The sequence below is a fragment of the Felis catus genome, chromosome C2, assembly GCF_018350175.1.
Source record: "Felis catus isolate Fca126 chromosome C2, F.catus_Fca126_mat1.0, whole genome shotgun sequence".
In the NCBI taxonomy this organism is placed as follows: Eukaryota; Metazoa; Chordata; class Mammalia; order Carnivora; family Felidae; genus Felis; species Felis catus.
Window position 1 is genome coordinate 68,619,111 of NC_058376.1, and position 258,121 is coordinate 68,877,231.

The window sequence follows — 258,121 nt, forward strand, 5'->3', positions numbered from 1 at the left end:
GTGTGCTTTGGTAAGGATTTCTTTGTGTTTATCATTTTTGGGGTTGTTTTTCTTTCTTGGAACTATGGGTTTATATTTTTTATCAGTCTTAGAAAACTTTTATTATTTCTTCATATTTTAAAAAATCTCCTCTCCTGTCTTTCTGCATCTCCAGTTACACATATGTTAGATAACTAACATATGTATTGTTTTACAGGTTATTAAGGCTCTGTCCATTTTATTTTCAAGTTTACTTGTCCTTGCACTTTGTTATAGTTCATTCTTCTGAACAGTTTCTTTCTTCACAGATCTTTTCTTCTGCAGTGTCTAAGCTGCTTTTAAGCCCATCCAATGAATTTTCATTTTGGATATTATATTTTACTACTCTAGAGGTTCTGATTCATTGTTTTGATTACATTTATGTCTTTCTTCAAATTCTTGATCACACTTATAACACCTGCTTTATTTATTTTTTTTATATATGAAATGTATTGACAAATTGGTTTCCATACAACACCCAGTGCTCATCCCAAAAGGTGCCCTCCTCAATACCCATCACCCACCCTCTCCTCCCTCCCACCCCCCATCAACCCTCAGTTTGTTCTCAGTTTTTAACAGTCTCTTATGCTTTGGCTCTCTCCCACTCTAACCTGTTTTTTTTTTTCCTTCCCCTCCCCCATGGGTTCCTGTTAAGTTTCTCAGGATCCACATAAGAGTGAAACCATATGGTATCTGTCTTTCTCTGTATGGCTTATTTCACTTAGCATCACACTCTCCAGTTCCATCCACGTTGCTACAAAAGGCCATATTTCATTTTTTCTCATTGCCACGTAATATTCCATTGTGTATATAAACCACGATTTCTTTATCCATTCATCAGTTGATGGACATTTAGGCTCTTTCCATAATTTGGCTATTGTTGAGAGTGCTGCTATGAACATTGGGGTACAAGTGGCCCTATGCATCAGTACTCCTGTATCTCTTGGATAAATTCCTAGCAGTGCTATTGCTGGGTCATAGGGTAGGTCTATTTTTAATTTTCTGAGGAACCTCCACACTGCTTTCCAGAGCGGCTGCACCAATCTGCATTCCCACCAACAGTGCAAGAGGGTTCCCGTTTCTCCACATCCTCTCCAGCATCTAGAGTCTCCTGATTTGTTCATTTTGGCCACTCTGACTGGCGTGAGGTGATACCTGAGTGTGGTTTTGATTTGTATTTCCCTGATAAGGAGCGACGCTGAACATCTTTTCATGTGCCTGTTGGCCATCCGGATGTCTTCTTTAGAGAAGTGTCTATTCATGTTTTCTGCCCATTTCTTCACTGGGTTATTTGTTTTTCGGGTGTGGAGTTTGGTGAGCTCTTTATAGATTTTGGATACTAGTCCTTTGTCCGATATGTCATTTGCGAATATCTTTTCCCATTCCGTTGGTTGCCTTTTAGTTTTGTTGGTTGTTTCCTTTGCTGTGCAGAAGCTTTTTATCTTCATAAGGTCCCAGTAATTCACTTTTGCTTTTAATTCCCTTGCCTTTGGGGATGTGTCGAGTAAGAGATTGCTACGGCTGAGATAACACCTGCTTTAAAGTTCCTCTCTGCTAATTTCATCATCTTCACCATTTCTGGGTCTGTTTCTATTGACTGATTTTTCTCCTGTTCACATTTTCCTACTTCTTCACATATACAGTAATTTTTTATTGAATAATGGACATTATAGGTATTACTGGTTTGGTGCCTGGATTTTGTCTTTATTTAAAGATTAAGTTTCATTCAAGCAAGTAGTTAATTACTTGCAGATAAGCTTTTTCAGCTTTGTTTTGAATGGATAGAATAGCCTTTAATGTTGGGCTAGTTTATTTTTAGCCTTCTCTCTAAAATGTGGCCTTTCTGAGGTATCCCTATCAAATGCGCCAGGTGTTTAATAAGGTTTCTTCATTCCAATTGGTCAGAACTTGAATGTTTCTAAACTTTACTTAAGTTCTAGTAGTTGTTCAGCTTATAGTTCCCCCAGTAATTGTTATTTAACTAGCCTCATGAAGTCTATCCTTAAACCTACACTAAAGATTCATGCAGACCCTTATGCATATTTCTGGAGCTCTTTCTCTGATATTCTGCCCTGCAGATTTAAGTTGCCTGAATCTCTCCTAATTCTGATTTCTCTCTCCTCATTTTGCAAGAGAACTGTATTCCGTTTGGCTTTCTTCTATCCCGTGCTTAGGTAAATACCTCCAGAAAGAAATCTAGGGAAACCTTTGGCCTCATCTTATTTGTTTTCCTTCTTTCCAGTATCACAGTCTTACTGTACCTATTGTCCAGTGTCTGAAAACACTTGTTTCATAGATTTGGTCCACTTTTGTATTGTTTGTGATAGGAAGGTTATCTGGTACCAGTAACTTATTGATGGCTACATCACTCATATCAGTTTTATTTATTTTTTTAAGATTCCACTTTTTTAAGTTATCTCTACACCCAACATGGCACCCAAAGCTCACAACCCTGAGATCAAGTGTTGCATGCTCTTCTGACTGAGCCTGCCAGATGCCCCACCCATAACATTTTAAAAATGTAAAATTTTTATTGAATAAAAAATATATATACTAAGGGGTGCCTGGGTGTCTCAGTCAGTTAAGCATCTGACTCTTGATTTCAGCTCAGGTCATGATCTCATGGTTCTTGAGTTTGAGCCCCACATTGGGCTCAGTGCTGATAGCATGGAGCCTGCTTGGGGGATTCTCTCTCTCCCCCTGTTTTTGCGCCTCCCCTGCTTACACACACACACACACACACACACACTCTCTCTCTCTCAAAAAAAAATACACACACACACACACACACACATATATATATATATAATACATACTGAAAAATTGCATAAATCTTAAGTGTATAGCTTGATGAATTTTCATTAATTGGACTTACTGGTGTAATTAACACCCAGATCAAGAACAACAGTATTAGAACTCCAGGAGCCCCCTTAGTGGCCCTTTTTAAATTTAATACCACTTAAAGATAACCAATATCCCAACTTCTATTACCATATATTATTTTTGTCTGTTTCTGAATATTATACAAGTAGAATAATATAAAAAACAATTTTTGTATCGGGCTTCTTTTGTTCAACTTTATGACTGTGAAATTCATCCATGTTTTGTGTGTAGTTGTAGAATGTTCATTCTCTTTCCTGTGTGCTATTCCACTATATGAATATTCTAAAATTTGCTCATCCTGTTAACATTCTTATATATGTCTTTTGGTTAACATATGAATACATTTCTATTGCATATATACCTATAAGTGGAATTACTGGGTTAACCCATTCCAACAACCACCAAACTTATATAATTAGTCTAGCCATTTCTTCTGACCTCCAGACTTAAACATCCGAATCTGTTTGACACCTCATTTATAAGCATCTCAAACTTGTATCCAAAACCATTTGCTCCTCTATGTTCCCTGAATCAGTAAAAGCCTTCTTAATCCATCTAGTTACTTAGGGAGTCATTCTTAATGCTCCCCTTTTTTTTACTCTTCCCAGAAAATCAATCCATTATCAAGTCCTTAGATTCCACCTCTCATTTATACATGTCCTGAAATTATCTAACTCTCACTGTCTCCACTGCCATTACCCTAGGTTAAGCCACCATCATCTCTAGCCTTGACTAATGTAACTGCCCCTAAACTGGCCTTTCAGCAACACCTCCTGCCCTCCTCCAAACTATTCCCCACAAATAGCCTGAGTGAGCTTTTAAATATGTAAATCAGATTCTACTTAACATTTTATATTAGCTGCCCATTAACCTTAGGATACATTCCAAAATACAGTCTAAAATCTATTATGTGGCCAATAAGAGCTTGCATGGTCTGGCCTCTGTCTCATCTCAGCCCAAGCTTGCTCCCTTCGTTTCAACCACATTGACTTCCTTTCAGTTCTTAGAACGCACCAATTTCTTTCATGCCCCAACCACCTAACACTTAATGTTCTTTTGGCCTGAAACATCCTTTAAGGTTGTTTCATATACCTGGAACTTAAAAGACACTTCTTTAAAAATATCTTCCCTGATAGTCCAAAATTAATTAATCATCACACCCACTAGTTTTTCTTCATAGTACTGATCACAATTTATAATTATGTAATGATTTATGCTTTAACATCTCTTGCTCCTGTTACACTTTAGATTCCATTCAGTGTTATGTTCTTTCCTGTAACCCAATGCCCAACACCGGGCTTGGCACGTGGTACACAGTCATCAAGTGTTTATTTAATAATGCATGTCCAGGCAAAGGGTGAAAGGGCCCGTAGGGTCTGCATCTGGCATTTCTTTGCCAAGGTTAGGTGCCTGCTTGTGTGGTGATAGATGGGACAAGTCCTTTTCTTGCTCACTCAGAGGGGGCTTTTCCCCCCGCTCCTTGGATAATGTTTGCTGTGTGGCCGCGTGAGAGACGAACTGACTCCAGATACCGGCGACCAGCAGGAGAGATTAGCTTCATTTGTGAAGGACAACATTAGCTGTCACCAGAGGACTTTGCAACGTCTTGGCGCAGGTGCGTGAAACGCTGCCAATCTTTCCTGGAACGGGGCGGGACAACCTCGGGCCTGGGGAGGGGGCGGGCCAATGTGTCTTCCCACAGACCCTGATTGGCCTGGGCGGGCCGAAGGGAGGGGGCGGGGCTTGATCCCGCCAGGCGCCAGCCACGTTGGACGTGGGGCTGCCCCGAGGAAAGGCCACTCCCTGGCCCCATAATGCACTGCGGGCGCGTCACTTGGAGCGGCGGGTCTCGGCTCGACAGGTACGACCTGGCCCCTCCCAGTTCTCGTTCCTCAACCCTCTTAGGGTCGCTCAAGATTGGGTCCCTTCGCTCTCCCTCCCTCCCGCCACGGCTGTGACCCTCGCCCTCGCGACTACAGACCTCCCGAGCAGGAACCCAGCGCGTGCCCTGGGGGGCGGGAGCCGGGTGGTTGGAGCCGCGGAGCATTGGAGGGGTGGGATTGCGGGGACTTCTTCCCCTTCAGCTTAACGGGGGCTGTGGGGTCGCGCGAGTGGCATTTGCCCCTTGGCTGACCTGTCTTGGGTATGGGACTGCTCAGGCAGGGGACCCGGGGGGAGGGACAGTCGCTGTGGGCTGCCAGCAGTGGGGGGCATTCCCTGGCGTCCAGTTGCTAGAAACACGGCCATCTACCTAGGCTACTTAGGTGGACCAGAGAGCTTGATGTGGCATTTCCTATTTTTTAAAAGCAGGGTGGGATTTGAACTAGTGGCTTACTTTGCGTTCAGTGGGGTTTTAATGAGCATTGAGCCCAGAGATTTGACCTCGTTGGCCAAAGAAGCCTCTTAAGGCCCGTTAGTGGCACTTTGGGTGCAATGTGGCTTATAGCAGACCTGAGCAATTGGCTCCACAGATGGAAGAGGGCTCCAGAATAGGAGGCCGAGCCCCAGCTGGCTTGAATCTCTCTGCCAGCGAAAACAACTTTGGACTTTTCTCCTCAGTTTCCTGGATCAACCTCTTGGGGGCAGTTGGAGAGCTTGAGAACCAGTCCCTCCTATGCCTGTACAGCCAAGGCAAAGTCCAGGGCTAAAGTGTCAGCCACCAGACGCGAGATGTTGTAATCCCATCTAACAGGTGGAACAATCACTTTTCTAAATTTGAATTTGCTCACGTGCTGAGATTATAAGGAATTAGTACTTGAAACAGTACCAACACTTTCCATTATTGAAGGTTGTATTTCAGTATTTGATATGTGTGATCATGCCCTAAATTAATGGGATATCTGGACATTTCTTATGTTGAGAACCATGATAACCAATTTAGTACCTTTGTGTGTGTGTGTGTGTGTGTGTGTGTGTGTATGAATTGATTTTTTAAAAATCTATGTTTTATATCGATGTTTAAAAGAAGCCTAGGTCTTTTCAAAGGGGTGCCTGTGACTTTCCAAATACCTGAGTAAGAAATTTGAAAACGTTGTGAGGCAGTATCTCATAGAGTGGTTAGAGTTAGGCCTGGATCTAAATCTGTCACTTGCGAATTTAAGAATTGAATAAATTTCTTAACTTTTCTGAGCTTGAATATCCTCAAAGGAAAAATGGAACTGATAGTACCTATCTCATAGGTTATTGGAAGGCTTAAATCAGGTAGTATATAAAGTGCCTGATAATTAGAGGGCAGTCAGTAAATTAATAATAATAAGCAATGTTGCACTTTCAGTCTTCAAGGTGATGTTTCAGGTTCTTTATGTAGCTCTGTAAGGTAGATACTATTAGTGTCTTTAAAATAATCCTAGGAGGGGCGCCTGGGTGGCGCAGTCGGTTAAGCGTCCGACTTCAGCCAGGTCACGATCTCGCGGTCCGTGAGTTCGAGCCCCGCGTCGGGCTCTGGGCTGATGGCTCGGAGCCTGGAGCCTGTTTCCGATTCTGTGTCTCCCTCTCTCTCTGCCCCTCGCCCGTTCATGCTCTGTCTCTCTCTGTCCCAAAAATAAATAAACATTGAAAAAAAAATTTAAAATAATCCTAGGAGATACGTGCTATTAGTGACCACAATGTATAGGTGAGCAAATTGAATACAGAAAGGCAAAGCTTGCCTAAGTTTACAGTTAGCACATGGTGGAGCCAGTTTTTGAACCCAGGCATTTGTTCCAGACTCCATCCTGTTAACTGTTACACTGCCTCTTACAGAAAATGTAAGGTGGTCTTTTATTATTTCAAAGAGTAGCTAGAAAGCTTCTGTATCACTGACTTCTTGCTCCTTGCTGGTTTAAGGAGACTGATGTAGCACAGTGATACAGAGATACAAGATACTTAAGTTTAAGCACCAGGTCTGCTGTATATTCGTAGTGACATTGAGAAAGGGACCTTCAGTTTCCTCATCTGTAAATGGAGATTATACCTACCTCACTGTTGGGGACTCACAATTTGTGCATGTATTGAGGGCCCTGTTCCTAGATATGGGTATCTACTCTGGAGCCTGAGGTCTTATACATACTTTGTAGTACAAGCACCTATAATAGTATTGAAGGCTTCTGGGAAGGTGGGGGCATAGGCAAAGCCATAAAATAAATTCTGATTGTCCTTGGCACTCTTTCCCCTTTTCCTCTTTTAAGCTCTGTCTTTCAAGTGTCTTTCTGTTAACCTATGGCTGTTGAGTCCTTCCCTTTTCACTCAATCTTGCTCCCACCCTGTGGGCCATAATTAGTATAGCTTTCTGCCCCCAAAACCCCTGCCCCCATTTCCACAGATCTCAGCCAGCATTTTCAATGAAATATGTACCAAGGGAGTGTTTCCCATGCAAGATAATTTGAGTATAAGCAGATGAACATTAAATAATTTTCCAAAAAATTAAACACACACATTTGGATGAAACAAAAAAAATTCTCTAAATTAGAAAAATGTAACACCTCAAAACGGATTTCACAGATATTATTGCTGAGGATAGGGCAAAAAATGAGTCAGTTGAAAGGCTGCTTTAGGTAAATAATAGTACAAGTGCGATGTAGATATAAGAATTCTGAAAAGGATAGTTGGATAATTAAGTTTGGGAAATAATGAACTTAAAATATGAGTGGTTAACGCAATATGAAATGTTTTTACCTATTATGAAAGCATCTTGTTGAAAGTAGATATAAAATATACTTCTGTATTGGATTTTGTTAATTACTTTTTGAGAAATTGCCTTCCTGGTGGCCCACAGTCATTACCCCACAAGGTTCTGAAGAAGAGATCAGCCTCTAGGTAAATGTTTTCCCAGACCTACCTAGATTCTAATTTGGGCTTTTTCCTTTAGCAGTTGCTCTTGAGGAAAGGATATGCAGGTCAGTACCCAAATCCCTATGAGTTTTCTGCTATCTAAAGACAGATTTTTTTCAGGGTTAAAGGTGAGGGAAAATGGATCATGCTAAAAATATACCTATGGCCCTGATAAAACTACTATTGCCCTGAATCTCCCCATGCAAATGTTAACCTCTTGATTTCCTTGGTTCCTCCCAACGCTTCCTTGGTTTCCCGACCACCACTGTGCCTAGACTCTAAAGGTACTCTAACCTTAGCTTGGTCTTCATGTGGGTGGATACCTTTTTCTACTATCATAATCCAGATGAGATTGGAGTGTTTTTTTTTTTTTTAAGGAACTGCATTAAGAATCCAAGATAGAAAGAGAAGGGAGGTATTAGTTGATAGAGGAGAGATTGCTTATCCTAAAGTGATTGAAGTCCATCTACAAATTAGTTAAGCCTGACATTATTCATTGGACAGTCATACTAGTTTCTTTTGTTAGTTCACTGGTTTGGATGTTAGGTCAAATGACTCTGGGAGGAAGAGATTTAACTTTTTCTCTTCAGAAGAATCTTATCTACTAATAGAAGCAATTTTCTGACAACCTTTTAAGAATTTTGACAGAGACTATCAGTGCTGTGTTGTGCTTTTGGTTACAAGCCCAAATGTATTAGGAGTATCTGAAATGCAGGTTTGTCTAACAGTGGTTTTCTAATTAGCTAAGTGGTGGTCAACACAGGTTGTGTTGTGTTTGCTCTTTTCATCTATTGATGATTCTTGGGGGTAGGAATAGCCTTTGGCATAGTCCCTGGCATTTGGTATGTACTCAATAAATGTTTGTTAAGTGAATGGAATTTGCAGGTTGGTATTTGTTCCTCAGTATATATTTTCGGAAATACGAATCATATCTTTCTGTTTTTAATTCATAAAAGAGTAACTGACAATTACATGAAAATTGCCACTCTGTAATAAAGATTATTCTTAATATTTCTGTTGAGATCCTAGACAGATCAGGCATAAAATAATACAGTCTACTTTTAAATACTAAGAATATGGGTGTTTGGAAAACTAGAAGTCACAACCCTGCTCTCATGTTGATTCCCCGAGTACCTATTGTGTTGCAGTAAACTTTGGGAAGAAAACATTTTATGTTTAAATAATACATGCCTAAAGGTATGAAGTAAGACATTTTCCTACTTTCTTATTCTTAGGCTAAATATCATAATTATGGTTTAATAATTAAGCAAAACATAGTAACAGTTTTTAATAGGGGTTTTTAGTTTAGATATCATCCTTAGAGGGAACCCAGCTTTCTCTTGCTACTGCTTTTAGAAAAGGAAAGAAACTGATTGAATAGAAAAAAATAATTTGAATATGTCATGTTGGAACTTTTGTTGGAAGATCCCATTATGGTAAAGGCTAATTTAATTTCTGTTGGTTATTTTTTTTCATTTTAAACGAATGGAGGAGAAAAATATTAAAGAGTAAGGACATGTTAATACCTATCTATTCCTCTCATTTCCCCATGAAAAGATGATGCATTAACTTTGTTATTTGGGTTAATGTTTCTAGTCAATTACCATCATGAATGGATAGTCACATTTTGACTTTACATAGCAACAAAAGCTAGGAGCTGTAGTCCTAATTTCCGGATTCGGTACCACTTGGTTTTCTGCGGCATTTTAAAATATTCTAACTAACTCAGTTTTTCATTTTTGGAATGAGATAGTCTTGACCTATCTGAACAGGGCAGGTAAGGGTTAATTTAGTCCCTGAGATACAATATTTTGAAAAAAGCTATGAAATTGTTAGCAAATTTTTCAGTGTTCACCGTTGCCCCTACTGCTAGCAAAGCAGTATTTAGTAGCATAATGCTCTGAAGGCCTGTCAGGAAAGAGTTATCACTTAATTTCAGACTGTGAACATGTTTTAATTTAGTGTTTTTGAAAGTATGATCTGTAGAAACTAAACGTAGCATTTCCCCGGGAATTTGTTAAAAATGGAAGATTCTCAAGCTCCACCCCACAGTCAATGGAGGAGGTTCAGAAATCTGCCTTTCTGACCAAACTTCCAATAGTTTTTATACAAGCTAAAATTTGAGCAGTATTATATATCTTAAATCTAAGTTTCCATTTACCTGATTTCTTTCAGACCTGGCCTGTGAAGTCCTTTTATCTATTTTTATGAAGCATGATCAGAATATAATAAAAGAGACCATTATGATTTTCTGGTATAAAGAGATTGAGAGCAGTATTAAAACCACTATTCCTTTAGCTTTAAGATTTACTATGAATAATTTTTTTCTTATTATAAAGGTAATATATGGCCATTGTGGGATATTATGAAAATTTAGGAAATTATAAAATAACAATCACACATAATCCTGTTTTCTGGAGATAAGCATTATTATAATTTTGGCATGTTTCCTTCTAATATCTATTTCTCCATTTATCTCTCCCTTCTTTTTGTCTTTTGGAAAACAACATTTGCAGTTTTTATCCTGCTTTTTTCCTAATATAAGGATTTTACCACATTATTAAACTGTTTTCACAAACATAACTATTGTGCTTTATATTCCATCATAGGGATGTACTGTAATTAACCATTTCTTTTATTGTTGGATGTTTAGATTGTTTTTGGCAATTTCTATGAAAGAATGTCTTTCTGTTTAATATGTTGTCTGAATCTGATTACTTCCGTTAGGATAGGGTTATATATTGTGGTCAAAGGGCATAAATATTTTTAAACTCTGTTGAATACCACCAAATTAGTTTGAGTAAATATTTCAATACTTACCTCTGTAGATACTTATGAGAATACCAGAAAGAAGCAAGTATTATTTTTTAAAAGCTAATTTATTAAGGAAAGTGTAGTATGTCATTGTTTTAATTAGTATATCTTTGATTATTAGTGAGGCGAATAGTTTTTTTATCTAACCCAAATTGTTCATTTTGTTTCAGGTCTTCTCTGCTGGTTGAAATGTCTATGATTTTATCCGCATCAGTCATTCGTGTCAGGGATGGGCTGCCACTTTCTGCTTCTACTGATTATGAACAAGGCACAGGCGTGCAGGAGTGCAGGAAGTATTTTAAAATGCTCTCGAAGAAACTGGCTCAGCTTCCTGATAGATGTACACTGAAAACTGGACATTATAACATCAAGTAAGACTTCAGTTTGCTCTCTTTACCGAGTGGTTGCCATCCGAATGAAATTTAAGTGGTTGCAGTAAAAATCAGTGAGTGATTAGGAAGGTGTGTTCAAGTCAAGAATCACGTGGTTCTGAACTTATACAAAGCAGTAGTCATGTCATTGCCCCTTTTGCAGTTTCTCTGTGTTTAAATCTGGCTTTAGAAATGTTTATAGTTTTGTAGATCGAAGGTATTTTATAAGTTGGTCACTAGGTTATTTATTGGTGTTCTTATATGCCAGGCAAACTGTAATGGGAAATAGAAAAAATTGTACATGATACTTTACCTCAAAGAACTTAAGAAGTTTACATTCTAGTGAGAGAGGATAGCACTCATCTATTTATTGTATATAAAGATGGTAACACTGGGTGTTGGGGTAGAGTGACTTTATGGTAGTCTAGGGCTTCTCTGAAAAGGCAATATTTGAGCAGAGACCTAAAAGATGAGAAAAAAGATGGTCATGTGAAGGATGCTGTGGTTAAAGAACAAGGCAGAGTAACAGCTAGTGCATAAGACCTTTGATATTGATGAAGGGATGGAAAGAAAACCAGAGATGCTGAAGCAGTGTGGACAATTAATACAGTGGTGGCATAAGCTGAGGTCAGAAAGGTAGGAATGGGACAGGTTACATAGAGCATTCTAGGCTGTGATAAAGAGTTTGGATTGAGTCTAATGTAATAGGAAGCCACTGGAGAGTTTTAAGCTGGAGAGTTATATAATGTGGTTTTGGCTTTGAGTAGATCATCCTGGCTGCTGTATGGAGAATGTGCTCTAAAGGAGAAAGAGTAGAGGCAGAGAGATCACTTAGGAAACTCTTAAAGAAGTTCATTTAGAGGTGATGGCTTATAACTTGAATGACAGTGATAATGATGAGAAATGGTTGGATTGGGGCTGCATTTTGGGAGTAGCACCAACAAATCTTCCTAATGGATTGTAGTGGGATGTGAGGAAAAGAGAATAATCAAGAGTTGCCTCTAGATTTTTGACCTAGAGAATGTCCATAATTTCTTGGCTAATGGGGCTGAAATGAGTAAGATTGGAGAGTGTATGTTTTTTGGTAAAAATCAAGAGTTCTGTTTGGACATGTTAAGTCTGAGATGCCCAGTAGATATTCAGGAGGCACTGTCAGGTAGGCAGCTGGATGTGTAAGTCTGACGTTTAGTGAAGAAGGACAAGTATGGAGATTTAGATTTGGGGGTCAGCTTATGTATAATTAAATCCATGGTAATAGATAAGAACCCCTTGGGGAGCATGCACATGAAACAGAGGACAATTAACTCTTCAGAAGTTTGACACTGATTTTGCATACAGAAAGAAATCAGATAAGGACAGGGTCCACAAGGGATATAATTAGGAGAGGGCTTCATTTTTGAGATGAGACACCAGCCGTGTCCTGAAGAATTCATAAGATTTGGTTAAGGCAGAGAAGAGGGTGTTTCAGGTGTAGAGAGGAAAGGCAGAGTGAGTAAAGAATGACTTAGCACTGGGAGTACATTCACCCATTTGACCTGGTGTAGTGAATGGTGATTTAGGGATAGTTATGGGAAATGTCAGATAATTAGTGTGAGGCCAGATCCTGGATTTCCCTGAAAGTTCAGACTGAGGGATGTCACTTTGATGTAATACGTTAAAAGAAGCTGTTATTGCAGGTTTGAGGGAAGTGACTTGGTAAAAAACAATGCTGAGGCAGTGAAATGGAAAGTCTGAGAAAGAGATTAACTTATAATTGGGGCCTGAACTAATAAGATGTAAGTGCAAATGGAAAAGAAAAATGCCAACCACAGAGACACTTCAAAAGAAGAAATGGTCATGCCTGATAAGATGGAATACCAGAGATGAAGAGATGGAATACCAAAGATGACTTAAACCTTGGAATTGGACACAAAGAGGTCTTTGGAAAGGGTTAGGCTAGGCACTATCTTGGGTATTTTACATGAGGTTGTGACTAGGCAGTCCAGTTGAGATGGGTAGAGATTTTGGAATCATTCACATAGAAGTTGAAACTGTGAGGGTAGAAATGCCCACTGAGTTTCTGAGATGCCCAGAATAGACCCTTACAGAATGTCCATAATTACTTAGATCACCTGGATAATGGTAAGATCATTAAATAGGGTTTTCAAAGGGTTTAACTGGAAAATGTGGTGGTGGTGATGGTTAAAATATATTTAAAATGATGTCTAACCTACTTTTGTTTTATGGAGAGAAACTGGAAACATTTTAATATTCTGTTTAATAGGCTCTTTTAGTACCCTTGGTCATTATTCTGAGTTTCAGTTGATATTATATAGTATAGTAGACACATGTCAGAATTATAGAAGATTGTTTGAATGCATATGAATTCTGGCAGATATCCTGGACTTGAAAGAACAGCTTTTTTTTGCAAATGGGTTTTCTTTCTGTATTCTCTTCAAAGTATAGTATCATGTAGTAAAATTTTAACACTCCTCCAATTCTGTTTTGAGTTCTAGATTTTGTATTGTTTCTTTGTACCTCATCTTATTCCACAAAGGATGTGAGGCAGTTTACAAAAAAATATAATAATTCAAGAGCACAGGAAAGAGAATCACATAAAGGTAGAGATAAAGATAGGAGAATAATAAACTGAAGTAACATTTCCTTCTGGAGATGCAAACTGCATAGTCCATTCATTTGTTGAAAAGGACTGCAAATATTGCCCTGAGCTTCCTCATGGCCAAAACAAAGGAGGAGGATGAATCATTTGCAGGCTACAGTGTCCAGGGAATAAGAACATTGCTCTTCATGTTACTGAGACCTGATGTATGTAAAGAGGGACAGCATTTGGATAGCATTCTTCCAGCAGCCATAACAATGAGCTTATGATTTTTCTTATAATATTCCTCAGTGTAAGCAAATGACATAATGCAAAAAGCAATTTTATGAGAGAGAGTTTATGAGTGAGATGAATCAGCAGTGGTCTAATCTGGCCTGACCTGACAATTTTGAAATGTCTAAAGGAATAAATAGATTACATGGCCTTCAGAACCACACCTAGAAAAGCCTATATGCACATTATTTTTGTAACCAAGTTTTTTAAAAGGATTGAATAGTAGATAAGTTTAATTCTAGCTCTTGACAAGAACCTGGGTTTTATGTATTTTCTATCATTGATTAGAGGACTTGTTCATTGTTTTCTAGTTTATTGAGGTTTTCATGCTATATGACAGTACATTTAGACTGAATTATAAAATCCCTATAAAATTGGGGGTTTATACATTACCTGAGTATTTAAAATTCTCTTGTGACACCTCTTTTTCTAACTACCCATGAGCTTGCCAGATAAAATTTAGAGATTTGCAGTTATAGCATCATAGCATAGCCTGAAACTGACACTAGGCTGCCTGTCTGCCTTCTCGAAGCCCGGCCTCTGGCCTCCTTTTTCTTGAATCCCCTTCCTTGCTGCTATTATTTTTTTTTTTCTTGCTGCTATTATTTTATTTCTCTCATGATCAGTCCCTTCATACATTGCCTATAGAACTTACTTGACTTCTTTCTCATTTATATTTTTCATATTTTAAATTTATTTTTAAATTTCTATATCCTTTCTCTGTAGTTAGATAGCTCACTGAGATAATTGATCTGCTCTGGCTTATAAATGATTCCTCATCTCTTAGCATTGTGGTTTTCAAATTGGTGTAGAAATTGAGGTGCTCTTTGCAGAATACCACTGAGAACCAAAACATAGTAGCTAATAAGTATGTAATTATATGCTAAATCAGATGGTACCTTGCACTGGATTCTAGTGCAGTAGGTAGAGAAAAACCATAGAGTTTGAGAAAAAAATTGGGAGAGTAACATTTTAAAATTAAATTCCTCCCCTCCCCCGCCCCCACCCTGTATTAGGAAAATGATGAACTTTACCACATTGTAGTGGCTGAATACTTGAGTTCAGCTGATGTAGCCCATTCTGTGGAGCTTATGTTGGCACAGTGCCTTGCACATAAGATACTAGCTGCTAAATGAGGGATGGTTGTTTTGGGAGTATGGCAGTGTTCAAAGTGCCATAGAGTTAAGTCTTCATTTTGTCAAAATACTTCAGTTTGCCTTGTTGGTTAGTGGGTGGTTGAGGGGGTGCATAATCTAGTTTTGTGATTTCTTCTCATGGTCCAGTTGAATCTTTGAACAACACAGGTTTGAACTGCACAGGTCCATTTATAAGCTAATTCTTTTGAATAAGTATAGTATAGTACTGTAAATGTATTTTCTCTTATGATTAAAAATTTTTTTAATGTTTAGTTTTGAGAGAGAGAGCACACATGAGCTAGGGAGGAGCAGAGAGAGAGGGAGACACAGAATCTGAAGCAGACTCCAGGCTCTGAGCTGTTATCACAGAGCCCAATGTGGGGCTCTAACCCATGAGCCATGAGATCACTACCTGAACCAAAGTTGGACGCTTAACCGACTGAGCCATTTAGGTGCCCCTCTCTTATGATTTTTTAAATAACATTTTCTTTTCCCTCACTTATTGTATGAATACAGTCTATAATACATATAACATACAAAATATGTGTTAATTGTGTTACTGGCAAGGCTTTCAGTCAGTAGTAAGCTATTAGTAGTCAGAGTTTTGGGGAGTCAAAATTCATGCTGTTTTTTGACTGTGCAGGAAGTTGGCGTCCCTAACCCCAGCATTGTTCAAGGGTCTGATGGTACAATTCTATGTAAAACTTTAAGGAATTTATCTATTCCATAAGTTGAAGGAAACTTTCCTTAAATTGTCATAAATGTTTAATATATAAACCTATGTCAGAACTTAGGAAACAATAATAACTAAAGCAATAATTATGAACCATATGAAATTAAGTCGTGTCATGTGGGATCTTAAAATTTTGAGATTGGTTTTGGGGGTTTGAAAATCATAGTTGTACATTTTGAGGTCTCATTAAACATTGAGATACTCCTCTTATGAAAATGTAAACCGCTTTGGGAGTTCAGTCATACTCTACTGTGAATTTTAGTGCAAGAAATAAAATTTCTTAGCTCTTTCACTGTGAATTCTTTTTAAGTCTGATAATGTCTGTGAGCTTTATAGGTTCTCTCTTTACCTGAGTCTTTACTTTCTCTGTATTTGTCCACAAACTACTATCTCTAGCCAGGAATGCTATTTTAGGCTTACCTGCCTTTTGTTTTTAGTTTCTTGCAGTGCTTTTCTTTCACTCTTTGGTGCTATTTTCTGATTATAAGAATAACAACTTCAACAATGACCCAGTTATTAAGCACCTGCAGTTTCCAGGCACTTTTCTTAGGTTATCATTCAATTTTGCAACAGCTCTTTTGCATTGTCCCAGGGCAGACACACAACTCACACTAGCTTAAGTAAAAAAAAAAAAGCGTTCTATGAAGGCTAGGTTGGCTCCTGAGTTAAATGGAGCCAGGGACTCATGTTGTTATCAGGAATATTTCTCTCATTTCTTCCCTCTCTCTCCTTTTGCAGATAGGTATTCTCCATGTATAGGAAAACACTTTACTGCCAGCTGTAGGCATACTTCATTTCAGGTGAGCCAGCCCTCTCCCTCCATGTTTCAGGGAAAGGACTTTATTAGTCTGGCTGTGTTGTGGCCCATTTCTGGAATAGCATTGTGGTCAGAGGGCTGAGGTACTTTTGGTTGGATCCTGGATACATGTCCACCCTTTGGATGAACAGCTTTACCAAAGTCATATAGAATAGGTAGTAGAGCTGGAGAGAATTCCCCAAAGGGAAGGAGAGAAGGGTTGTTGGACAGATAGCCATTGTAGTACTACCACTGCTTTTTTACAGATGAGGAAACTGAGACTTAGGGACTTAAGAAACTTAATCACAGTCAGAAAGCCAGTAAATGGTATATATGAACCATAGTCTTTTAGCTTCAGCATTCACATTATACTCTGGTAAAAGAATTGCCTCCCTTTACCTTTAAACTCTCTCTTTATAAGGTGCATGTGTAACTCTCCTAATTCTTTTTACTTTTTATGGAGAGAAAAATTAACTAGGGAAGAGAATTAAGTGAAACTTATCCTCCCCCCTCCTGTTTTTGGTTGAGAAATAATGAGGAATAGAGTATGTGTGAAGTCTAAAATTGATGAGCCATGGGGTGCCTGGGTGGCTCCATCAGTTAAGCGTTTGGCTCTTGATTTTGGCTCAGGTCATGATCTCGTAGTTCATAAGATCGAGCCCACATTGAGCTCTGTGCTGATGGTGTGGAGCCTGCTTGGGATTCTCTCTCTTCTCTCTCTCTCTCTCTGCCCCATCCCTGTTAGTGCGCGCGTGCGCGCGCGCGCTCTCTCTCTCTCAAAATATATACATATATTATATATATATAGACATATATATATAATATATGTCTATATATATATATAACAGCTTTTCAACCACATACATGTTAAGTAGGCTTTTATGAACTGGTTTTGGAACCTCATTTCTCTTACAATACAGTTTTTGTGGAAAAATGAGTTCTAGTTGCCATAAAGTTTTGGGATACCACTGAGAGGTAAATGAGGGATTACCTTTGATTGATTATCTTAAAAAGTCAAGATTTCATTCTTTGTGGTGTGAAGGTGTTAGAGTTAGTGGGAGATCGTGAATCAAGGGATAGATTAACTCTGCAGAAAAGAAAATGAGGGACTTCATAGGCAGATTTTTCTTGCTGTTTATTTCATCCAAGGTTTGGATGGTGTAATCCTTTGCCCACTTAAAATTCTCTGATTCTCGTTTTGCTTACTGTTATAAGTTGCTATCACCTGGCATGCTGCATATGAATAAATATTTTCTTACATAATGGGTTTAAAATTAGTGACTAAATGGGTCTTTTTTTTTTAATGCTTTTTTTAATGTTTATTTATTTTTGAGACCGAGAGAGACAGAGCATGAACGGGGAGGGTCAGAGAGAGAGGGAGACACAGAATCCGAAGCAGGCTCCAGGCTCTGATCTGTCAGCACAAAGCCCGACACGGGGCTCGAACTCACAGACCGTGAGATCATGACCTGAGCCGAAGTCGGACGCTCAACCGACTGAGCCACCCAGGCGCCCCTAAATAGGTCTTTAAAAAAATTTTTTTTTAATGTTTATTTATTTTTGAGAGACAGAGACAGAGGTGTAGAAAGAGAGAGGGAGATGCAGAATCCGAAGCAGGCTCCAAGCTCTGAGGTGTCAGCACAGACCCCAGTGTGGGGCTTGAACCCATGAGCCGAGATCATGACCTGAGCCGAAGTTGGATGCTCAATTGACTGAGCCACCCAGGTGCCCCTAAATGGGTCTTTTATTCATTGGATAATGTATTCATAATTTATCTCTTCACCAGTGGAGGATAATTGAAAGTTGGCCACATAAGAGAGGCCTAAGTGAGAAAAGAAGTTCCTGGTAGAATGCTGCACATGGGAGACACTCAGTGTTACTGAGTTTTCTTTCTGGTTCTTTCTACTCGCCCAGTGATGGCACAGTCTTGCTTTCACTTTATTTCCTATTAGGCATATTTGGTGATAATAAAATCTGTAAGTTATACTCACTTTCATAGTGTCCAACTTATTCTTATTTAAAAGTTTAAGTGCTTTATTTTAGGGAATGGAATTCAGCATGAAAGGTTCTGTTTCAAAGATAATAATTTTCTTGGGATGCCTGGCTGGATCAGTTGGTGGAGCATGCGAGTCAAGATCCTGGAGCTATGAATTTCACCCCCATGTTGGGTGTAGAAATTATTTTATTTATTTATTTTTGAGATTACTTTAAAAACATATATATATATACGTATAAAGTTTAAAAAATAATAATCTTCTTACACTTAGCAATTTTAACAGATTAGAGATGGCATGTCCTTCTGGAGAACTTTTCTTCACCCATGAAGGCTATTCACAGGGCAAATGAGGCTACAAAGGATTGACAGATTTTCTATGTGTAATGGTACAATGGTACGTACCATTGTAGGGAATACAAATGTTAATTATTACTGGCTCAATTTATTAATAGTTTGCTATATACATTGTCATTTAGCATGCTACAAAATGCAGTTTTATTTTCTTGTTTTGTATGTTGTTGTTTTAAGTGCATTTACAGCACCTTATTGCAAGTGCCTGGCAGGCGGAGATTTGGTCTTTGAAATCAGAGTCTGTAGAGTAGAATGCTAGACATATGCATGAGAGGTGCTTTGTATTTGCTGTGGGGAAGACCATTGCTTTCACTCATTGTTTACTTTGGTACATCAGGCCACAGTTGTCCTAATAATGTCAGTGTTTCATTGGTGATGTGTAAAATTTTTTTGACAGTTCATAAATAAAATCAGATACTAGAAAATGCTTAATGTTTAAAACTGCTTGTTTTATTGGATTTTAGAAATCACTTGAGGTATGGCCTGCTTGGATACATGACAGAATTAGCTTTTTAATGAAGTGATTGAAAGGGGTAAATACGCCTTATCTGCAGTTTCAACTTTTCTGTCAGCCTTACCTGTTTAAGACACACTTGATCCTAGAAGGCCCTAAAGAAGTTCCTACTGTTGGGGGGAGGAACCAAAGATGTAATGAGCATGGATAAATTCCTTGGCCAGAAGAAAGACAGTAGCTCTAAAGACCAAACCCCATTGGTACCAAAGCCCAGAAATAGAAGGGAAGTAAAAAAGAAATTAGAGCAAAGTAGGAAGAAAACAATGGCAATTTAAAAATTGTGCTCAGGGTGTTGACAGGAAAAATTTTGGGGTGTGTGTGTGTGTGTGTGTGTGTGTGTGTATTAGTAATGTTCATGATAAAAAGGAGAGTAGACCTATCTAACAGATATGTATAGCCATCTGTAGATGAGTAATTCTGCATGGTATCTGAGAACATCTCTGTCTTTAGGGGAATGTTGAAAATTCACTGACCTGAACCCTAGAGCCTTCTTGGATCACTGGAAGAGGAGGTGAAGTTGTACTCTGTTCTGTAAAATTTACTCAAATATTTATTGAGCTTCTGCTTTATGTAGATACTTTGTGTAGACACGACTGGGCTGTACAATTATATGTGCACAATATGTTGAACAAATTAGTGTGTAAATGAGTGAATGAGTGATGTCATCTTTGCACTCGTATATTCACTAATTTATTGAGCACTTATTGTATCCTAGACACCAAATATTCTAGTTGCCAAGAATACAGTGGTGAACCCTACAGAAATTATCTCTGCTCTTACGGAGCATAGATATTAGTGAAAGAGACATTACAACAAATAAACATATGAATATCTAATTACAAACTGGGCTAGTTACATGAAGAAAAATAACAGCTGCTATGATACAACCATAGGGGTGGGATCCATTTAGATTGTGTGCTCTGAGAGGGTCTTTAAGTCCAAGAATGATGAATAGGATCAACCATGTCAGAATTGGAGCCATGATAGAGACGGGGTTGGGTTGGGAGCATTGCAAGTAGGGAAGACAGAATTCATGAAGTTTCTCAGGTTGGAAGTTGGAGGACCCGGAGTAGGTTGGTATCCTTTGGATCTGAAATGACACTAGTGTGGCTGGAATGCAGAGAGGGAGGAGTGGAGTTGCACAGGACGTAGAGAAGTTGGCAGGGCTTCCTGAATATCCTTGTAATACAAGTTCCCAAATCCTTAAGATTCATTACTTTTAATTAGGGGGGAAAATAGAGATTGATTTGTAGCTTGAAAACATGAAAAAAAAAGTTGGTGAGTTGGCACATAATTGGCTCATCTGTAACAGAGGGAAGTTAGTGTTGCATTGGGAAAGAATGTAGGCTTTGGAGTTAGAACTAAGTTCGTCCCTGCTGTGCTTCTTAATGGTTGTTGTGGCCCTGGGTAAGCTACTAAACATCTCTGAGCCTCTGTTTCATCATCTGTAAAATGGAGATAGTGATGTCCCTTTACTGTGAGAATGAAATTAAATCAAATACATATATAAAGCACTTAGCAAAGGGCCTGGTTCAGACTAAATGGTCAGTAAACTATATCTGCTGCTGTTTCTACTAATCTTCTTTCTCCTCAAGGCAGAAAGGCAACAGCCAGATTGTTTGTAAAATGTGAGCCAAATGAACCTAATGGACATACTAAAGCTTGCACAAACTGACATGCCTGTAGTCATTTTAGACTATATCATATGAGGAGTTATCCGTGAAAGGGTAGGAGTCTTTGAATTTGTCCCCATGATAGTTGAAAAAGCCAGAAAAAATCTTTTGATAACAGAAGATTTGTATGTACTGTTGGAAAACTGGCTTTGCATTTCAAAGAAAAACAATAACGTAAGAGTAAATTCACTATGAAAAGCCATAATATTATAGAGCACTTTGTAGCCTTTTCAGAGAATATCCTATAATTATAGTAAAATAAAGGCTTGGGAAGAAGGGGTCTCTGAAAATGCTGACATAAAATCTTAAAAACAGAGGCTTTCTTTTATTTTACAAGTAATTCTCTAGTTAGCGCAAGCAAGAGAAACCGTTTGGGATTAACTGTCATGTATATGTCTGTGGTTCACTTTATTATTAATATAGAAATACAGTAAAATTTTACCATAACACAAAAAAATGAAGTCCTATTTTTGGAGGCTAATGAAACAATTCCTAGTTAGCTACTTGGGTGTTCTGAGTATGGGGAAGCCAATCATCATTGTGTTTTTATCCCAATTCAGGTTACTGGGGCATTTATTTGAATGCTAGTGACATGTCAAAGAATTTTTGTAATGATAGTGAAGATTTTTTGGGAAGAGAAAATTGCTTGGGAAAAACATACTTTGTCCTTTGATTTCGTTATTTCATAGAAAAATGCAATGTGTATGGCTAAACTTTTTTGACTGATCGATAAGAAGAGATAATTTTAGTTTTTGAATATTATCTATATAAAAATAAGAAACTAAAAACTTCTTTGAAGCAATGTGCATTCCAATATTTTCTGTTATGTGCTATTTCAATTTTAAAGAAAATATGTAGTTTACTACACTAACTTTATGACCTTTTAACAGTAACAGTTGCAGTTTGGAAAACAGTGCATCAAATGATGGTGTTAAGTGAACCTCAGAAGGGAATTCCAGGTTATTCCAGTAGTAGAAGATGAGCACAATTTTTCCAGTGGTATATCCCATGCCATTAATCATAGATGATTAATAGGTGCCAACTCCACATCATTTGGCTGCATGGGATGGTCTTTTAAGAGAGGGTGGAGGGGAGGGAGGGAGGAAACTGTATATGCATGAACTCTCACTGAAGGATACGTAAGAATTTAATAATAATATGAGTTGGGGCACCTGGCTGGTGTGGTTGGTGGAACATGTGGCTTTTGATCTTTGGAGCATAAGTTCAAGCCCCATGTTGTTTGGGTGTGGAGATTACTTAAAAAAAAAAAAAATCTTAAAAAAATAGCATGAATTGCTTGAGGGATAGAGAACTGGTTATCTTTGGGTGGAGGTAGTGATAAAACACTTTAAATACCGTATTTCATTTTCAGTTTTTAAAAATTTGAGTTACTTGAACATATTCTATAAATATAAATTTAAAATAAATTCTGCTTCTACATTATTAGAGAAAAAAGAGGGTAGGAGGACTCCCATATGGATCAGGGTTTGGCAGTAAAGATTACCGTGATAGATTAACAGTGTTTTTCGCAGGAGTGGGAGGGAGGTACAGCCTTTATGCTCTGTTTGCTGTCCCTGATCTAGATGAGTTACACTGAACAGTACTATTAAAGAATGTTAAATTGACTCACTAAGAAGGGTTAATTTGTATCCCATTCTCTGCTTATTGTAGGGGGTCGTACACTTTAGACATTTTTGTTTTCAGTAGAACATGGCTAATTTGAACATTTCAGTGCTTAAAGTAGACATTTTAAAAAAATTTAACTTAGAAATAATTTCAAACTTACAGAAAAGTTGTATAAATAAGAATAATACAAATAATACCTATTTCCAGATTTACCTTTTGTTAACATTTTAGTCCATTTACTTTATTGTTTTTATCTGCCTACCTATTTATCTGACTTATCTTTGTCTAAGTCATTTGAGATAAACTTAAAATACCATGTCCCTTTATTCCTAACTTCTAAGTGTATTTTCTAAGATTAGGGATACACTTCTATTTAACTACGGTACAGTTATCAGCTCTAGTATCAGAGATACCACACTTTACTGCCTGCCTTCCATTTTTATCAGTTGGCCCGGCATGTCCTTTATAGCGTTCCTTCCCCCAACCCCCTTTCCCCACTCCTGCCCTGGCACAGGATCCAGATTAGGGTTAGGTATTGCATTTAGTTGTGTCTCTTTAGCTTTTGATCAGAAACATTTGCATAGTCTTTATGTCTTTTTTATAACATTGAAATTTTTAAAGACTATAGCCCCCCCCCCCTTTAAATAGAATCTTGATATTCTTTCATGATTAGATTCAGATTATGCGTTCTTGGCTAGAATACGACATACTACATACATACATTACATATACACATTTAATACTACGTAGCTGATATCTCTTTCTGAGGATATCACACCTAAAGGCACAGGAGGTCCATCTGCCCATCATTAGTAATGTTGGAATACTCAGTCAAGATATTGTCTAGTGTCTGCTGTATAATAAATATTTTCCCCTTGCAACAAATAAGCAATCAATGGGAAGACATTTTAAAACCATGCAAAATTTCCTACTCCTCACCAAAATTTCCCCCTAGATTCAGCATTCATTGATTATCCTTCCTTGCCCTACTGTGTTTGTGCAAAATGCTGATTTTTCCAGTTCTAGCACTACCTCCACATTTACTGGTTGGTGCTCAGCATTCTGCTGTAAGCAAGAGTTCTCCTTTCTACCCTATTTATTTTATTTGTTGTTGTTACAAACTCATAAATTACTCTTATTTACCCCATGGTTCATAATTCATTATGATGTGAAGTAGAACATTTGATTGTGGAGTCACTGGATGACTTCGGAAGCTCAGTGACCACCCTGAAATTGTGTGCCAAGTTTTGTGTTGTTTGCACATCTGAGGAGAGTGTCCATAACTTTAATCAGAATCTCTAGAGTTCTTGATTCGAACAGTATTAGGTTCCACTAGGTTGAATAGTTAAACCTTAAGCTGTCTGTAACCCTTGCATATTTGTATATTCTTTCCCCGGCTTTCTACCCCCAATGTTAAATGACTGAAGTGTTAGAATTATAGTGTGTGTCCATCTTTAGGTACATTACATTTTTTTGGTTTACTGTTTTTAACTGCAACTGGAAGTAGAATTATATTTTGGTTTCTTTAATTTTTTTTGCTAGAATATATAATAAATGTTAATATCTTCATTGCCACTGTAGCAGCAGTTTACGGTGTATAGAACCAGTCTTTTGAAGCAACGAATTACTTTGATTTAATTTGAAATTTTAAAACCAATGTTTTTTACACTGTAGTTTTATTAGCTCTCTGGGAGTGAGCTACATGATGTTGTGCACTGAAAATTACCCAAATGTTCTGGCCTTCTCTTTCCTGGATGAGCTTCAGAAGGAGTTCATTACTACTTATAACATGATGAAGACAAATACTGCTGTCAGACCATACTGTTTCATTGAATTTGGTAAGGGCCTGATTTTTTTCCTTTTCATTGTCCTGTCTCCATCCAGTCATAAGCTATTTTTCATATAATACTGGGGGCCAGGGGAAAAACTCGGAAAATTCTGCTACCTTGCTTTTGATAGAATAATTTGACAGAGGGTCTATAAATTATGGCAACTTCTTCATGTAGGTGCCTATTAGAAAAAATTGTGTCTGAGCTGTGGAGAGGATTGTGATTATTGACACATAGAATTAATCCCAGAGGACAATTTTTCAATGAGAAATTTATAAGCCAGAGATTCAGAGTTCTGTGTTTATGTGATAATCTTTTATAGTCTGCTTAATGTAGAATGGAGGTTGGCAAACATTTGCTGGAAAGTACCAGATAGTACATATTTTAAGCTTTAAAGACCATATGGTCTCTGTCACAACTACTCAGCCCTGCCATTGTAGCTTGAAAGCAGCCATAGGCAATACATAAATGAATGAGTATATATTCCAATAAAACTTTATTTACATAAACAGCGGGCTTGATTTGGCCCATGGGCATTAGTTTACTTGACTCCTGGTATAGGAGGAAAAGAAGTAAAACCAACTTGTAAATATGAAAGTAAAATTGGAAGATATTTCGAAAATGTCTTTTATTAAATTTATTTCTTCAAAACATACATTCTAATGGTGTAAGCAGTAAATAAGAAAACAGGTTTGTAAGAACATGCAATTTACAGCGTATGTTCTTATGTAATTACAATTGGTAAATACTGATAAACTTTATATTTTATGAGATATGAAACCCTATAGAAATTAAGACTGATCTAAAATTAAAGAAAGCTGTTTTTGTTTTTTTTGTAAAAATTTAAAATAATTCCGTGAAGTGGATATAATAGTAGAAATGGTCTCACAGTCATTATTTTAAATTATTATTTTATTTATAATTATTAATTTCTAGAGTGGAAAATGGATGACCCCATGATATATTAACCATTAAACACAAATAATATTAGAATATTCCATGACAAACTGAATAGTTTTGGATAACAAATTAAACTGTTTATCTGCAGAATTTACTCCATTAACATCACACTCTCACACACTTTATTTAATAAACAAATGACTGCAAGGAAATTTATTTTTTATTTTACATAGATAACTTCATTCAGAGGACCAAGCAGCGATATAATAATCCCAGGTCTCTTTCAACAAAGATAAATCTGTCTGACATGCAGATGGAAATCAAGCTGAGGCCCCCTTATCAAATATCCATGTGTGAACTGGGGTCAGCCAATGGAGTCACATCTGCATTTTCTGTTGACTATAAAGGTGCTGGTAAGATTTCTTCTGGTGAGTTATGGATCTCAATTATTTCATTAAAAAAACAAACTTTAATAAGAACTGAATAACTCTTGAAAATGAATTACTTTTTTCCTAATATTTTAAAGCAAGTACCTGAGAGAATATAGACATTTAAAGTAATTCTTTTTCCCAGTGTTTTATACAGTAATCCACCAGATATGTGACTAATCAGGAAAATACTTTTAAATAGCAATCTCAGATGAACTCTAAAGTTTTTCTAGAGATGAATAATCGTAATATGTTAATGTACATGTAAAGTGCTTTGCATTATGTCAAACTGAGTACATTCAAGGCCAGATTTCTTGACTACCACAGAAAATGGGATCATCTACTTAAACCTCCTCTTCCAAATAAGAAATACCATCCTTAACAGTTGTGACAGATTGAAAACTTCTGCTTAAAAATGGAAACCTCATTGTTGTATAAGGCAGCTTGTGCCATTGTTGAATTTCTTGTTTAAAAAGTTCTTCATTATATTTTGAGCTAAAGTCTGTTCCCTGTAATATTGACCTGTTTGTCTAAGTTCTGTGACTTTTCCTTGCTTTTTGGCTATACCAGAAAAGCACTTCAGAACTTTGAAATTAGCAACTCTGTCTCCTTTCTATCCTATTAGTAAGATCAACTCATATATAATCAGTTTCTTTAGCCTTTTGGCCTGTGACATTTTAAAACCTCCCCAACCTGGAAGTTTCCTCTGCATGTGCTTTAGTTTGTTAGTATTCTTCAAATGTGGCATTCAGGAATGAACACAACATTTCTTGGGCTAATTAATACAAATTATGGGAGAAAGAGGGATGCACATTTCCCTAAAATAATCCACTCAGGAAACAGACCAGAAAACAGACCAGTACTAATAACAAGCCCCAGGAGAGAGGAGGTGGATCAGTATTCAGAGTTGTTACAATTCAGGGTTTTCTAAAATGCCCAATTTCCAACAAAAAATTGTAATACATGCAGAGGAAGAGGAAAGTATAATCCATATACTAGGGGAAAAAAGCAGGCAATAGAAACTGCCTGTGAGACTAATCAGATGTCAGATTTAACAAAGACTTCGAAGTAGGCATTTTAACTATGTTCAAAGAACTAAAGGAAATTATTACTAAAGAAGTAAGGAAGGTATAACAATGATGTTATATCAAATAGACAATATCAATAAAGAGATAGAAATTTAAAGAAATTTTTTTAATGTTTATTTATTTTTGAGAGAGACAGAGTTTAAGCAGGAGAGGGACAGAGAGAGAGAGGGAGACACAGAATCGGAAATAGGCTCCAGGCTCTGAGCTGTCAGCACAGAGCCTGATGCAGGACTGGAACTCACAGACTGTGAGATCATGACCTGAGCCGAAGCTGGACGCCCAACTGACTGAACCACCCAGGTGGCCCAAGAGATAGAAATTTTAAAGAAAAAGAACCAGGAGGAATTTCTGGAATTGAACAATACACCTGAAATAAAAAATTTACTAATGGGGCTCAAGAGTAGATTTGAACTGGCAGAAGAAAGAATTAGCAGACTTGAAGATAGATCAATAGAGATTATTTAATCTAAAGAAAAGAGAAAAAAGAATGAAGAAAAATGAACCTCAGGAAAATATGGGGCACTTAAGCACACCAACATATGCATGATGGGAGAACCAGAAGGAGAGGAGAGAAATAAAGAAGCAGAAACAGTATTTGAAGAAATAATAGCTAAAAAGTTTCCAAATTTACCCAAAAACGTGCTCCTCCAGGAAGTTCAATGAGTTCCAGATAACCATGCAAGAAATCCACAAATAGATGAATCATATTAAAAATGCTGAAAGACCAGAGCACCTGGGTGGCTCAGTTCATTAAGCGTCTGACTCGATTTCAGCTTGGGTCATGATCTCATGGTTGTAAGATTGAAACCCACCTCCACACTCAGCACACAGCCTGCTTAAGATTCTCTCTCTCCCTTCCTCTGCTCCTCTTCTCTTTTTCTCTGCTTATCCTCTCTCTCTCTCAAAAACAAAATGCTGGAAGACCAAGACAATGAGAAAATCTTGAAAGCAGCAAGAGAAAAACAATTTGTCGCTTATAAGGAACCCCAATGAGATTAACAGCTGACTTCTCAACAGAAACAGTGGAGATCAGAAAGTCACAGGACAGCATGTTCAAAATGCTCAAAGGAACAAAAAAACTATCAGTCAAGAATCCTATGTACAACAAAGCTATCTTTTTGTTGTTGCTGTTTATTGTTTTTGAGAGAGAGTGCACGTGTGCGAGTAAGGGATAGGCAGAGAGAGAGGGAGAGTGAGAATCCCAAGCAAGTTCCATGCTTTTAGCACAGAACATGACACAGGGCTCAATCTTACGAACTGTGAAATCATGACCTGAGCTGAGATCGAGAGTTGGACATTCAACCGACTGAGCCACCCAGGCACCCCAGCCAGCAAAGCTGTCTTTCAAAAGTAAGGTGAAATAAAGACATTTGCAGATAAGCAGAAGCTGAGAGAATTTTTGCTGGCATACTCAAAAGAAATACTAAAGGAAGTTCTTCAGCCTGAAAGCAGGTGATCTAGACAATAATTTGAATCCACACCAAAAAAAAAATCAAAGAGCAATAGTGAAGGTAATTATAAAAGACAGTTATTTTTCTTTTCTCTTTTGTTCACTGGTGTAAAAGGCAATTGTTTAAAACTGTATATAATGTATTATTGAGCCTGTAACATATAGAAATGAAATATATATTTTGCATAACAGCACAGAGGAGGTGGATGGGAGCAAAGGTGCATTAGGCTAAGGAAATGACTCCAGATGGTAATTTGAATACACAGGAACAAATGAAGAAAGCCATAAGTGATAATAATTCATATTAATAAAACTTACAAAAATATAATTGCTGTCCTTAGCTTCTTTGAAAGACATAAAATTATGTAATGTTATGACTGTAACAGTGTATTTTGGTGTTTGTAATGTTTATAATATATATATCACAATACCACAGAAAGGGAAGAAAGAGGATAGAGCTATATAGGAGTAATGTTTCAATAGCTCATTGGAATTAAGTTAGTATAAATATTAAGCTGTTTCTGATAAGATGTATATGATAAGTACTAGAGTAGCCACTAAGCAAATCACTCAAAAAATAGTGAAAATCATTAAATATTAAAGTAATGCAGTATTCACTTAATGCAAGGTTAGCAGTAAAGGAGAAATAGAACAAAGGACTTGTGACATATAGAAGTAAGTAAAATGGCATATGTAAATCCTCTATGTCAATAATAACTAATGTGATTGAATTTAAAAGTGTCACTGAATGAAACATTCCAATCAAAAGTTAGATATTATAAAAGTAGATTAGAAAAATAAAAAGATTGAAAGTAAAAGGAATAAAAAAGATACATAATGCAAATAGCAACCAATTGATGGAATGGCTTTTTGATAGTAGACAAAATAGACTTTAAGGCAAAAATTGCTACTGGAGATACAGAAGGACATTTTATGATGATAAATGATTAAGTATAACAATTATAAATATATGTGCATTTAACAACAGAGCTCCCAAATACGTGGTGCAAAACCTGCCAGAAATGAAGGGAGAAACAGACAGTTAAACATAGTTGAAGGCTTAATATCCAACTTCCAATAATGGATGGAACTAGGCAGAAGATAAGGAAATAGAAGATTTGAACAACGCCATAAACCAACTGGGTCTAACAACTATAGAATACTCCATTCAACATTAGAAAATACATTTTTTTATATGGTTATTTTTGAGAGAGAGCATGTGTGTTGGGGGGAGAGAGCAAATCCCAAGCAGGCTCTGCACTGTCAGCACAGAGCCCAATGTGGGGCTCAATCTCACAAACCTGAGATCATAACCTGAGCCGAAATCAAGAATTGGATGCTTAACTAACTGAGTCACCCAGGCACCCCTAAAAAATACATTCTTAGTTGCACATGGAACATTCTCCTCTGAGATAGACTTTATGCTGAGCCAATTGAAAAAAAAAAACCTTCATAAATTTAACAGGTCAAAGATAATACAGAGCAAGTTCTATAACTACAGTGGAATGAAATTAGAAATTAATAGCAAAAAAGAATTTTGGAAACTCATAAGTATATGGAAATTAATATATTCCTAAATAATGAATGGATTAAAGAAGAAATCGAAAGGGGTATTTATACTTGGAGATGAATGAAGGTGAAGACACAATATAATAAATTCTGAGATGTTGCTATAAGTTGTACTTAGAGGAAATTTTATAACTATCAATACCTGTATTTTTTAAAAAGGAAGATCTCAAGTGAATACTTTAACCATCTGCCTAAAGATACTGGAAAAAAGAAAAGCAAATTAAACCTAGAATAAGGAGGAGGAGGAAGGAAATAATAAAGATTGGAGCAAAAATGAAAATGAAAAAGAAAATAGGATAGGAAAAATCAATAAAACTAAAAACTGGTACTTTGAAATGATTAACAAAACAAACTTTTAGCTAGATTGACCAAAAAAAAAAAAAAAAAAAAAAAAGGAAAAAAGAAATTACTGGAACCAGAAATGAAAAAGGACATTTCTTTTGATCTTATAAAGGATTTTAAAGGAACACTGTGAACAGCTGTATGCCAATGAATTAGACAACTTTGATGAAATGGACATATTTCTAGAGATACACTACTGAAACTGACTCAAGAAGAAATAAATAATCTGAATGGACTTAACAAGAATAGGGATTAAATTAGTAATAAATTACTGACAAAACCCTAGGCTGAAATGGCTTCACTGGAGCTTTTTACCAAACAGTTTAAGAATTAACCAATTCTTTACAAATTCTTCCAAAAAAATAGAAGAGTGGGAACACTTTTCAACCCATCTGTGAGGCCAATATTATCCTAATCCCAAACCAGATAAAGATATCACAAGAAAAGAAAACTACAGGCTAATATCTCTTATGAATATGGGCAGCAGTCCTCAACAAATGCTAGCAAACCAAATCCATCAACATACAAAAATGACTATGTACCATGACCAAGTGGGATTAATCTAGCAATGAAAGGTTGGTTTGACATAAAAAATCAGTTAATGTAATACACAACAGTAATAAAATAAAAACCAAAAGCACATGATCATCTCAGTAGATCAAGAAGAAGCATTTGACAAAATCCAACAGACTTTCATTATTAAAAATACTCAACAAACTAGGAATAGAAAGAAACTTCTTCAACCAGATAAAAGGCATCTACAAAAAACCCACAGCTAGACTCATACTTAATGGTGAAAAACTGATGCTTTCTTCTAAGATCAGGAACAAGATAAGGATGTCTGCTCTTACTACTTCTATTCAACATGGTACTGGAGATTCTAGACAGGGCAGTTAAGGAAGGAAAAGGAAGAAAAAAGCATCTGATTGCAAAGGAAGGACTAAAATAACTCTTCATATATGACATGATCTTGAGTATAAAGAGTCCTAAAGAAGCCACTGAAACTATTAAAACCAGCGGTTTTAGGACGGTTGCAGGACACAAGATCAGTATATAAAAATTGACTGTATTCTGTATGCTACTAATGAACAATCTGAAAATGAAATTAAGAAAATCTGAGCAATTACTGGATGAGACAAGACAGATTATACTTTCTATTGTTTGCAATTTAAAAGAAAGAAAATCCCTTACAATAAAACTACAAAACATAGAAATTAAAGAAAATCTAAGTTCATGGAAAGAGGTCCCATGTTCATAGAGTAGAAGACAGTATTGTTAAAAATGGCTGTACGTCTCCAGTTGATTTATAGATTCAGTGAAATCTCTATGAAATAGCTATCTTTTTGGCAGAAATTGACAAGCGGATCCTAAAATTCACTTGGAAATACAAGGGACCAAAAATAGTCAAAATAATCTTGAAAAAGAACAAAATTGGAAGATTCACACTTCCAAACATACTACCAAGCTAGGTAATCAAAACTATGTAGTTCTGGTTTAAGGACAACAAAATAGAATTGAGAGTACAGAAATAAACCCTTAGTTTATGGTCAATTAATTTTTAACAAGGATGCCAGGACAATGGTGAAAGAATAAACTTTACAATTGATGCTGGGACAAGTGGATGTCCACATATAAAGGAATGAAGTTGGACCCCTGCCTCACAAAATATATAAAAACTAAAAAATGGAACAAAGACCTCAATTTAACAGTAAAAACTATAAACCTCTTAGAAGAAAACATAGATGTAAATTTTTGTGACTTGGTATTAGGCAATGGTTTTTTTTTTTTTATATTTGACACCAAAAGTGCAATGAAAAAAGAAAAAGTAATTAAGGTGGACTTCATCAAAGTTAAAAATTGTATTCTTCAAAAAGACACTGTCAATAAATTGAAAAGACATTTCACAGACAAATCATATATCTTCTAAAGGATTTGTGTCCAGAATATGTAAATCACACAACAATAAAAAGATAACAGTCCAATTTTAAAATGAGAAAAGGATTTGAATAGATATTTCTACAAAGAAAATGTGCAACTGGCTAATTAATACATGAAAAGATGGTCAACATTATTAGTCATAGTGAAATACAAAGCAAAATGATAGGAGGTACCTCCTCACGCCCACTAGATGGCTATAATTAAAAAAAAAAAAACTAACAAGTGTTACCAAGGATGTGGAGAAATTGGAACCATCCTATATTGCTGGTAGGATTGTGAAATGATGAGCTGCTTTGGAAAATAGGTTGGAAGTTCCTCAAAAAGGTAAACATAGAGTTACCACATGACCTCGCAGTTCTACTCTGAGGTACATACCCCAGAGAGTTGAAAATGTAAGTCTAAATAAAAACGTGTACATGCATATTTATAGCACTATTATTCATAGCAACCAAAAAGTTGAAATATCCAAACATCCATCAGCTGATGAATGAATAAAGAAAATATGACATAAGCATGCAACAGAATATTATGGAGGAAAAAAGGAATGCAGTATTGATGCATGGGACAACATGGGTGAACCTTAAAAACATTATGTTAAGTGAAAGAAGCCAGGTACGAAAGGCCACATATTTATAGTTTTATTTATACAAAATGTCCAGAATAGGCAAATCTATAGAGACAGAAAGTAGCTTAGTGGTTGACAGGAGTTGGGAGGGGTACAGGGAAATAGGCAGTGACTACTAATGGTTATGAGATTTCTTTTTGGAGTGATGAAAATTATGGAATTAGATAATGATTGCACGATTCTGTAAATGTACTAAAAACTTGTGAATTATATATACCACTAAAGGGCAAATTTTATTGTATTCAGATATTTCAATTTTTAAAATCAATAGTTAATGAGAGTTACTACTTTGAAGACTTCTACTTACAGTAGTGATGCAGTAGGTAATTCAGACCAATAGTTTCACAAAATACATGTAGGAAAGCTGAGTGGAATGTATATATTCTATATAATATGTAGGTCTAATATGATACAGAATTTAAAATATAATCTTCCTGAAGTCTTTGGAGATCCAACAACATTACTAAGAATTACTGGTGGAAGTCTAAAGAGATGAACTTAATGTTTGGAGCTACTTTTACCAATTCTAGAGGGAACAGCTGATAGCCACCCAAGACTAGGGAGACAGGGGTTAGAAAGCAGGGCCCACCAAGCTGATGAACCTTATGAGCAACCTCCAGCTTTTGGTGTGGACCTTGGATGTCCGTGCTCTAGGAATATGAGTAGACAGAAAGATGAAGTAGACAGGCTTTTTATCAGGACTGCAGCTTAGTCTTGAATCATACTGGTCTTTAAAATGGGATTTAGCAGATTCCATAGTGATGTGCTCCAAAGATCCTGGCAGAAGCAAACAAGTGCCTTTCCTAGAATAGTCACATAAACTTCAGATTGTATCTACAACAGTATTTTGAAAATAGAGTGTTTGGTAAACAGTGAAGTAACCAGGCATAAATAACCAGGCACTTGGAGAGATTAGGCTACATGAACACGAACAATTACACACACACACACACACACACACACACACACACACACACACACAGTCTCATAGGAGTCATGGAAGTCAGAGGACAACTTAATGATATCTTCCAAAGGATAAAAGAAAATAACTGCAAATGTGGAATTCTGTGCTTGACAAAAATATACTGAAAGAATGAAGGGGCAAGAGTGGATATCCTTTCAGTGTTCCTGATCTTACCAATTTATATAACTGCTTTTTTATCAGGTTGAGAAAATTCTCTTATATTCCCAGTTTGATAAGTGGTTTATATCAGGAAGTTGTATTTTGTCAAATGCTTTGTCTACATTTATTGAAATGGTTATATGATTTTTCTTCTTAAAGTCTTTATGTGGTAAATTACATTGATTGCTTTTCAAATGTTAGACCAACCTTGCATTTTTGTGATAAAACCCCACTTGGTCATGATATATTACCATTTTTATATACTTGTCAGATTCAATCTGCTAAAATATTTTAAGTTTATTTATTTTGAGAGAGAGCATGAGCAAGTAGGGGAGGGGCAAAGAGAGAGGAAGAGAGAGAATCCCAAGGAGGCTCTGCACAGAGACATGGGGCTTGAATCCACAAACTGTGAGATCAGGACCTGAGCTGAAACCAAGAGTCGGGGGCTTAACTGACTGAGCCACCCAGGTGCTCCCCAGTTTTGTAAAATCTTAAGATATTTTGGTGCCTCAATTTGCTAAAATATTTTACATTTATTTTCCTGAGGGAATTGGTTTGTGGTTTTCCTTTTTTGTAATTGTCTAGTTTTACTGTCAGGATAAAATTGGCCTCAGAGTAAATTGAGAGGCATTCCCTCTCTAATTTTTTTGGGAAAGGTTTCTGTAGAAATTTTATTTCTTTTTTGTTCAGTATGTGGAAAGAAGCCTTTTGAGCCTCTGGTTTTCTTTGAGGAAAGGCTTTTAGCTACAAACGAATTTTTTTTTTTTTTTTGATGGATGTAGGGTTATTCAAGTTACCTATTTCTCCTTAAGTGAGTTTTAGTAGTTTGTTTCTTTGAAGAAATCTGTCCATCTCAGATGCCAACTTTTTTGGCATAAAGTTAATATTCTCTTATCCCTGTAATGTCTGTAGAATTGTAGTTTACAACCATTACCGTTTATGATGTTGGAAATTTTTGTCTTCTGCATTTTTCTTCTGATCATTCTTATTAGAGTTTAGCATTTTTGATATTCTCAAAACACCACCTTTTGGTTTCATTGACTTTTTATTGTTTTTGTTTTTTATAATTGGTTTTAATCTGATTTTTATTACTTCCTATCTTCTTAGGGTTTAATATGCTCTTCTTTTTCTAGGTTCTTAAGGTAGAAGCTGAGTTTATTTTTTTAAAAAGTTGAGGTTATTTTTTATTTCAGATCTTATTTCTTTTCTAATAGGCATTTAGTAGTATATATTTCCCTCTAAATATTGTTTTAGCTGCAGTCATAAATTTTAATATATTATATTTTCACCTTCATTCTGTTCAAAATGATTTTGGATTTCCCTTTTGATTGCTTTTATGATCCATGGGTTATTTAGAAAAGTGTTATATAATTTTAAGTATTTAGAGCTTTTCCAGACATCTTTCATTTTTTAATTTCTAACTTCATTGTGGTCAGATAACAAACTTTGTATGATTTTAATCCCTTTAATTTATTGAGACTTGTTTTGCTCTCTCAGAATGTGTTCTATTTTGGCCATTTTTCTGTGTTATGTGTTGAAAAGAATGTGTATAATTGTAGGGTGGAGTGTTCTATAAGTGTCATAAAGATCAAGTTGGTTGATACTGTTCAAATCTTTTGTATGCTTTCTGATTTTCTGTCTACTTCTCTCAATTACTGAAAAAGTTGTGTTGAAATGTCTGACTAGATTTGTGCATTTATATCTTTCTCCTTTTAGTTCTGTCAGTTTTTATTTTATATATTTTATAGCTTGTTAAATATTTAGGATTGTTCTTTTGGTGCATAGACTTCTTTGTCAGTTTGAAATGACCTTTATTCCTAGTAATAATCTTAATTCTGCAATCTATTTTATTAATACAGCCATTCTAACTTCTTTTTTAAGTGTTGGAATGATTTATCTTTTTCTGTCATTTTTCTTTTAACCACTGTGTCTTTGTATTTACAGTGATTTCTTGTAGGTATTATTTAGTTGGGTCTGTCGGGAAAAAATCCAGGTTGATCATATCTGCTTTTTATTTAGGTGTTTAGACCACTTAAATTTAATGTGATGGTGATGATGATGATGATGATGATGATTTTAATAATGTGATTATTGATGTGGTTGTGTTTAAACCTACCATCTTGGCTATTTTCTTTTTATCCAGACTGGTTTTGGTCATCTTTCTCTTTTTCTGCCTATTTTTTGATCCATTTTCTGTTCTGTATTGACTTATACCTCTTTGTTTCATTTGTTTTTACAGTTGCTTTAGGGTTTATAGAATATATCTGATATTTCATGGTAGGGCCACTAGAATTAAGCCAGGAACTACTTCTCAAATTGAAAACAGTTTTTTTGTTTTTTGTTTTTCTTGGGGTTTTTGTTTGTTGGTTTGTTTGTTTTTTGCTTACAGGCCATGTCATTGCTTCAAAACCCAGGAACCTTTTTTATGATTCTTTCTTTCCAAATTTGCTACAGAATTAAAACATTGTCTCTTCTTTGTATATTTTAGACACCATTAGATATCATGAGGCCTAAGGACTGAGTGACAAAGTGTCCTGTAATGCAGTCTCAATCTTTCTGTTGCTTTGGCTCTCCTCAACCATTTTCATTCAGTGAACATGTTGGAGCAGTGTACCCAAGTCTAGTAATGTTGCTTTTGAAAACTAGAAAGGCATACTCAGCAGTGTATCTTTTCTTAGTGGTGTGGGTTGCATGGTGCAACTTAATCTTTACTTTCACTATACCTAGACTTTTAACCACCAGGAACTTGACTGAAAGCTGTAGGCTTCTATAATTTTATTATTTTCCACACTTTGGCATACATGTATCATCCCAGGGTATCTAACCTAAGGCATAAACTATCTTTTCTTCAGATCCTATCAGCATGGGGTCATCAACAAAGTGAGCCAATATAATGTTATATGAGGTGTTAAATGTTGGGTCCTTGTTCAGGGTGCCTGGGTGGCTCAGTCAGTTGAGCATCTGACTTCGGCTCAGTTCATGATCTCGTGGTTTGTGAGTTTGAGCCCCACGTCAGGCTCCATGCTGACAGCTCGGAGCCTGGAGCCTGCTTCGGATTCTGTGTCTCCCTCTCTCTCTGCTCCTCCCCTGCTCACACTCTGTCTCTCTCTCAAAAATAAATACTAAAAAAAAAAAAAAAAGATGTTGGGTCCTTGTAGGCCAAGAGTCAACAGATTTTTTTCTGTAAATGACCAGATAGCAAATATTTTAGGTTTTACAGGCTAAATGGTCTCTGTTGCAACTACTCCACTCTACTAGTATAGTACAAAAACAACCGTAGTCATTATGTAAAAGAATAGGTGAAGCTGTGTTGCAGTAAGGCTTTGTTTGCACAAATAGGTGGTGGGTTAGATTTGGCCTGTGGGTCATAGTTTGCCAACTCCTGCTATAGACTAATCTCTGACTCAGAGTTGATATAACCTAGTGGCAATATAGTGAATATACTGCTATCTCTATCAAGTAAAAGCAAAAATGATTCTGATTTTCTTTTAATTAGGATAGAGAGAAAAGTGTTAGCAAATTAGTACCTACATGTTATGAAATTAATTGATCCATATGGAGACTGTGTCTGGAAAAGCATGCAGTTGGAACCCACAGTAATATGTTGTCATCCTCTAAGACACTTCCATTTTGGAGCCTTCAACTGCAGTAAATAGGTGTGTAGTAGGAATCACCATCTATGCATATATTAAGAAGCCTTGGATGATGACACGGATTTCTACAGTTACTTTAGGGAATAATATTTTGATCAGGTTTGGGTAGGGGAAGCTCCAAGACTTATGTTGGCCTTTCCTTCTCTAAAGGTTTAATTCCATAGGTCTGGCAGTCAATGTTACTGCCAGAATATCTGTACATTAATGTACACACTCAGGATCTAGAAGATCAATTTTTTTTCAATATATGAAGTTTATTGTCAAATTGGTTTCCATACAACACCCAGTCCTCATCCCAAAAGGTGCCCTCCTCAATACCCATCACCCACCCTCCCCTCCCTCCCACCCCCCATCAACCCTCAGTTTGTTCTCCGTTTTTAAGAGTCTCTTATGCTTTGGCTCTCTTCCACTCTAACTTCTTTTTTTTTTTTTTCTTCCTTCCCCTTCCCCATGGTCTTCTGTTAAGTTTCTCAGGATCCACATAAGCGTGAAATCATATGGTATCTGTCTTTCTTTTATGGCTTATTTCACTTAGCATCACACTCTCCAGTTCCATCCATGTTGCTACAAAAGGCCATATTTCATTCTTTCTCATTGCCACGTAGTACTCCATTGTGTATATAAACCACAATTTCTTTATCCATTCATCAGTTGATGGACATTTAAGCTCTTTCCATAATTTGCCTATTGTTGAGAGTGCTGCTATAAACATTGGGGTACAAGTGCCGCTATGCATCAGCACTCCTGTATCCCTTGGGTAAATTCCTAACAGTGCTATTGCTGGGTCATAGGGTAGGTCTATTTTTAATTTTCTGAGGAACCTCCACACTGTTTTCCAGAGGGGCTGCACCAATTTGCATTCCCACCAACAGTGCAAGAGGGTTCCCGTTGCTCCACATCCTCTCCAGCATCTATAGTCTCCTGATTTGTTCATTTTGGCCACTCTGACTGGCGTGAGGTGATATCTGAGTGTGGTTTTGATTTGTATTTCCCTGATAAGGAGCGATGTTGAGCATCTTTTCATGTGCCTGTTGGCCATCCGGATGTCTTCTTTAGAGAAGTGTCTATTCATGTTTTCTGCCCATTTCTTCACTGGGTTCTTTGTTTTTCAGGTGTGGAGTTTGGTGAGCTCTTTATAGATTTTGGATACTAGTCCTTTGTCCGATATGTCATTTGCAAATATCTTTTCCCATTCCGTTGGTTGCCTTTTAGTTTTGTTGGTTGTTTCCTTTGCTGTGCAGAAGCTTTCTATCTTCATAAGGTCCCAGTAGTTCAATTTTGCTTTTAATTCCCTTGCCTTTGGGGATGTGTCCAGTAAGAAATTGCTACGGCTGAGGTCAGAGAGGTCTTTTCCTGCTTTCTCCTCTAGGGTTTTGATGGTTTCCTGTCTCACATTCAGGTCCTTTATCCATTTTGAGTTTATTTTTGTGAATGGTGTGAGAAAGTGGTCTAGTTTCATTCTTCTGCATGTTGCTGTCCAGTTCTCCCAGCACCATTTGTTAAAGAGACTGTCTTTTTTCCATTGGATGTTCTTTCCTGCTTTGTCAAAGATTAGTTGGCCATACGTTTGTGGGTCTAGTTCTGGGGTTTCTATTCTATTCCAGTGGTCTATGTGTCTGTTTTTGTGCCAATACCATGCTGTCTTGATGATTACAGCTTTGTAGTAGAGGCTACAGTCTGGGATTGTGATGCCTCCTGCTTTGGTCTTCTTCTTCAAAATTATTTTGGCTATTCGAGGCCTTTTGTGGTTCCATATGAATTTTAGGATTGCTTGTTCTAGTTTTGAGAAGAATGCTGGTGCAATTTTGATTGGGATTGCATTGAATGTGTAGATAGCTTTGGGTAGTATTGACATTTTGACAATATTTATTCTTCCAATCCATGAGCACGGAATGTTTTTCCATTTCTTTATATTAGAAGAGCAACTTTTAATTTAGGATAGGGGTCCATCCAAGTTGACCTACCAAAAGACAGATTATGAAAAAGTCCATGTATTGCTTGACTTCTGTAAGTCCCCACTTTAACCTGAAGACTGTAATGGTATCCTGGATCACCAGACAGCAGACACTTGAAAAACGGGGGAATCTGGGATTTGATATTGTTCTAAGAAAGAGAAGTTTTTTTATTAAAGTAATACACAATTAGAACTTATTTTAATATTAACATAAAGTTTTCTTTTAATCCAGACCAAGCCTGCGTAATATTTTCTGTAGTCTCTGAGTTTAAGTATGTTTTCCTATTTTAGCTTTTTTGTTTTCCTAAATAAAATTATTTACTTTATTTTGGAGTCTGGTTAATAGTTATTTGACAGACATTACTTTTCAGGTCTTTTTCTCTGTTACATTTTGATTTCTTCACTTTTTTCTCTTTCTGACCTTTTGACTCCTCTTCCAACAGTCTAGCATGAATTTTTTTCTATATTATTATTTTCTGAAGTCTGCATATACTCGATCACAGGGTCAATATGTTAAGTTAAATACCATGTCATACTTTTACCTTTTTTGTTTTCTTTTTGAAACATTTTATTATGGAAAAAATTTAACATATAGAAGTAAACAGAATGGTATAATGAACTCTTAGGTACTCATCACCCAGCTATAACTGTATCAGCATTTTGCCATTCTTTTTTTTTTTTTTTCAACGTTTATTTATTTTTGGGACAGAGAGAGACAGAGCATGAACGGGGGATGGGCAGAGAGAGAGGGAGACACAGAATCGGAAACAGGCTCCAGGCTCTGAGCCATCAGCCCAGAGCCTGACGCGGGGCTCGAACTCACGGACCGCGAGATCATGACCTGGCTGAAGTCGGACGCTTAACCGACTGCGCCACCCAGGCACCCCATGCCATTCTTGTTTCATCTGTATCTCCATCCACTCTGCACTCATCTACTTGATAATATATTTCTGTGGTTCTTTAAGGGAAATTAGCACATACTAAAATGCACAAATCTTTGTCATGTGGTTTAGATACACAGATATATTTGTGTAAACCACACTGTGTTTTAGAGATTTTATTATTCAGGTATGAAAGGTCAACAGATCAGAAGACATCTGCCACTGAAAAGGTAGTTTGTTATACTCCAGTCCCAAGAGAAGGGTGCATATTACACCAGGGACCACGTGGGGAAGTGTTAGTGTTGGTCAGGAGGTAAAGGAGTGGGAGGAAAATGTGAGCAAGAGCCTCTTTTGTGTTTTTCCCAGGAAGGACCTGGAGGGGCAAGTTTAGGATTGGGTAGCTTCAATACTTCTAGCAGGCTCTGGGACATAGGGCTGTTCTTAGTTGTCTGATACTAAGGGGATGATTTGGCAGGGGGATAGTGGACCTGAGTGTGAGAGCCCCATAGAGGAAATAAAGTGTGGGCTGTGCATTAGGGAGTTTGCTTTTGAAAAGCACTCTTGCAGGTAAGTTGTTTGCTATCTCTAGGGATTAGGCCATCCTTTAGGGTCAGCAAGGCCCCAAGATATCAAAGCATCAGAAATACAGAATATGATAAAAAAACCTAATACATATCCCATCACAATATAGAACATTTCCATCTCCCCATGAAGGTCCTTCCTGTCTCTTCCAAATCTCTGCCCCCGCCCCCCGCCCCCCCTCCAGACAACCATTGTTTGGATTTTTTTACACTCAAGTTATTTTTAGTTTTGTTTGCTCTAGAACTTTATATAAACAAGATTATATAGTATGACTCCTGTGTTCAGCTTCTTTTAGTACAGTGTCATACAGTATGTCTCTGTAGTTTGATCCTTTTTATTGCTGAGTAGTAGTCATTGTATGAACGTGCCACAATCTGTTTATTCATTCTCCTGCTGATGGACATTCACTTGTTTCCAGTTTGGGATTATAAAGCTATTACATCATCTTTTGTTGACAGGTTTTCATTTGTTTTGAATAAATATTAGCAGTGGAGCTTGCATGCATACACCAATAAGTAAAATAGGAGAGAAAATGTGATACATGTTCCAAGGGAGATCAACAGAGGGAAATAGGAAGTACCACTTTTAGGCCCTGGGGCCTTGAAGGACATGCAGGCTTTTGACAGACGATGATAAGAAAGGGCCTCACTGATGAAAAGTGTGTTTTTAATACCATAAAATTAGTCTCATTCAGTCATAATTTAGCAATAAGTTATGCTCATTTAGATGGAACCGACCTGAAATTTCTCTTGAATGTTCCCAAACCTGTTTCTCCAGATATTTGGGGCATCATTGAATGACTATACCTCGTGAACTTTGTCCTTGCTCAAAGAATAGGCACTGTGGTATTATGAGGTTTGAAGGTTAGAATGGTACCATCTTCTTGAATCTTCATAATGACTGTTCTGGTATTCTCTTTCATCATTTTTCCTTTCTCTTGACTCTTCTGTGTCCTTTTCACTGAATTTTTTCATTCCACCTATAAATGTATTAAAATCTCCCTTTTCCACCCCATTACGGAGGAAAAATAGTTATTTCTCAGTCCTAGTATATCTGTCAAGCTGTCATCCTGTTAAACTGCAGTAGCATTCACTTAATGCTTCCATCTCTTACCATCAACAGTTATTTAACCTCTTGCAGTCCGAATTTTGTCTTCAACCGCTCCTCTGAAACTTTTATAAAGGGTCAACAACCTTAGTCAATAAATCTAATAATCTTTTTATCTTTTTGAGTTCAGACTGTCTTTGGTCTGTCCATAGGCGTTGTTACCATATCTTTCTTCCAGATGTTCTCCCCTTCCTAGGCTTCATTAAGCTCTTTCCTCCTCTTGTTCTTCTACATCTGTCTTGCCCGACTCCTCTTCCTCTTGGTAAAGGTAGTGTTTACCAAGGATTTGCCCTTGGCCTACTTTCTTTAGTAATCTCACCCCAACCCTTCCTTTCAGAGGCAGACCTCATCTGTTTCTCCAGCTCCACTACTGTTCCATTCTTCCCTTGCTTGTGAAACATGCCTCATTATCACTACAAGTTTGAGATCTTTAAAATGTCTCCATTCTTTTTTTTTTAAAGCTTTTTCTTTTTTTTTTTTTTTTTAATGTTTATATATTTTTGAGAGAGAGAGACAGAGCATGAGCAGGGGAGGGGCAGAGAGACAGAAGGAGACGCAGAATCCGAAGCAGGCTCCAGGCTCTGAGCTGTCAGCACAGAGCCTGACATGGGGCTCAAACTCACGGACCATGAGATCATGACCTGAGCCGAGGATGAACGCATAACCGACTGAGACACCTAGGCACCCCACAGTGTCTCCATTCTTGATCAAACCTGAGTTTCTTCTGGTGGGTTTGTTGGTAGCACCCTCATCTTTCCAATCATCCACACTTAAAACCTTGACATTTTCTTTAATTTTTTCCCTTTTGTCCCCCATATCTAATTAGTTGCTATATCTACTAATTTTAACCCCTGTAATATATAATATTACTTACCTCTTTCTTCTTCATTCCTGCTGTCATTATCTTAATTTAGGCCCTTATTTCAGTCAGTCTTTTACAATGACTCTCTAATGAACTTCCTAAGGTAGATTTGTAGAAAGAGCATGAGCTTTGCAGTCTTACAGATAGACCCAAGTGCTAATTGTGAAGATGACACTTACTAGCTGTCTGACTTATAGCAAATTATTTAACTTCCATTTACCGATGAGAAAATTCAGACACCAAGTTAGTCATTCCTGCCTTATGAAACACTGCATTTTGAAGGATAAGTGGGATGATGTGTACCTAGTGAGAAAGCACTGAAAAAATAGTCTTCCTGCTTTTAATCTCTACAATCCATTAATAGATTAATATTCTTTAAGCATAGCTTTAATCATATCAGTCTTTTACTCTTCAGTGTCTCCCCATTGTCTAACTTGCTCATAATTTTTAGCCTCGTATTTCCAAATGTCTGTAAATTTGCTTCAATCTCCCTTTCTGACCTTATTTCTTCCTACTCTTCATAAACATCGTTTTAAGCCAAACAAAACCACTAGGAATGCCCAATGGCAAAGTGGTTAAGAGAATGCGTTGTATAGTCAGGCTACCTGGATTTACATCCCAATTCATTTACTTACTTTGGGCAAATTACTGAATCTCCCTGAAGCTTAGTTTCCTGTCTGAAAAGAACAGGGATAATTATAGTGTCTACTTCAGTGGGTTCTTAGAAGGATGAAATGAGATATGCATATAAGCACTTGTGCCTGGCATATTGAAGGCAGCCACTGTTAGTAGGATTGGCAGAGGTAGTAGTTATTTATGCTCTTATTATTTGTGTCTCATTTCCACTTCTATGCTAAACATTCTTTTGTCTGCATGAAATACCGTTATTCCCATTTGTATCTGTCTAAATTTTAATCATCTTTAAAGATCTTCCCTGGTTTTCTTACCACCCCTATATCACCACCTTCCTCCTAGTTATCTTTCCTTTTCAGAATTCCTTAACTCTGTTACTTTAGAATGCTTTACTTTCATAGGCTTATCTTTTTCCCTTCAAAAGACTTGAAGTATCTTGAGGGCAGATTGTGTAAATCATTTTTTGTATTTCCTTTTTTTTTTTTTAAGTTTATTTATTTTGAGAGAGAGAAAGAGAGAACAGGGGAGGGGCAGAGAGAGAATCCCAAGCAGAGAATCCCAATCCCACACTGTCAGTGCAGAGCTGGACATGGGGCTTGATCTCACAAACCATGAGATAATGACCTGAGGCAAATGAAGAGTTGGATGCTTAACTGACTGAGCCACCCGGGGCCCCCATTTTTTGTATTTTCTAAAGCACAGCATCTTACACAGAATCGTGCCAAAGAATAATTGCTGAATAAATATATTAATTCTCTATAAGCAGTAACGTTTTGGTTCCAGGAGATTTACTCTTCTTTAGGAACTTTTGTAAACTCTTCATTAATCATTGCTTCATGAAAAATTTAATTTTGTCTTGAAAATGCCATATTGGGCTCCAGGAGACTAATTAAAGAAAAGACATTGTAGCAGAAGACAATAATAGCAAAAACAGAACAAAAACTGACCAGGTGACACTGCTTTGGATTCAGCAACATGTTTTTTTTTTTCTACATTGCCTCTCATTGTTCCAAATCCACTCTGTACCTAGTAGTGCCTATCATAGTGCCAAATTGAAGTGTGAAGTAAGCATTTATGCATAATAACATCTAAAATTTATTTTACTGAAATAGAAAATAGCATATATCACATAATAAATACATTAAAATGTGATTAAGTATCTTATTCAGTTTGTTAACATGAGAAATTGTCCTTAAGGATTGTCACCCTCATGTGGTATGTTGTTGAAATTTTTTCTTGGTAACCATGCCCACAGGTCCTGGTGGGGAAGGGGTGGGAGTGGGTGAATCTCTACTAGAGAATTTCTTTCCCACAGTGATTTGGCATAGCTCCAGTCTATCCTTCAGCATAATACATGTCTTGTCCTTTTTAAAAGAGGCTTGTCATTTGTTTTCATGCTTTTAAAAATATTTCTGGTCATTTTTAAATAATTTTAATAGTAAATAATAAATTGTATGCTATAATTATAAAGAGAGGTTCCAAGGCCAAGAGACAAATAGTAGAAACTTAATATTTATCTAGTCATATTATTTATTTCTTAAATAGATACTGATCAGCATATTAAAATGTTAATATTTTTCCATTCAAGAATGGCCCTTCTGTACCTAACCATAAATAGCTGAGATTTTTAAATTATAGTACAGCATATTACTTGTTTTCTTTTTTGTAAGGTAAGCTTGTATATTTTATTTATTTTATTTTTTTTAAATATGAAATTTATTGTCAAATTGGTTTCCATTCAATACCCAGTGCTCATCCCAACAGGTGCCCTCCTCAATACCCATCACCCACCCACCCCTCCCTCCCACCCCCCATCAACCCTCAGTTTATTCTCCGTTTTTAAGAGTCTCTTATGTTTTGCTTCCTCCCTCTCTAACCTTTTTTTTTTTTCCTTCCCCTCCCCCATGGTCTTCTGTTAAGTTTCTCAGGATCCACATAAGAGTGAAAACATATGGTATCTGTCTTTCTCCGTATGACTTATTGCCCTTAGCATAACACTCTCCAGTTCCATCCACGTTCCTACAAAAGGCCATATTTCATTCTTTCTCATTGCCACGTAGTATTCCATTGTGTATATAAATCACAATTTCTTTATCCATTCATCAGTTGATGGCCATTTAGGCTCTTTCCGTAATATGGCCATTGCTGAAAGTGCTGGTATAAACATTGGGGTACAAGTGCCTCTGTGCATCAGCACTCCTGTATCCCTTGGGTAAATTCCTAGCAGTGCTATTGCTGGGTCATAGGGTAGGTCTATTTTTAATTTTCTGAGGAACCTCCACACTGTTTTCCAGAGGGGCTGCACCAATTTGCATTCCCACCAACAGTGCAAGAGGGTTCCCATTTCTCCACATCCTCTCCAGCATCTATAGTCTCCTGATTTGTTCATTTTAGCCACTCTGACTGGCATGAGGTGATATCTGAGTGTGGTTTTGATTTGTATTTCCCTAATGAGGAGCAATGTTGAGCATCTTTTCATGTGCCTGTTGGCCATCTGGATGTCTTCTTTAGAGAAGTTTTCTGCCCATTTCTTCACTGGGTTCTTTGTTTTTCAGGTGTGGAGTTTGGTGAGCTCTTTATAGATTTTGGATACTAGCCCTTTGTCCGATATGTCATTTGCAAATATCTTTTCCCATTCCGTTGGTTGCCTTTTAGTTTTGTTGGTTGTTTCCTTTGCTGTGCAGAAGCTTTTTATCTTCATGAGGTCCCAATAGGTCATTTTTGCTTTAATTCCCTTGCCTTTGGGGATGTGTCCAGTAAGAAATTGCTACGGCTGAGGTCAGAGAGGTCTTTTCCTGCTTTCTCCTCTAGGGTTTTGATGGTTTCCTGTCTCACATTCAGGTCCTTTATCCATTTTGAGTTTATTTTTGTGAATGGTGTGAGAAAGTGGTCTAGTTTCATTCTTCTGCATGTTGCTGTCCAGTTCTCCCAGCACCATTTGTTAAAGAGACTGTCTTTTTTCCATTGGATGTTCTTTCCTGCTTTGTCAAAGATTAGTTGGCCATACGTTTGTGGGTCTAGTTCTGGGGTTTCTATTCTATTCCAGTGGTCTATGTGTCTGTTTTTGTGCCAATACCATGCTGTCTTGATGATTACAGCTTTGTAGTAGAGGCTACAGTCTGGGATTGTGATGCCTCCTGCTTTGGTCTTCTTCAAAATTATTTTGGCTATTCGAGGCCTTTTGTGGTTCCATATGAATTTTAGGATTGCTTGTTCTAGTTTTGAGAAGAATGCTGGTGCAATTTTGATTGGGATTGCATTGAATGTGTAGATAGCTTTGGGTAGTATTGACATTTTGACAATATTTATTCTTCCAATCCATGAGCATGGAATGTTTTTCCATTTCTTCATATCTTCTTCAGTTTCCTTCATAAGCTTTCTATAGTTTTCAGCATACAGATCTTTTACATCTTTGGTTAGGTTTATTCCTAGGTATTTTATGCTTGGTGCAATTGTGAATGGGATCAGTTTCTTATTTGTCCTTCTGTTGTTTCATTATTAGTGTATAAGAATGCAGTTGATTTCTGTACATTGATTTTGTATCCTGCAACTTTGCTGAATTCATGTATCAGTTCTAAGAGACTTTTGGTGGAGTCTGTCGGGTTTTCCATGTATAATATCATGTCATCTGCAAAAAGTTAAAGCTTGACTTCATCATTGCCAATTTTGATGCCTTTGATTTCCTTTTGTTGTCTAATTGCTGATGCTAGCACTTCAACACTACGTTAAACAACAGTGGTGAAAGAGGACATCCCTGTCATGTTCCTGATCTCAGGGAGAAAGCTCTCAGTTTTTCCCCATTGAAGATGATATTAGCTGTGAAATTTTCATAAATGGCTTTTTTGATGTTTAAGTATGTTCCTTCTATCCCGACTTTCTTGAGGGTTTTTATTAAGAAAGGATGCTGAATTTTGTCAAATGCTTTTTCTGCATCAATTGACAGGATCATATGGTTCTTATCTTTTCTTTTATTAATGTGATGTATTACATTGATTGATTTGTGAATGCTGAATCAGCCCTGCAGCCCAGGAATGAATCCCACTTGATCATGGTGAATAATTCTTTTTATATGCTGTTGAATTTGATTTGCTAGTATCTTATTGAGAATTTTTGCATCCATATTCATCAGGGATATTGGCCTGTGATTCTCTTTTTTTGCTGGGTCTCTGTCTGGTTTAGGAATGAAAGTAATGCTGGCTTCATAGAATGAGTCTGGAAGTTGTTGTTCCCTTTTTGTTTTTTGGAATAGCTTGAGAAGGATAGGTATTATCTCTGCTTTAAATGTCTGGTAGAATTCCCCTGGGAAGCCATCTGGTCCTGGACTCTTATTTGTTGGGAGATTTTTGATAACTGATTCAATTTCTTTGCTGGTTATGGGTCTGTTCAAGCTTTCTATTTCTTCGTGTTTGAGTTTTGGAAGTGTGTAGGTGCTTAGGAATTTGTCCATTTCTTCCAGGTTGTCCAGTTTGTTGGCATACAATTTTTCATAGTATTCCTTGATAATTGCTTGTATTTCTGAGGAATTGTTTGTAATAATTCCATTTTCATTCATGATTTTATCCATTTGGGTCATCTCCCTTTTCTTTTTGAGAAGCGTGGCTAGAGGTTTATCAATTTTGTTTATTTTTTCAAAAAACCAACTCTTGGTTTCATTGATCTGCTCTACAGTGTTTTTTTTTTTATTCTATATTGTTTATTCCTGCTCTGATCTTTATTATTTCTCTTCTTCTGCTGGGTTTGGGGTGTCTTTGCTGTCCTGCTTCTGTTTCCTTTAAGTGTCCTGTTAGATTTTGTATTTGGGATTTTTCTTGTTTCCTGAGATAGGGCTGGATTGCAATGTCTTTTCCTCTCAGGACTGCCTTCGCTGCATCCCAAAGCATTTGGATTGTTTTATTTTCATTTTCATTTGTTTCCATATATTTTTAAATTTCTTCTCTAATTGCTTGGTTGACCCATTCATTCTTTAGTAGGGTGTTCATAGCATTGTGGTCTGAAAGTATGCATGGTATGATCTCAATTCTTGTATACTTATGAAGGGGTGTTTTGTGACCCAGTATGTGATCTATGTTGGAGAATGTTCCATGTGCACTCGAGAAGAAAGTATATTCTGTTGCTTTGGGATGCAGAGTTCTAAATTTTTCTGTCAAGTCTATCTGATCCAATGTATCATTCAGGGCCCTTGTTTCTTTATTGATCCTGTGTCTAGATGATCTACCCATTGTTGTAACTGGAGTATTAAAGTCCTCTGCAATTACCACATTCTTATCAATAAGGTTGCTTATGTTTGTGATTAATTGTTTTATATATTTGGGGGCTCCCGTATTCAGCGCATAGACATTTATAATTGTTAGCTCTTCCTAATGGATAGACCCTATAATTATTATATGATGCCCTTCTTCATCTCTTGTTACAGCCTTTAATTTGAAGTCTAGTTTATCTGATATAAGTATGGCTACTCCAGCTTTCTTTTGACTTCCAGTAGCATGATAGATAGATCTCCATCCCCTCACTTTCAATCTGAAGGTGTCCTCAGGTCTAAAATGAGTCTCTTGTAGACAGCAAGTAGATGGGTCTTGTTTTTTTATCCATTCTGTTACCCTATGTCTTTTGATTGGAGCATTTAGTCAGTTTACATTCAGTGTTATTATAGAAAGATATGGGTTTAGAGTCATTGTGATGTCTGTAGATTTCATGCTTGTAGTGATGTCTCTGGTACTTTGTGGTCCTTGCAACATTTAACTCACAGAATCCCCCTTAGGATCTCTTTGTAGGGCTGGTTTAGTGGTGATGAATTCCTTCAGTTTTTGTTTGTTTGGGAAGACCTTTATCTCTCCTTCTATTCTGAATGACAGACTTGCTGGATAAAGGATTCTCAGCTGCGTATTTTTTCTGTTCATCACATTGAAGATTTCCTGCCATTCCTTTCTGGCCTGCCAAGTTTCAGTAGATAGGTCTGTCACTGGTCTTATTGGTCTCCCTTTATATGTTAGAGTGTGTTTATCCCTAGCTGCTTTCAGAATTTCTCTTTATCCTTATATTTTGCCAGTTTCACTATGATATGTCGTGCAGAAGATGGTTATGTCTGAAGGGAGTTCTCTGTGCCTCTTGGATTTCAACGCCTTTTTCCTTCCCCAGATCAGGGAAGTTCTCAGCTCTGGTTTGTTCAAGTACACCTTCAGCCCCATTCTCTCTCGCTTCCTCTTCTGGAATTCCTATTATACGGATATTGTTGCGTTTGATTGCATCACTTAGTTCTCTAATTCTCCCCTCATACTCCTGGATTTTTTTTATCTCTCTTCTTCTCAGCTTCCTCTTTTTCCATAATTTTATCTTCTAATTCATCTATTCTCTCCTCTGCCTCTTCAATCTGAGCGATGGTCACCTCCATTTTATTTTGCACCTCATTTATAGCATTTTTTAGCTCCTCGTGACTATTTCTTAGTTCCTTGATCTCTGTTGCAATAGATTCTCTGCTGTCCTCTATACTTTTTTCAAGCCCAGTGATTAGTTTTATGATGATTATTCTAAATTCTTGTTCCATTAGAATGCTTAAATCATTTTTGTTCAATTCGTTAGCTGTTGCTACTTCCTGGAGTTTCTTTTGAGGAGAGTTCTTCTATTTTGTCATTTTGGATAGTCCCTGGAGTGGCGCAGAACTGCAGGGCACTTCCCCTGTGTTGTCTGGAGTAACTTGTGTTGGTGGCGGGGGCCAGAGTCAGACCTGATGTCTGTCTCCAGCCCACTGCTGGGGCCACAGTCAGACTGGTTTGTACCTTATCTTCCCCTCTCCCAGGGGCAGGACTCACTGTGGAGTGGTATGGCCCCTGTCTGGGCTACTTGCACACTGCCAGGCTTGTGGTGCTGCTTTGATGGGATCTGGTGTATTAGCCGGGGTGGATCCGCAAGGTGCACAGGGGTGGAAGGGGCAGGCATAGCTTGCTTTGCTATCGGTGGTCCCCTGAGGGAGTAGTCCTGCAGCACTGGGAGGGAGGCCAACCCGTCGGAGGGATGGATCCACAGAAGCACAGTGTTGGGTGTTTGCGCAGTGCAGGCAAGTTCAGTGAACTGGTTCCCTTTGGGGTTTCGGCTCGGCTGGGGGATGGGAAAGGGAGATGGCGCTGGCCAGCGCCTTTGTTCCCCACCGAGCTGAGCTCTGTCTTCCAGGGCTCAACACCTGTCCCTCCCCCTGTCCTCTCGCCCTCACGCTCTCTGAGCAGAGCTATTGACTTATAACATTCCAGATGTTAAGTCCCACTGGCTGTCAGGACTCACGCAGGCTGACCCCTCCGCTTTTGCAAGCCAGACTCAGGGGCTTTGCCTTGCTAGGCGGGCTGGCTGCCCCTCCACTGCACCAGCTCCCTCCTGCTAGTCCGTGTAGCACGCACTGCCTCTCTGCCCTTCCTACCCTCTTCCGTGGGCCTCTCGTCTATGCTTGGTTCTGGAGAGTCTGTTCTGCTAGTCTTCTGGCCATTTTCTGGGTTATTTAGGCAGGTGTGGGTGGAATCTAAGTGACCGGCAGGATGAGGTGAGCCCAGCGTCCTCCTGCACCGCCATCTTCCCTGGATTTCTAAGCTTGTATATTTTAGAAGTGTGATTTATGTAATCTGTTCAGTTGTCAGGTTTTATTTTTAAGGCTCATATTAAGGATTTCTTATTAGAGGCCAGTTTTTCCTTACTACTGAGAAGGGGTGGGGAGGGATGAACAGAGAGTACAAAACATGACTAATTGGTAGACCGGTTGCATAGATTTAAAAAAAAAATTTTTTTTAATGTTTATTTTTGAGAGAGAGAGTGAGTGAGCAAGGAAGGGGCAGACAGAGGGGCAGAGAGAGATGGAGACATAAAATCCAAAGCAGGCTCCAGGCTCTGAGCTGTCAGCACAGAGCCCGATGTGGAGTTCAAACCCATAGACCACTAGATCATGACCTGAGCTGAAATCGGACGTTTAACTGACTGAGTCACCCAGGCACCCCAAGTTGCATAGATTTTTAAATTGTGACTTTTTTTTCTCTACTGATATACAACTTAGTCTTAATACTTTACAAAGACATTGAATTTTTTGTTTTCATATTAAAATCTCAAGGAAACTGATTAAGAGACCAAGCAATCAGCTTGGGCACAGAAGAAACTTAAGAAAATGTTATCCCATATTAGCATTTTCTGCTGAACTTGAGGAATAAATACTTTTTGTGATATTTGGGGTTTTATGTTTCAATGACCTGTTTAGGGAAACTTTTCTGCTATAAGGGCTGAATATAAGTTGCAAAGATTTAAGCCTTTCCTGATATTAATGTTCCACCTCATTAACTTCATTGTTAGCGCTTTTACACTTCATTGATTTAAATAAAATGATCTAACTGTAGTTCTGCTGTCCTTTCTCTGTCTCTCTCTCCTTTTTGAGGTCTAGATGATTGTGTATTTAGTTTTGTATTTTCATTTAGACTCTGTTGTTAATTTTGTTAAGCCCAAGATGAGGATAAAGGGAAATTATGGTATAACTAAATGTCTTACCCTGCTGAAGCCCTGACAGATAAGGGAATGCATTTGTTGAGATAAACTGGTCACTTTCTTTTTTAGCTAGTGCTTTAACATTTGTCATGGTCTTCAGGTGCTCCTCAGAGATCATGAACTTCTATTCTATTGTGAAGTTCAGATTGGTGATTATATAGGAGCTTTCACATATATCCCATGGTATTTTTAGACCTGGAACCCAAATAATGGAGAGCTTGGCTTTAAAAAAGCAAGCTATGTTTGTCCTTAAAAATGTTATCTAAGCATTTTCAGTAAAATAGGAATTATGCAATGATTTCTCAAGGAAATTCACCTTTGCAAATATTTGCAATTACTTCCAAGTGGGAGACCTATTTAGGCAGTAAGGGTTTTTTTTTGCATGATTTACTGCCAGATGTGAGCCCTCCTTAGCACCATACCAAGTGCGAGTTAGATGTCTTTGTTAACATTTAGAGAAAAAGAACTTAATGAACTTGAGTTCGGGGCAACAAAGCTGTCATGTTGCCAAGATATTTTGCATTAAAAAAATAATTACTAACATATTAATAAATAACTTTATGAAGATTAATCTGTATTTGACCCTTAAGTTTAAATATTTAGCAAAGAATTTCATTTTACAGAAGTTTAGGTGCTGACATGAGATAGTGGTGTTCATTTCTAACCATTTCTTTTATTTTCCAGCTCACCAGCGACTAGAACCAGCAACTTTGTCAGCAATTGTGGCATTTATCCTCAGTCTTTTATGTGGAGCTCTGAATTTAATTCGAGGTTTTCATGCCATAGAAAGTCTTTTGCAGGTACTGTGCTGATTTTGTAATTTCAGGTGACTGTGCCTGTTGCTTCTACTTGTTACTCAGTTGATTTGAATTGATTTGGGTATTAGTACAATTTACGTTGCATGCTCAAATTCTGTATTCTTTATGCCAGCCCTGGTCTCCCCTTCCTCTAAGAACAATGATTTCTAGTTGGCCTCTTTGACTCAATTAGCATGTATTTATTTATAATTTACTCTGCAGGAGGCACTGTAGGTGGATACTCTGTGGACACCAAGGTATGTGTGACATGAACACTGCAGTCTCAGAGCCTAGAGTTGAATTGGGAGGGGGCAAAGCCATCCATCAATAATTACCAAGTACATAGAGTTTGGAAGAGGAGCAGTCACTGCGAGTCAGGATAGGAGAAGACTGTGGAGGAGGGGTGAGCTGGACCTAGAAGGATCTGAGTGGAAAGAGAGGAATGGAAAAAAAAAAAGAGGGCATTTATGGGCAGGTTTTTGTCCCACTTTTATGTATTTCTACCTTGTTATCTCCTTTTTTTTTTTTTCCTTTTTAATTGGAGGCTACCAGAAACCACTATTTTTTTTTTTCAAATATTGCCAACGATTCTGTTTTCCAGTGGTGTTTTCTCAGAGACTCTGGCTATCAGAATATACTAACTTTTTCTCTTTTATAAAGTTTTTGAAACTTTCTTTCTTAAAGTTTAGCACATTTCAGACTGGACAGCTTTCCTTACCTTTGTTTCTGCTCACTTTCTCTGAAGATTTTTTCTTGACACTTGCACATATAAATAAATTCTCTGTTTTTGGTCAGCATTAAGCTCAGAATACCATTTGTAAAAAAAACCACTTAACATGCCTTATATTCTTTTTCAAAATGGCTTGTTTTGTTTGGGGAACACTCAGAGAGTACCATTCTGAGTACCCTCTGAATGTCGTCAACTCTTTGAAGCCAGTAGCAGAGCACATCACAAGTTTCAGGCAGCTGAGCTGTCCCTTGGGTGGGGAGGAGGAGTGTCTCATGACTTTTTAATTCTTCTTTCAAATATCCTGAGCCCTCACGTAAAGCCCCTCTTCCCTTTCAGGCACAATGTCCCTTGGTGTTCCTGCCCCTGTTCCCTAGCCAGGTCAGCTTTATTCCAGCAGGAGTTCAATTTTGAGCCAGTTAGACAGCCTGCCAAAAAGAAACAAAGGCAATTTGGAGACCACTGACTGAAAAAGTTAATAAGTAAGATATTCTCTCCCCTCCCCACCTTTTTTTTTTAAACTTGTTGTAGTGGAAAGAACAGTAGTGTGGGTGTGTGAAGAGTTAGTTTTTATTTGTGGAGCAAAGAGAGTGTTGGTTCCAGTTCAGCTCCTGATTAGCTCTATGACCTTGAATAGTTCACTTTGGTTTCTGGTCTTCAGTTTCATTACTTATAAATGAAGGAGAAGGTTGGATTTGATGAGTATTTCTCAAAGTATGGGGCACATTTATCACTGGTTTCATAGAAGATGACTTTAGGTGGTAGAGGGATGAATGTTTTTAATTTTAAGAGTTATGTATTTAATGTATATTAATGTATAATAACTGTATTTGGTAAGAGACAGTATCTGTTAATGATAGAGATATAAAATTTTTTTATGTTTGTTTATTTTGGGGGGAGGAGGGGCAGAGATAGGGAGACAGAGGATCAGAAGCAGTCTGCCCCATTAGTGCAAAGCCCAACGTGGGGTTCAAACCCTCAAATTGTAAGATCATGACCTGAGCTGAAGTCGGATGCTCAACTGACTGAGCCACCTAGGCACCCCTAAGATTTTCTTTTTAAAATAAATTAATTTTAATAAAATGTCAACTTTATGCATTTTATTAAGTAAATAGTGGTATAATTAGTATTTACAGTTGGCAAAAATTGTGAAGATGGTTTTCTGTGGTTAAAAAAAATTCTCAGGTTGTTTGAAAGTAGCGAATTAGTAAGGGGAGGGGGCAGATCTGGGTAGAGAAGTGTTTGTGCTATAGAGCCATACCATCCCTGACTCAGAAGACAGTGTACAAGTGTGAAACCTGGACCTTAGACCCTCCTTACTTTTAAAAGTCAGGCAAGGTTGTTGTATCTCACAAAACCTATTAAAGAAAGTAATTTCTGGGGTGCCTGGGTGGCTCAGTCACGCATTCGACTCTTGATTTAGGCCCGGGTCATGATGTCACAGTCATGGGATCGAGCCCTGTGTCAGACTCTGTGCTGAATGAACGTGGAGCCTGCTTGGGATTCTGTCTCTCCCTCTCTCTGCCTCTCTCACTCTCTCAAAATAAGTAAACATTTTAAAAAATAGCTTCTTTCAGGCACTTCGGTATCTTATCCCTCAATTTCCTGATTCTTTCCTCCCTCTTCTGATTACTAACTTCAAAGCTAAGGAAAGTAGTATAAACTACAGCTTTTGATGCTTTTGAGCTGCTACAGCTGACTCATGCCTGCCTTGATGCCTAAGTATTCCATGTTTTCCCTCCGACCAGTAATGTCTTTGCCTCATTGCAGTTGTTTAGGGGTCAGAAGAACAATAATCTGATTAAATGGATTATTACGTGTAACTGGCTGATAGCTCTGAGATTACTCAGCCTGTTTACACTTTAAAAAGACATTACAGACCAACGTAACTCATGAACACAGAAAACTCCTCAACAAGATATTAACAAATTGAATCCGATGATATATAAAAATAATCATACCACAGCTGAGTGGATTTATTCCAGGTATGCAAGGCTGGTGCAACATTCGAGTTAATATAATCTGTCACATCAACAGGCTAAAGAAGAAAAATCATAGGATTGTGTCTTGGATACAGAAAAAGCATGTGACAAAATCCAATACCTATTCATGAACTCACCACAAACTAGGTATGAAGGGGAACTTCCTCAACTTGATAAAGAACATCTACAGAAACTCTACAGCTAACACCATACTTGATGAGAAACTAGATGCTTTGTCCCTAAGATCAGGAACAAGACAAGGATGTCCTCTCTAACCATTCCTATTCAACATCATACTGGGAAACCTAGTTAATGCAGTAAGACAAGAAAACAGAAGGCATACAGATTGGGAAAGAAGGAATACAACTGTCTTTATTCACAGATGTTCTGATTATCTATGTAGACAATCCCGAAGAACTGACAAATTCCTAAATGATATAGCACAGTTATTGGTTCCAAAGTTAATATATAAAAGTCAATTACTTTCCTACATACCAGCAAGGAACAGTTGAAATTTGAAATTTAAAAAACAGTACCATTTATATTGGCACCCCCCAAAATGAGGCGCTTAAGAATAAATCTGACAAAACATATATAAGATCTGTGTGAGAAAAACTATAAAACTGTGATAAAAGAGATCAAAGAAGATCTGAATAAATCTTCTGAATTATCTGAATAAATGGAGTGACATTCCATTTATAGTGACATTCCATGTTCATGAGTGGGAAGATTCGTTGTTAAGATGTCAGTTCTTCCTAACTTGATCTATAGATTCAGCACAATCCCAATCAAAATCCCAGCTAGTTATTTTGTAGATACTGACAAAGTGATCCTAGTAAGGACAGGTAAAAGCCAACACAATACTGAGGAAAAGGAAATCAAAAGACTGACACTACCCAACTTCAAGATTTACTGTTAACTATAATAATTAAGACAGTGTGGTGTTGGCAAAACAATAGACAAATGGATCAATAGAACAAAATAGCTCAGAAACATACCCATATAAGTATAGTCAACTGATCTTTGACAAAGGAACAAAAGCAATTCAGTGGAGAAAGAATAATATTTCAACAAATGGTGCTGAAACAGACATCCACATGCAAAAAAAAAAAAAAAAAAATCTGGAGACAGATTTTACACCTTGAATTAAACAACTTAACTCAAAACGGATCACAGACCTAAATGTAAGGTACAAAACTTTTAAAAGATGTCAGGAGAAAACCTGGATGACCTTGGGTTTGGTAATGACTTTTTATATACAACATCAAAAGCATGACCCATGAAAGTTTAAAAAGTTTTGTCCCGTGAAGGACATTAAGAGAATGAGAAGATAAGCCACAGACTAGGAGAAAATGTTTGCAGGACACATCTGACAAATGGCTTGTATCCAAAACATACAAAGAACTCTTAAAACTTAAAGTAAACAATGCAATTAAAAATTGGGCAAAAGAACTGAACAGGCACCCCACCAAAGTAGATATCCAGGTGGAAAAAAAGCATATGAAAAGATGTCCAACATCGTATGTCACTAAGGAATTGCAAATTAAAACAACAATAAGAAACTACTAAACTATTAGAATGGCAAAACAAAACAAAACACTGGCAGTACCGAATGTTAGTGAGGATATATAACAATATGAAGTCTTCATTCGTTGCTGGTGGTAGTGCAAAATGGCAGTCATTTTGGAAGACAGTTTGGCTGTTTCTCACAAAGCTAAGCATAGCCTTACTATATGATCCAGCAGTCATACTCCTATGTATATTTACCCAAATGAATAGAAAACTTATATCTACCAAAAACCTGCACATGAATGTTTATATCCTAATTTCAAAAAACCAGAAGCAATTAAGATGTCCTCCAAAAGGTGAAAGAATAAACAATCTGTACAATGGAGTGTTATTCAATGAGAAAAAGAAATAAGTTCTTAAGCCACAAAAAGACCTGGCTAAACCTGGGGTGCCTGGGTGGCTCAGTTGGTTAAGCATCCAACTTCGGCTCACAGTTCGTGAGCCCCACATTGGGCTCTGTGCTGACAGCTCGGAGCCTGGAGCCTGCTTCAGATTCTGTGTCTCCATTTCAATCTGCCTCTCTCCTGTTCATTCTCTGTCTCTGTCTCTCTCAAAATAAAGACATTTAAAAAAATAAAAAAAAAAAACAAACATGGCTAAACCTTAAATGCCTGATGCTTAATGAAAGAGGCCAGTCTGAGGAAACTACATAGTTACATGATTCCAACTATATGACATTCTGGGAAAGGCAAAACTATAGAGACAGTAAGTGAAAGGATTAGTGGTTGCCAGGGGTTTAGAGGGAGGTAGGAAGGGATGAACAGTTGGGACATGGGATTTTTAGGGCAGTGAAACTATTCTGTATGTTAATGTAAAGGTGATTTATTTCATTATACATTTGTCAAAACCCAAAGAATGTAGAACACAAAGAGTGAACCCTAATGTAAACTGTGGGCTTTGGTTAATGATAATGTGTCGCTGTTGGCTCATCAGTTATAACAAATATACCACATTAATGTAAGATGTCAATGAGAAAATGGTGAACAGGGGAAAGAGCCGGGTATATGGGAACTGTTTGTAGTACACTTTCTGCTTAATTTTCTGTAAACCTATTCTAAAGATAAAAATCTATTAATTTAAACACACACGCATACACACCAACATTAAAACAAAACCAGAAAGGGAGGAGCATTCTCTGGGCTTTAATTTTCATTATGTGCAGCTCCACTTAGTTAAAAGTATAGCTTGTTGCACCCAGCCAACTCTTAGGGAATGGTGGATCGGCTTTCTCTTCTCATGAAGGAGCTGAGCCTTGTCCTTCACACAGGCAAGGAGGGGATGTCAGGGTCCCAGCCAGAGTGGAATGTGTCCAGGAATGTGATTCATGTTTTAAGGTCAAATGTACAACTTTGTGCCCTCAGAATAGTGGCCATTTTGAGAGACCTAGAGACCCTCTGATCCTGTGCCCACCAGTCCCTCTCAGCTCAGCCCCAAGTACTCCCACCAAAGATGGCCTGGAAAAATAACAATATCTTTTAATCTGCATTTCTTTGCATAAAGAAACTCTGGAATGATAAACTTAAAAATTCAGTAGGAACTGGATAGATGGGAAGCAGGGTAGGAATGAGACTCTTCATAATATATACCTTTGGTTATATTATTTTTACTTTTTGAACCATACTTGTTCAGATTTTAAGTAATCAAAATGAATATTTATTAGCACCTGTTATTTACACTTGAAAAAAAGGCAACAACTTTTTTTTTAATGTTACTTATTTTTAGAGAGAGAGAGATGGTGCACACATGTGCGTGGGGAAGAGGAGAGGGAGAGAGAATCCCTAGCTGGCTCCACACTGTCAGCACAGAGCCAGATACAGGGCTTGATCTCACGAACTGTGAAATCGTGACCTGAGCCAAAACTGAGTCAGATGCTTAACCGACTGAGCTACCTAGGTGCCCCCCAAAAAAGACAACTTCTGTTAACCCAACTTAATAGGAGGATTTTCAAGTAACATTTCAGTAGAGTAAAGGCAACTATTTTTATGGGGGTTAAAAGGAGCCTGAGCATTTTCCCTGGGTTTTTATAGTTTCTTACTGCCTCTACGAATCCACAGTTTGCCTAGAAGCTTCAAGTTGTTTGTCTTAAACAGTTCCTTAAGACTGTGATGCTGGAGTGTGAGGAAGCATGGGATAAATTACAAGTAGGGACAAAGAGAGCTTTTTTACCAGATCATTTTATAATTTGGGGACTCAGTAGATGCTTGTATCTTTGAGATGTGTCTTTCTAATGATTGATACGGAATTCTTTCCTTTTCTATTGTTGTCCTAGACTAAATTTATTCCAAACAATGTTTCCTTCTTACCTGATATAAGGAACTTTAAATTGGTCCATATGGGATTTTTAGCTGCCTAGAAAGTGTGGACACCTGGTTATTTTGTTCTTTTAGGAATGTTTTAAATCTTTGTTCTGCCATAGACACCTGATGTACTCCACATACACTTATCAATAATTGAGGTTTCTAAAACAGGGATGCTCAGAGAAAAGAACAAGGAAACAGAATGCAGAGTTGTGAGGTAGTTCATGGTAGTTTGTCACTCATAAGTAGTTTAAAAGGATTTTCTAGCAAATTCTGATCTCACATAAATCAGACACTGCTTTTGGAAATTCATTGGACCAAAAGTAGAGATTGCTTGTGTTCCAATTATTGGGGATCTTAATATAGAGGAACATGTTCTGGTAAGTGGTGCTTGGCATTATTTTCCCATGTCTTGTTATAAGAATAATGAAGGAGCACAATGGAACGTTGGATGTATCTGCCTTCTGAGGATTCTGTATCCTGAAAGGTGGAATGGACAACAGGCAAACAGAAGGAGAGAATGAAATGTCAGAATGCAGAGGGCACTGATAACTTCAGTTTTAAGCAGGGTAGGATTAGGGGTACAAACTAGATTAATTTCCACAAGTACATCCTTTATAGCCCAGATCAACTGGAAAGAAAATATATACAAAATTGGGAACGTAAGGTCTTTTGCTTTTAATTTTCCCTCCTTGGGGTCTATTTTTGTGACTTGGATAAAAGGTCCTTTTTATTCTCACAAAAGCCATTGGACTTAAGCCTTCTGTCAACCTTCTCTGTGGTTCGTCTTTGTATTTTGTGTTAGAAATAGTCTCTGGAGTCAATGTAGATAATTTTTGGTCAGTAAAAGTAGATCTTTTTGAGATGGTTGCTGTGTAGCCTTGAATGTAAATTCTAGGACTTGGGACTTAAACTTCCCTGTTTTGAAGTTACCTGTAGTAGAGTTACTCAGATCATGGTGGTCACAGAGGAGGCAGAAAGGCAGTACACAGATTAAGTGGTCTCAACATTTCTTTAATACTTAATCTAAGAGCCAAGGATTTATCTAGGGATATTTATAGATTTAGCTGAAAATATGTATTTCCTGAGTGTGAGTACATTGATATTAAAGTTTACCTTTTTAAGACCACGAATTTTAACTACTCTTTTTGAATGCTAAAAATGATTGCCACATTTATCTTCTAGTATGTAAGTTGTTGCCTAAGGCACATTTAAATTTGAGAACCTACATGAATCAACATTCCTGTGTATTTTTAACATCGTTTGAAGATTTGGCACAAGTTTGTTTCTTCTTAATGAATAACTGCTTCTTAGGGTAATAACAAGGGATTTATTAAAATATATAGCACTGAAGCATTTCTTTAGAATGTAAGTTCAAACTGGGGAGGTGTAGGATGAGTAGAGTTTTATATTAAGTTGGAAAATTTGATTTGGTGTTCATAGTAATGTGTAAATTAGATTATTTTCACTCATTTCCTAACTTTGTTCTGAGTTTAGAGATGTTAATGGGTTTATTGTGAATTGGCACCTCGCGAATGTATAATCTTTTATCACATCAGGTTTATGTTGTCTGTGTTCCTTTAAGGAGCCACCTTGAGACAGTGATATTAATTAGGCTGGTGTCAGTCTAGAAGTAATTTTCGTGTGGTGCATTAGAGAAAAATTGAGTATTCTGATACAGCAGTAAAAATGCTGGCCTGGAATTCAGGATACCGGGGTCCCATGTGCCAGTAACTAACTTAGTGACCTTGGATGAGTTATTTACCTTCTTGGATCTCATTTTCCTATTTTGTAAGATGCAGGTATTAAATTACATAGGCTCAAGGACCACTTCAGTACTAACGTTCTAAGACTCTCTGGTTCTGAAATTGTTAGTAATGGCTACTACGAAGCAGAAGTAATCAATTTTCTTTTATTCCTTAAGTTCTTTATTTCCCATAGATTTGTTAATACCTAATTAAAATAATACCTAATTAAATGCCTAATTAAATACCTAATTAAAAAAAAAGGTTTTGATTTATTTAGTAGCATACTATCTATGCTAAGATGCAGTGCTTGCTTGTTTTCAAAGAAATAAAAGTATATTTCCTGATTCTATATTCATTATTAAAGAGTTGAGGGCAGGGGGGCGCCTGGGTGGCGCAGTCGGTTAAGCGTCCGACTTCAGCCAGGTCACGATTTCGTGGTCCGTGAGTTCGAGCCCCGCGTCGGGCTCTAGGCTGATGGCTCAGAGCCTGGAGCCTGTTTCCGATTCTGTGTCTCCCTCTCTCTCTGCCCCTCTCCCGTTCATGCTCTGTCTCTCTCTGTCCCAAAAATAAATAAACGTTGAAAAAAAAAAAATAAAGAGTTGAGGGAAAAATGTATAAAGAAAATAAAAATCATCTCCAAATTTTCTCTGTATTTTTATATATATGCATATACATACATATGTACCTGTATGTATGTCATATCCATTGTATGTTTGTGCCCTTTTTTCCACTTAAGATTAAAAAGTGAATATTTCCCAATTATTGCAAACATTTTAATAGTATCATCTGAAAACATTGTATGATTATTATATATTGCCTCTGTTCCTCTCTTCATCCTTTCATTTTTTTAAATTTTTATTTAAATTTTAGTTAAAATATACAGTACAATATTGGTTTCAGAAGTAGAATTCAGTAATTCACACTTATATACAACACCCAGTGCTGATCACAACAAGTGCCCTCTTTAATACCCATCACTCATTTAGCCCATCCCCCAATAGTTAAGAGTCTCAGGGTTCCTGGGTGGCTCAGTCAGTTAAGTGTCCGACTTTGGCTCAGGTCATGATCTCACGGTTTGTGGGTTCAAGCCCTGCGTGGGGCTCTGTGCTGACAGCTCGGAGCCTGGAGCCTGCTTTGGATTCTTTGTCTTCCTCTGTCTCTGCCCCTCCCCCACTTGTGTGCACATATACATTCTCTCTTAAAAATAAGCATTAAAATTTTTTTTCTTTAAATTCTCCTGTAGTTTGTTTCCCTCTCCTCTTCTCCCCCATCTTCCCATATGTTCATCTGTTATGTTTTTCATCCTCACATTTAAAAAAATATTCTTTCCATTTGTTAGTTTTGAAATTGTTTTAAATGTTTATTTTTGAGAGAGAGAGAAAGAGAGAGCACGCATGAGCAAGTGGGGGAGGGGCAGAGAGAGAGGGAGACACAGAATCTAGAGCAGGCTCCAGGCTCCAAGCTGTCAGCACAGAGCCCCAAGTGGGGCTTGAACCCACAAATTGTGAAATCATGACCTGAGACAAAGTTGGACGCTTAACTGATTGAGCCATCCAAGTGACCCTCTATTTGTTAGTTTTCAAAGCAATATATTGGTATCCTAGCCTTCTCCTAAAGGTGAAAGTGACGTTTTTAAAATTTTTAATTCAACCTTTTGGCCAGAACCTCCATCTTTCAGTAATTCGCCAAAATGACCAACACAAGGGGAAAGAGGAGAGGTACTCGCTATATGTTCTGTAGGCCTTTTAGAAAACATGGAGTTGTTCCTTTGGAAGCATACATGTGAATCTACAAGAAAGGTGATATTGTGGATATCAAGGGAATGGGCACTGTTCAAAAAGGAATGTCCCACAAATGTTACCGTGGCAAAACTGGAAGAGTCTACAGTGTTACCCACCATGCTGTTGGCATTGATGTAAACAAACAAGTTAAGGGCAAGATTCTTGCTAAGAGAATTCTTGTAAGTATTAAGCATGTTAAGCACTCAAAGACCTGAGACAGCTTCCTGAAGCGTGTGAAGGAAAATAATCAGAAAAAGAAGAAAGTTAAGGAGAAAGGTACTTGGGTTCAACTGAAGCGCCAGCCTGCCCCACCCAGAGATGCACATTTTGTGAGAACCAGTGGAAAGGAGCCTGAGCTGTTGGAGCTCATTCCCTATGAATTCATAGCATGATAAATGTAAAAAAAAAAAAACAAGAACAAAAACCTCAAGACTGTGTAAAAAAATAAAATAAAATAAAATAAAACTTTTATTCGAACTTTACCTCTGCCCCTTCCTTCCCTGTCCCACCCTGCCTTCATCGCTCTATTGTCTCTTCCCTCACACACACTTCTGTGCCCCCTCTTGAACCTCTCTCCCACCTTCCCCAACTGCTAGCTGTTATTCCCTCACCTGCATTCCATTTGCTTTTTCTCTGCTGGCTCTTTCTCTTAGCTCATAAATATGCTGTAACTTGCTGATCTTTAAAAACCTCTTGATGTATGTTCCCTTCTAATTTTTTGAAAGAATAGACTGGTTGTTCCCACTTCGTTACCTCTATTCTCTTAATCTATTGTGATCTCTTTTCTGCCCTCAGTTCTTTCAAATACTGACCGTTAAGCTCACCAGTATCCTTCTGATTGCAAGATATTGCAGCCACTCTTGAGGCCTTGTCTTATGGGGCCTGTCTCCTCACACATGCTGTTCAGGTTTTCATTTTAAAAGTAACTGTTTAGGGGCGCCTGGGTGGCTCAGTCATTTTAGTGTCCAACTTCAGCTCAGGTCATGATCTCGTGATCCATGGGTTCGAGCCCCACATCGGGCTCTGTGCTGACAGCTCAGAGCCTGGAGCCTGTTTCAGATTCTGTGTCTCCCTCTTTCTCTGCCCCTCCCCCACTTGTACTCTGTCTCTCCTCAAAAATAAAAAGAAACATTAAAAAAAATTTTTTTAAACTAACTTTATTTTCAGAAATATTTTTAAAAATTTAGAAGCAAATAAGTCACTATTAATAGTTGTATTTTACATTATTCTTGACATTCTCTTATCCCTTTATTTCCAAGAAACAATTTTCTCCTGTTGTATTTTTTTGTCTTCCTGTCCCTCAGGTTATTTGGTAAACTTCTTCCTTCACCTGTCCTTTAAATAGTGGTGTTCTCCAATTCTGCCCTTGGCTTTATAGTCGTCTTAACTTTACACCTTCTCTTTGGATATTTTCATGATGACCTTTTTGAAAGAAGATACACATATGCACATGTACATACATACCCTCGTAGAGTAAAATGTACACATGCCTATAGTTTCAAACTCTATAATTTCAGAGCCTGTAATTGGCACAATAAGTAATTCTTTACTCATTTGTCTTCCCTAGAATTAACCACTGGGTTATCCTTCTAAAGAGATTATTTGCATCTGCTAGTACATATGTATTTGTAATTTTACTTAAATAATTATTCTTTTCAAAGTATTTTAATACAAATGGCAGTCTACTCTTTTTTTTTTTTTAAGTTTATTTATTTTGAGAGAGTGTAAGTAGGGGAGGGGCAGAGAGAAAGAGAGTCCCAGGCACACTCTGTGCTGTCAGCACAGAGTCCAAAGTAGGGCTCAAACTCAAGAACTGTGAGATCATGACCTGAGGCAAAATCAAGAGTCAGATGCTTAACTGACTGAGCCACCCAGGCGCCCCCAGTAGTATATTCTTCATACTTAATTGCACTTTTTCCACCTAATGATATGTAGGGGATCATTTAATGTCAGTATTTGGAGATCTGTTACATTCATTTTAGTGGTTACATAGCATTAAAAAAAAAATTTCTATCCTCCTTCCCCCCTACTGCACATTTTATTTTAGAAGAATTCAAATTTACAGAAATATTTAAAAAACAGTACAATGAGCACCCACCTGTATACCTACCTACCCTTTTTTCTGTTTCTTTCCTGAATCATTTGAAAGTAAAATTGTAGGTATTGTGATAGTTTATTTCAAAATTATTCAGTATGTACGCCTTATGGGCTAGGAATTCTATAGATTCACAATACCTTTATTACATCAAAGATTTTTAAGGTCAATGCAGTATTATCTATTATTAAGTTCATATTCAAATTTCTACAACTGATTCCAAATATCCTTTATAGTGTTTTTTTCTCTCTCCAGCTAGGAGCCAATCAAGAATTAAGATTTATGCTTGATTGTCATAGGCCTTTCATTTAACAACTATCTAAATAGATGACTAACCTAAGATCTCTAGATCCAACCCTTTACTGAAGCTGACTTAAATATCTATGACATATATTTATTTGGTTGTCACATTGACACCTCCAAAATAGCATGTCCAAAACAAATTCCGTGTAAGGGGCACCTGGGTGGCTCAGTCGGTCGAGCGTTTGTCTTCGGCTCACATCACGATCTCACAGTTCCTGGGTTTGAGCCCCGTGTCAGGCTCTGTGATGACAGCCTAGAGCCTGGAGCCTGCCTCAGATTCTGTGTCTCCCTGTCTCTGCCTCTCACATGCTAATGCTCATGTCTATCTCTATCTCTCTCTCTCTCAAAAATAAAAATAAAAATTTATTTAAAAATTAAAAGCAAACTCAGTGTTTTCTGCTCTCAAACCTACTTTTCCTCCTATAGTCCCACCTTATTGAATGGTATCATTCAAATGTTGCCTTAACGAGAAGACATGAAGTCATCCTAGGCTCTTCCTTCCTTGAGACTGTATGTGCTACTCTCTTTGCCTGGAATTCTTTCCCTATTTTGTCTACCTTTCCACTAGTTCATTCTTAATCAAGACCCAGATTAAGCGTTGCTTCCTTGAGCAAACCTTTTCTGACCCTTTTTTACTCCAGGCAGAATTAGATCTATCTCCAGTAGGCTCCCTTTGTATCCTGTACACGCATTTATCCCATCAGTTCTTACTTTGAGTGTGAATTGTTGGTTGATGTACCTGCCTTCTTGATTAGAAAATAGGCTCCTTGAGTTCATATGGATTTAATTTTGTCTTCTATCCTGGGTGTAGTAATACAGTGCCTGGCTCATAAGTGTTTAATGAATATTTATTGAATGGAAGAATAGGTTTATAGATAGTCTTCTCTTTAGCAAGTAAAAATAAAGATTTTTTAAAGCTTAGCTTTACCTGGAATGCATTTGTTGAATTCCTACTACGTACAGTTTCATGCAAGTAGTAAGACTGATTTTCTGCCTTGAAGAGAGGTTAAGGTGACAGGATTGGAGGGTGGGCAAAATGGGTAAAGGGGGGGTCAAGAAGTACAACCTTCCAGTTATAAAATAAATCATGGGGATATAATGTTAACATGGTGATTACAGTCAGCAATTTTGGGTTGTATATTGAAAATAGCTAAGAGTAAATCTTAAAAAGTTCTCATCACAAGAGAAAAAATTTTGTAACTTTGTATGGTAACATATAAATAAATAGATGATAACTAGATTTATTGTGATCATTTTGCAGTGTATACAACTATAGAATTATTACATTGTGCACCTGAAACTAATATAATGTTATATATGTCAATAATATATCAATTAAAAAGAAAAGAAAGGTTTGTGTCTACTTGAGAAGGTAAGACCAGTATACTACAGGGTTAAACAATACTAGAAAGGGGCACCTAGGTGGCTCAGTCAGTTAATCAACCAAGTCTTGATTTTGGCTCAGGTCACAATCTTAGGGTTTGTGAGATCGAGCCTGGCTTTGGGCTCTGCACTGACAGCATGGAGCCTGCTTGGGATTTTGTCTCCCTCTCTCTCTGCCCCTCCCTCATGCACTTGTTGCTCTCTCTCTCAAAATATTTTTTAAAAAAAATACTAGAAGGTAACCTAATTACCTGATAAATGATGCAGACAGGAACCTCAGGGAGAGAGAAGTTGGTGAATGTTTTTTGAGGACCTACTGTGTGCCAGTTACAGTTCTGTGTCTTTGTAAATGTTATTTAATGTCTACAGCTTTTATTTAAAAAAGAAAATTGAAGTTTGTTAAATAGTCCAAGGCCATACAGATAGTAAGTAAAGATTTGAACCTAGGTCTGACTGACTCCAAAAATATGCTCTTAAGTGTTCCAAAGGCAATTAAGAGAGCTATAAAGTGATGCTGTAAATTGAGGGAAAAATAATATCCAACTGTAGGATCATTAAATTAATGGTATATCCCCACAGTGAAAGGTTATATAATTGCTACAAATCATGTGGTTGAGGAATATTTAGTATTTTGAGAAAGTGTTTGTGTTATAATGTGTAGTACTAAAAAGCAATATATAAAAGCATGATTCAGTTTTTTTTAACGTACATATATTTTTGTGCAGAAAAGATTGGAAGGAAGTACATGGAATGGTTAGTGGTAATCCTCCCAGAGTTCTGGTATTACAGGATGTATGAATTTCTTCTTTGTAACAGTCCATTTTCTAAATTCTGTACAGTGAACATATGCTTTTATAATCAGAAAAAAAAGATCATTTAAAAAGGAAAGCATTAAGAAAAAAGAAGTTAAAGTCTTAGAATTATTAAATTTAGAAATGTTTAGTGTTGACCTTCCATGCCTCTGAAGGCCTGGAAGAACTGGCCTAAGCATCCCAGACAGATTAATGTTCCTATTTTAAGATCATCTCACCAGGATAAGCCACTGTCCCTCTGCCTTCCTGTCAGTTCTGTTGCCCAGTAGCAAGTGGAAAAGGAGTTTGCTTTGTATATTATTTCATGAAGACAAGGTCATGAGAGAAATTCCCATGTCTTGTGAAAATTTCCATTGTATAAAGATCCTTTTTTAAAATAAGGGCAAAATTCAATGCTCCTGCCTGGGCTTTATGCTTTACTTCATAAAAACACTGAAAGAAATTAAATATACTTAAGAGAAATTAGAAGAGAATAGAAAAACTTGGGTTTCCTATTAGTTTTCCGTCAGTTTTCTTTGAAAAGAATCATTCTATGCATGATGTATCTCTGTTCGTCCTCTGGGTGGCTATTTTTCTAGCGGAGCGTGTCTGACTGTCCTCATTGGGATTTAGCACACTCTAGTGGACAGTAACTTTTCAGTTTCGTTGGGCGTTTTTTCAAAATCATGTCAGATTATTTTATTGGATGATTCAGTGATATGCTTACTAGATAGTTAAGTTTGTCAATATTTATTTGAGTCAAGTAGTGATCCGAGTGAGCAGGACTGACTTTATAGGCCACTGGGGTGTTGTACATTTTTATATGTTTTTTTCAGTAGAGAGAAGAGAGGCTTTTTACCTTATGTGGAAACTTTCCCATTGGCTTTTATCTTTTCTCGGGTTGATTGAGAAAAGAGGCAGAGCTGAAATAAAAGCATTTGTTTAGGATCTCAGAAGTGCAACTTGGGGAGCACAGATTTGGGTAGCAACTCATATTGTGTTCCTTTAGGGAACAAAAATCCAGGGTTTAAACAAGACAAAAAGGAATGGGTTTCTTTTGTTGTTGTTTACAAATTATTTTGTCTGGTGTTGGCAGCAGAAAACTAATCTTGTCTGAATATAATTGATTGCTAGGTCTCTCTCTAAGCAAAGTCTCTCACTATAGCAAATTGCAGGTGTTTGGGCAGAGGCCTAAGAATATTTGTAGTTTGGCTCAGCTCAAAGTTCGTGGTTTTATCTGGTCATCTCCTTAATGGGCTCCGGCTCCAGTTAAAAAAATCCCTTGGCATGAATGATTCCATTTCATTTCACCTTTCCCATGGGTAAGATGAAATTGATGGACCAAGACATAGAGGAACACTGGTAGTCTTTCTGTATCTCACATTCCTTGGGACTTTTAGGACTCTTGAAAATTTTTATATAACTCTTTGGGAAAAATTCGACCATTTGTGCACAAACATGGTTGTAGCCTATCCTGATAGATTACTCTTGGAAATGGACTTCCACCAAAAAAAGTAATTTTTAATTTTGTTTTTGCAGAGTGATGGTGAAGATTTTAATTACATTGTTGCATTTTTTCTTGGAACAGCAGCCTGCCTTTACCAGGTAGGGTCTCTTCAATGTTTAAGAAACACTTTCCTGTTATTGTTTGTTTCAGTATCAATTATAATAATTGCTTGTGCACTTTAAATAAATAAAAATAATGTCTGAATTCTTTGCCTCTCTTTTAGTTTGAACCTGTTAGCTTTGTGACCTACATCTCCATTTTGAATGTAGTTAGATCCCAGTGAACTTAATGTTAACTCCCTCCTGTGCCTGGTTTCCGTGGTACCATGTCATCTGCCTGTGGTGATAAAGGCTACTTCTAGATTTTTTGGGGGTGATTTATTACTCAGCTTCAGGGCTCTGCTTATATTTCAGCATGAGAATTTTGTACTTTTGGGAAATTCTTTGAACAGGGAACAACAAAAGCAGGATTTTAGGATATTTAATTCAGTAGTGAGGAATAGGGTGGATTGCCAGAGCAGAGAAATTGGAAGAAAGGAAATTAGTTGGAAGTTGATTCCATTAGTTCAGGCAGAAGGCAATGAGAGTGTAAATTCTGGTAATGCTGGTAGGAATGGGGGATGGGGAAGGACACTGAGGAGGAAGACTCCTAGGACTTGAAGACAGGATAGATATGAGACTTAAGGAGCACGGAGTTTTTGCAGCAGGTAACACGGAGATGGGTACTCGCATTTCTAAGAGAGGAAGCACAGATTCGTGGGGAAAGGAGGGGTAGCCATGCCAGTTACCCAAACTTGGGAGTGTCTTTGCTGAAACACGGTAGAGCAAGCAAGACCTTTTGACCTAACTTTTATAAGTGACACATTTCTCTGGCTTACATAGAAAAAATGTTAGAAAGCTTCGCTTTGGGACTGAAAATATAAGGCTACCTAAAACTCAGTAGAAGTCTCTAGTGAAATACTTTGAATATATGCATTTGACTTTATGTAAAGATGGATTAAAAATTTTAGTTTCAGGGGCACCTGAGTGGCTCAGTGAGTTGAGCATCTGACTTTGGCTCAGGTCATGATCTCTCAGTTCGTGAGTTCGAGCCCTGCATTGGGCTTGCTGATGTCAGCACAGAGCGTGTTTCAGATCCTCTGTCCCCCTTTCTCTCGCTCAACAAAAAAGTAAACGTTTATTAAAAATATTTTTTTAGGGGCGCCTGGGTGGCGCAGTCGGTTAAGCGTCCGACTTCAGCCAGGTCACGATTTCGCGGTCCGTGAGTTCGAGCCCCGCGTCGGGCTCTGTGCTGACAGCTCAGAGCCTGGAGCCTGTTTCCGATTCTGTGTCTCCCTCTCTCTCTGCCCCTCCCCCGTTCATGCTCTGTCTCTCTCTGTCCCAAAAATAAATAAACGTTGAAAAAAAAAAATTAAAATATATTTTTTTAGTTTCAGGTGGTCCTCTTTTTTAAACTCCTCAAATTTTTCTGAATTACTTGTATTTAGAAATTTTCGATCTAGTTTGACAGATTTAATTATAATGAACGACATTTCATGCAGGAAATGTGAAAACTTGCATTTGTTAATGTCACAAGTGCTTTAATTTTATGAAATATTCTTGGGGAGATTTTTTAAAACTTTAATCTCTGCTATCACACAGACGATATTATCTCATTTTTGAAGATGAGAAATTTGAGGCAGTTTGAGTCCTACCTGGAAATCACATGGCCAGTGAGTGCTGGAGTCAGGACTTAAGTCTAGGTCTTCTGATTTTAAATATTGTATTCATTCCACTGTCTTAGGCTGTCTATAAGCAAAATTCTATATTTGTATAATTTTTTATGCTATAAAATTACAATTTTATAATCTTTATATGCATTATTTCATATTCTAAAATAATGTGAGGTAAATGTTAACTTTAAAATAATTTCATGAGTAATTCTTGTAAAATGTACTTTTGGCTGTTTTGCCTTAATGAAATAATTTTAAATACTAATAATAACAAAGTGTATTGAGCTCTTATGTGTGCCAATAAGCCCTTTACATTCCTTGTACCATTAAGTCCTCACAGAACGTCCCACACTGAAGTTACCATTGCCATTTTTCAGTGAGGCCCAGATGTTCCTATAGCTGGTTAGTGACTCGAACTCCAGTCTTGGGCCTCCCAAGCAGTGGTGTTGCTCGTAGAGGCGCACCTCTGCCACATTCCTCAAAATAGCTGAAAAGAGTTCTAAGGGGAGCACTGTTGCTCAGCTGTTCTTTTACTGGAGAGAAATTAAACAAATTCATGCTTTAAAAAAGAAAAGCAGAAAGCCAATTTTCTTCTCACTGACAGACAGGAAGCTGCATGCTTTCCACATATGCTGAGCAGAGTGATAATAATGCTGGTTTTTTCCAGAGTGAAACATGTGATTACCTGTTACCATATAACATGCTCCATCTGCTGGTGTCAGGATTTTTTTAATCGCCGTTAGATCAGACCTGAATGGCTACCAGGCTCTGGGGACTTCTGGATGCACAGAGCTCAACAAGATAGGAGTCATCTTGCTATGGAACATTTGAAATAGTCTATCAAAGGACCTAGAAACTAGAGACTGTTCTTTTTTCCCCCTCAGTGCTTTACCTTGAAAACTTTCAGACTTCCAGAAAAGTTGAAAGACTGGTACACTTAGAGCCACCACTTTATAACATTTTGCAGCACTTCTGTCTCACTCTCTTTTTGTATGTGTATGCGCATAGTGTGTATGTTAGTTGTTTATACAGTAAGTTGCAGACAAATACGTTGAGTATAAAGTTGGTTTCCTTATTCAACTTTTTATTTTGAGATCATTATAATTGTTGTAAGAGAGATATATAATCTTTACCTGGCTTCCCCTAGTAGTACCAGCATATACAACTATAATACATTATCACAACCAGGATGTGCGTGTCAGCACAGTGAAGATGTAGAATATTCTTATCACCACAGAGACCCCTTAGGTTGCCCTTTTATAGCCACATCCACTTCCCTCCGGCCTCTTAATCTCTGGCAACCACTAATGTGTTCTCCATTTCTATAATTTTCTCATTTTAAGCAGTGTTCTATAAAGGGAACCATATAGGTTGTAACCTTTTGTGATTGTTATTTTTTTTGCTCCTCATAATTCTTTGGAGATTTTTCCAGGTTGTTGCATATGTCAATGTTTTGTTCCTTTTTGTTGCTGAATGGTATGGTGTGGTGGCACCACAGTTTATTTTAATCATTCATCCATTGAAGGACATCTGGACTGTTTCCAATTTGGGGCTATTATAAATCTGCTATGAGCATTCATTTATAGGTTTCTGTGTGAAGATGAAGATTCATTTCTCTGAGATAAATGCAGCGGAGTGCAGTTGCTAGGTCTTATAGTAGTTGCATGCTTAGTTTTATTGAGACAGACAAACTGTTTTCCAGAGTGGCATACCCTCCAGCAGTGTGTGAATGCTCCCATTTCTCTGCATCCTTTCCAGCATTTGTTGTTATCACTGCTCTTCTGGTCGGTGTGTAGTGATCCCTCGTATTGATTTTAACTTGCATTTACCCTGGTGGCTAATGATGTTGAACATGGTTTCTTGCACTTATTTGTTATCTGTGTGTCCTCTTGGGTAAAATGTCTTTTCATGTCTTTTGCCTCTTTTCTAATTGGGTTGTTTGTTTTTTACTGTCCAGTTTGAGAGTTCTTTGTATATTCTAGACATTAGTCCCATGTCAGAAATGTTATTTGCAAGTATCTTATCCCAGTCTGTACCTTGTCTTTTCATCCTCTTAGCCAGGTCTTTTGCAGAGCAAAAGTTTTTAATTTTGCTAAAGTTCATTTTATCAGTTTTTTCCTTTATGGAAAATGCTTGAGGTTTCAGATCTAAGAACTTTTTTTTTTTCTTTTCACTGAAGTAGAAGTTGACGGGTAGTGTTACATTAGTTTCAGGTGTACACCATAGAGGTTGAACAAGTTTACATGCTATGCCGTGTAGCTACCGTCTGTCACCACTCACTATTATAATTCCATCGATTCAAGAACTCTTTGCCTACCCCTAGACTCTGAAGATTTTCTCCTTTCTTTTCTTGTGAAAGTTTCATAGTGTTATATTTTACATTTAAGTTCATGATCCATTATTAATTAAATTTGGTATAAGATTGTATAAAATATGAGACTTAGATGATTAGATTGCAAGGTTTTTTTGTGTGTTTTTAGTTATGGGGATTTTTTTGCTTGTGGATGAATGGCCAGTTGCTCCATTTGTTGAAAAAGCTATCTTTTTCCTCCACTGAATTGCTTTTGCATCTTTGTGAAACATCATCAGTCAGGCATATTTGTGTGAACCTGCTTCTGTGCTTAGTATTCTGTTTCATTGATCTTTGTGTCAGTCTCTGTGCCAGTACCACATAGTTTTGATTACTTGGCTATATAATCTGTATTAAGTTCCATTTTCTTAGTACTTACAGGGTTATTCAAATTATTTTTAGATGAATTATGATAGTTTGTATTTTATGAGGAAGTGGTCTATTTCATCTTCTCAAATTTATGTGTGTAGAGTTGGTCATAGTATTTCCGTACTATCCTTTTGGTGTCTGTAGGATCTGTAGTGATATTCTCTGTTTCATTCCTCATGTTGGTAATTTGGATCTTTTTCTCTAGCAGTCTTGTTAATTTCATTGATCTTTTCAAAGAACCTGCTCTTTGTTGTTTTTTTCCAATATTCGATTTTATTGATTTCTTCTCTTTTATTATTTCCTCCTTCAAGCTTGCTTTGGTTTACTTGGCTCTTTGTCTAGGTTCTTGAGATGGGAGCTTAAATAATTGATTTGTGAATTTTCTCTTTTGCAATATATACATTTAGTGTTACAACTTTCCCTCTTTGAGCACTTTATTATCTGTGTTTCATAAATTTTGATATGTTGCCTTTTTTTCCATTTTTTTGTTTTTTTTTAATTTTTATTTTTATTTTTTTCAAGTTTTTATTAAATTCCAGTTAACAGAGTGTAATATTAGTTTCAGGTGTAGAATCTAGTGATTTAATCACTTACAGCACTCAGTGCTCATCACAAGTACCCTCTTTAATACCCATCACCTGTTTAACACATCCTCCCACCCACTTCCCCTCCAGAACCTGCAGTTTGTCCTGTATAGTAAGAGTCTTTCTCCTGGTTAGCTTTTCTCTTTTCCCTCCCTGTGTTCATCTGTTTCTTTTTTTTTTAATTCCATATATGAGTGAACTCAAATGGCATTTGTTTCTTTCTGACTTATTTCATTCTTTTTTATGGCTGAGTAATATTCCATTGTATGTATACACCACATTTTCTTTATCCATTCATCAGTCAATGGATATTTGGGTTCTTCCATAATTTGGCTGGTACACTGCATTTTTATTTTCATTTAATTCAATGTATTTTAAATATTTTTTTCCTTGTGGCTTCCTCTTTGACCTATGGATTATTTAGAATTTTGTCTTGCTTTTGTTTTGCTTCCAAGAGTTTGAAGATTTTTCAGTTTTTTTCTATTTATTTCTAGTTTGATTCCACTGTGGTTGGAAAACACTCTGTGTGACTTCTGTTCTTTTAAATTTGTTGAAATTTGTTCTATAGCTCAGAATATGGTCTGTCTTGGTATATGTCCCATGGGCACTTAAACAGAATGTGTTTTCTACTATAACTAAGTAAATGCTGTATAGTTCTCAGGTAGATCATGATGGTCGATGGTATTCAGCTTTCCTGTATCCTTGTTGATTTTCTATCTAGTTCTGTCAGTTGAGAGAGAAGTATTGAAGTTTTAAGTTATAATTGTGGATTGGTGTATTTCTCATTTCAGTTCTATCAGTTTTTGCTTTGCCTATTTTGTAGCTCTGTTGTTTGGTTCATACACATTTAGTATTGTTGCCTTCTTGGTGGATTGATCCATTTATCATTATATATTATATCATTATATAATATAAAAAAATATATAATATATGATGATATATCCCGCTCTAGCCCTTTTTTGAAATAATTTTATATTTATCTGATAGTAGTACAGCCATTCATGCTTTCTTTTGATTAATGTTTGCATATAATATATCCTTCTCCATCTTTTTACTTTCATCTTGCCTACATTATTTGAAGTGAGTGTCTGGTAGACAGATTAAAAACTGTTTCTAAATCTGCTCTGCAAATCTCTGTTTTTTTAATTGTATTTAAGCCATTACATTTAATATAATTATTGATATATTAGGGCTTAAGTTTGCCATCTTATTTTTTGTTTTCTGTTTTTCATTTTTCTGTTTTCTTTTTCCTGCCTTCCTGTGGGTTATGTGAATGTTTTTGTAGAACTCCATTTTTATTTATCTGTAGTGGTTTTGAGTTTATCTCTTTGCATAGCTTGTAAATGGTTGCTCTAGGTATTACATTACACATACTTAGCAGTTTTTTGGTGTTGTCATTTTACTAGTTCAAGTGAAACATAGAAATTGTATCTCCTTTTATGTCTCTTTGTCCCCTATTTATAATTTGTCTTGAATATTTCCTCTACATACATTTAGAACCACATCAGACCGTGTTATTAATTTTTACTTCGGCCATCAAACCTAATTTAGAAATCTCAGGAGGAGAGGGAGAACCTATTACATTTATCTATATTTTTGCTGACGGTGCTTTTTGCTTTCCCAGTGTTCCAGGGTTTTTTCTTTTAGTGTTTCCTTTCTGCTTCGAGAACTTCCTTAAGTCATTCTTTTCGGGTGCCTCTTTAAGTGCCAAATTCTCTTAGTCTTTCACCTGGGAATGTCTATATTTCTCTTCCCACAATATACTTATTAATTACAAAGGGGAAGATACTAACTTCACAGTGGAGAAACCTGTTAGACCCCATCTTACCAAGAGGTCAAAATTAACATCACCAATTATAAGATACATTGCACATCACCTCTGTGGTATTCTTGCCCAAACTACGTATCCTCAGTTCAGTCTTGAGACAGTATCAGGCAAAATAAAATTAAGGGACATTCTACAAAATAACTTTCTACAAAATAATTGATACTCTTTAGATTGTCAAGGTTATGAAAAACAAAGACTTGAAGAGCTATAACAGATTTGAAGAGATAGGACAGCTGAATGCAGTAGGGAATACTGGATTGAATTGGACCAGAAAAAGGGCCCTAGTGGGACAACTGGCAAAATTCCAATAAAGCCTATAGATTAGTCTACGGTATTTTATCAGTGTTAATTTTCTGGTTTGATCACTGTACTGTGGTTATGCAAGAGGATACCATTAAAGGGAATAGGCTGAATGAAGGCTATACAAGGACTTACTGTTTTTACAACTCTTCTCTAAGACTAAAATTATTTCAAAAGGAAAAATTATTTTTCCAACATTTTTTACACAATGCAAATCACTGAAATAAAATAATGCTTCCAGTTCATTTTGCTTGGATATCCATCTTCTTTTTAAGTAACGCAAAGTCCTGATTTGTGTAAGAACAGATTTAACAGAACATTTCCATATTCTTTGTGCATTGTTGCAAACACCTTAAAGCCCTTCCTATACTGAAGCCTGGATACAATTTCACACAAAGACCTGTGCTTCTTTGTTAAGACTTTGTAATCACATATGATTCTATATTTAACAGATTGTGAATTTTAGATCTTGTCTAGAAAACAGTTTATTCAGTCAGATTTTTATTGAGCAATTACTATGTGCCAGGCACTGTTCTGGGCACTGGAGATAAATGAGTGAACAAGACAATCAAAAATCTCTCCTCTCATGAATATAGATAACAAACAAAACAAGCATATTTTTAAAGTGTGTTTATAGTTACATTGTGGATAAAAATAAAGCAGGAAAAGGTGAATACCCGGATTTGGGGGTTGGGAGAGTAATTTCTTTACTATATTTTCGAAAATAGCAATCATCATATGCTCTGTCCCCTTTTCAGTCTTTTATTTTAAGGCATAACTATTTGATATTTTATATCCTCTATCTAATCTCTTATATATATATAATCTTTCTTTCTACACTAGAATGTAAGCTCCATGTGAGCAAGGGCTTCATTTGGTTACTTGAAACTAGAGAACAATGCCTAACTTGTAGCAGGACCTCAGTAAGCATCTGTTGAATGAATTCTAGCTCAAACGTTCACTCAGATCCTCTACCTTGCTTAGTTCCTTTCACTTAATGGGGGATCAGTAAGTATTTGTTGATTTCATTAATATGCAGATTCAGGTTATATAAGAGTCCATTTTGCTATAGTTTGGTTGAGTTTTTTGTACTTTTCTGGGATGACTATGAGAGATGGAATCCCCTTAGACCTTGAGAATGCTTCAGAGTTGCCTGTCCCCTTGAGGAATGTGTTCAGGCTGTTTGCAAGGGAGTTATCCACTTGTAACTCCATTTTACATGTGATATAAAATGTTGTATCTTTTGACAAATGAAAAACATAAAAGGAAAAATCTGTTTTCTTTTCAAGCTGTACAGCTTTCACAGTGAATGTCTTAAAGATGTTACATTATCTTATCTGTAGATGAAAAATCCCCTCATATTTTACTCTCTGGCCTGTTAATATTTTATAGTAGAAGCATCTGTTTCTTTTCTTGTAACCCTAATCATCTTTCATTTTATATTTTGAACAGTGTTATTTACTTGTCTACTACACCGGCTGGCGGAATGTCAAATCTTTTTTGACTTTTGGTTTAATCTGTCTGTGCAACATGTATCTCTATGAACTGCGCAACCTCTGGCAGCTTTTCTTTCACGTGACCGTGGGAGCGTTTGTTACACTACAGATCTGGCTAAGGCAAGCCCAGGGCAAGGCTCCTGATTATGATGTCTGACACCATCCTTCAGACATACTGCTTTGGCTTCTGGGGAAAAAGGAGGGAGTATATTTAACTGCCACTGTGATGAAGAAACTGTTCACCACAATCAAGAAGCTCTGCTTTCTTTTTCTCCAGCTATCCTTTTTGTTTCAAGTCAGCATGGCATGCCTGGGAGCATATAGTACCTGTTAGGCAAACTTCATATTAGCCGTGAGATTATTATTCAGAGGAAGAGACTTCTCTCTCCAGGGCCATGACAGTGGAAGAACAGTCAGATGCCATTGGAAGACTTGGCCAGCAGTCCTGAATCCTTCTGAAGAGTTCAATCAAAAATGTACGTGGTACATGCTCTGAGGACCGAGTGGGAACTCTATGACCTGGGTTCGCCTTTATGAGGCATGAGTATAGCCCAAATAAAAAGATGCCACAAAGTTTATATTTAAAACAACTTGCTAAATATCAGATTATTTGCACATTTATTTAAGGTACCATGAGTTTATGAAGTCTAGGATGGTGTGGAATTGGTTCTTTTCGTCTTATATTTTTGCTTGAATCTAAACTCTGGAAATCACTTGATGTATGACAAAGCTGTTATAAGCGCATCTTTCGAACATCACAAGTACTGAAAACACAGTAACCTATGTTTCCTTTCTAGACTATGTTTGTAGTTTCTTTTGAAATCACTTTTTAAAAATGTGGTTTGTTAAATTATAACCATTGTTTCCCAAACTTCAATCATTTAAGTATTATATATAAGTATTATTTCTTAATATTATCTTTAAATTTTAAAATATTGTAAAAACAAACTAATCTCTACTCCAAGAGGAAAACCGGCATCAATTTACCATGAATAAAGGGTAACAACAAAATAAAATTAAAACAAGAAATGTTATTAAATTCTAACTAGATACTAATGTCTGCTAAGGTGTTGAATCCAAGAAGCCTGCTGTGTGTTGCAGTGAGAGAGATGTTACCCAGCACCAAAATGGGGCTCTCTCTGTGGGATTATGAGAAGAATGAAAGAGAATGGTAAAGGGAATGACATTCTCACTGTGATTCTGCATTATTTAGCTCTGTGTTGTATACCACCTAAAATCCTCCTGTGTGCTACCAACGGTGTGGGTCCGGAACACTGAACTTGTACTAAGAGAATCAGAAGGTAACTTCTCCCAGCAACTCTTATTATTTTATGGCTTTGAGGAGTTCTGCACCTAATTTCTTAGAGAACTCGTTTGTTTTTTCATAACATTATAAAGATTGTTCAAGAGGTTATGAATTAATAATATAGGAAGCACAGTTTGATTCCATTAGCAAAAATCTACATCTCTACTGGTTTTGCAAGTTACCTTCATTAATGATTTTCTTTTGTTTTTAGAGAAAAGATTCCAAATAAGGAATACATAAGGAATACGAATTTAAAATTTGATATCCAGAAAACAGTGGACCCATTACATATAACTCATGTTACTGGGCATATTTATTAAGCAGAAGAAATAGTCCGGAGGGGTAAAGTCGTTGAACTACCATGTTTGTTTGAACCTGTATATGTAGGCATGCCTGCAACTAACTGTAAAATCTTGCTAGCTAGAACTTTTTGCTGCACTCCCTTTTTAGGAGAATGAGGCAAAAGGAAGACAATAAGCTTGTAATGTCAGGGATTTATTTAAAACCGGAAACTCCAGTTCACTTCAGTTTTCTGCCTCTAACAAAACTGCAGAGAAATTATATATATTCTGAGAGCTGCCCCAAGATATACCACATGATCCTGACTCATCAAAATAAAACTGTTTGGCATTTTGTACTTTTGAGCCAGGAGAGTGAAGTGGTTCAGTGTGGAAAGATTTTTCTGAACTAACTGTTAAAACAAGAGGAGTTCTCTTGTAAATAGCCAATTAACCAAGAAGTTGGAGCATTCTGGTTAATTGTGATTTTGCTATATATTGATACTTAATAGCTCTCTTACCAGTTTGGTTCACTTTGGTTTTCCTTTATCATTGAATTATTGAATTACGGTGTTTGGTGTTTTGGATCAGTCAGCAAAGACACTTAAAACTCACCAGCTGTTTAATTTGGTTTTTTGCTTTTGTTTTGTTTTTTTCTATTTTTGGATAATGGGATGTTTACATATTAATGTAAAAACTGAAAACAGGTATAAATAATGTTTTATGTATAGAAATGCTTTTTTTTTTTCATTATTTGGTATCTGCGTCGCTGAGTGTTTATATAACTTCTCTGCCCTTTCGTGTTGTTGCCAAAGAAACTGTGAACTTGGAATGAAAAATTTTTACCGTGAGTATAACGTTTTTAAGCTCATTAGGCTTCTAATGTGTATGATAGTAATACCACACTGTTACTTCTAAGAGCAGTTCTGCATTTACCTAATCATAATGAGTTTTGTCATGGAGGCTAAGAATTAGTTGTCCTCTTGTTATGAAGGAGGAAACTGAGGTAATCAGATGTTAATGACTTATGTAGGGTTACAGAGCTAAGCACATACAACTCCTAATCCCTTAGCCTTGGGGCCCTGCCTCCCCAGAGTGGGGACTGATGAAGATAACTAGGGTTGCACTCAGGAAATAGATCTGTTCTTGGTAAAATCAGGGAATTGGGAACTTAATAAGCTCAGGCCTGCTAGTGTCAAATATAGGTGTGTATTAAGGTGACTCTGAAATACTGCTCTTTTATTAAGGTGTTCTAAAAGTAATTACAATATTTGCTTATGATATTTGCTTGGTCTGTATTTGAAATGTATTTATACCTAGCCCATTTCCCAAAAACAGTTGAAGCACCCTATACCAAAATAAGACAAATACAACAGCAGTAACTATGAACAGAAAGGAAGAAACACAAGATCAGTGAAAATGAAAGGTGAACATGTTGCTGTTACCAAGTGTGAAATTTGACTTTTGAACTTCCTGGAAATCATGGCTAGGAGGGAAACAAGTTTCCCGTCGCTAGCTCTGTCTGTAAGAGTATACCAGTTCCTCAGGGAAGACATCTTCCTGAGGGATTTTGGTAAAGAGGTTCACTCTTGGGAGTCCTGTGAAATGCTAAAATGAACAAAATCCTCAATGGTTTTAGCCGCTTGCATATTAATGATTGTGCCTTGATCCTTGACTTGTACCAGCTTTCAGAGGCGTTCATTTAAGGAGTTTCGGTGTGGTTAATAGAGGATTTTGTTGGCATGAGGAAGAATTCTTCTCCTAAGGTAAAAATAGGTACGTGTTAAAGCTTGAAAATCCATTTGAGACAAATGCCTAGAGACATAGACCTTTACCTAATTCTGTCATTTTATAATTCATATAAAGTTAATGGCTGTCCCTGGATTAGCACATTTATTTTGTATTAAATGTGGTCTTTTTCACAGTGGAATCTAGTCTGGAGAAATGACTGGTTACATTTCTGTTAGGCAGTGTCCGGATTTGTCAAGGCTCCACAGACCAGGTTTGTCATATGAGCTTTAACCTCCATGTCACATAAGTGCTTCCTGTTGAGTTTAGCCACCCACCAAAATGGGAGTTGCTTGGCTTTATTCCCAAAGTCTTACTACGTAACCTATGGAGCCCCACTCTGAGCTGTTGGATTTCCAAGAGACACAGCAAAATGTGTGTGCGTGTGTGTGCACACTTGTGATGTTATTTTAACAGACTTTTAGTTTATTTTAAAAGAGCTGTCATGAAGTATATAGTAAAACAACAAATAAATTGCACTTGACCTTGAATAAAGCAGGGGTTAGGGGCACCAACCCCTCCCCAGTGCAGTCAAAAATCCATGTGTAACTACTTTTCTAATAGCCTACAGCTGATCAGAAGCCTTACTGATAACATAAGCAGTCAATTAACACATATTTTATATGTTCTGTGTATTATATACTGTATTTTTATAGTAAAAATCTTAAGATCATAAAGAAGAGAAAATACATTTATAGTACTGTAATTCTAAAAAAGTCCACATGTCAGAGTGCCTGGGTGGCTCAGTTGGTTGAGGTTCCAACTCTTGATCTCAACTCAGCTTGATCTCAGGGCTGTGAGTTCAAGCCCTGCATTGGGCTCGGTGTTGGGCATGCAGCCTACTTAAAGTCCACATGTAAATGGCCCCACACAGCTGAAACTTGTATTGTTCAAGTATCAAGTGTATTTCAAAGGCAGCCACCATTCAGATCAAATTGAACACTTAGCCTTTACCACAAATTACAGGTAATTCTTCAGGGCTGCCATCTTTGTCTGTGGTCAAGCCTTCTTTGTATTTTCCTACTTTATCATCTCTAAGGAAATGCTGTAGTAAAATCAACCTGATTTTTTTATTTTGATTGGCTTTAGTAATATGCTACTTAAAAGTTAAACACCTTCAACTCCAAGGGTTATGAACCAGCTTGTGTGTAAAGGCTGTGTTGGCTGAGAATTTACCTCTTCTAGTCTTATCAGTTAGGGTTAGAAATGTCTGATCATCTTCATCAATGTTCTGAGACTGCTGTTGAATGCTGGCTTATTTTAGCATATTTCAGCTCATATTTCTGAGCGGGGAACTTTTCAAAGAGAAGCAGTGTCTGTGGCTGCCACTCTTGTAACATCTTCTTTGAGTGGCCAAGTTTTCTGGGTTACTCAATTTCACAAGATGAAGTCACAGTGTTGAACATACTGTTGAATGCACTCAGTGGTTGGAAGCCACGTGGCTTGTATCCTCCTTGCTTGTGAACAGGGAGTGTAGTTGACATGTGTGTACATGTTTTCTTTTGCATTGGCAGTGCCCATATATAATAAGTAGTCTTAGCACAATTGGAGGCTGTAGGAAACTCCAGGAGAGAACAGGCTTAATTCTCAAAGAGTTCCTGAAATCCGTACCGTAGCCTTATGAATTGTTCCTGCTATTTCCTTGGTAACAAACGGTATTTTCAGCCCCACCTCACCCACAGTTCATATTTGCCCCTTTTCCCTGCATCCCACAGCACAGCAGTGCAAGTGTCACTGAACGGAAGCATATTCAGGCTCCATCTGAGAGTAGGAAACAGGACTCCAAACTTTTGTTTCCCATTTGGTCCTGGCGGCCCTCTGCAGCTCTGCCTTCATTGTTTGCCTCCTTAGTGCCAGTGCTTTTCTGTGAGGCTTCGGCTCTCCATGACCTTGCCAACAATATTTGGCCTTCTACTTGGAATTCTTCCAGTGCCTGGGACTAATGATAAGAATTCTTAGCACCTTTTGTGGGCCAGGGCTAGGTCCTCCTTCATGGTTAATCCTTAGGGCAGCCTGGGGGATGGGAGGCACTATCTCATATTCGCTTGAGGAAACAGACTTACATTCAAACCTGAGATTCAGGCTTAAGTGATTCAAAAGTTGGTGTTCATTTTTCTGTGCCGCAGAATCTCAGAAAGAATACTCCTTGTATGTTACTGACAACCACTGGGCCTTTACTGTTCTAGCAGCAGTGAGAACAGACAAAGCTGACATGGAGGGAAACGGTACTGTGTACAGTAAGGATGTCATCCTTACAGAAAGCCTTTCTGTAAGCTTTCTTTTTATAGACGGAGTACCCGAGGCCTAAAGAGGTTAAGTCACTTGACCTCAGTCAATCTTGCCACCAATCTTGGTGGCACCAAGATTTCAGTCCAGATCAGTCTTACTCAGAACTCATGCATGCTCTTAGCACCATGTGATATTAAGCTAGACAACATGGAAATATGTTGAAATACATAAGGAATATATGTTGGAATGTATATCCAAGTAATCTACATTTTAAAAGTTTTATATAAGTCATCTCTATACCCAACATGGGGCTCGAACTCATGGCCTTGAGATCAAGAGTCACATGCTCTATGGACTGAGCCAGCCAGGCACCCCTCTGCATTACCTTTTTAATAAAAGGGATTGGTCAGTGCTAACTTCTGCAATGTGGCTATCCAAGACTGAGCAAAATGGCTTCCTGAAATTCCTGTATGTAGAACAGTGACATGGGGACATGTGGATGCAAGGGGTATGGTGAAACTTAAATGAGCCTTAGGTTTTAGGGCAAGAGCTATACAGTCTGATCTTTGTATTAAGTCTAATGATTCTTAACATAGAATGTCAAAGCTTCACTGGTGATTCATTTGTTACAAACATTTACTTTTTCTAATTGAAGGACAGAATTGGTTCTCTGATATAAAGTAATTTTATGGAAATTCTGCTTTAAGTGATTCTTGTATCTGAAAACACTGAACAAAAAAAATAGAACATAACTATTTACAATATTGAATAGTGATTATGAACTTGGACTCAGATTCTCTGGCTCTCTTCTACTGGCATTGTGACCTCAGCAAGTCACATAACCTCTCTGCCTCCATTTCCTCGTCTGTAAAATGGGGGTAATAGTACCTTGGGCAAAGTGTTGCTGTATTAAATGAGTCCATATATAGAGAGTACTTAGAACAGCACCTGGCACATTGAGTGCTAGGACAGCACGGTATGTCTTGTTGTGGTCCGTCTTGTTGGTGTTGCTATTACTTTCAAGGTAATAAGTCTTTTATGTTGCAAATGCCTCTAAATATAAGTCATTGTACAAAGTTTTTCAGAGATCGGCAGCTAAGAGAGGATCCTGTTGAAATGTCTAGCAGGCATGTTGCCTGCCCTGGCAAGCTCTTGTGTGCAGATCTCTGGGCAGGGCAGTAGGGATGCATTCAAGGACAGGAGAAGGGAATGGAGACCCATGCTTGCCAAGTGCTGCTGTACATCAGGTGCTTTCGGTATAGAAGGTTATGTGAACCTAACAATATCCATCTGAGGTAAGTGACTAGGATCAGTTGTTTGTTGTCACACAGTCTGGAAATGGTAGACTGTGCTTTCCAGGACCCCACAGTCTCCCAGGTACTGGAGTGCTGTCAAAAGGGGAAGGTGCCTCTGGGAACGTCATGTTGTCCAATGTGGCCCTAGCACTGTGGCCCCATCATTGTTTGCTTTGAATGCTCTGATCTAGTGGGTACTCTTGAATGGTGGCCACCCTTGTGCCCACCACTTTGTAGGGGCCTCCATGAGTGTGCATGTGCGTGAGGTCTGTGCATTGATGGGAAGCAAGGGGTGGCAGGATGCAGCCAGCAGCCTCTAAACCATAATAAAGAAATAGCATATAGGTGCTGGGGATGTGATGCTCAGGGCACTCTTAAAAAGTGCAAATGCAGCATGGCTCTTAAAGGATTAGTCTGATACAAAATGCCGTCCTCTGCTCCCCACCCCCCAAAAAAATCCCACATGAACCAGGAAGTGCCACTCTAGCTAACTGACAAAGTCAACGCACAGAAGCAAATTTTGCAAAATTGGAAAATAAAGATGCTGACAAACCAGAGATTCCAGGCAGGTCTAAATTAGAAATTGGCTGAGGGGGAGAAAAAGTGATGAGGCCCCTAATGGATTCCAATGAGAATTCTTTAATTCACAGTCCTAATAGACCAGCAGTAGGCAAGGGACCTTGGGGATGAATATGCGCTCACCAAGTGAGGGGGTGGCTCAGTTCTGTTCACTAGAAACAGATGCGTGGGTGAGGTTTAAAGCTAGCAAGCTAGTTGGGACAGGTTGCCTACTTTACCCTCAGCCCTAGACAATCCTCTTCCTTCTTGTGTTTCACCTTCATCCCATCTTCTGGACCTTCTGCTGGGTCTGTGAACCAAGACTGATCACCTGGCCCTCAGCACTGTATGGATCAGGGCCCTTGGTAGGAAAGGACTCTGGCCACACTGCCGATGCGTATGGCTGCTGCTACTTCTGGTGTGGTGTCTGAAGGAGGACAGAGCAGAGGCTGTTGCAACTTTGGTTTGAAGGTGGTCTTCCCAAAGATCCCCCTTGATGGGATGCTTTCATCTATTTGTCTGCCTTTGGCTTTAAAATCTTAAAATCCTAACTTGATTGTGTTTATGTTTGTGTCATATTTGTGGTCTGGCACATGAATATTGGACAGGGCCTCACAAATATTTAGAATCTGAGAATTCTAGAGGAGAAAGGAACCTTGGAGGTCAGCCATTCCAGTGGCCTGACTTGGCTTTGTTCTGGTGTCTGTCTTGAGAAGCAATGACCCTGCAGGTGGGAAGGAAAGATAGGCAAGAAGAGGACAGCAAATACTATATTTTTTGTTCCAAGACAGGAAAAAAAAAAAACCACTAAAGGGCTTTTGTGAAAATCTGAGTGGCCAAGAAAAGCTATAGTACTTACAGTAAGCAGACCTCATTTCACCTGCTGTCAACCTTGAGAAGTGGCAAGCCCTGTATCCCTGCAAGATCATCAGGACCCAGCCAGATCAGTGCACTGGACAGAAGTGCCTGTGGGCACAGAAGTGCCACAGCTTTTATCCTTGAGGATCAGAGCAGCCTCAGGACATGCACCAGGTCTTTCTCCCACTGCCTCCTGGGCCAGGGAGGAAGCACAAGTGAGAAAATGTATAGGAAAGCTCTTTATACACTTTGGATTAAGTTCATCCAAAGGCAGGGTGTGGAGGGCATGGTATTCTCTGGTCTGCCGTGCCCTCTCTGTACCTCCTCCATAGAAAACACAAGCCCTCCAGCTCTCCTCCTGACCCCTGTGCTAGGTGATACTTGCCATGGCCAGCATGGCCCAGACTTACAGTCCCTTCCTTCTAGAGACAACCTGTACATCATTTGTTCTCTTCAGTGAGGAGTTATTTTGATTTAGACGAATTCAAAAGCGGGGAGTTTTCATAGTATGTGTTCCTGCCACTGCTGCTCTCTTGTTCAGGTGGTAGTGAGAATCTGCTCAGCGCTACTTCTGAGCATTGTGCATCCCAGCGCCCAAGAATGCTTTCCTGTCCTGAAATGTTACGGATTCAGCATCTTTCCCAAGCTCTGGAGGCTCGCTTTATGCTAATTAGCAACTCATGGCCAGCTTGCAACATTATGGAAAATAGGCACATTTTATCATGTAAAAACTATAGCTCTGGGCATCATTTAACTGTATGACACTCAGGTGATAATCTGCTTTTGGAAAAGTTCTGTAAATGTATTTGTGTTTTTGAAAGTCTTAAAGTAACAGGACTATCTGGTGAATATGTAGCTTCAGCTCCCTCAGTGCACCAAGCTTCACTGTGCCTTCCCATAAACATTGCTAATCCTCCTCCCCTACCCCCCCCCCCCCCACACACACACATCAGATCATCAGCATGTTGGCTTAAGTCTGGTCTTGGTTTTAATGGTCTTTGCTGTCAGTGGATTTTTAAGTTTATTTATTTATTTTGACAGAGAACAAGTGGGGGGGGGAGGGGGAAGGGGCAGAGAGAGAGAGGACGACAGAGGATCTGAAGCGGACTCTGCTGAGTGCAGACAGCCTGATGCAGGGCTGGAATTCCGGAACTGTGAGATCATGACCTGGGCTGAAGTTGGATGTTTAACCGACTGAGCCTGCCAGGCCCCCATAATATACTGCCTTCTGTGGGCACACTGTCAATGGATGTTAAAGCGGTGTTCAAAACTCACCACACATGTGTCTTTGCTAATAAGTTTTGCTAATTAACATTCTAGGTTTGGATATGCTTTTGCACAAAAGTATAAATCTATAAGGGAGAAACAAATACGTTCTCTGGAATTAGTTCAATGGAGATGGAAATGTGAAGGGCTTATGAAGGTTATGAGTTGCATTCCTTTGCTGTCCTGTGTGTTGGGTGTGCATGCATGCGCATCCGATGCCATGGACCTGCCTGAGGATTTGCCCTCCACTTAGTCCAGTCAGCCTAAAGCTTGGCCTTTTCATTTGGTTTCCTTTTCTAATTGATGTACCCTAGCCTGAAAAGTTCTCAGAGTTAAACATGAGCTCTATACCATTGCATCCTTTACCATGGATTGCTAATGCTATTCAATTCTTTGGAGCAGGGGACCTGCCTATGACCAGGACTGCCATGGCTATGTCTCCATGTGGCCATTGTTGAAATAAACCCAGTGAAGTCTTTTTTACTGGCTCCTTCATTTTCACTTGACCAGATCCCTCTGGTTTTATTTCCTGAGCCCAAATACAGCCCTGCATTTGATGGGTGCGGACGACAGGAACTGCCTTTCTGCCACCTTTCCTTTCCTCTCGAGGTAAGAGGAGTCCTGGGGCATGCATGAAGCTACCTGTATGAGCTTAGCAGACAGGCCTGCTCTGAATCTCTTCTCTCTTAATTACCAGTTGTGGGAGTTTAGGCAAGTAACTCAACCTCTCTGTATCTCTTCATCAGTGAAATGTGGTGGCCAGGAGGATTAAATGAGATGAAGTTTGTGTGATGCTTATCCCTGTGTCTGGCACATAGTGTCCAGTAAATGGTAGCCACGGTTATTAGCTGCCCAAGTCCAATCAGTACACTTTCAGCCTGCATCTCCCTGTCCTCCCTGCTACTTGGGTCCTTTCGATGATCTGTGTTCTTGTATTTTCAACTTTCTTTCCCTTAGCATAGAAATGAGTTGGGCTCACTTGTTTTAAAACCTCTTCCCCTCAACCCTGCATCTTTTCTGGTCCCATCCTAAATCCCTTGTCCCTTCACTCCTGGTGTGTCTCACCTCCTCATTCCTCAGCCCGCTGCACTCTGGAACCTGCTCCTCAGCCCAGTGAACTAACTCTCGCCAAGGTCACCAATGCTGTCTCACCTGACTGCCACAATGCCTGCAGGCCTTTGCCGACATTCTCCCCGTAGCAGCGTGCTGTTCCCCACTCAAGGTAGGTCTCTGCCCTCTGGGGCTCCCTGCCCAGTGCCCCAGCAAGGGCCGAGGGCACTGTTCTTCGGACTGGAACCAGGCCCTTGGCCCAAGCCACAAATCAGACCAGGACACATTACCAGTGAAAGTGTTTAATAGTTAAATTATTTAAATAGACTTTTCAATTTCCATGGGAAATCATAATCCTATCTGTTTTTGCAAGAGCAGGAATAAAAAGAGTGCACACCCTTGGAGGGAATGAAGAGCTAGCACTGCACGGTGTCGCCAGTCACTGCTGGGATAGGAGGGATGGGCCCCCGAGAGGCCAAGGAGACCGTAACCAATGGGGGGAACCACCGGAGGAACTCAGCACGCACACGTTACTCAGGTTGGAAGCAAAATTAAAACCTAGCACCACTGGTGGGTGCTATGGAGGGGCCGGGGACTTGAGAATGCCACCATGGAGAAAGCCAGTCCCCCCAACAGATGCAAGAGGGGCAATGCAGAACTCAAAGGACAGAGCAGCAGAAGCATAGACAGACTTGAGCTGGCAGTTTTAGGTCCGTAAACTTTGCTTCTCAGAGCTGTGTTCAAATTGGGGTGAGAGATGGTGTGTGGAAAGGGGAGCTCGCTTCGGCAGCACATACACTGAAGAAAAAAGGGGAGGCCGGTGCTAGTGTCCAGTGAGAGGTGGTGCAGATGGGGATCAAAATAACATTTGCAGTTGGCATATAGCTGCCGCCCTACCTCCTTCAAGCTCGTGTTAGAGGTGAGAATAATTCTGCCCTGAGAAGCAACAAAAAGATGTGGGCACAGGACCCAAGGATTCTGTTTGAATATATCCCTATGATAATATATCATTTTTCAGTTTTAAGCCCGTTTCCATTTTATACCTTCAGAGGATATAACAAATACAATTTTTTCCAATATATTTCACTTCCACCTCCCAAAAAACCAAAAACCAGACAAAACAAAATTTCTGCTAGCTTTGCCCTTTGGACGCTGAAGCTAGCTAGGCTCTATCCTTTTCTCTGGTCTGCAGATGAAGAGCAAAGCCACCACCCTCCCTGAACCTGAGGGCTGCACATTACCCCCAAGTCTGAGGCACTATCTCTGGGCGAGCCACCTGCATGGTAGCCAACTGAGAAAGGTAGGCAGGTAAGGCTTCTCACCACCACCGCTCCCCCCCCCCCCCCCAAGCCAGCTGAGCACCTGCGGCCATCCCTGAGCACTCACAGCTGCCTCTCTGCAGGCAGCAAATGGTTGGCATCTCAGGGAGAAGAGGGGACAGGGGCCGTGCTGTCTGTTGCAGGCTGAGGCTGCTTCCCTTGGTTACACCTGAGCCTGAGATGGGAAGGCAGTTTTTGTTTTATTATCCATTTGCATTTTACTTAGGGGAAGTGATGTGTTAGAGAGATGGGATAATGTACGCATACACCTTCCCATTTAATCTGACTGTAGGGCACCCCAAAAGGACACGCTCACTGCTCTGGTTGGACCTGGGAAAACCCAAAACTGCCTAATCTGAAGTGAGGTGAGGGCAAGAGGCATCCTGCATGTGACCAGTTCCACGGCATAAACACACACACATCTACACCAGTGCATACGCTGACACACATACAGTACAAACGCTGTGCACAGCTGTTTTCTAATATAGTTTACAAAATATAGAATTTGGTATATTTGTTAGATCTCCAAGGTTTTCAATAATACAAAATAAAAAATACAAAAAAGACAAGTTGGGATCCTTGCCCTCCCCCCAACCACCAGTGGCATCTTTGCTTGTGGGTCTCTTATACGCATACAACTAGCATAGTCTAAAGAAGGGCACAGAAAGTTGTTTTATTTAATAAATATTTTCTTTTTCTCAGAACCACCCCTCCTTGCCTCGCGTCTTCTCGCCTCCCCCTCACAATTTGTTCTGTTCCCCTCCAAGAGGCGTTGTCCACCTGTGTAGGTGAGGAGGAGGGCTGCGGAGAAGGCCGCAGTCCCTCCCGAGCCAGCACTCCTGCCAGCAAGCCCCTCCATGGGGCAGGGGCCGTGGCCTCTGTCAGGGATTTAAAGGCTCACACAGGGAAGTGGACCCCTGGGGCCGCTGGGTTACCCTGGGCCAGAGTTGGGCCGCCGACCGACCCGCCCACCCGAGGCTGAGGCCTCCCCCTCAGCTCTGTCGTTGCACACTCGGCTGCCACACACCGTAAGCACTCAGCAGCTCCTTTCCACCTGCGCAGCAGCATCCGTTAGAAAACTCGGGATTCGGATCGCGCCTAGCGGAGTCTTCTACGGAGGAAACATCTTTGGTCAGCTTGGTGCTCGCAGGACGCTGGCACCCTGGGGCCTGGGACGGAGGCTGCGGCCTGCCCACAAAGGCAGAAGCTGCTTCTGGAGTCAAAGTGGAGAATCTCACCGGCGCAGCCACGTGGGCTAGAGCGCAGGCTTCCACCTGCCCCCCCTCCGGCATACAAAGAAGCCATTTCCGTTTCTCTGGAGGCCAGGCTGCCTGGCATCACTGGCTGGCAGCTGCTAACTGAGCGGGGGCCCACCGTTGAGGAAGTAGGTCATCATCTCTCCTTTGCCCTTGACCTTGACCACGCCCCTGCACTCCAGCTGGTATGTGTTGGCAGCCAGCACCTGGTACATGTCTGTGGTGACCTGAGGAGGCAAGGGGAGTGGATAGGCCATTGTTGAGCCAAGCCATGAGCCTGTTGTCAGGCAGCTCTGTCCGACTGTCCCCAACACACAAGGGTGGGTGGCACCCTGACAGCTGCTTGCCCCTAGACTTGCCTGTTTGAAACAAGAAGGATGACAGCACCTACTTTGTGCCAGGCAGGGTGGCCTGTGGTCCCTGAACTGCCTGTCATTGTCCACAATGAGAGAGGTGCAGAAGCTGAGCAGAACTGCTTAGGGCATCCACAGCATTCTGACGCTGCCCCACTGATACCAAGCATGGGCCCAGCGTGTCCACCCAACTCTCGCTCCAGGACAGATCAGCGATGTTCCTGGAAATTGGTTTTTCACACCACAGATGGAGAGCCACTGTTTATCTCACTGAATCTATGAGGTAAATACTGTTATCTCAGCCTCAGGAAACCTAAATCACTTGTCTGAGGCTACATGGCTAACAAATGGCAGAGTGTGGATTCAGTTCTATATCCTAGTGCCCGTCTCTGCTTTAGCTTTTGGAACAAAGAGGGGAACTCACCAGTGGCTTCAGTAATCACTGCACTATTGTAGGGCTGATGTGAGCAGCAATACAGATGAATGCTTCATGAAGTGACCCAAAAGCCGTCTGAGTACAGCCCACACGCCCCGCCAGCCACCCCACAAAACCTCTGCTGAGGATCCTGGCCCTGCCTGGCTGTCAGGCCAGGGAAGAAGGGGCCAGAAATCTCTAGATGGGCTGCTGGAAGGTGACCCTACTGCGTTATCATGTGTATTCCACGAATGGGAAAGCCCTATGCAAAGGTGAGGTGCCGGGCCATTGTGTGGCTGCTGACAGAGTCCCTCACACCTGTCTGTGGGTGGGGTCGGACACTCTGCAAACACACATTCCTTTCTCCCCAGCTGCCATCTTGTTGTCCCTTCTCCCTTTGGCACAGGGATAGAAGTGAGAGAAAGCCATTTGGCCAGGTTCCTCCAACAGCACCTATCAGGCCAGGGCCGTGCTTGGGCTGACCCTTTGTTCAGAGGTCCCACAGAAGAGAGGATTTAAGGGACATTTAAGCAGTGTCAGTGTGAGCAAAGGGCCATGAAGAGAGCAGAGTTCAAACTTGGGAAAACAGATCAGGGAGGCTAAGTGACCTGCCCACTTATGGCAGGACTTATGGGGGCCCTGGGGGTTCAGAGGTACAGGAACACAGCCCAATCCAGGACCTCACTGTTGTCAGACGGGAGCAGAAGGAATTAAGGGCAGTCTAAGAAAAACAAAAGCAGTTGAAGAGAGGTAGGCCTGGGAATTGCAAGAGCCAGCTTGCACAGGATGAAGAGAGGAGAAAAAGTCTCTGGGTCTCTGGCCAGGCCCCTTGGCAACTAGGGTGGTGGGAGCACCATCCCAGGGATCACTGGCCTTCCCTGGTTCTATTGCACCAGGCCCTGAGTGCTGTGGGCTCCAACTGGCAAGACCTTGCTCCCTGCAACCATCTTGGTGTCCCCTTGTATGCCTGGGTCGTGGCATTAGCACTCCTGGTTTAGCAGCAGTGGCTCCCGCCTTTACTCCCCCAATTCCTTCTGTGGCCAGTAGAGGGCTTTGCACAGGAGTGAAGATCTGTCCAAGGTCCTGAGGGCCTGAAACACAATGATCTCCAAGCTCTCGAGACAGTGCCAGCTACCTTCAAAATTGGCTGCAGAAATTCTGACTGGGGACTGTGGGCAGCTTGTACTAGGGACCTGGAGTATCAGGCAGAGGCCCCCATGGGGATGAGCCGGGTGGTGGATGCTCCGGCACTCACCTGGATGCGGTCAGGCACACCGGTGCTGTCCATGCGGCTGGCCACGTTCACCGTATTGCCCCAGATGTCGTACTGAGGCTTGCGAGCCCCGATCACCCCAGCCACCACGGGGCCAATATTGAGCCCTGCAGGGGACAGAAGTCAGCAATGTCATCAGGGCTCAGACCAGTGCTCACCACACTATCATTCCTCCCTTGACACTCAGCAAGTTCCTCTGGACTCAGTCTGAAGACCGCCAGTGTCCTCCAGGCCCGAGACCATGCTTTACCCTGCAGTTCCCACGAAATGCCTGCCAACCCAGACCATGGGGTCTGTTCCCACAGCACTGTTCCTGTGTCCTCGCCCCCAATCAGGTCTCAGCTCCTGCAAGTCCATCACCAGGACCACCCTCTTCAAGGATCCAGTGACTCACTGCAGCATCCCACTGCCTGTCCTTAATCATCCCTGTTGGTGGCATTTCAGTTTTCAGTTCATTCTAACCACACGTACCAGAACTCATCCTTTTCTTCCTCATCACTCCTGTTTCTTTCAGGGGCACAACCATTTTCATTCTTAGTACCTTGCTCCTAACGCACAGTGTCTTCTCTGTCCAGGTGATCCTCCCCTGGGCGTCTGAGCTCAGGCAGGGAGGCCACCGTGACCCAGCTCCAGGAAGCAAGGCTGCCATCTCCCTCCTGGCACTTCTGCTCTCATCTGTCCACCTTCCCGGTCCTAGGCACGCCAACCCCGATCACCCTGCCCCTCAGCCTTTGCCATGCTGGCTCCCCACCTCAAATGTCCTCCCTCCTCTTCAAGCAAGAACCTTAGCTTAACTGACACTGTCTAGACATTTTCTGCCGTGTTTCCAAGCCCCTGGGCGCTCCCCCTCCTCTCTCACATGGGGCCACATTAAACCTCACTGTTGTGTGTGAAGTAGGACTGCAAACATAGCAGAAGCTCCCAAATAGAAACACCGTCAGTCCTTAAGACCCTTCCCTCCACGACCCTCCTCTCCAGTCCTGTCAAGGCCCTGCAGCTTTTTACCCGACCTGCTCTTCCCAGGCTGGACTGGCCAGAAGGCAAGCTCACCGATCTTCATCTGGAAGTTGTTGAAGGAGTGCTCATTGATGTACTTCATTTGGTCCATGAGCTTCATGGCAAAGTCAGCCAGGGCTTTGATGTGGGTCTTGCCCACCTTGTCATATGTAGAGTCATTGAGGCCTGAGGCAGCCATGTAGGTGCTGCCAATGGTCTTGATCTTTTCCAGCTGCCTGAACCGATCCTCGCTGATGATCTAGATGGAAGGAGGCCAAACCTGGGTTACCACCAAGGCTGGAGCACTGAAGTCTATGGGGGAAGGGCAACAGCATGGCCCCTCATGTCCTCCCAGTTCACACAGGAGGCCCAACTCCACACCAGCTCAGTGTGAGGCCAACAGAGCAGGCCTCCTCCCATACTTACCCATGTGTGGTCACCGTGAGTCACTGTCTGCCCTGCACCAAGAGCCCCAGGCCAGCCCACTAGTCACCTCAGCATCTCTTGCCCCCAACAGGGGCTGGTGGCCATCTCCTCCCTTCCCAGGGACACCACCTCATCTTTGTCCAACGAGACACCCACCTTCTATCTCCGTTGTCTGTCAAAAGCCTGCCCAGACCCAACTTCAGTCAATTCCAGCTACGCTCTGCCCCAGGAGCCTCATGGGCTGTTTCCAGCACAGCCCGTTCCCAGTTCCATCCTCCTCTTCCTCCTCCCAAGGCTCTGTATTCCCGCTGGGGTTGACCTTCTCACCCTCACCACTCAGGGGGCTCCCAGGGTCGAAATGCCCTATTGGGCACAGAACCCCCAGCACCTGGCACACACTAGGTGCTTGGCGAGGGTGTAGTAAATAAGACACGTTTGTGTTTCCACCTCTGCTCTTCCGGGCTTTGCGTCTTTGTCCTGCCTTCTCCCTTAACTTAGGAGTCCCTCCTTCCTTGGACTCCCTCAAAGGCTGGGCCCCAGCCCGGTGGGAAAGGAACGGTGGCTGATGGAGAGTGGCTGGCAAGGTAGCTGGGCAAGGCCTCAGTGGGACAACAGACCTGCAGAGACTTCAAATTCCAAACGCCTGGGCCGGGACCCCCATTCTTCCACCTACTAGCACTGACCTTAGGCAAGCAGTGTCTCTAGGCCTGTTTTCTCCTTTGTAACACAATAGAGGAAGAAATGTAGGCAAGGTGCCTGTCTCCCCCACCCCTCTCCTGTTTGCCCACCCGTCGCACCTCGTCAAAGTCGGCGATGATCTCATTGAGCAGTCGCAGGCACTCAACACCCTCATTGTTGGCCTCCAGCTCCACGTAGAACTCAGAGAAGTTGGCGATGGAGGCGAACATGACGGCCACGCACTCACACGACTGGTAGTAGAGCTCATCATTGCGTCGCTCGCGGGCCAGGAAGTGGGCGGCCACATCCTTGGGCAGGATGTTGTGCAGCAGCCGCCGGTTGTAGGCCTGCAGCTCCTCCATCTCCTCCTTTTCCTCCGTGGCCTAGGAGGAAAAGGAGGTGCCCGGTCAGGAGAGGCATGCGGCCTGCCCGCGTACACCCGAGACCTCCACTGTGCCCAGCCTCTGTCCCCCTGCTGTCCCCACCTCTGGCTTTCCATGAGGAAGCACCAGAAAAGTGAGACACTTGTACACATCCAACTGGGCTCTACCTGCCTGCCCCTCGGAATGTGTTGGCCCCGAAGGAGGGAACCCCGGACTGGAAACGGGTCCTGGAAGACAGGTTGAGATCATCCTGTCCGACCAAAGCTAGACCAAGGCAGGGGGTTACAGGGATGGCCAAAACCACAGCCCCAGTGGCCCTCCAGCTACCAAGTGCTCCACAACTGTCCATTTTCTTCTTCATATCAGGAAGTACAATCAGAAAAGCAGTTTGATAAGGATCACTTAACAGACCAACCCCACTGGGACGATGGCTTAAAGCCCCACCAATCTCCCTGGTTCCCACCAGAGCAGACTCACCCCAGGGCCAGAAGGTACAGATGCCCCAAAGTGCCACCAGGGGTGGGATGGGCACATCACCATTGACTTTGGTTCCCCCCAGTTTGAGTCCTGGGTCTGGGAAATTGGGGTTTGTGGTCACTCACCCTCTAGCTTAAGAGCCCTCAAATCAAGAGGCCAACAGTGGCCCACAGCCTGAAGAGCAGAGATAGTTATGCACCAAAGTGTGCAAGGAGCCATCTGACCAGAGTTCATGTGACACAGGAGGTACACAGTGCAGTCTGCTAGCTTCCTCCCCCTTGATGGCAAACAAAATGGCCCCTTTAACTGGGAGTGATCATGTTGGTAAAACAGGCAGGTAAAGGGTCATTAGCAGGGCCATTGAAAAGATCTAGCCAGCTTGCTGGGGGCTTTCCTAACTAAACGTGGAGGCCTTTCTATTTGGCTGCAGCTACAACCTCCAAAAGCACCAGGACCACTTCCCTGGCTCTCCCTGTGGATGGTGGCTGCTCATGGGGAAACTGCTGGCACACCCACCCAAAGCCACAGGACCTGGGTCCAGCAGGTAGGGTAGAAAGCTCAGGGACCCCAGGGCTCAGAGGCCTAGCCTTGCACCTGAGGTGAGAGGACCCACAGCCCATCAGTCCTAGAGCCACTGGAAACACAGCCTTGACAATAGGGGTTATGCCTAAGGAAGTTCCTAGATCCTGAGATGCCACGTGGGTCCAGTGGGACCTTTGCTTCTGAGATGTCTTGATCAGGCCCCTCCTCCCAAGCCACCCTCTGCCTAGCTCTGGTACAGGTGAGCCAGCGGGAGTAGGCCAGAGTGGGAATCTCTGTACTTGTCGAAGGTTACTCCCTGGAAGAGCCCCAGCCGGGCCATCTGCCTCGGAAAATGCACAGGCTGCCCACGGTGCTACTACTGCTGAGACCACATGCCTGGGGGCCGAGGAGCACTCTAGCTCCTTTGATCAGCCCAGCAGTGGCAGAAACATAACACATGTCCTTCCCAGAGTGCATCTGCCCAGTGCCAGGCAGCTGGTGGTGGAGGCTGGGGTTGAGATAGTCAGAGACTGGTTACTGCAGGGAGCACAGGCCAAGGCCCCAGGGTTCTGACCAGGAACTCCCACCACATCTGGACAACTCTGCCCTGAGACGTGACGTTGGGCAGCTCCCAACACAGCCAACCGCTTCTAGGATTGGGCTCTGGCCAGGTGGAGGGCTCAGGGGTCCACAGCCCCCTTGCTGATCCTAAGGTCAATGCTGTGGGAGAGGGATAAGACCTGAGACCCAGTGGTCTGGCCAGGGGCAGGCTTGCGGATAAGGGTGTGTTCCTGGTACAGACGCTTCAGGGAAGTGAAGGACCTCGGGCTTCCCCAGCTCACTGCCAGCACCACACCCACCCACCATGACATTAGATCCAACAGCAAAATTAGCTGCTGAGTTAGACTGGAGGGGTGGGGAGCACCCGACTATCACTCACACAACCCAAGGACCTATGTTCAGGTTTTTGCTTGTTGGTATGTATTTGATGTTGTTCCACCTCCCAAAAGTCCTGGAGGAGGACGGGAGATGAAGGGACGTGTAAGCATCATGAGCCTGTTGCAGGGGTTCAGTGGAGAGAGGCTGACACGCCTGCCAGGTAGAGACATGTTCACCCCCAACCCCACACACCTGTGTACAGGCCTTCTTAATTGTTTTCAAAATGGGAGGGGAGCTACGGTTGCCTGAACACTGGGGTGGGGTTGTGAGGGAAGCTCAGACTGCTCTGTTCAGCCCTGGCAGGCAGCCTCACTTTGACCCTGCGTACTCAGGAGCTAGACAAAGAAGCGGGGTGGGGTGACAGGGCAGCAGGTCACAAAGGCAGGCTGAGTGGCAGGCTCACCTGTCCCTTGCTTCCAGCCCTTTCTCGAGATCTTTGCCACACAAATGAGTGGCAGGACAGCCACTGTCTTGGGGGTGGGGGACTTCCTGGGGGCTCACATGGGAGGTGGGGTGCGAGTGAGCAGAGAAGTGGAGGGAAATCAGCCCCAGGTCCCACAGAGCCTGGTCAGCCCCTAGGAGAGAGCTGGGGCCTCTGGGGAGCTTCCCCAGAGGCATGAGGGGCATGAGAGCTGGGAGGAGGCAGGGAGGCAGCAATCTGAGCCAGGAAGGTATGGCCTCACACTGGATAGCCCCCGGGTCCCTCCCAACCCAGGGATGATAAGGGGGCATTCCACATGCAAAACAGTTTTCCCCCAACCTCAGGGCATCCGTTCAGTGGGGAATCTCAGCCAACCTCCTGCAAAACACAGCAGGGGCCACTGGATGCTCCCATCTTTAAGAATGAAGTAACTGGAATAACAGGTCTGACGCTGCCCACAAGGAAGACTTTCTCACCGTGGGCGCCCTCTCCTGGACCTTCTGAGTCGGTCCAGCAGGTAACAAGCAGCGGCTGGGTCCATCACTAGCACCTGGAGCATCACCCTGTGTGTGGCCCAGTGGCATCCCCTCCTCTGGGTTTTGACACCATCAGGGCACAGGGCACAAAGCCTGGAGGCTGGAGCACTTCCCTGGGCACTAGCACCCCACTGCCTCTTCCCCTACCTGGACCACCTCTCCCCAGGGCCAGGGCACAGCCACCTGTCCAGGCTTCCAGTTGATGGTCTTTGATGCCCCTTCCATCCTTTCTCCCCTGGAAGAGTCTTCAAGCTAGTTCTGGTCACATCAGGCTCTGCTCAGGAGCCTGTGGGACCAGCTCCTGCACTGCAGCCTCTGTGACATGGGGACTACGCGTCCCACAGTCCTCACCTCCTGCCCGCTCCCCTCTCTCCTGACTCCTCGCTGCCCACACTACAGACTAGAGACCATGCCTCCCCTCTGTCCCTGCCTCTGGATGCACACAGCAATGCCTGGCCAATATTTGTGACTTAAGAGCATATGTCTTGGGCCCGTCAAAGTCCCAGCGCTGTCAAGGGTGGGATGGTTTGGAATAAGCTCCAGGGTTTTGGCTCTTGGCTCCAGAAAGCAGGGAGCAGACTTGCTGGGACATGGGGCACAGATTAGTGTGACTGAGCAGGACACCTTTTCAGTGCAGGACGAAGGCTCAGCTAGCCCAGGTGATGAACTCGTTCACTCACAAAGTGCTGCGAGGACTGGGTGTGTCCCCCATCCCAGTTCCAGTCCCGGGGCCACCCACCTGCAGTTTCCAGAGGAAGTCCAGGCGGGCGGTGGACTCTACTTGCTGGGCGTGCAGGTACAGGGCCAGCACGAAGACTGAGATGATGATGGGCGTCACCACCTTCAGCGCCACCTTGGTCGCATGCTCAGGGCTGCAGGCAGGAGGCAGATGCCTGGCACCTCATGGCAGGCTCAGAGGCCCCCTCAGGCCTTTGTCTTCCTCCTCCTACTCCCCCTTCTCCTTAACCTCCCGCTCAAATTTTGCCTGAGGTAATGCCTCCTCCAGGAAGCCGCCTCAGCTGGCAGCCCTGTCTCAGCCCCTGCTCATACCAGCAGCTCAGCAGCCATTACTCCTCTCCTGATGCCCGCCTCGCCCCCATCACTGGGGAACTTCCCTCTGGTCACATCAGGGGATAAATGAGGCCCTTGTAAAAGGCAGCATGTACATTCCAGGCGTCTCCCAGTGGACAAGATAGCGGCCGTGGGCATAGTAACAAGGGAGCCAGGCAGGCCATACTGGCCGTCTCTGGGCTTTGGGCAAGTGTCTCTTAACCTCTCTGAACCGTAGTTTCCTAATCTGTAAAATGGGATAACAATACCCACATTTTAAGAATTAAAGATACCAGGGGCACCTGGGTGGCTCAGCGAATTAAGTGTTCAACTCTTGACTTCAACTCAGGTCATGATCTCACAGTTGTGGGATCTCACAGTTGTGCTGAGCATGGAGCCTGCCTGGGATTTTCTCTCTGTCCCTGCCCTGCTTGCGCTCTCTCTCCAAAACAAATAAATAAACATTAAAAAAGAAAAATACTGTACACAAAATTCCTTGTACAGCACCTGACAAACAGTAGGAACTCCACACCTGGTAGCTAATAATGACTAATTGCATTCCTGTTAACATTAATACATACCCTTCATAAAAGCTGCTCTCCCAAACCCTGCTTGCTCCCTGTCCCAGCAGAGAGCCTGAGCCTTGAACACTGCACAGACTCCCTGACCAGCAGTAGCCCTCGTTCAGGGCCTACCCCACAAAGCCCACAGGCCTTGCTGGCCCCTCTCTTCTGGCAGGGAGCCAGGGGGCACCAGCTCCTATTCTCCCGGGTCTGGGGTCTGACAACATGCTCCTGGGGAAGAGTGGGAAGCCAGATGCCTTAAGGTGAGGTCTCTGGAAATGACCTGTGCGTCCTAGGTCATCTTGGGCTGGTGGGAATCACACAAGAAAAGAAGGGCATCTACCCAATGAGGCATCCTTCGTCCCTGGGGAGTAAAGGGCTTCCCTTGCCCCCTCCAGCCTTCTCCTTCACTGCCCACCTTACCTCAGAGGCCCCCTCCCCAATGGGCACCACTGCCTTCTCTGCTGGGCCCTGGGCTGCTGGCCTCTGGCAGCTCTAGGCCAAGGGCAGGGAGAGGCTGTGTCAGAGGACTTGGAGAGTATCCACTCACCACTGGGAGGTCCCGTTGTTGCTGAAGTCTCTGTGAACAGGAAACGGGGAGGGCGGTTCGGGGCTGCTCTTCGACTTGGCAGTCTCCACTCCCGCTCTGCCCCCCTCCCCCGTTCTGTCTCCCACCTTGCTCTGCCCCTCCCACCTCCGTGCTCCCCCACCACTCCCAGCCCTGCTGCCCCGTGCCTGATACCACTGCCCCCACTACGGTTGCTCCCTCATCCCCCGCCCCCAACACCCCTCTGGATCCAAGGAGACTTTCAGGATGGGAGGCTTACAGAAAGCCCAGCCCCAACTAGCATCTGGTCTCCATGACCACAAATCACCCAGCCCATACCTGGGACCCTGGGGCCCCCCAGCACCTCCGCCTGGACAGAAGCCAGCCCAGCCACCACCCCAGCCCTTTGCTGCATCCAGAGGAGAAGAAACACTATACCTATGCTGTGTCCAGTGTAGTTACCACAGCCACATGTGGCTAGAGCCTTCAAGTGTGGCTAGTACAAGCTAAAATGTCCTGCAAGTGTAACATAGATACTAGGTTTTGAAGAATTAGTGTGGGAAAAAATGTAATAGGTTTCATGAATCATTTTATATTGACTACATATTAAAATAATATCTTGAATATATTGGTTAAATAAAAATATGAAATTTGTATGCTTTGCCTTTTTAATATAGCTACTAGGAAAATTTTAAATTACATTGCATTATTTATCTACTGGACAGTGCTGCCCTGGAGTCAAGCCAGGGACTCCCAAACCAGAAATGACCTCTGTTCTCTGCTGCTGCTTCAGCAAAGGAGAGGGGAGGAGGGGGGAGGGGATGGGGGAAGGAACATGGTAGACCCTCAAGAAATATTTTTGGAAGAATGGGTAGATGGATGAACGGATCCCATCCTATAACTTGGAGAAAACACAGTTTGCTGCATTTTCTCAGGGGACACAGACCTGTCACATTTTTTGCACTTCCCAATGTATATGTGTGTGTGTGGGGGGGGGAGGGATAGAGTGTTGGGAAGAAAAGAGCATTGATATCAGGCATTTTACCTACATTTTACTACTATAGGTATGATTCCCAATTTACTGGGGGCTAGGTAGCCTGAGACACAACTCCCATGCCTGCTACCTAGATGTGGGACCTAACGACTCACCATCATAACTAGGAGACTTTGAGCAGTGCACAGACTACCCAACCATCCTGGCAGCCCTGCCGACCTTGCTAAGTTGCTCTGAGGCTGAAAAGGGATAATGTATGTCCAGTGTCTAGCTCGAGGCAGGACATAGAGCCCATGAACAACAAAGGCTCTTCTTTTGCTCTCACAGACCTTGCCGTCCAGCTCTGTTGAATCTTTACCCCTCTGGGCCTGAGGTGCCACAGGCAGATGGAGTTAAGTGAAAATAGCTCATCAGAGACTGTCCTGAACAAATGAGGAACAATTCACTGAGGCCTGAGGGCAGGACTGAATAACAAACTGGAGGGGACAGCAGGACCTACTCACCCTGAGGCCACTCCCCCACCCACTGGGAAAGAGAGGAGGAAGACTAGACACTGGTGCTTTGCCCAGGTAGTAGGCTGGGGGGCAACACAACACTCCCCTTGCAAGCCCCCTGCAGCCCAGGTTCCCAGCCGCCTGCTCTTCCAACCTCCCTGCACTGCCCCAGACCCAGTGTGGGGAGCCACCTACATGGCGTTGGCGGTGACCAGCAGGTCGGCGTTGTCAAAGAGCGTGACGCGGGGCACCTCAACAATGAGCACGTATGTGAGCTCAATGGCCAGCATGAGCACCAGCTTCCCAATGCAGCTGATCTGCAGGAACACGGAGCAGGCCAGCAGGCTGAGCAGCACGCTGTAGGTGAAGTACTGCGGAGAGAGGGCAGCGGGCTTCAGCGCCCCGGCCCCACCCTTCCCGGCCCCACGCCCCGCCCCCCTGAGCCAACCACGTTTCGGCCAATGGGAACTTGTGACGAAACCAGGAGGGCCCTGGTTAGGAACCAGAAGATGGGGCTCTAGGCTGAGTGTGGCCAATGCTGGCAGCAGCGCCCAGTGGTTAGAGCAGAGCTCCAGGCTCAGGCAGACTTGAGTCGTAACTCTGATTCATTGTGGACTGTTGGTGTGACTTGCGCCATTTATTCAACTTTTCTAAGCCTCATTTTCCTGCAAAAGCTCCAATGTCACGGGCTCACCGCTGCCATTCCATGAGAGGAAGTGCCTGGTGCCCTCAGTAAGTGCAGAGAGCACAGGCCCCAGCCCCTGACCTGCAACGTGAAATCCCACGGTTTGCAAACCGAAACTATTTTCATGACTAATGTGGTGGCAACATCTGAACTGGCCTTATTTGATGACAAAGCCTGCCCCACGTGATGTGATGCTAATTATCATCTTTAGCCTGCTTCTGGGGACGATTCATACATTTTGCTGCAGAAATATTACTGTATTTTATTATCAGGTGCTGCCCAGGCTACACTGGGGGTGTGAGATACTCTTTCAAACTCTGAAAAATTCCAAAGTTCTGAATCTGTCTGGCCCAGAAGGCTGCAGACCAGGGATTGTGTCCCTACACGATTTACCCTGGGGAAGTCCCTTCTGGTCTTGGAGCCTCGGTTTCTTTCTCAGACAATAGAGGAGCTGAACCAGAGACCTCGGAGGTTCCTTTCTGCTCTGTCGTCCCCTGATGCTAATCCTAGACATGCCACCGTCGTTATTTTGTTCTTTCTTTTAAATTTAGCATCGTGACTTCTGAGTCAGGCACTCAGACTCACTATGCACATCCTCTGCTTTGGGCTGGAGGCCAAATGGCAGTGGGGGACGCTCCCAGGTTGGACCTTGAGCCTCTTCAGGCCTTCAGGAACCCAGAGAGGGGATACAGAGGGCCCCCTGGGAGGGGCCAGCCTCAAGCCACTACCTGGAACAGGGGCAGAGGAAGGAGTGGGGGGGGGGGTGTCCACCCAGATAAAAACAGCCCCAAGGATAATAATCCTGTCCTTGGGGGCGGGGGGGGGGTGCGGGGAGGGAGCCCCCAGGGCCAGCCTGGATGCCCATTCAGACCCTGAGCCAGACAGCCAGGAGGCCAAGGCTTACAGGTGATGTCCCCAAGGGCCTTGGGATCTGTGAGGAGTTGCTGAATCAGAAGACATGTGAGCCTGAGAGCTCTGTAGTCATCAAGGCCTGGGGTCAGTGGGACTGGAACTGGTCAGACTGGTGAGGGCTGAAGGCTGGGACCAACCATCTCCCTCAAGTGAGGAGCCGGAATAAGCCCTGCAGCCACCATCCCCACTCTCTTCGCCCACTCCTCAGCATCTGCCATGAAGCAGCAGCCACCAAGGGGCAACTGTAAGATCAAACAAGCCCCTGCTTCTCAGCAAACAGCCCTCAAGCAGCAGCTCCTGTGAGCTCCGCCAGCTGCACGAGGGAGCAGAGGCAGAAGGGAGACTCGGCTGCCCCCCACCCCCCACCACCCCGGCAGGTTGGGAGGGCTCACCCGGACCCAGCGGCAGGTGGAAGAGAGGCGCTTGTCTAGGTGAATGCTGGCGGGAGTCCTGCCCTTCATGGAGGTTCCCTTGTCCCATCTGTACAGGGGAGATGGATCGGGCTCCTTCCCAGGGCTGGGGGAGGGAGGCCAGCTCTGTGACTGCCCCGGCGGCCCTCACTGCAGTTCTGGACCTTTCTGTGAGTCACGGGGCCCTTTTGGAACTGGATGAAAGCTTGGACTTTCCCCAGAAAAGGGTAACAACTACCATCACCTCACAGGTTCCGTGAGAACCCCGAAGGCAGCTGGGGTATGGGACTACCCAGTGCATGCAGTAGACGCCCTGGGCTGGAAGCCTGGCCTCAGGCTCGGAGAGCTTCCTGAGGAAAAGGTAAATGAAGCACCGCACATACCATAGGCACTTAATGCAGGCTGCTCTCTAAGGGTTCTCGGTGTTTAAACCCAATAACCTATGGGTATGATTTCTTTGGGGGTGATGAAAATGTTCTACCTAGATTACGACGATGGCTGCACACATCTGTGAATATCCTAAAAGCCACTGAATTGTATGTACACTTTGAATGGATGACCTTGATGGCAGTACCGGGTTGGGACTGGGTTCCTTTGCTTTCCTCCCTGCTCTCTGGCCCATAGCAGAGGAGCTCAGGCAGGTTCTCCTGAGGCAGGCCTGCTCCAAAGTGGAGGGTCCACAAACAGCTCTGCCCTCAGGTTAAGGCTAAGAATTCTGGAGCCAGAGGACCTGGGTGAAAGCTCTGGCTTTACCACTTCCTAGCTGTGTGACCTTGGGCAAGCGACTTACCCTCTCTGTGCCTCACTTTCATCTGTGTAAAAAAGATGTTAACAGTGTCTATGTCAAAGGGCTGCTGTGAGGACGAAATGAATAAATCTATGTCAAATACTCAGCACAGTGCCTGGCCCACGGCAAGCATGCTGTTTTACTGTTGCATGGAGAAGGCTGGCCTCGTTCACTGATGTACAGCACACGGACTGAGAGACTGGGACAAGGTCTCTGGGATGGCTGTGAGCTTGAGAGCCCTTGACTCCCCCAGAGCAGCCAAAGGCAGAGAGGGAGTGGGGCAGAGGGGTCTGTCTGCACCCAGAGCCCCCTGCCCGTTACCTCGGGGAAGTTGCAGTTGGGCCGGGGGCTGCTGCAGAAGCCCCGCTCGTCACCCAGGCTGTAGTTGACTGCCGACTCCACCACATGGCACGCGTTGACCTGGCTGGTGCTGATGTTGTGCTCGTCCGCCAGGCAGCCGAACAGGTCCTTGGAGTTACACATGAACTAGGGGCAGCGGGGGAGAGGGTCAGCTGTGGGGGCCAGGCGAGGGCAGCCCATCTCCACAGGGCAGCGGGTGTCTGTCCACCCTGGTCTCAGGTGCAGCCTGACACTGACAGCGGGGACAGGAGAGGAGCCTGGAAGAAGTCAAGGAGCCGGCAAGGTTGGCCCGGCTGCCCAGGCTAGGGCTCATAAACGTCCCCTGGGGACTTCCTGAGTCTTTCTGGTCCCTCCAGCCTTGAGAGCAAGGAACTAAAAGCCTGTGTGAGAGGCTTTAGGAGTCAAATCTGAATCCAGACCTGAGGGGAAGACCGAATAAGAAATTCTGGGGGAGAGGGAGCTCCAGGGAGTCGTGGGGGGTAGAGCCACCTACCATGTTGACAAAAGCCGACAGGAACACCAGGGTGATGGTGAACACTCCGACCAGGGTGCTGTTAGTCTTGGACCGCACGATCTTCCTGGAAAGGGTCTGCAGTGGGGCCGGGAAGAGCTGAACCAAGGGAAGAGGAGGGAGAGAGAGACAGAACAGAGTTCAGTGAGGACTCTCCAGACTGCCATAGAGGAGCTGGGGGAGCCCTCCCTCCCCTCCACCTTTGTCTCGTGCCAGCATAACCCCAGGTCCTTTCTGAATGCCCTCCTAGTGTGCAAGTGTGCGATGGCTCACACCACTGACCCACTGCTCCCGGCCGACAACAGCACAGAATCTGCGGCTGGCCAGGAGTGAGTCTACCTGGGAAGCTTACAGGGGAGAGAGGCGTGGTGGAAGGAAAGGTGCTATCCTGCCCCCGGCAGAACAGAGGAAAAGGCACATGAATCCGCCATGTGAGTTCTGGGCCGGTCAGGGTTACAATCAGGCAGTTAAGGAAGCCTGGAAGGACCCAGAACTTTCCCAAGGAGGGTCAGAAGGCTTCTTGGCAGTAAGAAGCTGTGGGTCTGAGGACTTGGAGAAAACTTAGGGTCTGAAGGGAGGAAATGGGCTTGTGAGAAGGGGACAGAGTAGCATGTGAGTAGGAGGGTGGGGCCCTAGACAAGTGAATTAAGTGAACCTTTTGTTCAGGACTCCCATTGATCTCCTGTTTCCCTTCACCTACCCTCCCTACATTTCCTTCAATTAGACAAACAGCATGTCCAACCAAAGACCCACCCACCTCAGTTTTGGTAGCTAAATGACCCAGTCCACTGTATCTACAGTTGGCTTTGTCCACCATGGCGGGTGCCAGGGGTAAAGGCAGAGTGGGTAGTTAATTGGTTAATGGGTATAGAGGTTCAGTTTGGGAAGATGAAAAAGTTCTGGAGACGGACAGTGATGATGGTTTCACGAGAGAGTGAATGCATTTAATGCTGCTGAACAGTACATTTAAAAAGGTTACAACAGAGAATTTTGCATTGTGTACCATTTAAGAAAGAAAGCAAAAAGACAACCCAGAGACTAGGAGAAATTGTTGCAAACCATATCTCTAATAAGGGTCTTGCAACCAGAATACAGTAGTCTCCTCTTATGCGTGAGGATATATTCCAAGACTCCCCCAAGAGACCTAAAATTGTAGACAGTACAGAAATGCATATATACTATGCTTTGTCCTATATACGTACACTTAGCATAAAGTTTAATTTATAAATTAGGCATGGTTAGACATTAATAACAATAATACAAACGTAGAACAATTACAAAAATATACTACAATAAAAGTTATGTGAATGTGGTCTCTCCTCTCTCTGAAAATATCTTATTGGATTCGCCCTTCTGCTGATGATGTGAGATGATAAAATGCCTACGTGATGTGAGGAAGTGAGATGAATGATGTAGGCACCGTGAAGTATGACCTTCTGACGATACGTCAGAAGGAGGGTCATCTGTTTCCAGACCACAGGAACTGAAACCATAATAAATGAAATCATGGATAAGAGGGGGACTACAGTATACAAGGAGCTCTTCCAACTCAACAATAAGACAACCCAATTTAAAAATGGGATAATGATTTGAATAGGTATCTCTCCAAAGAATCTATACAAATGGCCAATAAGCACATGACATGAAAAGATGTTTGTTGTGAGTCATCAGGGAAATGCATATCAAAAACATGAGATACCAGCTCACACCCACCAGGATGGTTATAATCCAAAAGTCAGGTGATAGTAAGTGTTGGTAAGGACATAGGGATATCAGAATCCTCATCCATTGCTGGTGGGAATGTAAAATAGTGCAGGTGCTTTGGAAAACAGGTTGGCAGTTTCTCAAAATGATCAACAGTTACCATATGACCCAACAACTGTACTTGTAGGTATATACCCAAGAGAACTGACAACGTAAGTCCATGTAAAACCTCGTATACAAATGTTCATAGCAGTACTATTCATTATAGCTTGAAAGTGGAAACTACTCGATAAACTAAATGTGATATTTCCACAGAATGGAATGTCATTTGGCCATGAAAAGGAACAAAATGTTTTTTACATGATATGACACGGGTGAACCTTGAGAGTATATGCTAAGTGAAAGAAGACAATCTCAAAAGGCCACACGTTGTAGGAGTTCAGGCAAATTCATACGGACAGAAAGAGTTTGAAGCTGCCAGGGGCTGTGGCGAGCAGGGAATGAACAGCGACTGCTAACAGGTATGGGGTTTCTTTTCAGGATGATGACAGTGTTCTGGAATTATAGTGGTTAACAGTTGCCCAACTTTATGAATATACTAAAAACTACTGAATTACACTTTCATCTACCTTCATAAAGGTGCATCTTATAGATGTGAATTGTATCTCAATAAGGAACTTATTAAACAGCTCTTACCAGCTGCCTGACCCTGGGAAAATCATCAAGGGCTCTGAGCTGCAGCTTTCCTATTTATATGTAGGGGAGATCTATCTCCCAAGGTGGCCATGAAGACTCAGTGAAATGCTGCATACTAAAGTGCTCTGTGAGCTGCTAAATTCAATAGAAAATTTAGTTAATATTTGCATTTTTAAAGAGCTCTATTGCCAGTAAGAGTGAAAATCCCTGTTTCCTATTGAAGGACTTTTTTTTCATAGATGGGGAAAGTGTTCTGGCACTAGCATGAGGATCCCACTCTGAAAAGGTATGACAGATGGTTTCTAATTTTTGTCTGCTTGAAATGTTGCCATTCCATCCTATCCCCCGACCCATGTTATTTAAATAATTTCAGTTCTAATCACCCTATCCATCAATTGAAGGGTTTCTTTTATTATTTTGCACTCACCGATGAGATGTAGGCAAAAGTTATTAGTTATTAGAAATTGGCTGGGGAACAGGATATGCACACGGGCTTGCTTCCCGGGGAAGGTGGGACCAGGAGCCCCACAGGGGCCACCCAGAGGCCGGGAGAAGAACTGCAGGCTATTTTTAAAATTCAGGCTGGAAAAGTACTTCACATCTAACAAATGATTGACTTTTAATGCACTGGCTTGCTACAAGCCGATTTCCTTTATCATCCTTTAAAAAGACCTGCTCTTCACTTTAAAACTTCAAATCTCCAGAAGATTTGACATCCTGCTCTGGAATCAGTTGATATAGAGTATCTCATCTCCTGTAGTCAAAAAGTTCATCTGTATGTTGACCCTAACTCCCATCATATTAATCCCAGTGTGGACGGTGAACGTCTTCACCTGGACAGAGTTTTCTCGCAGAGATGCATCACAGCTGCCACCAGATCTTGGAGACTATTTTTTTTTTTCCAGCAGGATAATTGTGCCTGTGCAAACAATTGTTCAATGCCTGCTCACTCACAATTAGAGCTCAAAAAACAAAAACAAAAACAAAAACAAAAAGATTAAAAAAAAAATTCCAAGCCAGTACATTCCCAGTCCGATGAACTCAAATCAATTCAACATGAAATACAGGAGTGGGGACATAATTAATAAACCATGACTGGGGTGAAGGACAGTTTTGATCTCGGCCTGTCTGAAAACCTCCAGGCAAATTGATGACCAGCCTGGGGTCCTGGTTCTGTGATGTGGGGTCAGGGTATTGCAGAGATGAAAAAAGGTGATGAAATCTAATGGGGAAAAAAATGAAGAAAACAGCCTTTTTGACAAGAAACTGATTTTAAAAAGCAGTAGCTCCTACTTTACGACATTTTTTTTTTTAAGATATAAAAACTGCAGAGGCCAAACAAGGCAGGCTCCACACCACTGCACTCCTTGGGGTCAAATTGACATATTAACAAAAGCAGTGTCTTTGGGAGGAAGGACTGTGGCTCTGGAATCTAGAACCACTGGGGTTTAAATCCCAGCTATGGCACCTCCTAGCCCCAGGGCTTCAGGAAAGCTGCCTAACCTCTCTGAGCCTCACTGACCCCATCTGCAGTATGGATATGATAAACGCCCTCTTCAAAGCTTAGAAAACACAGCTCCAAGTGCAGAGCTGGGATGTGGACCCTCAACTGCCTGGCTCAACAGCCATGGGATGAACTGAAGATATGCCTCCTGGAGTGAAACGCTCTCTATCCCCAAAGAAACGTGTGTCTGGCAAAATGTATCCTCTAATAGACAAAACGTGCCCCTGAGCATGCTAGGAGAAGGTGAGTGTGGGGCTCTAAAGTCCCCACAGGACAGAAGATACCTAAGAGGTAAGGGGTACTGTAGTGTAGTAAGACCCTATTTCAGAAACTGGGGACAGTAGCCAGGCTGGGGTAGAAAGAAGTGCCAGCAAGGGCAGGGGGGTGCGGTGGTGGACTTCAGGCTGTAGGGAGGGAGAAGAGGTTTCTGGTGACTGCACAGAGCACACAGAGCCTAGAAGCAGCCCTGGCCACAGTTCCCAGGAGCTCAGGCAGTCAGGTCCCGGGAGTCTGTGGGAGACAAGCTAAGAGGAGCCAGCAGCCTGGAGGATGGAGATTTAAATACACACATGTATACACCTGTGCACGCAAGCATGCACACACACGCCAAGAGCTATGTGACCAAGTACTCCTTCTGTGCCTATCTACTCCCAAGCTCCAAAATGCAGGAAAGGAGTCTGGCCTTCCAAGTAAGAACGTGCTAATGAGCCACAGTAAAGACAGGGGGCCCAGACCAGAAGGTGGGGAAAGGAGGCAGCCAACCTCTTCTACCCATCTAAGTGGAGGTAGCAGAAATGCTAGCATTGTCAGAAACAAGCATAGGAGGATGGGGCAGAAGTCACAGGGAGGCTGATGGAACAGTCAGAGGTGCCCAAAAAGAGGAGAGGCTATACTCAGGAGACATGACTGAGCTCACCATCCCTGAAGGTAATCAAGCAGAGGCCAGCCCATCCTTATTATCATAAAGGGATTCCAGTCTCAGGTGGGTGTCTGGGCTGCTTCACTGCTCCAGCCATTTCCAATTTGAGATTCTGAGTCTGGACCCTTGTGTGATGGCAAGGAGGGATGCAGCGTGGCTTTTTCTTTTCTTTTTAAATTAATAAAAAAATTTTTTTTAACGTTTATTTATTTTTGAGACAGAGAGAGAGACAGAGCATGAACAGGGGAGGGGCAGAGAGAGAGGGAGACACAGAATCTGAAACAGGCTCCAGGCTCTGAACGGTCAGCACAGAGCCCGACGCGGGGCTCGAACTCACGGACCGTGAGATCATGACCTGAGCCGAAGTCGGACGCTTAACCGACCAAGCCACCCAGGCGCCCCTCTTTTTTAATTTTTTTAACGTTTATTTATTTTTGAGAGACAGAGAGAGACAGAGCATGAGCGAGGGAAAGGCAGAGAGAGTGGGAGACACAGAATCTGAAGCAGCTAAAGGCTCTGAGCCGTCAGCACAGAGCCCGACACGGGGCTCAAACCCACAAACCGTGAGATCATGACCTGAGCTGAAGACAGACGCTTCACCAACTGAGCCACCCAGGCGCCCTTCAGCATGGCTTTTTCTAAGACAAGCAGCTGTGGGGCCCAGGGCAGCACAGATGCCAAGGGAAGGGAGGAGCGACGTGTGCAGATGCTCAGACTGGCCTTCTGAGACGGCATCGCCAGAAGAAAAGAAGTGCTCCAGGGATGATCCTTAGGGCAAAGCAGCCCGGAGACCGCGGGGCCCTGAAGGGAAGCTGATGCTCTGAGCAGCGAGGCCAGGAGACCAAGACACCAGGTTAGCCCCAAGTCCCCAGAGATGTCTGTGAACCAGATCACGCTGTGTCAGGAAAGGACCAAACAGGCCCACCATGAAAAGGCCATCGGAGCACTCGGTGGGAAGTTCCAGAAAAACTTTCCCACAAAAAGAACCCAGGAAGCCATTCCCTGACAGACAGCTGACACAACTAACTTGGCTAATCCGACTAATTCAGTCGATACTTTCTTCACATTTCTCTCTACAAAAAGGTGAAAACATCGACATTTGAGCAAGTAAGGCCACACTGTATTGGGGAAATGGGAAAACAAATGGAAAAGAGAAAGAAACCATGTCTGACAGAGCTGCCTGGCTTTGGATCCGCTGGGCTCATGCTGCGGGTAATTTAGAACTGTCATATCTCATCAGAAAGTCACTGCCCATGACTCCTGAAAAACTGTGCAAGTAAGATGAGAAATGTCTGGGTTCTGCTAAAGGGCAAGTGTTTTCAAAGTGAAAACAGAACGACACGGAAAATTCCAGTTCAGTCAGCTATAGGGCAATACCTTGAAAAGGTGATAAAATCAACTTTTAGTCCGTGCACCTGCAGGCAGTGTGCAGTGGGGTCCGGGACAGGCCGCGCCCGGCATTAGGGAAAGCGAGGCCAGTCCACCCTGCTGCACAGATGCCAGAGAAGTACCCCTGTCACATCTCAGTGTGCAAACAGTTCATCCACATGGAAGAGGAAAGAATAATGAAATGGAAGAGGAGTTCAAGCTACAGACAACTTCTCCAGTGAGGGTCTACTTCCCAGAAAGTGGAGAAATGCTGAGAAGATGGCACATCAGAGGTGGTGGGGGGGGGGGGGATGGTGCAGGGAAATGCAGTGAGGACCTCAAGGTGGGTACTACAGTCTACTTGACTCCTGGCCCAAAGGCCCAAATCAGCAGGTGTCAGATTTGTTACGCCAGGGAGCACTTTTCTTCTAAATAGTTTATAGAAGCTCTATATCTATAAGCTGGAAGCAGCAGCCTCTCCTGGTTGAGGGGGGTGTGTGCGGAGGGGCGAGGGATGGAGTGGGTGGGGGACAGGCACTCCATCCACCAGGCTCTCCCGCCGAGGGAACCCTGGCCACCACAGAAGCGTCAGAAAAATCATTGAGCTGGATAAAGGAATTGAGAATAAAATTATTGAAGGCGACATTGATTACAAAATAGATAGATTCAAAAAAACACAAGGAGGCAGGAATGATTTTCATAAATAATCTCGAACAGTGGCAAAAAGAATTCACTGGACCAAAGTATTAATTCAAAATAGCCAGTGCAGGCGGGGCCATGAGCCTTCCTCCCCCACCTCCACTCCCCCCTACCATCAGGGACACATGCCAATCAGGAAACATAAATGAAGTCAGAGCAGCTCAGATTTCTCAAAGCAGGGAACAGGAAAGAGAGAAGTCTAGATTCTAGTTTTAAAATTGTAGACTACATATAGCTTTGATTCAGACTTGAATAAGCTCATTGGGTACGTCAAACAATGACTTTGCCTCAATTTATAACTTAAAAAGAGAGACGATTCTTTTGAATGTTCAGGTAAAGAATGTTTACAAGGCCTTTTTAGCTATGGTGCACCTTTTTTCTTAGGTTGTTGTGACTTTACTGTCATAAAATACATGTACCATAAAATTTGCATTTTGGGTGCCTGGGTGGCTCAGTCAGTTAAGCGTCTGACTTCGGCTCAGGTCATAATCTCACGGCTTGTGAGTTTGAGCCCCGCATCGGGCTTTGTGCTGACAGCTCAGATCTTGGAGCGTGCTTTGGATTCTGTGTCTCCCTCTCCGCTCACACTCTGGCTCTCTCCCAAATTAGTAAATAAACATTAAAAAAAGATAAAAAATTTGCATTTTAACTGTACAAATTAGTGGCATTAGTTATATGCATAATGTGCAAACCATTACCACTCTATTTCCAAAATGCCTTAGTTCCAAAACCCTTCCATCACTCGATACAGAAACTCTGCACCCACGAAGCACTAATTCTCCATTCCCCAACCTGACAACCTCAGGACCCTCTATCTGCTTTCTGTCTCTATGAATTTGCCTATTCCAGGTATTCTATACAAGTGGAATTATACAGTACATGTCCCTTTGAGTCTGGCTTCTTTAAGCATGTTTTCAAGGTTCATCCATATTGTAGCATGTGTCAGAACTCCATTCCCTTCTGTGGGTAGGTAACAGTCCATTGCGTAGATATACCATTTTTGCTTATCTATTCATCTGTTGATGGACACTTGTGTTGTTTCCCCCTTTTGGCTACTGTGAATGTACCATGTACTTTCACAGCCACGAGATAGAGAAAGTGGAAGTGCTCCCGAGGGAAAAAGCAGGTTGGGAGTGAGGTGTAGGGGCAAGACAACAGAAAGACCAAAAGGCAGGAGGTGACTCAACACAGACTTGAGGAAGGAGCTGGTGGAGAGGCAGGGGACTAGGATTAAACCCTACGAGGCTGTGAAGTCACTGGCCAAGCACACAGCTCAACACGCCAACTGACCCAGGCCCACCCTGCCTCTCTCGGGGTGTCACCTTCTGTATCCGCTCAAGGAGAGGGCTAAACCACTCCGGAGGATTCCCAGTTGGGGGGTGGGGGGGTGGGGCTTCCAGTTCTGACAGTTAGTCCACCAAGACCTTGACCATTAGGTAATTAAACAATTAACAGTCTAACAAAATACCCTGCTTTGAGTGTGGAGAGAGAAAGGGGACTCTGGAGGTGACAAAGGTCCAATCCTTCCAGAAGAAGAATGTGGTTCTTACTGCAGTGTGTGTAGGGAATGACGGCAGAGTCTGCCCCCCACCCTGCCCAGGGCTTGGCTCCAAGTGAGTGTTGAGGAGGAGCAGAGAAATGGTTACAGCAGAAGCCGGAGGGGCTTGTCCCTGCCTGAGGACAGAGTGCTTTCTGGGGCCAGGCTGTCCCATCAGGGAAGTCTTAAACCACTAGGGAAGGAAATGACGGAAAGGCTTGGTGGACAAAGCAAAGGGGAACCTGAGTGATTTCCACCACAGACCAGAATGGCTTGTGGCCAGGTCTCCTGAAGGACACAGCCTGCCTAAGAGGAGGCAGGGGAGAAAAACACAGAATAGGATTTTCTGCCCACATTATTAGCTGTGTGGCCCTGTTTGAAACACTGAACCACTCTGGGCCACTCTCCTCATCTATATGATGGGTGATTCAAAAGCCATCATCCCTGTGGTCCCCCCAGAGCCAATTCCAGGCACATGGGGACACTGAAGGGGGTGTTGAGAGAGGTCTCTTCCACACTCAGCCTTTTAGCAAATATTTATTGACCATTGCTCCAAGCAGGCATTGTGCTAGGTGCCCTTCCTTCATCCTACCGGATACCAAGGGGACAGACAGAAGAGGCAGTGACACTACCTCCTTGTTGCAAAGATTCGCAAAGGCAGATTAAAGTAGCCAACACGAATAAAGCTCCACTGACAAAGTGCTCCCTATAGTCGAGCTTGCTGCCAATGCCAATCAAGAGTTGTGCCCCAGCATAATGTACCCCTGACCCCAAGGGTGACTCCTGGGCTCCTGGGAGGAGCTCCTTATCAGTGGGCTGGGGAGGGAGGGAAGAAGGTGGCTGGGGGCTCAGGTGCGAGCTAGACTCACCTTCACGCAGGAATAAATCACGGACACAAACACCACCAAGGTCAGCAGCAGGAAACAGGTCAGGTAGAAACTCAACATGAACACCGAGCTGGAAAAAGAGAGGAGGTGGGGAATTCTGGGGCCCTGAAAACCTCTGGAAGGAAAAGGAAGTTGCTCCATTCCCCCTGAATCCATTGCCCAGTCTTTTCTAGCTCCTGATTCACTAAGAAGGGCTTACACAGCCTTGAGAACTGATTCAGGACCCCTCTGTAATGGTCTGGCTCCTGTCCTTGCCACCTCCCCGCACCTCCCTGTGGGGAGCAGAAGCCTGCAGCGGGGGGGGGGGGGGGGGGGGGGAGGGGGCTAAATGGAGAAGCAAGTGTCACCTGCTCAATATTTTGCCTAATTAAGGACCTGTTTTAAAAATCACCTGGTTATTCCCTCCAAGTAGTTACTCTCAGCTAGGATTAACTGTGAAAGCTGGAAACAGATTTGATAAACAGCCATCATTTTTAAAAATGCATTTGTCAGCAGCCTGACCAGACACTCTGAGAAACATCAGTGATGTATGTATCCTTCTAGGGGAGAGAGTCCCTAAATCTTGTCCCCTGCCAAGCCCCACACCAAGTCCTACTCAGTTTTGCTCCCCTGCTCTTCAGCCAGTTCAGCAAGAAAATGCAAGGAACCCCCCCCACCCCCCCGCCCCTTCTTCCCAAGGCAGATCACCGGTGACTTTCACCATGGGCCAGAATCCTCAGACAAAAGTGTGGCCAGTGACTTTCCACCTGGAACCTTCGTTTGGCCCTCCTGGGGCCGGGGCTGGGAAGGTACACACCATCATATCAGGAGACCACAGAAGTCCCTTTTCCCTTTCAGGGAGTGAGAATGGCCTAGAGATGCCAGGCGTTGTGAGCTAGTTAAAGGCAAGTGGATGACTTGAAAAGGCAGGTGAATACCTCTAGAGAGGCATCCAAAGGGCGTCTGTGTTTCAGGCTCCCCCAGAGGCCAGCACTTAGATGCCTTACACAAATAGAACAAGGTAGGGGCGCCTGGGTGGCGCAGTCGGTTGAGCGTCCGACTTCAGCCAGGTCACGATCTTGCGGTCCGTGAGTTCGAGCCCTGCGTCGGGCTCTGGGCTGATGGCTCAGAGCCTGGAGCCTGTTTCCGATTCTGTGTCTCCCTCTCTCTCTGCCCCTCCCCCGTTCATGCTCTGTCTCTCTCTGTCCCCAAAATAAATAAACGTAGAAAAAAAAATAAAAAAAAAATAAAAAAAAAAAAGAACAAGGTAGAGAACTCTCTTCAGAGGGAAAGAAAGACCTTTAAAGTAGGTCTTTCCTGCTTCTGTAGAGAAAGGACTGCTAGAGAAAGACTTCCGTCAACGCCTTGGCAACTCAGAGCTGCGGCCAGGGGGAATGAAGCCACTGTGGGCAGAGCAGGGAAGGAGGAAAACCCCGCCCACAAGCCATGCTGCAGAAAAAGAAAAGCGGCCCAGAGGCAGGGTTATGCGCCCAAGCTAAATGGACTAGCAGGTGCAGTGGGACAGAAGGACCAGGTTGCCTATTTATACCTGTAGCTCCATTTCAATACCAGAAAAATTGGATCCTGTGGCAATAAGGACCCACAGTCCCACCAGCCGTGCGCCACCTCCGTGTGGGGGGCAATGGGCATCAGCTGCACAACCAAAGTGGAACTGGCTGCCAGTGTCTGGTATCCTGACAGAGTCATAGCGGGTACACATGTAATGGCTATCTCTGCAACAACGTGTCATTAAAAATTCAAGGCTTTGAGCAGCAAGACATGAAGGCATTGTGTACCTCCTGATAACATGCACTAAGAAGGACACATCACTTGTATGGGATTCTTGTCAAAAAAGCATAACCTCAGTCTAATCATGAGAAAACATCAGACAAGCACAAATTGAGACATCTGCACATTAATTGGCCAGTACTCATCAAGGGTGTTAAGGCCACAAAAGACAAATAAAGGCTGAGGAAGTATCACAGATTAGCTGGGGCCAAGGAGACAGAAGAGGTAAATGCAATGTGGGATCCTGGACTGGCCCCTGGGACACAAAAAGGCCATTAGGGGCAACACTGACGGAATTAGATTATGGTCACTAGTTACTAGTGTCACCCCAGTTACTAGTGTGTCATGCCAGTGTTAATCTCCTGGTTTCAACCATCACACTGCAGTTATGTAAGTGGTCAACATGAGGGAAAACTGGATGAAGGATGTACAGAAACCCTCCATAATACTCTTGTCACTTTTTTATAGGTCTATAATTATTTCAAAATGAAGAGCAGAAGGCATTGGGATGAGGGGCCCCTTCTGGATCAAGTTGGACTTAGGAGACATAACTGAACACAACCAGTGGGTCCTGGGTAGATCCTGGCTATGAATAAACTAACAGTTGAAGACGTTGGGAGACAATTTTGGAAATCTGAACATGGACTTGGTGTTACACGACTGCAGAGAACCGCTGCTAATTTTGTCTGGTGTATAAGGCACTGTGGTTAAGAAGGGAAAGCCCTTAAAATAGGACTGTATTGAGGGTTTTTGAGGGGAGGGGGGGGAATGTCCTTTTGTCTAAAACTTAAATAAGCAGAAAAGAAACAGATAAATTATAAAATATCAACAATAGTTATACTTTACAGTATAGGGGATGGGTGCTGCTTATATTAATTACTTTTCTGTATGTTTGAAAGGTTGCATAAGAAGTAACAAATATGTGTACAGACATGGGCACACACACATACAAATGTATACACACACATGCAAACATACATGGAGCAGTTATCTTTCCTGTTTAGATGTGACTCTACTGTGACTATGTCCCTAACACTTCATCTCAAAAAGCCCACTGGCAACATCCGAGTGGTTCCTCAGAAGCCACAGGCCTCTGTAAGGGACACAGTCAGTCCTTGGAAGCATTCTAGAATATCTCTTTGAGGAAAGCCGTCAGAACCAGAAATCCATTCTTTGAAATACCCAGAGTTGCAGAAAACCCTTATCTTTTGAAGATGTATTGATGATTTTGCAAGAACTAAAGGTCACACAGAAGCAAACCTGAGTACTTTTGGGTGATTTAACGGGTAGCCGCAGTGTGGATACAACGCGCCAAGATGACGAAGTGCCGACAAGGAGTCTCTCATGCAGCAAGGCAGCGCCCAGAGGAAAGTCTCCCACCCTGGAAGGAGCAACTCACCTCTCTGTCACAAGGGAGTCAGACTTGTAGCTTCCCGGTCCCACCGAGGACACATTTGGAAACTTCTCCCTCCAAACAGGCTTAGCGCAGACCTCCGCCTCTGCTCTCCTACATGACCTCCCCTCCCACCCTTGAAGCCCCGCAGCCAGAGGGACGGTACTTACTGGGGCACGATGGTGATCTGGACAAAGCAGATGAAGAGGAAGACAAGCGAGGCACATGCCACATAGGCACCGAATCGGTCATCCACCTGCTTGGAGTACTGAGAGGGATGTGCGGGGTGAGAGGGGCAGAGACACCTGGCCCCATCCACTCCAGCCCCGCTCCACCCCAGAACACTCCCAAGATGTGGAGACCTGGAAGAACCAGCACTAGCCTTGGTGCTCAAGAAACCAGTCCAAAGCACTATAAAGTGGTGCCTGTTGGGGAGGACAGTTGAATTGTGTCAAACCAGAAACTTCCTGTAGGTCGGGTCACCATGAGAGTAACTCGTCACGATCATGGCTCACATCACGGAGCGCCATCTGCGCGCGAGGACACATATCAGGTCTATGGCATCCTTATGCATGGACGTAGGTACTGGACCTATATAGCTGCTACTTCCCAGGTGAGCGAGCTGGGGCTCAGAGAGGACATGAGGCTCACCCAAAATCACAGAGCTCGTCTCTGAGGGCCCAGCTCCCAGCCCCAGCTCCTCCCAAGACACCAACAGGCGGTGGGAACAGAGGCTGTGCTGGCACAGAGTCACCAGCTCTGTGACTCAGTTCCATTAACTGCTGGTGAACAGTGCTTGCCTCCTAGGCTTGCCTCACCGGACGATGACATGAGTTCAACAAGCCCGTTTTAACTCAACACTGGGGAAACGCCGTGGCGTGGGCAAAGACCCTGGACCAAGGTCTGGTTCTGGCTCTTTCACTACTTCACTGGTGGCCTAGAGTAAGTCACCCAACCTCTCAGTCACAATTTAAGGAGATGGGACAAAGAGATCTCAACTGACTGCCTCTTCCAAATGTTTTCCAGTGTGCCAGAGGCAGCAGGGGGATCCACTGGTGATGATAATGATAGCAATAATAGCAATAATAAAAATAACATAAACAGCAGTGGACATTCACGGAACATCTATGTGGCCAATACTATCTTATGTGCTTTCTATATATGGATTTATTTAATACTCACTATGACCCTATGAAGAAGGTATGTTAAATATCCCCATTTTCCAGAGAAGGAAATGGAGACATGAGGAAGTGAAGACTTCTCTCTTCTGACCATGAAAGTCCCCCTAAAATCTCCATCTACTGGGTAGCATGGCATTGGAGCAGAGAGAACGGAGACAAAGGGCTCTTTCCATGGTGATGGAGAGCAGAAGGGAGCCTTCTATTGTCCTGTCCCCTCCCCCTGGTTCTGGTTCTGCCCAGGGCCTCGTTCCCACCCAGGATGCTGTACCTTCTTCTCTAAGTCAGGCTCCCTGAAGGTCAAGAGGAACTTGCGGACATGCTCAGACCGCAGCCTGTCGATGCTCCTGGCGTCAATGGCACGGCCCAGAAATTCGTCCACTTCATCCTCGGGGTTTGCACTTTCCTGGGCGTTCCTAGGGAGCAAGACATGCAGACACACTGCAGGCTGACCACCAGGGGGCGCCGCAAGAGGGCCCACTTGGGCCCATGCACCCAGGCCCATTAGAAAGGCCCTAATAAGGGCTGGGGAAGCTGGGACTGCGATCCGGAACCCAAGTCCCCCGCTTCTTAACTGCACACATGCACAGAAAGCTGCCAGTGTCTGACCTGGCTGAAGGGCCTCGCTGACAGTAAGGCTTTTCTGACTCTACTCACATATTATTATAGTATAATATGACTTATCATCAAAGTTTTCATTGTTTTTCCCCACAGCTAACAGTCTCTACTCTTCACTCTCCAGCGGTACCATCATCCTGAAATAAAGGCCAAGATCCGGAGGCAAGACTGCTGCCCCAGGGGCTGTGAGCTACCCCGCTGCTCTAACCTGGCCCAGGGCACCCTCTGGGAAGCAGGTGTCATGATCAGGGTGCCAAACTAAAAGCCCATCACTCAAGGTGATGCCTAGTCCTTGAGTGGGGTTTCTAACAGCCCCCAAGAACCAGGAAATGGAAGAGAAAGAGGAGCACATTCCCTCAAGGCACCAGGATGTGGCCAGACCTGGTGACCAACGTGCAAGGTCTGCATTTTGCTGAGAGCAGCAGGCGCGTGTGTGTGCGTGCACACAGGCATGGGAAGAGCATGCACGTATGCAGTTGTGAGTGCACACATATGTCCACGCATGTGTTTGTGGGAAGATTACAAACGGGCGGTGCCGAGCCCAGCCTCTCGGCCCTGGGCTCCTGGGCTGCCCATCTGTCAGCTGCAGCGCTCTGGTCATTCTCAGCCAAGGCTGTGTGGCCTCACTCCCCAAGCAATGCGGGGAAACTGAGCTATAAGACGAATGTGGGCCTATCCCCCAGGCCAAGAGAGCAGGAATAAAGAAGGGCATGTTACTCACTTGTCCTTGGGGTCTTCAAAGCCCTAAAAAAGAGGGACAGAGAGAGAAGGAAAGAAGTATGAGAACAGAGAGGACGGAGAACTGAGGCTTCCAGAGGGACTACGGGAAGGCTGCAGCTCATTTACTCTCTACGGCTCACCGAGGAGTCTGCACAGAGAGAGGACTGCCACCCAGGAGTTTGTCCTTCCTTCCCTCAGTGAATACAGCCAGGTTCTTCCTATGGGATACGCTCTGCTACGTGCTGGGGGCACACTGTGATTTCACGTCGCCCACTGGCAAAACTCACGTGTCTAAGCTCTTCCTGTCCCCACATCCAATTCCCCAACTCCCCTTGCCCCAGAGCCTGGGCTTGGTGGGTCCCTCTCAATTCTACCACTTACTCAGATGGAATAAGAGAAACCATTAAGTGACCACTGCCCCCCACCTCAGCCTCACTGAGCACACAAAATCTGGGAATTCACATGTTTTGAGCTTAAAGTTAAGCTCCAGTTACCTGTAACAGCTTTCCTAGCGTATGAGAACTAGCGTGTTCTTACAAAGCCAGGATTGGTTGGGGTGAGAAACCTGCGTTCCATGGGTTTGACTGCCGCTCACATACACAGGGCAGGGGTGAGTGTGAAGGTCCCTTACCGGTCTCCAAACTCAAATCCCTATTTATCTACAGAGTCCACAAAGGGACAGATGTGTCTCGGGGTGTGACCAGCTGTGGCAGAATGAAGGGTGGGTTCCCTAAAGTGGCAAAGGGGTGGAATCCAGGAGGTAGTGGAGGAGGTAGCAAGCAGCCCCAGGACTGTGTCAGGTAAGGCTCCAGTTGCCAGGGCAAGGACCGAGTGTGACCTGTGGTCTTTTGGGGCCCAGCGTGGGGCACACTGCTGGGCAAACATGGAGGTCAGTAAGCGCCAGGTGAACCCAAGGCCAAATGAACACACCTCTCTTTATGCACACTGCAGACAGTTTGAAAATGCAAAAAGCATTCATGAGCCAGAGTTGCCAGGAACTAAAACAGATGTGGGGTCCACACCACACCCCATGTTCTCTGTTCTACCCCCCCCCCAGTGGAGGGCCCCAGGGGCCTCGGCAGCCTCTAATGGCACATCCAAGTGCCCAACTGTGGACCCCGAGCTCCTCCGAGGATGCCAGACCCTTCTTGTCCTCTGAGAACCATCGGGCCCTCTGTCCAGGCTGTAAGACCCGGCCCACTTCACCATCCCAGCCCCAGGCTGGAGGAGTTGGTGTTAGTCAAGTGGGTGCTCCGCCTGGGGAGCAGGCCCAAGCTGGGTGCCCCCCGCGATCCCTTAGAGCACGAGCTTGAGTGGGCAGCACAGGGCCGGACAGGCCAGCTCTCCGCAGAATATGGTGAGGCGCTGGCACTGAATTCCACCACGGGGGCCAGCAAGGATTTTACTCCGGGACTGAGGACAACCAGGCTGTACTATGCTTATGCAGGTCTCTGCAGCTCAGAAATCTACCCGACACGTTTTTAACAAACCTATTTCTGACCTTCCCCTATGCTCCTTTGGTCATTTACTGGGGTTGGCTGGGGACTGGGTCTGGTGGATGCCATGTTAGTGTAGAGAGCTCAGCACTGGGTTAGGGTGTCGGCAAAAGAACCTTGGCAAATGGTTGTTAAGAACACAGTCCCGCAGATGGGTTCAAGTCTCACGATCTGCTTACTACTTCTAGAACAACGGTCCTCAGCCTGGCTAGGAGGACCCTCACATGGGTTCTGCCACAGCACCCAGCTCAGCTCAGGGGGTCCTGTGTGGTTCCCAATTCCGGTCCCTTGGCCCTAAAAGCAGGAACAGAGGCCACGGCCCCTCGGCTCATCCACACGGAGGTTCGTACGCCCGCTTGGCAAGCTGCTCGTCTCCTCTGGGCACTCGGGCTCAGCCCGCTGCCCCCACAGAACGCAGAGCTTCCCTGGTTAGATGAGCAGATGCCCCTGCATGCCCTTCCTGTCAACCTTCTTATTAGTAAGTACCCTCAGGGACTTCACGACACTTGTGCCTAAGCACACACCAGAGCAGCTCGTCACTACGTTTTAAAAGCTGAGTAAAAGCCGAAACACGATTTAAAGAAATAAGAGTGCTGCCTACAGGTCAGTACCTTTCTTAGTGTTCTCAGACACCGCTTAACCTAATCCTCCACCCCACCATCGGTGGAAGTCAGGGTAGCATCTCTCCTTTTGAGCATCTTTACCAAAGATTTCAGGCAAGTTTAACACCAGAAGTCAGTGGTGTGCCTGGCGGCTGGCAGAACTACCCCCTCAACAGCCTAGACACTCAGACTGGGCGGGCTGGGGGCTGGAACTGGTCCTTTGACGCCGGCCTCTGGCGACTCTGCCCGGCCAGGATGAGGGATGGGAGTCTCTTCTCCCAAAGGCTGCTGCAGAGGCGTCCCCAACCCTGTTCTTCCACACACCTTCCCATCCCTCTGTGCTGGCGAGGCAGCTGATGCCACGGAGGAGCCTGGCAGCCAGTCTCCCTCGAGACGGCCCTTTCCCCAGTTACAGCCCTTCCGCTGATGGTTCCAAGGCTCCTGGTCCTAACAATGATTAATGCATCTGCTAAACCGGTGCTTATGCTCCAAACTGTCTCCTTTGGGACTCTGAAATAACTGAAGACTCTGCCTACACCAAGTATCTCCAAAGAAAAAAGCTTTCCAACAATTTTAAACAGAGAAAGCCCACCAGGCACCTTTCCTGCCTGCTTGTGGCTCTTCTTCCTCTCCTCTCCCCGCCTAGTCTCCTGCTCAGCTCTGTCCTCTCCCTCCTGTCTTTCTGCTCCTCTTCCCTCCCACCTGGATGAGAGCCTCCCTCTTTGCACCCAGCTCTCAGTGGCCCCACACTATGCTCACCCCCTCTGGACCCAGTCACGTGGATACAGAATCCACAGCAGATTATTAAAGGGCTAGGGTGAGAACAAAGAGGTCCACCGACTGCTCTTTGCCTTGAGGAGGGCCCCCCAGGGAGAGGGAATGTGGCTAGTGGCCTGGGCGGCACTGGCCAGACCTGTGAAGTCCAGGTTCAAAGCCCTGAGGGAAGGCTGGGTCCCTCCCACTCTGTTCCCTCATAACCTTCATGTCCTGCAAGTTGCTTCTTGACTGTCAAAAACTAAAATAGAGGTCTTGACTCAATTCATTTTTTGATCTTACACATTTTCCTTGAACCTCTGTCATCTGCTATTTGCCAGTTAGCAAGCAGCAGAGTGGCTGGGTCCCCAGCCTGTCCCTGGCTCAGTCAGCTGACTCAGCTGGATTTTCATGGAGTTTATCTCTAGTCCCTGCTGCTGTAGCTAAAACCTGCTCCAACCTACAGACCCCAAATTGGGGATCCTAGTGCTGGCGCGCCCCACCTCATTCTTCTACCCTGGCGCGTGCGTGTGCGCGCTGTCTGTCTGTCTGTCTGTCTGTCTCTCTCTCTCTCTCTCTCTCTCTCTCTCTCTCTCTCACGGTGGGCGACTCCCATGGGAACCAGGCTGCTTGTGAGCCAAGGAGTTTGTTCGGACATGGATGCCAAACTCTTTGATAAAAACAAAGGAAAACACTGCTGCCAGACCCTGACTTCTGTCACCCCTCTCCCTCTTCCTCTCACCCTCTGAATTCTTTGTCATCACTGACAGAACCCAGGCAGCACATCCTGAATTAGCCTGTTCTTGGTGTGTGTTTAGGGACAGTGGGGGGTGGGGGGGTGTCTGTCCTCCAAGGCAGTTGGGGTCCCGTGTCCCCCACCCCTTCCATGGCCTCTGCTCACCCTGCAGAGTGCCCTGCAGTGAGCAGGGGCACTTCTCAGCACAGAGGGCAGAGGGGACCATCACCTGGCACTTCACCAAAAAGTGCTGAGATGGTCTCTGAGCAACTGAGCCAAAGGATGTGTTTCAGCTGCCCAGGAAGGGCACCTGATAAGCTGGTGCCCACCAGATAGTGCCAACGGACCACTGGAGGCTCTGGCTGGACTCAGGGGCTGCTTCCAGCCTGTGGGACTCATGGAGAGAGCCCAGGGCCAGAAATCAGGCACTCTGGCTCCTAGTCCAAAGTGGATTCTGTGGCTCTCCAGGTGCCATCAGGCAACACAAGGGGCCTGACCCTGTCCTCACACTCAAGGAAGGCCCTAGCCCTGGAGAGTACTGCCCACCCGCTGTTCCCCCTGCTACTCACCATCCGCTTCATCTCCTTGGACACCTGGTTGCCCCCTAGGTGGTTGTAGAAGGGACGCTCAGCCCCCCAGTGAGGCGGGTTGTGCCCAATGGAGTTGGTTCTCTGACGATTCATCTTGGCGATCATGGCCTTTTCTTCTTTCTGGGAGTGCCAAACACATGCATCAGTCTGTGGGCAGAGCCTACCAGGTGAGCCCAAGTGGGCAGTTTCTCATGGCTCCCAGGTGCCTGGCCAGGTAGGGGCTGAGGCAGGTGCCCCTCTCTTCTGTGCACATCCTGGAGCCTAGACATCTGCCTGGATCCTAGAGCTCACTGGAGAAAGCATCTTAAATCCCTCCAAATTCCCCAACATAGCCCTAGCTGGCTTAGGTGGGAGGTTGGTCTTATGAGAAAGCAAAGAGGCTTTCCCAATTGTCATTGGCATAGAATTGTCAGGGGTGGGCAGAGCTTGGGTCTGAGGTGCTCAAGGTGAAGAAGAGAGAAGAAACCTAGGATTCCAATCCACTCAACTTATCCCAAACAACCATGTTCTGCCAGAGGGTGCAGTAAGACAGGCCCTGCTGCCCAGAAGGCAGCTCGGAGAGGTTTGGGTCACTAGAGCTTGAGATGCAAAGGCCGATAGACATTGTACAAATACACAAGCGGGGCCTCAGCTGGCTCCCCACGTGCCAACCATCATCTCTGTCTGTCCATTCATCCAATGGGCTCCAGGTGGAGGGCTGGAGAGGCCTTGGGGAGACCTGAGGGAACCTTCCCCTCAATCCCTCTCTGAGCCTGGGAAGGGAGCCCATAAGATCAGGGACACAGAGGGGAGGGGACACAGCCTGCTTCAGCTGACATTGCTCTGGATACGGGGTGTCACTCTCTGTCTCCATTTCATCCTTTCTGGACCACTTGTCAAGAAGCTGGAAGAACACACCCCATAGAACCCAGGGTAGAAGGTAACAGCTCTCAGCCTGGGTGGGGCAGGAAGGTGGGGCTGAAGACCTCATCAACCTAGCAGAGGGGAGGGGGTGGGAGGAAGACCTGGGAGGAGGTCAGTTCACTTGAACTATAGTCAAACAGCAAGCAAATGTTCAAAAATGTGACAAATAGGCCACCAGGTGCTCTCCCCAGAACGTATAAATCCTCCCATCCCTCTTCATGGTCTGTGGGGGGCCTGGCACAGCTCCCTGGAAGGGGCCCCACAGCCAGGACCTGTCTCTGGGGCTGCACTGCTGCGGTGGATGAGGTGCCTGTGTGATGTCCCTGTCAGGGTGGACACCTGTCCCAAGGAGCCCTGTATCCCTTTAAAAATCAACCTCTGCTGTCACTCAACACTTTCTCTGAACTTTTCTCCCAGCTTAATTTTATCTTTAGTCTAATGTCTTTTTTTTTTAATTTTTTTAATGTTTATTTATTTTTGAGAGAGAGAGAGAGAGAGAGAGAGACAGACAGACAGAGCATGAGCAGAGAAGGGGCAGAGAGAGAGGGAGACACAGACTCTGAAGCAGGCTTCAGGCTCTGAGCTGTCCGCACAGAGCCCAACACAGGGCTTGAACTCATGAGCCATGAGATCATGACCTGAGCCAAAACCAAGAGTCAGACGCTTAAACGACTGAGCCACCCAGGCACCCCTAGACTAACTTCTTAAGAAAGGAAGAGGGAAGATTTCTCTGTCAAAAGGTTCTGACCAACAGGTCAGTTCAATGGAAAGATTCATCAGTAAAAGGCATTTTAATCTAGGGAGAAATAGAAAATGTTCCCTTCATTCACTTTAAAAATTAAGAACACGGAACATGACACTATTAAAAATAGAATGCCAAAGTCTGCTAATAATTCAGTTTTATATTTGGGCAAGTGTGGGATGGGACAAAGCGAGGGGGAAGAAGGGGACTATAAGGTGAAAGAGGGAAAGAACAGAGGTCCTCTCGAGAAATAAAGGTCTGCAGGGACAGAGACCTATTGAGACGAAGAGATAGGGAAGGAACGAATCCACCTAGTTCACGCAACAGACAAGGAGCAAGGCAGAGATGAAACCAATGGCTGGAGATACAGTAGATGGCGGACAGACCTCCTAGTTGTTTTATTTCCATGCCCTGGCCTACTGCTATGTTGCTAACTGATTTGAGGCCTGTTGCATTTTTGCAACAGAAGCAAAATGAAAACATTCCCTCTTTGCTGTCAGCCGTCACAAGGCCTTTCTAACTCTCATGTCCTTCCCGAGATGCAGGAACCACGACCGTGTGAGGAATTCACGACTTGACTCAAGGGAAGGGTGAGAAGACAAGGAAGCGGCTGCCAAGAAACATTCCTCCCCAGACAAAGAAGGCCGAGCAACCCCTGGAGCCCTCCCCCGCCCACCTGGCCCACCCGGTCCACCCAGCCCCTCAGCCCTTGGCCCGACCCGCTTCTGGGTGCAGCGCAGGATGAGGAAGGTCTCAATGCTGTGCTCCTTGAGGTAGGCGTTGCGCTCGCCCCCACAGCCTGGCTCCACCTCGTAGTCACCATTCAGGTAGTTGAGCGTGGCCTTGGTGATGTGGATGCGCCTGCAGGTAGGGAGGGATGCAGGGAGAGCAGGGCAGAAAACATGACTTCAGAACTCCAGTCCCCATACAGAACCACACTGCAACCGACTTGGCCACAGTTCAAACCCCAGGGCCTGAACCCTGGCTCAGATGCTAAGCCCAACTTAGATCCCAGCCTCAACACACTGCGTCTCTCCACTGTTCAAGGTAGACCCCTTCTCACCTGACCACACCACATCACATCTACGTTATGTCATCCTCATCACAGAATACATCATTGGCCTGTCAGGAGGACACAGTCTCAGTCTCACAAATCTCACAAACCCGCTCAGGAGCCAGCAGTGGCTCTGGCTGAGTACACGACTGAGTCCAGATCCCCCAGCCTGGCACGAATGTTCTTTTAACACAGGCACTGTTTTTCCCACTGGTCCCTAAGCGGTCATGTGCTCTACTTCCATTCCTTGGAAATACCGTGTTTCCTATACCTGTGCCTGTCCTCACTGTAGTCTCTCAGCCTGGCCCTCTCTCCACTCCCACCTTCCTCACCTGTCCGAATCCCGCCCAGTCACCCTGGCCAGCTCACATCCTTTCCATCCTGGTCACCCCTGAAAATTACCCACAGTTCCTCCCTCCTCCAGAACTCTACCCCATCTATCACATCACACAACAAGTTGCCCTATTTTGTGCAAATATCTTCTGGGTAAAGCCCGGGCAAAGGTTGAGAGGCTGCTCCCTACAACTTGCCATGGTGTGGTGCAAGTAATTTGTTAAGGAGAGGACCTTCTACTAAAATTCTGCCAACCCCATCCTGCCCACCCCCTGCCCCATGCCTCGGGACAGTCACCCTGAGTGGGGTTGGGTGGGAAGCGAAGTCTGGGCCCTCACTCACCCTGCCTTGCCTCCAGCTTCCATGTGGTTGGCCAGCGTGACGTCATTAGACCAGACGTCGAACTGCCACTTCCTGAGACCAAGGACACCGCAGTGTACTCGCCCACTGTGAATTCCCACGCGCATGTTCACGTTCACCCCAGTCACCTCCCGGACCAACCTGGGGATGGAGCAGGGGTAAGGCTGGGAGAGGGTCGGGGGCCAGGCACACAGAGTGGGGGCGGGGCTGGAAGGCACGGGGTCGGGGGTGTGACAGAAGGTGCAGGGGTCAAAGAGTCATTTCTCTCTGGTCCAGCCCAAATTCAGAGTCTGAGACTGTTCCACCCGACGGGCACGGCACCAGCTGGGCCCTGGTGCTCAGGTGCTGTAAGAAGTGAGGCGTTGCTTCCCAGCATGGCCACAAGGGGGCACAGCACCTCACACTACAACCCAGGACTCGCTGCTTCCCCACTCAGGTAACTAAGGTTCTCTTTGCTACCCTCAAGTCAATTCAGCTGTGTTCCGCATATTAGTGCCCGACCGAGACAGGGAAGTTATAGCCGCTTCAAACCCCATTCATAGAATACTCGGATCTGTCCACATTGCTGCTGCTTCTTGGACGTTAGCAGGATAATGGAGAAAGGTGGTTAACTATTTCAAGAGAGGACACATGTCCTGCTCAGGACAGAAGGGGAGCCTGAGCAGGTGCAGGGGACCAGGGATGTTCCATGTGCTGGAAGACAGCACCAGTCCCCACCGCGGTGGCACATGCACCACACCCTGGGGCACGGGGGCCTCTAGTAGATGGGTGGGCCCTCTGCAGGATGGAGAGTGTGATGGAAGCTATATTGCTCTGGGTATATGTCTGAGGCGCAGGGTCTGCAGAAGAGGGTACAGGTGTTTGCGGCGGGGGGGAGGGGGTACACGGTGTGTACTCTTTAGAGACCTGGATACTCTCTGATACCCTGGGATAGATCTACTCAGCCAGCTGTGGGACCAGCAGTCTGACCTGTCCTAGAGGGCAGGACCATCATGTGGACACTTGCCCTCCTCACCACCTCACCGGCAAGAGGCTGACGCCTGACACAGGAAAGACTGATATCATTCATCATTGCTCTTGTCTTGGGATACCTCAGCTGTGGCTGCGCCTTCCATCCACAGTGCCTCCGGCCCTTTGCTTAGGTTGATAACGTCTCATTCCACCTTTCTGTCTTAACTCTGGGGCCACTTCCTACCTGAAGCCTCTCTTGGTCTTCCCAATGGAAACAACTGACCCTTCCTGGACTCTCCCATCTCGATTTGCCTCTCCCACCTGGTGGCGTCTGCTCGGCATGCCTCGTATCACAGTGGCGGGAGTCCCAGCCTCTCCCTCAACAGACTCTGTGCTTCCAGGCAAGGGAGGGAAGCACTGGCTAGCCCAAGCATGCAGGGGCAGTCAGTAAACACTGCAGAAAGGAGCTCCACCAAACCGAATGGACCCCGCCACCTTCCTGGACAGCTACTCTGACTTCTGACCTTGCCCACTGTGGCTTTTCCTTTGCCCCTCGCTGGCTACTTCTGAACCTCGAAATTCCTGAGCCTAAGCTTGGATTACCCATACCTTTTCATGACTGGACCCCCTTCTCTGGCCAGCAGTGACCAAGAATTGGCCAAAGATGATTTTTGCTATTGCTCCCAGGAAGGACGGGACACCTGTTTGCATCCACTTGCCCTGTTGTGTTACCCTGGGGAGCTGTTTAATCCCTGTGAGTCCAACCTTACTCATCTGGAAAGAAATGGGACCAATGGGCTCTGCCCCTGGCTGGGTAGTCGTGGGACCTAAGAGACTAGGGTGCAATGCATAGGACCAGCACGATGGCCACCTGGTTCTCCTCTCTTGCAGAGGTGAGGCCACATCTCCTGCTACCCTGGAGTCTGCAAACCCCTCCCCTCCTAGAGGACATGTTCCCCTGGGAAAAGCTTCCTAGGCTGCTGTGGATAGAAGTTGCCCAGGAGAAGGCTCAAAGTCTAGAGGTGCAAATCAGCCCTCCAGCATGGCCACGGGGCCTTGGGAGACAGCTTTGCCCCAGTTTCCCTGCCTCCATTAGTTCCACCTGGAGGCCAGCTGGTCAGTTACTCGGGCTGTGGGACAGCACCCCCACAGATGGACAGTCCCCCCGCAGACTGGCACTTACGAGATGGCCTCAATCATGTCCATGCCCATCTCCACGCAGCAGTGAGCGTGGTCAGCCCTCGCTTCAGGCAGCCCAGAGACACAGTAATAACAATCCCCCAGGATCTTAATACGTAAACAGTGATTCTCCTGGAAAGCAAATTAATTTTAAAAATTAAAAATAGTAGGAAAGAGAAGTGGGAGGGAAAGAAACGGGAAGCAAACAGATTCACCCCATGCCTGGAATAACTTGCCTTTTAGGGCAGTGAGCACAGACCCAGTGCCGGCAGATGCATGGCCCCGGCCCCAGGACAGGCTTATCGGGACTGGCGGGGGGGGGGGGGGGGGGAGCGGTGGAGGACAGGCTGAGCAGCCCTCACAGAGGCATTCCAGCCTCCCCAGGCTCAGGAACTCACTTTTATGGTCACTGCTGAGACCCAAGAAGAATGCAGTTGGTCTGATGAGGGAGCAAATAGGGCAGACTCATCAGAGTGAGGAAGGTCCCAAGTGGACAGCCAGCCCCTGGTTCTACTGCCAGGCCCCAGAGAACGCTCTGACTCTTGGCCTAAGGTTCTACAGACAGTTTGCTGATTCTCCTTCTTTTACAAAAAGACTGAAGCAGAAATGAGGCTTAACCAAAGCTCATCTGACCCTCAGCCTGAGACTTATACCAAAAAGAATGCTGCTAAACCAGCAAGCACGTGAGCGCTAAGATACCCACAGAGCTGAAGCACCCGCCCACTGCTGCTCCTGAACAGAGGAACTGGCAGGGTCACCCGACAGTCAGGGTGACCCATGACTAGGGTTGGGATGGGATGTCGTTAGTCACCAATTCTCCAAATCTGGCCCCTAGAAGTTACTCCATGAAGCGGGATGCTAGGACACACCAGTCCGTGTGGCCTGGACTCTCATTTAAGGCCCCCCCAAAACCCAAGGGCCCAGCATACACCCACTCGCCCCACCCACGTTCAGTGATAGAAACAACCAGTGAGGTGTGAGACCCGCCATCTAATGCCCTTGGCGGCCCTGCTGCCGCCTCTGACCAGCACTGGCCTCTCATCAATGATCTGGTCTGGTGTCCTGAGAGGGCAAAAGGGAACGTGTCCACGTCGGTGATACCGCAGCAAGCAGCCCCTGACATGCAAGGACTCTACAAAGGTCCAGAGCATCACTCAAAGACACGAAAGCTGGGAAAGGATGACAGTGTCAGTAAGGGCCTAACGAACGAACGCACAGTTTACCACTCCAGGCCCCGGGGTGCTACTTCCAATTTGCCAAACAGTGCAGCATCTTCTTTCCGGAAGCCTCTAGGGGGTGGCACGTAGCTGTCTGCAGGCCAGTTGCGACTCAGACTCATTCTCTTATCACTGGCCAACCTCATCAAGAAAATGGCTCTATGGCACCTAATTTGCCGACCAAACAGAAATTCCTCAGGGGCCTGGGCAGTGTTACCTGCGGGCCTTGCCACACCCCCCTCCTCAGATGGAGGGCTCGCCCACTTGCCCCCACCGTGACCAGTGACAGTGTAAAAGTAAGGTGTGAGGATACGCAGCCACAGCCCGTGCAACCCCTCTGCCCCTCCCCAGTTCTCAACAGTGGACTCTGCCCAGCAGGGCACACGCTGGCACAGTGCCTGTCCCTGGGGTTCAGTGAGTCCTTGGCCACAGCACTCTCCCTCAGGCAGCCCAGATGGAGCCACCCTCTGGCTCCAGCACAGGCCCTTGGGTGCTGAGGACAGCAGGCAGGAGACTCACCGCAGCCAGCTTGTCGAAGCGGGCGAAGAGCTCGTTGAGGGTCATGACTAGCTCCTGGGCAGTGCACTGGGACGCCAGGCTGGTGAAGCCCTCGATGTCAGCAAACAGGATGCTGGGGAGACAGGTGGAGGAAGACCCCCATGAGAGAGGGAGTTCAGGGGGACACAGCCAGGGCCACCCTCTGCCTTAGGAGAGCTGTTGGCCAGAAAGAGTCCAGGTGCAGGCAGGGGCAGGCGGGGGGCTCCAAATGGCTGCTGGGGTGCAGATCACGAGCCCTGGCACCAGAGAGTTGAGGATGCTGGCCTCTCCATGCTGGCCGGGAGATATGCTAGAGTACTGCTTCCTGTGCTCTAATTGTGCCCTCACTCCCACCCAGGAGGAAAGATGGGACAGAGGCATATGAAGTCTGGGAGTATGCATCTGCCTGAGTTACCAAAGTCAGGGGCCTGCCCCCCTCCCCCAGTTCTGTCACCTCTTGGGCCTGCCCTGTTTAACTCCTGAGCAAACCCCTCAAGGTAACTGGGGCCTTTGATTCATCTGCTTGGAAAGTGTTTCAGGCCTAAAGGGCAGCCATATTAAGGTCTCACCTCTCCACCCTACAGATAGGGTTTTAGACCCCAAGCCCTCCATCCCAAGGGAGTCCTCTAGAAGGGACAGACTAAAGCGGCCTAGGGGAGAGAGACAGAGAGAAAGACACAGCCAGCAAGCTTCTCTGGAAGCCTCCAAATCATCCCTGCCAGCAACTTCAGCCTCATCCCCAGGCACGTAGTCAAATGTACCAGCCGTTCCCCGCAGTGTGCATTGTGGATCTTCTATCCGTTTCTCTGGCTTTTGTTCAGGAGACTGAAAACATCTTCCTTTTCTCCCACAGCACACTGCCAGAGGTGAGTCCTCAGGGCTGGAATGTGTAAGAGCCCCGAGAGTTGTTTTCTTTCCCCCCGGATGGACACAAAAATGTAATCACTCTCAGGTACTGAGATGCTCCTGGTGGCCCGGCTCACGGCTGGGAGTTTCCAAACTGTCTTCTCACCAAGTCCTCCAGGCAGCCCCAAAGCCAAGGCTTGGTGTCTTCTCACAAATGAGGAGGCTGCGCCTCCGGGAAGAAGCTGCAGACAGCAGTGCGGTGGGCTCCTTCGCCCAGGCCCGCGTTCTCCCCACCGCACCGCGAGGCTCTGAGGCACCTGACTCTTCCTTTTTCAAATGAAGAGCGTAGAACTAAACAGATTTTGTCACTTTATTTGGAAAATGTGTGTTGGTAAATTAAGCTTGTCTTTCTATCCTGATGCTTGATCTCTGGGGCCTTACTGACCCTGGGGAGCCTGTCTCTCCCAGGCTAGCCTTTCTTGGAGATAAGTCAAAACTCACGCTGGGGTCAGAGCCCGGCACCCCAACCAGGCTCTCACACCCGGGCCACTACTCCCCTGCCCTAATCACCCCAGGAACAAGTACTGGACCTGAGATAGTCCCTCTACTCCACAGCCTGATGAAATTATTCAAACGAGCCCATCCCAAACCTGCTTATCCTGCCTCACCCATTCCTTTCAGCAGAAACCCCAATAAACGCTCTCGTCCACAGTGCCCTCTCACCCTGCCTCCTGATCCTCCACAGCGCTTCTGCACATGGCCCCCATGGTGTGTGCTGTGCTCCCTTCTCTTGCGATGAATAACAAACGATCTTTTCAATGGCAGCTGCTTCCTGATCTATTTGCCTTTGTACACCTGGGTAATAATAAAACCTACCTTTTAAAACAGCTGGACACTGTTCTGAGCACTTTGTGTGCATTAACTCACTTAAACATCATGACCATCCTATGAGGTTAGTATCTTCCTTTTACAGGTGAGAAAACAGACACAGAGAGATTGAGTCACTTGCCCATGGCAACCTGGCCAGGCTGTTGGCCCCACAGCCAACTTAAACCAATAAAAGCATAATTCAGTGGTCTGGCATTGTATATGGGGCAGAGAGGGGCAGAGGGGCACTGCGGGTAGGCAAGTCCAGGACTCCATCAAGAGGGGGCACAGTTAGCAGCTCCTTGCCAGCTCACACGAGGTAAGGTGGAAGCAGAGACGAACCAAATGGGGGGAAAGAAGAAAAGCTGAGGAGAAAGAAGAGGAACGGAGAGGAGATACACTGCTCCATCAGGCCACAGGACTAAGGACAGCAGACAGACTGCTTCTGAGTGGACAGCTATGCAGGCAGGGGCTCAGGAGATGCAAAGGATTTGGGGTCTCCATCAGGCTTTGATGCCTGGGGTCTGACGGGCAGATGGGCTCAGCACCCTGCCCAGAGGGAGTGCATGGTGTCTGCATGTGGGGTAAGAGGAGCAGGTGAGGGGAGGCCGCTATGCTCCAGATGCTGATCTCAGGCCCTAACTAGGTGCAGCCCCCTCCCCACCCACCTGCTGCTTCTCCAGCTCTCAGTCTCTTAGGCAACTGCCCCACTCCATTCAAGAACAAGGGAACCGGCTCTCTCAGTCTATGTGAAAGCACCATCACATAGTTGCTCTGGAAATTCTTTAACTCTCAAGACACCAAAGCCAATTGAGGTTGGGATCAAGACCTGTTGCTCCAGAGTTAAGAAACATATGCATTCAGCTCAAGTCAGTTTTTCAAATGCAAAGCCAGGAGATACCAGGCCCAGCGGCAGCTCCATGCAGAGTAAAGCTACGGAGCAGACGCCTGGCCTCGGGGGCGGATGAGACCTCCACAGCAGGAAGAGAAAAACGTCCCTGAACCCGAACCGAACCCAGCAAGGCAGGATGACTACTACAAGGGTCAGGTAACCCACAGCACCGGGCCAAAAAGAGGAGTGGAGGGAGAGAATGGGCTGCCCCTAGAATCAGGAGTGTGGACCAGGGGTTCAGAGGGCGAGTACAGGATCCATCAAGAGGGGGCACACTCTGTAGCTGTGACCCCCCACACCTGCGAAGCTTACCTAGCTACTCAGGAGGGACACTCCGGCAGGGCTGGCCGTGGGCAGGCCTGCCATCGTTCTCCTTCTCCACAGGGGACCTTGCTGGGCCTTAGAGCACTGTCCTCCACAGCTGCTCACATCCTGCTGGACCAGTGGGCCTTAGACTTGGTGTCTGTTAGAAACACCAGGCACTTTCACAGGAGTGGTCCCTGAGCCCCACCCCCAGAGATTCTGGCTTAATTAGCCTGAGGTGGGGCTCTGCTCTTGATGGATTCTGTTCCGTTTTGTTTTATTTTAAGCTTCCCCGGTGATTCTAACATACAGCCACGGTTGAGAGCCACTGCACTAGTTTAAATGTCACTTCAAGGAGACCTTCATCACCTTATGTGAATCTATAACCCCTCCCATGTCTGTCTCCCTTCCCTGCTGTATTTTTCTCCACTGTACATTTCACTATTTAATATATTATTGCGGGTGTTCTTGTTATTATTATGCTCCTGTCTCTCTCTGTCCTCGCTAGAATGCAAAGTCCTTGAGGGAGGGATTTTGGCCTCGTCCATTCACTGCCACATCTCAGCTACCAGCACAACGTCTGGCACATGGAATAAATGTTCAGCAAAATTCACAACTGGATAACCATCTGACTGAGGACGGGTCACATCCCCCTCACACTCTGCCTTATTCCCCACCCTCCCCCGCCCTCACCCCACCCTGCACAATGCCCAGCCCGCAGCAGCTGCCTCTATTAGTCTCCTGCCATAGCAAAGTACTACAAGCTGCGTGGCTTGAAACAACAGAAATGTGTTCTCTCACAGTTCTGGAGGCTAGAGGTCGGAAATCCAGCTGTCACCTGGGCTGTCCTCCCTCTGAGACTCTGGGTAGGACCCTTCCTCGCCTCTTCCTACTTGCTGGTGGTGGCTGCCCACCCTCGGTATTCTGGGACTCAGGAGCTCTGTCACTCCAGTCTCTGCCTCTGTCCTCACACAGCGCTGTCCCTGTGTATCTGTGTCTTCGTCTTCTTTTAAGGACACCACTTATATTGGATTAGGGGCTCACCCTACACTAGCATCCTAATCTGATTTCATCTGCAAGGACCCTATATCCAAATAAGGCCACATTCACAGGGACCAGGGGTTAGGACTCCAACATATTTTGTAGGGAGACACAGTTCAACCCATAACAGTGCCTAATATAGGTTTGTTGAATGGAAGAGAATATGCACAGTTTGAAAGCAAGCAAGAGGCAAGGCCAGCAATTCCAACAGTTCTTCCTTCGACCCCATGGGGCCTCTTGGGATCCCAAGCAGGTTGCCTGAGACAGGAGCCTGTGGAGCCCAGGGCCTGGCATCAGCAGACACCACAACGACATCCACGGGATAAATGGTAGAATGGTTGCAGAGGCCATGAGCAGCTTCCTGGTTAATGCCAGGAGGTGTCGGAAACAACATCGACCACGCCAGTGTGTGAGGGGCCTGCAGGTGGCTGAGAAAGCCAGAGCCTCCCTCCAGACTGCTGGGATCTACTCTTTGTGGCCCCACCCCCACCCCCACTGCCGCCGCCGCCTGGGGCTTTCAACAGACACTGAGGAGTCAGAGAAGGTAGGCTGCTGGCTGGCTGACGAGTGGGTGGTGAGCCAGCCTGCTGGAGAGGAGAGGCTCAGAGCAGGCTCCTCACTTGTGCAGAGGTTTGGACAGGGTCTCTGAGGTCCCAGCTCTGAACATTTATGGAAATTCTGCCACCTCCACGTTCCCCCCACCTCCTGTCAAAGGCAAAGTCACCCTCCTCTGCTGCCTTGGGGGAGGCTTCTACTCAGCGGCTGTCACTCTGGAAGCTCCTCTGTTTTTGAGGTTGACCCAACTGCAGACTTCTCCTGGCCGAGGTTTCCTGATGTGCTCCTTGGTAATCCTCAGGGCCATTGTACAGCCATGCCAGGCCCAGACCTGCAGTCCGGTGTTCGTTCATTGATCAGCTCCCACTTGAGAGCTCATCTCGGCAACGCGATCAGGCCCTGGCGGTGGGCACGCGGAAGCAGGGTCGGCCGGCCCTGGCGATGCACTCCTCCCTAATTGCCTGCCATCCATCACTCGTGGTTGCCCGCCTCCTACTCCAGAGGCAAGAGCAGGCAGGCACTTCAGCCCAATTACCACAATAGGTCCTTCAGTGTTCCGTCGCAGCTCCGCTCAGCTTTTCCACACGTATTTGTGGGTAAGCACATTTCCTCACCGTTGCTCCCTCTTGCACCAACAGGTGCTGTGGCCTGATGAAGATGTTGGAGTCTGACCCCGCTCCCGAACAGAAGCCACTCCAGGGAGCGCGTGGGAATGCCTAGATGCCGAGTTCTCGCGGTGGTCTGGGCGGGAGGCCATGCCCAGGACCTGCTGCTCTGATCTGCAGTCTTCGGCCCTGCGTGCAGAGGGGGCTCAAGAGATGCTAGAGGCAAACCGTCTGTTGAATTGGGCCCAGGAAAGGTCATCGGGTAGGGGCAGGAAGGGGGTATGGCCAGGTCTCAGCCCAAATCCCAGGATGTTGGGCCCAGCAGGGGCTAAAGGTCTTAGGGAAGCAGGGCAAGAAGTGCTGTATGGGCCCCAGCAGCGTAGCCTGAGAAGGCCCAGCCACAGGCCAGGGGTCCCACTTGCTGCGGCATGCCTCCCACTTGCTTCAAGCCATACAACCTGGGGAGCCTCTCAGGTCCACACCCCTTGTAAGATAGAAGAGGAGTGATGGGTCACTCGCAAGCATTAGGTGAGCAGCACGGTCAGTGTTGTGTGGTCATATCAATACCTGGCTGAGAATGGATGCCAGGTGACTGGGCATTTTCCAAGGGGTGGTGCAAAAACAATTAGAGCGGGGTATGTGGACCATGCCCTATCTGAGGGACAGGCTGGGAGAGGCAGAGGGGGAAGGCCAATGAGAGAATGCTGAACACAACGGATATCTGCACAGACTCCACCAGCAGGGCAATCCACCCGGGGACAGCCATGCCTTCTCCACTCTCACGGAAATGGACCCCTTCCTTCAGAACCTGGAAGGGCCCCAAGACTGGCCTGACTATCAGGATTGGTTCCAGAGGGTCTGGGGTCGATCTATGCCCTGGAAGCCATGTTGCCAGCCTCAGGATCCCCTGCAGACCCCATTCCATCCCCTGAGCCCTTGATCTTGTTTCTGCCCACCAAATCCTACAGCCACCACCCAGACAATGGACTTTGTGTTCACAAAGCCTTGCAAGAGCTGGGGAAATGTATCTCAAAAGAGAAGCCCATGAGGGAGAGGGGACTGCACCAACATCGAGCATTAGTCAGTGACCTCTCAGTGATGAGAATGTGGTGCTTTCTATTGTCTTCTTATATTGTTCATTCCTAATTTGTCTACAAAGAACATACATCCTCATATAATAAAAGAGGTTGAAAACAAATCATATTTTTCTAGGATCTCATTCTAACCCTTCCATCTTCATGATATCTTCTCTGATATCTTTCTTGCTCTGATTTCTTATAAGAATCAGAATTTCACAGACATAGCCTGACACATTCAACAGGTTAGTGCTTCTTCAGCCTAACTTATCTCCCTTCCTACCTACCCCAGGGCCCCCAATTTTGAGTCCAAAGAGCTAAAATAATAAGTCCTTGCTGGCCACTGGCTCCTTTGCCCACTGATCCCCATTCTGTGTCCAAGGACAAACTTAGGTCTCGTGAGACCCAATTCCACGCGAGGAAGTGAAGAGACTAGAGCCCTTATACACTGCTGGTGGAAAGGTCAGAGGGTGAACCACTATGGAAAACAGTATGGACTTATTTAAAAAATTAAAAATAGGGGACACCTGGGTGGCTCTGTGAGTTAAGGGTCTGGCTCTTCATTTGGGCTCAGGTCATGATCTCACAGCTGTGAGATCGAGCCCCTTGTCAGGTTCCAAGCTGGGCATGGAGCCTGCTTAAGATTCATATTCTCATATTCTCTCATTCTCTCTCTCCCCCCCTCTCCTTACCCCTTTCCCTCTGGCCCTTCCCAACTTGTGCTCGCTCTCTCAAAAAAAATTAAAAATGGGATTACATGCCATATGATATAGCAATTTCACTTCTAGATATACACCCAAAAGAACTGAAATCAGGGACTCAAGAAGGTATTTGCACACCCATAGCACCATCATTCACAACAGCCAAAAGGTTGAAGCAACCCAAGTGTCCATCAACAAATGAATGGATAAACGAAATGTGGCACCTACATGCAATGGAATATCATTTAGCCTTAAAAAGGATGGAGAATCTGGGGTGCCTGGTGGCTCAGTCAGTTAAGTGTCCGACTTGGGCTTGGGTCATGATCTCATGTTCTGTGGGTTCAAGCACCGTGTCAGGCTCTGTGCTGACAGCTCAGAGCCTGGAGCCTGCTTCAGACTGTGTGTTTCCCTCTCTCTCTGCCCCTCCCTTGCTTGCACTCTTTCTCTCAAAAATAAAATAAACATTAAAAAATTAAAACAAAAAAGAATGGAAAGCCTGACACATGCTACAACATGCATGAACCTTGAATACGCTATGCTGAGTGACATAAGCCTGTCACAGAAGAACAGATACTCTATGATCCCACTTAAATAAGGTACCCACAGAAGCCAGATTCATAGGCAGAAAGTCGAATGGTGTTTGTCAGGGGCCAGGTGAGGGAGGTATGGGGAGCTGTTAACAGGTACAGAGTTTCAGTTTTGCAAGATGAAAAAAAGTTCTGGAGATGGATAGTGGTGGTGGTTTGCACCACAACGTGAATGGTTAAAATGGTCAGTTTTATACTATGTATATTTTACCACAAGTAAAATAATTAATTATTTAGTTAGTTAATTAAAGAGATAAGACCCAGCCCCAGGGCTTCCCCCATGGGGCCAGCTGTGTTCTGAGGCTGCTGTCCCTCATGGCACTGGGCTCGGCCCGGCCTCACTGGTGAGGCCCAGATACCCCCTGAGGGGCAAGCGTGGTATCTTTTCTGTCTACTCTTAGTCACGCCTGGCAAAGAGTGGCAGCACAATAAATGTGGAATGAATGAGATAATAATATAAAGGCCACCTCTGTCTATAACTGGTATAACGTAGAGCTCAGAATACTTTTCTTAATATCAGGTTGGAGACAGGAACGCTAGGTGTTTACAGAACCATCCCTCATGTGGTCGGATGCCGGGAATATGACTGGAGGTAAACATTTTCCCTCTCTGCCCACAGGGTGCACAATCCACCCACAGGTATCTGAGCATCACGGACGTTGTCGTGAGGCCATTACAATTCACAGCCATGCTGCAGCTGAGCCAGACACCAGAGCGACCTGGGGAACGCAGCCAAGTCCTTGAAGGAGACGGGAGAGGAGATGATAACCTTAAAAGGGGGAGGTTCAGGAGAGCCTGAGGGGAGAAGGGAAAGGAAGGGAAGTGAGTGAGAAGAGGGCAGCCTTCCCCACACCCCCACCCCCACAACCCTGCTGTGCAGGGATGGGCATTACCTCAATTTCACCCCTGGGTTAGCAGCTCTTCCGGCCAGGCCCGTGAGAATGAGGCTGTGATTCGAGCCAATGAGCCAAGACCCCCACACTTCATCCAGGACCCCTCCCAAGGTCCAAACAGATGGGGCCAGGTGAGGAGTGTGTTACCTCAGCTGAGGACCAGTGCCCCGGGGAGGAGTTGGCACAGACGGCAGTCTGAAATGCTCTGTGTTCCTCCCACCATCTACAACCTTTAAAACCTAAGGGCTGGGCTCCAACATAAGGACAGGTCATTCAGGCGTGGAGCTGTCCTCATTCAATAGCGACCCTTAATGGAAGTGGGGAATCCTTCAGTGCCCTTCAGAATCCTTCAGGTGCTCCCTGGCTCCTGAAACATTTGGGATATTGGTCACCTGACCTTGACTCTTGCCTGGTAGCCTGCTTCACCTCCATAGGAGGAACAGTCTATAGGAACTGCCTGGGTGGGGGGCCTGGCCAGGGACACCCCCATAAGGAGTGAGTCTTAGGGCCCCGTCTTACAGGCTCTGTTCCTTTGTGGCTTCTATCATGACAGAATAATTGAGCAGTAAGTTTTGTAACATCGATAGCCTTCAAGAATGCAAAGCCCTACCCCCATTCCTCATGTGATACGTTCCCACATTACTAATTAATCCATTGTGTAGTGCATGTCTTCCTGAAAGGAAAGTGAGCCTGCCAATATCAGAGAGGGGTCCCTCTCAGTTCCCACTGCAATCCCTGCCTCATAGCTAAGGGTCCGTGAGTGCAGTTGGTGGTCTCCACCCATGGAAGCAGAGGAAAACATCCACTGAATGAATGAGTGAGGGGACACCACTATTCCCCTTTACAGATGCGGAAACTGAGGCTCAGGTTAGGTGACTCATCCAAGTTCCCATAGCTATTAAGTGGCAGAGCAGGGTGTGACCCGGGCTGCTCAACACAGACACTCATCTTGCTTCACAACGGTGACCTCTTGGCGAGGGCAACCTGGTGGCACATGAGCTCGGACAACATCTGTACACTTACTGCGACCCACGGGGATGTGCCTTCTCCTGCCGTGAGCTTCTAGGGCTGGCCCCTTCCTCCACCCTCACTGTCTCTCCTCCAAGGCAGAGCACTGGGACCCCCCAGCCCAGGGCTGTCTCTGCTGGCAAGTGCTGGAGGCCCAGGATGGCACAGCCCCCCTCTGCTGGCTGCAGGAGAGGCAGGCATCTGGGGAGAGGATGGTGAGGAGGGCTCTCAAGCCACAGGTCTGACACCCAGCAAGGGCCCCAGCCCCACCGACCAGTCCAGCTAGAGGGGTTAACACATCTCCATCCGTCACCACATGAAAGACGGGAGAGGCTGGGGGCTCCAAGGAAGGGGTCTCCAAGGGTCCTTGGCCTCTGGTCCACCTCAATGCATAGCCAGCACCAAAGCACCTGACAGCCTCCTGGCAATCCCAGGAGCGACTTTTGTGTTGGGGGCCAGGAAAGGGTGAGGCCACAGAGAGCGGTGGGGGCCTGTTGTCACCCCTTCCTGCCCAGGCTAAACTCTCCCCACCCATTCGTCTCTTCCCCTTCCGTAGATCCAGGCCCAGCCTGTCACACCGCAGGGTTGATTTATTTTTCTTGTGGCCTTGCTCTCGGAGGGGCTAGAGGGCAGCACGTCGTCACCCTCTCTAAATAGTACCACTCCGCAGAGAATTGACAAGCGTGACTCCTCACCCCTCCACTCTCCAGCTAGAGAATCCCCAGGCCTTTCTTTGTTGATAGGAGCGCGATAATAATCATAATAGCAGTACCAACAATAATAGCTGTTCCCAATTACTGAACACATGTCCTGTGCCAGACGCTGCACTAAGTGCTTTCCTCACACGATTTCATTTGCTTTTCACAACCCTACGAGGTAAGTATTCTTCCTGCCCTATCATGTAGATGAGGAGACTGACGTTCACAGCATCAGTACCTATAACTTGCCCTGGTCACATGGCCACGAACAGCAGAGCTCGGGTGACTCGCAGGGCTGCCTGACCCCACGCCTAATCACTGTGCCATGAGCCCAGCCCCAAAGTGCCCTTCTACACTATGATGTCACCCCTCCACCTACTACTCAACCCCCAATCTGAGTCAAAGGTTCAACCCAAAAGAGAGACCAAGCGTGCAATGTGTTTCCATCAAGAGCTGCAGCCAGGGTTGCTAATGGAACAAGAAACAGGGCTCCCGCGAGGTATTTGCATATGATTGCTTGTGGCTGGCCTCGGATGTGTACCAGCCACAACTAGCCTGGCAATTTCAGAGTCAGAATTATGTCTGTCCCTATAAAAAGGGCAGCATCTTGATTTTTCTCTCCTTTTATCTCTTTCCTGCTTGCTGTCATTGATCCTCTGCACGTCCTAAAACAGAAATACCCTCGTTGTGGCTGCAGGTCTGATTCTTGCCACATGGACACTGACGCTCCAGCCACTTTGTGATTAGAGTACTATTCTTTTTTTATTTCAATGTTTACTTATTTTTGAGAGAGAGAAAGAGAGTGTATACACATGTGAGAGTGGGGGAGGGGCAGAGGGAGAGGGGACAGAGGATCTGAAATGGGCTCTGCACTGACAGCAGTGAGCCTGATGCGGGGCTTGAGCTCACAAGCTGTGAGATCATGACCTGAACCAAAGCTGGACACTCAACCGACCGAGCCACACAGGCGTCCCTAGAGTACTAGTCTTTTACCCATCCAAAGTCAAGCCTCTGTGGGAGTGGAAGGGTGAGGGCGATGTCACCCCAGGGGTGGGCCACTCTTTGTGGTGGTGGAAGAGGCGTGAGTCAGCCCCTCTGACCAAACCCCCTTGCTGGAGGGATAGGGGCCCAAAGCCACTGAGAGGAGGAGATGAGTGGGCAAGGTGCTGGGCAGAGATGCAGAGGTGGCCGGATGTGTTAACCAAGTCAGGCTGAGAATCTATGCCTTCAATGCCAAACTGTTTCTGAGCACTAAATTTTCCTCATTCCCTTCGTGTTCTACCTTATATTTGAGTGGAATCTGCCGAAAGCACTGCCACACTGAGAACAGTCAAAGAAAGCACCTTTTGTCCAAGCTGTGTTTGGAAGGACGCCAGGGCCAGTGAGATGGTGAAGACAGGATCAAGAGAGAAAATCCCAGAAACAGGGAGCTCAGGGCTTTATATGTGCTAGAACCACTAGGCAGGTTACTCCTTCCCAACCTGATTTGGGCTTCTGGGATTTGTTCTAATAGGGAAGGCTCTTTCTTTCCATGTCATAGAGTCCCCAGATCTCAGGGGTTTCAATCACACAAGAAAGGCCCATGGTGGGTACACACACACACACACACACACACACACACACACACACGCACGCACGCTAGAAGCCAAACCTCCTTCCTCTCTCTCTTCTGAGTCTCCCCTTGGCTTGGGGGCTCCCTGACTCCTTCCCACAAACCCTCATACACACTCCTTTCTCCTAAGCATATAAAAAACCCCTAGTCAGGCTAGGTAAGAACTCTGATACCAAAAAGCTTTCTGGAGACAGGTGTCCTAATTAACCAGATCTGCGATCTTAGACAAATTAATCTCTGTGCCTCAGTTTCCTATAAAATGGAGATAATAATAGCACCAACCTCTTATATTGTGAGGACTCCGTGAATATAGTGAAGTATTGACCAGTGTGTAAGTTAAAGAAGGCACTATACAAGTTTAACTACTGTTGTTACCAATTATTCCACCTTGTGGGTCAGAGATGGGTGTGAGAAGAAGTGGGAAAACAGTATGTCAGCACGACCTACCAAGTCCTGGGTCCCACTTCTCTCTCTGAGCTTTGGGACACCTCCTGAGCAGACATGGGGGGGACTCGGCCATAGGCAGCCTTCTTCCTGCTGCTGTCTATGCTCTCCCTGCCTGACAGCGGAGCACGGGTGGGCTTCAGGGGGATTGGGGTACCCCCAAAATGGGGACAAAAGTGTTGTTCCGGTACCTTTTTCTCCCAAAGGTTTTGAGTCTGTTTTGGAAGATGGATACAGGACGCGTGGGCAGGAACAACGGTCTTAGATTCCAGGGCACACTTGGGAACTGGACAATTCTGCCTGAACTTCTGACAATTTCTACAGGAAAACACAGTGCCTGCCCCGCCCCCGTGGCCATCAACCTCACCTTGAAAGGACGTATATTTGTGTGTGTGTGTGTGTGTGTGTGTGTGTGTGTGTGTGTGCATGCACAGTAATTCATACTATCCCATTTAATCCCTTTATGAAAACTCAGCCCAAGCCTCAAAAGGTTCCCTCTACACCAGCCTTGGAAGACTTGTGGGGCCAAGGAAAACCTGCCCAGGGAGAAAGTAACTCTCTCAAAGGCAAACACAGTAGCTCCTTTTCTGGGCATATGGGAGGATTACTGGGCTCTCCAGGAAGCCATGCTGGATGAAGGCCACTGTATCGCTTCATGTCCCCATGGAGCTCATAAGCAGATTTTGCACTCTATTAGTCTACATCTGTTTGCACGTCTCTGCTGCCGGCAGCTTCTGTCTAGAGAAGCGGCAAATGTGCAGTAAAAGGGGCATGGGCTTTGGGGCAGGCCAGCCTAGGTGTACCTCAGCTTTGCCACTCCTCGCTGAGTGACCCTGGGTGAGGGTCTTAGCCATTCCAAGCTAAGTCTCTAAACGAGGGATGCTGATAAGGGTCCCCACCTTGCTGCATGGTCAGGATGATTAGCAATAGATGGGTAATGGCTGGTTCAGCGCCTGACATACACTGGCTTAGAAGGCATGGAAGCTGCTAGATGGTGATGAAGGTTGAGACGATGATGGGGATATGTGGGTCCTAAGTCTGCTTTCTGTCTCCCTTGTTAGGCTAGGAATTTCCCCAACAGCTGGTGTTATTGCTTTCTCCTTTCTCCTCCTTCCTTCTATATCTTCTCCCTGCAGCTTCACCTCCAACCTGTAGGGGTATGGTGCGGCCAGGGCGCCCCAGACAACACACACCCCAAAGCCACAGACCACCCTGTTGGGCTGTGCTCCCTTGAAGGGGAGGAGGTAGGGATGTTGTCTCCCTGGGGGATCAGTCCTTCCACCCCCAGCCTCACCCCCCAGCCTCATTCCTACCTCACGTTGTCATGTTTCTGGATGTAAATCTTATGGAACATCATATCCTCCTGCTTGGCATTGATGTCTGCTTTCATCTCCATGGCAACATGACGGGGCAGGACAGACAGCAGGAGCCGCTCCTGGGGAGGGAAGCACATGCTTTTGTCATAGCTCCTTCCACCTGCCTGGGTCCCCACCTGCAAAGTCCTAGAAAACCTCTCAGGTCACCTGAAATCCATGGAGCTAACACCTGTGTGGGGGTGGGGCTAGAGTCATGCCCCCAGGGCTACTTGAATCCTGTCTCCCTGGGCAACTTCCTGGTTTTTCTGTGCACATACTTGGGGAAGAGCCCTCCTGGTGAACCTGTAGTACTGAGCCCCCTGGCCTCCTGGATGTCACCTGAGACTCCCTGTGACCTCGTGCAAATTACTGAACCTCTCTGAGCCTCAGGTTCCTCATCTATAAATAGGGATGAGGTTGTTGAGAGCATTAAATGAGATTCATTCAATTAGTCATCAAATATTTACTGAGCACCTATCATGCTGGGCGCCAGGAGTTGTAACTGTGAGTGAGACAGGCAAGGTTCCTCCTTCACAAAGCTCCCAGTCTCATGGGGGTGTGGGGTACTCTGCGGCACTGAGCAGGGGTACCTGACCTGGGCTGGGGAGAATGGGGTGGCCAGAGAAGGCTTCGCGGGGACCAGAAGGAGAAGGTTGGAAGTGCTCCATTTCTACACAGGGGAGAGTAACCCAGAAGAGAGGGGAAATCACGCTGACAAACTGAGAGAAGAGGTGGCAGAGAAGCAGGGAGAGGGGCCAGGGCCACACAGTGGAGGGGAGGGTCATGTGGGGCCCCGATAGGGTCTGGACTTGGCCTCCCTTCTGCGTCCTCCTCCCAGGCCCTCAGCTGTGGAGCTGAGCACGACGCAGCACCATCCTCGGGGGTATCTCATTGCATGCTCCCAGCACGCCCTGCATTGAAATCTGTGCTCTGCTCCAAACACAGAGAACCACGGGAAGCTTCCCAAGCTGCTGGTGGTGTTTTCTTGCCTTTGCACACAATCTCCTCAGCTAGACTCACCATCCTCACATATGGCTGGTAGCCCTCCTTCAGGCTTCCCCCCTTCCTGGCTCTGGCAGCAGCACCCCCTCACCACCCAGGGCCTTCCTGCAGAATCCCTGATCACTCGGGGTTTTGGTGATTTGTTAACAGGGTCTCCCTGTAGCAATGAGATACCCCGAGGATGGGGCTGTGTTGTGCTCAGCTCCACAGCTGACGGCCTGCGTGCGGCCTGGAAAACACTGTGAATCTAGCGAGGGTGCTCTCTGTGGGTTAGCTTGGTCTCCCTGAGCATCAGTGGACATGGCCACTGAAGGCCACCTCCTATTTACTGAACTCTCAGTAAATGGTTACTGGTGACAAAAACAAAATAAAGAGCAATTCTGTGGAAATCCAAGACAGCTGGGAGAAAGTGTGCTACATACGGTTTATATCCATGAAAGATCTTCCTACAACTATAACCACTTCTGGGCTGAGGGTCAGGAAGGTGGGGGGGGGGGCGTTGGGGAACAGTTCTGAGTCCCATTATCAGGTGGCACCGAGGAGTGTTCCCAAGGACCCAAGGGCAGGGGAAGGCCCGAGAGCCACAAGGCTCTGGCTGGGTGAGGAGTACCCGCCCCCAGTAAGTACGCCTCTCCTCCCTGGTATCTTGGCTCAGAACATGGTAAAGCAAATAGATTTTCTCTCCCAAATCCCTGTGGATTTGCTGGAATGTCCAGCCTGTCCAGGGCTAGTGCAAGTAAACGGTGATGAGCTATAAAATGTTCTTTTTACTGGAGAAGGGACAAGGTCCAGGAGTGAGAAGGGACACTCCCTAACACAAAAAGGGACGGATCTCTGGCAAGAGATGCCAGAGCCTGGAACTGGGACGAGAGAGGGGGCCATTGAGGTGCATAGGGGCCTCCAGTAGGTTGCAGAAGTGCAGCAAGCGTGTCAGACAAAGACAGTGGGAGGACTCAGGGACACTGCTGAGCATGGGTCTCATTCAAGAGCTGGACCAGGAGTTCAGACAGGGCCAAAAGAATGCCTGGGGCAAGCCAGGCCGCCGACTGGACAGCATGAGCTGGGGACCTGGCAGGACACAACGGCCACAGCGGCAGGGCTGGACAGGAAGCAGGGATAGGCAGCGACTCGCGGGGGCGGGGAGGAATGGTGCCAGAGCGTCACCCCCTTGCTCAGCCATCCAGATATGGCCAGCCCGTGCCATTAACTCCTCAGGATGCATCCAGATGGAGTCAGAGACCCTCTCACACTGTGGTCAAAGGGCGCTTGGGATGTCCACAGCACACGCTCTGTGCCAGCGAGGAGGGTGCAGGGGACTACCGCTGTCTAGGCCTTTGTCTCCCTTATCCCCAAGCTCGAAGGCAGCAGGACTCCATTCAGCTTGCTGGGTAGGCACAAACATAAGAAGAGAGGAGAACCTGCTTTGGAGTAACCTTATCTCTAACAACTACAAGAGGTACAAGTCTAGTGGGGGGCCCCCGTCACCCTGCTGACCTGCCCACACGCTCCCCTGGGGTCACATGGTCCCATCTCTGGAGCTCCTGCCTGAGAGCTATTCAGCTCCATTGTGGCCCAGGGTCCCCAGACCTCATCTGGCTCACACGCAGGAGATGACACAATGGTCCTGAACCCCAAACAGGATGCCAGGCAGCCAGGAGGGGAACGCTGATCATCCCTCAGTCCTTGCCCTGCCCTTACCCAAGAGAGCACACAGGGGCAGGACACCCTGCCCCAGTGCTCACTCGGAAAAGTCCTGCAAGTCTCTGGCCCACGTGAGTGGCTTACTTCCCTCCCAAAAGTTCTCTGAGGATGAGGTTTAGGGTGAGACAACCATCATCCTTTCTCTGAACCAACCAAACCCCAGAACTCAGCACGGAGGACGTGCCTGGCGAGGGTGTCCCAGGGGTTGACAGCTCTCCCTTCTCTCCTCTCTCATGGGGGAGCACCTGAATCCCAGGTGGGAATGCTGATGCAGACGCTCCTTCACCTCATCAGCACTGGGGACAGGTGGAGGGTGCTTTTCTGTGCCCAGGGCCTGGGCAGCCTGGCTTCTTTGCAGTCCACAGGGGAACACTGAGGAGGCAGTGGGCAAGGGCTGGGGTAGAGCTCTTTCTCCAAAGTCTCCCTAGAGCATGCCCACAGAGCCAGAAATGCTAGGCTCCCTCCAGGGAAAACATTCCCCTCTGGCTGGGTCCCTGCCTGGAAGACAGGGCAGGGCAGCTACAAGGAGCTGAGCTGGGGGGGGGGGGGGGGTGGCGGGCAGCTGGGCTAAGGCAGGTCCTGGGCCTGTGCTCCCTGTAGCCACAAAAGGACAAGAGGGCCCTACTCACCTGTTGCTGGTTCTCCCGTTGTGAGTGGAGCCGTGCCTGGATGCACTCCCGGGTTTCCTGGAAGGCCTGTCTCTGAGAGACCTCAGCCGGGTAGTGGGTGCAGACACCCACGATGTTGGTGCAGGAGAAAATGAGGACATTGGAGACAAGCTGCAGAGGGAGAGATGAAGACACCGAGCTCAGGCCTGGAGCTCCAACCAGTCACTGGAGCCCCAACCCTGACCCTCCGGCCCCCAAGCATAGGGCCCCCAGCCTCCACATTAGCAAAAACCACCTAGCTGTGAGCAAACCAATGCCAAAGACACCCACAGGGAGTAGCCAAGCATAATAGGTCAGGCTCTCTGACTTCCTCAAAGGCCAAAACTTGGCTGGCCTGTGACAGGTTATGGCCCTAAGGAACCAAGTCTCTGAATAATCATACTGAACGTGTCCATAGCCCCAGCGCTGAAAAGGTTGGGGATACTGGTGATGCTGTGATGGAGCTGTGTATTGTGGGAGGTAGCAGGGGCATTGCAAGGAAGGTTCCATAAGCATTGTGAGATTTCTTTTTTTGAAAGTGCGATAAAGTCCAGGGCAGGACAAAGGGCTACCCTTTGGCAGAGAATCCTTAGCTTATTATTATTTTTATATTAGCTTATTATTCCCCAGGGATCAACTGCGATGAAGCACGCACTTGCTGGCTACCCATGAGATACCCAGCACTGTGCTAAATCCCCTGGGAAATGAGAGACGGATAAGGTCCCCAGCCAGTAGGGATCAGTGGCAATAGCTGGTCTCATCTCCTCTTCCTCGGCTTCCATTCCTTCTCTGCACCAGCACCACAGCCCTCTGACAACTCCACCATACCAGCTGGAGAGCATCCACCATCACCCTCTGCTCCTCACTAATGCCCTTCTCCGTGCTGACTGAGGTATGTGTGTGGAAAAATACTACTGCCCCTCAGGTCACAGAGACAAGGTTGGAATTCTTTGGAAAGGAATATTTACTGAAAAGTGAAGGGAAAGCAAAACACAACACTACACACCCCACGAACGCAAGTTTCACAGCACATTTCAGATCCTGGCAATGGTGCTGCTGAGACAAATTTTTTCTTGGTAGGTACAGCTCCTGGGATATCTAGGTAAACTAATCCTGGTCCTGCCCTGGCCTTAGGCCACACAGGACAGAAGCCATGCAAAGATGCTCAGGCTTCTAGGACTCGATCCCTCCCTTGAAAAACTTAATTCTTAGTCTCAACTACAGAAGGGGTAACCCTAATTGGCCCTCGAACCTTCCGTTATAGTTCCAGAAGTCCTCTGGGACTTCAGCTGCCTGGCGGTGACCTGGCAGACAGCCCTCCACACTCTTCTTCCAGGGTCTTCTTTGTCCACTGGATCCTAGAATTCCTGTCCTTGACTCAGGTCTGCATTCCACCTGAAGGCTTTCCCCACCCCAGCTCTGAGGTACTCTGACCTCTACCCGGGGTCCTCAGCCAGCTTAGGCCTGGAGGCCATGTGGGCTCATGCGGGATGTGGTGCCATGTTTCCCTGGAGACATCCTTTATTGTGACTGTCCCAATCCATGAAAAGAAAGAGACTCTCTTTCCTGTCTCAAAGTCCTGCTCTCTCCTTGGCTACACAATAAATTCTGGTTTCCCGGCTGAAGGACATTATAAGCTCCCCTCAACCACCTCCTGGATATCTTCCAGATGCTTCCTGGATGTGCCTTCAGGGAAAGGGCAAACTCAGATTCCCAGCTCCACCAACTCTTATGTTGACTCACAACTCCCCCAAACCCCATCCCAAACCCATCCACCTCAGAATCCTACCATTGTCATTTCATGTAAAAACATGGCAGAGAAAAACACAGCCTACTTATCACAAGGAAAGAAAACTCCTGCTCTACAGAAGCTTACAATCCAGGTGAAGAGATAAGTGGTCAAGACTGACAAAGAACCAGTGATAGGAAACAGAAACTGCCTCACACTAAGCAAGAGGGAGACGAGGGGAGCATGGGGGGCAGGAGGGCAGAGGAGGGCACACTGGGCCTGGGGTTGGAGGCATAATTGGTGAGTCTCGCAGGCATGGGAAAGGACATCCCTGGAAAGAGTATCCACTAAACTCATGTTTGTGAGGTACTCAGGATCCTTGAATAAATAATCCAGGCTTTCTGATCCTGAAGAGAAGTCCATAGAGAGAAGATAGAGCTGGAAAGGCAGACCAGAGCCAGACTGAAGGGGCATCTGAATGTCAGGCTGAGAGGCCTAGCACAATCCTTACAAAATAGGAGCATGAAGGACTAATGAAGGAAACAACAGCAGCATGAGCACATAGCTTCAAGAAGATAACCGGGGGCGCCTGGGTGGCTCGGTCGGTTGAGTGTGTGACTCTTGGCTTTGGCTCAGGTCATGATCTCACAGTTCATGGGCTGAAGTGCAGGGCCCACTCGGATTCTCTCTCTCCCTCTTTCTCTCTCTGCTCCTCCCACACACATGCTCTCTCTCTCAAACTTAAAAAAAAAAAAAAAGATGACGACTCATCAAGGGTAAAAGTAATGCAGGGAGTGGGAGACAGGTCAGGAGGCTGCCACAGAAGCCCAAAGATTTATATGAGGCTGGGGGCCAGGCAAAGCAGAGCTGACTCAGAAGGAGGAGCCCCTAAGATCAGGGGGATAAGGTTCAGGAAGAAATAGACTGTGGCCTACAGTAGTAACCAACGCAAGTGACTCTGAAGGAAAACCCTGAAGACATACCTCTAGGAAGTCACTGGGACCACTGAGAAAGAGATAAGGAAAAAGAATGAAATGAGGAGATGAAGGCTGAAGGCACGATCTTCAGGGAATGCCGGAGCATGTTCTTCCCTAACTAGAACATTCTCCAGCATGCTCCTTTTTGAAAGGAAAGGAAGGTACCAGACGACTAAAAACAGGAGAAAGGAAAAACTGGGAAGGAGAAGATGAGGAGCCGCCCTCAGACAGGAAATTGTATCATAATAATGCCACATGGCCAAGTGCGGTTTATCCCAGGAATGGAAGGCTGGTTCAACTTTGAAAAATCAGTGTAGGGTCACCTGGGTAGCTCAATTGGTTGAGCACCCGACTTCGGCTCAGGTCATGATCTCGCAGTTCGTGAGTTCGGGCTCGCTAATGTCAGCTAAGAGGTTGCTTCAGATCCTCTATCCGCCTCCCTGCCCCTCCCCCGTTTGTGCTGTCTCTCAAAAATAAACATTAAAAAACAAAAGAAAAGAAAAATCAATGTAATTCACCATATTAACAGACTAAATAGAAAAAAACATATAGTTATTTCAGTAGTTACTGAAAAAATATATGGAAAAAATTCAACATCAGTGAACGATTAAGAAAGAAAAACTCAGAGCACCTGAGTGGCTCACTCAGTTAAGTGTCCAACTTTGGCTCAGGTCATGATCTCACAGTTCATGGGTTCAAGCCCCATGTCAGGCTCTGTGCTGACAACTCGGGAGTCTGGAACTTGCTTCAGATTCTGTGTTTCCCTCTCTGCCCCTTCCCCACTCGTGCTCTCTCTCTCTCTCACACACACACACTCTCTCTCAAAAATAAATAAACATTAAAAAAAAAGAAAAAAAAAAAAGAAAAATTTGGATGCCTGGGTGACTCAGTCAGTTAAGCATTCAACTTCAGCCCAGGTCATGATCTCATGGTTCTTAAGTTTGAGCCCCATGTTGGGCTCTGTTCTAACAGCTCAGAGCCTGGAGCCTGCTTCAGATTCTGTCTGTCTGTCTCTCTCTGCAACCCCTCCACTCACACTCTGTCTCTCTCTCAAAAATAAATAATCATTTTAAAAAAAATTAGGAATGGAAGGGACAGTCCTCAATCTGATCAATGGCATATGCAAAAATGTATAGTTAACATCATACTTAATAGTGAAAGACTGAATGTTTCCTGCTAAGACCAGGAACAAAGCAAGACAGTGTCCTTTCATCACTCTTATTCAGCATTGTACTGGAGGTTCTAGACGATGCAATAAGACAGGAAAAAGACAGGAAAAAGGCATACAGATTGGAAAGGAAGAAATAAAACTGTCTATATTTGCAGATGACATGATTGTGTCATGAAAATCTCCCCCAAATTCTACCAGAATTAATAAGCAAGCTTAAAAATATAAAGATACAAGATCACAGGATACCAGATCAATACATAAAAAGCAACTGCAATACTTGACAAATATTTCCTCCATAATAAAGTCAGTCAATGACTCAGTCTATTAACACACATATACACAACTGGGATAAGGCAGAGACAAGACTTAACCCAGTTGTGATAATTTGCTAAACCCATGCATCGCTTATCTTACCCAGCGGCCTTTCATTTACAAAAGAAAAAATTAATTAAAAAAAAAAAAGCAACTGCATTTCTATATGCAAGCAATAAACAATCAGACATGGAATCTTTTAAAGTACCATTTAAATATCACCAAATCTATGAAACATTTATGGATTAACCTAACAAAAAGATGCAAACCCGTTCACTGAAAACTATAAAACACTGATGAAAGAAATCAAAAAGACCTGAATAAATGGAGAGATATACCATGTTTCACATGTTGGAAAATTCAATATTATTCAGATGTCAGTTCTCCTCAAAATGATGTATAGCTGCAACACATTCATAATCAACATCCAAGCAAGATTTTTTTTTAGATATTAACAAATTAACAAGCTGAGTTGATAATTTATATGGAAAAGCAAAGCAACTAGAACAGCCAAAATAATTTTGAGAAAGATGTTCTAGTTGGAAGACTCCCACTACTCAATAGCAAGACTTACTATAAAGCTGCAGTAATTAAGGTAGTGCAATACTGGCATAAGGACAGAAATACAGTTCAGTGGAATAAAATTGGGAGTCTATAAATAAACCCTTACATTTATGGTTAGTTGATATTGGACAAGGTATCAAGACAGTTCAGTGGGGGGAAACTACTCCTTTCAGTAAATGATGCTAGGATAACTTGATATCCATATGAAAAATAATGAAGTTGGATTCCCTACCTCACACCATATACAAAATTAACTCAAAGTGGATCAGAGACCTCAATGTAAGAGCTATAGCTATAAAACTCAGAAGAAAACATAAGAGTAAATCCTCATGACCTGGGATTAGACAACGATTTCTTAGTCATGACACCAAAAGCACAGATGACAAAAATTTTAAAAAGATCAATTACACTTTGTCAAAATTAAAACCTTTTGCTCTTTAAAAGGCACCATCAAGAAACTAAAAAGACAACGCACCAAATGGAAGAAAATATCTGCAAATCATATATCATACTTTTATTTTTTACAAATATATAAAAGCGACTAAATAAAGAAAGGACAATCTTTTCAACAAATGGTGCCAGAACAATTGGCTATCCATAGGCCTAACTCAAACCTCACAAAATACATAAAAATTTACTCAAAATGTTTCACAGGCTCAAATGCAAATCTGAAACTGTTAAATTTCTACAAGAAAACACAGGACTTCAGGTTAGGTGAAGATTTCTCAGATGCAACAGCAAAATCAGGATCCATAAAAGACATGAAATGATAAATTAAAAAATTAGATGTCATCCAAAAAACACTGGTCTTCAAAATACACTGTTAAGATAATGAAAAGACAAGTCACAGACTGGGAGAACTTATTTGTAAATCACATGTCTGATAAGAAGATTTGTACCCAGAATTCATAAAGAACTCTCAAAGTCAACAAGCAGAAAACGACCCACTTTTTAAAAGAGCAAAAGATCTGAATAGACAATTCACAAAATAAGATATAAAGATGGCAAATGAGCACACAGAAAGATGCTCAAAATCATTACCCATTAGGGAAACGCAAATTAAAAAAAAAAAAAAACAATGAGATACTACTAAGCACTATTAGAATGGCTAAAATTAAATTTAAGAAGGAAAAGCAAAAGGAAAAAGAATTGTCACACTGGCACTGGTAAGAAAGCAGGGGAACTGCGTTCTCAGACCTTGCTATTAGAAATAAAAAGTGGTAGGGGTGCATGGGTGACTCGGCTGGTTGAGCATCCAACTCCTGATTTCTGTTCAGGGTCATGGGCTCTGTGCAGAGCATGGAGCCTGCCTAAGATTCTCTCTCTCCCTCTTTCTCTCTCTGCCCCTCTCCCCCACTCGTACTCTCTATAAAATTAACAAGAGTTGGCATTTCTCATGAAGTTAAACACATACTTGCCATATGACCAACAACCCCACTCCTAGGTATTTGCCCAAATGAAATGAAAAGTTTTGTTCACAAAGAGACCTGTGCAGGAATGTTTATGGAATATTATTCATCTATAAAATGGAGCGATTTGGTGATAACACACAACGTCGATGAGTCTCAAATACAGTATGCTGAGTGAAAGAAGCCACACTCAAAAGGTCAGTTACATGGCATTCTAGAAAAGGCAAAACTGTAGGGACTGAAAACAGACCAGTGGTTGCCAGGGGCTGGAGGGAGAGGATGACTAAAAGGGGCAGCAGGAGGAAATCCTTCTGGGGGATGGAACGGTTCCAGATCTTGATTGTGTTGGTGGTTACACATCTGTATGCCTTTGTCAAACCCACACAACTGTATACCAGAAGGGGTGAATTCTACTGCTTGGAAATTATACTTAAAAAATAACAGGAGTAAGATGCGGGAGGGACTAAAAAAAAAGAATGGGAAAGCCAGCCAAACAGAGAAAGAGCAGCCTTCCCTCTCTCAGGCGAGAAAGAGGGGCCAGAGTCTATTTCGGGACATGACCCCGAAGGTAATTATCAACTGGCCGCTGGAGCATCTCAGTACTAATCCTCCTGGTCTCTCCTGCTGTAATCTGACTCCTCCTGCAGCCAGAAGGCCAGTAGCCACAGACGGTGCAAATCCAGGTAAAATGATGCCCAGTAACCCAATAGGGGTCCAAATGGCTTTGCTCAGCTTAGTGTGTCTCAGTGTTTCTCTCTCTCATTCACTAAACACAAAACAGGGTGAGCAGTTACACGGTGCTGGGGTGTGGGTCAGGGGTCTTGAGCAAAGTCATTGGGAAGGATGACTGTGGCAATTTCACCTGAGAGTGAAAAAGAGATCGATGTCTGTTACACACACATACACCACTCACCAAAAAAGCAGAAATCTGCTCCCCAGTTCTCACAGGTGCTAATGCTCCTGTGCAGACACTAATGTTATGAACGGAGAAGAGACATAGTAAAATCTAATGGAATTCTGCTTAATGCCTTCTTCTAGGAAGGAGTTTGTAGCTTAAACCTGATCTCACACCTTGAGCACAAGGGTCCAAATGCTGACTGGCTCTCTTCGCCACTAAAAACAATTTTCAATTATTGAGCCCCTTGCAGACACAGTAAAAGTATAAACCCTGTCCTTATGTAAAAGAGTTGATTAGTAAATAGGAACAGGTATCATTCACAACAGCAGGGAAGCAAGGCCTAATTAAGGGTTTGTTGGTTTCCCTTGCGTGGACCTCGAGGGATGTATCTAACCACACAGAACATGTGCACACTCGAGTGTTTGTGTGTGTGTGTGCACCTACAGCAGGCAGAGTAACGAGGGGACCTGACAATACAGCAAACCTCAGCCCTGGGATTCGCCTCAGCATCTGCTTTTAAAACAAGCCCAGCAGATGGTTTGGGTCCAGGTGGTCTCAGGACCACACCAGGAGAAACCCCGGGGGAGGGGAATGTTTGGAATTCTAGTCTCTGCGTGGAAACCCAGGGGAGTGGCCTATGAATATTTACAATGCTGGCGGCAGTGGTGGCGGTATTTCTAAAACCCCAGCACTTTCAGAAATCCAATCTCTTTGCTGGCTGCAGGCTGCAGGCTGCAGGTTTGATTTGGCCCAGGGTGAAGTTACAGCACTCCGTGGTTTGCGCAGCGCCTCCTCGCGGAGGCTGACAGAACTCCCCGCAGCAGACCTCCAGCGCTGCAAACACCACCGCCTCTCTGACTTTTCAGGAGGCTCCCTGGATCCGTTGCCATAGGCTTGCTACTCGCCAATCCTGGGGCAGGCGCAAGACAAAGAGGAATTGGGAATGAACAGAAGTGAAGGAAATGAGTTGGAGACGAACCCCTGGCAATTTGTTACTTTGCATGGCTTCTGTTCTGGACAAGTCAGCTTGCCTCTTGCACCACAGTTCTCAGGGTGTATCTGCTGTTGGCGGCAGTGGCAGAGGTAAGGATCAGAACACCCCAAGGAACCAGATTTGGTGATGAGGGGAACGAGATGTTGAGTTAAATGTGAAATTACAAATAAAAAATAAAAAAAAAATTTAGTATAAGTATGTCCCATGCAATATTTGGAACATACTTACACTAAAAAATTATTTATCTGAAATTCAAATGTAACCAGGTATCCATCTTTACCTGGCAATCCGATGAGGGAGGCTTTTTAAACCTGCCCTCCCCCAGCTCTGACAACCCCCCCCCCCCCTTGGCAGGGTCTCAGCACCTACTCCACTCTACTCCTTCTTCCAGATCGTCCTCCACCCTCTGTGGTTCCTGCACAGACCACAGTGCTTTCTCTTCACATTGAAGCCTGAAATCTTCTCAATTAAGTGCGAGCCAAAGCTTGGATTTGATTTTCCAAATCCACCCATCTGGCTGCAAGGAGCCAGACCCACTCTGGGCCCCTGGGGGCCGAGGACCAGCTCTCCACTGCTCTAGGTATTAGGAAGGGAAGAAAGGTCCTCTTTTGGGACCCCAGCCCCAAGGACAGGCACAGCCCCTCCTGTTCTAGCCCTTTTTTCTACTTGCAACCACACAAAACTAGCAACCAAATGAACCCAAAATCAAAGGAGCTGACAAGACTGACAAGAGCCCCTTCCACCTGCCCCAGATTTCATTTGTTCTACACGGTGGTGCTGGGAAGCTCAGGGGACCTCGGTGGAATCCTATTATGATATAAAATACAATAAATCAAGGAAGGATCATCTTAAATTATATACTCTTGGAAGTCCTATCAGCACAGTTCCGTGTATACTGCACCATGCTCAATGAGGTGTTAAATGGCTTTTTAACAATATTACATATTTTTAACTTTTTAAAAAATCATAGTGACACCTCTTAGAAATTTGTTCCCTACAAAGACTGCTGTATGCTTTTTTGGTGAGCAAAGCCGCATTATCTCTGCTTGGGGGCTTTTGTGATGAGGTCTTCTTTTGTGGAGGTAGCTTGTCTATCCCAGTGGCTCTGAGCTAAAAGGACCAGACTCTCTGCTGTCTTCATTCCCATAGGGTCCTGCCCAGAAGGCAGCCCCCACCCCTTCTTCGTCCATAGAGAGTCTAGTGGCTCAGGACTTATCATTTTCTCCTGCTCTGAAATGCACTATCTCAGAGAGCCCCATCTACCTTTACACCATGGTGCCTCCTGCTCAAAAGCCTGCCATGACTCCCTATTACCAGTAAGACAAAGCCTCAATCTCTGTGCTGGCATTAGGCCTCTACAAGCCTCACTACAAGGCACATCTCCCTTCTCATCTCCTACTTCAATCATACGGGCTACTGTCTCTGGGAAACACCAACCTATAATATGACTTTAAAAGTACAATGCTGGGGTGCCTGGGTGGCTCAGTCGGTTAAGCATCTGACTTCGGCTCAGGTCATGATCTCACAACTTGTGGGTTCAAGCCCCACATCAGGCTCTGTGCTGACAGCTCAGAGCCTGGAGCCTGCTTTAGATTCTGTGTCTCCCTCTCTCTCTGCCCCTCTCCTGGTTGTGCTCTCTCTCAAAAATAAGTAAACATTAAAAAGTTTTTTAAAAGTATAATGTTTACTTAGTACAATATCACTGTTACTAAAAGCAGGGCATGAAATATTAACAAATCGATAATTAACATCTGCTTAACACATTTTCAAGAAAGATGAGATAGACCAAAATGTGAAGAAAGACCATTATCTAGGAATGACATTTACAACATTAAAACACTTTGCGCACGTACTATCTCACTGCATCTTCATCACATCCTTCCAGGATAAGCAAGCCAGGTGGTATCACCCCTCTTTTGCTAATGAGGACACCAAGGCTCGAGGCAAGGAGTCCTGTCTGCACTACCCAGCACGGCAGCAGCAGAGCTAAACCACAGATTCTCATTCCAAGTGCAGAGCTCATCCTGTTCTACTGTACTAAGCTGTTATTTATCCCAACCTAATTTAGGTCCATTTTTGCTTTATTCTATTTAATAAAGAGACACTCGACTTTCTTTCACTCTCATCCTAGGTGCCCCAGGCCTTCCTCATAGATCCTGGTCACATAAAATGGTGCTGATTAGGGACCTGCTCCCGGCCACCGCCTCCAAAGCTCTTTCCAAGGAACCTCCTCTGTGGGTGAGAAAGGCCCACACTGTGCCTTGGGGAGGCCACGCCTGTTTCTAGCACAGTTTCCCTTAATTACTTTTTCATTGAGATATAATTTTTATACCATAAAATTCACCCTTTGAAAGTATATAATTCAGTAGTTTTTAGTGTATGTTCAAGGTTGTGCAACCTTCACCACTAATTCCAGAGCATTTCAACATCTCAAAAAGAAATCCCACGCCCATTAATCACTGCTTATTTCCCATCTGCACCCCCACCCCCAAGCTCCTGTCAACTACTAATTTACTTTCTGTCTCGATGGATTTGCCTGTGCTGGACATTTCATATAAACAGAATCTCATAATAGCTAGTTATTGTCTAGCTATTTTCTTGTCTAGCTATTGTCACTCAGCATAATACTTTCAGGATCCATCTCTGTTGTGGCATGTATCAGTTCTTCAGTCTTTCATGGCCAAATAATATTCCGTAGTATGGCTATGCTACATTTTACTTATCCATGAGTTACGAACATATGGGTTGTGTCGGTTGTGTCGCTATGAACGTTCATGTGCAAAGCTCTTGCACAGACGTATGTTTTCAGTTCTCTTGGGTATATACCTAGCAGTGGAATTGCTAGATGTTTTGGAATGAATGTTTGTGTCCCCTCGCCCCCAAATTCCTACGTTAAAATCTTCACCTCCAATGAGATGGCATTAGGAGGTGGGGCTTTGGGGAGGAGATCAGGTCACGAGGGTGGGATTAGTGAATGGGATTCGTGTCCTTATAAAAGAGATCTTGGGGAGCTCTAACTCCCCTTCCACCATGTGAGGACACAGTGAGAAGACAGCCATCTACAAGGCAGAAGTGGGTTCTCACCAGACACTGAATCTGTTGGTGCCTTGAACTTGGACTTGATAATGTTTAGAAATGTGAGAAATACATGTTTGTTGTCTAAGTCACCCAGCTTGTGGTATTTAGTTATGGCAGCCTGAATGGACCGAGATGCTGGGTCACATGGTAACTCTATGCTTAACATTTTGAGGAACTGTCCAACTGTTTTCCAAAGTGGCAGTACCATTTTCTACTCCAACCAGAAGTATGTGAGGGCTCTGATTCCTCACACCCTCCCCAGCACTTGTTTTTATCCATCTTTTTGATGATAGCCATCCTAGTGGGAGTAAGGGGGTATCTCATTGTGGCTTTGATTCCCTTAAATTTTAAAGCAAATGGTGACAATAACAAGGGAGATAGTTTATTCTATCTAACTTGAATAGCTGTACCTGTAGAGAGAAATGGCCACACTGTACACTTTATTTTTGTCATCTTGGTTACTCATTCCTAGGAAGACCCCAGACTCTGTTTATACATTCAAAAGAAAAACAACAGCTTTCACAGAATAGTACTCACTTGAATGGGATATCTTCTTAATTCACTCAACAAACACTGAGCACCCAGTACAGAGCATCGTGCTGGGGGTCTGGGAAAGCTCAGCCCTGGCCACCTGGCCCCTGCACCCCAGGACTGCAAGTCTGGTGATAGAGTCAGGCATTTTCAACTCCAAGTTAGCTTCACAAACACTCCGTTTGCAAAAAAAAATATGCCAGAGGAGAGAAAAGTCTTAATATATGAAGTGTTTTATAAATGAACAAGAATTAAGTAGAACTTAACAGAAAAATTCAGTAATACAGATGAGCAAGCTACTCAATGAAGTAAAACTACAAATGACTGACAAATGCATGATGTGAAAAACATGTGAAACCTCACTAGCAAACAGTGAAATATAAATGAAAACAATATATGCCTATTAAAGTAGCAAAGCTTTTTTCATGGTAATAATATTAGCAAGAATGCAACAGAACAAATATGCTCCATCCATCAGCAGGGATAAGAATTGGTACCACTCTTCTGGAAAGCAGTTTAGCAATATGGATGAAGGTTTATACTCTACCCTCGTGCACTGTTGGTGGGAATATAAACTGGTGCAGCCACTATGTAAAAGAGCATGGAGGTGCCTCAAAATTAAAAACCGTATGATCCAGTAATTCCACTACTGAGTATTTATCCAAAGAAAACAAAAACACTAATTCAAAAAGACATACACGCCCCTATGTGTAATGCAGCATTATTTACAATAGGCAAGATATGGAAGCAACACAAGTGTCCACTGATAGATGAATGGATAAAGAAAACACGGTATGCATAGGGGTGTGTGTATGGGTACACGCACAGACACACACACACACACACACACAATGGAAAATTAGCCATAGAAAAAGACAAAACCTTGCCATTTGCAAAACATGGGTGGATGTAGAGGGTATAATGCTAAGTGAAATGAGACAGCCAGAGATAAATACCATATGATTTCACTTAAATGCAGAATCTAAAAACCAAATGAACAAACAAACAAACAAAGCAGAGACAGACCCATAAACACAGAGAACTGACGTTTGCCAGAAAGTGGCGGGGGGAAGTTGGGCACAAGAGGTGAAGGCGAGAGGGAGATACAGAATTCCTGCTATGGAATGAATAAGTCACAGGAATAGAAGGTACAGTATAAGGAGTACAGTCAGTGGTATTATAATAATGTTTATGGTGACAGATGGTAGCTATACTTGTGGTGAGGACAGCATGGTATAGAGTTGTCCAGTCCCTATCTTGTACCCCTGAAACTAATGTAATGTTCCGTGTCAATGATACTCCAATAAAAAAATAAAATGTTTATACTCTTTGACCCACAGTGGGTCCCTTCCCAGGAATCGCTGCTACACAGAAACTCACTGGCCTGGGCAAGGCTTTATATGCAAGGATCATTAGAAAATTTTAAATGAGGAACAGCTAAATGTTGAACAACTAGAGAAGAGTTAAATAAATTATGGAGCTTCAAATACCCTGAAATATGTCAAGGCCTTTAAAATATTTTATTTGAAGAAGATTTAGCATCACGGGGAAATTTTCAAAATCTAATGTCAAGTGGGGGAAAAAAAGAATACGGAATTGCATATTCAACATGATTTCAATCTAAAAATATATACGTGTTAACAGTGGTAGAATGTCTCTAGGTGATGGTGGAATTGTAAATGTTTTTTAAGACCTTTTTCTTTAGACCACTGAATACTTCCCAACTTTTTTATTGTATGTATTACTCTTAAAAGAAACAAATTATAAATTTATATTAAAAAAGAAAAAACTACATGCTTTTACTGTGAGTAGGGCAGGCTGCAAGAACTTCTCGGCTAATAGAGGAGATAAGATGAGAATTCAAATGCCTACAAAGCCAGGCAGTATAAGCCAAATGGGAAAAGAGAGTCAAATCAGAAAAAGAAATCATTCTAGGCAGTGGGACTAGGAAGACTTTATGGAGAGGGGTCTAGAGATGGAACTTGCAGTGTGGGCAGAACCCAGGCATCCAGGTGGGAGAAACCACATGAATAAAGGGGTGGAGGGAGTTCGAAGGGTGCAAGGGTGCCTGGGGAACTCCAGAAAGTCAATGCTGACTGGAAAAGAACGAGCAAGGGAACTGGCCAGAGATGAGGTGAAGCTCACGGACAGATCACAAAGAATATGCTATCCATGACCAGGTAAGGACGTGGCACGTGACCCGGGAAGCATTAAAACTCTGAGTGGCTGCGTTTCCAAAACTAAAAAGTATTCAAATTTCCATTTATAATATGTGCATTCATTAAAGAAAATTTCAATTTCTATCCAATAACCAGTGTTAAGTGGTTTATTCCTCTTTTTTAATCTACTCACAGGTTTTTGTTTGTTTTCATGCAGCTATGATCTTACCACTTATAGTAGCCTACTTTGTTCCTTTAACATTATAACGTAAGTATATATTCCCCTGTTATTACAACTTCTAACGCTGCAGGCTTTCAGTAGGAAAATGTGATCAAAGCTGCACTTTGGGAATATTAATTTCATGGCTGGAAAGGGGGCGGCAAAGAGGAAGGTGCTAGAACTAAAGAGGCCAAAAAGAGAGCTGGGCAAATGGCACAGATGAGAAGGACCAGAGCCTGAGGGAGGCTAGGCACCCTGGAAAGGGGGGAGCAGTGTTTGGGCTGTCCCAAGCAGGGCGTCGTGGAGGAGTGAGTCTCCAGGGGGTAGGGAAGGGCTTTGGGTCTTAATCCATGAAGGGAAGTCTAGGGAGGGACTGGTTTTAGGGTGAGTGGAATGAGTAAGACAGTGTCATAAAAGCTAAATGGAAGGGGGAGATTCAAGCAAGAGTCAGGTGCTGTGGGAGAGGCTGAAAAGATAAGGATGAATCAAAGGTTGTCAGGGGCCCCGAAGGTGACCTCTGAGAGAGATTAGGTAGCAGAGGAGTCCAGACTGTAAGGGAGTAAGTCATAAGGGGCGATGAGGGGGATGGTAGTGAAGGTGGCTCTTTCTCAGGATGCTTGGGAGAAGGCATGGGTTACAGCTGGAATGGATACAGCACGGTGTGGTGGGAGAAGCCAGAGAACCTGGTTTATCCAAAGGCAGAGGGAGGGGGGCCTAAAGGGCAAAGGACAGACGCCTGTTGAACTGCAGGGCGGTGCTGTCCATGACGGCAGTCACCAGCCACAGGTGGCCACGAGCGCTGGACATGTGGCTAGTTTGCATTGAGATGTGCTGTAAGTGTAAAATTCACACCACAGTTTGAAAGCTTTTTTATATTAATTACCTGTTGATATGATATTCTAGATACATTGGGTGGAACAAAAGATATTGTTAAAATTAATTTCATCTGTGTTTTTTGTTGTTTTTCTTTTTTACTTTTTTGGCTACTGAAAAAATTAAAATTATGCATGTGGCTCTTGTTACATTTCTGTTGAACAGCATGGCTGGCTGAAGAACAAAGAGGAGGCAAATCAAGAGGGACCTGGAACACGCCATCATTACAGGCTGATTTGCAGAATATCAAACCGGTGTTTTGGAAACCTTGACAATCAGTGAATTTATTGAGAGCCCCACCTTTGGGCCTCAGAGAGATGGGCCTCCCTCTCTGCCCTTTAGTGGGTCATTTTCCAAAGGCTCAGATTCATACATCTGCCAGGCTCAGAACACACTTCGGAGGCACACCCGACAGCAGCCACTCCCTCTGACTTTTGGGAGCATAAAATGTAGAGGAGGAAAGGGAAGGGGTGTGGGGGGGGGGTGCTGAGGTTCAACCATAAGACCCCAAGGGATAAGAAGGTCTCGGATGGGAGCCCAGGCATAGTCTCAGGCATTAGGACTATCTAGAGAGCAGGTCAACTTCTCTAGCATGTCATGAAACCTGAGGGCTTCAGGAAGGTATATAAATTTGAAACCATGGGGAGAAGGGGCAGCCTAGGAGCAATGACTGAAGGTAGTGTAGAGAAGGGACTGGGGACTTAGAAGGCTAAGTGCTCATCCTGGATTTGAAAAAAAAAATGTGTGTATATATATATATAAAACTAGAGAGGTGGGGCGCCCGGATGGCTCACTTAAGCGTCTGACTTCGGCTCAGGTCATGATCTCACTGTTCGTGAGTTCGAACTCCACATCCAGCTCACTTCAGACCCTCTGTCCTCCTCTCTCCTGCCCCTCCCCAACTTGTGCACATTCTCCCTCTCTCAAAAATAAAATAAAAAACATTAAAAAAAATAAAACAAAAAAAAAAAACTAGAGAGGCAATGGGTGATGGCCAAGGTCTCTGCCACCTGGGACAATCCATGGAGCAGCCACAGCCTGAGTCTCTGGCTGCTCAGACAGAACACTTGTCCTGACCATACTACCATGAATGGAGATGCCACAGACAGGATTTTCTGAGACATCCCCGATCTCAAATATTCTGCCCCTGTTCTCCTGGAATGCAACGGAACTCCCAACACTGCAGCACACACACTGCAGCTCTGAGACAGCTGGTTACACCTGGAAGTCATACCAGTCTCCTGTCCGACCCCATGCACCATCTGTGGAGAATCCTAGAGGAAGCCGGAGTTCTCCACAATCTGTCAGGCAACAGCCTCTCCACCCACCCAGGTGCAGGGATCACACGTACAAAGCAGTGTGGAAATGCAGATACATTCCCCTCCAGACCAAACCAAGGCCACAAGTTGGGGTGGAGGGGACTGGCCTGGTGGGAGAGGCTTAGAAAGGCTTTCTAGAGAAGCTGGGTGGTGGCTCTGCTCACCCATAAACTGCTTTTCATGCAGTTCTCTGATCTCCGGGGTAAGGAAGAGTTTGCTTTGTGGCCTGGCAAGAAGTTTTGTGGGCTAGAAGTTTATTTATAATCCAGTGCAAATGAAGTCTCTCTCATCCAAAAATCTCATCTCGGAGAACAATTATCCAGCCCCCCACCCCAGTTCCCCCACCCTCAGCTTCCTCCTCCCCCTTCCAGGAAAGCAGACAGGCTTGCATTGTTCCAGGTGAACAGTGGTGACAGATGAGGATGATGCCAGGCTGTGTAGGTGGAGGGAAGGGGCTGACAAGACGCTGGAATCGGATTCAGAAGGAGAGATGAGAGCACCACCACACACACAGCTCTGGTTCCCACCCTACACAGGTTAAGTGCAGCTTTCCGCTGCCTCTCCACCCATTAACCTCCACCCACCCACACCTCCTGCCCCCTCCAGGCCTCACCTCCAGGGCCCATTTTAGGCCTGCTGAATTTGGAAGGAAAACAGAAAAACAAAAGAGAAAGTAGAACTGCCATTACCCTGCTCACCTCACCTTGACTTGAGAGCGGAACATGTAATGGGGCTATGTCTGTCTGTCTGTTTGTGTGGAAGGCCCAGGGGTCCTGCGGATGACCCAGGACAGAGGGACACCCTGGTGCTGCTCTGGACAAGGCAGGCTTGCCCAGGTGCCTTGTCAGGTGCCTTGACAGGGATCCAGGGGCCCCAGAGGAGTACCCCAGAGATTACCTGGATAGAAAGGCAGGGACATGTAACCGAAGGAACGCTGTGCTGGAAGTCAGGGCTAGCCTTGTGACTTGGGGCAAATCCCATCACCTACTAGAATCTCAACGCCCTCATCTCTAAAATGGAGCTAAGGACACCTGCTAATAAAACACTGATGCCAACACACTACTGGCGTAAAGCACCGTGGTTGGGCTGGCCATGCCGTGAGCGGCTGAGAGCAGCAAGAGCTGGATGAAAGCCCCACAGGGCTGGCCATGCCTCCTTCTGCTCACTGGCACGTCCTCCTCCCCCAGGATGGAGCTGACACACAGCAGGCACCCATAAATGCTTGTTAAATGAATAAATGGATGAAAAGGAAGTTGAGGGCTGCAGGGCACTTTCAAGGCCTTGAATATTCCAGCACACATCAGAAGATAGTCGAGGCCCCCAGCAGTCTTTGATTCTGACACTGAACATATAGCACAAGGCAGGAAAGGGGGGTACAGGACCCCCATCCACAGGGAGGCCAAGGCTTGAGTCAGAATTACGAAACGCAGATGACCCAGCAAAAGACGACAAATGAAGGTAGCACTAACTGCCACACCAGTAAGGGCCTGGAGGTGGTTTCTCTCAGGAAGATGAGCTGTGAGACAAGTCTGTGTGTACCTGTGAGCGGGATGCAAGCTCAGTTGAGCTGGGAACCACCAGCTGGGTTGGGACACCCAACCAAGGCACCTGGGTGTCCTGTTGGTAAGTCCCTTACTGGCTGGCTGACCTTGGGCCTATCACTGGGAAATCCCCAGAGGCTGAGCCTGTGAGGAGAGAAATAACGTCGAAATGGCGCTCGCAGAAAGGCTGATGAACAGCAAACGACCTGGATTACTGCAGGGCCAGCCCTCTCTTCCCTGGCTGGGTTATCTCAGCAAGTCGTCTGGGTCCCATGAAGTTTCTTCTAATGTAAAACAGGAGAACGTGACCCCATGGCTCTCAGCTACTTCCCAAGGGCCCTGACATCCTGGGAGCCTTCTGTGTAGTGTGACTCAGCCTCCCACAGAGAAAACCAAGAGTTGGCTCTAGTCCAGCCGCCACTCACTCCCAGCCATCCTGCTAACACGGGGCAGGAAGGGCAACCATGGCTGGCACCGAGGCCACGAGGTATGAGGAGTTAAAGTCCTCCCCAGGGCCAATGGAAACATACCCTGGGTGTTGAGGGGTGAGCCATTAAATTCAACCATTACTGGCACATGCCTATAAAAAGCACCCAGTGGGAAGAATGTGGCAAGCATTCATTTGCAGACTGCCCCCCCCCCCACCAACACCCCTAGCCTCCAGAAACATACTCTCAGCTTGAGGTCCACCTAGTGAGCTCTAGATTATCACACCAGTACCTCTTACCACATCCCTTTAGAGTAGATAATTGAGATTAACCTTTTTATTTTAAAAATACATTTAAAAATTTTTTATGGAGGGGGAGGGGCAGGGAAAGAGGCAGACTGAGGATCCAAAGCAGATGGATGCGGGGCTTGAACTCACGAGCCATGAGATCATGACGTGAGCCACAGTCAGATGCTTAACCGACTGAGCCACCCAGGAACCCCTAAAAATACATTTTTTAAAAGGCTATGGCAGAGACTATTCATTGTCTACCTAAATCCATTCTCCCCTTCTTCCAAAACAGCACGCAGTAGCTGGGCACACAGCTGCCATCCTTGCAGCCACATGGTGATGCTCGGGTCAAAGGAGCATGAGTGGAAGTGATGTGGGTGACTCTCCCTCATCAGACAAGCCCCCTGCCCTACCTGGACCAGCACCTTTTTGTACTTCCTTCTGGCCTGGACCATGGACAGGCCCCCAAACCCAGCTCTGACTACGCAGATAGGGATAATGTCCTTGTGGGTGGTGGAACAAGCCCATGGAACTGGACCAGGTCACTTCGACTCTCACCTCCTTAAAGACATAAACTCTCATCTCCTTAAAGCCACAGTATCTTGCTGTCTCTGTGTTACGTGCCTCAGCCCTTCCCTCTAAGTAATATACTGCAAACAGGAAAGGTTTCCGGACCTGAGCATCCGATGGTCCATTGTTTCTCCTCCTCTGTGAATACTTGCTCCAGTACAGAAGGGAGAACCCACAACATGCAGAGCACATAAGATGAGGGAAGGCAGGAGGGGGCCGAAAGCGTGAAGACAGAAAGGCTGCTTGAAAAACTGCGGAAGGTTTCTGAGGTAGTGGTCCTGACAAGAGCTGGGCCTGAGCCCAGACACCAGACCAGAGACAACGCAGACAGAGTGGCTGGATTCTCAAGGGCGGAAGGAGGTGTAGTGGCTGTGCACACTCCACGAGCTGGGAAACAGAGGCCCAGAGGAAAGAAGGAGCAGCCTCTGCGTTATCTCAAGGAGGTGAAGCCCGGCGTGTGGAAAGTGCGTGCGGTCTGGTGTCAGAAGACCTGGGTTCAGATCTCAGTTCAGTTACTTATTATTAGATGAATGGTGGTAACGGAGTCGCTCCCCCTAGTGAGCCCTGGATTCTTCTATAAAATAAGGATGTACTATCTACTTCCCAGGGACTGTTCATAAACTAAATAGTGCGATGATATATAATGTCTGAAAAGCAATGATCTTCCACTGCTTACCTGGGTTTAGACACAGTGAAAGCAAGAAACTGAAGACCCCAACCAATCTATCCCCAGTCCCTGAGGGGGATCAGGAGGGGAAGGACATCAACTGGTATTTGTCCAGTGTCTTGAAGCACCAGGAACACTGCTGGGTGATTTTCCCAGAACATCCCCCAGGGAAAGGGACACGTGACCAGACCCACAAGGGTTCCAGTCTGGGGCCTCAAGGCACTGTGCACATGCAGCCTAGCCTCACCCACCCAGCCTTGGAGGGCAAGGGCTGGGGGCAAGGCTGCTGCTCCCACAGCCCTTTGGGCAACACCTCAGGGGCTCTGCCCATGAGGGGGAAGAGGCCCCCAAAGACAGGGACTACCCTGCTGGAGAAGGGGCTGCACTCCTCGGTCCAGTGGCCTCTTCAGGCTCTTGCCTGGGGATAACAGCCCTTCACTACAGAGTCCGCATGTCCTCTGCCTAAAAGCAGGGGCACTGGGAGGTATTTGGAGAGCTGCTAACTCAGGAGGGAAAGCAAAGACTGAAGCTTCTCAGGAGGCTCTCAGCAAGCTGCTGGGCCTGGGCTGGCACAGGCTATGGAACACCTCACATTCCTGTCTGATGGGCCCTCAGCATTTCCACACAGCAAATGCAGGAAAGCAAAAGGTGCCCCAGTACTTGGCCTCAGAAGCCTGGGCCTTGGGCTCAGGCTCTGAACTGGGGGCACAGTGAGGGATTTTTCCAGAGGTTGGGGCAGCGAAGTCCCTGAGGCCTGCAGTGGGACTAGAACCACCCAGTGGCTCCCGTCTCATCGTTGGGCCCGTTTTCCTCTTTTTCTTCCACAACCCAAGTTCCTCTCTTTCTTCACAAAATTACTAGAGCTGGTGGAGGAAAGTGAGTGGAAATTCAGCCCATGCCTGGCCCCGCAAGGCCGTCCCCCGTAGTCCCAGCACCACCCTCTGCTGAGCCCACCACACAGATCCTTGGCCTCTCCACCCATCTGGCCTGTGCTCCTCTGCCAAGGGGCACGTCCACAATCCTCTGTCTTCTCCTAAAGGTGACCTCCTATGTCAGCCTAAAACCCTGTCTGTCCCTTAGTTGACCCCCATGTTCCCTGTTAGAACATCAACCTCTCTTAGTCCCAGCTGCTTAGACCCGCCCCAACCCCAATCCCACCGTGAAGAGCCCTCTCCTCCTCACCTCTCCCCAAAGACTCAGCACATTCTGCTCTGACCCTCCAGGACATAGGCGTTTCCAGGAACGCTTTGGGATCCAGGAGAGCATCGCGATGCGCTGCGGGGCAGAGTCTCAACCCCTGAATGACTGACGCCCCATCCTGAGAGTTCCCAGACCAGAGGAGCCAGGAGAGAGCTTTCTTATCCCCATCTGGAGGAAGCAGAGTCCCTCCCAGGGCTGAGGTGGATGGAAAGAGCCTGAGTCCTTAGGAAGGCAGACTCGAGCGGAACCCAAGCCAGCAACACCAGATGCTCTCATTCCCCGGCCACGTGCCTGCGCCTGGGATGACAAAGTGTGAGAACTCGAGAGGAGAGGAACGCGGCAGCCCACATCCCACCACCAAAACCCTGAGTGCCCTGCCCCACATCAGCCACAAAGGCAGGAAAGCCTGACCAGGCTCATGGCTGGCATCTGCCATTCCTGACGGTCTGCTGTGGACTAAGGCCTGTGCCAAGGGAGCCACCATGGGAAGGAAGCCTGGGGTGCATCCTTTGTAGTCCCCTAGTTGAAGCAAATAATCACTCCCCAAATAAATCAGCTTTGAGAGTTTGGATGTTTGTCAGCAGGCCTTTCTTAAAGAAGGCCACAGCCACAGCAGAAAGCAGAGCCCAGCAAGGCCACCTTGGACCCTGGGGAACCTGAACCCTGACAAACAGAGGAGAGGGCACACGTACCCAGAAAGGTAGGCACCGCAACACTCAGCCACAGGTTCTCTCCTGGTCGATTCAGGTCTTCACACTGAGAAGTGTCCACAGCAAATTACTAAAGGATCAGCCGGGTGGCTCTCTGAGATGTGGCTGAGACCACATCTCACAGAGCCTCAAAACCCCACACGGTGCCTGGCACGTGGCAGGCACTTGATAAAGGTGTGGTGAGTAAGAGAACGGGCAAACACGTCAAGGAATGACTGGCTTAGCCTAAGCACGGCCATTTCCAGGCAGCAGTTATGTACACAAGGAATACAGACTGATTTGACCTCAGCATGAGCTCAAAATAATTGAGAGAGGAAGTCTGCTGCAAATCATCCACTGCATTCCCAGCTATCAAATGCATTTAGAAAGCCTCTGCTGCTTGGTATCATCCATGCTGCCGGCCTCCTTACTTCACGCAGCTAACTGGATTGACACCCAGAGGGAAGGGGAACTCTCTTGGAGCCTCCCAGTCTCAGCTGGGCTGCGCCAGGAGCCAGAACAGGACTGGGAGAATGAGGGCTGAGGAAGGGACAAATTCTCCCTACCCCGCCACCCCAGGTGTCACAGCATTGATGCCCCTTGTCCTGAAGGGCTTTCAGGAGTTGGACAGAGGTCCTTTTGAGTATCTCAAGTGCTAGCACAAGCCACCTAAACTAAATTGCCCTTGTCAAAGTAAAGCCACTGCCTGGCACTTGTAGGGCTGGTCCCAGCTTTCATCACTGCCACTTGCTGAGCTATGGAATTTGGCCAGGGGCCCCCGAGCCCCCTGTCCCTCCAGGTAGCACATGATCAGGACTGAGGAAGCACAGGCCCTGGGCTGGAGTCCAATCCCATTTCTACTGCAGTCACTTGGGAATCTTAGGACACATCTCTTGACCTTTTGGTTCCTATAAAATCAGCATAGGACTTCCCCGTATTTGATGGAGAAGTTTCCACTGATGGTTATGGTCAACTCCCAACTATCCATATTACGGGAATCAAATCAGTACTTGGCTAACCCCATGAGTCATGCTACAAGCAAAAAACATGGCCCCTGCTCAAGGCACTCTCCGTTAAGGTAGGGATCACAAGGGAAACCATACAAATAGATAATGAAGAGCAAGATGGCTAGGTTTAGACTGGAGATGCCTCCCGTGGGCTAGAGAGGCCAAGACAGGCTTCAGGAAGGGGTGAGGTCTGGGTGGGGAGCTGAATGGAATCTGGATGGGGAGGGGAAATTTTCGAACAAAAGCAACAACCTTGAAAAACTACGGCATGACCAGGGTGGTGAAGAGGATAGCCAGCAGGATCAGAGAGTGACAGGGGATAGATGCTGCATATTCGAGTGGCCCAGATGATGAACCACTGTCTACCAAAACAGGAAGTTTGGTATCACAGGCAATAAAGAGCCACTGCAGGTTGGGCGGGATAGGGGGAGGGATTTCATGATGAGATGAGATTTAATAATGTCTACTGAGTGCTTATAGTATGCAGGTAAAACCCATCTAATCCTCATGACACCCCACGAGGCAGTGCAATTAGAATTTCCCATTTTACAAAGAAACTGAGGCATGAGGCACCTGGGTGGCTCAGTCGGTTAAGCGTCCGACTTTGGCTCAGATCATGATCTCGCGGTTCCTGGGTTCGAGCCCACACCAGGCTCTGTGCTGACAGCTCGGAGCCTGGAGCCTGCTTTGGATTCTATGTCTCTGTCTTTCTCTGCCCCTCCCGGCCTCGCGCTGTCTCTTAAAAATAGATAAACATTTAAAAAAGAAAATGAGGCATAGCAAGACTAAGCAACTTGCTGAAGATGACACAGCTAGGAAATGGCTAACCACCATACAACACTGCTCCTCACCGCCACCAGGAAGGAAGAATAATTTGTCTCTAGCTGCAGAGAGGGGTAGAGACAACGAGGTCTGTAGACTCTAGGAATACTGCCGCATTACGGAGATAAGGGTGAGGGTGGACTGGAGAGGTGAATCCAAAAGATCCCATGAGGGAGTACTGACAAAAGTACTGACTGACCCACATTGGGTCCATGGAGACCTGAACGCTCAGAAGACCTAGGACAGACATGGAAAAGTTGAGAAGGACACCAGTTATGGGGCAGATGCGTTGAGAGTCGTCCACACTGTGGACACTTGTCACATCTCTCCTTGGTAGAAAGTTGTTCGCCCACACAGCTTAATGCTCAGCTTTAGTCCAGGCCTTTTCGAGTTAGTCCCACCCTCTCTCTGCCCCTCCACAGGCCCCTCCCCCCATGACACCTCTACCCCTACCAGAGCCCCTGCTCCAGGGCAGCACATCTGTTCCCAGGGGAAATGGACCAGCTCTGGTTAGTGTCTGTTCACAGCCACAGAGTCCAAAGTGGGGGACTTGTTATGTCTGTGGCTGTGTGTGTGAAAGCATGCATACATGTATCAAGATCCTGCAGATATAAACAGCTCCATCTCTGAGAAGGAAGCATACTCTCATTTTTCCTCAGTGGACGACAAATAGAGATAAACCAGGCGCTGAGTTTTCCTAGGTCCTGCTGCCAGCAATCGCAGCCAAGAGTGCTTTCCACAGGGTGTCCTTCCTGGAAACTGGGCCCCGAAAGTCAAGTGTCAAGGCACCACCCCAGCATCACCCCAGCCTAGTCTGTCTCTAGGCTCAGCCACCCATTGGGACAGACCCCTCTGTTGCCTGTTTCCAGAGTAATCTGGAGACGGAAGGATATTTACAACCCAAGGTCAGCAGGCACCATCTTGCTTTCTTGAGAAAGAATGTCTGTAGCTAAGAATTTGTCCCAGGAATGCATGGGGGACCAGAAGGATGAGAGGCCTCGGGCAGGCCAGCCTTTCTAAGGGCTGATTTCATCCTTCAGTGTCCACTGAGGGCCCACTGTGTGCTGGGCACTCTGGCATCCAGAGATGCTGGACAGGGCGCTCACATGGCATGGGGATAGCTGGGAGGCTGGGCAAGATGACCACGAAAGCGGTGTTTAGGCATGGGAAGAGAATGCTTCGTTCCTCTGTCCATGTCGACATCTGTTCTGGGGACTGTTAGGCACTTGCCATGAGGAAGACAGCAGAATTCCTTGGGCTCCCTGCAGGTCTTCCGAGTAGCAGCGGGAGCTCTGGTGGTGACAGTGATGTGGGGGTTCTTAACCCAAAGACTGGGTTCTTTCGTGGCTGTGGGAGACTGTGTGTGAGGCTGACCCGTAAGTCCTCAACGTGCCTGCTCTCCAGGGCAAGGGCTGCAGCGAGGTACGGGGGGACTCAAGGGCCGCTTGGTAGTTCTGCCTGTTTTAGCAGGACTGTCACTAAGGTGGTCCTCGGTCTGGAGGCCCACCGGACTGAAGGGCAAGGAGTGATTCCTTGCCCTGAGTGTAGCCAAGGTGGTCCCAGTTAAGCTAAGGGGTACAGGGGCAGGCTCTGGACCCTGGCACTTCTACAAGAGAAATCAGAATTTCTTCTGAGGACTATAAGTTCTTTCTGCCCAAGCCAGGGCCTCCCAGTCCAGGAACATCTTATTAGGGGAAGGAGACACTTGTTTCTAGAAGCCTTTCCTCCACTAGAGGCCTCAGGACATAACCTGCTAAGAGGAAATCACAGTCAGCCAATGGCCAGCCTGCCTACAATGTGCCTGCCCAGTGAGAGCTAAAACATGTAACAACAGACCCCTCAGTCTTCGCCCCACGTGCCCCCGGAGCAGAGTGGGCCAAGTGAACTAAGAGGATGAACTGGTCAGAAGGAGAGGCTGGCGAAGAGAAGTTGAGGCAGGCAGGTGGAAGGAACCAGTACCAAGTCCCCATCAGGAAAAGGGCAGGAAGAAGATGTTTCACTGAAATATTCCCAAAGCCTAATTTTAGACAATAGCTCCTTTCTCCATCAGCATTCTTCCCAGAATTAGGATTTGCATCTGGTGAATTCCCGTCATCCCCTGGGGAAGTTTCATCCTCTGGTGTTTCAAGCATGGAGCACTTTTTATCCGTGCTGATGCAGACCAACAGAGACACACCCCAGCAAGAAGAAGGGAACTCAGACCTTTCTAAAATTGTGCGTGTATTCACCCACACAAACACATGCACCTGTCCACCGCCAGTTGACAAGAACAGAGCAGACAAGAGCTGAGCTCTACACGGCAGCCAAGATGATCTTTTCAAAACAAAGATCTGATCGTGTAAACTACACTTCCTCTCCCACTTCAAACTCTGATAACTTCTACGTCTCTTGGAATAAAATCCAGTCTCCTTAACTCAGCTACATGTGCTCCTGTCATCTGTTTCCTTCTGTCTCTCCAGCCTCATCTCACACTACCTCTCGCTATCAGTACCCTTGAATTCAATCCCTGCTCCATCCTGCCACAGGGCGTTTGCATATGCTAGTCCCTCTTCCTAGAAAACCCCACTCCCATGCTCACCCCTTTTTGCATAGTTGTCATCTACTCTTCCTTTAGAAGAGTGTAATCATTTCAGCCTGTAGGTAAATGTTCTCACATTTAAACTGTGGGCCACTTGGGAAGAGCTGATCCTTCAGAAAGAGTGAAGGGCTGCTATGCATGAAATTGACCTTACAGACTTCTTGAGTGAAGAACTGAAGGGTCACTGATAGCAAACAGAGAAGCGAAAGCTGCCCTTCTTAGTCTGTACTCAGTCTCTTTCAGATGAAGAAAGACAAATATTCAATTCCTCTGAAAAGCCTTTTCTGACCTCCCAAAGTGACTGCGACATCCCCACAACAGCCAGCACAGGCCCATGTCTCCCTCCCTTTTGTGCTGAGCATAAGTGAAATTTTACCATTGTCAATGTGATTTCTCATCAGAGAACCACTTGCCCACTAGACTGACAGCTCCATCAGGGCAAAGCCCAACTGCTCACAGTGAAATATCAGCACCGAGCACAGCATCTGGCACAGAATAAATGCTCAAGAAACACTGTATGAATGAATGAGTAGATAGATGGATGGATGAATGAATGAATGAATGAATGAGAAAACCAGTTCTGAGCTGGGCATTCTCCAAAGCTAGATCCTTAAATTACACCTCAAAACAAAGCTGAGAAACAGCTAGGGCATGGCAGTCACCTGCCTACCTCCTCACCCATAGGCAGGAAGCCTTCCTTCTCCAACATGTTCACCCACCGGTCATCTTCAAATTTCAGATCCTGAAAGGGCTTTTTCAGATGAGGAGACACATTCACTGCCCAAGATCACACATCAGGCAGCAGCACAGCTCCTGGACCAAAATGTGCCGCTCTGCTAGAGCAGGCCAGGCCTTGCCACAAATACACCCCCGAATCTCGGGGGCTTACCTCCAGACAAGCTTAGTTCTGGCTCACGAAATACTTGAAATAGGCTGAGTGGCTACTCCCTCTGGGTCACGTGGCCTCTTGGGTCACCACTGAAGGGCGGGAGAAGGCGGGGGACTGCCTGGATGGGCACACGTTGTGGTATACGTGGCTCCTGCCCACATTCCACAGGCTACAATTCAGTCATCTGGCCCCAAACTCACTTTGAGGGAGACTGAGAAACCCATGAAGAGGGGACAGTATGGAGAATACATCCCTACCACTGTCCTGCTGCTCCTCACTAGGGTTATTTCCAGCCAGAGTCCTAAAGTGACCACAGCCTCCACTGGCCAAGTGGCCCCAAATCCCAACCAGGAGAACAAAGCTTCCTACCCCGAGATGATATACTGACCAGGAGCCCAGTTTCCCAGAGCAGAGAGCCCTCAGGCAGAGATCAGCAAGTGGTCTTCCAGATTGGTGTGGGGGCTGAGCGACAACAAAGACCACACCCTAGTCCCCTGACTATACTGACCTCACTCCTCAGAGGCTCCAGATGGTCCAGCTGGTCCTGTCCCACGGGAGGGCAGCCTGACACTATCCTTGGGAAGCCCCACTACCATGTTCAAACTATAGGCTCTTATTCTGGTCATCTGCCTGTCAGAGATGCCAAAGGAATGCCAGGAGGAGGAAGCCCTGGCAAAGGAAAGCAACCAGGGGCTCAGGTCCCGGCCCTAGTCTGATTGGGGAAATGTCTTAGTTGCATCTCTTCTGGCCTTTGTTCCCTGGAAGGTAAAACGAGAATGCCCAGCACCACCCCCCCCCCTTCTACGGTCTGGGGTTAGGGTGCAGATCAAAGAAGAGAGGTAGAAAATGGCGTTCAGATCAAAGCGCCCTCAGTTATTATAGACAGAGTCACCTGAAGCTCCAGGGTGGCTCTTCTCTCAGCCCATCCTCTGACTCTGCCAAGTAGGCCAGTGCTGCTGATGCCCTGTGCCACACTCTCATTTGCCAAGTATTCTAGCCTAGCTTCAGGAACTCAGGCTGGAATTCTCCAAGCGAAGTGAATTCCTGGTACTGGCTAGCTTCTTTGTCCTATGGTACATGGACACAGCATCAGACACAAACGTTCACTTTCAAATGTTTCTCCCACTCACCACACAGATGTCCACTGTCTCCGGTCAAGGCACTCTGGGATCACATCTGGTCTTATGCCAGTATTGGTTCTGGAGCTGGAGAGTGGGGTTGATGTGGGGTAGTGTTGGTACAGAGGACCCCCGGGGCGGGGGGAGTTGGGGGAGGGGCCCTCACAAGCCACTACAAGGCTGAGTCTAGGCCAGGGAACTCCCCTCCAGCAGGACTTCTGAGGCAAATCTCTTGAAATAATGCTGAGTCTCTCCACTCTGGGGAGGGGAGCCTTATGAGGTAAAAAAGGAACAGACAGGGCAGGAGGCAAGAGGCTTCAGGCCCACAGAGCAGGTGGGTTTTCCAGAACTTTGAGACAATCCAGGAGAGCAACTGCTGCTGCCTGGGGTGGGGGTGCGGAAATGGGGGAGACGGGAAGGGGAGGAGAAGGTGTGAGAAGGGAGTGGGTGAGGCAGACAATGGAGGCTGTCAGGAGACGCTTGTGTGACAGCACAGAGCGTGGGAAGGGCATGTGGGTGAGGGTGGGGTCGCCTCACGGGGGCTCAGAGAAGCAGGGACTTTGGAAGGGGGTGCTCAGTAACTGCAAAGTTGAGAAACCCATGGGGGTCTCAGGTCTTAGCCAACTGTCTGAAGAGCAGTCCAAAAAAGTTTCCAAAATTGCATTTGTCTTCCCTTCTTTTAAGGGTCTCACCATGGAAAGTTTCTACGTTAACTTTTAGTAGATTATCCTCGCTTTTGCGGAAGAAGAAACAGACTCAAAGGAGAAACGAACTCAGCCCGAGGCTGCACAGAAGAAACAACGAATGCAGGGTCAGAATTCAAAGCCAGTTCCCTTCAACCCCAAAGGACACAGCCAGACATCCCTGGCTCTGAATATCCCCTCCCCACAAAGGGTCAGACGCTCTTGGCTAGGGCTCCTTCCCTCATTAGATGTAATTCTTCCCTCTCCTGGTCTCCAAAACAGGGAGTTCAGGTTTGAACATTTTGGTCTCCTAGGAAAAAATAAGCCAGAAGAATCCCAGTTACGATGACCACCGCCATCAGCATGGCTATCGACCACCAACATTTACAGGGAGCCATGAAAATGAGCAAGAACTGAAGGAGTTGAGTGGGAAAAGGACAGTCATGCCCTCTGCCTTCCGGTGGACATTCTGGTCCCGACGGGCGAAACCAAGTTCCAAACCCTGGTGTTTGGGGGACTGTAGATCCTGGGTCCCACCTCCCCAGAGGAGGAAGCACAGAGAAGAGGTGTGTGAGACCTGGGTGACAAGCCTTATCAGCCTCATTTACCAACCTAAACCACGTGCTACAAACTATCCGCCACCCGGCCTGGTCAGCTTCCCCTCCTGGAGTCTGAAATCAGGGCAGGCATGTACCCACAAGGCCAGGGCCTGGAGTCACCTCAGATACTCTCTCCCCACCATGAGCAGTGCAAACAGCAAGTGCCCTTGCCCCCAATGGCACTTCACCTCTACCCATGGCAAGTACCTGACTGTGCCCCAGTCTTCTGTGAAATGAAGATACCCTCTAGGCTGGCGTGAGGATTAAATGAGTTGTTATACTGGCAAGTACTAATAGTGCCAATAAAGATTGTTACCAACATAATTACTGTCTGAGAAAGGGATGAACACAGATGGGCCCCAAACAGGCATGATCTGCCTGTCTTTCCCCTTCCTTTGCTTCTCCAGGTCAGGGCGGGAAGCAGGAGCTCACGATTAGTTCTGTCCCCGAGAGGTCAGGCACCAGCGCCCAGGAGACAGCAAACCTGGGCTCCGTTCCTGGCCTCTCTACTTTGTGATGGGACTTTAGGCCAGTTACTTAAACCGCCTAAGCTTCAGTCTCCTGACCTGCAACAAAGAGATTATGACAGTATTTTCTCCGTAGGGTGGTTTGAGGATTTTACAGGTAATACTAAGTGTAAACTGCTAACACATTTTTTAATAAAAACAGTGTAATATTACTGTTCCATTCTTCCATTACTGGAGGACAGCAGCTCTCTCCTTTCCAGCAAATGCCAAGAATGTTCTCAGCTCCCTTTCCTCAGAGCTGAGGTCTCAGCCATATTGTGCCAGAATGTGGGGATGGGAGCTCACCATCTGCTTCAGCCACAAGACCACCGTCTCCACTCTCCTGAGAGTCTTAACCTGTGGCCTGTGCAGCAGGGTCTCACAAAACCAATCCCAGAAGCCTCTCCCCAAAGGTGCCGTGAAACGGGCTCAAGGGCCAGAGGGTCTCTTCGGTGCAGCTCTGCTCATTGGCTTGGGAGAAGCTGGATGACTTAGCAGCTGGGTGCGCCTCGTGAATGTGTAATCCGTGCAGTTGCACAGAGCCATGCGCTCAGTTTAATGATCTGTTATCATCTTGAAATTCTCAATACTTCCGGAACAGGGGGCCCGGGGTTTTCATTTTGCACTGGGCCCTGCAAATCACACAGCAGGTTTAGCAGGCTTCTCCACTGGCCTCCCAGGGGCTTCTCCTGTCACTTCCAAGCGGCACCACTGTCACCAGGCTCAGGCTCCATGTTTGAAATCTTTCCTCCATATCAAGGCTCACCTGGATGCCTAAAACCCTCTCTGGCTTCTACCTTTGCCCCTTGCGGTTTCTTTTCAACAGGCAACCAGAGGATCCTTTTAAAATATGAGTCAGCGTACTGTCACCCCTTGCTCAAACCCTGTAATGGTTCTCATTCCGCTCAGAATGAAAGGAAGGACCGAGTCCTGACAGTGGTCCTTGAGTCTGTATCCTTCCCTTCCCTTCCCTCACTGACTTATCTGGAGCCCTCCCCTTTGCTGCCTCCACTCCAGCCACACTGGCCTCCTTGCTCTGTTGCAAAACGGCCACCAGGCACATTCCCACCCCAGGGTCTTTGCTCTGGTTGCTCCCTCTGCAGAGGACCCACTTATTCCAGATATCCTTTCTAAACAGAGGACAAAACAGCCCTTTAATGCCAGAAAAGTCCTCTAGAATCATATCTATCCCTTCATCCCCAAATTGGACTACACTTAATCTGGCTTTTAAAAATGCATGGAGGGGGCGCCTGGGTGGTTCGGTCAGTTAAGCATCCCACTTTGGTTCAGATCACGATCTCACAGTTTGTGGGTTCGAGCCCTACACCAGGTTCTGTGCTGACGGCCCAGAGCCTGCTTCAGATTCTGTGTCTCCCTCTCTCTCTGCCCCTCCCCAACTTGTGCTCTTTCTGTCTCAAAAATAAATAGACGTTAAAAAAAATTTTTAATGCATGGAATGTTGATGAAGATGTGGAGAAACTGGCACCCCTCTGCACTGTGTATGTGTGGTGGGGGGCATGTAAAATAAGGCAACTGCTGTGGAAAACAGTATGACAGTTCCTCAAAAAACTAAACATCGCATTATGATATATGATCCAGCAATTTCACCTTGGGGTAGACCCCCAAAAAGAATTGAAAGCAGAGACTCAAATAGATACTTGTACCCCCATGTTCACAGCAGCATCATTCAAAACAGCCAAAATGTGCAAACAACCCAATGTCCATGGGCAGATGGATGGATACACAAAATGTGGGGGATGCACTCAATGGAATATTATTCAGTCTTAAAAAGGAATGAAATTCTAATACATGGGACAAGATGGATAAGCTTTTTTTTTTTAATGTTTATTTATTTATTTTGAGAGAATGAGTGGGTGAGAGGGGCCCCAGAGAGAGGGAGACAGAATCCCAAGCAGGCAGTGTGGGGCTCGATCCCACAAACAGTGAGATCATAATCTGAGCTGAAATCAAGAGTCAGACACTTAAACAACTGAGCCACCCAGGCGCCCCTGGATAAACTTTAAAGACATTATCTTAAGTGAAATAAGCCAGACACAAAAGGACAGATGTTGTAGGATTCAACTTAAACGCTGTAAAATTCATTGGGACAGAAAGTAGAATAGTGGTTACCAGGGGGAAGGGAGGATTAGGGAGTTATTATTTAAAAGGTACAGGGGCGCCTGGGTGGCGCAGTCGGTTAAGCGTCCGACTTCAGCCAGGTCACGATCTCGTGGTCCGGGAGTTCGAGCCCCGCGTCGGGCTCTGGGCTGATGGCTCGGAGCCTGGAGCCTGTTTCCGATTCTGTGTCTCCCTCTCTCTCTGCCCCTCCCCCGTTCATGCTCTGTCTCTCTCTGTCCCAAAAATAAATAAATGTTGAAAAAATAAAAAAAAAATAATAAAAAAATAAAAAAAAATAAAAGGTACAGAGTTTCTGCTTAGTTATGATGAAAAAGTTCTGGAAATGGGTAGTGGTGATGGTTGCATAACCTTGTGAATGTGCTTACGGCCACTGAATTGTACATTTAAAAATGGTTAAGGGGCACCTGGGTGCCTCAGTCAGTTAAGCATCCAACTTCGGCTCAGGTCATGATCTCACAGTTCGTGAGCTTGAGCCCTGCATCGGGCTCTGTGCTAACAGCTCAGAGCCTGAAGCCTGCCTCGGGTTCTGTGTCTTCCTCTCTCTCTGTCCCTCCCCTGATTGCTCTCTGTCTCTCTCAAAAATAAACATTAAAAAAATTTGTTTTTAAATGGTTAAAATAGGGGCACCAGGGTGGCTCAGTCGGTTGAGCATCAGACTCTTGGTTTCAGCTCATGATCTCATGGTTGTGGGACTGAGCCCCGCATCGGGCTCTACACTGACATCACAGAGCCTGCTTGGATTCTCTCTCTCTCTCTCTCTCTCTCTCTCTCTCTCTCTCTGCCCCGCTCCTACTAGTGCACTCGTGCCCTCTCTCTCTCAAAATGAATAAACATTCTTTTTTAAAAATCCAGATAGTTTTTAAAAAATGGTTAAAATAACAACCTTCTTGTTATTGTATCTTATCAGAAGAAAAAAAAAAGCAGGAGAGTAGAAGATTCAATTAGATATGGAATCTACTCTGGCCCCCTGAACTCCTTCTGGCCTAATCAGCCTCCTCCACAGCCACCCCAGGGTCTGATGCTATTCCCATGTAGCAGTAACCACCGTGCACAACAGGTGGGAAGAGGGGTGCTCCGGGTCTGCTGTACCCCCTAGTGACACTGTAAGGGACACGCAGATGCAGATAAACACGCACAGCCCAGGCCACAGGGGTGAGAGCACACAGCCTCTGCTGAAGAGGTAGGCCTTGTGAATACAGGGGAACGCTCAAAGGGAAAAGCAGTCTTTGGTGAGGCATTTGGGGAGCTCTGAATTGGGGAGCTCCATCTGCACTGTTACGGATTCCATTAAAGCCCAGCTGAGGGGCAGGCAGTGCCCACAGTGTGTGACAAGGAAGAGAGGAGGAGGCCTCTGTCCTGTGTAGCCCAGCCGGGCAGCTGCCCGCATTACCACTTCAGGAATGTGAAGTGGGTCAGCATGGCCTTGCACTTGGAGCAAGCTCCAAGACTCTCGGCTCTCCGTGCCTGGCTTTACCCCACGATCGTCAAGGCTGGGAAGGGAGAGAGGAACTCTTCTAGTCTCCTGGAGAGTTTGAGATGCTCCCAGCACTGCCCCACACCAGAGTGGCGTAGGGGGTGGGGCTGCCTGGGCTCAGCTCCAGGTTCCCACCTTCCTGGAGAAGGACAAGCTCTTCAGGGAGAGGAATGCCGGATGAAAAAGTGCCCGCCCACTGGGCTAATTTTAGGATCACAGCAGCGGCCCCAGCAGCTCCTGGTGCAGAGCCCCCTGTACCACTCCGCTAAGGAGGTTTAAACTATCGAGCCAAACAGAAGGAAAAGAAAATATGCAGGTGCACGTGCTCCCATCCACATGCACACACACCCTTCCTCCAGGCAGGCCTGGTAAATGCTCTCTCTTGCCCTGTGAGAGGGAGGGAGTTGTCAATGCTTCTTACTCCCTGAAGCTCTGAACCCAGGAAGGCCCCACCAAATATTATTAGCCACGTGACCTTATGCTTCCCAGGTCAGAGGGCCTGAGGTCACTAGGCCTGGAGAAGAGACCCTGAGGGAGATTTAATAATAAACAGCCTTTAGCTCACAGCTGCAGATGGGACCAGCTGTCTCCTCTGAGAACAGAACAAGAAGGCTCAGCAGTACACATATTATCAAGGAATTTGGTTGGACTCGAGGATGAATCTTCCGACCAAGAGAAACCTAAAAGAGCCACAGAAGCTCCTCCCAGAGTATGACTGTGTCACAAAAGACTGCCTCTTCTGGGATAGGTCAAGAGTGGCCCCCATGTGGACAGGGGGTGCTTAAATGGCCTTCAGAGCTCTGATAACACCTGCTTATATGCCCTGTGTATACATTACCTGGAGTTCAGAGATGTTGAGAGCCTTGCCCCAGATCACACAGCAGATAAGAGCCAGAGCTGGGATTTGAAGGCAGGTGTGTCTTTGTAAAGCCTGTCCACGTGCACTATCTTTTCTCTGACCCCAGAACCAAGCCCCAGGGGACTACTGGGCCGTTTAAATTGTTCCTTCTTTGTCCCCTCCCCATTAAAGCACAAGAGCTGGCCTCAAGCCACAGGGGACCTCTTCTGTCCAGCCTCCCACTCTAAAGCTCTGCTCTGGCACAATCTCTGAGCCCCAACTGTTCTAATTTGTGGACTATAGAGGCCACTAGCATCAACCACTTTGCTGTTCCCGGAGCCATCCTTGCTCCTCTGACCCATCAGCTGGGAGAAGGAGGGGACAACAGGACTTCAGGGATGCAGGCACCACACGGAGGACGAACCCTGCTGTCTCCTTGAAGTCCCTGGGGCCCCGCTCCAGTCCTCAGAGTCATAATATTTACAGGGAACACTGCAAAGCCAGCCACCCCGCAGCTCCGCCTGGCTGGCAAGTTACTGCAAACAGCAGATGTCTCTGAACAATGTGAACACGGCGCCCTGCTCCACTCCCGGTAAACAAATAAACAAATAAGTTGCCGAAGCCAAGATAGCTGCCCTTCCTGCAGAGGTCACCCTGGAGTCAGAGTTGCACACGCACACTCCATTTGAGAGCACATCCTTCTAGGGGCAAAAAATGTCCACTGCAGATGCAGACACACACACACACACACACACACACACACACACAGATTATAGCACTGTGTGTGTGTGTGTGTGTGTGTGTGTGTGTGTGTGAGAGAGAGAGAGAGAGAGAGAGAGAGAGAGAGAGAGAGAGACAGACAGACAGACACACGCAGGGGGGAATGGAGAAAGGAGAGGGAAGAAATGTCAATAGAGTCAAAATGCTTATTTTATTAAAACCTTTTACAAATAAGCCCCACTTAGCCCCCGCCAGACATGCAGTGTCAGCGCCAGAAATCATGACTCTTCTACTTTCTGGAGACCTAGTTGGTGAGAGAGAGGTGTGTGCAGCAGGGTGGGGAGACCTGCCAGTGTCTTGAATGCATATTCCTGTACCCTCCAGCCCCCCAGAACTCCTATAAGGAGCCCCCTCTATCCCCGAGTTATCTAGAAAAGCCTAAACCTGAGTTCCACTGCACCACTTACTTGCTATGTGACTGTGGACAGGTTACTTAAGCTCTCTGTGCCTCAGTTTCTCATCTGTAAGATGGAGAATAACAATATCTACATTCGGGAGCTGTGGAAATTAGATACTAGCCCTCATGACAATGATCTCATTCTCCACGTTCCTTACTTCCCTTTCTACGGTCTCCAAAAAGACTTCCTTTGTGGATTAACAGAGAATCATCATCACCATCTTTCTCTCTTTAATTCCGAGACAGCATTCCAAGGTAGCTGTCCTTATCTCCATCTTAGAGGCTCAGAAAAGCTTTGAGAGTGGCCTGAGGTCACAACATAAGTGACAGAGCCTGGGAAGGACTGTCCTAGACACGGGCAGAGACTCAGAGGCACCAGCCCTGTGGAAAGGCTTTCAAACGACTCAGCCCTCTTCAGAACTCATGAAGCCAACAGAAAGTGAGGAAAGGCACATGGGTGTGAATGAGCCTGGGGTGGCTCAGCTGGGGTGGGTGTGAGGGCACAGGGCTGGCTGCCGAGCCACGTGACTCAGCCTTGACACTTCACACTTCTTGGTGGCCAGAACCCTGAGTTCCCAAGAAAGGGTCCCCCATAGGACGTTAGCAACCCAGAACCCTAACTCCTACCCTGGTAATCTCTCAACTTCTTGCAACACTGCCACGCTGCTCCAGCTCTCTACCTGAGGGGACTCTCCGGACAGAACTGAAAAGCCCCCCAGAACAGGCCTGTCTTCCACTCGGGAGACCATACGTTCTGATTTGCCCTGGATGGTCCTGGTTTACACCTGCTGTTTTGGAGCAGTAATTGATAAAGCTCCCCTTCCCTTTCATTGTCAAAAATGTCCTGGTTTTGATACTTAATTATATGGTCACCATACTCCAACACCACCCCCCAGGCTCCTGAGCCCTGGGCTAAAATCTGCCATCCAAGGGGAACACCCCACCCCCCCGGGCCAGTTCCAGGAACCTTCAAGAAACATTCCTGACCAGCCTCCTTTACTTTCCAGGCTGTAGAAACTTTCTTCCCACACTGCCTGCCAGCCCCCTCTGCCTGTGACTTCTAGAAGCAGCACAGCTGGGTCTCCTCAACACAAGTGACCAGAGGTCGTGAGCCTGTCAGTGTGGAAGGCAACTCCAGCAGCAACTGGCCACTCCAGAACAGAGAAAGGAGGCAGCCAGACGCATCATCCAGCACCTCTTGTGGACACATTAGATCCTTGAGATCCATGGGAAATCATGACACCTTCAACAAGAGAAAAAGCATTCCCTCAAGCTCTAATCTGCTCGTTCGTTCATTTGTTCATTTGTTCATTCATTCATTCAACAAAAATTGAACATCCATGAGGTTCAAAGCTATGTCCTGTAATCAACAAAACCAAAACTCGCAAAATTAAGATGTATAGAAAACCTAGAGAATTAGGATGAAGACACACACACAGACACATGCATATACAGATTTAGTTATCTGTGTTTGCAAGTCGTGAGCTATCCCAGGAATAATCTGAAAATCACTGGAATCTGGCTTTGAAATGCATTAGGTGATCTTTTTCAATGCCTTTACCTCATGGGTGATGTTTCAGCCCATGTGATTTGACACTGTTATTTAAAGGAGCCTAGATTCTGAGACCTCTTCTAGATTCTCAGAAAATACCAGGAGTTGGGGAAGCTAGCCAGGGGGAAAAAAAAATCAATTCGGCCAAATTTATCGATCTGGAAGTATGTATTAATTGTCCAGGATGTAACCAGTAGTGCAAGAAGCTGGGGGGTAAACCACAGAGGGAATACATGAGGTGAGAGTAATAAAAACATGCAAATCCAACAGCCTGCAGAGAGAAACCTGCCTCTTGCTGAGGAGGACATTCATCTCAGCCCAGCCACAAACACGAGACATTCAAACTAAGTGACACAGTAACCTCCCTTAAGAAGACCTATTAGCAGATACAAGGAGAATTTATCTTCATACAAAATTAATTAGACAAACGTACTGAGACCAGTGGCAGGCCAGGCACTCTGCTAGGGCTGGAGAAATCAGCAATAAATAAGGCCTGTCTCAGATCTTGAGACACACCCAGTCTAGGGGGAGAAAGGCAAAGAAAACCAGGGAGAACACAACAGCCGGGGGAGTGTGGTCCTGGGGGGAGGGGGGCAAGAAAGAAGGGAAAGAGCCCATTCCTGTGTATTGAGGCATGGTCCAGGAAGGCTTCCTGGAGGAGGTGATGTTTGACTTGGGCTCTGGAATGCAGATGAGCAGTGGCAGAGTGGGCAGGAGGAGGGAGAGAAAGCATTCCAGGGACGCTTGAGAGGCAGCTATGCAAGCATACAGGGCAAAGGGGGCAAGCTGATACTGAGGGCTGGAATGGCCAGGAAGCAGTATGCTCAGACCTGAGCTATGGCAATGTAGCATTATAGCTGTGTGGCAGATGCACCCAAGAGGGAGAGGGCTGAGTCAGGGCGACCATCTAAAGGCCGTTGCAACGGTATGGATGAGGGATGAGGGGCTAAGCAAGGCGGGTGAGGAGGGGATGTGGAGGGAGGGGGTAGGGGGAAGAATGGAGAGGACATTTTAAAGTCAAAACCATCAGCCCAAGGGACACAAAGCTTGGGAGCAACAGACAGCTGGAAATCTGCGAGTGTATCTCCAGAGAGGTCTGGGTTGGAGGGATAGATATGGAGACAATTACTGAATCACAGAGGTAGGCAAGACCAGCTAGAAGAGAGGCCCATGTGGAGCCCTGGGAAACACTTAAATGCTTAAAGAGGAAGCAGAGGACCAGAGGCCAAGACAAGAGATGAAGCAGGAGAAAAGGTCAGGAAGGAGGCAGTAGACCAGCAGCTAAGGAGGCTCAACCATGTGGCAGCCAGGAGACCCCAAGATGTACCGCAAGGGCCACTTTCATCATGTTGGGGGGTGGAAATGGGGAGTTGAGGGAGACACACACGCTGAGAACCACCCTGTCGGGAGGGCTGATGGTAATAAGAAAGAAAGAGAAGGTGGAGAAATGGAGGCAGGCCTCGGCAGGGGGGCAGGGGGTGATAAGCGAGAACCTGTGCCCATACTCAGCCCCTGAGGGAGGGAGCTGGGCAGGGAGGGAGGCACTTCTGTTGGTGGAGGGAGCGCCCTAGGCAGCAGAAGGTACTGGGCTGGCTCTGGGAGGCCAGGAAGGGTACCCAGGAGGTCAGCTGAGAGAGGGACGGACAGAGGCTGAAGGGTGTTCAGTGAGACACAGAGTTCACGTGCCAACAATGAGGGCCTGGTGGTGACACAGGACTGGGAGCTAGAGAGACAGTAGAGAGGGCTCCAGCTGGCCACTCTGGAGAGGAGGATGTGAATCCAACCACAAACCTCATTAGAAGATCCTTGCTAGGAATCCTGGCCCAGGAGGGGAAATGGTTCTAAAGAGTTAGGAACACGGCTAAGAGTTTCCTCTGGGCTCAGGTTTGCAGCCCTGTCCCCGAAATCTTTCAATCTCCTCTCCCCCAATACCAATAGGGTCCATCTGCACACGGAGAGCTTCCACCAGAGAATTCCCACCCCCACACACACTCCCTGCACATCACTGCCGAACTCCGGGGCCAGCACAGCCCACATCTGTTTCTTGCTTTTGGTGACGCCCCCAGCAGAGCACCACATGCAGAGAGGCATGTGACAAGCAGATGAGAGGGACACTAACCCAGAGGTTAGAAAAACCTATAACTTTCCCCCTCGCTGACCACAGGGTCAATCAACTCTCCCAGAATAAGTGCTTCACTGTTCGTGGTTCTGAGCAGGATAAACTCCAGAGTAAAGTGAACATGACCTAAACCTACTTTAGCAGAGAGTACACAGATGTCCAAACAGGTCTCTGAGCCCCAAGAAACAAAGGGTACAGAGCATGCTGGGGAGCCTGGCTTGTAGGGAGCTGCAAATGACCCTTGTCCTTCCTCAAGAGCAGTGGGGGGTACAAATGGGGACAGGGCCATAGGAAGTGCCTGGGAAGGGGTCCTGCACAGGGCTGGACACGGGGGCAGAGCAGGTGGCCCTGGGTGATGGGCGGCTGCCAGTCCCTGAACAATCAAGATTCTAGCTTTGGTCGTAGGCTGGAAAGTTGGACAGACACTTGGAGCCATCAGCTCGGAGGACAGACCACCGCACCCCAGAGGAGCCAGTGGCCCAAAAGGCTGTGATTATGGCAAGTGCGGAGCAGCCTTCGGGGTCCACTAATCACCCGGTGCCGTGCCAGTCTTCTCCTCGCCCTCTATGCCCCCCACCCCGTGTCTTCAAGCCCGTTCCCCTCCTGCACACACTGGTGGAATGGGCCACAGAGGTCCAGCCGTGCTGTGTGCGATCTGGTTAGCAGGGGCTCTGAGGCGTGCACAGGTGGTCTTCGGAAACCCAGGACCCCCTAAGATGATTTTGAGCTTCCTCTGTGTGCGAAGAAGTACATTTCCCTGCAGGGAGGGTTTATAGCTCTGCTTAGATTTGCAGAGGGGCGGAGACCCAAAGGAGGATAAAAAGTTGTTTTAGGGGACTAAGAGGTGCCACGGAGCAAGTAGCAAGGGCTGGGCTGGGCTGGGCTCTGGTGGCTGTGGGCGAAGCCACCAGGCAGACCTGGACCTGGCAGCTGGGTTTCCCAGTCACATCCCCAGGATGGACTCGTCCTGCTTCTTTCTCCCCCTTCATCTGCACAGGGTGGCAGGCTGAGGTCTGTATCTATGGGGGCTCATCTCTGTGGACTGTTCCCCCAAATCTCCAAATGAGAAGGGAGTATTCATTCCAACTTCAACCAAGTACTACAGAGACTCATGAGGGCCAGAGGTGGGCATCTTGAGGTTTCCCTCCTCTCTGGAATGAGGTGGCCAAAGCTGACTTCGGAAAACCAGAAGCAAACAGTACCAGCACACTGCGCTGATTCAGCCTTGGGCAGGGGCCAGCGCACTTCCCAGCTGCCCCTCCTGGGGCCTGGGGGCCGCCCAGTGCACCTGCACACGAGGACCAGCTGCCCAAACAGATTGGCCAAGGGGTTCCCAGAAGCTCAAAGAATGTGCAGGCACGCTGAGCCCTGCAGGGTGGGATGGGAGGAGATACATGGAAAAAGGAAGCAAAAGTGTGTGGGTCTGGGATGAAAAAAGCTGTCTTCTGAGAATTTCAAAGCATGTGCCATCCCTGAGGCCATTGGGCCACTGAGCTAGGCCAAACCTAGCTGGTCCGTGGTACTGCTGCCCAATGACCACAGACTGTCTAAACACTTCCAGATGTCCTTGAGAGCCGTGCAGGGGACAGCAAGTGCAGTTGGGACAAAATAAAGTGAAAGATCATCTCTTGGGAAAGAGAGGCTATAAATTACAATTATGACTTCCCACCCAGAAGGAGGGAGAAACCCCGGGGATGAGGACTGAGGGCAGACGATGGGGTTGCCCTTCCTGAGAGGCGGCCTCACCCAGTCAAGGAGGCTGAGAAGCATGGACACTCCCTGCATGGAGTCTGGACTCCTTGCTGCAGCCCAGCTCCCACCATCTCCCCTTCCCAAGGTCCAAATGCCATGGGATGGAAACAGGACCAAAATAACCTCAGCCCATGAAATGTGCTCAGCTGTCTCCAGGCCCGGGGCTCCTATTAACTCCAAGTGGTGACGCAGGCAGTCCCTTGGGCTTAGGCCCACCCTTGTCATTGCACAACTCCAGGGGACGCCATTCATGGTGCAGACTACATATGAATGACCTCCTCCTTAGGCCAGGGAAGCTGTGCACCACAGCCTTACAGGCTAATGGGCGGTCACATCCTGGGGTGGCCAGTGACTCTACAACCAGCTCTCCCAGCCTCCAGAAAAGTAGCCCCATCCCTCAGGGGGAGGGATGGTCTCTGATCCCAGGAGGACCTGCAGCCCCCACCGTGGCCCCCTCTGTCACATTTCCCCATCAGACCAGGACTCGGAGGGTAAGGGTAGGGTCGTTTTCAGAAGCCCCAGCGGAAGCACTGTGCTGACACAGGCTGCATAAGGTCCGCCTGCTCTGGACGAGCGCCTCCTCCTCGCATCTAATTCACTTCATATAATTAAGAAAAATTCACTATGTAGTGGCCAGAGTGGGGGAAGCAAGTTACAAAACAGTATATCCTATATTATACTCATTTTGGTTTTAAATGATTAGAAGGACATATAGAAATGTCATAGAATTAAGGGTGATTTTAGTTTCTCCATTATCCTTTTTTCCTAATTTTCCAGACCGTGTTCAAGAGCTGTGTGTGGCTTTTATGATCAGAAAGAGAGGGCTACGAAAGCAATAAAGATTTTTTTTCCCCTCAGAGAAACACTGAATGGAAGGCTCTGTGAGCCTGCCAGGTTTTACAAAGACTGAGGGGAAAAGTTGAGATGGGCTGGTGTCTGCCAGTGAGGACCCGCTCCTTGAGGCTCTCGTAAACCCCACACGTAGAGACCAAGAAACCATCTCCAGCTCTCTTATCTCACAAGTGGCAACCTGAGGCCCAGAGGGCATGAGGCTGATAAGGTTGGCCTAAGGTCAGTTAGCCAGGGGCTAGTGGCTAAGCTGAGTCTGAACCCAGCCCCTTGACCCACAGGCAGAGGACATGGATATTTCCCCCCTCTGCTTCCCTCTCTGTGCCAGTTCCCCCCATCTCTCTCTCTCTCTCTCTTTCTCACTCTCTCTCTCTCTCTCTCTCTCTCTCTCTCTCTCTCACACACACACACACACACACACACACACAGTGCCCTTCTGCGTCCCACCACCTGCCCATAGGACAAGCTATTTGGACCGCGGGGGTGGGGAGGATACCAACATCCCCAGGGAGGCCACCACTGTCTCCCTCACCCCAAGTGGCTCAAGGGACACGTGACTCCAAATGCACTGGGCTTAGGAAGACTGGGAACTTCAGTCTCTGCATCAGGACACAACCAAGGCAAATGTGTGCACCCGCACAGAAACCCATGTTCCCACCACCTGAAACCTCTCCCCACCAACACACAGTGCGCCAACACCGTTGTCCCAAGAGGTGGAAAGGACCATGGGGTTTGGGAGTGGGACAGGCCTTAGTTCAAACCGGTTCACTCAGAACTCAGCTCTGTGGCCATGGGCGTGTTACTCCTTTTCTCCAAGTCCTCATGTAAAATGAGGACAAGGACGTTAACTCCTAGGGGTGTGGTGTCACATGAGAACGAGATAACATGTACAAAGCGCCCATTTAGACTGGCCCGGCCAGGTGCTCATGAACTGGCAGCTATTGTTGTCACAAGCAGGGGCCCTCTGCAGACCAGTGCCAGACTCTAATTGCCCACCCCCGTCCCAGCTTCCTCTCCACCCCCAGGTGCTGAGGACCCTCACAGACTACATGCAACAACAAATTTTTAAATGGTAACGTTTTAAATCTGTTTTCTTAACTTGAAGTTTTTTTTTCGGGGAGTCTGGGTAGCTCAGTAGGTTAAACGTCTGATTTCGGCTCAGGTCATGATCGAGTCCCGCGTCAGGCTCTGTGCTGACAGCTCGGAGACTGGAGCCTCTTTCGGATTCTGGGTCTCCCTCTTTCTCTGCCCCTCCCCTGCTCACACTCTGTCTTTCTCTCTCTCTTTCAAAAAAAGAATAAAACATTTTAAAAAATTAAAAAAATTTTTTTTCATTCACTTAACTCAATTTGATTTAAAAATTTTTTTCTTATCCAAATACAAAATAATAAAAAGATACTGCCTCCAATCCTACCACCTTAACAAACTGACTACTTTCATGTTCCCTTCTGGGGATCTGACGGTTTTTGAATAAAAAGAATGCGTATTTATAGAGGTACCTCATCCTTCCATAGTACAACTGAGAACCCAGAAATAAGCAAAAAGGCACCCCTATGGGACAAAACAGGCGTCACTTAGACTATGCACTCACATTCCTGAACTTTACCCATAAGTGATAATCTCAGGTTATCACTAAGTACCTGATAACTGTTAGTTTCCACAAATTCTAATAATATAGTTGCCAAGCTCGTGCAGTTTAGAAATAGCAAATTAGAAGTGGAGGTGGGGTGGGGGTGGGAGAGGTGAAGAACTGCCTGGGCAGGCACTGTGATAACTTTGAGAAGTGACAAGTGACAGTCTATTAACGATGAAGAAGACGCAAAGTGATTTTTTTAAAGCATGCTTAAGTCATCCAAAAGATCCAGCAGCGGGGGCTATCTAGTGCAGGAGCAAACATCCCTCCCCCCGACCTGGCCTGCCCTGTTCTGCAGCAGAACATGATAATATACTCACAGGATGGCCCAAATCACCCAGGAAAGGTTATATCAGGGACTTCTTAAGGAGGTGGACAAAGTACATATTTTAGGAAGATAGCATTAAAAAGTTATAATGATAAATGTTGGCATAAATTTTTGATTATCTGGGAAAAGGCCACACAGAATGGCGTGCTCCCTAAGGGTTCTGGGGGGCAGAGGGGTTACTGTGCAAACTTCATTTTTTTGTTTTGTAAGCAAAAATTGTCCTTTGCGCTTTACCAACTTTCCCTGGGCTATGTGTGGTGAGCAGAAGGGCTCCCCGCTCTCAAGGACATAGACTTCTCTCCACTCAGAAGGCCAATCAGGCCCGTACCCGGCGTCCAGACAGAAACCTCAGTCCCAGCGTCTCCCGGGCCAAACACGTGACAAATAGGCCACCCAGGACATGCAATGCCCCCCAGCGGGTCTCCACTGTGGCCCCAGTACATACCCATGCTCCAACTCCTGGCTCCTTTCTCTCAAACACACACACCTATCTTCACGCTGCCTGGCCTCGTTTGCTCCTGGCGTTCCCTCAGTATGCCTGCTAGCACAGTGCCCCCTACCTCTCTCCGTTTCAAAACCCCATTCTGCCTGTTGAAATCTTCTTCACCTGGCAGGCCCCGCCTGGGGCTTCCCGTGAGTGCCTCTCCATCCTGTATTGAGCACAGCTGTCCGCACACCTGCCTCCCCCACTCCGCTCAACGGTAAGCTGTGTGCAGACGAGAACGGGCCTGTGTGGTCCCTTAGTGGGCATTTGATAAACTTGCTGGATTTGAAAACCTGTGTCCAGGCCACAGCAGACCGGGGACTGCTTTCTAGAGCACACACAAGGGTGCACGCCTGTGGGCACGCTCCCATGCATGCTTCACCCTTCCCACCACTTTGGGGAAACTCACGTACAATGTGATCTCCCAGAATTAGGAAGGAAACAAGGAGGTCCAGCTGGGAAGGAATTCCCCCTTGCCCAACAAGGATTTTATGCTAATGTTTTTCTCCATAAACTCTAAAAAATAGAAGGACTAAATTTGTCTCTGTCCTGGTGTTCCTGAGAATGGGTGGAACTAGGTGGAAGGCAAAGGGGCCCTGCCAACAATTTCCTCTGTGCCTTGCCTCACTGACTTTTTCCTTACTCTACGTTGTGGCACAGAGGAGGGCGAAGCACAGAAACATCCAGAATCCCTAGGTCCTTCTTTTCTCGCAGGAGTCTCCCCTGTCCTCAAAAATTCCACTGCCGTGGAAAGGAATGGCTGACTCATCCATTCCAGCACTTAATCTTCAGATCTGGAAGTTCTTCCTCATGTCTAGCTTAAATCCCTCCTGTTCTGGTTGAAGGATCTTCTTCCCCACTCCCAATCACTTTTCCCGTCTGATCTTAAGCGAAGTGGGCTTTTTCCAGCCAGAGGGGAAAGGGAGGAAGAAAAGGGCTTAAACCGGTGCTGGCTCAAGCTTTGTTTTATTTTAGGGATAAAACAGTGAAGGGGACTGTGTGGGGGAGACGCAGGACCAGCAGTGCACCTGGCTCGAGAGGCTCCTGGGAAGAGTGAAGAGAGGACAGGAAGAGAGTAAGAAGGGAAATTTGAGGGTGAACTCCCCTGTGGCCAAGTCCAGCCAGCTGCTGGGCACTGACAAAGCTGCTCACAGGGGCTTGGGGTTCAAGCACCCCCTTGTCTGGGGTGCCCCATCCCCTCGGCCCTGCAGTACCTAAGCAGTCATAGGCTGCCCTCCTCCTCAGAGTACCCACTGCCGTGGCAACCAGCTCTCCCAGCACCTCACCAGCAAGGCCCCCAGGTGACCTCTAACAAAGCCCAGGGCTTTCTCCAAAGCCAAGGGCTCCACCAAGCCTTGGGCTGGGACACACCACCCAGCTACAGAGTGACTGAGAGGGTGGAGTACACCCTGATTCAGGCCTGTTGTCCAGGCCTTCGCACGGTCTCGGGCGGGGGCGGGGGGGGGGGTCTGCCTTGGTCCCAGGGCTGAGATGATACAGGGACACTGGAAGGTGCTCACTTCTCGAGATTCTGCAAGGATGAGTCAGTCCCTTATCACCTCAGCTCCACATCCCAGGCCAGGCTCCCCTCGTCTACACCATCAAGCTCACGGCCACCACCACCGGGATAATTTTCTTCAAATACTATTTTTATCCAATCACTTTTCAGTGCCTAAAATAGCTTGCTCTGGCTTATCAGATCTCATCTAAACCTTTATGGTATTTATGCCCCCACACACTCCAAATTCAACCCTAGGTCCTCACCACTACAGTCATGCCAGTCTGCTCTGTACCAACATTTCCTGTTCTGCCCTTTTCTCTGCTCGTGCCATCATCCCTCCTGAAGGTCTTTGCCTCCTGGTTCACATTCACCTCCACAACAGACCACACTGTAGTCCGTCACTGTAACTACTTGCAACCGCCATGATGTTATTGTGAATGACCATCAGACTGTGGGCTCCAAGTTTATAACTTCAAGGCCAACTCCTCAAGGGGATAACTTTCTCTCTCGTTGGGCTGTGAGACTGGGACCTCCCAGAGGACCCATCATGCAGCTTCCTCCATCAGACTAGGCACTCCCTAGGGACCAACAGCACAGTGTCCCCCCCCCCCCCCCCCCCGCATAAGAATTCTCCAGGCACAGGGCTGGGGGCGCTATCTCTAAGCCTCGCGCCTCACGCAGGGCCCTAGTCCCTCCTTGGCTTCTCCATACCACAGCTGTGGCTTCTAAGGCAAGTTGAAGGATTTGAAGTCCAGGGCAGGGCTATCTGCTGGAACTTTCTGCAACACTGGAAATGTTCTGTAGCTGAGCAGTTCAAAATAGTGGCACTGGTTGCATGTAGCTACTGGACATTTGAAATGTGACTAGTCTCAAATGAGATCTACTGTAAGCAGCATAGAGACACCAGATTTCAAAGACTCAGTCAAGATATAAAATATCTCACTGATGATTTGTTTTTATACTGGCTGCACGTTAAAATGATAATCCTTTGCATATTTGGGGTGAGATAAAATACAGTGCTAAAAATAAACTTACCTGTTTGTTCTCATTGTTTTAAATGTGGTTACACTAGAAAAATTTTAAAGTATACACGTGGCTCACATTATGTTTCTATTGGACGGGCCAGTCTAGAGAGCTTTGGGTATATCCATCGGCTTGTACCTTTGAGTTAAAATAGTCCCTCTTTGACCTCTGAAGGATGTAATGAGTGTCCCTTCTGCATTGTCCTCATATGTCCCCTTTTATTCCCCTCTCCCTACTGCTTATTGTAGTAAAAACCACATAACATGAAATTTACCCTCGTAACAAATGTTTAAGTCTACAGTGCAGGATTACTAACTTCATGCACATTGTTGTACAGCATCACTTTTCTTAGTCTTATTTTATCTTGATGAACGCCTCTCTGGTAGACGCCTTCAATGTTCTGTGGAACAAAATGTCATTACAAATTAGTGACTTAACTCAGACCTCAATGCCCTAATGCTGCATCTTCCATCCTGGGAGTGCTTTAAGGAATAACCACAATCAAAACAGCGCATTTCCTTTATATCGTGCCTTACTGTATCATGGTGCTTTCGGCACGAGCTAGTTCACATACCGACCCTGCGAAGCAAGCAGACCAGTCACTAATATTAACAGGTAAGAGAACACAAGTCGGCAGAGGGGGTGGGGCAGAGGAGGGTGAAGTGAAGCGTGCAAAGGCCGTGCCAGGACGAGACCCAAACTCTTAACACACAAACACTCCCCATTGTGCACATGCACACATGCAGGCAGGGCAGTGGACGTGGTTCAGAGGCAACCGAGTTCTGTCTATGATATCTTTGTCCCTACAGAGAGGCTGGGACACAGCTCACAATATGACAACGTTATTAAAGTAGAAGTAGGTGGTGAGATAGTTCATAGCCTGGGCCTGGGTTCCAGAATCACCTCTGCTGCCCAGGAGCCGTGCATCCTTGGCTCACCCCTTTCACATCCGTGTGCTTCGGTTTCCTCGTCTGTAACATAAGCAGCTGGATGCTTCGAGATGCAGCCGGATAGGCACCGCTTACCCAGCTAGCGGGAATGCGAACCAGCTCGATCCTTTTGTACAGCAATTTGGCAATATGTGTCAAGAGCCTTATAAATGTTCAAACTCTGACCCAGTAATTCCACTTCTGAGAATCCCAAGAAAATCAACCTAAATAAGGAAAAAGCTTTATGTGCAAGGACCTTCATCTCAGCACTACTTATAACACTAAAATACTGGAAATGAGCTAATGTCTAATAATAGGAGAATGGCTAAACTACGTATGGTAAATCCACTTAGTGAAGTTATACAGTTACATAAAAGAACAAAAGCATCAAGCAAGAGCGTGCTCTCAGCTATGTGAAAACTGCAGGATACAAAAAGGCTAGTACTATATAAAAGTTTTGCACGCCTTTGGATGCGCTCACATACATATTCACAAAACTCGAAAGATAATGCCACAATGCCAATAGTGGCTGTTTAGAGTGATGGGACTCTACACGTGCCTGGGTGGCTCAGTCAGTTAAGCGTCCGACTTCAGCTCAGGTCATGATCTCACAGTCCGTGAGTTCGAGCCCCGCGTTGGGCTCTGTGCTGACAGCTCAGAGCCTGGAGCCTGCTTCAGATTCTGTGTCTCCCTCTCTCTCTGCCCCTCCCCTGCTTATGCTCTGTCTCAAAAATAAATAAAGACATCAAAAAAATTTAGAGTGATGGTACTCTGCATGCATATGCTTTTTTTCTACTTTTTGAAATTTCCAAATGTGCATAAATAATTTTGGAGAAAATGTATATAACGAGGATCCTGATTTGAAGTTCCCCAACATCACTTATGGCTCAAGCAGGTCTGGAGTGGTCAGAGAGATGGTAAAAGGGACATTGATGCTAAGGCCAGGCCCATGGCTGGGTTGGTCAGGGAAATGCCAAGCACATGAGGACTCCTCCGCAGGAAAAGCAAAATCCTAGGAGACCAGGGATGAATATAATTCACATAGAGGTGGGGAATGACCATGCCACTGCCCCATCTCTCTAATTAAAAAAAAAAAAATTGCGACTTTTGCACTTAGGATAAAAATAAGCATACGTGTGACCACCGTATATACATATATCCTAGAGCCTATGATTTTCAACCTGTGTTCACTGGAGCCCAGTTAGTGGCTGGGATCAAAATGGGGAAGGTGGGAATGGCAGGGGAGACCACCTAGATGACTATTAACTGGCCCAGGGACACCTATGTAAGGTGTCACTGAGCAAATGGTGGAAAGATCAAGGTGACTATTCTTGCAGGGTGGGGAAAAAAGCCAGGATCAGCCTGAGTCCTGACCTCAGAAGGACCATAGTTAGGGAGAGTGTTCAAAGAGGACACTAGTCATGCCTACAGTACTTTCTTTTGGGCAAAGAACGTGAACTTATGTTATATTTATTATATAATCAAAGACTGGCAATGAAAAGGAAAAAAAACCATTAAAGCATTTCTCCATACTGATGTGATGGACAGTGAAATCAAAGGGTCTCTTTACCAGTACCTTCACATCTTGCAGAGTCTTGAGTAGCACGAACAGCACACATTTAGAGCCAGAAAGACCTGGGTTTGAATCATGACTCCACCACCTATGGCATGTGGGACCTGAGTCCAGTTACCTTATCTGTGAGATGGGGATGGTAATAACATCACCTAACATAACCACTCTGAGAAAAGTTCCAGCGTGTTCTTGAGTGGCTTAGCACAGTGAGCCATCGGGGCTCACCTCCATCTTCCTGAGGATGCCAGCTTCTCCCTCCCATCACTGCCACACCACTGCCAGATGTGTGAACGAACCACATCAATCAAAGGCTCCCAAAGGGCTTCTGCTGACCATGAGATTAAGAACAAACCCCTGAGCCAGCCTTTCCCAGCCCTCCAGGGGCCTCTCCTCACACAATGCCCCTCAGAACGCTGGGTCCCTCCTTCCTCTCTGTCACTGTCTATCTCTTCTGCTTTCAATCCCATCTCTCTTTTGAATCCACACCCGTCCACAGTCCCTCTTCCTTGAGGTCTTCTCTGACCCCTCCAGCCAGAAGGGAATCCTCTCTCTCTTACCACCTCCCTTACATGCTGCTTTGATAACAGTCAGCTGTATGAAGGTGTTCATCCTCCCAAGTGAGCAAACATTTCAAGTTTGGTTAGTTTATGAGGAAGCGATTCTTCCCTCGAAGAGTCTGGAATCTGGTGAGGAAGAACAGAGATATGCCCACCCAAGAAACACTGAAGAAGACAGAACAGCTGATTGCAAAGTACCAGCAAAGGGGCACAATCAGCACGGTGTCTGACTCACAACCTTGCCCGGGCCAAGCTCAGGGATGCTGCCTGCAGGCTTTGGACAGGGACTTTCAAATGCAGCATGAATGCTGGTTAACAAGCATCACCCACGCACCCTGGTGCTGAGAACACAAGACCCAAACAAAGACAGTTCCCCCTTCCCATTGCTTCCAATCTTGGACAAACACTGTCTCAGACACAGGGTATGGACGTGATTATCCTCGAGCTGCTGGCCAGTTCAGAGCATCAAGCAGAGGGCCTCCTGGTACCTCTGGCCTTGCCTCACCAGCCCCACCCAGGACTTCCTGCCCTGGCGTAGCCAGTGAGATGGGGCCAGAAGGCGGGTGGTTGGCCCATGTCCCTGCCTGTGTTCGGGGCCTGGTTCCTGCCTTGTCCCTTCTCTCCAGCTGCGTTCTGGAGAGAAGAATGTGCACTATGCCCAGAACAAACACTCACACAGGCCTCCTGGGTGGGAAGGCAGCTCAGGAAAAGAAATGGGAACCTTCATCCCCCGCCCCCCTCCCATCAGACCAGGGCTCCTGGCAGCTCTGTGGGCTATGTGTATGTGCCCCCAGAGCCACTCTGAGTTCAGCAACAGGGGATTTTCAAATCAGATGGAACGTGGTGAGAAAGTCACAAAACCAGGGCTCACTACCCCGGCACCCTTGAAGGAGTCAAGCTGAGCATAGACAAGTCTGAGGATGATTCCCTTGGCCGCAAGGGAAGATGGCTGACACACATATTTCTGTCTTACTCCATCTTTTCATGTCCTATCTTCAATCGGCTCCCAAGAGAAGCCCGGTCAGAATGCGCCGGTAAATGTATTAATTAACTTTGGGGTTTGAGCCCCTAACTCTGGCCTCTGAGCCTCAGTTTGCCTACACAGCACAGACAGAAGTTGACAGACCCTCCCCGCCTCTAGGGTGCTTCTGGGACAACACAGAGATGCCAGAGGGAGAGCAGTGGGATGCGAGCATGCTAGAACCGCCAGGAAGGGTTTCCCATCACCGTGGCTGCTGTTTGGCAGGAGCAGCGCCTGAAAGCAGAGCAGCTCAGTGAAGGCCTGTGAGCCAACCAGTGCAGGCTCCCCAGGCCTGTCTTCTTGGCTGCTGTGGCCCTGATTCTGCAGCCAAAAGACCTGGTGACCACAGCAGCCCCACCCTTGCACGCTCCTCCCTCAGGCCCTTGGGGAGGCTCTGAGTGCCAGAGCTGACAGAGAGGGACGGGCAGACATAAGTCAACTCAGACTGTAGTCTGTCCACCTTCCAAGTCCTCCTTATCCAGACACAGAGTCCATGCAGGCACTGTTCTTCCCTTCAGGATCAGAGAAAGCTGAGCACAGAGCACCAGGAGGACCCAGCTGAAAACCAGGTCCTTGACGTTCCCCACCATATCTGTCACGTCTTTTTATTTTTCTGTTTTTTGGATGCTTTGACATCTTGCAGTCCAGTCAATTCCTAAAGAGAGCAAATGACTTGCCTCTCACCTGCCTGCAAACCTTTTATATGCAAACCAACCAATCCAGGGCCCAAACTGCCAATCACCTCCTTTATCAAGCTTTTATGCACCCACACTCCACACCGTTACTCCCCTGCCCTAATCCCCCCAGGGACAGGCACCAGGCCAGGGACAGTCCCTACACCCAAAGCCCGCTGAAATTATTCAAACGAGCCCATCCCAAGCCTGCTTACTCTGCCTCGCCCATTCCTTCCCACAGAAACCCCAATAAAAGCTCTCGTCCACGAATCCCCCTCACTCTGTCTCTTGACCCACCACAGTGCTTCCGCACACGGCGCCCCCTCCTAGGGAAACTGTGAGGAACAACTGATCTTCTCAATGGCAATTGGCCTCGCCACACCTGGGGAATAATAATACCTACATTTTAAAACACTCAAAACAAGAATTCTCCAGTCAGTTACAGAGATAATAACTGTCAGGTACCACTGACCAGCAAAGTGGTGTTTTCATTTGAGTTGGAGGCAGCAAAGAGGGGAGGAAAGGGATTTTTCCTCCTGAAATCGTGCTCTTGAGACTCAGGGTTGTTCCCTTTCCATTTCTCCTGTGATCACTCAAATGGCACAATGGTTTAATGAGCACTGACTGCTGTAAAGATGGGAGGGACAAGGACACTCGGGGGACATGGGGTTGAGCAAGCCAGCATTCCCACCACTCCACCCAGCTGGGCTCCTTATAAGGCTCTTGACAGTGTCCAGGCCCTCTCCACCCCTGCCCCATGCCAGCTCCTCTCGGGGACACACGGTCACCCTCAGCCAGCCTGTCACTCACACACCCGCCCTGCAAGCCAGGCCATAGCTATTGCTCCCGTTTCTCAGGCAATACAGGACCTTTTCCATCTGGGCACCAGGTCACCCCTTGGTATTGGATCAAAATTCCTCAATTTGAAACCATTCACATCCAGGCTTGGGGACATCTTTGGAGTTCAGCCACCACATTTCCCTGAACTGCCTGCTCCTCTGTTCCAGGAATGTGACACCCCCTCCCTGCCAGGCTTCCTCATCCAGCTCTGCCCACTAGATCCCTCCAGGCCACATACCCAGGCTCAACCCTGACCACCAACTCTAGACACCCTCCCACTCTCCCACTGTTCCAAGCAGTCCCCCGTGTATAAACTCCTCTCCAAGGGGCGCCTGGGTGGCTCAGGTGGTGAAGTGTCCTACTTCAGCTCACGTCATGATCTCGCAGTTCGTGAGTTCGAGCCCCGCATCCGGCTTTGTGCTGACAGCTCAGAGCCTGAAGCCTGCTTTGGATTCTGTGTCTCCCTCTCTCTCTGCCCCTCCCCTACTCTCTCTCTCTCTTTCTCTCTCAAAAATGAATAAACTAAAAAAAAAAAAAAAAACCACTATAAACTCCTCTCCTAGACCCCTCTCTTCTCAAACATTAGCACCCAACATTGGCCCTTAGGTTTCTCTGGTCACCAACAACATGGGGCTGGACAGACAAAATGTGCTACAGCCATGTGACTGAATATTATTCAGCCATAAAAAGGAATGACATACTAATAAATGCTACAACATGGATGAGCCTCAAAGACATTATGCTGAATAAAAAGAAGCCAGACACAAAAAGACACACATTACATGATTCCATTTATATGAAATATCCAGAATAGAGAAGTCCATAGAGACAGAAAGCAGACTAGGGGTTGCCCAGGGCCTGGGGGGAGGGAAGAATTAGGAATGACTACTACCGGTTTTGAGGTTTGGTGACCAGAAATGTTTGGGACGAGACAGAGGTGGTGGTCGCACAGCACTGTAAATGTACTAAATGCTACTGAATTAATGCATGTGGAAATGGCTTTGTGTTATGCAAATTTCACCTCAATTAAAAAAAATCAGATTGGATAATCCATCAATGATGTACGGTGGGTGCATAGAAATGTAAGAGGTGGCCTGGGATAGCGCTAAAAGCGCTGGACCCACAGTGACAATTCTAAACACCAATTCAGTCCTCTGTGCTTGGGAAACATTAAGCAAACCACGGAACATCACCTCCATGGGATGTTCTATGGCAGGAGTACAATCATAGTATGCGCCTTCAGTGCCACTGTGAGAATTAGAGGAGATAATGCAGGGACGGCCCACAAGAGACACTCATTTGTACACTCAGCAGGAAAATTAGTATACAAATTGTTAAGTTTAAAAACTCCAACAAAGTCCTAGCTATACAGGCTACGTTTACACACACACAAATGTAGCCCTGCAGGTATAGGAAAGACCTGGAAAATTAGCTGGTGTTCTAAGCTTACAGAATTTCTTTCTATAAAATGGTCTACACAGACAGTATATAATAAGAGCCCAAGAAGCCAGGTTCTAGTTCCGGCTCTGCCCCTAACCGGCCTGGGAGACTTCGGTGAAATCTCTCGCCAGCTGGATCTCAATTTCCTCGTTTTGAGAATGGCTTAACTGTAACAATGGCCCAGCTGAATCAGACCCACTTGGGCCCTAGTTCCTCCACGTGCCAGGGGCTGTGCGAGGTGCCATGGGGCACCCCCCCCCCCGACCCTATTAGTGAGAGTGACTCCCAGTCCTCAGGGAGTGTGAACGGCACTATAAACCCAGGAAGAATGAGAAAAAAGAGGACAGATGGCCCAGCACACACAGTTCTCAGTGTGGCCACAGGGGAAGGTGTCCTTAAAGCCAGGGCGTTAAGGCAGGATGTGGCTTTCTCAGGTGGAAAGGACTAGCTCCAGACCACAGACCTGTCCAAGCAGCAAGGCTGGACGAAGGAAGAGGCACCAGAAATTCTCACTCGATTGTCTAGCAAGACGGCTCTCAGGGAGGGATCCCCACACCAGTGGCAGCAGTGGCACCTGGGAACTGGCTAGAAGTGCGAATTCTTGGGCCCCATCCCAACCTTCTGATTCAGAAACCCCAGGGGTGGGGCCAGCAAGCCAGAGCACCTGCTTCCTCCACAGAGGCCCCAAAGGAAGAGTATGAAAACTGCCCCTGAAAGAGGCCTTCGGGGACCCACCTTGCCCACCCTCTAGGCCCCAGCCGGCAGAGCTAACAAAGTGTCCTGTGCTCAGAGGGGCTAATCTAGCATGTGGATAGAGATGAACTTTCCCTGTCTTCACCAGCCCACCAGCCCAGGAAAGGCAAACACCTAAAGCGAACAGAGCCTAAATAAATCTGCCTGCTGCTGCTGCTGCCGCCCCAGCTTTTTCTACACCCATTTCCCCTGCCCTGGAACCTGTGCTTCCCAGCCTGTGGCCCCCGCCCTGAGGTCCCCAGACAGCAGGAGTCCATGGGGCTGCACCGTACTCTCCCCACACAGCTGGGATCCCATCAGCCCAGCAGGAGGCCCCCATCCACCCCCAGTGCACCCTCCAGCGTTGAATGGATGAAGGAGGGAGGGATGAGGGCTAGAACACAGCTCATCACTCTTAAGTGTGGCAGAGCGATGAGGAGTTTCCTTTCTAGAACTCTCCAGGAAACAGCTCACAAAGACTCCCTCCAGGGAAGCTTTGCCCCTGAGGCAGTTCACCTCCCTTCCTCCTCCTCCTGGAGGGAGCACCGCCATCTCCCAGGTGTCAGGGGATGGCAGGGGCCAATCGCCTGGCCACTCCCTGCACCCAGTCAGTCTGGCTTTGGAATCACACTTCCACCTCTTGCTAGCTTGGGTGACCTTTGAGATTCAGGTTTTCTGGGAAAGCAGGATAGCGATACCCTCCTTAGAGGGCTGCAGTTGAGGATGAAATCAGAGGACATAACACATAAAGTACACATAGGAAGGGCTCAATAACGGAAGCCCTGATATTCAGCATCACTATAACACCCATCCTTTATTCAAACTCCTGCAACGGCCAATCATCGCCCACCGGGTAAAGCCCAAATTCCTTAGCACTAGCCATTCTGGCTTCCACTCATCTCCAAATCAGCAGCAACAGGAAGACGCCCTTGATTCATCAAATATGCCTTCCAACTACCAAGCCTGACCTCCACGACCCTCCCAGTCTATCTGTCAGAAGCTCTCCTTGCCTGCCCTGTGGCCCCCTCTCCAGACTCCCAGCGATCTGCCCAGGCCTCCAGGTGACAAGCACCTGCATTGCAGAAGGCCTGTCGTCCATCATGGGTCCCCTCACAGAGGGCTGAGCAAGTCCAAGAGCAAAACAGATGCTTGGAAAACTGCATGGAATTCTTCCAGGTTCAGAAGAGGAAGCAGAGCCTGAAATCAGCAGAGAGCAAGTGGATGCTGGCTGACCCTCTCCCATTACTGTCCTAGCAGTCAGTCGTGCTTGGGGCCTGGCCTGGGCACTTGGGGCGGGGGGGGGGGGGTGTCACATTCTGAGAGGCTGTGTCCTCAGAGTTCCCAGCCTGAGAGAGAAATCTCCAGAGACAACAGATGCTGACGCAACTCCGAGGGGACAGAGGACAAAGGCCTGAGCTTGGCCCAGGATCTCAGCTCCTGCCTGCTCTCCTTAGCCTGCCTCCCATCCCTGGACTGAGACCCATCCTCTAGACATTCTCCAAGCCCTTGCTCCCACAGAGTACGAGTCCAGCACTACAAGCTCAGCCCAGGTCTTAAAAGTGAAGCAGGGCGGGGGTTTTAAATCTGCTCCTGAAGTCACCCTCTGGAGGCCAGGGCAGCCCGGGGACGCAGGCCTCCAGGCCTCCAGGCTCTGGCACACACACACCTAAGAATGGTGTAACCTAATGGGGCAGCTGGGCTGACATGTCAATACAGGTGAGTGGGTCAATGCAGGGCTTTCTGCCTGTGTTGACTGCACAACAGAGTCCCAGGTGGACAGACTACAGCCTTTATCACCCTTCTCCAAACACAGTCCAGTTCCTGTCCCCACACCCTGTGGGCCCACTTACCAAACCCACCCAAAGAGAATGTCCCACCTTCTGGACCATGCCCTCCTCCTGCAGGCAGACTTCAGAACCCCAGGTCCCTGCCCCTGTGTCCAGGAGTTCAGGACATCTGCCTCACCCTCTAGAAGGTGCCAATAAGGCTCCCATTCCCACAAAATCTTCACTCACATAGGGGAGGACCAGAAGAGACAGAAGGAAAGAAGGAGGCTAGCCTTCAGGGAGACTTCTTGACCAAAAGGGGAATGTCATGGCAGGAGAGAAACATCTTCCATCATGGGCCTTACTGGGGCCCAGCCTGGGTGCCCTGTCTTAGTTCAGATTCCTGCCACCAGACTGCCCTTAGAGAAAGCATTCTCCCCTGTAGGAAATAGGGGAGATGGGAGAGATAAGAACAGAGCGACAGAGAAAGAATCCAATAGGACTGTCCCCATGTGTCTCCCTCTAGCTCTGAGTAAATGTCAGATAATGCAACCACAACGTCCTCCAAAAGTCCAGGCACTCCTCAAACTGCGATTCCCAAAGGGGCCAGGCCTCATTCTTCGGGTGACACGTTAAGGGTATTAGGACAGCAATTCCAGTGCTGGTGGCGAAGAGTCTAAGAGAAGGTAAAAACAAAATCCCGAGAGGGATGTGCTTGAAGGTTGGTGGGCTCAGTGGGGAGGTCCAGCACAGAAGGAATCTGGGCCCCCATGGAGGACAGATTATCAGTTGGTTATCTGTTATGTGGAAGGCTCTGAAAACCACCTCCTCCACACCCCTCATTTCCTATCTCTGCTCTGTGGCTTTACCACAAGAAAACATCTGGAGAAGTAGCAACATCTGGACCCTTCCTCAGGCTAAAAACAAAACAAAACAAAACAAAACAAAACAAAACAAAACAAAACAAAACAAAACAAAAAGGGCAGTCCTGGTTATTGCTCGTTTGATGAGTGCCCTAAATAGCCCTGTCCATGAACACGCCTGTCACGATGGCCGGGGCCTTCTCTCACAGGGTTATAGACACCCAGCATGGCCCCACAGGGCAGGCCTCACAGCCCAGGCTTGGACTTTGCTTCCTGGCTAAATTGAGATTTGTAAGAAGTAACAGAGGCCCTGGAGACATCGCCAGCAGTAGAAGCAGTCACAGGCTACACAACACAGGCTCATCCAGGAGACGAAGAGCCTTTCTCTCCTGCTCTGTTTTCCCATTTTCATCTTGGAAATGCTGCTGGTTTGCAGGAGAGGAGCTACAGACCCTGCCAGGCTGTTTGCTTAAGTAGTGTTTTCTTAAGTAGCGACCTTTCTGAAGGTAAGCACTGAGTTTGCCTGAAACACGAAACACTTCCCCGAACCCTAATCTCAGGCAGGCAGGAGCACTTCCCGTCCCTGACGAGATCTCTGAGCTCTGAGCTCAGGCCCACGGGTGGGCTGGGGCCCAAGGAAGGATGTCCATTTCTGGGAGGCCTCTGATCTCAGCCTGAGGAGGGAGGGAGATGTTCCCTCCCAGACAGAATTTCTGGAGTCGAACCATAGAAAAATGCACTTGGGGAGGGCCTCCCCTGAGAAACCTGAGGCCTGAAGTGGGTCCAGACCTGCAGCGTATCCACCACACCCCACCCACATCCTAAACCAGTGTGGCTTTCACCAGAGAGGACAAGTGATTACACAGCCTCCAGAGACTCGGGGCAGCAGGGCCACCGCAGGAAGCTGATCTGCCTGACCTTACTGTCAGTCTAACCCAAATCCCTCTGGCTGCAACTTGAGGCATTTCATGTTCTATCTTCAGAAAAGACAAAGAGAGGCAGTGGTTCACTTTCCCTTTGATTTGTTCAACAAGCATTTATTGAACCTGATGGCACTGAGTCCAAGACACAAAAGCCCCGGTGTCTGCCTTGAAGGAGTATACAGCAGCAAAGATTGAGGGGGACCAAGTACGGGGCAGGGTTGTGCCGTGGACAGAGCAATGCCTGGGAGTCATGTTCCAGTCTCACTGTGGACTGGGTGCCCCTGGGCAGGTCACTTCACCTCTGTGCACTTAGCCTCATTCTCAGAGCTAAGGGAGTGACCTCAAAGGTGCCTGCCAGCTCCAATTCAAATAAAATGAAACTCAGGGGCGAAAGGAGAGAGGGATTGAAAAGGTGGTCTAGGTAGTATGTTGTGAGCTAAAGGCATATAAACTACTGGGGGACAGGGGCACCTGGGCGGCTCAGTCAGTTAAGCATCTGACTTCGGCTTAGGTCATGATCTCACAGTTTGTGAGTTCGAGCCCCGCATTGGTGCTTGCTGACAGCTCAGAGCCTGGAGCCTGTTTCGGATTCTGTGTCTCCCTCTCTCTCTGCTCCTCCCCTGCTCAGGCTCGCTCTCTCTCTCTCTCTCTCTCTCTCTCTCTCTCTCTCTCTCAAAACTAAATAAACATTAAAAAAAATTTAAACTTGGGGCGCCTGGGTGGCGCAGTCGGTTGAGCGTCCGACTTCGGCCAGGTCACGATCTCGCGGTCCGGGAGTTCGAGCCCCGCGTCAGGCTCTGGGCTGATGGCTCGGAGCCTGGAGCCTGTTTCCGATTCTGTGTCTCCCTCTCTCTCTGCCCCTCCGCCATTCATGCTCTCTCTCTGTCCCAAAAATAAATAAACGTTGAAAAAAAAATTTAAAAAAAAATTTAAACTACTGGGGGACCTACCTAGATGGGTGAGTGAAGAATGACTTTGTGGGGACACTGAATCTTCAAAGGCTTGTACCATATCTCATCTATCCCCAGCCCTCTCCACTCCGCACAGATCTCACCCACTAGCTGGTGCCTCACCCCAGCCCCACCTCCGCACTTACTGTGCAACTGCGTAAAATCTTCTTAACTTCTCTGAGCCTCATTTTTCTAATCTGTAAAATGAGGATGACAACAAATACATCATTGACACCCCAATGAAATAATATGGGAAATGCTCCTCAGAAACTGTACCAACAATGATTTGTTTTGTCAATGTTCCCTGTGTCCAGAAGTGATGCCAGGGCGACACGGGAGCTCCAAGTCAGGAGAGAGAAAAGGCAACATTTCTGAGTGAGTACCGGTTCTGAGCTAGGTGCTTGGCCTGACAACTCCTCTTTAAAGCCACCCTTCTGAGGACTTACAGATGAGGAAGCTGAGGTTCTGTGGAGCTAAGTGACCCTGCCTGCAGGCGCACAGGCAGTCAAGGCAGGAAGCAGGATTTGGGTGTAAGGCTGTCTAACTCCAAAGCTACTACTACATCAGCCTCTAGGACCCCCCAGAGAGAAGAGCCCAGAGGTGAGCCACAGCAGGGACTGAAGCCCCTTCTAGTGCCCGGGGAGGAGACCCACGGGTTCCGCCACAGTCCCCACTGGCCCTGGGGTCTGACAGGAACTGTTTATTCTAGACTGATAGTTTCTGTAAACATGGCTTAGTGTGCCAAGAGAGCGAGAAATTCATTTGTTAGAGAGGAATGAGACAGAATCATTACGCTTCCCGTGGCTCAGCTGGGGACGGGGAGACAGCGTGGAACCAGACTTGGACAGAGCCCGAGCCAGCCTCCCCACCACCACCCCCCCACCCGGCCCCACCCCAGCCGAGCACACCTCCATGCCAGATGCCAGTGCACCTGTAGTCTCGTGGTCATGGTCAGAGCACTTCTCATCAGAACCCTGGGGAGGTCTTCATGGTGCAAGATAAAATGACCCAGATTCTTTCCAAGCTGGGCCATTTGTCCTCCCGGGGGTGACAGCGGCCCCTGGGAGGACTAATGAGCCACTCTTCAGCGTCTGGGGGACCATTTAGAAAATGATTACTTTTCCTGCGACCAGGGAGAGGGGGCAGCATGTCCCACAGAGCCTTCGTGGCTTTAGGGAGGAGCTCCAACCAGGGAGAATGCAGTTTAATTACAAAACCCAAGCCTCCGGGTATAACCTGGTGCACCTTCTTACTACACCAATCTTCTTTTTAAGCGCTCCTTTATTTTACCTTAACACCATACCCTTGGGAAGAAATCACAGTGAAGAAACAGCATCGAGGGCATTAGTGACTGACCCAGGAGGGCACAGAGGCAGAGGTCAAGTTCAGGTGCAGGTCTCTTCTTTTTTCCAAAATACATACTCAGTATATAGAAAGAAACTGACACGATGGCTGGAATTTGCTTTAATATACTTCAGCAAAGGGGGGGGGGGGAGGATAAATAAAATAAATGTGGTAAAAACCATGACAGTTGCTGCATAAATGATGGGTATGTATATGGGAGTTCACTATTCCCTCTACTTTGAAATGTTGCATATTAAAAAAAATCTAAGACGAAGGACCCACCCAGGGGCAGGGAGGTATAATGCAGAAACTACATGAGGCGTGCAGGGAGGCTACCGGGAAAGGGAGACGGAGGGACAGGAGGAAAGAAGAGATGGCGCAGGAGGGGCTGGCAGGGATGATGACGTCCCACAGGGGGTGGCATTCTCCTCCAGGACCTGCTATCTTGATGGACAGGTCACCCCCACCCCAACAGCTCTCTTTCTGAGATTTCATTCTTCAGGACTCATTTCCAGACTCTTCCCTAGAAGGGGCTAATGGCATGAATCTCCTTTTCTGGAACTTTTATTTATTTTTAAAGTTTATTTATTTTGAGAGAGAGAGAGAGAGTGTGTGTGTGTGAGAGAGAGAGAGAGAGTGTGCACATGCACATGCCTGCTCCAGTGGGGAGGGGGAGGGAGAGAGGGACAGAGAGAATCCCAAGCAGGCTCTGTGCTCAGCACAGATTCCAGCATGAGGCTCAGACTCAAAAACCGTGAGATCATGACCCAAGCTAAAGTCAAGAGTCGGACGCTCGACTGACTGAGCCACCCAGGCGCCCCTCTTTCTCTGGAAATTTCAGAACTAGAACATTTTGTCCAATTGAGTTGGGGAAGACACCAGGCTGCCCCGCAGAGAGACAGCCTCACAGCCCTCCCAAAGGCCTTCCCTGGCCCTGACCTGACGGGAGAGGAAGAAGCTCTAAGGTACAAGGGACACTCGGACTCTGACCCTCATCTGAGGTAAATGATGGAATGTGACAATTTGTTCACAGAAATTTATAGAGACTTCAAGATTTTGAGCAAATTTCCTACAAGACAAGACTTTCACACCCACAGAGAGGGCACCCTGATACTGGGGAAGATACAAACCTACAGCTGTCATTCGCAAACCCTCTATGTTATGGACTGAACATATCCTCCAAAATTGCTGGGCTAAAGCCCTAACCCCAGTGTGACTATATTTGGAGATGGGATCTTGGGAGGTAACTGAGATTAAAGGAGGTCACAAGGCGGGGTGCCTGGGTGGCTCAGTCGGTTAGGCATCTGGCTCTTGATTTTGGCTCAGATCATGATCTCACGGTTCGTGGGACAGAGCCCTGCACTGGGCTCTGAGCTAACAGTGCAGAGCCTGCATGGGATTCTCTCTCTCAATCTCTCTTTCTCTCTCTCTCTCTCTCTCTCTCTCTCTGCCCCTCCCACTTGTGCTCTCTCTCTCTCAAATAAATAAACATTAAAAAGTTAGAGGAGGTCATAGGGTGGGGCCCTCATCCAGTAAGGGCTGGTATTCTAAGTAGAGGAAGAGACACCAGAGTCTTCTCTCTCTCTCTCTCTCTCTCTCTCTCTCTCTCTCTCTCTCTCCCTCTCAAAAGCTCATGCGCAGAGAAAAGGCCATGTGAGAACCCAGCAAGAAGGCAGCCGTCTGCTAGCCAGGAAGGCAGTTCTCACCAGAAATTGCATCTGCTGGCACCTTGATCTTGGACTTCCAGCCGCTAGAACTGTGACAAAATAGATGTCTGTTGTTTAAACCACCAAGTCTGTGGTATTTTGTTACGGCAGCCCAAACTGACTAATCCTTCCCCTCAGAGAGAGGAGAGCCAAGAGTGCACTGCAGCTCTGTCTGACCCAGTAAGTAGACATGTCTGTCTCAAGCACCTCTGACTGCCTAGCATCCCCAAATGTACAGGGTTCCTCCCCCTTCCTCGCCCCACACATGCCTTGACCTCCTTGCAGGAGGCAAGAAAAGCGCACAGAGTCAGCGTGTCCAGGGAAGAAAAGGAATCGTTACCAGTGAGAGGCCCCCACCCTCTCCTCCTCCGCCCCCTTCCTGGGCTCCTCAACAAGGCAGTGATGGAAACAGTCGCCCCATGGCCAAAGCCGGTGAGCCCTCCTCTCTCACAGGCCCTTGACAGCCAGCCCCCCAGAGAGGACACTTCCTTAAGCCCTTGCACCTGCCACTCCCCAACTGAATAAATATTTGCATGTGCTAGACACTGTACTTCTTTTTATTCAGGTGACAGATTTTTGTTAATGTCCACTTGGCTGAGTGGCAGGGATGGACATGTAGCTCCTGACTTTGAAGAGGCCGGAAACCCACACATAGGAAAGAGGACAGTATCTCCATTCAGAAGACAGGTCTAAATCCCAATCCCTTAAGAAAGGGCTAAACCAGCCCTGACTAGCCCCGTGACTTTGGGTGGTCACCTCGCCTGCCTGGGCATCCATTCATGCCACTAAAAATAAGAATTGGCTATGGCAGCTAACATTCTTGCAACCTCTGACATTTCAGAAACCTACATAGTGAAGCACAGAAAATGATCTAAATGAAGTCTTGCCAGGTAAGACAGCTTGAGAGGCCAGAAATGTGCTGGATAAAGACCCAGAGTGGCTCTCCAGCACACGAAGACCCTGGACCCAGCCATGGCTACCAACTCTTTTGTGGGTAAGGACACAGCCACTGCAAGAATCAGAGCGGGCTCATCTCCCTTGGGAGCCCTGGCCACCACACCCCTTGGCAGGTCTGAGCTACAAAGCACCCGGGGCCCCAGGAGCTGAGACCCACCCTGGCCACTCGTCCTGAGACGGCAAACGGCACATGTTCACCCAAGGATCCCATGTCACCACCATCCCAGGTTCCCCGGAGAGGGCTCTGCATCTCCCTAGCCCCATGATGATTCCTCTCATCACATCAGAGGCTCCAGTTCTGACCCCAAGCACACCGGCCCCTTCCCTCCACATGCCCCAGGCCAGGGAGCCACGGCCCACCCACCTCCCTTTGAATGGCAGCACTATTCCTTTACCCTGGCTCATCTTCCATGCCTCCTCTTCCTCGCTTGCCAAATCTTCAATTGCCCAGAGAAATGTGTCTCCCTTCACCCTTTCTTCCCACTTCCACTGTGCTCCCCACTCGCCTCCCAGACCTGCTTCAGCCTCTTTCCAGGGCTGCATTCTCCCCAAACCACAAACTCTCCCTGTCCAACTCCCCTCTAAAGTACAACCTGAACCATGCACTCTTGCCCTCAAAAGATCTCCTCTTACAGCGATATTACACAGACCTCCACCGCCAGCATCTGAGGCCGTAATGGGTTACATTTTCTGCCTTCTCCCCCACCTGCCCCAGGGAGGACTCTGCACTTGGATCACCAGGAAGACTCCGTGTGCCCAGACACACCCTGCACACTCCCGCTTCCAGGACTTTGCTTCTGCATTTCCCCCTGCAGCAATGTCGGGGCTCCAGAGCCGCCTTCATGAAGGCCCCATGGGCTCACCCCGCCCCGACATCCCCAACTTTTCCTCCTCCCCAGACCCTCTCCCCACTCCTGACTCTCAACCTGCACTTCTCCATGCTCCTTTATTTTATTCTCCTTAGATTTGTGTGCTTGCCTTACACACTACCCACCCCTCCATCCTGCACAAATGACAAGCTCCCAGTGATGAGGCCAGCACCTTCCTCATCGCTGGATCCCCACACCCTGCAGACAGAGGCACTTAAGACCTATCTGTTCCCTCAAGTGACACTGAACAACCCGTTCTCTGAAGGGAGAAGACAGGGGCGGGCTGCCAAGGTGGGCCGTGGAGGGCCTTGGCGCTGGCTGCTGCATCGGAAGCCGGCATCACCCACTCCGGGGACAGGTCTCCTCTGTCCAGTGCAGCTTGATTGTACGTTTATGAGTCATGGTCACGAGGCCCACAGCAGCTTAATGAGGGACATTCTTTATACACACACTCACACACACGCACAGACATACAGATACATCCCAAACAGGCAAGCCATTTCCCGCCTAGAGAACAGATTTAAGTCTCCAGGAGACAGGCGGGGAGAGGGGCAGAGATGTTCAGGCCCAAATCTTACCTTGGCTTGCCCTCTCTGGGGATTTATGACCTCCCTTCTCCATTTCCTCCTGCCTGGAGCAGGGGTGAGGTGGGGAGTGCTCTAAGAAGCAGAGGAGAGAGGCAGGAAGACAGGGTGGGAAGTGAGGGGTGGGCTATTTGTGTCTCAGGCCCTATAAATGTTTCCAACTCTGTTCACCTGCAGGCCAAGAGCCTGGGCCATCTGATACAGATTCCAGGTACTAGAGGCCAGCCAAACCTGTCTTCTCAGTGCCAACCCCATTCTTCTCCCCTGAGGGTGGCAGGTAGCTCAGGGTGGCAGTGGGGGTCAATGGGCCATACCCTCCTCAGATCCTGCATTCGTTTCCTGGGGCTCTGCTCTAACAAAGCGCCACAAACCGAGGGCTCACCAACAGAAATTACTGTCTCATAGTCCTGAGCCCAGAACTCCAAAATCAAGGTGTCAGCCCAGGGTTCCTCCAGACTGTGAGGGAGAATCTCTTTCAGGCCTCCCTCCTAGCTTCAGGTAACCGTGGCATTCCTGGGTTTGTAGATGGCATTTTCTGTGTCTTCAGGCCATCTTCCTCCAATGAATGTCTATCTCTTGGTCCAAATTTCCCCCCCTTTTTTTTTAATAAGGAAACCAGTCATATTGGGTTAGGGTCCTCCCTAATGGCTTCATCTAACTTGACCTTATTTCCAAATGAGGTCATAGGTACTGAGTTAGAACTTCAGCATCTTTTTGGAAAATACAACTCAACATATAACAGAACCCACAGGTGGGAGCTGTTGAAGGTATTTTATTGTCCCTACCAAAATAATAATAACTATAAAAGAACTGACCCTCATGGGCTTACCATGTGCCACATACTATCATTAGCATGGATAACACCGCTATGAAGTTACTTTTATTATTTCTCCTTTCTGATGAGAAAGCTGAGGCTCTGAGAGGTTAAGGAACTTACCCAAGATCTTACAGCTGATGCATGACAAAGCCAGAATTACAACCTAGGCAGTCCTTAGCTACTGCACTACAATAATCATATCCTGTGATGTGAGCATGTCACTATGACACCGACTCCTAAATCCAGGGCCTGGGTGTGGTCCACACTGGCCATTGGCCTGAACTATGGAAAGAGTTCCCACTGGGCAACTGCCCCCTGCTCTCAGACTCAAACTGCCACCCAAGAGTGGGCACGAGTCTACAGTGGGCGATGTCTTGGTAGGGGGCGTTCTGAGTGGGCAAGTGGAGAGCAGCGGGCAGGGGGTGCACAGGGCAGATGGAGCCTGCTGAGTCCCTTTGTGGGACCTCCTTACCTACTCTGGGATGAGCACAAGATCATACCACATCAAACCCAACTGCTATGCTATCGTGGAAGAGACTTATTGATTTGTCCAGAGGCTTTGTATTTAATGGGGGAAGACTGTGCGAGGGAGATGTGAGTATGAAAAACCTGAAAGCCGTTGCCTTCAAGCCCCATGGCCACCCCTCGTGCACTAACCACAGCTCTGGCCTGGAGCCAGGCCCTCAAATGTTGGCCTTCTCCATAATTATGTGTGCTTGTTGGTGTTGTTGCTGTTATTATTACTGTTGTAGTAATCATATTACTTGATGTTTCTTCCCTGGCCACTCCAGAGACAGCACAGACATTAGCTCATAATAATGCAGTCTTGCCTGGGAGGCAGAACTGTGTGCAGGCACGGGGACTGCCAGCTTCCTCCTGGGCAGAAAAGGGCCCTCAAAGGGTTCTGCTCAGCTCCTAATATGGCCACACTTTCTCCCCTTCTCTCAGCAAAGTGGCACCAAAGCTGAGACAAGATTTAGATGAGTAGCTAAAGCAGACGGAAGTTAAAACACACAAGACCAGGAAAAAACATTTAATTGACTGAACTCCTCCTCTCGGCCTATCCGTGGCATTTCCATGACCAGCGGGGAAGGTCAGAGTGCTTTACACAGATTAGTGCACAAATCCTGAGCCACGGCTGTGGAGTAGATAGCAACAGCCCATGTGGTCAGATGCGGACCCTGAGGGTCAGGCATTGTGGTCACTCTTCCAAAGTAACTTGTATACAGGTAGGTGGCAGAGGTGGGTTTCAAATCCAGAGCTGCCTGTCTGTAAAGCCCAAGCACCTGCCATTAAGCCACACAGCAACAGAGTCATAACTACAGGTCAAAGGCAGTGAGCTCAGCTCATGATTGGGGGAGCTGCAAACCCCCCTCTCCTGTAGCCCCTACCAGGATGACCAGACCATATGACAATGGTTTCCCTGCCAGACCCTCCGGCAGCAAGCTTGAACCCCTTCTCAATGAGCGCCCCCTCATGCTACTGAGAGCCCTTAGAAGCCATCGTACTCCAGAAGAGTCCAAGGGCTGTGGCCATTCCAGGAGAGAGACAAGCAAATAAATTAATGAGACAGTCCCTTCTCAAGTAGGGGAGAAAGATACAGACACACATAGATCACAGTATGACAGGAGTCTGGCATAATCTGGATACACAGAGCAGAGAGGACCTCCCAAATGTCCCTCCCGGGGAGAAGCACCAGGGTTGAGTTCGAGGACACGGAGAGGACAGGACAGTTACCAGGGCTGCCCCAGCCTTGGGCTCAGGAGTAGATCATGTGAGGCAGCAGCTCAAGAGGGCACTTAGTCTTGCCCACCAGAGGCACCAGGCCAGCCCCCTCCCCGACTGCCCACCCATCCCACACCTGCACCCACCTCCCTCACTCACACCCTGAGCTTAGCACAAACACTTAGTGCTCAATTGCTATCATACTTGTGAAATCCTGGCCACTCCCTACCCTGCCTGTAAAACCCATCCCTACCCCACCACCGAGGAGAAAGGAAAGCAGAGGGAAGCTTCTGTAAGGGGATGTAATTCTTGGCTCTGACTTCCTACAGAAAGGTGAGAAATTTCTCCTCGTCCAGCATCCCTGGCTACAGCTGTGGAGCCTCCAGCATTCCATCCTCTTTCCAGATTTTCCAGGTACTAAGGACTGGGTACCTTTGTGTCCCACAACCAGAAACTGGGTCCTGTAGTGGGGAAGAAGAAGTCTGATTCCATCCTCAGGGAGCTCCCAGTCTGATGGGGATGCTAACATCTCCTGTCCTCAGGGAGTTCCCAATCTGGTGGGGACAGACTCAGCCCCTGACCTCAGGGAGCTTCTAGTCTGATAGGAGAGGCATGGTCATTGTCCTCAGGAGCTCCAAGTCTTGATAGGGGAGATGCAGCCCGTGCCCTCAGCTCCCAGTCTGATGGAAGGGGCAAGCCCCCTGCTCTTAGGGAGTTCCCTGATGCCATCCTGAGAAGGGCTGGCACTGGGTCCCAAGGCAGAAAAGTCCCCAGCTGGCAGTCCCTCTGCAGTAAGTATCCAGTCTCAGGAAGGCAGTGTCTTCTTGAGGCAGAGAAGGGCCCAGGGGAATGAGGAAATTAGATGCCACATGCCCTACGAAGGGAAGGGTGGGGCTGGCCAGCTGGGTGCGAGAAAACAGGGAGCTAGCCCAGGACTCGGGCCTGGTCACCATCACTTATGGGCCCTGATGTCCCTGATGTCCTCACTCCCTGCTGTGGCAGGAGCGTCATTCCCATTTCTCACAGGTGTAAGCCAAGGCCCAGGACAAGGCCCAGACAAACTCAGGCAGAAGGTCCCTGCTGTTCGTTCTGTTCTCCCCTTGGCTCCCCCGGAGCCATGGAGGGAAACATGGCTGGGGCCCCAGGCTCAGAGCAGATAGGCTGGTCCCGAAACAAAGAGACTGGAAGCAAGGGTGGGGATTATTGCATGGTGCTCTAGGTGTCCTTGTACCACAGGCAGTGCCCTGCACCTAGGACAGGCTCACAGGTGTGTGTGGTTTGGGGCTCCGTTCTGCTGCTAGCAACCTGCTGTCAGAGGGATCAAATGGTAGACACCTGTGTGCACACCGCCCCTCAATTCCAGCCTGTTCCTTCTGATGCACTTTGTTATCAGGTGGTGGGCCTGAAGACTGTTCATCTCACCAGCACAGCCCAGCATCGTCCCCACCAGGCCACGAGCTCTCTGAAGGCAGGTGCCAAGTTTCCCTCCTCTGGAAGTTGGGGGCTTGGTGGAGCTGGACAGAGAAGTCCTAGCAAGGGGGCCCTTAGTCCTCCCAGGCCCCCTGCTTATCTCTCTGGAAAGATGGTTCAGGCAAGACCCACAGTCTTCTCCCACATGAGCCCTTCCTGGGACTGAACACCCCTGAAGGCGAGAGAATAGGAACAGAGATGCTTTGGTGGGTGGAAGGCATTTCTGGGGAATGATGAGCTTAGGGAGGCCCCTGCCTCCCATCAGCCCTTCCTCTACCCCAACCCAGCGACCATCCTTTTGATCCTTTCCCCCTTCTGCACACCATGTTCCACCTGGTGGGTGCAGGTTAGCTTTTCCAGTGGGCTCTGGGTTGGAGGGCATGTGTACGTGCACGCACATGCATGTCTGTGTGTGTGTGCCCATCTGTCCTGGGGAGCAATAATAGTTAATAAATAAGTGAATGGCAAAAATAGCCTCAAAGGAGCTGACAGGCAGAAGGCCAGAGCAGCCGGGCATGGGGCCAGCACCCTGAAATGCCAAATGTTAATTTAGCCAAAAAGAAAAAAGGTCCATTTCAAGACCGCCTCCATTAGCCAGGGTCAGGGTCTGTTGTGGTTTCTGGTGCTGGCACAGCCCCTCCCCAGGCATCCTGAGTGCAGCCCAGGCACAGGGGGCCCCTTGCACAGTGTTAGGGTAGCAGGACTGGAGGGAAGGGGCCCAGTCTGGGGCACACGAGTCTATGAACAGGCAGGAAGCCGGCAGGCCACTTCCCAGCAGTCCTCCAACAGTCCACCCAGCTGGCCAGCCCTGCGTCCCCCCCCCCCTGCCCCCCCTGCAAGGTCTAACCAGCTGGGGGAATGTTCTGGACTTCATCACCAATCTCTTGCCCAGAAATGGGCCCTACCCCACCTGGACACTCACTTAGGGGCAAGGGATGTGATTCAATGTCCTGGCTGTCACTCGCCCTCAGGCCAGATCCTTCGAGTGTCTCATTTGGCTTCTCTCAGGGCTTCTCCCCTACAGTCCTCACCAACCCGGAGCACTCTCCACGCTGAGGCCTCTGCTGGCCCGTGGGCGGTTTTGTTGTCCTTTGCTGCATGAGTACATGTCTTAATGAAGTTACAGAAAGAAGCACATCTGGGAGAAGCAGATGTGTGTCCCTCTCTTCCCCAGTGGCTTCTACTCTTTAAAAACCACTCTCAGTTTATTTACCGGCCTCTCTAGAACAGTCCTCAGAGGGATGCGAGTCACAGTCCTGACCTCCTTGCAGTCTCCCTCAGCTACAGTCACCTCTGAATTCAGGGGGACCTGGCTCAGCCCACGCCCCAGTTCACACTCACCCAGGAAGTCCTGTGCCAGCTCCCAGGCTGGTCCCAGTCAGTTCTGGAGGCTGCCTTGCTCCTAGTGGATCTGCACTAGGCATTTGGTGGCCACCAGACAGAAAAAGGATGGGGCAAGGGTGCGATAAAAACCAGGACCCAGGGCCTAGCCCTCCCTCCACTTAGCCTTCCTTTTGGAGGTAACGCAATTTTCTTCTACCCTGTTTACTACCATCCAAACACACAGGCATGTGGCAGAAACACTGGGCTCTCCTGTAATGTGTGGGAATTTACAAGTGCAAACGACACACAGCCAGGACAGACCACAGATCATTCGTTCAGGGCATTTTCCTTGGCAGTCCCTGTGCAAAGTGCTTTGTATATATCATCACATACAGTGTTCAACACAACCCTCAGGGGTAACCATTCTTACTATATTCCATCTTCTGCAAAACAGGCTCAGAAAGAGCGAGAAACCTGCTAAGGAGACACAGCTGGGGCACGGCAGAGTTGGGATTTGAACAGTGGAGGCATAGGACACACAGTCGTGAGCATGACGAGGTCCCGCCTCGGGAAGTGGACACTCTCAGCGGGCGGGGGGAGGCAGGCAATGAACAAGGAGGTTCACTCTGCACTCTGTCAGGTGGCCTCTGAGAAAGAACAGTAGGTAGAAGGTGGCATATAGGGCCTGCGAAGCACCAGGAGCTCTGCTGGGGGTCCGGGTGGCCAGGATACCGGGCCCCAGAGAAGAGTAAAGTTCTCTGAGGCATGAGGTCTCTGGGCACCTGACAGGGCTGGCTGGGAGCTTCCAGAGGGAGGAGAGGCTAGGAGGTTGAATGTTTGGGTACCTAACATCCGGATAAAGGCTGAGCCCTAGGGATTTGAAGGGAAGAGACTGACATGGGATATTTAAAGCCCAAGAAAAGGTAAAGAGGAGGGCCCCTGGGATCCATCCCAGGTCTCCCCGGGAAGGAGGTGATATCTCATTCCCCAGAGACTAGAGAACTGGTGTCCTGGGTAGAGAACATGAGGGAACCAGTTTGGCACCACTGGTAACCAAGGCAAGAAGAAACTAATAGGTAAATGCCCAGATGCTGCCTGTGACCCTCCCCATCTTGTCTGAAGGCCCTGACCCTCAGCTACCCCCTGTCTTCAGTCTCACAGACATGACAGGGTGGCAGGGTCCCCACTCACCTCCCACTCGTCCTCTCCCTGGAGGCGCTTCCCTTCAGCTCCACACACCAATATTAACACCACCTTTCTTAACACACACAGGGCCACATCCACTTCCTCTCCTGCATGTGAACCTTCCAGGGATCCCCACTGCCTCAAGAAAAAAAAAAAAAAACAACTTGGCCCAGAAGTCTATATTCTTCCCAACCTAGTCCCACCTAATAGCCAGCCTCCCCTCTGCTGCAAGCATTCCCCATTCCCACCAGGAAGAAGCTGGCATGCGCCGTCTCTGCTGCTAAAACTGCTGGCGCCCTACTGGGCCCTTGGGGGTGTGAGTTCCTGACCGTCTGCCTGGACTTGACAAGTAAGAGCCCAGACTTGGGACCAGGTTGCCGTGTTCATCGGTTCAGCCTGGTCTAACCTATATCTCAATGTGCCCATCTGCAAAATGGGCGGAACAACGTCAGCGCTTATGTCGTAGTCCTGCTGTGGGGATTAAGTGAGTTAACACAACTCAAGTGCTTAGAAAGAGCCTGGTGCTCCAGACACGCTATTTACAGGTCTCCTCTCAGAGGCAGGGTCTGCGGCTTACTCATCCTGGTTCCCAGGGCCTAACACATGGGAGATACTTGCTGAACGGTCCCCCAAACATCTAACACCAGAACCCAGGCAAAGAGAGAGGTGACGCTGACAAAAATAAAGCCAAGTTATGGATGATGATGAATTTTGGTTTAGGACATGCTGAGTTCAAGGAGGTGGAAGGAGACTGACCAGGAGGACTGGCAGACAGGGACCCGTGACAGAGGGTAAAGCAGGAAAGAAATGTCTGAGAACTGTACACTATTTGCTGAGTGACTTTTAGTCCCCCCACCCAGGGCTGTATCATTTCTTTGTCCCCAGAGTCACCAAATTACTTTAACAGCAGAGAGAACTACCTTCCTCCAAGACCACCCGAGGGATGGGGCTGGCTAACGTGGGGGGAACAAGTGGGAGACGGCAGGGTGGCATGCTCTACCTGTGTGTGGCCAGCCTGGTAGCTTCTCAGCTCCTGGGAAACGCAAGGCTCCCAGCCTCTGCACTCTACTGGGAAGAGCATGACCCACCCCACCCCACAACCACACCAGCACCCAACTCCAATGGGTCCTCCCAAGCTCACATGCTCGCAGCCACTGTCCTGCTCCCTCCAGGCACAAGCTGTGCCTATTAGGCTAATGACAAGGGTGTGGGGGGGTGGAGACCCAGTGGAAGTCTCAGAGTTGGCAGATCTCCATCGCCTGTGGTAAATGAGTAAGCGCCCCCCACCCCCATCATTCCAGGGCCAGCCTGGTGTGGGGAGGGGGCCGTCATAGCACAGGGGCCACATACTCTCTTCCTGTCCACAGTGGAACCTAAAGAGGACCTTAGGGGAAGTGGGGTGGGGCAGTCCACATCTTTTTGTTCCCTTAAGAGAAACCAGGTCTGTTCTTTAAATCTGGATTTAAGGTGATTTCCCTTTTACTTCCAGGAGAAGATATCAAGCAAAAGTAACGAAAGAAAAAAAAAAAAGACTGCAGGAGAATGCAGGCTGGAACCTGTCCTACAGAGGTAGACACAGCCTCACCTGGATGCCATTGCTTCTCCCAAGGAGAAGCCAAGAGCAGTCACCCCCATAAGCTGTCACCAGCCCCCTCCACCCCAGGATCAAAGCAGAGAATGACACCACTTCAGACCCAGCAGGAGTTCCCCATAGAGAACTGTTTGCCAGTGAAATCTCCCCAGAGGCCTCAGAGGGAGAGGGTTTAAACCCATCCTGCAGAAGGCAGGTGGGAAATAGGCAGGGGCAACAGCACCCCACATGGGGAAGATCTCATATGGTGACTAACTGGCTTTTCTAGGCCATTGTCACCAATGCCGGAGAAATATTCCACTTTAAAAATAAATGTAAAGCAAAATCCAAAATTAACTCTCCCCAGATAACCCCTTTCCAAAAAAGACCACATCGTAATCCACATGTGGCCATTCGCATACAGTTTAACCCAAGGACATCTCTCTGTCCTGGATTGGGATACTTCCCAGGCCTCCACCCCACACATCTGGCACTTTGCAATCTTCTCAGTCCTCCCATGGACCCCAATTTCATGTCTTTCTCTAGGTGCCCCCAGGGCACGAGGGCTGCCACAGAATCCTTGTGCTTCTCACCCCAATCTAAAGGTGCTCGAAAACAAGTAACTTCAAGGTGTCCTTGCCACACCGACTGATAACAATAAATGCATACAGGGAGTCACTAGCGATATCATTCCTTGCTTTTCACGAACTTAAGAGTCAAAGAAAAAGTAACAGTAGTTAACAGAGCTGGACTAACATTGCTATTTACCTGCTGTGTAACTTGGAGCAAATTCATTCATTCACCCATCTAACAAATATTTATTGAGCACCTACTACTGACAATGTTCTCATTTACATTCTAGTTGGAGGGACTCAAAAATGATAATAAACACTGCTGAGGGTGTTAAGGCCGCATGTTGGCACAATTTCCACCCATTCAGAAGGCAATTACCAGGTACAAAGAGAGAAAAGAGTTAACACCCATCAAAAGGCACTTGTTTGTAGCAAGCAGGTCCGCAGAATGTTGAGTGAGATTCACTGCCCTGCTAAGATGGCTCAGTCGAGCACATGGAGTAGTAATCATCATCTAAAATATTCTTGCAGTTATTCTAGCACTGTGCTAAGCCATTTATCGAGCCGTGTTTGGGGCTAATTGCTGGTGATAAGAGCAACATAAATATACCGAGCCACAGCCTTGCCTGACAAGATTTTATATACCAACCACCAACCAAGTTCTCTTCCCATTACACGCCTGCAATAATTTTTAGTGGCCATCACTCTTTACTGAATCACCACAATAAACCCTTTCGATATAAACAACTCGCCTTTCAATATAGCCATAAATCAGACTCAGTGTCATCCCCATGATCCCTGTGCTGATGGAGGGAGACTCGGGGCAGTAGTTCTGAGCCCTGGAGCATGTCAGACGCACCAGGAGGATTACAAGATGCGGATGCCCTGCACCACCACCCCCCCCGCCCACCCTCCCTTCCCCCAGATAAGCCTGGGTACCAGAGTTATGTAAAAAGTCCTAGATGTGTCTTCACTTCCCACATATTAAGCTCTGTTGGGTTACTTGAGGTTAACCCACCCAGAGAGCTGAAGTCTTAGCCCTGGGAGTTTGAGGTGAAACAAGGAACTGACACACGCACTGTAATGCACGGCAACAGCTATAAGAAGTTTACAACGTGTTACGGGAACTGCTGTTTCATGGGGCTGCTCTCAAAGGAATGAAGAATAATTTTTGGAATTTGTGTAGTTATCCATGCCCATATTTATTACCCTTACAGTTATACTTGCTTCCTGGTGAGTCTCTGGGGTCTTCCCCACACGTTACAGCTGGAAAGGAAGAGTGAGGAAGGCTCAGGAAGCAGGAAAAGACACCAGAGGAAAGATAAGAAGACGCACGGGGATCAAGGATGGGGTCAGGGGGCAAATGGGTGCAGGGGCCCCACCTGACATCACCAGAGAGACCAGTGGGAAATCCAAGAGAGGGAAGAGGGTACAGATGAAAAGCAGTGTTTCCTAAGGCCACGACTACAGGCACATGGTCCCCTGCCAGTGGAGGACAAGCCCGTCCCGGTCCAGGGAGAGAGCACCATGAGGGACTCCTCTTGGCCAAGTCAGAAATCCCTGTGGGACCTGAGAATGGGAACTGTCTGCCTTCTTCCCACGATGCTGGGCAAGTAGGAATCGGAAAGTCAATAGCAGTCAGTAAGTATTCAGGTATTAAAACAGACCCCTGCCTTCAGAAAGCTGACTGTCAAGTAGAAAGATAGGCGAACACGCCCAGACACATTGCAAACCAGCATAAGTGTTATAGAGAAAAAGAAGAGGATGCTTCTAATTTAGATTCACAGGGTCCAGTGTTGCAAAGGCAGGGCCCCTGGAGGGGCACAAGCCTGCCCTGCTCACTGGGGTTCAGCTCTGGCACCGCTCCTTTGGCAGCCTCCTCAGCTGAGATGTCAAGGCCAAGGTACTGCCTGCCGGTAGTACTGAGAGCCAGTCCGGGGCGGACGGGTCCCTCCCGTGCAGCAGGGTGAATGAAATGTTTACAGGAAAAGGGACTTAGCCAGAGGAAGGCTGGGGACTTGGCTAAGCAAATAAGTACCTTTCCCATCCTTCAAAAGAAGATGTAAAAATAAAATCTTGAAAATCCTGGGGTGCCCGGGTGGCTCAGTCAGTTAAGCCACCTGGCTCTTGATCTCAGCTCAGGTCATGATCCCAGGATCATAAGTTCCAGCCCCGTGATGCTGGGCGTGAAGCCTACTTTAAAATAAATAAATAAACAAGGGTGCGTGGGTGGCTCAGTCAGTTAAGTGTCTGAGTCTTGATTTTGAGCCGGGTCGTGATCTCATGGTTCATGGGATCGAACCCCGAGTCAGGCTCTGCGCTGACAGCACAGAGTCTGCTTGGGATTCTCTCTCCCTCTCTCTCTGCCCCTTCCTCTCTCTCTCTCAATAAATAAAGATTTAAAATAAAATAAAATAAAATCTTGAAAGTCCACTTAGCAAAAAGTGGCACTTAGGAAGGAGTTAACATTTTTCTTTAGTCTTCTTGACAGGAGGGACAGGGAGAGAAGCGAATGTGAAGCAGGACGTCCGGGGTACTTTGAAAGGTGTTGATGGTTGTGAGGAGCTGGGCTTTGAAGATACACGCTAGTAAGCGCTAACCTGCGCATCTACTAGATGCTCCTCTCCAGAAAGACCCTGGGTCTGACCTCCAGGGCGTATGTACCAAGAAGTGACCCTGATGTGTCCCCAGCGCCTCCTCCCTCCTCTCCACTGTTCCACTGACGCCACCAGGATAGTGGATACAAGGCAGCCTCACCCCCGAGCTGTGCTACTCACACATCCATAACCACTCAGGAGCTTTTCGTTGGTAAACACCTGATCCCAGCCACCCCCTGAACACTTCAGGGCCGCCTTCCTTCACAGCATTGCAGGCTCAGGAAATGACAACTCACTGAATGCCCATCTGAGCCAGACACCATGAAGGAAGGACAAGCCATCACAAAGAAAACACCACGCATTCCAAAATCAAACCAAGACAACCGCGTGAGAACAGCTGTGCCTTCTCTAGCTTCTGCACGCACCACCAAGTAGATGCAGGGCCGGGTCCAATTGAGAAAAGAGCACTGGATTTGGAGTCAGAGATCCAAATTTATATCGCAACTCCTAAGCTAACTAACTAGCTGTGTAACCTGAATGAGGTCACTTAACCTCTCTGAACCCCTACTTCCCCCTCTCCAACACAATCACAGGTCTGTAACTATGAGTGCATTACCTTGTTTTGGCCACCGAACATCAGATCCCGTCAATCAGGAATCTATTATCCCCAGGTAACAGAAAGGAAACACTGGGAGAGGCAGAGCAGCTCAGCCAGGATCATATAACCAGGGTTTTCCCCTGGGCCTCTGGACCCCAAAGCTCACGTCTGCCCCATCCTAACCCATCACCGCCTTGGAACCCTCATGAGCAGCAAAGGAGATCACACATGGTAAAGTCCTTTGTTATCTATCAAATGCTGATCAAACGGAAAAGCAAGTCTTTTGGCCAGTGTTTGAGCCCACTGTCTAGGAAACAGAAAGCCATACGTTTTTAAGAAGTAAAAATTTTAAAAATAGTTATAGAGATAGATAGAAGTGTATATCATATATAAATTACATGTATATTTCTATAGCTATATTTTAAAATTTTTTATATTCCACGTCATTCCTCTACTCCAGCAACCACTCTACTTGTGACAAATGTTATCAGATAAGAGTGAGGGACCCAGGCAGGACTAGGTTCTGAGCCTGCCATGCAGTCCTGCACCTGATGCATTTTTGCCCCAGTAAGCAGCCCCTCTCCCTCCCTGGTGTTCAAGTCAAACCTAGGTTAGATTCCCTGCTTCTCATCTCTCAATGTGGATTCCTCATGGGAAAAGATCCTGAGACAAAGATTTGAGGAGAAGTGGTTTTACATGAGAGGTAACCCCGAGAAACACTAGAAGGGAATGGAGAAGACAGCTGAGGAAGGGAAATAAACCCAGAGAAAAGGAAAGCTATCAAGCCCATTCCCACCGTGGGCAACTAGAGCTGACTGTTTCCTGGGACAAGGAGCCAATGGAGAACACACGTTTCAGAGCTGGAATATTCATCCACCAGCACACAATAATCATTGGCTGAGGGCTGCTCTGGAGGTGGAAACCCCCAACACTTCTGACCTGCCCCACGGGCCAGCAGAGAGGCTCAGGGCCGGAGAAAGCCCTCAGGTCCTGACAGCTGGCAAGGGTGGAGAGGTACATGCCCAGGGAATATGGGCAGGCACTGAACCATCTGCTATGCTCACTAGCTGTGTGACATTGAGGACATTACTTACCTTCTCTTATTTCCTTTTCTGAGCCTTGAAATGGGGATAAGAATGTCTTTCTCACAGGGATAATATTATAATTCAATGAGGTCATGTATGTAGGGGATGAGCTCAGTGTCAGGCATGCAGTAAACACTCAGTACAAACTCATAGTTTATAATCAATAATCTTTAAGGGCTTCCTCCTCTGGGAGAGTTGAAGTGGGGGAAGGAAACAAAGAAAATTTGGAGAAGGATGATCTGGAATGACCCACTGCTAACTCCCCTGTGGGCACCAATGCAATCAGTGCCTTAAGTGAAAGGTCTGGAAAGACATTCGATGGACCCCTGACCCTCCAAAGGTCGTTATTTAGGAGTCCAACCTGATCCAATGTCTAATGACAGCAAAAGGCCCTAAAAGAAACTAAAACTAGATTAAAAGAGGCGTCTCCCTGGTGCCTTCCATCATTTCATTTCATAAAGGATTTCAGACCCAGATGGGGAATGAGACTTTAAAACAGGCAGCCAGCCAGTGCGGGCTGAGAAACCTTCTTGAGGGAGGAAAGGCCCCAAATAAATGCCCCTGTCTAGATTACTTTACCCAAGCCTATCCCAGAGGCCCATCCCTAAGAAATTTCTAGGCTGCTCCCAGCCCCCTGAAGCAGTGTAGCCTAAAGTGAGTTCCAACAAACAATAATGACCCTTGTTATGCTCCTTAACGAACAGATTCAGGGGTCAAACATGCTTGATAAAGGATTCACGCAATATCCTCCTCTTGGCAAATTTTAGTGCCCATTAACATGTTCAAAGCTTTAAAGTCCTACAGTAAAGAATTCTGTTTAAGCCAGTATTTCCAGAGCTCATCTGACACAGAAGCAAATGTGTGTAGGTGAAACATCTATTGGCTAATGGCAGCCCTGGGTGCTGGGACCCAGGCTGGGTTATCTTTGAACTTCCATGGCCTCGCACAGTGCCTGGTATACAGTAGGCACCTAATAAATGGTTGCTCTCCAAATGAATGGGGAGAAGGCTGAAAGAATGACTTAATAATGGCTTTTAGATCTGTGAAGTGATATAGTATCGGCAGTGCCAGGCGACAGCTCTCTGTTTCCAAGAAGGCACACGTTTTAAATTGCAGCAGGAGGGATTTTGGAAGCCCTGCTCAGAGTTTAGGATTGCAATCCACCAAAATAGGCTTCCAAGCCAAGCTGCATCGCTTCCTTCTGTGGAGGTGTTGGTCTAGCACTTCGGCACAGCAGAGTCTGTGTGCAGTCGTCCACCCACCCCACCACCCATTCATTCATTCGTTCATTCATTCATTCAAACCCTCACTGAGCACCTACTATGTTCTGGGCACTGAGGTCCCTGAGGTCTCTGAGGACCCCTTCCAAAAGCCAACTGGGACCGCAGTGAGCTGTGGGATCAAGCCTCGAGACTCCTAAGGGGAAGGGAGAGGGGACCACCCAAGTGTGAGGTCAGGAAGCCTCAAGCCCAGAAGCAACAGCTCATAACCCACTCAGAGCAAGGAGGAGGTGGGAGGATTTCACCCTGACACATGAGGCTGGCCTGAAGAATAAAGCCACTACTGTATCCCCTGTTTGTTTGTCTTTCCCCCTTTTCTGGTAACTACATCCCATTGTTCCCAGAGAGCATCCCTGCCCCCACCTCCAGGCCTGTCCTCATACTCAGAGCTCCGATCTCTTCTTGCTTCCCTGAAGCCCTATTCCTCCTCCTTCAAATCATCTCCTAGTTCCCTACCTCTTGCTATGTTGCCCCACCCCCTTGATCTCCTCGTTCTCCACATTCTGTACATCCACTCTGGACCAGGAGTGTCCTCAGTGTTTTTCGTATCCACTAGCAGAGAAAGGAATGAATAAACCAGGACTCAAATCAAGGTCCATCTTTCTGCTGACCACCCCCCCCCCCACACACACACACACCAGCCTGCTTTGCCTCAAACTGGAGGCAGGGGATGGGGAAGTTTGGGAAGAGAATATGAGTCTGGGTTTGGGGCATTCCTCCCACCCTGTTTCACCATTACTCATCGCCTTCCAGATCTGCATCCTCACACCAGCACATACTCCCAGCCCCTCCTGAATGTCTCCCAATGGCTCATCAGGTCTGTAACGGTTTCGTTTCTTGCAAACAGAGCCTGAGACGGACGGGACGACAGAACACCCTAACAGACTTTAGGAGATAGTCACGCTGATGCAAGGCACGAAACCACAACATCCTTGGGTTGAGGGTGACCTGGGCAGATTTCTTGGCCAATGTTCCCAAGCCTGGGAGTTGGTCAAGATCACCTGAAGAACTTTGAAACCTAGATCCAAGCTGTTTAAAAAACAGATCCATTCTTGGACCCCACCCCGGACCTCTGAAAGCAGAATCATTTCCTCAGTAACAAGCTTAGCTGAGGCCATCCAGTCTCTACGTGAAAACCTCCACTTACACAGCTGCCTACCCCGGGAGACGTGTGGTTTGATGGCTGCAACCCCAAAAGCTAGAAAGGTATCTCCTACCTGGAGCTGAAATGTGTCTATTGTTTCCACCCATTTGTCACAGCCTTGCCCTTGCGAGCAACTAAAAAGAAATTCAGTCTCTCTTATAATGTCTGGCCACAGGGGTCCCAGCAACAATGTCTTGCCCAGCTGCTTTCTTACCCTGCTACAGCCTGCTCTCCTCCCAGCTAAATATCCCCTAGCCTTTCAAATGTTCTCTCAGAAGTCAAGGTTTCCAGTCCCCTTACCAAGCTGGTCACACTCCTCTGAATTCTGGAATCAACCACAGTATTTCAGAGGGGACCTGAATCTTCCTATGAACTGGGCATGCCCATCGACATACCCAAACAGCCTACTGGTGTTTTCCAACAGCCAGCCTCAAAATGCGGGTTCACCTGGGGTGCACAGTCCATTAACCAGAAATCCTGATTTCGCTTGCAACATTGTATGTAAAGAGAGATCTTCCCTGTCCTCCATCTGGACATTGCCTTGAGAAAAGCTGGGGGGGGGGGGGGCGGGGGAGAAGGAAGGCTTTCCAATTATCTCCATGAAGTTTTGAGTCTGGGTGAAAAAAATCATGCTGAGCCTGCCCTCTGTTAGCTAGCCATCCCCACCTGATAAGCACAGACGGAAGAAGGATATGCTAAAACATAACTTATGTAACAGCACCAAAGGATTTATGGGTACAATCATGTCAGAGTTCCTGGAGCCAACTATTTCCAATCCCAACACAGGCTGCCCCTCCTGGGAAGTAACAGGCCAGGAGCTGGACTCCCCCCACACACAAGACAGGTACAGTTAACTGAGGCACCAGGCAGGCATCATGGACAGGAAGTCTCCCACAAAGAGGCTGGTACAGTCACAGGAGTCTCCCACCTGGCCTTACCCAACACTCACATTCTGTCTCTGGCTGGGACCAAAGTGGGAGCCCCAGCCACACCACTTAGGAGAAAAAAGGCCTGGCCCAGCATGGGCCACGGCCCTGCTTCTGCTACCGGCTGCACCTTCTCACAGAGTGACTTGTGGCCAGGGCCCATCAGCATAGGAAAGCCTTTTACACGGATTTTTAAAACTCTTCCATGAGGTTGAGCAGGTTCCTGTGATGGGGTTTAATACGTCATCTGTGTCCTCTTTATAGACAAACATGAGCATGCTGTTCCATGTTCCACAGCACACGGACCTCCTTCTCTTGCTCTAGATCAAAACTTAGATTGAATTATTAACACTGAACATTCCCACAAACACAGAAGCTGGTCGTTTTGCTCCTCGACTGGGTCTGTGCCCTTCCTGAAGTCCTCTCCGTAGGAATCGAGGCATCCCTGGGATCTGGAAGATGACCCCCTGCCCAGAAGCCCTGCTTGACCCCACCCCCAGAGGCTTCTGTCCCCACCCCCGAAACAGCCCTGCCCTGTTGCACAGAGGAGGCAACATAATTGAAAATAATTAGCAAATATAGTTGGCAAAAAAACATTAGACTTTAGGAAGACAAGCAGACCCTACTGGGCTCCAAACTCAGAGCCAACCCCCCACCCTGGGGTTCACTAAGGCCAGATTTCTCCTGTCCAGAAATGTGGGTGACAGGGGGGAATTGGTGGCAACTCCCAGCCACTGCGGTGGAAGTGTGTCCTCCTCCACAGCACCCCAGCGAGCAGGCAGGGAGTGGCTGTAGGCAGCGCACATGGGCCAGCTATAGTGACCCACAACACAGGCCTCTGGGCCAAGCTCCAGAGCAAGGAGGTGGCTTTGCAATGGGGCTCACTGGGCAGCTGAGTGAGTGGGCAGTAGGAAGAGTTCTTGAAAGGGAAGGATCGGATTCCTGTATTTCAGGGGAGCTGACCACTCAAGTCGAGCCCTCAGCCTCATTATGGAAAGTGGGGGGGGGGGTGTGCATCCAGGGTACCTCCCTGAGGAGCCAGACGTCAAGGTCAGAAGGGTGATTAAGGCCCAGAATCAGAAAGGCAAATGGCCACGGAAGCCAGCCACCAGCCAAGAATAAACAGGACAGAGCTGCAATGATCTCCTTTCAAAGTCAACACAAAGGCTTCCTTAGGTCCACCTCCTCCATTGCCCTGGTCAGCCCAAGCCACAGACACACACACACACACACAGACACACAGACACACACACACACACACACACAGACACACACACACACACACACACACGTGTGTGTGTGTGTGTGTCTGTGTGTGTGTGCGTGAGCAGACATGCATGCACATGCACAGCAGTCAGTTCGTGGTCTGTATCCCCATCCCCCTCCTTCCCCAGCCTCCTAGCTACAGACGCTCGCACGTGCACAGTCACAGAACATCACCCACACAGCGCCTGTGCCTTTCTGATCTCTGAAGCAACTGGTGACAGTTACAGGTTCAAACAGTCACAAAGGAAGAAATGCAAGAGATCACTGAGTTTCTCCAAAAGGTTTAGGGGGAAGAGAGGAAGGAGCTGAAACTCCGCTGGGGAGGAGGGTGGGTCATCCCACACTGTGACAGCAACTTCTAACAGCTCTCCCAAGCTCACAGGGACCCACATGGGGTCAGAATCTTCTCCTCTGAAACCATGGCAGGCAGGCTTAATGTGGTTGCAGAATAATAATACCCCACATTTGAACAGGACTCTCTACTTTTCAAAGAGCTCTTCCATCCATTATCACCTCCCGGAGTAACACTGGGCAGTGGAGATGCTCATCCCCTCAGTCAGATAACCCCACAGGGCCCAAAGATATTTTCTCCAAAATAATCTTTAATAGTTTAGCATATGTAATGGTTGTGTGAGCGTGCTTGTTTGTGTGTGTGTGCGTGCAGAGGCTTTATGTAGCAGAGTGGGATACAATCAAACAAAAATGGGGTTGCCATGGCAACAGGCTCCGGCATCATTGCAGCCTATTAACACAAGTGAGGAATGTGTTTGGCAGATGCGAGTGTTATTTATGGTATGGGTGTAGCAGAGGGACTTCTAACAGGCCAAGAAGGAGAAAAAAACAACCCTGTGACGCTCCTACTGTACCCCACAAAGGAGACAACGGTGAAACAAGAGCACAGGAGAAGCTGCAAACAGGCAATAAGAGATGGGGAAGCAGAACAAGGAGGCAGGCAGAGGAGAGGAGAAAGGTGGGCAGAGAGCAACAGGGGACTGGCAGGGGCAGAAGGAGAAAGGAAGAGGAAGGGCTGAAGGAGAAGGGAGAGGAAGAAGAGGGGGAGAGGGACGGATACCGAGGGAAGAGCTAGAGCCAAAGATGTAGGAAGGGAAGAAACATCATCCCCCAAAGGGGGATGACCTCTTGGTTATCTCTTGAATAAAAACCATCAGGAGGCACCAGTTCAGAAACCAAATATTTCTCCTCATAACTGGAGCAAAGGGCAGAACCCCAAACACAAGAGGGGCTGGGGAAGAATAAAATACCCAGGTCGGATGATGATGTTGAGGAGTTGAGCTGTGGGAGTGAGGGGGCCAGCCTTGCAGGAGGAGAAGCAAAGAAATGCCAACACAGTTTACCCAGGGCCTATTATGTGTCCAAGGCACCACGGAGGGGGGGATTTCCAAAGCCCCAACATTAGAAACCATGCACTGCTGTTCCATTTCCCTGGACATGTGTCTTTATCAAAGAAAAGAACAAGGCATCTAATGCAAGCCATCCTCAAACACCTGCTGCTCTGGGGTAATCTGAGGCAGAGGTTAATGCTGCACTGTCCCACTAATATTTCCCAACCATCCCTCAGGGTTTGGTCAAGAAATAAAAATTCTATATCAGACATAATCAGAAAGGTAAATCATACACACAAAAAATACAGTTTTCTCTGAAACCAAAAGTCCCTTGTCCTGGACCATTCCTAACAAGCTTTGCTGTCCTCAACAGAGAAAAGTGTAAGAAGTTAAGTGTAAATCCACCCAGAAGCTTACAGCCAAGTCTAAAGACCACAATGGGGAAAAGCAGCATGGGATGGGAGGTGGTAAAGGTAGGGAGAGAAGGGAGAGAGGTTTGCCTGAGAAAGAAGTCAGTCACTCTGCTGTTGCCACAGCATTTTCATGCGAAGATGGGGTTGGAACTCCCGAGGCCCAGCACTCCTTTCCTGGGATCTGACTCCAGTCTCATGAACCCATGCATCCAGGATTGCCTAGGGCTGGTTCAGAAAAATAGCCCAAATGATCCTGGAAATCTCTGCTTCTCCATGTGGATGACATGCCCTTCCCTCTGTAGAAAAACTACACCCATCCGAGCAACCTGCGTCCCATCCAAGCCAGGACCAACGCCCAAAGATACAACATCCATGATAGCTTGGGTCCTCAAGTCAGAAGGAGTTGGAGGTTTTATAAGCACTAACAATAGTAGTTAACATATATATATATATATATATATATATATATATATATATATATTCAGGTATATCTCCAGCTCCCAAATCCCCAGCCTCAGACAACTGGCAGGGTTATCATTTCTCCTCCTTGAGACTGGGCAAGGAGGTATATATATATATAGATATATATATAGATAGATAGATAGATATAGATATATCTATATATATATCTATATATATATATGTGTGTGTGTGTACACACACACACATACCTGTATATGTATATGTATATATACATGTATATATACATGTATATGTATATGTATGCATATATATATCACTACCTCTCAGTAGGTTCCTCTCTCAAGTTCAAAGCTGATCTCTGAAGATTTTTTTCCTTCTGATCCCAGATCATAAAAACTTCAACTAAGCTTCAACTACCCCTCCTACTCCACTTACTGGAACACCACCAAGTTGGCAAGCAGTTATTAAATCCCTACTAAGTATCCTGAAATGTCCTAGACAAGGGAGAGAGGGTAGAAAAGGAAAAACATACACAGGATTCCTGCATCCAAGGAGCTTACGTTGGATGGGGAGCAAAACCAATGGGCACTGGAAAGTAAGGAAGTGCTCCACTCTGTGGTTCTGACTCTGTCGTTAACCATGCGGTAGGGGGAGAGGCCAGGGTGCCTGGAATGGAAGGAGGAGCCCCTGAGCAGGAGGTGAGGGATGAGGCTTGGCACAGAGGTTGCAACTGGAAGGGGCATACACATTTCTTTCATTTTCGAGAAAATATCTTGGGGCTCAAAGAGGTTGCAGATCCCCTTCCTTTCAGTCGCAGAGTACTTTGGAGGTAGAGCTAGAGCCCAGCTCCCTGAAGCCCATACTGTGCTATTCCCTGTGGGAGAGTATCACACCCAGGAAGCTGGGGGCACAGGAAAACCCGTCAAGGAAGAGGCAGTACTCAACATGATCAAAGTCTGAGAAAAGGCATGAGAAGTGGGGAGAAGAAGGAAAGGCAGTGCCAACGGAGTATGGTTAAAGGTTCTCTCAGAGGACACAGACACCCAGAGAGAGGTATGGGGTGCAGAGCAGGGTCCACGGTCGAGAGACTAGCCTGCATCAAGGGGCCCTTGACTCTCACAGCCAAGCTGCACTAAAACAACTAGGCTCAGCAGGGGTCAATGGATGAAGCCCCTGGAGCTCCACACAAGGCAACTGCTACTGGGAGGCGTGCATGTCAGAGGGGCTAGTCTCACCACCGGTCAGGAGAGCAAGCACACCTCTCTCCCAGAAGCCTTCAGTGGAGTCACCAGTTAACCAGGCAGAGGTTTTACTTCCTCCAGAGCCCACCATTCTGAGCTCATGGAACCAGTCTCAGCAGTATAAAAAGCACCGCCCCGCCACAAGCAATAACAAGGAACACCCAAGGGAAGGGGTCATGCCACCCAGCACTAGCTTTCCGCTCAGGCCAGAACACCACCACACACAGAGGTTCCTTCCTACCTTTGCTAAAGGCAGCTTTTTTGGCTTTAGGGCACTTTTGTAAACAAAGCAAACTTGTCAGTCCTCCCACAAGTTCAGGTATATCTCCAGCTCCCAAATCCCCAGCCTCAGACAACTGGCAGGGTTATCATTTCTCCTCCTTAAGACTGGGCAAGGGGCACCCAGGGGCTCCCCTCCCCAACCCTCTATCCAGGAATCCTTAACAAACCAGGATGGAGAGGTTGCTGCAGGGTCCAAGCCACCTTTATGAGGAGCCTTTTCTACACAGGGACAAGGAAAGGAACGGGGACCTTTCCATAGAATTTTCTCCTCCAACTCTCCTTCCTCACTTGCATCCTCACAATGATGGCTACATGTCTTCTAGGGGCCAGAAACATTACAAATAATACAAGGACATCTTTTTTGTAAATGAACACGCTGGGGCTCAGAAAGGGTTAAAAGGCTCTGAAGACACCCCACAGCTGGCACAGCCGTGTCTCTCTGGCTCTTTTCACCACTTTAAAGGTGATGAGTTACTTCTCTTTGGCGTCAGGCCAAGGCCTGCCCACCCCACGATCTAGTCCCTGCGACCAGGTGGGCTCCTACCTGCTTGAGCAGGAACTGGTCCTGGGCGTTGGTGCGCAGGGCGATGGCCAGGTGGAGGGCAGACAGCAGCACCCCACTGAGTACCGCGGCCCGCATGCGCACAGGCAGCAACGTGTAGATGGTGTAGATGAAGAACACGGTCCACCAGATGCCCTCCGAGGCGCTGCGCGGCTGGGGCAGCAGCAGGCCCACCACCTGGACAGCCAGCACCACGGCGATGAGCGCGTAGCAGGCCAGGCCCATGTGGTCCTGGTGGAAGGCGGCACGGTTACAGAGCACAGCCATGACAAGGATGACACCCACCGCGGCCGCCAGCACTGCCAGGTAGGGCAGCTGGAGCGGGGGCCGCGCCGCGTGGAAGGCCAACATGACGAGGCACACGAGCACCAGCACGGCCATAAGCATAGTGAGGCTGCTCTGGTTCAGACGGAAGAAGTAGCGCTGGTACAGCCGCTCCAGTTTGTCCGACGGGAACTTCTTGGAGCGGAATATCTGCAGCAGCGCCAGGCAGCAGGCGCCCAGCGACAGCACTGAGCCGGGCCCCGCGCCTGAGCCGGCCGAGCTGCTGCCATCCCCTGACCCTTCGTCGCCCTCGACGGCACCGGCACCGGCCTCCAGCTCGTCCGCCGCGCGGCCCTTGCCGCGCCGCTCCTCCAGGCCCAGCTCCACCGAGCGAGGGCGCACCTCGGTCCCGCCCGCTGCGGCCGCAGCCGCGGCCGAGCCGCCACCGCCGCCCCCAGGGGGCGCCCGGGTGCTGCCCCCGCCGGCCGCGCCCCGCCGCTGCCGGCGGCTGCCGCGACCGCAGTCGTCGCCGCCGCGCTCCTGCCAAGCAGATTTGGAGCGGAAGCTGAAGCCGAAGCCCCCCGCCAGAGGGTCGTCACCACTCAGCGGAGGATCGTCGTCGTCGTCGTTGCGCCAACGATTAGCCAGGCGCTGCTGCTGCTGCTGCGGGGTCACCGCCCCCCCGGGTTTCTTGGTGCAGCTGCGGGTCGAACCCCCGGGGGCGTGGGGGTAGCCATTGGCGCGGGAATCGGCCTCCCCCCACGCCGAGCGATGTTCCGGGCCTCCCCGGGACGCCGGCGCCGCCGCTGTCTGCGCCGCGTAGCCCGGGGGGCTTACGCTTTTGGAGCCGGACATCCCCCCCTCGGCTTCGTCGTCTTCTTCCTCCTCCCCCGGGGGCCGGGCCGGGGGTCTCCAAGGGGACGGCGGACGGCCGAGCAGGGGGACCAGGCTGGGGTCACACGTCGAGGGCGGGCCGGGGCCCTGCGCAGCAGCGGGACATCTTGGCACCCCCGTCCTGAGCGGAGAAGCAGGGCAGCAGGAGGACAAGCGGGGAGGCAGGCACAGCCCCGAGGTGAGAAGTGGCTGAGAATCCGCGTCTGGAGTCCCAGGTCCGAGATGGAGTTGGCTCCGAGCTGGGGCAGCTGGGTCTGCTTGAGTGGCTGCGCCGCGCGCAGAGGGACGTCCGGACTCCTGGTTCGCGTCGAGCTCGACGAGGACCGGAGTTGCGGACGAGGCGGGACGGAGAGGTGTCCTTGCGGGCGGCGCCTCTCCGGGGCTGGCAATGCCGGGGCGCGGCGTTCGCAGATTCTGCCTAAGCGGGGCCCAGCGGCACACGCGGCGAGGCGGCGGCTAGGGCGGCGAGGCTGGGGTCCCGGCGTGGAGACCGAGCGGGCACCCTTTCCTCGCGGCGGACTAGGAGCGACTGGGAGGTGTGGGCGCCAGGCAGCATTATTTTCTTACGAGGGGTGGGGAGGTGGGATGGGGGGTGGAGAGGACGGGGGAGGGGGCGGCGGGCGGAGCAACAGCGCCGGGGCCCTGGGGGGTGGGTCCTAGAGCCCAGGGGGGCCGTCGCCCGCATCCCCCACCTCCCGCGGAGAGAGTGGGAGCGAGGCCCCCGCGAAAGCCGAGCCGAGCTTTCAGCGCGTCCGCGCAGGGGGCGGGGGCGAGGACCGGCTCCTGCGGCGCGGCCCTTCCCCTCTCGCCTCCCCCTTCCCCCCAAACGGAGCGGGGCTGGCCGGGACCCGCTGGCCCAGGAGGGCTGCCTCGCCGACTCCGCAAGCCCTAGGCTCCTCGCCGCCGGCTGCGGGCCCACCGCGGCCGGGCGCAGAAGGACCAGGCGGAGGGCGGAATCCGGCGCAGCGCCGCCGCCGTTCTGCCCCAAAGCAGGCGGGCTTCTCCCGGGGAGTACGGCATCCAGAGATCGAGGGCCGGGGCTCAGATGCAGCCGGCCGAGAGGGGTCCGCCCAAGAGCTGCTGCGGCCCGAAGGCGCTCCGGGGAGGCCCGCGGGAGCCGGGCTCAGGGCGCGCCATGCATGCCTCGGGCCCTGCGCCGCTCCGGCCGCTCGCGCCGCTCCTCCCTTCTCTCCCGCTTGCCGCCGCCGCCGCCGCCGCCGCCGCCGCCGGAGAGCCCTCCGCATCCCCTCCTCCCGCCGCCTCCCCGCCCCCCGCGCCGCTCCGGCCTCGGCTCACAGCGGCGCGCGGCCGCCTCCGCCCCCCGCCGGGCCGCGGCCCCCGCCTCTGCGCCCCGCCGGCATCCTCAGGCCAGGCCCCGTGAGGCGCTCGGGGCCGCGGGGGCCCCAGTTCCCCTTCCTCACCTAAATTTCTCGCCGCGCCCCCTCCCTCCCTGGCTCCTGGAACCTGGTCCAGCCCGCTGTCCCTACGCCGGACCTGGGTGGCGTGCGGTCCTCCCCCCCACCCCCGCTTGGGTTCTTGCGCCCCTAGTCCAAGCTCCCCTCTTTTGTATCCCCCTTTAATCCCCCTCCTCCCCCCCCCCCATTCAACCCAACTTCAGCCCCCGCCATGCGCCCCCCTTCCCTGGCCGGGCTCGATTGGCCGCTTCCTGAGCTGTCAGACTTGACTCCCGCGCTCTTATTGGGCGATTCTCTGGCCGGGCGGCAGTGCCAAAGGAGGGCGCACCGGGCTGGGGGCGCCCCGGCCGCGACTGCCGCTGGGAGCGGGAGACCAGAGTCCCCGGAGGGACCGGAGAGCCAGACCCGGAAATGGACGGGGGAGATGGAGAAATTGAGGATTTCTGAGACGCAGGAGGACGGTGACGGAAAAGATGGAGATGCAGTGGGTGAGGCTGATGCAGCCAGGGCGGGGCGGACAGGAACGCTTTGGTGGGTAGTTTCCGAGAGAGAGCCCTTCAGACAGCGCTAGAACACCTGGCGTTTGTGAAGAGTTTTTGCCTGTTCACACATTTAAAAAATCTCATTTGGTTTCCCTCAGTAGCCCTGGGATGTGACAGAGACCAGGAGGCATGTGACTATTCCCGATTTATAGATCCGAAACTGAGGCTTCAGGAGTGTCATCAACTTGCCATGGCCACACGAGTTCCCTAACTTGCGACCGAAAGATCTCCCATCAGCACCAAACTGCCTCCCCTACCTAGCAAGCTGGTAACCCGGAGCAAAGCGGGGTTCCCGCTGGACAATGAATGACCAGATACTCCTGCCCGGCACTAGTCACAAAGAGGCAGGAGTGGAGAAAAGGACTTACTGCGGATCAAGGAGGATCTTGGTCTGTGGAAGATGTACCTACCCAATTCCCCTTGCCCCTAGGCTGTTCTAGTGGAAATTCTGTCAGTCCAAACAGTGGGAGGGGTGGGAGACCACACCTCTACTGGAGAGAGAAACAACCTTCACTTTGGTCTTCTTCCTCCAGCTCTCTCTGCAGAGCTTCTGACAAGGAGCCTGAAGTCTGAATGATCTTCCCTTTCTCTCTCTCTCTCTCCCTCTCTCTGTTGGTCGTCTCTTTGCAGATTGCAAGATAAGCCTTGCCAGAGTTACAAATTGGGAGGAGAAACATTTGGGGAGATCTGAATAAGATAACCCTTGAGTAATTCAGCCTTTGAATAATCAATCCATGGTTAGCTAAGTCATAAAAAAGCACCATGAAATTTAGTCAACAAACATTTGCAGAGCACTGCTATGTGCAAAAAGCACTGTGCTAGGTGATCCAGGGATAAAGAGATGACCTAACTCTGGTTACAATCGGGGAGGGAGAGGAGCTGGCCACTAACTTCAGTTTAGAGCTCCGGTTCAGTCATTTGGGGAATTGAGAGAGGGGGAGAAGGGGAATTACTTCCCATTGTGAAGGAAAAAAAAAAAAAAAGACTGGAGGGGCGTCTGGGTGTCTTCGTTGATTAAGCATCCGGCACTTGATTTCGTCTCAGGTCATGATCTCACAGTTTGTGAGTTCAAGCCCCACATCGGGCTCAGCACTGACAGTGTGAAACCTGCTTGGTTTTCTGTCTCTCCCTCTCTCTCAAAAAATAAATAAACTTTTTAAAATGTTTTTTAAAAAGACTCTGGAGGCGAATCTGGGGCTAGCAGAGGGATAAGTAAGAAGAAAGGAAGAATGGACTGATGTTTAGTAAGCAACTACTACATATCTGTAAATATCAATAAACATTTTGAGGAAGACATTATTCTCCCCACTGTAAAGATGAGAAAACTGTGACTTAGAGAAATCAAGGCCCGTAGTCTGTAGCAGAATGGAACCTAAGTACAGCCTGCCCCTTATACTCTACCTCACTTCCTGTAGCATATATGGTATGAGAGACGCCCAGAGAGGCAAGTGCATGGACCGAAGCCAAATGGCCAGAGGTATCAAGGTGATTGGGTTCCGTCCTTGATCCTCTTATTCTCTGAAGCTCTCCCTAGTTCATTCCTTTGCATTTTATTCAAATGTTTAAAAATAACCATCATCTTACCAAAAAGAGCTATGTATGGTTAAAAGTAGAAAAACTAACCCCCCCCCAAAAGACAGAGCAAACAAAACACATTCATAATCATACCATGTAGAAAGAACCATTAACATCTTAATTTTTTCCTTAACAAAAAATAGGGCTTTTACTGTGCAAATAGTTTTAGAATCTGCATTTTTCTACTTAGCTAAATACTGTGCTAAATATTGCATTTTTCATATTGGCAAGCATTCATCTATAATATCCATTTTATTGTCCAAACAGAATTCCATTGCATGAAAACAGCATAATTTAGTTAGCCAATCCCCTACTGTTGGACATTTTTCACTGTCACAACAGTTTATAAAAAGTTTCCACTCTTCTACTGTTATAAACAATGAGCATTTTTGCAGAGAAATCTTCACACCCATCTTTATATCCTTAGGAGAAATTCCTACAAGTAGAATTGCTGGGTCAGAGGATAAACATTTTTTTCCTTAAGGTATTTCTGAAATTCTTATCTTCAGCCCCTGCGTCCCTTGCCTATTCCAAGCTTAGCCCTGTCCACTGGAGAGCTCCCCGTGGATGCTCCTTGGTACCCACCAGGGGCAGATTCAGTTTGTTTAAAAGGTCAGGGAGTCTCCTAAAAAGTCTGCTCACCCTGTTTTTTCACCACTTGTGGAATGACCATCCCCCAATCTCCCTGGTCTTGGAGTGGCGAACCCTCCTCGATCCCTATCCCTGTCCCAGAGTCCTGCTGCCCTACCCTCATCGTTACACATGTCTCCTTCCACATTCTCTAGCTACTATCTTCACCCACATCCTCCCTGCTCCTCGCCTGAACCATCTCCAGCTCTATTCTTCCTCCATCCTGCTTGCCCTCAATCTGTCTTCCACTTTGTCCCCCACTTTGATCATGCCTGTCACACCCCCTAACTGAAAATTGTCCACAAAACAGCCTCTTCCTACCTGCCTGCTTTCACTGCCAACCACTTCCCCATGTCATCCAACCACCCTGAATTGCTCCTTAAGCCTCTGTAAAGATCACCTTTTCTACTCTGCACAAATAGCATTTATGGTACCTCTGTGAAACTCTCTCCAGTGCCTCACCCAGGCTGTTAGGCACTCCCTCCTCCTCAGCTCCCAGCACACCTTGCTTTTATCTCTATTATAGCACTTGTCACATTGTATCATCTTAAGTTGTTTTCAGAACTGTCTCCACTGTCAGCTGAACTCCTTGAGGGCAGAGTTGGTATCTTATTCTTGTGCCCCGTGCTTAGCCGGGTGTCTGGCACAGAGGAGGCGCCCCATAACTGTTGTTGGTAAACAAATGGTACATCTGAGGAATAGGGAGCGGAATGGAGTCTTCTGCAGGGGAGGGCAGGTTGCAACTGGCAACAGTGGATGAAGATGGAGAGGTGGGTTGGATTCTTGAATGCCTTGCAGAGGGAAGGTGGGCTTCAGTTTAATGAGCCCCGGAATTTGGGGACAAGAGTGTTCTGACCCATTATGTTTCAGGAGGCAAACTCTGGCAATGATGTAACTACACTGGGAAAACAAGATCCAAGAGCTTAGGGGCCCAGTAAGGAAACGATTGCACAGCACAGGTAGACTGAGCCCCGAAGTGATATGATGGGAGTGAGGTGATGGTTGGCAGATACCTGTGGAGGGCTGAAACCCAGGGGTCAACCCCTATGAACAGGAGGAGTCCTTAAGGTCAGAAGAAAACCGAGAGAGGAACAAAAGGCAAAGGTTTTGATGACCACTTCCAGGATGTGCACTCGGCTGTTGTCATCAGAGAGGGGCTGACCCGACGCCACTTTCTGAAATGAGTACTTGGTTTGTAGAGGTGAGGTGACCACACACCTTAGGGCACTGCAGCTCCTTCAGGAGATCTGCTGACACCCCCTCCTCCCTCCAGCCATCTTCTCCTTTGTGCCTCAGTGACCCTTTAGGATTTCATTCTTCACTCTCCCAGGTTTCTTTCTGGAAGAATATTTCTGTTTTGGACATTAGAATATTCATATTTTAGAATATTTGGAAATATTTGTAGAAGTGGGTATCAGTCAGACTCCCCTACCTAAAAACACCTTCCCTCGCACTGCCTAAAATTCTACTAGATGGTCATGCTTTGGGATGACAGTCATTCTCTAAAAATGAAGGCAGGGGTGCCTGGGTGGCTCAGTCAGTTGATTTCGGCTTGGGCCATGATCCCACAGTTGTGGGATCAAGCCCCAAGTGGGGCTCCATGCTGAGTGTGGAGCTGCTTAGGATTCTCTCTCTCTCTCTCTCTCTCTGCCCCTTTCTCCTGCTCATGCTCTCTCTCTAAAATAAAAAATAAATATTAAAAAATATGAATGCAAAAATCTAGAGACAGAAAGCAGATCAATGGTTGCCTAGGCCTGGGGATGGGCGGGAATGGGGAGTGATGGCTAATGGGCACAAGAGTTCTTTGGGGGGTTATGAAGATGTTCGAAAGTTAGATTACGGTAATGATTGTACAGCTTGAGAAATACATTAAAACCATTGAATTGCACAGTTTAAACCACCAGGTGAACTTTATGGTATGTAAATTATATCGCAATAAAGCAGTTGAAAAAATGAATGCAGTTACCTCTTGGAGACTGAAGGATTCATGCCAGGACTGTTCATTTTTATCAAGTCAATGTGAGTGAGTTTGATCGGAAGGCTTCCACCACTAATGCCCAACCAAGGCTGGGGAGCACGAGGAGAATGGATGCTTGCTGTTTAGGATGAGTGAAGGAGAGAAAGGAGAGAATGCCTGGGACCACCGAGCATTTCCCAAGGCACGTGGAAGCAGAAAAGGGCTCAGGTGCCTGGGAGCAGGAAGAAAGAAGGCAGAAATGAAAGCCAGTTAGGACGTCAGGGTCAAAAATGAACTTGGCCCTGCCCCGTAATGAGTTCTTCACAAGGAATTAAGGAACTCTAAGACCCCTAGGTCTCTATGTAGGGTGAAAGAATCTTAAAGATCACCCTATCCCAAAAGCGTGTCACTCTCACCTGGATATTTGCATTTTAACAGTAAGCCCCACCCTTCAAACTAGATGATTTACCTTTACCACAAAGAGCTAACTCATCAACAAATCAGAGAGTCGCTAACAGGATGGAGCACTGAGTGTCTTGAGGGTAGGTCATCCTTGGAGGCTCAGGACATGGGTGGCTGAAGTCCCTGAGGTCCCTGGGAGCCGTTCTCCACTCTGGCCCACTCCTCACCAGGAGTTCTGAGGAGGAACCGAGGATATCAGCCCTCTGACTCTTGACCTCCGTCTTCCTTGGCTTGGAAATCCAGGATGGTAAGAAGTTTGCAACTGGCCGTGGGGAACCAGGCCCTAGATTTTTCCGGACCCTACACTCTTCCAAACCTCTGGGCCTCAGGGAATAGGAAATATTCAAAGAGCTCAGATTGTAGCTGAGGTGGAAATGGCTGATAATAGCTCGATCTGCCACTCTCCCAGGTGTTGACATTTGCATTTTAATGGAGGCGGTTAATGCCTTCAGAGCTGAAGAAGTGACTAATACGTTCTTTTAGTTGCTACTGGAGGTAAGTGAGAGACCCTTTGCTGCCCAGGGCCTTTTAATGCCGTCCAGTCAATGCTAGATCACACCTGATGGGCAACTACCAACCCTGTGGACTCTGATGCCCACATTTCACACTTTATCTTGGTTCCTGTTCTTGATTTGCTTTCTTTCTTGCACTTTATCCTAAATGTCTGGAAACATTTCCATGAGTCATTTATTCTTTCAACACACATAAACCGATTCTCCATTTCAAGCAGAAAACTGTGCTGGGCACAGTTGAGTGGGAGGAGCTCAAGTCATGGGCCAGCAAGATGGTACCCTCAAGAAGTCAAAGGTGAGGGAATCACAGAGCTGCACAGCAGGGCCACGTCAGCAGAGAGTATGTCATGCAGCTTGTGCCCGGTGCTTCCTGAACACTCCAAACAAGCGCTGTGAACTAATAGGAGAAGAACATCCCTAGGCTGGGGAAGCAAGAAAGACTTTGGGGAGGGTTGAGAAGGACCTTAAGTATGCATAGAAGTTGGATATACAAAGACTGGATGGAGTTCTGAGGATTCAAAGCATTCCTCCAGTCACGAAAGACCACCTATAGTATGATCTTATTTATATGGGATGTCCAAAAGAGGCAAATCTATAGGGACAGAATAGACCAGTGAGTGGTTGCCTAGAGCTGGGGGCAGGGGAGAGGGGGGACAACTGCTAATGAATACAGCGAGATGGAGAAAGCTGTCCTAAGATTGTGGCAAAGGTTCTACAACTCTGTAAAGATATTAAAAACCACTGCATTACACACATGAAATGACTGAACTTGATGGAATGCAAATTACATCTCAATAAAACAGTTAGAAAATGGGGGGAAAGGTGAGGTCCAGAAAGACCATTCCTTCAGTAACCCTGCTTTACAATTACAGAAGTTTCTAGTTTTTTCCTGTGTGATGATAACTTTTTTTTTTCCTTTTGAAGGTCAATTTTTAAGGTAAAAACATTTCACGGACCCTAATTTTAGTTAAGAAAATACATAATGGGAAAAGGGTATTATAAATTTAGTAATTGATTTAAGTGAATTGATACTTTATTAATCACAATAGCATCCACATGTTAGAAAAATGGTTCTGTATCTGTAGGGGAAACATGTTTATTATGCCTACAGACAGGGTTTAGTGGTCCTCTTTTAAGATCTCCTCAGTTCTTCATAGTCCTCAGTCCACAGGTTTAGAATTCTGATCCATGCTCCACCAGGATGTTTTGGGATCATCTTCACTGTCAGGTGAATGCTAATGGATTGGGACCCATTTGTAAAAAACGTGATACAACCATCACCCATTGATGTTTCTGCCTCTTCAAGTTCTCAGCCAAAATGGCGCCCTTTCTTTTCCCAAACCAATGAGCTTTGCTGAGAGCAGATCCAGCAAAGAAGATAGCCAGAGCCATGCTGGTTGGCAGACACTTGTCTCTAGCAAATGTAATTAAAGGCAGCAGCAAGTAAGTGCCTATTAATTTTTCATTAGAAAAGTCAAAGGCAACCTTCTTGGAAGACAGCATCATTGAACTTCAGCTTTGGTAGTTAAAGCCAGGCTTTCCCTCATTGTGTATACACCCTTTCCTATGAGTACACACACACACACACACACACACACACAGTCCATAACTACTTTATTGAATCTAAGAGAGAAGGCACAGAGGCAAGTACCCCTATACCCTACAGAGGTCATTTTGTCCCATCTTGTCTTAAATTATCCCAGTGGCTATCTGCACACATAATTGACTATGTATATGAACCTTATACAGTATAATGATATCTCTCCAGACTGTGTTTACATTCCACTTTTATAGTTTGAACCTTTTTCAGATGCCCTTGGGGAGATTACTATTCAGAATTCTCTATAGCAAATCCTTTTGTAAAGAAAGTACACTGCTTACTCCCTAATGTGCTTGTTTTGTAAGCCAGGAGCAATGTTGCAAGGTAAGAAGAGGGGAGCCGAGGGCTGGGTGTGAACCCCCCATCTGGCCCTAACAGCTGTCTCCCTATTGGCTGGCAGAGCCAATTCAACTAGGGAAGAGCTCTAAGCCTGGAGTCAGAACACCTGGAGGTTCTACACCAGTTCAACTAATTTCTGGCTGTGCTATATCCTATGGTGACTTCACCTCTCTGAACTGCAGACCACAGCCAGCAAGAATACCAATGCTTTCCTACCTCCCTTGATGACTTGTTATAAGGCTCAGGACGATGATGTGAAATTTCTTTTCAAATTATTCACCGTTATGTAAAATTGGAGTCATTCTTAATTATAGCCAAGTCATAAATTTATTCTTAATAAATAGAGAGGTCCATTTTAGAGGTAAGCATGGAATGAGGTATATTTCTAGGTCTCAAGTTTTTGCATACATTTGTGGATGACTGTGATAAATATTTTTATGTCTGTACTGAGTGTGTACCAGTTCTTCTAGTAGTCTGGAAGATCTGCTCTTTCATCTCTGCTGTGTTCAAAGCAGGGCCCCCAGGGCCATGCAGATGAGGTCTCCACTCGCAAAAGACATTCCCTCTTGCAGGATTCTGACAGACCGCAGTCTGTCTGCTGGGCAGACTGGAGACCTGCGCCCTCCTGCAGGCATGGGTGGTGATCACAGTGGCCCGTGAGGAGCTTGAGTGGTGCTGAGTGCTTTTTCTTCTCTCAGTGGCCACTCTGTATGGCCTTGGAGTGGTCTGGTCCCGTCTCTGTGTCACTGACTTTGGATCTGTGATTGGGGATGGCATGGCAAGCCAAGCTGTGTTAGAAATCTTGCTGGGGCTGGCTGACCTTCCCCAAGCTGGGATAATCTCTCTCCCTGGCAACAGGCAGAGGCACCAAGGGACAGTGACAGATTGTGAAATCCTGGGGTTGGGCTTTCTAGAATTACTTAAAGAGAGAAAATAGTAACAATACCTTGCATTTGTATAGTGCTTTTAAAAGACTGAAAGCAGCCTTTAAAAGCTATTCAAGGAGAAGGCAGCATTGGAATTGTCTGGTAAAGAATGAACCAGGTGGGTAAGAAATGTATTCTTATTCTTAACTACTCAATAACACTGAAAGTGTTAAGAGAAAGATCCCCCCCCCCAGCTCCCACAGATGCAGAGATGGGGAGCCAGAGGAAGAAGTAGAGTGACTTGATCAATATCACACAGCATTAGGGGCAGAATTTGACCTAACCTTCTTGACTTGTTTTGTTAACCCAAAGCAGGCAGAGAGGATGAAGTTGAATGACCTAACAGTTTGCTTTGTTTGAAATCTGTGGACAGCTCTTAACTGAGTCAGACATTTTGCCTGGTCCTCTGGGGGCATACAGGAATATGCTCTTTGTTATTGGTCAGAAAGCAATGAAGAAGTATAGAGATGGGGCATGAGAAGAATTGTTATCTTCTTGCAAGGTACTACCTGACGTGAGGTCACTAAGGATCTTCAAGCAAGGCAGGACCAGACCCGACAGACAGGCATGGATGCAGCTGCTTCTGTTGCCTAGGAGTTTCACTGGTGTTTGAAAAAGGGGTCAGCAAACTCTGGCCAGTGAGCCAAATGTGCCCATTACCCTGTTTTTATAAATAAAGTTTTGGGGCGCCTGGCTGGCTTAGTAAGTAGAGCATGCGACTCTTTGATCTTGGCGTTATAAGTTCGAGCCCCATGTTGGGTGTAGAGATTACTTAAAAATAAAATCTTAAATAAAGTTTTATTGAAATATAGCCACACTCATTTATTTATTGTCTCAGCTTGCTTTTCCACTACATGAGTTGAGAGGTTATGATAGAGATCAGAGGAACCACAACACTTAAAATCTTTTACTACTTGATCCTATCATAAAAAGTTTGCCAACCTATGCTTCACACCATACACGCAAAAAATTAACGCAAAATTTATTATAGACCTAAATGTAAAACCTAAAGCTATAAGAACAGTACACAGGAAAAAAATATTTGTGACTTTGGGTTAGAAAGATTTCTTTGATATAATACCAAAAGTAAAAATCATTATTTTTCAGGTTATTCAAAAATGCCTTGATAAATTAGACCTCAATAAAATTTAAAACTTTCAAAAGACATTGCTAAATGAATGCGAAGATAAGCCACAAACTGGGGAAATTATTTGCAGATCACATTTCTGATAAAAGATTTGGTTTCAGCATCTATCAAGAGCTCTAACTCAATCATGAGAAAATAACCCAATAAAAACGTGCAAAAGATTTGAACAGACGCTTCACAAAAATGGGTGAAAATATATAGATAATGTATAAGGACATGAAAAGATGCTCAATATCATTAGTCTTCAGGGAAAAGCAAATTAAAATCACAACAGGATACCACTACACATCTGTCAGAATGGTGAAAATTCAAGAGGGACCATACAAAGTCTTGGACAGGATGTGGGACACCTGGAACTCTCACACACTGCTCGTGGGGATGTAAAATGGTACAACCACTGGGAAACATCTTGGCAGTTTCTTAAAAAGCTGAGCATACAGGGGCGCCTGGGTGGCGCAGTCGGTTAAGCGTCCGACTTCAGCCAGGCCACGATCTCGCGGTCCGTGAGTTCGAGCCCCGCGTCAGGCTCTGGGCTGATGGCTCGGAGCCTGGAGCCTGTTTCTGATTCTGTGTCTCCCTCTCTCTCTGCCCCTCCCCCGTTCATGCTCTGTCTCTCTCTGTCCCAAAAATAAAAAAAAATAAAAAAACGCTGAAAAAAAAAAAAAAGCTGAGCATACACATGCCGTATAATTGTCAATTTCACTTCTAGGTATTTACCCAAGAAACATGAAAGCATATAAGCATATGTCTGCACAAAGTCCTATACACGAATAGTTATAGTGGGTTTATTTAGAAACAACCCAAATACCCATCAACAGTTGAATAGATAAATTTGGTATATCCATGTAGTGGAATACTACTCGACAATTAAAAGGGATGAACCCCGGGGCGCCTGGGTGGCGCAGTCGGTTAAGCGTCCGACTTCAGCCAGGTCACAATCTCGCGGTCCGTGAGTTCGAGCCCCGCGTCGGGCTCTGGGCTGATGGCTCAGAGCCTGGAGCCTGTTTCCGATTCTGTGTCTCCCTCTCTCTCTGCCCCTCCCCCGTTCGTGCTCTGTCTCTCTCTGTCCCAAAAATAAATAAATGTCGAAAAAAAAAAATTTAAAAAAAAAAAAAAAAGGGATGAACCGTTGTTATATTCAACAACATGAATAAACCTCAAAATGATTACAATTATCCTGAGTGGGAGAAACCAGACAAAAGACAGTGTATACTGTATTATTCCATTTATAGGAAAATTCTAGAAAATGCAAACTAATCTATAGTGATAAAAAGCAGATCAGGGGCGCCTGGGTGACTCAGTCGGTTGGGCATCCGACTTTGGCCTAGGTCATGACCTCGCCATTCCCGAGTTCAAGGCCTGTGTCAGGCTCTGTGCTGACAGCTCAGAGCCTGGAGCCTGTTTCAGATTCTGTGTCTCCCTCTCTCTCTGCCCCTCCCCCGCTTGCGCTCTGTCTCTCTCAAAAATAAACATTAAAAAAAATATATATGCAGTTTATTTTATATCAATATACTAGCCATTTTAATAAATTCACTACAGCTAATAGCTATTTATAGCTAGTAAAGCTATTTTTTATAGGTATATTTTATAGGTATATTTTTTATAGGTGTAATTGACATAGAACTCTCTATATAAAACTTTTTTAAAAAGAAGAAGGGAGGGGCACCTGGGTGCCTCAGTTAAGTGTCCAACTCTTGGTTTGGCTCAAGCCATGATCTTGAGGTTCGTGAGTTCGAGCCTCACATCGGACTCTGAGCTGACAGCATGGAGCTTGCTTGGGCCTCTCTCTTTCTCCCTCTGTCCCTTCCCTGCTTGCACTCTCTCTCAAAATAAATAAACTTTAAAAAATTATTAAAAAATAAAATAAAAAGAAGGGGGGAAAAAACCTGAGGTTGTTATTTGTTTCTTTAACTGCTTTGTGTAGTTTGAAGCAACCAGCCTATACCCCAGGTTTTATATTCCTTATTCTCACCACAATGGCTTATCTCAGCAGTGGCTCTGTCCTCCAAAGCCTTACCTTCATCAAAGGTGACCACAGAGGTTAACTGTATTATTATGTGATATAAACTACCAGAATGCTATCTCCTAATGTTAATAGGATCGTTGTTGCTTTCAAATCCAACTAGGTCAGTATCCAATCTCAGAGAACAGCGTCCACTCTAAATAGTTGGAGCAGAAAGGAATGCATTAAAAGAGGCTGGAGACAAGTTCAAGGAGGAAGGTCTCAGCCATTTCTGGATATAGGAGTTGCCTCAGTATGTGGGGAATGACCAAAGAATAATCAAATCTACATTAGAGATGTAGCTTCTTAACGGTGTTTGCCCCCTAATATGTCATGATTTCCCAAATCCTCTTCATGCGAAACTGCTGGCAAAACTCAACTTAGAACCAGCGATAAATGACTTATTCCAGGGATAATTTCATGGGGTATTGAAAGGACAAGGTGAACCTGGAATGCCTCGTTGGGCTAGAAAGCAAAGATGCCCTCCAAGATTAATGGGGACATGTCAAAAGAGCACAGGACACTGCACATCTATTAGAACGAAACAAAAATCTGGCAAGGCCCCAAGAGGTGATCCCGTGCCCACTCCAGTATGGCTCAGGGCCCCAGCTGCCCGCTGTGCAGTGAGATACCTCTGAGGACCTGGATATGAAGTAGAGACATATTATCAGCCTCCCTGAGAAATTTTTGAGAAAGCCACCAAGAAAGTATGCTGGTAGAAATCAAGAGCCTTGGACTCTAGTCTGGTACTTCTGTTAACCTGTTTTGTACCTGTCCACAAGGGCAGGCCTTTTCCTCTTCTGAGCTTCTATATCCTTGTATGTTCATTTGGGAGGTGGGAGGGGGGACCCTAAGTGTTTTCCAACTGGGCTTCCTGGAATCCTAGGGTTCCTTGTATTGCCTTTGGATATAGCAACGGTGACCAGGATTGGGGGGTGAGCTCTGCCTAGCACAGTCCTTTCATCTGTTTTATGTTTGACAGGTATAATTCTGAGTTGACAAACTCAGCAGGTGCAGATAAACTCAATTCCCTTATTATCTAAATTTGTAAATTAATCTCTGACTCCCAGGACCCATTCCCAAAAGGTGAATGAAATTTTCACCCCAAGTATTCTTGGAATTCTCCTCTCAGATAGTGGCTCACTTCTGGGACATGGGTGTCCACTCACAAGCCATGTCTCTGTCCATGTCCCCTGTGGGTCCAGCTACCTCTGCTGATTCTGTGTCATCCCTGGGACATGAGTGCCCTTGGAAGCTGACCGATGTCCCCTCTCTGCCTTTCTCTTCCTCATCCCACAGACCCTTCTCTCTAGCCCACCTCCCATCCCAGGAAAACCCTTCCGAGCCTGGAGAGAATTTTCTCTTGTGTTTTTTTTTTTTTTTTAAGTGTTCAGTCTATGCCAGTGAGTCCCTGTTATAGGTCGAATTATGCACCCCCCCGCAACCAAAAAAGGATGTGTTGGAGTCCTAACCCCCATACCTCAGAATGTGACCTTATTTGGAGATAGGGTCCTTACAAAGATAATCAAGTTAAAATGAGGCCATTCGGGTGAGTCCTAATCCAATATGATTGGCATCCTTACAAAAAGGGGAAATTTGGACACAAGCAGGCATAGAAGGAAGATGACAGGAAGACACATGGAGAAGACGGCCATCTGCAAGCCCAGGCAAGAGGCCGGGAGCTAATAGATCTTGCCCAGCCCCCAGACAGAACGAGCACTGTGACACTGTGACCTCAGACTTCCGGCCTTCAGGACTGTGAGAAATAAACTTCTGTTGTTCAAGACACTCGGTGGATGGTATTTGGTTAGAAGCCCTCGCACACAAATGCAGATTCCTTCCCTCTCTCTCTTTTTTTTAAAGATTCTTTTTTAATTTTTAAAAATGTTTTTATTATTTATTTATTGAGAGAGAGAACAAGTGGAGAAGGGTCAGAGAGAGGGAGAGAAAGAATCCCAAGCAGGCTCCTTTCAGCACAGAGCCCGATGCAGGGCTCGATCCCACAAACTGTGAGATCGTGACCTGAGCCGAAATCAAGAGTCAGATACTCAACAAACTGAGGCGCCCCTAAAAGATTTTATTTTTAAGTAGTCTCTATACTCAACATGGGGCTTGAACTTAAAACCCCGAGCTCACGAGTCCCCGAAATCGTGAGTTGCATGCTCTCCCAACTGAGCCAGCAGGCGCCCTCCCTTTTACCTCCCTTGGAAACCCTTTAAGTTCTCCTAGGTGCTGCCAGTTCTCCTCACATCTGCTTGAATAAGAGAAAGGGATAGGGAAAACACATAAGTAAAGATTTCATAATTTCATTCAGCTACACATACATAAGAGAACAGAGAATCAGAGGCTAAAACAGCTTAAAAATCACTAGGCTGACAAGTTGATGACTACTGTCATTGGGTGATGGGTCCATGGGGGTTCATTGTACTCTTCTCTCAACTTTTGTGTATATTTGAAAATTTCCATTGTAAACCATTAAAAAAGGAAAAAACGAGAGAGAGAGAGAGAGAGAGAGAGAGAGAGAGAGAGAGAGAGGAAGCATCACTGCACATCACTGGGCCAAAAGATGACTAAGGTGCTTCCATTTCTAGAGTTCCATCACAGGAGCATCAACCCCTCTCCTTGTCACTACAGCTGGACTCTGTTGAAAGCATCCACCCCCAACTACTGCCACTGTCTCCAGAGCCCATACCTGACACTTAGTCTGGAGACCTCCTTCCCCAGCCAGGCTTCAGCACTGAGGACTTTGCAGCCCTGAGCAGCTGCAGCTGAGCAGAGCAAAGATAGTGGGTAGGTCCTCCCAGATCCCAAATAAATACCCAGCAAACCTCCTCCCCACTTCCGCTGCAGAGCCGGGTCCTCTTGGATGGCTCCTTACTCTGGCTCCCCTCTCTCCTCTCAGGAGTTGTTTCCCTCAAATCCTGTTATCAACATTTAAATTACCAAATAACCACTCAAATATCCCTAATGATCACCCTAATGATCATTATCTTCTGGGACACAGCTGTAGTGGCTCTTGCCCTATGCTCCTCCTCATCAAAAGTTCTCCTTGACCCTCAACTCTGGGTCAGGGCAAAAGAACCCACAGGCACAGTATTCTTTGTGGCATTTCATTTATTATTATTTTTTAAATATTTATTTGAGAGAGAAAGAGAGAGAGAGAGGCAGAGACAAAGGAAGAGAGAAAATCCCAAGCAGGCTCCATGCTGTCAGTGCAGAGCCCGACCAGGGGCTCTACCTCACGAACCCATGAGATCAGGACCTGAGCCAAAATCAAAAGTCAGACGCTTAACCAACTGAGCCACCCAGGTGCCCCATCATTTCCTTTATATGTGAATTCATTTTATTAATATGTTTTGAAATAAACTCTCCCCCCAACGTGGGGTTTGAACTCATGACCCCAAAATCAAGAGTTGCATGCTCTATTGACTGAGCCAGCTAGGTGCCCCTATTTGTGGCATTCTAATTTTTTCTTAATGTTTGTCTATTTTTGAGAGACAGAGCATGAGTGAGGGAGGGGTTGAAGGAGAGGGAGACACATAATCTGAAGCAGGCTCCAGGCTCTGAGCTGTCAGCACAGAGCCTGATGCGGGGCTTAAACCCACAAACCGTGAGATCATGACCTGAGCCGAAGTCAGATGTTTAACCAACTGAGCCACTCAGGTGCCCCTGTGGCGATTTATGAGTCCAGGATACTGTTTGTACCAGGGTCACATCACTCTTAGTGCTACAGTAAAGTAGCCAATAAATGGCAACCCAGTAGTTCTCAACTTCCTCGTGTCCCATTTCGGGGGCCACTCTTTCTTTCTTTTCTTTAAATTCCTCTTCTAAACTCACTTCTTCCTTTAGAGCCCACTAGTGTTGAAATTCCCACTGGCAAAACAAGAGAACAGAAACAGACTTCTTGTGGGGCTGATTCAATGACACTTAAGAAACTGTTCTTTTATTTTAGGATTATGTTCTTCCTATTTTTTGGCCTTAAATTATCTTTTCTTTCAAGAAATGGTGGTATCAGTGTATCACAATTTATCAGTCAGAGTTTAGTTGCAGGTAAAGCAAATCACTCTAGCTATCTGAAGCAGAAAATAATTTAAAACAGGGATTTAGGACTTCACAAAAGTCGCTGGAAGGGCTGGTGGAGCAGAGGTAGGCTGGGCACCTGGGCTGGGAGTGCCCAGAAGAACTGACCTGACCAGAGCTCTGCCAATTCTGCCATGACCCAGAACCGGGGGAGTGGGAAGCCACCGGCCCCCTCTGCCAGCTCCAGGACCCGATCACCTCGGCAGCGATCCAAGTGATCCACATCAGCAAATGGATGCCGCCTGTCCACCCCTTGACGCCCACGAAGCTAGAGCCCGGGCCTCAGGTCTCTGCCACTGGGACCCCAGGAGAACCAAACGTCCCCCTCACTGAGCCAGCCAGGAGAAAGGTGGCAGGAGCGAAAGCACGTGCTTGGCCACACTTCTGCCTTCCCAATCTCACACCAGTGTGTGTGCCAGGCAGAGGGCGGGTCACGACTGACCTGGAGCTTTAAGCCCTGCGACGCGGGGGTGGGGATGAAGCTGCTTGGAGCAGTCGGCAGTATCTGTCACAGATGGTAGCTTGTTTTGTTTTAATTGGCAATTCTGTGGCGGAACCACAGAAATCCAAAATCCCCCTTGGGAGTGAGGAAGGTCAGTCCTCTAGAGCAGCCCCATCAAGGACAGAAATTAAACTATTTAGATTCACACCCAACAATCCAATGAACATAGGAAGGGGTGCCCCTCCCCACTAGTCATCAAGAGAATGCACATTAATCACAGTTAACTCATGATTAAAATCACCACTACATGCCCATTAGAATGACTAAAACAAGAAAGTGAAAATACAAGTGTGTGCAAACACTTTGGAAAACTGTGTAACAGTACCTACTAAAATTGCAAGTCTGGGTGACCTCTGACCCAGTAATTCCATCCTAAATCCACCAAATGAAAATAGGTGTAAGAATGTGCATGGCAGGGGCGCCTGGGTGGCTCAGTTGGTTAAGCGTCCAACTTCGGCTCAGGGCATGATCTCATGGTTGGTGGGTTCAAGACTCGTTGGGTTCTGTGCTGACAGCTAAGAGCCTGGAGCCTGTTTCAGATTCTGTCTCCATCTCTGTCTGCCTCTTCCCCACTCATGCACTGACTCTCTCTCAAATATAAATAAACATTAAAAAAAATTTTTTTAATAAAAAAAGGACGTGCATGGCAGTGCTGCTTTTAAAAGCCCCAAACTGAAGACAACCCAAAGGTCCATCATCAGTGGATTAATAAATAACATGGGGTATGTTCATACAGTGGAACACTACAGAGCAATGAGAACCAACAAACGACAACCACATTCAACAACACGAGTGAATATCACACACAATGCTGAGCCAAGGAAGACAGACACAAAAGAGGGCATACCATTTGTTTTTGTTTAAATAAAATACAAAAGCAGGATCTTAGAAGTTAGATGCATTGTGGATCCCCCAGCAGGTGGATAGGCATCGGAGGGGAACATGGAGCAGGTTTCTGAGGTGTCAATCATGTCTCGTTTCTTGATCGGGATGCTGATTACACATCTGTGTTATAAATTTTTGTCTTGCTGTATGTACACTTACGATACATGCACTTTTTAATGTTTTTGGCTCTGGTTTTGTATTTTAAGTAGGCTCTGCATCCAATGTGGGGCTTGAACTTGCCACCCTGAGATCGAGTCACATGCTCTACCGACTGAGCCAGCCAGGCGTCCCTCGCGCGCTTTTTAATTCTATGCTTCCATAGAATCTGCAAAACAAAACAGACTAAACTTCCACTTTCGGTCTTTCTCTAAGCCCCTCCCATCCTGATAACAGTGATGGTTCCATTGATGGAGCACCTACCACCTGCACAGCTATACTGCTGATTCTCACTACCTCTGGGTGAGGTAGAAGGTCATTCTGTGGATGGGGACCAGAGGTGAAGAGAAGTTAAGCATCCTGTCCAAAGTCATCCAGCAGACAAATGGTTGAGCCACGAGTCAAACCCATGACTCTACAACATGTGCCTTTCCAGCACAGCCCCATCTTCTCTGCGGTGCTCAGTCTGGTGTGCAGCCTGGTCAGGCATATGGCCCTTTGCTGAGGATTCAGCCACCTCCTCCCCATCCCCTTCCCTCTGCTCTCTGCCCTGAGCCCAGGTGGGTTATGGTGAACAGCTGCTGCCATTGCCAAGCATGCAGAGGGCATGCTCCTTGAAGACAGGCCTAAGGGAGCCACAGTCACTGTCACCACACGTGGTCTAGCATTCTGGAACTTGTCCTTAACTTTGTGCCAGCCTCTCCTGGGAATGGTCTGGCCAGTGTTTAGGAATCTACCAAGCCAGCATGCACAGGAGCAGGGCTTGCAGATTTGCACCCAGGACTGGTTACCCTGTGGTAACCTGCATTACTCAACCATCTGTGGTGAGTAGAGCAGGCTGAGAGCCAGCAGTGGTCAGAGCCCTTGGATACTCTCCAACCTCATGCCCTGGCTGGCTCACAGCGGACCTTCCCAATACCCTCCTGATCCTTTCCCGCAGGCCTTGGGAATGCCATAAATGGCGTGCTCCCTGAGGGCAGGCCCTGTCTCATTCTTCCCCACGCCCACGCTGGCAGTCAGTGCCCGGCATCTGTGGAGCGAAAGGAAGTGCCAAGTTCTGAGAGATATGATCAAGAAAGATGCAGGGTCTCTTCCTGCAAGTAGTTTACAGCCTTGGTGGTGACAGCAGCTAATAGTTATGGAGCACTCGTCGTTTGTTGGCCACTGTTCTGGTCTCTTTATGGGCATTGTCTCATTGAGGCCTAAAGTAAATTCTTTGAGGTAGGAACTGTATGATTCCCATTTTGTAGATGAAGGGACTGAGACTCAGAAGTGAGTGAGCTGTGTGGTATGCCCTCTACACTTGCCCACTCTTCCCCTCCCCCTCACATGCATGCTCCTACATAATTCCCTACCATGTGAGTGTGGCTGCACTTACGGCCCATTTCTAATGCATAAAATAGGGTACAAGTAATGGAAGGCTGCTTCTGAGACTGAGTTACAGAAAGACTGTGGCCTCCCTCCTGGGTGCTGTCTCTCCCTGTCTTGGATCACTCACCCTGGGGAAGCCAGCCTCTGGCCACAAGGCAATCCTCACATGTGGAGGTGTGCAGAGGTTCATGGGAGTGAACTTACAAGCAGCTTCTACCCCAGGTCAGCCTTGAGATGACCATGCCTTCGGATGACATCTTGACAGCAACCTCATGAGAGGCCCCAAGCCAGAACCGCTCAGCAAAGCAGCTCTCATGTCCCTGATCCACAGAACTGTGAGATACTAAATTGTATTGTTTTAAGCAGCCAAATGCTGGGGCAATTTGTTATGCAGCAATAATAGATAGCTAATCCACTTGCCCATACTCACTATCTGTGATAGGACTGGAGTTTGCCCTCAGGTGTGTCTGAGTCCAGCCTCCACGTCCTTACCCACTCCCTGAGCTGCTTCCCCTGAATCGCGGGAGGTGCACAAACAATGCTTGAGCTGAACTGAGACTTCCTGGAATTGACGATGAGGCTGAGAGCTGAGTACCCTTGGGCAAGATTCTCAAACTTTCTGTGCCTCAGTTCTCACATATATGAAATGGGGATGATAATAACACCCAATTTCAGAGAGTTGTTTTGAAGATTAAACAAGTTTATACAAGTGAGGCTCTTAGAACATAGGGATCACTCATTAAGAGTTAACCATTATTAGTATTAGAGTAAATAACACATGTAAATATTAAATGAAATAATATTTGGCTCAGCCCAAGCTCCTCTGAAAAAAAATCAGTGTTCTCATTTGCAAAGTGGAGAGAACAACGTTGTGATTACTCGTTGTCAGAATCAGGTGAACTAGCACAGTGCCTGGAATATGCTAGATGCATAATAAATGTCACCCACAGTTGGGGTGCCTGGGTGGCTCAGTTGGTTGAGTGTCCAACTCTTGATTTTGGCTCAGGTCATGATCTCATGGATCGTGAGATCAAGCCCTGCATTGGGCTCTGTACTGACAGTGCGGAGCCTGCTTGGGATTCTCTCTCTCTCTCTCTCTCTCTCTCTCTCTCTCTCTCCCTCCCTCTCCCTGCCCCTCCCCTGCTCCCTCTGTCTCTCTCAAAATAAACTTTTTTTTTAATGTCAAAAAAAATAAAATAAGATAAAAATGTCACCCACAGTTTGGTTATATTGACTAATATTCTAAGAGCAGCACATCACATGGAAGATGGTTGACCCGTAAGCACTGTTGCGGTCCAGCAGTTTTTAGTCCTACTCACCTGAGATACATCACACTCCCTTGCTCTGGGGCCTGAGAGCCAGCTGAAGGGGAGGGCAGGGTGAGAGTGTGGGATAGAGAGCATGTGGTTCACGGAGGAAATCCAAGAGGAAGCCTAGACCTTCCTCCTGGTTCTTAGGAATGTGCCCCCTTGGAGCACTGTGATGGCCACTAATAGAACCCTCAATGCTCCAATTAGGGGATTATGTTAACAATCCCAAGAAGGAAATTGGCTCCATGAAAATCCCCAGGTCCCTGGGGCTGAGAGGCTTAATGAGTCCCAGCACAAAGGACGCCACCATTCTCGTTCCAATTGGATCTTTCTTGTAATTGCATGGTTTGTGCTCAAAAGGCACTCCAAAAGAAATAAATAAGTAAATAATACAAAAAAGATGGCCTTTACTCCGTAAC

The 258,121-nt window shown here is 46.3% G+C and overlaps 2 protein-coding genes, 2 long non-coding RNA genes and 1 pseudogene across 16 annotated transcripts; 4 read left to right on the forward strand and 1 right to left on the reverse strand.

Annotated features, from left to right (window-relative positions):
• The first annotated feature begins 4,660 nt into the window (after window positions 1–4,660).
• SEC22A (SEC22 homolog A, vesicle trafficking protein) lies at window positions 4,661–83,978 on the forward strand. 6 transcript variants are annotated; one of them, XM_003991714.5, is made up of 8 exons: window positions 4,687–4,762; window positions 5,461–5,593; window positions 10,695–10,895; window positions 24,267–24,430; window positions 25,555–25,749; window positions 52,749–52,864; window positions 69,077–69,142; window positions 77,639–83,978. In XM_003991714.5, exons 3-8 carry the CDS (start codon window positions 10,714–10,716, stop codon window positions 77,837–77,839), a joined length of 924 nt encoding a protein of 307 aa, XP_003991763.1. In that variant the 5' UTR covers window positions 4,687–4,762; window positions 5,461–5,593; window positions 10,695–10,713; the 3' UTR covers window positions 77,840–83,978. The 6 variants fall into 6 exon arrangements, 5 of the variants coding, with proteins under 5 accessions (XP_003991762.2, XP_044892965.1, XP_003991763.1 ...); XM_045037031.1 differs by lacking the exon at window positions 4,687–4,762 and adding an exon at window positions 4,844–4,955; XM_023260227.2 differs by lacking the exon at window positions 4,687–4,762 and adding an exon at window positions 4,906–5,044.
• On the forward strand, window positions 62,646–63,974 carry LOC109503474 (annotated as a pseudogene).
• A 4,618-nt stretch (window positions 83,979–88,596) lies between the features above and the next one.
• Window positions 88,597–236,953, reverse strand: ADCY5 (adenylate cyclase 5). Of its 2 annotated transcripts, none has more exons than XM_019839852.3 (21): window positions 235,116–236,953; window positions 148,876–149,025; window positions 145,502–145,623; window positions 132,043–132,154; window positions 130,311–130,438; window positions 128,159–128,317; window positions 127,149–127,290; window positions 124,764–124,904; window positions 120,609–120,631; window positions 119,541–119,685; window positions 118,262–118,359; window positions 114,914–115,001; window positions 105,600–105,716; window positions 105,068–105,232; window positions 102,148–102,323; window positions 100,468–100,497; window positions 99,044–99,176; window positions 95,146–95,409; window positions 93,977–94,181; window positions 92,909–93,033; window positions 88,597–91,112 (listed from the first exon to the last, which is right to left on the reverse strand). In XM_019839852.3, exons 1-21 carry the CDS (start codon window positions 236,250–236,252, stop codon window positions 90,984–90,986), a joined length of 3,789 nt encoding a protein of 1,262 aa, XP_019695411.2. In that variant the 5' UTR covers window positions 236,253–236,953; the 3' UTR covers window positions 88,597–90,983. The 2 variants fall into 2 exon arrangements, with proteins under 2 accessions (XP_019695411.2, XP_044892964.1); XM_045037029.1 differs by lacking the exon at window positions 235,116–236,953 and adding an exon at window positions 195,900–195,938.
• Window positions 103,504–117,310, forward strand: LOC109503476. 2 transcript variants are annotated; one of them, XR_006585103.1, is made up of 6 exons: window positions 103,504–103,980; window positions 104,211–104,320; window positions 105,868–106,048; window positions 107,637–107,842; window positions 108,257–108,303; window positions 117,167–117,310. It is a non-coding gene; the product is annotated as an uncharacterized LOC109503476 (long non-coding RNA). The 2 variants fall into 2 exon arrangements; XR_006585104.1 differs by lacking the exon at window positions 105,868–106,048 and having other exon boundaries at window positions 103,505–103,980.
• LOC102900198 lies at window positions 214,394–222,079 on the forward strand. Of its 6 annotated transcripts, none has more exons than XR_002162467.3 (5): window positions 214,394–214,722; window positions 216,183–216,267; window positions 219,101–219,204; window positions 219,919–220,180; window positions 221,321–222,079. It is a non-coding gene; the product is annotated as an uncharacterized LOC102900198 (long non-coding RNA). The 6 variants fall into 6 exon arrangements; XR_002162470.3 differs by having other exon boundaries at window positions 220,083–220,180; XR_002162469.3 differs by having other exon boundaries at window positions 219,101–219,190.
• Window positions 236,954–258,121: the final 21,168 nt, after the last annotated feature.

Bases quoted from the DNA above. Each gene is read 5' to 3' on its own strand.
- SEC22A (XM_003991713.5), top strand. From the start codon at position 4,716: ATGCACTGCGGGCGCGTCACTTGGAGCGGCGGGTCTCGGCTCGACAG. The intron at 4,763-10,694 runs GTACGACCTGGC...ATTTTGTTTCAG, and splicing joins GGCGGGTCTCGGCTCGACAG to GTCTTCTCTGCTGGTTGAAA. The intron at 52,865-69,076 runs GTACTGTGCTGA...TTGTTTTTGCAG, and splicing joins CCATAGAAAGTCTTTTGCAG to AGTGATGGTGAAGATTTTAA.
- ADCY5 (XM_019839852.3), bottom strand. From the start codon at position 236,252: ATGTCCGGCTCCAAAAGCGTAAGCCCCCCGGGCTACGCGGCGCAGACA. The intron at 118,360-119,540 runs GTACAGCATCCT...CATCCCTCTCAG, and splicing joins AGCCTGACTTAGAGAAGAAG to TACTCCAAGCAGGTGGATGA. The intron at 100,498-102,147 runs GTAGGTGGCTCC...TCCTGTTCACAG, and splicing joins CTGGTCACCGCCAACGCCAT to AGACTTCAGCAACAACGGGA.